The 288,358-nt window shown below is 33.8% G+C and overlaps 11 protein-coding genes, 1 long non-coding RNA gene and 2 other non-coding genes across 19 annotated transcripts; 6 read left to right on the top strand and 8 right to left on the bottom strand.

Moving 5' to 3' along the window:
• The first annotated feature begins 15,727 nt into the window (after positions 1–15,727).
• Positions 15,728–18,460, top strand: fkh (fork head box protein). Its single transcript, XM_089706562.1, has one exon. It carries the CDS (start codon positions 15,806–15,808, stop codon positions 16,856–16,858), a length of 1,053 nt encoding a protein of 350 aa, XP_089562688.1. The 5' UTR covers positions 15,728–15,805; the 3' UTR covers positions 16,859–18,460.
• A 67,515-nt stretch (positions 18,461–85,975) lies between these two features.
• On the bottom strand, positions 85,976–92,173 carry LOC149480333 (uncharacterized). The gene is made up of 3 exons (XM_089706294.1): positions 89,658–92,173; positions 87,804–88,016; positions 85,976–86,475 (listed from the first exon to the last, which is right to left on the bottom strand). Exons 1-3 carry the CDS (start codon positions 91,929–91,931, stop codon positions 86,395–86,397), a joined length of 2,568 nt encoding a protein of 855 aa, XP_089562420.1. The 5' UTR covers positions 91,932–92,173; the 3' UTR covers positions 85,976–86,394.
• Positions 92,174–93,306: 1,133 nt separating this feature from the next.
• On the top strand, positions 93,307–109,378 carry Klp3A (kinesin-like protein 3A). 3 transcript variants are annotated; one of them, XM_089706303.1, is made up of 20 exons: positions 93,307–93,633; positions 94,485–94,878; positions 95,464–95,565; positions 95,787–95,978; positions 96,779–96,938; positions 97,530–97,741; positions 98,323–98,485; positions 98,773–99,298; positions 100,113–100,301; positions 100,635–100,808; positions 101,172–101,375; positions 102,513–102,667; positions 103,830–103,978; positions 104,512–104,756; positions 105,721–105,846; positions 106,661–106,858; positions 107,122–107,361; positions 107,704–107,759; positions 108,729–108,801; positions 109,201–109,378. In XM_089706303.1, the coding sequence occupies exons 2-19, from the start codon at positions 94,635–94,637 to the stop codon at positions 108,793–108,795; spliced, it is 3,402 nt and encodes a 1,133-aa protein (XP_089562429.1). In that variant the 5' UTR covers positions 93,307–93,633; positions 94,485–94,634; the 3' UTR covers positions 108,796–108,801; positions 109,201–109,378. The 3 variants fall into 3 exon arrangements, with proteins under 3 accessions (XP_089562429.1, XP_089562428.1, XP_089562430.1); XM_089706302.1 differs by lacking the exon at positions 93,307–93,633 and adding an exon at positions 93,925–94,056; XM_089706304.1 differs by lacking the exon at positions 93,307–93,633 and adding an exon at positions 94,275–94,305.
• Positions 107,780–108,713, top strand: LOC149480332 (uncharacterized). The gene has a single exon (XM_089706305.1). It carries the CDS (start codon positions 107,920–107,922, stop codon positions 108,241–108,243), a length of 324 nt encoding a protein of 107 aa, XP_089562431.1. The 5' UTR covers positions 107,780–107,919; the 3' UTR covers positions 108,244–108,713.
• A 597-nt stretch (positions 109,379–109,975) lies between the features above and the next one.
• LOC149480330 (5S ribosomal RNA) lies at positions 109,976–110,094 on the bottom strand. Its single transcript, XR_016317094.1, has one exon. It is a non-coding gene; the product is annotated as a 5S ribosomal RNA (ribosomal RNA).
• Positions 110,095–112,035: 1,941 nt separating this feature from the next.
• LOC149480329 (5S ribosomal RNA) lies at positions 112,036–112,154 on the bottom strand. The gene has a single exon (XR_016317093.1). It is a non-coding gene; the product is annotated as a 5S ribosomal RNA (ribosomal RNA).
• Positions 112,155–113,569: 1,415 nt separating this feature from the next.
• Positions 113,570–144,283, top strand: sas (stranded at second transmembrane protein). Of its 3 annotated transcripts, none has more exons than XM_089706463.1 (18): positions 113,576–113,755; positions 123,934–124,053; positions 133,558–134,024; positions 135,598–135,784; positions 136,112–136,241; positions 136,598–136,742; positions 137,000–137,384; positions 137,656–137,872; positions 138,071–138,282; positions 139,928–140,252; positions 140,354–140,552; positions 140,629–140,765; positions 141,059–141,249; positions 141,468–141,684; positions 141,977–142,080; positions 142,439–142,606; positions 142,925–142,996; positions 143,366–144,283. In XM_089706463.1, the coding sequence occupies exons 2-18, from the start codon at positions 123,945–123,947 to the stop codon at positions 143,371–143,373; spliced, it is 3,273 nt and encodes a 1,090-aa protein (XP_089562589.1). In that variant the 5' UTR covers positions 113,576–113,755; positions 123,934–123,944; the 3' UTR covers positions 143,374–144,283. The 3 variants fall into 3 exon arrangements, with proteins under 3 accessions (XP_089562590.1, XP_089562589.1, XP_089562587.1); XM_089706461.1 differs by having other exon boundaries at positions 142,913–142,996; XM_089706464.1 differs by lacking the exons at positions 139,928–140,252; positions 140,354–140,552; positions 140,629–140,765; ... (4 more) ...; positions 142,925–142,996; positions 143,366–144,283 and adding an exon at positions 138,518–139,812 and having other exon boundaries at positions 113,570–113,755.
• Positions 144,284–151,348: 7,065 nt separating this feature from the next.
• amon (prohormone processing protease amontillado) lies at positions 151,349–213,221 on the bottom strand. Its single transcript, XM_089706478.1, has 14 exons — positions 212,960–213,221; positions 191,445–191,549; positions 189,712–189,946; positions 185,936–185,973; positions 185,117–185,193; positions 182,503–182,591; positions 175,795–175,970; positions 171,306–171,418; positions 170,727–170,927; positions 167,022–167,097; positions 165,998–166,155; positions 165,150–165,314; positions 152,455–152,572; positions 151,349–151,519 (listed from the first exon to the last, which is right to left on the bottom strand). The coding sequence occupies exons 1-14, from the start codon at positions 213,113–213,115 to the stop codon at positions 151,349–151,351; spliced, it is 1,878 nt and encodes a 625-aa protein (XP_089562604.1). The 5' UTR covers positions 213,116–213,221.
• On the bottom strand, positions 153,756–154,639 carry LOC149480327 (uncharacterized). Its single transcript, XR_016317007.1, has 2 exons — positions 154,502–154,639; positions 153,756–154,427 (listed from the first exon to the last, which is right to left on the bottom strand). It is a non-coding gene; the product is annotated as an uncharacterized LOC149480327 (long non-coding RNA).
• A 9,623-nt stretch (positions 213,222–222,844) lies between the features above and the next one.
• Positions 222,845–225,683, top strand: LOC149480325 (hypodermin-B-like). Its single transcript, XM_089706872.1, has 4 exons — positions 222,845–223,054; positions 224,192–224,380; positions 224,731–224,873; positions 225,276–225,683. The coding sequence occupies exons 1-4, from the start codon at positions 222,845–222,847 to the stop codon at positions 225,433–225,435; spliced, it is 702 nt and encodes a 233-aa protein (XP_089562998.1). The 3' UTR covers positions 225,436–225,683.
• A 92-nt stretch (positions 225,684–225,775) lies between these two features.
• ClpP (Caseinolytic protease proteolytic subunit) lies at positions 225,776–226,780 on the bottom strand. Its single transcript, XM_089706368.1, has one exon. It carries the CDS (start codon positions 226,572–226,574, stop codon positions 225,840–225,842), a length of 735 nt encoding a protein of 244 aa, XP_089562494.1. The 5' UTR covers positions 226,575–226,780; the 3' UTR covers positions 225,776–225,839.
• A 707-nt stretch (positions 226,781–227,487) lies between these two features.
• On the bottom strand, positions 227,488–229,679 carry LOC149480323 (uncharacterized). 2 transcript variants are annotated; one of them, XM_089706577.1, is made up of 3 exons: positions 229,341–229,679; positions 228,192–229,256; positions 227,488–227,981 (listed from the first exon to the last, which is right to left on the bottom strand). In XM_089706577.1, exons 1-3 carry the CDS (start codon positions 229,390–229,392, stop codon positions 227,626–227,628), a joined length of 1,473 nt encoding a protein of 490 aa, XP_089562703.1. In that variant the 5' UTR covers positions 229,393–229,679; the 3' UTR covers positions 227,488–227,625. The 2 variants fall into 2 exon arrangements, with proteins under 2 accessions (XP_089562703.1, XP_089562702.1); XM_089706576.1 differs by having other exon boundaries at positions 227,490–227,987; positions 229,341–229,678.
• Positions 229,680–230,280: 601 nt separating this feature from the next.
• Positions 230,281–278,803, top strand: LOC149480322 (uncharacterized). Its single transcript, XM_089706459.1, has 11 exons — positions 230,281–230,565; positions 269,011–269,246; positions 269,711–269,946; positions 270,266–270,489; positions 270,852–271,065; positions 271,351–271,550; positions 273,056–273,194; positions 273,696–273,794; positions 274,464–276,512; positions 277,638–277,874; positions 278,185–278,803. The coding sequence occupies exons 1-11, from the start codon at positions 230,420–230,422 to the stop codon at positions 278,383–278,385; spliced, it is 3,981 nt and encodes a 1,326-aa protein (XP_089562585.1). The 5' UTR covers positions 230,281–230,419; the 3' UTR covers positions 278,386–278,803.
• Positions 278,804–280,017: 1,214 nt separating this feature from the next.
• Uxt (Uxt prefoldin-like subunit) lies at positions 280,018–281,256 on the bottom strand. Its single transcript, XM_089706422.1, has one exon. The coding sequence runs from the start codon at positions 281,049–281,051 to the stop codon at positions 280,605–280,607; it is 447 nt and encodes a 148-aa protein (XP_089562548.1). The 5' UTR covers positions 281,052–281,256; the 3' UTR covers positions 280,018–280,604.
• Between the last annotated feature and the right edge of the window lie 7,102 nt (positions 281,257–288,358).

The raw sequence follows: 288,358 nt of genomic DNA, 5'->3' as shown, positions 1-288,358 counted from the left end.
TATAAGTAAAGGAATATTATTACAACTTAGATAATATTTACCTATTGCAAAAAAAAATTGAGTTTATCCTTCAATTAAATTCTAGAAGGCATATTTATGTTTTATTTAGTTTAGAATCGAATGTCGATAATATTTATTTGGATACACAGTGTCAACTGATAAAAATATATAAGTACAAACTTATATTATGATCTCCAGGCAGCAGAACCTACATTTTTATCCTTACCTTTACCACCAAATCGCAAATCTTCAAAACATGAAAATAAAACCTTAAAATTTAAACCCACTACTGATATAATTATTCAAGAGGGTGCTCCACTTCACCAAATATTAACCTATAAAAAGTTAAAATAACAAATCTATACGAAATTCACAAAGCTACGTGATCCCACCTCAGTCCACTGCCAGACCACACACGAAGTGTTTGACTTGCCCCTGTTTAATTGTCTAAATAAATATTTTTAAACATTTCTTAGACGGGGTTGCCATAGCAAGAGCTAATAGGTACTTAATACTACTGTTTTACCCTTTGCGGAACCCTAAAATTGCAATGTAGTGATTTAGAATGATTTTCGCATTTTGCGAGACTGCTACAGTACCTTCATAAAAATCTAATAGAATTATTTTTTTTATATTTGAGTTTGTATTATAATTTATTTGTATTATAATTGAGTTGATTTGAATTAAAATATGTTTGAATTTTATTATGAAATGCAACTGACTTTTGCACAAAAAAAATGTCATTACAATTTTTTGTCTAGGTATAACTTATGAACTGCTTGTGTTTAATAGATAAATTTTGGGGTAGAAATGTTTGAATATAAATAATTGTTAAAGCCTTTTGCCGAATAATCAATCGTTTACCTATTTCTTAACATTTTATGCGTAAAATTCTCGTATTCGTCTCTGTATTCTAGACATTCCTCTGAGACATCTTATTATAGAAATAAATAACGGAGACAGGAAAATTAAAAAATTGAATTAGACTTCACTAAAAAACTAAATTAAAATTATTTCACAAATAGGCATAGGCAGAAAGGTAAATATATTATAAAGTTACTGCAATCGTTTTACACATTTAATCTTACTTGTTGCTGTTGGTACAATTGCTTAATATCAAGTTAACTAATTAAATACCGGTAGTAGGTACCTAGGTATATTAATTAAAGAGTTTTTTGTCATTTTTCATAGAATGATAGAAGTGGCCGAAGCACAAAACTAGTCAATAGTTGAAGAATCCTACTTGAGCTCGGGTGGTCCTGTACAGTCGCGATCAAAAGTTAAAAAAATGTTAAAAAATACCTATTATGGGACGTAAAATATGTTCATTAAAATAGTAGGTTAACTGGCACTTATAATTAGATAATAATATGTGGTTTAGTGTATTACCTATATTTTATGTTTTGTGTAAGTTCATATATCTACGCAAAATTAAAACCCACCATACATTTTTAACGGCGCTTTGAGAATTCTATCATCAATTAATGTATGTATAATCGCTTCTTCAGCTCTTCTATAAGAAAGTTTAAACAAGATGTATGTTTCATTTTCAGACCCCTACACCCCTCAAAAAGCGATCACTTATAATACCAAGCTTTTCCAAACGACTGTACACATCATAGTAAGATGCGAGTTTATGATGGTTTTACTGCAAGAGCCACTTAACGCCCGCCATGGCTACCGTGTACTTGTGCAACCCCCCCCCCCCCCTCCCCCTGCTGCACCCCCGCGGACACCCCGCCGTTAATTAGATGCATCCACCCCCGCATTACAGCGTTTCAGCTACTTAACTTTTATTTTGCGAAGCATTAAAATGCGCTGGTAAATAAAGAGTTAGATTTGATGTGAAGAGATTGGTTACTTTTTAAACGTCGCAAAAAGCTTAATCAGATATGTAATTAAGAGCCTAGCCATGTCATTAAATTAAGCTAATGTGTGGTGTGTGAAAATAACAAGACAAGCAATATGTGAGAAAATAACGAGACATAAAATACGATTGATTTTTGGTTTTATTTTCTAAATCATAATAATTCACTAAATTTGTAACATCCACTGAGAAGCACGTTCCAGATAGATTGTCGTAAGTATTCGAATGCTTTGCTTATAGTTCATGAAATTGACAGACACAATCTAATAAGGACATTATGATTCCTTACGTGTGTAATAAAAATAAAAAACAAAATGGTTTATTAGCGAAGCTTTATACCTTTCGTCTCCTTCGTTATGAAAAAGCATAATTCATATTTAAGTAAAGGAAAACGAATGTAGAGCAAATCAAGCATTCCAATTTTCCACATTATTTATACTTAACTATAGAATCCTCACCTCACTAACCCAGTAACAACATTTCCCATAACATTATGCTAAAACAAGTACCATAAAATCCTAATCCGTTCTGATAAACCACAGACCAGTGGATTACATCCCCGCGCCGCAAATTAATTCCGCATTACGACTGCTAAATATTCCAATCTGTGCTCTTACGATACAAACTTAAGCCACCAATACGAAGGCATTAGGCATAATAAAGTTCCCAGGAATCCCTCGAGGCGGCCACTTGTTAGGGATTATTTGGAACATACACCATTTTTGCGTGTCGTGGAATATGGTTGGTTTATATGACGCTAAATTGGTAATTGGCGTTTAATTTGTAAAGAGGGTAAAAGTTTAAATGTTAAAAATGCTAGAAATGCTGGTATTGTCTCAAGTCAGGAGTTTTTGAGGAATTTTGTTGTTTTGTACAGATTATGTGATGGGATACTAATTTTATCAGCGTTTTTAATTCTATTGAAATTTCGTATTCATATATCATTCGAATAGTGGTATTTCCAAGAAGTTATTATAAACTGTATCTATTATAAAATCATTTGTAAAATTCATTTTCAAAAAGGTACCTACCCTTATGAAAAGACAAACTTCTAAATCTAAGTAATCGATTGTTAAAAAACCAAAAAATGAGTTCTTAAAATTTTCAGAACAGTGAATTTTGAAACAATATAAATAACTAGATTTCCGCCCGCGGCTTCGCCCGCGTTTTCAAAGGAAAACCCGCATAGTTCCCGTTCCCGTGGGATTTCCGGGATAAAACCTATCCTATGTGTTAATCCAAGTTACCCTCTATATGTGTGCCAAATTTCATTGTAATCGGTTCAGTAGTTTTTACGTGAAAGAGTAACAAACATCCATACATCCATACATCCATACATCCATACATCCATACATCCATACATCCATACAAACTTTCGCCTTTATAATAGTATTAAGATAAGATATCAAGATCCCATCCAATACTATGTGTTATAAGCTCATTTCTAGACTTTTATAGTTACAATTAATATGAACGAAACGAAACCAAATTATTAAAATTCAACACAAAAGGTCCACCATGTAACCCCAGTCTCGGTTTTAGTTCTGTGGCATAACTTTAATTGTTTTTTAAGTGCGCACACGCGGTTTGTTCCATTATCAATATAGAGGGTTGCGTGGGATAATGCCTTGGAAGACTAAGTTCAAATTGTACTTTTATGAATCGATGATTAGGTTTTTTAGCAATCAATTGCAATAGTGTATTATTTATTGAACTATCTACAAATCGATTATGGCTTACGAGTCGATTGTGGCTTACTTACTCAGCGCATTTGAAACTAAAGAAATTTATAAAATGAATCTTCGATGATATTTAAAAAAAAAATCAGTCAAATATAAAGCAGGTTGTGTTAATTATTGCAGATATTTATTTACAAAGTACGTCCAATTATTAAACTAATATTTTACGAGATTTTTTTTTAACACAAAATATTATTATTGCACGTCAAGCTCATCAATACAATCCAAAACCAAAACGTTTGCGTTATTTATAAAAATAAATAAAATATTTTTTCACACATACCACGGTCACGTATTACATTAGAAATGGTATTTCATTATCGTCTGAAAAAGTAAAGGAAACAGCTCGAGTGAGGGGAGCTTTCATACGTACCTGTGCGCCGGCGCAGCCTACCTGATTTAGGAAAACATTGACACGTTGGATTAGTATGGATGTGATTATTATAAAATATGGTTTTATCTTAGTAATTTAAACTTATATAAGATATGTATCCACACACATCTATATACTTGATATAGTAACGGTCCCACGAGGCTTGAGGTTTTTGTTTAGAATAATTTTCATAGGTGCCTGGTAAATTCATGAATATATTTTGTAATATAATCCCTTACGCGGATCAGTCAAAATTTATAAGAAACAAAAAATGTTTCCGTGATTTTAGTCAATTTCTTCTTGTTATTGTTTCATGATGTTTTCTTGCTAAAGCATCATTATGATTATATCATCTTCGATTGTGACAGTACATTGTACAGTTTTTAATAAGTAACTTTTAACGAGTGTATGTACAATTTCAATGTTTTAGTCTTTATTTATATAGGCTTTGAAAACAAAATTTCTAAGTAAATTGTAATATTTATTTTTACAAGAAACTTGTATGTAGGTAGTTCATAAGGTACTCTCCTCGGCAGAGGTATGTCCACGAAAGGTATAGTCGTATAGTGTGATATTTTCATATTTTTTGTAATGTTTTTTGTATGACATGCTAAGTGGCATGATGGGGACCACCCACGGCGGTAGGAAAACCCGTCAGCTTTTTAGCGGGGAATTAAACCACGTTACAGGTTAAAATTGTGAGGTTCTCGCGACTTTTACTACAAATTATATTCGAAATGGTTTATTTTTTTGTATGATATTCAGTTTGTAACAAATAGTCAAGATACGTTTAAAATGTTAAAAAGGTTTATTTCCTGATTCACCACCAATTAGAATTTTACTTATACTTTTTAAATATCATTATGATTTCATAATAACTCTATGTAGAAATTACATAAGGTACCTAGGTATATATGTCAGTCAGTTAATCTCCGTGAAATACATTTTTAGGCAATTTGGTTTTAAGAAATAGAACTGAAATACTGCATTTGAGCTTTAGTAAAAAAATCATGATTTTGAGAAAAAATAATAACATGGTTTAAAGTCTATACCTACATGTTTAAGACTTTAAACCATGATATAAATATCCTTATCCCTGATATAAATATCCTATATATAAAAAAAATAAAAATCGTAAATATGATAAAATGCATTTTTCTCTTTTGCAGTTTTACCTGTTTTGCTATGCAGATAGATTTTGGCCATACTAAGGAGACAAGACAGACGGCACGTACCTATAGGATATGGAGAAAAAATATTACCTACTTTCTACTTCGGTTCTATACTAAAAACGAAGTAGCTATATCCTTTTGGATTTTACTTACATGCTCTATGTATCAAACTTGTCAACTTGTTCAATTTCGTATAGCTTGTTTATAAAATGTATTACATTACGTAACTAAGCATAAATAAATGGTAAATTGGACAAAAAGCATTTGTTTTATTTTACATAGTTAGTTTAGTATAGCTGAAGCCTACATAAAATATTTTAATGTTAGTTACCTAAGTTTAGTAAAGCTATAAAATATTTGAAAAAATTATCGTGAAATATGATTCTGCACGTCCTTCCTAAAGCCTTTCTAAGCAAAGCATGCGTATCTTCATTTAGTATATTCACCTCTATCCAATCAGTCATGATTCCATCCAAAGTTTCTCACGTCATTTTTAGCTCAATCTTGGTATGACAAAGAAAGTCAATCGGCCCATGAATGAATGCGTATTATTGTGATTTTACGTGAGGCTATCGGCATATTTCGGCTTACCTGAACCTCCTTATCTTTTCTTAATGCAATTTGTTGTGTTTTGTTGTGTCGGAGACGTTTTGTTATCTTAAACCATCCTCTTTTGTTCAGGTGTTAACGTGTTGATAGTGTTTAAGGCTTAAACCCACAATTAACTTATGTACCTGCCCTTTGATGTGGTTCCAAAGCATTGTTTTTGCATTGCTGTGTGAAAGTTCTTTGTAGAATCCTAATATGTTACATATTATGTGGGTTTTAATCGAAAGTATGCAGGCAAATTTTTCAAAGGTGTGAAGAGAGACGGATTCAAAATTCTTAATGGAAACTATGTTTATCCCAAATTATATCCAGATCGGTAAGTTGTGCCTACTGAGACCTCTAGTTGATAGGGCTAAATTATTTAAAAGATAATTCCTTACGATCCTTTCAATAAGATTATTATTTATTTTTGCAATGATATCGAGATACTACTATAAATGATTATATAATTATAACTCATATTATGATAGAGAATTTCTGGTCTAAGAAGGTAAATCAACACTTTCGTTTTTCAAACGTTGCAAAGAGAAATAACAATCGAGAACCAGTTCTGCTCCAAGGACCTATTTACAAGTATTAAGTCAGTATGATTTATCAGAAATAAACAAAACATTTAATTGGACAAACAGCGAGTCAGCCGGGAACCGGGATGTCTTCGAGCGCCAGTAAACAATGCTAATTACTTGCCCTCATAATCACTAGCAAACAGACATATTAGCGCTGGACTAAAGTTCATTAATTATATAATTAGACATTTATAATATTATGTTTATTGTTCTAAGATGGATTAACTTTGTTGTTGAGTTGAATTTGTTGTTTTCAATTAATTTGTTTACAGCTTCAGCAGCCGGCTTAACTCGAGTGGCGTGTTGTTGTAAATTTCAGGAATGATATTTCAGACTATAATATCTTTTTCTGTACCAAGTTTTATCTAGATTTTTTTCAGCCGTTATGGTGACACCAAATATCGGCTCATACAAACTTTGGTATTTAAAATATTGCTCTACTTACACGTTGTAAGAAAAATGATAAACAATTTCAGTTTATTGATAGAATATTATACATTAGCTTTTGAAACAATAGCAAAATTACTATCTATATTTATAATATTACTCTGTAATGAACCGTAGGTAAATGAAATAACAGTATAAAATTCCAGTTTAAACGTTATAATAGGGAGAAAGTTGATCTTCTGTATAAGTACCTACTTACAGAACATTAAAGGCTAAATTTAGCAATTTTTAATCTAGCCAGCTAGTATAGGATTAGGATTTTCCACATTATATTACTGCCCACTCCCTTTTGAGAGGCAATAAACTAAAATATAATTTAACGTAGGGGCGTAGATATAAAAAAGAGCTACCTAAAATGTTTACGCATAAAATTTCAATCTATAAATTAATTATTTTTGTTCATGTTCATAAAAGCCTGCTAAGGTACCTACGTCATCTAAAGTAAGTAGGTACTTTATGTTTTTTTTTTTAATATTGCCTAACATCTAGACCAAAATCCAATTAACTTAGGTAAAATAGCTTACGATTCAATATGCATCTATTAGAAAGACACTCGTAAAAAAACGCCTACATAAGCAATACCTACTTAGTAGGTAGTAAATATCCTACATACAATAGCCTTACTCAGCCACTCCCTCACATAGCTGCATATAATTGAAAGCGGAATAAATTTCCACATACGGCCAATACAGCTCGTATTACGAGCGAGTACACGGCACAACCATTAGCTTCGATCCGGTGTCGGGTTGCAGGTCGCTTCCACTTGGAACCACAGTCGATATTATGTTTAGGGAACATATTTTGTTGTCTCTTGTACTTGAAGCATTTATACTGAAAATATATGGTTTTGTAGGTACGCAATTGTTCCAATTTGTTTAGAACAAAGACATAATAACCAAGAAATAGTATGGCGGGGTTCGAACCCGTATAATTAAGTTTTGTCTACTATAGATGTAGATTATCCAAAAAACTATATCTGTGATTGAATATATAAATATATAATTCTTTATTTTACTTTTAAAGACTCAAATAAAGGCTAAGATATGTTTGACGCAGGTATTTTATTTGCTAGTTTATTCGTGTTAGATTGCAGAAACAGGTACAAATTTTTACGTTAATGATATAATATTCTATTCTAGGAGTTAAGAAAGAAGACGATGTGGTAAAAATAGGAAACATATCAATTTTGTAAGCACCTAATAATAAAACAATAACTTTAGAAATATATTTGTTCATTTTCAAGCTTTACTTTCTAATACTAAACACATCATTTGTTTTCTACAATATTTGACCAGAATACCAAGATTTCAAGTCAAAAAAGGTATAATATTGAAGTTTTATTTTTATCTCCGTTTTCCAAAGAAAATGAAATAATTACAAAGAAAGACAAAGTGGAATACAACAAATTACCCTCATCCGTCCGTTATTTCAACATACTTGTAATATAATATTTTCTTGTAGGTATATGAGTAACTACATAATTAATACTAGGTATATAATATTATGGTCATTTAATAAACCTAGTACCTACCTACCCAATACATACCTACTAATTTACATACTGTACCTATTCAAAATTTGTGTATTTTTACCGGTATGATTTAATCAAAGTAAAGTAAATCGTACCTATACAGTTCTCATTGATACAAAAATTAATCTAATATCTATAATTAAGTATAATTTCACCCAAGATGACTTACCTACTAGACTCGTGGGCTGATATCTTGGGCATGATTATCAATTAAATAAAAGATATAGCTATCTCTTATGTAGAGCCAATAACCTAATAATATAAACATCTCATACGTAGAGCTAATTAATTAGGTTTAATTAATTATATTAGTAACTAGCTGTTGCCCGCGACTTCGTCCGCGATTACGTCGTTTTTCGTCATTCGACGTTTAAAAAAATACGTGACACTTTATTTTTGAATGTTCTTAATTGTCTCTTATAAAATTTAACTAAATTAAAATTGAACACTGATAAGAAAATCTTAAAATCGGAGGAAATCGAAAATCTGAGGAAAACACGAATGAATGTGATTTAAATTCTACATTACTTAGTATTTCAAATAATAATCTAAATTAAATGTAGATTAACAGTTTGAGCGCACCGTTATAGAATAGATTGTACCTAAGTATTAAATTACGTTAGTTTACATAGTAACAAAACAAAAACACGATGACTTTCTTTCGCGCTCGGTACCACAAACTAAGCATGTTAATGGTACGTGGCCCGCGTCACTTGACCCCCCGCGAGTTCCCCTCCGTTGCTATGCGAAAATACATTCGTCGCCCTGCTGTAGAAAAAATTGTAATACTGTGGCCTGGGCGTTATAACACGCCCAGGAAGTTCCTGAGTGCCGATAGACGTCCGTCTATCGGCATTTATAACAATTTTATATTAATATCACCATTCACCATCTTGAGGAAAAGCTTCTAATGTCGATTTAAAACTGCATACATACGAATTAACCTGATGAAACATGTTCTAAAATTGTCCTTACTCCACTTTAAAGCATTACAAAAATAATTTGGAAAATCCAAAAGTGCACGCCTCATAATTTTTTTTTAATAAATATTTATTAATTATTATTTTTGTTTATTTAATAACAATTAAACCACATCGAATCAGACCCTGAAAAATGAAAGGGTTCTATTCCTGAGCATACTCAAGCGTAAGAGAAAAAAAAAGACTCGATTAGTAAAGTATTTCGGTCGCTATCGTGTTAACAAGAAAAAGGATCCGCACATACAGACACACGGACGTCCAAGACAGAACTTTTTTAAACTGTTTTTTAACTAGTTTAAATAAAAAAAATGACATCAAAAATATCATGAACGTTAAAAATAGTGTTTTTTCTTAATATGTGTGTGTATGTATTATCTTACAAGTGCAATGTATGATACATAAAGACATTTTAAGTTTGAAAAATCAGATGTTTTGCGCGAAGTGACAGTAGTACCCACCTCAACGCTTCGCTTATGAGGCGTGCAATAACATACTACGTTAATATCGCCTATACAGAAGATGATCTGTAATCAATTGTGAGGTTATAAGCAAACCCACTTTTATATTTGTCGGACCCCACCACCGAATTCGTAGATTGATCTTCTATGTTTACCTCTAATCTAAGTCATTAAGACTATGTCGAAATCTGTCTGCAGTAAGAGGGGCCTCTCGCTATTCGTCCGTTTCCAGAGACCGAATAGTTTCAATTCTTAATCTTTCATTAAACAAACTTATTAATCGTTTTTGTCTCAATTAATTGTAATATTCGCGTCCTTACTCTAGTCATTGCTTATGCTCATGTTCATCTTCAAGAGATCGAATAATATTATGGTGCACCCTATCATTTGTCAAACGGTCTTCATATTGAGTAAAAGTTTCAGATTCTCGAGATAAAATATGACGGCCGTGATCAGCTGTGAGACATTATACCCTCTCAGTGAAGGTTTCGGTCTCACGGGATAGTACATGCCGTTCGCGGTCAGCTGTGAGCCGCAATTCTCGTTGTGAAGCGGTTTCAGGTTCTCGGCATAACACATGTTGTTTTCGGCCTATAGTAAGCCTCTTACCTCTAACGATTCTTGAGAACTCTTATTTCTCATTTTCTTAGCTTTGCTCGATTTTCGAGATAAAGATTTTTTAGGTGGCACTGATGCATGAAAATAAAAATTGAGTTGAAACGGACTGAGAGTGTTATAGACAAATATAATCAGAAAGCTTCGAACTCCTAAGCTATCGGAAGTTACACGTGTTATTGTGAGTCAACCATAAAAGATATACATTTATGATGTCGGGAGATATTTTTTATATAATAAGGAGAACATTTCTTTCATACAATATGATTTCTGTGTAGCTTTAACTCTACTTTTACTGCTCTGCTCAGGAATATGTAAAATAATTGTACCAAGTTTCGTTTAAATCCGTCGAGTAGTTTTTGTTTCTATAACGGTTATACGGACAGACAGACGGACAAAAATTTTACTGTTTGCTTCGTTGGCATCAGTGTCGATCCCTAATCACCCCGTGATAGTTATTTAGGAAATATATTTCATGTACAGATTTAATATAAGTATACATAATATATTTAGATTCCAATTTCCATGTAACGTTAAATTCGACTATACAATAACTAACAGACAACGCAGGTTACTCTCGTTTCCGTAAGTTGAGGCGGCTACATATTCGGTCCTCATAACATCACTTTTAGTGAACGAAACGACAGCGCGGTTTAATTCGATGCCAATACCATCAGAAAAAAGGAAATATTTTTAATTGTGAAAAAATATTATGATTTACACTATTAACACTATTTTAATATAAAATATATGGCTGTGAGTGTGTAAAAATAAATCCAGCTAGTTTCACATCACACTTATGTTTATAATTAGCTATACGACATGAAAATATACATATTAATTACCAAGCAATAATCATACAGGTAAATACTGAACAAAAGTATTAACAGTCAAAGTTTATTTTTACTGACATTTAACAACATGTAAATGATGAAGAAATAATAATTATCAACGAACTAACCTTTTCTATAATACTTAACACAGCACATTTTTTAAATTATCTTGCTCAACTCTGCTCAAAAATTTGAGGGTTTTGTTGGAACTTTAATGTGTCAAAACTATGATATATCTAAACTACGATACAACTTGCATGCTCATTACAATCTGTGAATTTAAAGAATAACTAACAACATACTATTCAATTTTATTGAGCTGATGAATATCTTTTGCCTGGAAAATCACCGCCGCCTAATAAATATACTGTGTTTTCTTATAAAATCGTAACATAATTTCTTTTATCTACTAAATTTTAATAAATAAGTTCTCTTTGTTATTTTCATCTAAAAATGAGCTTGAGCTTATATTAGGCAAAAGTATACATTAAAATTTCAGGACCGCACCTTAAATGGGGCGCTTGGAAAATAATATGCCTACGGGTTATTATTAATAGAGAAATGATACACAACAAAGTTATGTTGGTTCCATTTTATTTATAAAATATAATGAAAATGGGCAAATATAAAACATATTATGTAAAATGATTAAAAATAAATAAATGAAGCAACTACGATTCAAAGAAAACATCTTTTTCAGTGTGAAAATGCTCTATGCAATCCTGGATGATGAGTATATCATGTACTCTCATCCCAGTACGGTCGATAGCCATAACGATAAATATTATAATTAGATAACAGCAAAGTCAGAATAAAAATCATAACTTGTACAGTTGTGAGTGCAAAATTTATGTTTCATTTGGCAATAACATTTTTTTCGGTACTAAAACGTAGTACTTTGATATGTGGTTGGCTGCCCCTTCTCTCCTTCCTGAAAAATATCCTCCAAAATTACCCGAGATACTTCCAATGATTGAACCATACGTTGGACATTAACTTCAGTCAAAAATTGACGAAGCGGATGATTACTAATTTCCACTTAATCCTCGCTGCCACTATCTTCATCATCAAATCATCAATTTTCAAGTGGTGTTGTAAAATTGTCAGCAGAAATCGTCTTCCAAAGGCGATATAATTTTATGAACATTGAATCTGTAAATAAAAAATCAAAAGTTAACTGTAAATCTATAAAAAAAGCTACTTACAAATAAAATTTTATCAACAAACTACTGTTCCCAACGCACCTCAAAATCTTGTAAAAGTCAAAAAGAATTCATCATTTTATTATTTCATTCTAAAAGTGTAATATAAAACCTTTATAAAACCAATAAAAATGTTGTGTGGTTTTATGAAACCACGGTAAAAGTGAAACTTAGGCACAAAATTATCGTATTTGTACGATAATTATCGTACGGTTCGACCGTCACGCGACATGCGCTACACAGACCAAAAAGTTTGAGACGATGTAATAAAAGTTTCACTTTAAAAAACATGAATTGCTATCATTATAAATAATAAATACCTATAAAAGTAACAACTTACCTTTTGAACGCTACAGAACGCATGGTGAAAATTCACAAAACACAAAGATTGAATTTGATATTTTTGGTTTTATGACATTCAAATGCTTTATAAATATAAATTTATAAAGAATAGAAACATTCGATCACGAAATTATGTGGGTTCGAGTCCCGCCTCGTGATCGATTTTTTTCTATTCTTTATAAATTTATAAAACACGAAGATTATAAAAATGTAACCAATGAACACAATCAATATTAGATTAATTGTAATATTGCTCTGAGATTGTAATGGTGTCTAGTTTGACTTAAAATAATAAACATCTACCCTCACTTTTAAAAATGTAGTATATTCACACGAAATATAAGCGCACCTTATAGGGAAGGGAAGATATGGGTTAAAGAGTTAAATAAATAACATGATTATATTTAAATTATTAATTTTCAACAGTATTTTCAGTAGTGTTAAAATGTAAATTGATTTGATTTTTACGAAATCTCATAGATGGCGCTGTTTCAGATTTGTCTTTATACTACTAAATTCATTAAACTGTTTCTCTGTCCAAATTACGTAAATGACATAGTTTTTATTTTGTAAAGCTAGATAATAGCATGGCTTACTCGAAACCAACATTTAAACATGAGTCTTTAGATTGTACGCTGTCGTAGTACACGGAATATGTAAGAAAAATAAAGGTTCACAGCTCCTCCCCCGAAGGTGATATCATGATAATATGTTTAAACTATCCTCACCCGACCTCTTAGGAATATTCATGCAAAATTTGAAGTAAATCTATGCAGTACTTTTCGAGATTAGCTCGGTCAAACATACAGACAAACAGACAAACAGACAAACAGACAAACAGACAAACAGACAAAAATTCTAAAAACTATATTTTTGGCTTCTATATCGATTATAGATCATGGATTATGTATTCTTTTAAAAAAATATTCAATGTACAGTTTTGACTTTCCTACGATTTTATTATATGTATAGATATTATTAGTAGAAAATATTTTAGCTTTACTTAGATATCTATTTACCTACCTCGTTATTTATTATTTAAATTCGATAGTGTATAATAAACAGTAGATATTATAATAAACAGTTCAGACTTAAAAATAAACACATTAAAGAAGCTCTATCTATTTAGTATCTACCTATAACCCATTTATTTCGTGGGTTTTATGGTCTAATTTCTTTTGAAAAAAGACTATCTGAGAATATAAAGTAGGTATACCTATCTCTTACCTAGAGCAAATCTAATAATATAAATATCGCTTATGTAGAGCAAAATAATAATAGAGAATATTTCCGCTTTACCTCAATTTTACCTTTATCTATATAGTTACCTAGTTATAAAAATTATTTCAACGAAAAATCACTTACATTCCCGTCGCTTCAAATTTATGTGTAGGCACATACTTAATGTAATGATAACCGTCCATATTCTTCTTACTTCTAATAATAAGTATTTATTCATAAAATCAATATAGGTAACACTACATAGTATAAAACAAAGTCACTTTCTCTGTCCCTATGTACTTATGCTTAAATCTTTAAAACTACGCAACGGATTTTGATGCGATTTTTTTTAATAGATTGAGTGATTCAAGAGGAAGGTTTTAGTACCTACCTATATAATTTATTATGCTTTAGACAAAGCGGGCGAAGCCGCGGGCGGAAAGCTAGTGATATATAAATAATAGTAGGACTTTTTTCACATTTTTTAGGATTATGTTCCAGATTTTACAATATAGGTAGGCTGTCACTTCGCTACAAAAAATTATACAATCTCACAGGCTTTTTAAATTTTAGCTGGTAGGTAATTTAATAAAAAAAACAGCGTATTTTATTTTTTGATGGTAGTAAATAATATATCATTTGGTTATAATTATGAATAAATAAATAATTATTACCTACACGCCAAAACTTTGTTACTTACTAAGAAATTTAATCTTTTCATACCTGTTTAATAAACTATTCAGTTTTATTTTATCAAGTTTTTTTATTGGTCTATTATCTTGATTTGAAACAGAATCCCACTGTCTGTATCAAATTCAATAATAATTACATCCAAGAGTTTCCTAATGTTTCATTGCAATAATATATTTTCAATTTCGACACATTTTCTTTATAGCTCTATCTAGAGAAAGAGAAACGATCAAACGATGGGCAACGGAAAAATGGGCCTAAAACTCAAGAGAATAGTTTATATTATAGTTATTAAATATAACATTTGTTTGTTCATAATAAAAAACAAAATCATTAACAAAAGGACTTAATTTGGCCCATCTCTCTACTAATTTGTTTACAGTTGATAATGAGGGGCCAAAGTCTAACACCCTTAATTGCAATTGCATTGAAAAACAAAAGAAACAATACACACAATAAAGTGTCGAGATATTTGAAGATTGTTAATTATTAAGTATTATTAATTAAAACTAAAATTCGAGAGCTAGACTTATATTTTAATTTTTTATGTTTAAATTTTTATTCAGACTCTATATTTCTCACTTTTTATTATTTATTACATATCTACTTACTGCGGTACAAATTATTTAAATAATTATTAGTTAATTTATAAATTGTTTTATAACCATGAATATTTCCTAACGAAACCTAAAAGCTTTCTGAATAACGATACGCATTACCATATCACACAATCGCGTCGCGTCGGTATCGATACCGTCTCTATCTTAAACCCATAATTTTAGATATAGAGCTCCGCTCCACGCATTTTCATATTTTAAATACATTTCCCGCGAACAATATTCAAGCTTTACACAAGCACACATTCCAGCTAACACACTTATGATTATTCCATGTTTTTATCTTTCCGAGTTGTGGTATTTAGAGGCGGTCGGACGCGCGTTCGCGGCTCACGCGTGCGGGGGGGCGGGTGGAGCAGGGCGAAGGGCGAGGGGGAGGGGGGGCTCGTGCGCGCGCTTTTGGGGCGTGGTACGGCGGGCGACGCCCCACGGCGCCCATTGTGGCAGTGGAGGGGAGCGCGGGCCCCCGGCTTCTATTTACTCTTTCAATCAGTGCGAGTGTTTGCCCCTGGCCGGCGTGCACGCGCGGGTGATGCGCTAGCCATGATCTCGCAGAAGCTATCGTACGGCGACGTGCCGACGTCCGCGTCGCTGTCCACACTGTCACCGGGCCTCGCGCCACCTTACGTGAACGGTATGGGCTGCATGCCAGCGCAGCCGTACCCGAATCTCTACTCCAACAATATGGTCGCCAGCGGCTCCTGCATGGGATCCCCCGGCGTGGGATACTCGCCGCCGAGCACCATGGCGTCCTGCATGGGCGGCGGCGGCGCCGTGCCCTATGGCGCCCTGCCGAGGGAACAAGAAGCTGCCTCGCCGACATCGGCTCTACAGCGAGCGCGCAATGATAAAACTTACCGCCGCTCCTACACGCACGCGAAACCACCATACTCCTACATATCACTCATCACGATGGCCATCCAGAACAACCCATCGCGTATGCTAACTCTCTCGGAAATCTATCAATTCATCATGGATTTGTTCCCATTTTACCGCCAAAACCAGCAACGCTGGCAGAATTCAATCCGACATTCGCTGTCCTTCAACGATTGTTTCGTGAAAGTGCCACGGACGCCAGACAAGCCTGGAAAAGGCTCGTTTTGGACGCTACATCCGGACAGCGGTAATATGTTCGAAAACGGCTGTTTTTTGAGGCGGCAGAAGCGCTTCAAAGATGAAAAGAAAGAGTCGATAAGGCAAGCGCAGAAAGCGGCTCACACGCACGGACACCACGGCAGTGGGCACGACAAACGGGATCACTCCCACGAGAAGACTTCAGTCGGAGGCGGCACAGGGGAAGAAAAAGAGATGCGTGATGAGCTGTTGGCGCAGTTACATGCGGCACCCGAGCTGTGCCTGCCCGAGCACACGCCGTTAGCGCTGGAGCACTACGCCCAGCTGAAGCAGGAGCCGACCGGCTACGCGCCCGCGCCACACCCGTTCAGCATCACGCGGCTGCTGCCGGGCGCCGACACCAAGGCGGACCTGAAGATGTACGACGTGAACTATGGGTACGGGCACGCGCCGGCCGACAACTACTACCAGTCGCCGCTTTACCACCACCACGCGCACGCCCACCCGCAGCCGCCCTTGTGACAGTATCCGCTGGCCTAGGCCCGCGGGCCCTGGCCTCGCCGGGTGGCCCAAACGCCTTCAGGAACCAGCGAACTTCTCTTCAAATAACGGACTCCATGTGAGCGTGTTGTGTTCTTGTGATAAGGTACTTAGCGTTGTAAATTGTGTACATAATATTCAGGCCGTGAGCGTACCGACGCACGGGCGGCGGCCCTGATAGGCCTAACTGTTAGTGGACTCTCGGAAGTGTCCTTTGTAATTTTGCACGGACGCCCATTCATATACCACTTACGATTATCGAATTTAGAATTAATACGTTAGTCCAAATTATCTTGCACATGATACTAATTTCAAACTCGCCTTACTCTACGAACGAACTAATTTTTATGTCTAAGTGTATCCGCCCAAAACAATTATATGATACCTATAACAAGTAATGACAACAACAATTCGATCGATATTATTGCTATCGATATTATCTTTACCTATTGATATTTCGATAAACTATCGGGCGCGTTGAAATCTTTTATTTGTGTCAACAAACTTGAACTTAAATACGCATATCAAATTTTAATAAATAAATATTATTTCGCAATCGATGTACATTACTTGAATGTGATTGCGAGTTATCTAATCTCAGAATAACTAATAGTGGAATAAACTGAACCATAAGAGGAATGGGTACGTACGAATTTATATAAAGTATTTTTATTTATTACGATACAATGTAGACGAGCAGGTTTCGCGTATAAAGATTGGTATATCAATGTGCGTTACGGGTGATGTCATATCGCGGACAGAACTGTGCAATGTTGTTTGTTTTAAATGTGTATATTATAATTAAATTAATAGATAGACGAAATGGAGTTATAGTCCTTCGACCATCGTATAGGCGTAGTTAAGTTTTGTATATATAGTTATAAGATAAAATTATATATTGACTTTAAATATTATGGTGTTTGGTGTAAGATAGGTACCTATCTACGCTTCCGCACATTCCACTTAAATATATATTTATATGCAAGTTTCAATTTAGCATTTTAATATAATACTTGATAGACGTACAAATTGTTTCATTATTTACAAATATTATTCCTTTTATATAGAAAATGTTTGTCTTTTAAATTGTCGAAACAGCTAGTTAAAATTGAGTTATTCTTTAGTGCTCTTTTGACAAGTGTATCACGTTGCGTCATGAACATTAAACATAGCAATGACGGTCACCTTGGAGGTTTTATTTTTATCAAGCCTTGTGTAATGGCCTTAAGAGTTGTTAAGATCATCTTCAATTCGTTAAATTATGTGCCATATTCAATACTGTTTCAAAATGTTATATAATATCTATCGAGCAAATATTATTTACAATAGAAAATAAAGCCTATGCGTAGGTGAAAACACTGATATTTTATATATAGTGTAATAATCTATTTTAAAATTGTAATAGATTTCATTAAATTTGTACGTTTGTCAAACAATAGCTTGATGTGATTTAAATACCTAATTAGTTATGCTAAATTTAACCTTGTAGTTATAAATACATATTAATGTCATTTACTCGAATCTAGATAGGATACTTATATCATCTGTTAGTTCCAGAGTTAATAAAATTAAGTTTACAAAAAATGTTTTACGTGTTTTCATTTTGTTGCCAACTTTGTATATGCTTTACTCACCACTTTACTTCAAATGGGCTAATTTATCGAGAATAGAACGCTTTACAAATAAGTGCATGTGAATTACATTTTAATATCTACATATTGAAACAAAAAGTACACCTACTAAACTAATACCAACTCAAAGTCAGAACTTAGAACAAAGCCAGAAACAATATAAGTCTATTCATTTTAACCCTCTAGCGCCTGCCATTAATTTCCCAAACTCAATGACTAACCCTTTACCTGCGGCGGCGCTTCGTGCCATTAAGAGAACAATAAATAGTTATCGTATACTTTTACTGGCGGATATTTTCACTTTTGTTGCGCAAGGTTCCGGCCGTACCCACATTTATACTATGGTACCCACGACAGTGAAGTCATAAAGCACAAAAGGGTTAACGTATGGATGCTGGTGTTAATTTGTCTTGTGTCGGCGAAACGGCCAACAAAATGTATGAAGTAATTACACATGACTCAATAGTGCTAAATATTGACGGCTTGATATTATTTTGTCGGACTTTGCTCAAAGAATAATTTTGAGCTCGTGTCATGTTTAAACAACTTTTCTGGATGTAATGGATATTCAATGCCATCAGTAACTATTTTTTAAGAAAAATATTTAACGCACATGTTTACTATTCGTGTGCTAAAACATATTACTTAGATACATATATGTTGAGCAAGTTAACAATGAATAAACTTATTTAACTTAGCATTCTTTATGCCATATATCATGTCCTATTGCCTTAAATTAAATTAATGTAATGACACCAAATGAAAAATATTATGCTAAATCTAATCTTACATTAAAATTTACAAATACAACGATGAGTAAATAACGTTAAGAGCATTCTCAATATTTAGCGCCTCAAAAACCGCACAAATTCTTCCCAATATTCCAGACTATAAAATCAACACATTCAGAAAGTCATAACTATTTGTGAAACATAGGATGAATGAATCTTTTTCTCGTCTCCGCGGGTGGTTTATTGCATCTATAAAAGTAACCACTCGACACCTGACTGACTTACTGTCGCTTTCATGTGAATAGACACCATTCATATCGGCTTATTGACAAATACTTATTATTTATTTGGCTAATGAACATTGTTGTGACACGGTTATGTAAATAGGTTGACAAAATATTGTATTTTATCGTTCTGGATATGGTTATACAAACACAGTAGGATATTTGTTAAATAACTATATCTAATTCATAATACATCATACTTGACAATGAAATATCACTGAGACGATTCCATACAATTTTTAAAATAGGTTATCATGTGAAACCTATAACCTGTAGGTACCTTTAACGTTTATATTAAAAAAATACATTGTAACATCTCAACTTGAACAAGGTACCATAATAATTATAGTATAACTATTTCCCACACACTATGGAAACAAACATCTCAATGTGTGGGCGCATCAAATTATTTATCTTTTATTGATTTTAGTTACTTGTTAACCGAGCTACTGGGCTTCATCCTCAACATATAACGATCATTGAAAGTTTACAAGTCATCAAAGATATGGACAACATTAGGCCAAATTCCAGCAATAGATCGTCGATATAAAATAGCCTTTATTCAATCAAGATAAGGAAGTAAGTAAATTTTGTGATCAGCATCAATAGTTGCATCATTTATAGTGAATCACTTAACTTTTTATACTTTTTTTCGGTGGTCGACGTATGTTTTGTTATAAGTTTTTGTGAGTGCGTGTGATGTTATGTCAGCGAGGCCTCATGTCGACCTTTTGTGTGTTTTGTCCGGTGATAATAAAAATAAAACACTTTCTTTGTTCGATGTAACGGTAGACGCTGGGTGCGGGTCTTCATATTGTGTTAAATAAATTTCTTAGTTACAATTAAGGACATTTATGCCACACACAACGCTTTCGACTTTATCCGAGTTTTTGGGAATTAGAATATGATTTACTTGGATATGTTTCTGTTTAGCGACGGTTCCGAATATGACGTGGAACGTATAACAAATATTTTCTTAACTTAACAATATTACCTATTTTATTAAAGCAGACAAAGGATATAACGCAATAACATTACTATACTTTTAATAAAAATATAACAGCTTATATAAATAGTAAATGTATAGTTTTCAATCCTCTCTTTTTTCACAAATGGCTATTACATACAAAACCTTCATTGTGTAGGTATAATTGTCTGAATCTTGTAGGATTATTTTCAGGTTAATTTATTACTAGCGTAGAGAAACATTCAAAGTTCAAGAACATTAGCTATTAATAAGAATCCCTAATTACTATAGGTATTATACTTAGGAGCTCAATTTATATCAGAATAAAAACACCATGTAAGTAGGTTTGTATGTTAAATCATTGACTGCAAGCTTACCAAAACAATTCTCTGACTGGCAAAAAAGTTTTTATTTTTAAAGAGTTTTGAACAAATTATTTAGAAGAAGTTCAGACGCTTCGTTCTCCTTGAATCAGATTGATATACCGGTATTTTGAGGTAGGTAGATATATTTATTAAGATTTTACAAAAGAATTCTCTAGAATTTCGGACTGTCCCCCATATCAATATCGTGAGTGATTTTGTAGCGTACAACGACGCAGAATTGAAAACTATTTGTAGAACAAACACCATCCATCACCGACCCGCACTTAGCCGTATTGCTGGCTCCGATCTATGGGGGAAGCAATCTTTCGAAACACCAAATATTTTTGGTTACATTTTAAGGAGTAAAATAATATTGAAATCCTAGCAGCTTGATAAAAATAAAGGTTTCTTAGTTTCTTAGGTAAAAAAGTTAGGTCAGGAAATACCACAATTTTAGTAACAATACCTACCTGAAATCAAAGCTTTTGTCACTCCTAGATCAAGTATTAGGACTATTTAAAAAAGTAGAGCTGATATCAAACATTCTTAAATCATTTCAGAAGAGATCAACTAATTTATACGAACCTGTGTTTAAAATCATATTCTGAACAGGGATACCGAAGTTTAACTGCATTTTGAAACTTTTTAATAAGACCTAATAATAATCTGTGTATTAAACACCGATTATTGCTCAAGTTTAAAGTTATTGGAATTTAAAGTTTGCTTAAATTACACTTCTGAATACTCTTTCTAATTTAGAACTTCATGATCAAATTGAAAATTTTATTCTATAGCGAGGTACAAGGTGAGCACAGGACATCGGAAAGGCAGCAAATCCCCTCCAAACCTAGCACGAGGAGTAAAAATAAAAAGGGTAGCTATAGTTGGTATTAGTTTGTTCTATTTATTTGTCTTTTTGAGACGGATCACCAACCTTCTGAGTTCTGACCACCGTGATGTATGGATGATTTATGAGCGGAGATGAAACTGCGAAATTCAATTCAGCTGGCCATAAGAATTAGATTTTTATTTTGACTAAAAGGAGAGATTTTTATAGAGTGTTGCACAGCATGTAATGAATTTGTTATCAACCTACACTTCACTTCTATAGTTTCTGAAATAAGAATGAAAATTCTCATAAAGAACTTGTAAATGCAACAGATATGTATGCAGACTCATATTCATAACGTCTAATTGTCCACTCTATCACAATGTGCGCTGAACGCAGGGCGTTGACCCCGCGGCGGCCATTTTGTATTTTCAAATTGCATCACGCAACCGTTATATACTTATTAGTGTTTCTTGATTATCTATTCTGAATATAACGAATTGTATTTCTTTAAAAATAAAAATATTTTTAAAAAGGTAGAGAAAAGTTTAAATTGTCCCCAAGCTTAAGATTTTCGTGGTCGTAGCCAAATTATATGACACAAATAATAGACTTTCTAAGCGGTATTATAACAACAAATTGAACCTATTTTCATCACAATGTCTTATCAACTTGCTTCTGATAGCAATGCACATAACACAGTTGATTTACTCATTCCAAAGCAAAGACTCAACGATGTGTACACTATATATTAGTTCACAAACAGAACTATTGATTCACAAAACATTTTTAAATCTTAAATTTACTTGTTTAGCGGTTATAATTGATCAAGTACGTAAACGTATTGATGTTACAAGAGAGATAATATTTGGCATTTCAACAAACATTTGACAATATTTGTACTTTTCGTTAGTGTTTATTAAACTACTTGAAATGTAGCGAATCATCAAAACAAAGAACGTATTGGACATTGTAATTTGTACAGCTATAGTAAATTTACAAAAACATTTGAATGAATAAAATAAAAATGAGAAAATGCGCGAGATCAATGAACTGTATTTATTTTCATAGGTTCCTAAAAAGTAAGGCAGGTTTGATTCTGCTTTGATTTGTGAAAGTTCTTTCTAATTAGAAATTAACTTTATTGTATTTACCAATTACTCTTTATGTATTACAGTATTCTCTAACTAAATTGAGTTAGAAAAATGATGTTGATGAAGTTGTAAAATATTCAGATGTTGTGGTAAATTTTCAGGTCTATAAAATTGAATTAATTAAAAGAAATAAGTATTGGTTCTATTCTTGGCTAAAAATACATTTATGTTTCATTTATTTTCTGTTTTGCCGTAGCCCGTAGAATACCTAAGCATACATTTGAACATAATATTGCATACCTAATTAAAAATAAATAATAACAAAGGACAAGCTTAAGTACCTACCTAAGTTTCTATATTTAATTCGAAGATAATTTTATCTGAAAATGCATACAGTTATTATATTATGTACAGTTAATTATTTGGAGCCAAAAATGTACAAAACATAAAAAAGAGCTTACAGTTTTCTAAAGTTTTAATTGTTACTGTATGGAAACTAAAATCGCAAGCTTTTTTATACCAACAAATATAGCAGTAGGTAATAAACACCCACAATGATTTTTTTACCATTTTTGAAGTGAAACTTCTTTATCGGGGTTGGAAAAAATTTAGTGTAACATTTTTTCGTTACGCGTGACATTTTTCCGTTACGCGCCATCTTTTTCTTATCCCTACCACGCCTGATTCGACGTTTTTCTGTAAAGTTGCATGTAGTAAATTATTTTTTGAATAATAAGGTCAAAAAGAAGTTTCACTTCTTACGTGTGTAGGTAGTAGGTACACTAGTACACGCACACATTTATTTTTTATTTTTTAATAAGTTACATTTTCCGCCATAAAAAAAACATTTCAAAATGTAAGGGAAAGTCTTTAACCACGATAGATTTTATTTTCTATTCATTTGCATCTCAAAATCATAGAAATAATAATGATGTTCAATATTTATAACCTTCAAAAATGATGTGTCGGTTATAAAACATATATTTCCTAGAATTTGAACGAAGTGTGAATTACGTATTTCCCAAAACGTTTTAAATATTAGTAGTTTAATTTTCATCGATATTACAATGAGGCACAAGGTTCAAAATTGTATTTATCTTTGAGATAGAACCAATGCCTGATAACGCGTCATTTTCAATTCTAGTTAGGGAAGCCTCTACTAACTTTTATTCCTTTATTTAATAATGTTTAGATCTCGATTTTATATCTATACTAATATTATAAAGCTGAAGAGTTTGTTTGTTTGTTTATTTATTTGAACGCGCTAATCTCAGGTACTACTTGTCCGATTTGAAAAATTCTTTCGGTGTTAGATAGCCCATTTATCGAGGAAGGCTATAGGCTATTATCATCACGATAAGACCAACAGGAGCGGAGCAATGCGTGTGAAACCGCGCGGCATAGCTAGTGTATAATATTTATTAAGGTGATTTGATATTGGCTCTCTTATTAAGTCTTAATTCCAATAGAAAAAACTTTATATCAACGGTAAAATCAATTTAGGTACTTTTTTTTTTCAAATCATAAAAAATATAGAAGAAAATATGAATAAAATGTAGTAGGTATACTATATGTATCCTACACATCCTAAAATTACTCACTCCAACAATATTTTCAGCATATTCGCAGCAATATATTCCCATATGAATACAGACGTCTGAAAATTAGCACTGCTATATATAACAACGAACGACTTACATTAGGTACACTATGTTAATCATAGTCGTGTGTAAGCAATCTAAAGACATGTAGTCTGAAGCATTAACTGCAAAACCATGGCTTGTTAATAAAACTGCTAATGAATTGTAGTTTGTAGTCATTTAACTCATCAATTGTAACCTCCTTGATAAATTATGTTGTGATTGTTTTGTTTCGAAGGACAAACGAATATCACCCAGAAGCTCTTTGACTATAAATAGGTACTGTGTGTGTGTATTTTTTGACATCCCTGCTGAACCTTAAATTTAATTCAACAATTACTTGCATAATTTATTAGATTAGAAAGGGGAATATTTTAACACTTCAATATTTTATATATGTAGTTTTAAGTGTCTCACTTGTACTGCTGAAAAAATCTTTTTCTAGTGTAAGCTTTAAAGAAGTAGGTATTTAGAGATACAAACTAATTATTGATGTTGATGTAAGTACATAGATTTATGAAAACTATATTCTAATGAGGATAAAGGAATTAAGGGCAATCATATCTCATGGTCAGACTTCTCTGAACATTAGCGACAAATGTGTACCGAGATAGGTAGGAAGTATTGGAATTATTATTCAAACAGAGTCAACAATTACTATACCATAACAAAAGTTATGTACGCAACACTGCATAAAATATACTCATCTTTCAATAGTTTCCTATTTAACATAACTAAACACTCACGACCAAGTATCATTTCGGTAAAGAGGTCATTCAGAAGCTATAATTGACTTGCAACTTTGCGCTGGTGGCAGCCCTGCGATCGCGTTCACTTTTTATCGTCTTTACGTTGGTACCTAGTATTTGCCCATTGTCGCGGTATCGATGCGGGGTCAGTATCGATTTACGCTCGCCTGTTATCGAATAGTCGATATTTTTGTTTGCTCAGCCCAATCAATGAGGCTCGAGTGTATCTTGCGTATTTAAGCAATAACTTGTTTGATAATGCTTTACAGTGCTTGCACTGTGATTAGTCGCGCCTCTCTTGATTGCGCTAGTGATTTATTTTGTTTTATCAATTACATTTTGATTGCGGTTCATTTGCAATCGACAGTTACGCGCATATCTAGTGATGTTTCGCAACGATATAAAAGTTGTATTGATGAAGAAAATTACAAGATTAAACTGTAAAATATTTCGTTGTAAATTGCACAGCTAATTAGGGTTACCAATCAAATATTGCTAACTATAACACAATAATACAAAACGACAAGATATAGGAAACAGCCAATATCCTTCCCACGGCTCCGAAAAAGCACTTAAGATTGAATTTCGGCTCCTATGTAATAAAATACTAGCCTACTAATATAAAAGCCGATCGCATTAGCTAAAGGCCATTATTAAAAAGTATCGGATTTCGAAGCGCAGCGCGTCGCTCCGACCAATAGCGTGGCCGGGACAAATGAACAACCAATCAAATACGAGTATTTTTTGTGGATCCATTTAATGGATTGTTCTTCATTTGATTTATGTTTTCGGTTGTTATTTTGTTTTTGTTTTAATGAATGCTCCAATTGTATACTATAGGTATATGAATGTTTTTATGACAATAGCTTATATAGCATGCATCTGTAATATTAATTACTCTTTTCAATGTATGCCTATTCATAAATATGGTGAAATAATCGATATTCGGTACCAGCATGTTTTTAAAAATACATACAATGAGGTATAGGTAGGTACTCATAGATAAAATAAATTGAGATCAATAAAGTATTGACGAAAAAGCCTAATTATTTATTATTATTCAAACCATATAGAAAATGAATAAGAACTTTATTCCACTTGTAGCATAGTTTATTAAATAGTTATGGTTGTAGCCCATAGGTAGGTATATCTACTTTGCTGCGTGACAAAAATTCTGTACGCTCTCCTAGAGCAAAGTTTTCTGGAAAAACATATAAAATATTCAAACTGGAACTTATATCTAGTTTCAAGGCTCTTTCAACATAGACAAGTATTGTTTTTTACTATAGGTACCATATTCTATTAATATATAAGAAAAATCGATCTACTCTGTATTTACAATAAAAATGTACATTAAAATAAAGATAGATAAATTAGAATCAACATAAAACAATGAAAAACAAGGGAACATGTGTTGTTCGTTATCATATACCTAAGTAATAACTTAGCAAACTATTGTAGTTAAGCTACAATTATGTTCTAAACGGTCCACTTTATCTCATCGCTTAACAATTTCTATCGCCATAGAGTAACTGGATGGAACATACCTAATATTAATTTTAAATAAAATATAAAAAAGACAGATCAGAATTCCAAAAATGTTAAGTAACAGTGGTCTCTATGAAAATATATGTTCCGGCATTGTTTTTTTCAACAGAACAGGTGATTAATAATCATCAGGAATGAATGAAAAAAAAGTGTCTCTTCATAGGATTAACTTGAATACTAATGGGACAGTGGTTCGACTACGACAAAAATTTCAGGATTGTCCAAAATATAGAATAGACATCTTAGTTTGGCAGAGCTCAGAAGAATGATCACTTCATGCTACATGATACAATCATACATGAGCCATACGTCGTCACAATTCAAGTATGACTTGTGACAACGTATGTTTCATACTGCTTGTTCGTAATCTTTTAATCTAACTTAAAAATAATAAAATCGTATGAAAACATTGTCAAATAAATCGTAAAATAGCATCAACTGTTTTGTAACTATTATTGTCTAGTAGTTAGTTATAAATTAGTTAATTGTATAGATATATTGTGTATAGATATCGCCTAATTTATTATTAGATTCTGTGCATGTTGTGTTCATCTGTAATTGTTGTGCATAATAAGTTATAAATCCTATTGACTGTAACTGTTTAACGCGAAAGATACGTAGGTATGTAACAACTTTTGATGAACCTTTTTTAATAAAATAAAAAATAAACTGTTAAAGGGTGGAACCCATAGCACAACAATATCAACAAATAAATACCGTCACATCTAGTATACAATAATCTGTGTATAATTCTGTGGAAAGGGACATGCGCAGTACTAACAGTCAATACTACGCGTGGCCGAAGCAACATAGCTTTGTATATCACAACAGCTCCATACACCAGAGAATCAGCTTGCTATACGTTCCAGAGTTAAATACAAATATTGTAAACAATATGTATAAGAAATATATGTCGTATCTAGTATGTTAATTATAAAATGTAAAAGTAGTCTTGGTGGTTGCTACAATTTGTAGATAAATGTAAGCGCCTCTACCGGATATAAATGGAAACTAGACAATCTGTATAATAAATTGTTATATTGTACTGTAATAACATTGAATTTAGATGAATAATGCTTAATAAATATTAATAATGCTCTATTTCTTAAAAATCTACTTTTTCGAATTACCTACTCAAGCTAAAATAGATATAAGATAACCGGAGGACACTGGATAATTTAATACCTAATGAGATGAATAAAGTAGGTAGGTAAATATCTATAAAAAATGTCTTTCACAAAAAGTGAAATACTATCAATATGCATTTATAAAAAAATCTTCTCTCTTACCTTATCAATTCTGAAAACAACAAAATTGATCGAATAGTAAAATAGCTTATAGAATTGTAACGAAATGATTTTCACTAGTATTATAATAAATTCCCAGTCAATTGTCGCGTATAAACGAAGACGTCCTCTAACAGAATGTTGGCTCATTATTGTTAAAGCGACGGACTCTCAGATATAATATTAGATGGCTCTTTTTAAGTAAACTTGCAGAAACGACTGTTTACTTTAAGCTGAAATTAAAGACGTTCATAGAGTATCGTTCTGTTTTACAGATAAAGCATTGCATTTTATCTTTAACTTGCTGTGCCCCGCGGTTTTACCCCCATTGCTCCGCTCTTGTTCTCCGAACGAGATGATAACCTTCCTCGATAAATGCGCTATCTAATACCGAAAGAATTTTTCAAATCGGACCAATAGTTCCTAAGATTAGCGCGCTAAAACATACAAACTCTTCAGCTTTATAATATTAGTATAGATAGGATTTTTTTGATCTCGCCTGCTGGTAAGCGAATATGTGGCCTAAAATAGAGCGCGACATTAATAGCACGCCCAGATTTGGTACTCGTAGTTATTATTATTTATTTCCACGAAGATTTTAACGCAAAGCTTAAATTAAAACTGAACTTAAAATATACATTATACATACAAATATTAATCTCTTTTATCTAAATGTGTTGGAATGTAATAGAGTATCTCTAAATCTATACTAATATTATAAAGCTGAAGAGTTTGTTTGTTTGTTTGTTTGTTTGTTTGTTTGTTTGTTTGTTTGAACGCGCTAATCTCGGGAACTACTGGTCCGATTTTAAAAATTCTTTCGGTGTTAGATAGCCCATTTATCGAGGAAGGTTATAGGCTATATATCATCACGCTACGACCAACAGGGGTGGAGCCACGGGGGTGAAACCGCGCGGAGCAGCTAGTCATAAATATAGAGGTTAGAGTAGATATTATGTAAATACTGGTATAAATTAGTTTACTCAAAATCGTTTCGTTAAATGAACGAGACGTCCTTTATTACAACTGCAAGTCTCTTATTAAATAGATTAAACAATGATTATCGTGACGGAGACTTGAGAATTTTCATAAGTTCAATTGAACGGAAAAAATCGGCACGGACTAATCACGACACGATTTGGTCCATGTTATGTAAGAGTGAGCTATCGATAATTGCATTTATTGCACGCCTCATAAGCGAAGCGTTGAGGTGGGTACTACTGTCACTTCGCGCAAAACATCTGATTTTTCAAACTTAAAATGTCTTTATGTATCATACATTGCACTTGTAAGATAATACATACACACACATATTAAGAAAAAACACTATTTTTAACATTCATGATATTTTTGATGTCATTTTTGTTATTTAAACTAGTTAAAAAACAGTTTAAAAAAGTTCTGTCTTGGACGTCCGTGTGTCTGTATGTGCGGAGGATTTTCTTGTTAACACGATAGCGACCGAAATACTTTACTAATCGAGTCTTTTTTTTTCTCTTACGCTTGAGTATGCTCAGGAATAGAACCCTTTCATTTTTCAGGGTCTGATTCGATGTGGTTTAATTGTTATTAAATAAACAAAAATAATAATTAATAAATAATTATTAAAAAAAAATTATGAGGCGTGCACTTTTGGATTTTCCAAACTTTTTTATTTTATTAAAAATTAAAACAATTCCCAATGTTAATATTATTAAAACGAAAGTGTGTTTGTTTATTTGTCTTCCTTTCATGTCACAAAGGAGCGATTTTATTTTTGAGATAATTCTTGTGTCTAGAGGTAGAAAGGAGGCTGGAGACTTACTACCGCAGTGAAACATCTGGTTCTTATGGAAATTTCCTTTAAATATGCGGGCGAGAATGACGGAAGTAATATAGTTTATTATAAAAATTGAGACGATTAAAAATTGATTTTGTAATAATTTCCAGCTTTGATTGAAAAATAAGGAAGTCGTCTTTTTTATATTTTATTTAAAGCGGTATTTACATATGGGTGATAAATCGCAAGCAAAAGTAAGTTAAATTCATAGTACAAGTTCAATTCAACTAGTGCTCTATTGCTGAATGCCGTCCAAGCTAACAATTAAGGCAGATTAAAAAAACTTCTTTATTTAAGAGAGGATGTTTCCTTCGGAGATCGGCAATTTGTTGAAATTTTCTTTAAAAATTTTCACTTCGATGTCCGTTTAATAGAGTACCTGACTTATGTTTGTTCTGACTTTGTAATTCGATTGAATTGTTAATCTCGAAAGAGGATTAGGTGTAATTCCGTTTTCCTTTTCAATATTTGGATAGAAATTCGACTTGATTTTAATAAAATGTTAATGGTGACAATGTTTGTAGTTTAAATAGAGAATTATCAAATTAAGCATTTAAAATGATATTTTCACATTATGATTCAAAAATATATAAGCTCAAAAAATAACACACAGAAAGTTACATAGGGTAGGTTACACACATGAAAAAAACGAGAGGTCTTGTAAGTAGTTATCTACCTAGCACCAGAAATTTTTAAAAACATGAAAGGTAAAAGAATAAAAGAAATAATTTTTTATATGTTTTCCCCAGGTCAATGCCATGTAACTTAATTCCACTTGCACATCCAAAAATTAACTTCAATAGTTTCATTATTTATTGGTGTGTCAAGTCAAATTGAATGACAATTCTTGGAAAATTACTCCCTTAGCTACAAGATTTATAAAAACAGATCCCTAATATACCATTTTTCTCATAGTCACGTATAGTTCACAGTACATCCTGCGTCCTGTTATCAATTCTCATTAGATAAGGCCAGCGACGTCTCGGAACCGAACCGCAAACAACCTTATCGGGAACCGGGTGAGACTGAGATGTTTTTCAAATTGATTTCTAACTATTTTTGTATCTAATGATAAGTTAAGTGTTGCGTAATATAGAGAAATGTAGGTAGGTAATATTTGGTAGAGTAGGTACCTAGTTGTTATTTAACTAAGTTATTTAAAGACGTTTTCAATAGCAATAAAATTAAAGGACATTCCAGTATTTCTAGTTATTATTGCTACACAAAGGCTACACAGTTCCATGATAAATTAGGCATCAAGATGCCTTTAGCCTATGCCCTATCTATACTAATATTATAAAGAGGAAAGGTTTGTATGTATGTATGTATGGTTTTCACGCATAAACTACTGGACCGATTTTGATGAAATTTGGCACAGACAATCTTTAGACCCTGAGAAAGAACATAGGCTACCTTTTATTGCGAAATATGTATCACGGGCGAAGCCGGGGCGGACCGCTAGTACTAAATATATAGATTAACGATGTATTTCAATAGCTAACCTATTAATTAGGAACATATATTTATCTATCAGTAAACGATGAGGTAAATGCAAATAGAAGAATATACAATAATAAGTGTAGGTACATCACACGTACCTATACAAATACGAAAAAGCGAAAACAATTACGAAAAAGCGAAAAAGAAATCACATTCTACGAATCAATTATGTTAAGGTATTTTCAGGCCATTCCATCTCAAACGATTGCTTGCTTGGTTAAACAATTTATTGGTCGTTTAACCTTCATATGTTATGAAAATACATCGATATATAAGAATTAAGTAGGTACAAGAGGTAATGCTGAGGTCTCATCGTGAGGCGTTACGCGCTGTTGGACGCCGCCATCTTTATAGGCCTTGTGAGGTACAGATAGCAACAAAATATGAGTAGACACGTTTTAAATTTATACATATATTATATGTATATCGATATTTAGTTTTTGAGTTTTAGTGCCTTATATTTTGTTAATACAACAAAAACAAGAATGAATGTTTATTTACTTTAAAAATATTTAATTGTGAACATTCATTTCAAATAGATCGCATTTTTTGACTACAAAGATGTATGAAGTTTTAAACAAGAATCTGACTTTGATAACTGAGAAAGAACATTACGATCACATACCATAATTATTAATTAGTACCGGCAACAATTTTTATCTACTAAGTAATAACTACCGTGGTGGAGTTACACAAAGAAAATTGATGCTAATGTAAAACAGTACATAGTCTGAAAGCAACCATTTTAGTTACCAAATTTCAGTACATACGACATACATAACCAACAACCAGACAACACGACAACACGTTTTCTGCAAACGGTACATCGGTAATCAGACCAAATATTTTCGAAATCGTCCACGAGCCGGTTTTGGAGTTTTTTCGTTTCGTCGCCGCTTGCCATCTCAGTTGAACAAATAAAGACAAGTGTGCGCTTCAAGGAAACGCCGATTCGTAAAAAGCCTTTTCGGTAATCGTGTGTTGAAACACCCAGTTGTTGTTGCTACAGGTAAGGGAAATGTTGCTTCATTTTCATTGGAATTACTCAAAATACTCATGCTATGCTTAAAAATTTAAAGGAAAATTCAAATTATTTTATTGAGTTTTTTTTTATTGTTTATCTGCCAAATAATCTTAACATCTAGGTATCATCTTAATCTTAATCTTAATCTTAATATCTTAATACTATTATAAAGGCGAAAGTTTGTATGGATGTATGGATGTTTGTTACTCTTTCACGTAAAAACTACTGAACCGATTACAATGAAATTTAGCACACATATAGAGGGTAACTTGGATTAACACATAGGATAGGTTTTATCCCGGAAATCCCACGGGAACGGGAACTATGCGGGTTTTCCTTTGAAAACGCGGGCGAAGCCGCGGGCGGAAATCTATAGTGTTACAATATTTTTAATTGTTGGTAATGTTCAATGTGTCTTCAAACCAACCATAACACCCTCAAGAACAAATTTTAACAATAGTTGTGATTATTAATATCTGTTTACAACTTGCACATCATGACGATTACAGTTGCAGTGCTGTCTACGAAGAGATGATGCTGTCCTAATGAAGGAAACACAACATTAATGGCAGATTTTTTAATAGGTATATTAATTTATTGCAGAAACACCACAAGAGATATAGTCTGTATTCTATATTCCAATCTATACTAATATTATAAAGCTGAAGAGTTTGTTTGCTTGTTTGAACGACTAATCTCAGGAACAGTGAAACCGCGGAGCGCAGCTAGTAGGTAATATGAAATGAAAAGATGGCGACGAGTTTGAACCGCACTCATTTATGTAGGAAACTACCTCACATTACTGTAGACCAGTACATTTAATGCTCATATCAAAGATTATAGTTTTTCTACTTTTATCATATATGTAATCTAAAGTGTATTGGATTGATAAGCGTCAAGTGATGGTTGCTAAGTGCAGTCTGCCTTGATACTAAACTTGATAGTGGGTTCGATGCCCGATAATAATGCAAGTGACACTGAAACTCTAATCAATTGTAGTTGTAATCAAAATACCTCAAATTCATACCATTTTGATGGCGTGGTGGCGTGGTAAGCATTACTTAAACCTATTGTTATTTTTAAGAATGTATAATCCAATTCATTGCATATGATATAAGTAATTGCTAAAATTAAATATGTGCTTCGATAAAATTGCAGTTCGATAAATAAGATACAACATTATGTACAAACGCTTGGTATGTGTTATACAGGGTGTATATTATGTACAAAACAATATTTTTATATCAAAGCCTGCTCTACATCTATTTTCTTTTTTAGAACTTTCTATGATTTCACATTTATGAATTTTTAACTAAACAACTATCACAAAAGCGGCATATAAAAAGACACACTCGTAAAAGCTCATTCACGTTAAGTATTCCAGAAATTTCTATAGATAAGTATTTATAGCGTTTAAATGAAAGCAGTTGTAAGGAAGGTACGGACAGAGAGAATATTAAATGTTTCAATTTGCTATAATCTGACTCGGTGTGTTTGTACCAAAGAATTTGTAAGTACTGCTTGATGCTGGTACATTTTTAATATCACTTTTGTAGCGTGTAATGGGACTAAACTTTAGTTTGTAGTACTGTCATTTGAATTTAAACGTACATTGAATTTGTAATAACTTGTTCACTTGTTAGTCATAGCTAGATATAAGTATTGCTGTAGCATATTATAGATTTGCTATAAAAATAAAAATGACCGCCTCCTTGGTACAGTGGTTGACGCATGAGCGTAAAACCGAGGTGTCCTGGGTTCGATTCCCGGTGGAGACGAAGAAAAAAAAATGTTTCTGTCTGGCAGGACACAGAAGGCTGATCACCTACTTGTCCCTAAAAGAAAATCGATCTGTGAAAGAGATGTATGGATAATGCATCTGCCCCTTACCCCACTAGGGGACACGGGACTTCACTTTATAAAAATAATCAGATATAATCGACATAATGGAAAATCAATCTTTACACAACAATTTGTTTTATTGCTACTGAAACGATTTCTAAAAAAGAAGAGAACGGATAATATGATTATTGATTAAAGTGATACAGACAATACAATTGTTATGAATACAAATTTTTTTAACCTATTTAAAATGCAGTACCGATACAGTGATAACTTGCAAGTTGCATGTGTTATGAGTCAATAAGAACATGAGTTTACAATAAACCTCTGAGTTTTCCACAAACCCAACACGGCTTCTTCTGAATGCGCATGAAAGAATAGACTGTAGTTTTTAGCCTATCGTATATTTTCGGAAAACTAGGACGAGGTAGGCAAATAAGTGGATTTCAATAACACAGGGTTGGGGCAAGTCGAACCAAACAACGAGATTACAGTACATCCGAACGGAAAACACACAAACACGGTTCGGACCTTCATTCAGAATTCTCAAAAACCGTGCCGTCGTTGTCTCGCTTCCATAAATATTTACCCTGGCCAGTTATTGGCGAGTACTGTCGTGTGGGGAAGTGGCTTAAAAATAGTTTTAAAATAGTTCGAAATAGGTTTAGGTACAGGTGATTTAGTGTTGATACTTACTTACCTACTTTGTTAATACCTTTTTCGTCGTCTAATTGCAATTGTTGTGGTTTGTATGGTAGGTACTCTACACGTCGCTGATAAAGGAAATAAATCATACCATCGATATCAGAATGTAGTTCATAGTTAAAACCTACTAAAAGCATTAAAAGTTCAGCAATATTTTTCTTCTTCAACTTAGAAATCAATACAACAAAATAAAAAATCAATATAATCCTATACATCCCTTTTAGTTGTTGGAAATCTGGTAGGGTATTATAAACTTTTACAATAATGCTGTTATAAATACCGCCACAATTACTCTTATTCACTACTATTATATCTACTAGTCAATCAAAATATATTTCCAGAGTTTTCCACGCGATTGTACTCGTTCAGATCTTTTTCACAGTGTAATAGACTTCGCGGGCGGACACATGATACGTTGAATTCAGACAAAACCAACGTTTTCAAAGAACATATCAACTATGTGTACTGTGAGTTACTTACACGTCTGCTTTCTTTTATCTGTCTATGGGAATGCTGTTTATGGATATATGAATATTCAGAATTTATATAAATAAACTACTTTAAAAATTCCTGAGAAAATTGTTATAATTTAGACCAGGTTACACCAAGTTTATTATTTAGGTTATCATTTATAAATGCACCATAAGTTTTTGGATGATTTTGTTATATATGTCTGAACATTTACTACCTTCCAATTTATAATGTTAATAGGGTATACTTAGGATATATAACATATAACTCATACCCTATTCTATAATTCTATCATCATATTCAGCAATTTCCAATTACTTCACTGTGCTATTATTATCTTTTAATTGATTATTACTTATACTATTCTGCGCACGCCGGACACATTTACTAGGTATTTTCAATTTAAAATCTTCAATACGTACAGTTAATGAGACTATAAATATGTATTCTGGGCTGAGTGTATCACAGGATCTTCCCTGTTAACCCTGTGTATAAACCAGTAAAAATCTACGCTGTCTTGCGGAGAATCCTGGACCATTCTTCAAGCAAATTGCGCTGAGAATTCTTTTTAAATTCCAACGGATTTTAGTCATAAATAATCTGTAGTTATACATGTCACATGTGACATTCTCGTGCTATCCAAACACCAAAGACCAAACACCATAACGTGGGTTTCTACGAAGCTCGCCTCGTTAACGTCTATGTGTGAAATGGCCGACTTGTGACAATACTACACAATTTGTCCCTCGTGTTTGCCTTGGATCGAAAATGTCGGGTCATCATTGAGTTAAAAAGGCTCTCCTTGAATTGTTTTTCCATTTTCTTATGTGCGAGAACATGATATTTTAAGTAGAATGTTAGATTTTGCAGGATGCTGTCAACTGCAGCTAACGATGATCTTTCCACACCTATTACTTTAGGTAACTTACAATATATTACGCAATTCATAAATAAGTGTGACTTCCAATTCCTGTATAATGTAGTATAGATGATGACTTCCAGTTCCTGTATAATAGTATCTATAGATAATAATAACAATTGCACGCCTCATAAGCGAAGCGTTGAGGTGGGTACTACTGTCGCTTCGCGCAAAACATCTGATTTTTCAAACTTAAAATGTCTTTATGTATAATACATTGCACTTGTAAGATAATACATACACACACATATTAAGAAAAAACACTATTTTTAACATTCATGATATTTTTGATGTCATTTTTGTTATTTAAACTAGTTAAAAAACAGTTTAAAAAAGTTCTGTCTTGGACGTCCGTGTGTCTGTATGTGCGGATCCTTTTTCTTGTTAACACGATAGCGACCGAAATACTTTACTAATCGAGTCTTTTTTTTTCTCTTACGCTTGAGTATGTTCAGGAATAGAACCCTTTCATTTTTCAGGGTCTGATTCGATGTGGTTTAATTGTTATTAAATAAACAAAAATAATAATTAATAAATATTTATTAAAAAAAAATTATGAGGCGTGCACTTTTGGATTTTCCAAATTATTTTATTCAATTTAAGTCATCATTGAATAGTATAATTAATATTTTTTCTTAAAGACCTGAATTGATTTGTCCTAAAAATCTTAATCACGCAACATCCAAAACTGTCACAGTAGAATACATTAATTAATTTGAAACTTTGAATCATGTTACAAGTTACAACCATTTAAATACATACCTAATATATTATATGATTTAAGATCGAATACGTAAACTTCCTTCTGTTTCCGCTCGTGTAACCACACTTGTTAAGGAAATATAACGTTATTCCAGCCGCAATATGGAAGAGATATTGCAAAATTCCAAGGGCCTTTAGTGAAAAATGTTTGCAGATACTGTACATAACCGTACGTTGTCAGTACTCTTGCTACGTTCACGTACTCTAAGTGAATAACGAGGTGCTAACCCACTTGCCAACTCTAATGAGATGATGCTAATCACTGACAAAGGAAGTGGCCGATCTCCAGCCTCTGGCTCAGGCTAGTGTTCTTAAAATATAAGTCAGATTCAGGGCTCTCGTGTTGAGAGCACAAACACCGATCGTTAGGCTTTTAATTAGCTCTTAACTTTGTTTACCGGGCGCTGAAAATATAGAAAATTTATAGACGCTTCGCATGCAAGATTAAAAGCTTAGTTTAGTTAGGCTTTGGTTTAAGTGAATGGGTTAAATTATAAAAAAATAAAATGATTGATTGATTAAGTGAATGAGTTATTTGTAAGATGCAGGAGGCTTAAATATTCGTTAAATTATGATATAGAGGCTAGAGTGGCTATTTTATAAAGTCTTAATTAATAATCTGTAGATTATATTCTATAAAATCATAATTTAGATTAACATTATGTGTTTATGAATACATAATTAGATAGCATATTACAATAATAATAAGAATTTATATATCTTTTAATTTCTGTTAAATATTTAAATTTATCTTTTAGCTTAATTACAGTCACGTCGTAACCAAATATACTCTAACTTCGATTTATTTAAATGAGGTTAATATTATATGCACACGCAAGATATTTTCTAAACTTATAAAGACATAGTCTGATAGCTGGTGCGCGTATTAATCAATATTCTCTCAGAACGGGGTCCTGTAGAGGCTTAGAGAGGCACAAACATGTCGGTCGGCGGCGCCCTTTGATGTTCCAGCACCGTCAAAGCTCGCAGCCGTTGTGGCTTTGACGAAATTGTCTACAGCATGTGCAGATTTTCCACTGTGTAAGTGTAGGCTCGAATGTTTTATTCATAACGTGGCGATGTACTGAATGCTGTATCTCCTGAGAGCAGTTCATTTGTGTAACTTTCGAATAACTTGGAATATTGATGGCTTTGTCTTTTTGTCGGTGCTCGGGGACGTGAATATGGATTCGCGCTTTTAGTGCGCTATTTTGGAGGCAGAGTTGTGTTGTTACAGCGGAACGATGGTGTGATGCCCGGGTGAGCGATTTCCTGCATCAGAGATTTGGTAAATTTATCAGTAGGAGGAGGCAAATAATATTATAAATTATCTAATGTATAAGTTAATTATTAAATCTCGTAGAGCACAAATCGTAGATGCTCTCTACGGTGTGTGCTCTACAAATATATCTCTAATCTGGATGCAAAACTATATACAAAATTTACAAAATTGATACTTATATTGATACATTTTTAAGTATAACAATTTAATGTCGTAGAGATTTGTGCTCTACAAATACATCTTTTATTTGGATGCAGAACTTTACACAAAATTTATACTTACTTATAATTATCATCATCATCATCACCACAGTAGGTAATATCTTATTTCCACTGCATACCTCGTGATTTATTTAAGTTGTAATCCACCACACTGGCCAAGTGCAGGTTAGTATATGATGCGCTTTTTTGTTCTAAGTTATAAAAATATGTATTTCCGAAATACATGCAAACATACATACAACAACATACATCCAAACACACTATCATTTATTATTAGTTATCAAGTAGAAGCATGTACCAGTCGACTACAAAGCTGCCATATTGCAATATCCCCTGAACACGTATTTAGGAGAGTGCTTGCGATGATTTGGGCATTTATTAAAAAGCACACAATGCAATCCACTACAGCGATCGGTCTCTTCTGTTTTATTTTTAATATTAAACCCCCAGGCGACCCAGCTTAGCACAGAGTAATGAAGGAATAGAAGGACAGTATAGCGTGCTTTTTGGTTTGTGAATAGCACAGACATACATGTCTGTGGTGAATAGTATAAAAAAGTTTATTAAAATTTAGTAGCACTATAGCTATATTTAAAAGTATATTTTGCTTCTATTACATATTTGACAAATAAGCAATATTTAACATGTAAAGCAACATATATGTCAAAATACCAAGTTATTTTTTAAAATTATACATTTTTAATTCAAAATCACATAGACTAAACTATCTATATTTTAATGTCAGTACTGTTGTTATTGTTACTAGATCAATAATTACAAGTTTAAATAATTTATTACTGCATTACATATTATCCCAGACAATACACTCAATAGAATAAATGTAAGAGTTAAAATTTTCATAATTTAACTCTTACATTTATTTTATTTTTCATAATTCCACAAAAACCAACATCCATTTAACCGAAATTATTCAACTTCAACATTCATTATCATAAGTAACATTAACGCAAAACATAATTATCAAACTTAATTAAACATTTAAAAATTACAGCCTCTGTATAAAGCTACTCTGCCTGTGACACCGCGATCCTGTAGAGCTCTAGGCGGCATTATTAAGATTCAGATGGATCCTCTTCATCATGCCGGGATGCTGAAACAATAATTATGAATTATGTAACGTGGACGCTAATTCATTTTACGTTATGGCAGTTTAAAACGTAATTGTTAGGTAATTGAAGTGGCTGATAAATTTTTAATGTGTATATTTTGAAGGGTTGTTTTCTGTACCAAACAGCAGAGTATTAAATTTCCTAGAATTACCAATTTCCTAGAATTTCTTGGTAGTTCTGTTTTTTGTTCTGGCGAGCAAATTTTGGGTTTCATTATTCTACTGTATATCGATGTGTAATGTGTATATGTCGAAGACAAATTGTATTATTTCGCCGCTTACAAAAGCTCGGCATTTTGTAATATGTCGAGAATTCGTAATCAGAAATTTTTCATTTGGATTAAGGGGTTGGGTTAGGTTAGGTTCGTGTTTTTAAAATTACACAGAAATAGGAGCCCAGGAGGAGAAAATATAGTAAGGGAAACACTTAATAGGTACATATAATAAATATGCTGAAAAGTCAGATTAATTTGGAGTTTTATTTGTTAGCACAGACAACTCGAGAAAATAGTAGAGAATTAAGTGGCAAAAAAGCTCTGTTTTACACTAGAATTTAACCAAATACATCTGTTATTCAATTCCAGTAGTAAGCACCCATCGATTGATAAAACAATAAAAAAATAATTAACCAACAGCGACCTAAATTCATTCTATAAAAACTGGTAATCGTCCGTTAATAGCGACTATTCGGCGTACTAGTTCTGTAAACAATTCTTATGGACAAACACATGACATATAAATGAGCTTATACAAGCTTTCCATGTGTCTCGATCCTTATCAGGCCTTGGACCGGAATGGTGGCATCGCGTGCAGCGCAGGGTGGTAGTGGAGTATGAGCGATGGCGATTTCAGTGCTTTTCTTTTCCATACTACTATTTATAAAAAAGAAATTGTATTGTAAGTATGTTTATAACGAATTTAATCAAAATGTAATGGACGGATTTAATTGAAACTTTACAGTTAAATAGGTCTTTCACTGTGCATGCTACTAACTAGGGAATTCCCTGCCAGATTCTATTTAAAATGCTCAATCCTTAAAAAGTTTCAAAACTATGGTTAAAGCTCATTTCCTTAGTCATAGCCAAGCATAATATTTACTTATATTATATACTTATTGTTAAATTATTAATTACTATGTATTATATGTCATATTATGTTATTTTGTATTTCTCTTTCCCTTTCACTATTTATTATCAATAACAATATAAATATGTATGTATATGTTTTCCCTACTATTATTATTTATTATTGCACTACCCATTTATTTTATTTTATACTTTTTCCTCTACTGTACCAAAGGTTGTCTGGAAGAAATCGCTCTAAAGCGATAAGACCGCCATTTGTACTTAGTTTAAGCTATATTTAAGTATCTGTATTTCTTTTTTATTCTCTTTAAGTGGAATAAAGAATTTATAAATAAATAAATAAATATAAATTGCGCGATCCAGATAGTTAAAGATAAGGTAAGAGGGTAATTGTTAGAAGATTATAATGATCTAAGTATACACATTCAGAATGATTTCTTGGTGGTCATGCAGAGCGGGTAAAGAAAAAGACAAACAAAAAATAGAGGAAAAGCGTCTCTATTTGAGCTTTTCTCGCTTGCTTCATTTTATATATTATATGTGGAATAAAAGTAGATAGTAACTACTATTCTAAAAAAGTTCTTGATTAGTTGTAGATCTGTACTATTAAATTAAACATTGAAATAAAGTAGACTTAAACTTTTTATAATCATGTTGTACTGACAACTGTTTCGTCGAAATCTCCAGTTACAGTAAAAAAGCTTTTCGATGATTAATTTTTATTTCCTACTTTAATTAAAAAACTAAATAATATTTTAATACAATTATTATTTGTACCACATCATAAACGGTATGTAATGGGCAGTGGAAGCTCTGGCAATTATAAACGTTGTGTAAAGTTTCATAAAAGTTTATATTTAAGCCGTATTTATGCATAGATAATAAGTTAGCTTGCGGTCGTTAAGCTCAAAGGGGTAACAGTCCAGTATATTTCAGTAAAACAGTGATTATTTGAGGTTTTGTCCCTAAATTAGTTACTTATTTTGACAGTTAATTTGTAACAAACTCACATTAAACATGGATTACACTCTTGGGTGATATTATATTATGATAGTTGATAGAATTATTATGCCTGCAATTTTTGACGTGACAACGTCTTATAATTCGATAAAGCCGGCTGCACGCACGAAAAAACATGACTCATGCGGCGTTACCTCGTTCTGAGGCGTTCCATGTAAGGCTTGAAGTGCAAGCGAGAGCGCGGAACGATCGACAAAGAAGCACAATCTGACGTTGTCACGTTCAACTATCGTCAGTAAACCGACTTTACAGACAACCAATTTTTTTTAAATTAACCTATACCATATCTGTAAATTTTTGAAAGAATCTTTGTTCAAAAACAAAAACTCTTTATATAATCTGCGCATTGTCTGACCGATTGGCTTGGTTGGTAGTGGCCCTGCCTTCCAAGCCAGAGGTCGTGGGTTCGATTCCCACCCGGGGCAAATATTTGTGTGATGAACATAGATGTTTGCTCTGTGTCTGGGTGTTGAATATCTATATATATGTATTTATTTAAAATTATATATATGTATGTTTATCAGCCATCTGGTTTCCATAACACAAGCGAAAGCTTAGTATGGGATCAGATCGTGTCGTGTGTGAAAAATTGTCATGAAAATATTTATTTATTTATTGTAGAATTTGAAATTTCACGGCTATAATATATTACTTGAGAGATTTGTACGAATATTCTAATTTCAGAATTAGTAACTGCAGTATTTACGGAATAGAAAATATCACGAAAATGCTGAAGTCCCCAGCAATAGCTAGTTTATATAAAAATCGCTTGAAAAGTCGACAGGTGCGCGGACAGGGCTAATAGTTGAAAATTCAAAGTTCTCCAACACGCTGCGTAAACACTACGCCATCTGGCGGGTTTGCGTGGAACTGAGCCGCTGTGTTGCGCGCCTTGGCGTTTTTGATCGTTGGGGAGTGCGCAAGATACGATATTTTTAAGGAAAATTTTTTTTGAAAGTTTCAGATATTGATGCGATATTTTTAAAATAAAATCCCAGTGAGACACGATGGTCTATTCGGTTTAAATACTGCTATCAATTATGATTTGAGTAAAAATAATATACATTACCCATATATTTTTTTAAATTTACAATAGAATTTATTTCGCATTATAACATGGAACATTTAAAAATCATTGGATCAAGGGGTGAATTAGGTTAAAAAGCATCAAAACGGCTAGTCGCGCTACACCATGCGTGTCATGTCGTTGTCTTACGAGGGAGAGCTTAATTGACAGCTTCAAGGAGCGCCTGGTGCAAAAATATGGCGAATTTTTATTGACGTCAAACCTCTTGTGCAGTATTGGTATCATTATTGTAGGGAAAACATTGAATACGTTTTAAATTGCGTCAAAGGGTAAGTTATGTTTAACCGTTTTCATTAAAAGTACCTATAAAAAGAAGTAAGAAAGCTGTAGCACTTTCTACAGCCTTGTTCCAAATTTATTTAGGAATCTGTCCCATGATTTTGACCAAGTAATTAACCTGCTAATTACCATGCTTTTTACCTTATTTTATTTTGTACCTAAAATTTAAATAGAAAAGATATAGAAAAAATACGTTACCTGATAGTTGATACCCCTTCACGTAAATTAGGATTTTAAAACCCATATGTGAAATGAAATGAAATGAAATGAAATAAATCTTGACATCCATCCAAATTTTTTAATATTATCTACTAGAATACATATTATAATAAAAATATCAAAAAATATAGAAATAAAATTATAGAAATTAAAATTATAAATTTATTATTCTACTACCAGTGCAGTGTCTAAAAATAATTAGCGGCAATGTAAATACCCCACAATCAGTTATCAAGTGGTCCCCGCGGTGCCCCGTGGCGTGATACGGCTCCTAAGGGATCCCAGTTTTATTACTTCGGGGACCAAGTACGCCCCAATTGAATGTTGTGTCAATTTTTAATGATACGTTTTAATTTGTTCGCTCATAGTTTGAAGGTAAACATGGAGCTTTTTAAAAGCACTCTTTGTACATATGTCACGATTTTGAAGGTATAAGATTGGAACTTTTGCAGTACTCTTAAGTAATGCACATCAGTAGAAGTGCAAAAGTATATATTATGTAATGCTTATTATGTTTTTAACGTTTTAACTGAGTTTTTAGTTTATTTACAAAGATTTTTAGAAAATCATAAATCGCCTTTGAATGGAAATGGTACCAATCGGACTTAGTCTAGCCTTCAAATAAAAAATAATCATGAACGTTCTGAGGTAGCAACCTCCCTACAAAAATACAGTCGAATAATTGAGAACTTCCTTTTTTAAAATCGTTGATGAAAATTCTATGACTGGAAAAGTTTCGCATAAACATATTCATCATTTCATCATCCAACACTAGATATAACGACGAATTCAAAAAGCACATTATGCTTTATTTTTTCCAATAAAATAAGTTGAATTTGACCTTTCACCCATATTTAACTAATGGCAGCGATTGTAGTAAAGATTGTTACGATATTTTTCTATATTTTTATGGTTATGACATGACATAATTGGACATGTGTTATGTCCCGTCGCCAGCGCCAGTCGTGCTGTTTTAGTAATGTAAATCATATTTTGTATTTTTTTTATCAACTTAATTAATAACTAAAGTTTAATTGATCCTATGTCCTATGGTATGATGTTAATACAGGAACTAATTATTTCGCATAATTTTCGCTAAATCCACGTAAACTGCCAAATAACCATCTGCAATAAAATAAAGGATTTATCGATACAAATGATTGCAAAATAGTATGTTATTGTGAATGCAAAGGGTGCCGACATATGGCCGATATTACTAGCAGCATTTATTAACTCTTGCTGTCACTCAATTTAGAGTATTAGCCGAGACAGGCCTGGCTGCAGGGCTAGCTTATATACAGGGTGTGCTTTAGCGAGATTATACACTATTCTTTTGGACAAATTATTTTCTTTGAACCAAATTAAGCAAACACAAACTTATAACATAGTTTTTATTTGTGTAAGTTGTGTCTATAATATTTATGAAAATACAAGTGAATGATTTTAAATGATTGGTTCTATTCTTATCATATTAAATTTAATTGATTTACCAGAAATTAATATTTTACTTAAAATAATACGCACATTAATGTATTTCTTTTTACAAAATTATAGAAATGCAATAAATAAATTATAGTTCGAATTATTTTCTTACTTTCCACCCAACAAAATATTTTAAACCAAATACTTAACAATAAATAGAGCACCCCGTATATCTAGGGGTCCAATAAAGCCATACCGCAGGCGTTTAGCTGACACGCATTGTTCGCAACTCCCGCGCACAAACGTTTAGCTACCCGTGAAATTCCGCGGTATACACTAGTCTCGCTTCACTTCATTATAATAGATATTTGATGTAATTATTTGGTTGTATGTTTGATTGATGAATACATTTTTCCCCCTACGTATTGAAATTTTCTTACAGGTAACTTATTACCTACATAATATGAAGAACGATTACAATTTTGTTTTATGAGAAGTAAAACTTATTTTTACTTATGACCTAGCGATTATAAAATAACTCTTAGGAAAATTAAAAAAATTAAAAATTCTTAAAAAAATCTTAGCTCTACTTGACGAGTAGGTAATTTATTATACATGAACTACAATTTAATAACCGACATAACATGGACACATACAAGCAAACATTATACTTATATACGTTATATACGAATAATATACTAACAAAAAATAAATTTTGATAAGACAATGTAAAAAACTACAAAAAATAGAGCAGCATTTTATATCAAACAAAAACCTAATGAAATCACAATAAGGCCACAACAAATGTTCACTACATAATTAAATAAGATCCGTATAGACTGCCCCAATAGAATAAAACAACTATAATTTATTCACCGTCAAACTAATCCGTTGCAAGTCGCGCGTGATCTGAACGCGATCAAATACGAACAATAAAAATCAGAGCCCGCCCTCGTAAGAGGGAACTAGAAAGGAGTGTGTTCATTGGAAAATCACGCGTCTCGTAGTGCGTTAATAAAGACGTAAAATATTTATTATAATGTGTACAAATGACCTAAAATCTGTAATAATTAAAAAAGTTTACAAAAAACATTTTAAAGTATTTGAAATAATCTATAACGATTATTATATAGTTTTCATGTTATATTTATAGTAAATTTGTTATGCACTGGACCAGATATAGATTTAGAACATCCTGTTTATCATTTAGAACTGCAATGTTATTGAAGTATTTGTCACAATCTATCTTTAAAGAACAAAATAAGTTTAAGTATTAGAAATCTGTAATAATCGACCATAACACGAAATTAAAACGAAAATTAATGAATTTAAAACCCTCACAAAAGTGCCAACCAAATGTATAGGGTCCCTTACGGAGGAAACCGACGGGGTGTCGACCGAAAACAACACGATTTGTATTTATATCTAAACCGTGCTTTGTCGTGCGATTAGCAGCGTATTGTGCGAATGTCGGCACAAGTGTATAGGGGGCTCTACAGCGTTTAGTGGATAAACGATATGACCGAATCAGTAATTGTCGCAATATTTTTAATAGTTAGACTGGGCTATACCTAAATATTGAAAAGATTTTTGTGTTTCTGCGATATAGCGTCATTAGAATATAAAAGTGTGTTTTTTTTTATCGGCAACTAATTGCAATATTCTATCTAACTAACTTAGAATTCTCCAAAGGTCCCACGCGAATAAAAATATTCAAGTTCGATGGATGATTTAATGCAATAAAGTCGATTGCACAGGAAACTATGTATCAAACTCATAAATATTTATAATTACATATCACAATTATTATTACATGCACAGCAAATAACATTGCCATTTGGTTGTTGTTATACAATAAAACAATAAAAGACCAATTTCTTATATTTTAAGCTTCAACGACTTTGTCTACGCAAGCTTTAAGCTCATACGCGGTGGCGTTTCGTATTAGGCTACTCATATCTAATTTATAAAATTCTCCTCCGTAACGGCATGACCGATTTTCATAAAATTTTGTGTGAATATCGGGTAGGCCTGAGAATCAAACATCAATTTTTCATACCCCTAAGTAATAAGAGAAAAGCAGAACAACGTTTACCGGGACAGCTAGTATTATGTAAAAAGTGTTGGTTTACCTGTCAGTATATTTCGCCTTTTATACGATAGAAGTTTTATTCAGATCTTGATAATGGTAGGTCACGCACAAGCGCGTCTGCTAATTAGAGATAATCCACCCTCGCTGGCCCGCGTGATTTCTATTGCGAAATTCTGTTGTGTCAACAAGGGTATTGCGTATTGCACATTTGTTTATGTGAGGGAACTGCTTGCAATATTTCCAAGGCACGAGGCAATTTTAAATCAACGTTTTTCCCGCCCTCTAACTAAAGGATTTTATTTTTATTTAGATCTATTCAATCTTTAGAAATAAAGTTACTTTTCCATTACAATGACACCAGATGTTCCACTATAGCATCGCATTGCAATATATAAACGACAAATCTTATATGAATTTACCTAACACATTACGAGCACTCCAGCAAGCGTCACCACAACACAAAAAAATAATATACGTCTAGACAGCCTGTCGACAACAACTTCGCATATACTCATTACCATACTATGTATTATATATTCTAATCTTACGATTACTTCTAATCTTACTAAAATTACAATCGTGAAAATTTTGTGGGGATGGCTAGATGGCTACTGAACGTATTTTGATAATACTTGGCAGTGATGTACCTTATGTATTACAACAAAGGCTACAGAAATACTTTGCGGGAGAAGCTGTGCGACACAACTAGTACACGTATATGACTATATGTATCACATATGACGGAATTTAGCGGCTAGAAAGCACAATATCAACATCGCGATCTGCATGTTTGCTGCGACTGAACCAATTATGCGTGCACGCGACATCACGGGCAAACAGCGACGCGGGTATCGGCTAAGTGATGAAATCTCAAATCGTTTTCATATGGTATATAGAGCTAGTAGTTATCTGGAAGAGAAGCACCTATTTAGGTAGCAAATCTAGGCACGAATGAAAAAGATAGAGCTAGTGAGTAGTAGTTAACTTGAAGAAGAGAAACAGCGAAGTATTCAGGTAGCATATCTAAGTACGAATTTATAAGATTGAACGGTAGCAGGATATAATATACGAAACATATTCACTCCTTAGAGGAAACGGAAAATAAACAGATTGCTCGCGACAACATGGCATGAAATCTATTCATGAAATACTCAAGTTTAAAAACAGCAATAACTTTTATTTATCGAGTTAGTCTCACAATTTAAATCATAAACAAAATAGAGGTTGATTATGTGCGGTATACCATTTTTCCATCTACAAATCCATCTATCTAAAGGTAACCAGCATTTTTCTTTACATTTATGCATGGAACGCGTGTCTATTTTGACCTAAGCCTTACCCAGGCTAATTAGCAATGCAATCTTTCGAAGTCATATTTGTCCTAAGTCCCAGTTAGCGAACTAAAACATGGTGTGTGCATGTAACTGTTCACACTGTCTCGCAAACAAAGTCGGCTCGCGCTGCATGTCGCGAATAAACTATAATCTTGTACCGTTGTACCCTGATTCGTATACATGTATAATTGGATATAATGAGAGCAGTAATTTGACTGTAGAAATCTAAAATAAACAGAGGGAGCTATGATTGACTGCAAGAAGTAAAAACATATAAGACACTTAAGACCTGTAGCCATTGCTAATAGTAGATAATCTATATAATAAAAATGAATCGCCAAATGTGTTGCTAAGCATAAAACTCGAGAACGGCTCGACAAATTCAGCTATTTTTCAGCGTTTTTGCACGTTTTAGCACAAGGATCTTATGAAGGAAAACATGAAAAAAGGGCAATAGGGCAGAAAACATCTTCTGGGGCAGCTAGTATAATATATATGACATACGTGTAAAGCTTTTGGTAATGTTGGTACTCACTACTCAGTATGGAGAGCAGTTTCATAAAGGTGCCCAAAATACCTTTTTCTTAAAACGTTTGGCCTGGAGGCATAATGTTAGTCAGTTGTGAAAAGGCTATGTTTCAACTATGAAATACGAGGTCCAGCCATTCCACACTCATCATGGTATGTATTTTTTCATTCGGTCGTCAAACTTATAAAATTGTTTATCAAATAAATTATTCATTTTTTGTCTATCGATCTATTGCCCTCGAAACCAGCTTGCCAAGTGTCGTGAACTCTATTTTAAAAGGCACCTTCTGGTAATGGAAAATTGTATAGTTTCTTCACCTTCTGTTTTATGCTTCAATCTTTACAATTGGTACATTCCTATCAATTTTAACAAAGCCGCACGTTTAATTCCAGAAGCATTTTATAAAACTATTCCAATTAACCTCCAAGATGAGTCCATTGTGACTCCGCCCGGTATTTAGAGCAAGCCACACCTGCACAAACACACTATGAATAATTAAAAATTTCACTCTAGTGATATCAGTTTTCTATTCATACATCTATAATATACAATTGTATGTGTGCTTACCAACATGATGAATGTTTGCTAGTCTTCGAGGCTTCGAAATATTTTTCTGTCATTTTAAACCATTTCTATCTTATTAAAATAAGTTAACATCAAGAATTACGGTATATTTAATGTAAAATACCAATAATTATTTAAAAATAAAAATAAAAAAATAAATGTATAGAAAAGCAAGACGAAATCCATGCAAGTTGATTTCAATTATCATTCACTATCCCCAAAGCTTGAATAAGAACTATTTACACACCAAATACCCACATCAAATCAAAAAACGCATCCAAGGGAGGCTCATCTCTAAGGAATACCGTGTTTACACCGCATCTCATTATACCACCCTCGCGATACAAACTTTTTGGACCATAAAGAATAAATAAAACTCCCCCAAACTATTTCTTTGAGATGCCTCTATATACAGTACCTATCGTCAAATTGTATATTGTCTACTGTCTATTAATAAAGTAAATCAATGCCCAAAACATACGTAGTTTTATTAATATCTTCTGTAAGGCAATTTAGCTTGAGACTTATTAGATGTCTTAACGGTAATACAAAAATTGTAATTTAATTTTCGTTTTTAACGAAAAAAAATATGACGTCTACATTGATACATATATAGATGACCTTAAAAGTATACAAATACACACACCGAAATAAAAGCGAAGGCTTCAACGGATAGTACACAGATTGATATTTGTTCGAAATAGGTAGCACATAAATATTTTATACGTGAACTACGCAAGATTCAAGAAGGCTGTACCTTGAGTGATGAAATGTATATTATTACTTACAAAAACGTAATGAACTAGCTCTATAACGATTTGTTATTTTTCCTCTGTAGCCCAATTTAATATTACTTCTTCCGTACAAATATTTACACTGATAACAAAATTAGGAAGATAACGTTTATAATTATTATTGTACACGTTCTTAGTATGTACAAACCATCTACAAGCGACCTTTGTCTAAAACTGTACAGTAAAGTATTTGTTTAGAAAATAATTTATACCCAATACGTGTTAATTTGTCACTAATAAATTTATAAGGCCATAATCACGACCTTCGACCGTTATCACCATAAATCTCTCACAATCCCATGCGACGAATCTGTTCAAATCAACGGACGCACATAAACGTCCCTTAATAAAGATTTGCTTTGGGGGAATTGCAACTATAACATTTAATTCCAATAGGACGTATGTGACCCGTAGAATGTTCCAGATTTGACCTTTTAAAGTACACACGGTCGCAGTTTTAACACTATAATGGGTAAGTTTTATTTGTGAAAGCATGTGTTGTGTTCAGGGCTTAATGGAACTAATGCTAGACTTAAAATTTAATGGTTGGGTTGATTTTGTGTACAATTTACACGTGAACACTTTGTTACGTTTGTTCGAGAATTTTGAGGGAATGGTGTTAAATTGGTGTATTTATTACTTTTATTTATTGTCTATTGATATATTAGAGAGGGTCTACATAGATTGGGCATACCTAAAGTACTGCTAGAATATGTAATGTTTAAATTTTTATTGTTATAGAGAGACGAACTAGTAACAAATTAGAGGCTGAACCCATTAACTTAATGTTCACTGTACACACAAAATAATCATCAAAAAACATTGTTTACCGTGGAAGATGCGTGTAAGTTTAGCTTATGCCTATGTACGGTGTACCTATTGAGATTTTTTAAATATTTTTAAATATTTTTTAAGTATGAAACAGTACTGAGAATATGTACAATGTAGTTAAATTTCATGCATGTTATATCCATGATTTAACAGATAAAGATACAATTTTACAACATGCATAAATTTGTAATAACTCCTTGATGATCCACTTAATGACTTGGCTGAAATTACAAAGGTCCATCACCTAAATAACATTCATATCAGGGTAGCACAGTTAAAACGGGTTAATTTATGTGATAAAACAGTCCTGATAAACGCTATCTCGACCCAGCGAAACCAAAGTACCGGCTCTTTCATAATTGCGAGATGCTGAACAAATACTTGGAGTTTAATGAATTTTTCCTCTCATTATCCTTTTGTTTTTCATACAACGGAGATATTAATAAATAGTAAGAGGACATTTAATTAAATAATGATGTTTACATTTTTTCGAGAGTCTTCTCCGCTTTACTTAGAATTCATTTATGTTCTACGAATTCATAATACAGCTACAGACATTTTTAATTTCAGAAATATGAGATAATTAAAATATTTTACACTAGCGGTCCGCCCCGGCTTCGCCCGTGGTACATATTTCGCAATAAAAAGTAGCCTCCTTTCTCGGGTATCAAAATATCTCCATACCAAATTTCATGCAAATTGGTTCAGTAGTTTAGGCGTGATTGAGTAACAGACAGACAGACAGAGTTACTTTCGCATTTATAATATTAGTATGGATTTAGAATATCTTTTTATTTTCCAATTTTCCTCATTTGCTTTTATTATAAATTATGAAAAAATTAGGACATAATTACCTACTGAACTAATATTTAAGTAACTTAGTACACTCATTGATAACTGGAATACTCCATATTTCTGACTCCTTTTTCTTCCACTATCAATTATCATAGTACGTAACTATCAGTACATAATAAAATATAGTTCCTAAATATTCGAATAATATATATCTCTGCTATATAACCCGACGCGTGTTTTGTAGCGATAGCGGGCCCGTGCCTACTGTTGCCGCAGTGGGATTAAGGCCCCACCCAGAGAACCCTAAACTTGCCAAGACACCGCCTTCAAAATACTTAAGATTTCACCATACTTACATACAGCCAAAATGACTTAATTGGTTTACAGAACTTAGACATTGATTAGTAGGTATTATAGGTAGCAATTTATAAGCAAAGTTCAGTCATTAGAAGTTTGCTAAATCTTTATGAATTATTGTTATCTGCTAGAGAAATGGGATAGGATAATGGAGAAATACTGGTTTTCCTATAATGTTAATAATAAGTCGAAATAATTAAATTATTTCATTGTATTTATACAATTATGTAAATATTAATTATTCTAATTAAAGTTACACAACGGAATTTTCATCAATGCTTAGGTATACATATTTTTTTGGACGCCCATCATGGAATTACTTTTTCTGTAGTTACCTACACTGTTTATGTACATGCTTAAACTTGGCTACCACACTCACACAATTTTTATACAATTCTCACCTACTTGAAACCGTCCATAGCACGACGTATCAACTGACATTAAGTGTTATCCAGCACCATGGACAATGCAACATTCTAGCATATTCCATTATTCCTATAATATGCTGTCGTGTTGCGAACGCACGAGGCGGTGTTTGCGCCACGAGGCCGCCACGTGCTATCTCCAAAACCACACCTACCATCACTAATTTGAACGGGAATTGTGAATCATAATGAGGGTAGTTGGTGATCAATGCTCTTTTATTGAACCTTTTTTATAGGCGGTATTGTTTTGTGGAGAACTTATTATAAACAATTAAGCTATGTTTATACCTACTAATAATGACTAGAGTCTAGAGATCAGAGTTGAAATATTTTTTTGTAATAATTAATGGTTAATTTTTTGTATTACAATTCTGTCTATGAAGAAGTTTATCAAAATAAAATTTCTCTTAGGACTCGAAAGTAGGAGATTTTGTAGGATTTTGTTCCTTTTTTCCACATTTATGAACGAATATTCTCAAAAATTTAAAAACAATAAATTTGTGTCTTTTAATCTATGTTCAAGACCACAGAAGATTTTAAAACAGAAAGATTGCAGACCCACCCTCTATACTCTATGGAAGTACAATAGTATAGGGTCACTGATTGATCCGGGCCACAACAATGCGTGTTTACTTTCAATTACACACCGCCCGACTTCAATACGTTCAGTTGTAGACGGTCAAGCGTGAGTCACGTTACCAAGCTTTAAATACCTATACCCTTTGTATATGGGAAAGAGGGGAGGATGAGAGAAATTGGAAAAGGTTTTGTGGATTTCTATATTATGTCACAGTTAAGTTTTTAGCGATTTAATTTGATTTTGAAGTAGGTATGCATGTTGGTTCGGGATTTCCGCTTTATATAAAAAATCGGTACCTATTCATTGTTTTTCTTTAATAATAGATACAAGAAATATGTTAAAAAAAGAAACAGTGACACAGTAGTCAGCTAAGCTTTTCATATTTTCGTTTTAACGTAGTTATGTTCTGTACCTACCTAAATTGTAAGCTGTCTACAAATGATTTTTCTTTCATAACTTGGGAAACATACTTTTCACCTTAAATTATTGATTTAAACAACTAAAGTGTAATAAATACATGAAACTCAATCTGCCATTAAACAAGAAATGAAATAATTGCTATAACAGGTTCAAGTCCGAGTTATAACCCCATCATATCACGAACGAAGCTTATTTAAAACATAAATATTTGCAGCCGATGAAACTTTTCCAACGTCTCCGGGCCTTTATTAATATTTTATTATTTTGTCTTGTACCTCCGTTCCAGAAATTTCCAACTTCCCTTGTTACGAACTCCCTCCTAAAGCGATTATATTTTAAATTATTTTAATTAAAACACTGTACAAACTAAGCCGAGCTTTGAGTTGTTTCGTAGACTTGATTTTATGTTATTATTAATATACCTAATGTTATATAATATGAGTGCCAATTAATATTGAAAAAACTAATTTTAAAGAATAGTGCCTAAAACTACGATGGTGTCTAATAATATTTATATTTTAACCCCCGACGCAAAAAGAGGGGTGTTATAGCTATATCATTTTGATATAGTTACCTACACTTATAAATGGTTAGGTATTTAAATACAGGAAACACTATTTTATTAAAAATGCTCTTTATCCTTTTATATAAAATACATTAGTAACGGTAGCTATTTAAATAATAATTATAAATTTAACCTATTACAAGTTTTGTTAGCGAACTACTAGCAGATTCTGAACGCAAAGTCAAACTTTTTGTGAATTTATCCAAGTTTTTGACTGAACAAACATTTTGCAAAGTTGTTAATTTTCTGTTATTAATTTAAACTATTGCCTTTAACCTAAAATGATTTTAGGATTACTCTGATCCGAATTATAATTATAATTATTTTTAATTAAAAGCTATTAGGTCCTGGTTGATCCGAAATCCGAAATAAAAAATATAGCCTAAGTTACTCTTATCACTTTAGTTTTTAATTCAATGAATATTACAAAAACATTGTACCGCATCTTATCGCTGAACCGATTTGTTTAAAACAAAATTACATTCAACGGGATCAAAATCATGGTCGATTCTTATTATGAAGCAAAATTATTATCATTTTTGAAGTAATACCCACCAAAAATAATTAAGCAGTCTCTTTTCACCACAGTTACATTCGTTATTTTATAAAAATATGATTGCACAAAGATTAACGTCACTATATAATCCCTTTGGAGAGCCAAAAATCCGTGGTGCTTAATATTGTATCGCGCTGATTGCTACTGACGCAAACTTTCCTATACTTCACATAATAGTACTTAACACGTAACAATAAAGACCAAATTATTATGTTAATAACCCCAAAATATGAGCTGTCAGTTTACGCGCCATTTTTAAGGGCCCTCGATGTTGCCAACATGTGACATTGCCAGACATTGAGTGGATTTCGGATATTCTATTGTACGCTTTTTTTATATAAATCTATGCTTTACTATATCAAAATTATATTTTATATGAGCATAAATTTAATAATAATATATAAATTAATTTAACAACAAAGCTATAGAAAACAATTTGCAGTAACGCGAAAAGAATCTGATAACGCGCTTTAATCCTCATATATCATAGTGAATTTATGGGCCCGCTAAGCACATCGCGTAAATTACGTGTAACAACACATTGTACGCTTTAAAAACAGCCTTATATTTATAGCCAGCTATACAGCTAACATTTATCTACTTTATTTTCATCCAATTTTATGACACTCGTCACTTATCCAATGTGAGTAAAGTATTAATTAAAAAAAAATATAATTTATACAAAAGAGGTTAGTATGAGGAGGTTCTTTTGTGCTAGAAACACGTGTCGGGGTTGTTATATCACTAAAACTTTTTTTTTTCTTTTTCTTACCGGCCAGACATATTACTATTCATTCTTCATTCACATTTCTTTGTGATAAAGGACGATACCGGGCACTATGAATCTCACACAATAAAAGACATTATGTCGAAAGCAAAAGGAGACGACAAGAAAAATGTTATTCGTGTATTCAATGCGTATTTCGGATGTAAAACAAACTGACATCGAATGTAAATACTATTGTTGCGTCTTGTCAAACGTAAAATAACAGTTTAGAATAGATTTTAAAATGGTTTGTCAAATAAAGTATTGGTTTAATCTATATCGAAAGTTCTTAGATGAATAATTATAATTATCAGATTTTGTCTTAAGATTTTGTAGCCGAATAAATTGGCACTGCGAAAATAAATTATAGATATCAAATTCAATTTTTATTTTTTAATAAAACTCTTAAATTCTTTACTATTTTTTGTCTATTTGCTTCGTCGTTGAAGAAATGGATCAAAATATAGGTAGGCATAAGCATAATAAACCCCTAGTGTTATAGATAGGTACATAGGTACATATTCAAAAAATATTAATGTTTACTATATCAAGCGCCACTAATGTGTCATATCCTTCTGTAGTGACTGCACCAAAATTATATATTCAGTTTATTTTTCATGCCATTGTATGTACAATGTACATGCAACGAACGCTGTGTCCATTTCTTCACGGTAGCATAAACATGTCACGGTCTTTTTCAAAAACAATTTTTATCATCGTTCACATTTGTCTTCTGTACAATTCTGTATCCTACTCGATTGTGATAAGGTTAGTTTTTGAGATAGGTGGAGGTTTCAAGTGAATTTTACAAGTGTGGTTTTTGAAACGGATCTAAAGTTTTGGTTACGCAATACTTGCCCTGCGCGTGAGGAAACTGCGACTTGTTTTATGAATGTTTATGCTAATATTGGGCTTAACGCTTGAAATCATAATGAGACTCTTCTTTCTGAGCAAATAGATTACTTAAAACGAATACGTTGGTGGTCCTTTACATGACGATATTAAAAGTAGAGTCTTAATATAACTAGCCGTACTGTATAAAATGTAGCCATTTACGTTCAAGGAATAAAAACTTAACTCTTCGGTTAATATTCCCTATAGGTAATATTTAGTATTTTGTTAGTTATGATTATGAATAAAAAGGAAAAGTGCTTGTGGAGATATGGTAAGGTCGAACCCAAATTTCTAACCCAAAATAAAACTCTGGTAGAGTCAACATTCAATAAAATTAAACTTCTTCATTTTTTAAATCTGTTAATTAAGTACATGAAAGGTGCAGCAATATTAATATCTTCCAAAAATAATGGACAATGCTGAGCTTCAATTTAAAGCTGATATGAGATTTTCTTTCATGGATTTAATCTGTAATTGCAATATATTTACTGAATATTAAACCACGTAGAAGTAAAATACATTTATTGTTTAATGATTCCATCAATTTCTTATTTATTCACCGTAATAAAGATGTTACATTTAAAGTTTATTTATATTTACAAAAACTGTTTACGCAACAGAAAGTAATGTTGTCAGCGTATTCACAGCACAAGGAGAGTTATTTAAACTATATATTGTATAGCATTAATATGCGTAACGCAAACACAAGTGCAATACAAGTTGCATTCCCAAAACTGTAACAAAGTACCTGTTAAAGAAAAATACTTCCTGTACCGACAAAGTGAATTACACATTCGCCACGCCCAAATCAAAATATATTATCGCAATAATGAATCCGGTATCGGCAACATCGGATGTGATTAAAAAAAATTGCATCGGCTTTCGCACAATCAATCAAGCGCTAAGCCAATAAACCTCAACGATGCGCTTTTGAATTTGATTTTTGTAACTATTGTCGGTTATGGCCAGCGGCGGCGCGCGAATCTGCCTTGTCAAATTGCACAATGAAAGGGCAGCCGGAAGCGAACGTCGGTGTCTCCTATTCAATAGACTTGATGCGTTCAGGAACTATAGAGGTCGCCGTGGAATCGCTGTGTACCGTCAGCATCCAACTGAGCAAAAGTTTGTATTGTCTTGTGTGTTTTTGGTGTACCTACGTTTTGTGTGAATGTAGATAAGTGTGGTAAGTAACAAAAAATTGATGTAAATTAAATGTTTGTGAAACGTTGTCTAATATTATATTCAGAATACTCACGCTGAGACTTATAATATAGTCTCAATATTTATTTTAAGTACATACTTTGTAGCAATCTACTAGATTCTATAATTTGTCTTACGACAATGGTATCGAAAATGATCAATACTTATTTTAAAAAATTAAAAATAATATTATAAATATTGCTTTATTATTTCACATCATCTTGTTCTGCCAACCTTACTTCCACAGAATAAACCGCCCGAAAATATTATACAACAATACAACGCCCCCCATTCAACAGCCGAGCTAGCATTGTGAAAAAACGTCTAAGGGTTGCCAGCTATAAAATTAAACATACCATAAAGGTAGTAATAATGAAATATGTATTACACAAGTATAATGTTGTTAGCCCCCGTTTAAAGATGAATAGGCTTTTTGATAGACCATTTGACTTGTATCTTTTGTAGAGAATTGTCCGTGAAATCGTTCGAGATTTGATTGATTTATGGGATTCTATAGGAAACTGTGCTAAACGATTGATAGTTTTACTAATTACAGGGGAGGGGTGGGAAATGTTACCACTAAAGGTGAAGAATTGGATGTATATTTAGGTACATTTATTAAAAGGTGTATTGATCACATTCAAGTATTAAATAATAAATTTCAATTCATTTTTTCATTTGTACTTGTCATTAAGTACTCTAGTAAAATATCACTTCTAAACCTACTTTGGGACCTACCTACTACCTACTGCAATGTAGGTTGTAGTAATTATCTCTGAGCATTATTCATACATATAATATTTTTTCTGTATTTCCATATTATTTTAGTGGAATTCGAAATAACTTTTTTACATTTAAGAAAACCCCGCTTTCTTTACCAAATACCAATTGATTGTATAATCTTAAAAGTGAAATTTTGTACCGTTTCTTCGATGAAATTATGAGAGCCTGGGAGAGGCAATGCTGTGTTCGTCAAGGCAGAGCCGGTTTTCTAATTAGTGTTAATCAAATAGTCTCGTCTTTGACTTAAAACCAGTCGTTATGTAGTCACGTTACTGTGAGTTAAGCGAAATCATTGGTTTTTTGCATGATTTAAAGTAAAATGTGATCATAAAATATAGCATTTTCACAAGTTCACAATACCTATACAGTATTATCTCATCAACCTAGAAACATCGTTTATTTTAAATGAATTATTATTAACAAAATCTGAAAACATTTTTCCTTATAAAATATCACAAAATTTTAACGGATGTTAATAAGTCGTTATATATGCTTTTCAGATACATATCTAGTACTCTAAGATTTTACTGAAAGAAAACAATATATCATCACACGAGCATTTCACGTATTTCCTTAATGATTCATTATAGTACAGTTAAAAATAATTACCTAGGTACTTATCGCAAACGTATCACGTCGCGTGACATTAATTTATGAGTGACAGAAGTGACGTTTGGGAGAAACGATCTGCGGAGTAATGTCGAGATACCGTCTGTTATCTTCAGATAAGTCCTTGATGACTTTGTGGAATATTCCGTGTAATTACTTTTATTCATATAGAATTGGGGTTAAGTCTTGCGATTGTTGAAACAACACACGTGTGAGTGTTGCTAGGCTTATATTACTTACAATAAATTCTGTAAGTTTCATATACATTTTTTATCTGTTTCATATACATTTTTTATCTGTTTCCTTTGAAGTGTTAAAATCTTTTGCATAGTGACCAGCTCTGATCATTCAAATTATTTAAAACTTAACAAACCTTTTAGAAGTTATAACTTTATTCTTACAGTTGTTTTAATATCTATACCTAATTCAATAAAAGAGCTTTAAAGCCAAGCTTATAAGTTTAGCCTACAATCTATACTAATATTATAAAGCTGAAGAGTTTGTTTGTTTGAACGCGCTAATCTCAGGAACTACTGGTCCGATTTGAAAAATTCTTTCGGTGTTAGATTTCCCATTTATCGAGGAAAGTTATAGGCTATCATCTATAATATCATCACGCTAAGACCAACAAGAGCGGAGCAATGCGGGTGAAACCGCGGGGCATAGCTTGTTATTTATAAAATTAGTATAGAAGCATACTAAAATGTATATTTACTACTTACATTACAACAGGGAACATGATGACAGTGTTGAAAGATAACATAACATTTTGCAAGCAAACTTCAGGTAACGTGAAGTAAACCAATATTGTTCTAAAATTATCTCTAACATACACATGTACAAATAAATTGTCACCAGTATAAGGAAATACTGGTTGGTTTGTCAAGTGTCTATTTATATGAAGACAGTAATTTCGTACTTAAATTGAGATGTGTATAATTCTGATGAGATTTCATCACTGAAACTGTGTGAAATCGAAAATGTTGCATTAGTCAGTCTAATGAAGTACAATCAAATCTTATCGAATAGGTAAATTTCTTTAAATTTCCCAACTAAGGAAAAAGTCTCAGTTCGCTTTTGAATCCTATCGCTAACTTTAACGAATAGGTATCTACCGGAATCGGCCTATGAATGACCAATACGTCTAAAGAACAACGCATCATACCTTAGTAAAGTTTTTTTTTATGTTAGGTCTCTTTGTGTGATTTATTCAAAATATTTTACCGTTTCTTTTAATTGAAATTTAAGAATGTTACAGATTTTTTTTAATTGAAACTTCTTTAGGCGCGTTGGGAGTAAAATTTCAACGTTGCATCATAGCTTTACCGTCACGTCATGGAGTAAGGCGATGATTTTGTTATCTTTGAACCTTGCCAAAAAGTTTCACTTCTGACACGTGTGCTCGGCACTATAATTACGTCAGTTTAGACAATAATATACCTAACATTAATCATGATAGTGTAATATACGTTTTTCACTGCAATCAAGAGATCGCACGGATCAAATATTAAATATTTGCCTAGTCAAACACGAGTTGTATTTGCGAGTACAACAATAGCTAAGACTCGACAAATTCATTTGTAACGATTCAATTCGATGTCAACACCAACAAAAACATTCATGTAGCTAATAATTTTAATTGCTGACTATGGAATTACTTTGTAGATAAATTGCGTTATGATTTAACATTGCTGAATGTAAATACTAAATTGTGAGGCTGGTAAATATACTTATGTTTGGAATTTTCGGGTGCAATTAAATTTGATTTAACTGTTTATGGTATATATTCGAGAGAATTTTAAAATATTGATTTGATCGTATCGTGACAATAAACGGAAGCTACAGCCTACAATACCTACATATTATATTTTCATAAACTTTATCTTACGACTAGCTGGCCCCCCGTGCTTCACCCCCGTGGCTCCACCCCTGTTGGTCGTAGCGTGATGATATATAGCCTATAACCTTCCTCGATAAATGGGCTATCTAACACCGAAAGAATTTTTCAAATCGGACCAGTAGTTCCCGAGATTAGCGCGTTCAAAAAAACAAACAAACAAACTCTTCAGCTTTATAATATTAGTAACTTCTTACAAAAGACCAACAGTGCTACCACAGTATTACATAGGAAATAATATTGTAATACTGTGGTGCTACATTATTATTTATTTATTACTAGTTAGGCTTACATTATGAATTTGGATTATGATTTACAATTAAAATAAACTGACATCCTTTTTTTAATAGTAGAAAATAGGGCACAACTAAAGTATAATTCCTAAAGCACGATAAGGCATAGCTTCGTCAGCCTTTACCACGACATGCTTCCTACATTAGCACCTCGCTTGTACTCGACTACACTTTCTAAGAAATATTATATCGATTTGTAGAATATTTATTAAAAGTTCAAAAATAACATAATTGTTTAAATTTTGAATGAATGAATGAAAGCCTTATTTTACACACCAAAATAAAGAAATAACATCAAATAAAATATTCATAAATTGCACAATATAGGTACTTCAGTAATAATTTTTCCAAATACATAAGAGAGTAGGTATGTATGATCGTCTTGTTTAAACATAAGAAAATTTTATATCGTAGCTTCACACCAATGTTACGTAATAATAAGTGAGTCGAAATAAAATAATGCAGAATACAGTGTGTCCAATAAAAATAATCCGAATAAATCAGGACTTTTCAGCTCTCAATACCGAAAGAGTATAAACTACAAAAGTTCTTTCAAATAATACAAGCCCATCAACCAATTCTAACCTCAACCTTAAAAACATCTCATTACTAAGAGCGTATACGCACTATGCGGGTAGCCGCATTGCGGGTAGCCGTCCGGCTGACCGCAAGCACAATTATGTACGTAATATTGATTTCTATGCGCACTGTGCGGTCTGCGGTAGCCGCATCGCAGTGCGCATAGAAATGAATATTACGTACATAATTGTGCTTGCGGTCAGCCGGACGGCTACCCGCAATGCGGCTACCCGCATAGTGCGTATACGCTCTAAAAGGTTTATTTCCACATTTAATTTAAAATTTTCCACGTGACCATGAGTCGTGCTCGTGCAAGGGGTTTCTAACATTTTCAGCAAACATGATTATTGAAGTCGCACGTACTGTTTGATGTCGCTTATTCGACAAGTTGAGATTGACATATTATGTGGTTATTTCTGAATAATTATTATCCTATGAAAATTTAGGTGAAAGTTTGAGTTATTGTTATGTCGAGCGTAGGTACATAATAATTTTTATAATTTACACACAGAAAGCTCATAAACAAACAAATTATGCTGTTTGTTCGAGTATTAATAAAAATTAAACAAATGAAATTGTCTGTGCTTTATTTTTCTGCAACTTATTTAATTTGAAGGAACAGAATACTGTCTACTCAGCATACAGGCTAGGCGAAGAACCCATCTAGAAATATTTGTTTACCAGAAACCTACAATTCAAATTATATAAAAAAAGGTTTTATCGCATTGAAACGACAAAAAGAACGACATTCAGGCGGTCAATTACAGGTACGTGTAAACCAAACATCAGTTAGCTTCGGTGTGCTACATGAATCTTGCGGACATGAATTGAAAACTCAAACAGTGCTCTTGCGCTTTTGGCGATCGTGCCCCATTTGAATGGGATAGTTACTGGATTGGAACCACGGTTTAGGTGGCATGATAAAGTTGTGTTATGAAATCCCCTATGTATGATACGATTTCCCCTCTGTCGTACATTGAAAAAAATAGAGCTTTCTGGGACGAGAATATATTTATTAAAACATGCTTGTACTAGCTTAAATAATAATTTAGAAAACCTTTATAATCAATCACTGAACATAAATGATTTCAGTTCGTTTCATTAAAATAATACCTCGTTAGGCTTCTCTTATTATATGTGTTATATGTTCATAATATAAATTTGTAACCTTTATCAATTAGATATAAATTCCGTATTTACACAGCTGAATGTACGTCACGAAATTAAACCATAAATCAGCTGTATATTCATTTAAATTCTTTTTTTTATTTCAAATAGTAACGTATCTAATTTATTAATTTTATTTTAGCAAAAACCTTGCTTCATACCAATTAATTTCTCTACTCTTAGTTTTATGACGTACAAAGCTATATTACAATATTACACGGGCTTATTTTAACTAGATTTCCAACAAGCTATTTACCGTTAATTTATTGTGATTATATCCAGTTATACCGTACATAATTATTTTCCGGCAATATTATTCTCCACTGATCATTATTATTTCTGCCCACCCCCTGCAGACTATACGAAATTGTCCATCCAGCTAATACCAACAGAAGCAACAGCATCACTTATAAATCATGATTAGAAGCCAGTGCTGCCTTACACACAAACGCAGCACAGAACATAAAAGGATACCCGAGGGCAACATTATATCGGAACTGATAATTTGTGCAGTCCGGAGTCCCACTCGATTTATTAACACCGCTGAGGTGCGCACGAAAATTACTGTGAAACCAAATTCAGCCCACATTTTATTTCCTTGTGACGTGTCTGGTGTTAACGATCGTTCACACTAGTGACTTGTTTAGTTGACTATGTAATAAACAACTAAGGATTAGTAACATAAATTACATTGAATATTTCAATTTAAAATAGTAGAATTTCTTATTTAATCTTGGTGTAAGAATGTACTTAAAAAAAATATTTACTCTACGGAGAGCAAAATAGAACAATTCATAGGATATTTTGTAACGAATTAATAACATCATAATTCATAACAATCAATGTGTATTACGCAATTCACATCACAATAACACTAATATTTGTTTTGCAATGACACTTAATTTCTATTTGGACTTCAATTAGCATGACAAGCTTTTGTTAATTTTAAAATTGATTATTAATATTGCTTAAATATATTCATTTTTATCTTTCCTCTTTTATTCAAACGGAAAAATTGTCAACCAAAACATAAATTCCATTTAGTTGTTTCTGAATTTTGTTATATGCAATATTTGCTATGAAAAATAGTAGCTTAAAAAGCTCTACAAAGCTATATAGAGCTTTTTAAGCTACTATTTTATGAATTTCAAACGAGATGATGTTAAGAATTGTAATAAATATTGCTCTTTTAATAAATGCACTTAGATTCGGTTCTGAATACAACATTCGGTTACTGCTTAGCGATGTTTACGGGATGACAAGGTTCTAGTTATATTTTATTAATCTATAAAAAAAAAGACGGGTTGCACTCCGGGAGTGCCGGCAGAAGTGAAAACGCGCGTGGTAGAGAGGGGATAGCTGTCTACTCTCCATACGTCTTACGCTTTTTCGATCAGGTCACGTGTCCTGACGCGAATTTAAGATTTTATACCCATTACAGAAAAAGTGCTCAACGCCGCTAAAGAAGTTTTCACATCAAAAATATAGTTGGTATCGTCAATTGTTTCATTGAAAGATCAATTTTTGATAAATATATTTGTCTCGATGTTCCTATTTTGTATCGAATTCACAGTCATAATATGATAGCCAATACACAAATATGTATGTCCAACTATTACTTCTTACTATACTACTATAAGAAAACGCTAGATAGGCTAAATGTTGTACACAATGAAAGCTGACAATGTCTAGCGTACACTAACAGGCTTTGCATGGGCTTGAGTGACCTAAATACTGAAAGATATCTCGTCACGCGAACCTTCAAATGCAAGCTGAAAATTCAGATTTGGTTATTAATTGTAATATTTAAGAAGTTTAGTTGTTAATTTCATAACAGGTATTAGTAGGAACAGCTGTTTCACTAACTTTTTTGAAGAAGATACAATAAGAAAAGTTTATTTTTTTATAGTCATCCGAGACAATGAATGCTCCCTAAGAATGAAAAGAAGTGCTTTACAATTAGGTCATCCAGGAATATAGGTTTTCATCGTTTGTACATAATCAAAAGCTTGCAAGTGAGAATTGCTAAAAACGCTTGGCAGTTAGCACAACTAATGCCAATTTTATCATCTATAAAACTAAAGGACAATCACAATCCTTACAGGGAACAAACACACCAATTGAAACGCTCGTAAAACTTGAAATTATCAGTTTCAGTGACAAATTACACAAGTGGTGTTGGTAGCAGCCAAAAGCGGCTCAAATATAAATATTATGTTTATATATTGATAGAGTGGAGCGTTCGTCAAACAGAGTGGTGTACGGTGCCAATATTAACTCTAGTTATCAAATGCTGAACCTGGGCAAGGTCACGGTCAGGTTTGCATTGTCAATATTGAAAATGTGTTTTTTGAATGTTCCCATTGATACGAATGTCAGCGTTGTTTACAGGCGATTGGTGGTTGTCGTTGTCTTCAGGATGATGATATAGTCGGATAGCTGACGATTAAACAGGACACTGTAGGGAATGTAGTTATTCATACTTGTTGACTATTGGTTAACATTATAATTTTTCAATCTGTAATGCATTGTAGGCAGTATATATCAAGCTGTATCGAGGAGCGTCATGCCTGGTAGAGCATAAAGTCATGGCAATGCTGCATTGGATATTTCCCTAGTTTGCTGTTTTTGTATATGATTGGTGATTACTCTGTGGGTCACTGTTAAGTACAATAGAATGAGTTTAGGATAATGCCGGAATGTAGACCTATAAGTAGTGGTAGAGTAAGGATAACTGCTATTGATGATGAATAAATGCTTCATACATTCCTAGCACATATTTATAAAAACTGGTTACAAAAAAAACTGGTTATTTCGAGCAAACAAATGCGTTTTATTTATTACAAGATAAAGTATCAAAATTTATCAAACTGTTAATGAAAAATCTGACTTGAAATTATCTTAAAATATTTACCTGCATATTCTACAGGGTTTCTAGTGCCTTCTAAGCTACCGATAGTAACAAACAATAAGGAACTAAAGGCAAACACTGTGAAGTAGCGATAAATAACACTTAGAGGTTGGGTACCACTATGTTTCATTTGTTCCTGCACACATATTATTGTATATATAGGTAAGTGAAGCTTCCACGAAGTACGACTTCTTCCTTTAAGTATTATATAGAGACTTTAGATTATGTGTATAATACATAACATATGTTATGTTATGAATAATAAATAAGCACGTTACTTTGGTTTAAAAATTAAATAGAATTAAACTTAATTGTCACAAACTTTTCAAATGTTATAGTTTGAATTAACAAAAGGGTTTTATACAATCCCTAAATCTGTATATGTTCGATTCCACATTGTAGTATAATGTAGCTAGCTTGGCCAAGAATTTGGTAATGTAATAAATGTCACATGCCTCATCACACTTTACATCATAACATTCCATAGAAATTCGTAAGCCAAAAGAATTTCACAGTAGGTACACTTTATACAAACTGATAAAACAAATGTTTTATCAAAAGTTACATTAAGCACCTAATTTGCCTCAAACACACTAGTACTGTAAACAAATTTATCATTACAACGTCAACATAACCATATTATTCCTTGCGTACATACAGCTATCATTATTATGTACATAACTACTTCACGAGTACATAAGAATAAACAAGAAAATAGAATTCTCTGACGCAATTCCGTCTTTGCAGTTAATTTAATAACATCCAAGCTAGGTACATGACGACTTAATACCATTTAATGGACATGTAGGAAATAATGTAATGTTAAACTACCTTTGATACTTAAAACTCATTGTTTTCATAGAAAATTACTAACTTCTACTAATAACTGTTTAAAATGAATGATTTAGCGTATGGTCTATTTTCATATACTTGTTAAGTAAAATCGTTGTAGGAAAGTAAATACAATTTAATGAAAATTGTATAAAAAATGTATAAAACAAACTATTTTTGTTAACATGTAGAGTCTAATTATATTTTATACTTGGCTGTATAGACTGTCATGATGACAGTCCACGCATACAATTCCGTATGTTCATTATTTACTGTACATATTGCTATCATTTATTAAACATTGTGTAAAAGTGGAAAAAATACAAACGAATGAATCATTGTGGTGTAAATGTAATAAACAAGTCCTTATTGCCTTATTTTTCTACTTTTACAGCAATATTTCTCAAAACCAAGTTTAAACGACAATAGCATAATTTGCGAATTAATCGTTCTGTTACAAGAACAATGCGTATTTAATAGCTATTAATTCAACGATCAACGAATGTGTGTTTAGTGTATCAAGGCAAACTCCTTGGATTACATTGGCTGTTACCAAATATTTTCTTGTGTGCGCTGCGTACATACGTGTGTTGTGAGCATATATTTAGCTCGACCAATACGACCCCTAGCTTGTTAATGTGTTTATAAAGTTTCGAATTTTTCGTAATTCGAGATGACCAGCTGAATTATTGACTTCACCAGACTAATGGTTCGAGTATTGTGTTACACTATCGATCCCTGGGACTGACCTATAATTATTATTATGAATAGGAAATACCCGTTTTTATGGGTTTATCATGTTTTCGCCGATTTTAATTTAAATATTGGTTATTTTTTATTATTGATATGATTTTTAAGGATACAAGAAGGTCAATATTACAACAGACTGCAGAACCTCAATAATATAGTCACTATAGTAAATTAAAACAATGAATAATTAACTAGGTTTGTGTTATAAATACTCAGCGAAATGAATCACAGACAAAGTATTGAATAAAAACACACATTATAATCCCAAAGTCCTCATTTACATACTAAGACCTTTTTAAAACAGGTCCACATTAAATAAACTCTTGCGCAGTGGCGCGCAACCGCTCCGCAAACATGGCGGCGATAAGACGTCGGCCATCTTGGTTTTACACATCGAGGCCAAGTCGTAAAATGTTCAGATTTTACGGGTTTGTTCTTAAGTGAATTTTAATTATCCACACCTACTCAGCGTGATATATTTTTATATACCTACCTAGTTTAATGGCGTTCTTGCAATCTTCAAACGTGTTTTGCAACTTTTTCTATTTAATAAATTAAAACATAATGACAAGTCAGTTTACAAGTGAATAAAAATTAATTTCTTTTTTTTTTTCAAGAATCTGTCTAAGATCTAATATGTATCTACGATAGGGAAAATCAGTTTGGCTCTAACTCCTACAAGGCTAGGTATACTTTCAAGTTTCAACCCAAAGTTACCTAAATGGTAAAAATGATGTCCTATATAGCCTACGTTACCCTTGCATAAGGTGCTTGCAATATCAATTCAATCCATAGATTTTCTAATGTATGACACATTTTATTTACTTTAAATTCCTCTCATGTTATGTACATATAACAAAAAAATATCCACGCTGTGAAGATAACCTGCCTACCTGGTATCTGGATTTTGCTTATTCTTCATCTTAATTATAAAGTATTTCAGGATAATAACACATCTCTAAGTATTATGTAGCATATTAATAACCGTATAACCCTCTTGAAATTCCCAGAATCTTACAAGCAAATTCCTGTTTACTGAAATCAGCGAAAACCCGTGACTCATCGCCCAAGACTTTCACAATGGGCTATGATTTTGCAATCCAAACAAATGCAATTAATATTCACTAAGATAAAACTGTTATCTTTAGTAGAAAAACAGGCTAATCCCGTCGTTGAGTGAGACAAGAGAACAAATTTGCTGTATCAACAATCAACCGGCACCTAACATCGCTACGTATGAATTAAGGCTGGACCACATCTAGCAGGACGGTTTGTGGGCGTTTTTATAGTGCTTTAGATTATATCTGCCAACCCACACTTGACGCCTACGGAAGGAAACCTTTGTCCCGCAATGGGATATAAATAAAAACTGATTTTAGCGTAGGTACTTCGTATGGATTTGTTTATAAAGTTCTATTTAATTCAGCATAGCCTATAATTTCTCAATTCATGTGGCAAGACCCAGTTTCTTTTGATAATTCGTTTGAGGCTGGATTAATGTTTTAAATTGTCACCTGAGTCGACTGTCGAATCAATCAAAACCACCTATAATAATCACCCACAAAACCAAGAGAGATGTCGCCATGTAACCGACTTTTACAGAAAGAATGCGCTAGAAGGTAAGGATTAAATTTAGTTTGAAAAGATTAAAAACCATTTTGGGTCCAAAACAGCGCATTAGGAAGCACAGACTAGTGACTACAAGGGAAAAGTGCGCGGTAGGTTTTATCAGAACCGACACTTTACCAGATTCGTTTCTCACATTTACCCGCCAAAACTGGTTAAAAACGCCGCGATATACAAACGCCGCCTATAACCACGACCTATTGAATAGTCACCCACCGCTTACACAGCAAATATTTCAACAAAGATACAGGGGCGCTCAACTCTAACTTCAACTACCCTAGTGTACACAGGGCTTTGCGAGAGAAAGCGCATAATGCTTGCTAATACGTATTTTAATTGCTATGTATTGTACCTAAATCTGTTTTATTGATTTCGTATTTACTATTAATTTGTACAAATGCAAAAAGAGTAGGTATCTTATTTTTAATATATTTGACACATCAACAAGAAACAACACCTAATACTATTGAGTACGAGGCCATGAAGAACGCCGGTAAAAAACTACCTACATGAAACTAGAGGAAAACTACAGGAAATATGGCTTTCCGGTCCGTGCGTTAAAGTTATGATATAAAGGCCGTTCTGCGAGGGTGTGGTAACAACCCAAGCTTTACAGAATTCGTTTCAATGCATACTAGAACTTCACTATGACACGTAGTTCAGACCCCTACTTAAAGGGAAGGAACAAGATGACCTACTGAATAAATCACACACAAATACGATGGGAAGAACCATGACATGTTCACGTGTGTATTTTTATTAACCGCTAAAAACTGTAACTAAACTAACACTTAAGTATTTGTAATTATCTTGTACGTTGTGTTTTTAATTGTTAAGTAACTAAGTAGTAGAAGAATATACTTCAGGCTTCAGCAAGAATAACTATAGCACAACACGTAATCCGTAGGAGTAGCTGATTATTCCTCAAATGCCTTCAGTATTCATATTAAGATTCAAAGTGGAATCGTGAGTTTAGTATCTTTTAATTCAATTGTATTCTTGACATAACAATCAACTCAATAGACACACAAATACATTGTTCAAACGGCTGTGAAAAGTAAAAAAAATCGCGACTAATCGCAGCGCTCGTGGTCCACAAATATTAGTGTTTGGCAAAGAAATGGAGCTACGAGCGGAGTTGTTTGTCCCTCCGTGTGACCCCAATCAACTGGCTTTTACATGTAACCAATATGCTTGCGAAGAGTTTAATTCATTCTCTACTAAATTATTTTAAAGTGAGTTAGTAGTAGTTAGTAGTTAGTTTATTGAAGTATGACTTTTCAACAGATGTTTGAAGTTTCTATGCCTTTTCAGCTTCTGGTCGATTCATCGATATTGTATTAGAAGCTCAAGAATTATTCCATAACATTTTTAAAAATTTTGTTTACATAATTAGAAATAGAGCTTTCACTTTATCTAATGGAATAAAAAATATGTGCAATTTAAAGCCTACACTAGTCTTAACTTTATATGTAGTCCACATTGTCCGCTTTAATCAACTTTTTTCCTTAGAAAACAGCTTTTCCTTTGCATAAATACTTTGTTACATTCAGTATGAAATAGAAACTTATAAATATGGACTAGGTCAACTATGAACAGCACAAACTTCTACGCAAAGAATTGGCAAATTAACTTTAAATCCCTATCAAATAATTTTCCAAATAACATTCCGAAAGGGGCCACAAGAGGGATTCACGATCTTACAAATAAAACAAAGCCAGTATATGTAAGCTGAAGCAATGGTTTCAATTCGGCAGCTCTCCCCAATTAATCCATTTGACGAGTTAAAAATCGTTTAAACGCTACCTGAGCGGGCGAGCGACCAATTGAATTATTAATGCAGCCTCCACAAACGCGAGTACATATTTACTTGTCCCGTAAATAGATGCGCACACAGCCAGCACGCGTATTTTGCGCAGTATATGCGGAATCGGGAGATGGAACATGTATTTATTAGTAGAGTTTTGCACATAAGTGTTTGGTGTGCCTTTTTTATTTGGGTAAAGAAGATGGGTAAAATGGTGATAATAATTGAGCAGTTTAAAAAAATAATATGATTGTAAAATAAAAGAATGTAAAGACTTGGTATACGTATTATAATAAACGGTGTTTATGTGCTCTATGTTTGCATGAAAGTACGTCTTTCACCGATCTTATTTCTTAGAATACCTGAAGAATCATGTTAAATATTTTCATATACAAATTTGCGTTCTCGTACACAATACGTAGGGAAAAGGCTGTAGTTTTCCTGGTTGCGCGCGCCTGCCTTGCGTGTGTGTGTGACTGCATCTGTGTGCTGCAGGGTTGGCCTTTTGAAGGGTGGGGGAGGGGGTTACTTGGAAGTCGAAACCGTAGAGTCGCTCTCTATTTGCCTTCTTGTGCAATTAACAGTTCTTTATGAATATTCAAAAGCATACCAGTTTTTATTAATTGACGTGTGACTTATATGTAAGCTGGGATATGCTAAGTGGTGTTTGGGTATAGATACTGGCGTATATATTTATTTTGGGTTAATGTGTCAGTAACGTGAGTAGGCATACGAAATAAATATTAAGTTAAAACAAGCTACAACACAATTTATAAACGATATTTTTTTTGCGTAGTAGATACCTACATTTTTTGCGTTCTATAATTAATAAACTAATAATCATCGACACGTATAATAAATGTAGAATAATAAATGTATAATAAATGTACATATAAGGGAATCAAATAATCACGTTTTTACTCAATGTAATATTAGGTACAGTATAATATTACACCCACTATAACATAATCATATATCGAATAAACGGATGCTCTACGTATCCCGCGGAAAATTTAGTTAGAAAGAGACAACATTGCGTTTAAAGAGATGGCTACAGCGGGGATGAGTCTTGAGCGGTACGGGGCGAAAACGGCATAAGTGCCACAACATTGTGCACACAAAATTAGTTCTGACGATCATGTAGCAGAGTTGAAGTTTGTGTTGTAAGGTCAGTGTGTAGGTTTAGTGCGTGTTGTATCAAGGCAGAAGAGTGCGGACAACAAATATTGATTCGGAGCCTGATGTGCCGAGGGGAGGGGGTGCGGGGGGTACATAATTTGGACTAATTCCTTCAATGTTGACACAGGCTTGTCTGCCAGCCGGCTCGGCCACGTTTTACCTTTTCTTAAACAACTTTTTAATAGCAACTAAGAAGTTTTGCAACCTTCCTATCTGTTGAATAAATGATGTATGATTGAAGCCACCTCTATAGGTTGGAATGTTCTGTAATGACACTGAAACTTCGATTATTATATTTACTGATTCGAAATTAAATCAAGATATTGTTTAAGCCCATCTATACAACACTATGAAGATAAATTTATAGGTATTATACAATGAAGAATATTTCAGAAAAAGGTTTGATTCATATTTGCCAGATTTTGAATTATGCAATTATTGATGAGAGATTGAGAACAATTAAATACTTTTTATTGAATATCAATAAAGAATTAAAAATTATTACACCAAAAAGGTTAACGATATAATACCTACCTATTTGGTAATTTGGGGTAGGTATTATTAGATAGGTAGTTTAACGAAACAAAATAGAGAAAAAAATACAAAAGTCTTTTAATTCTGCTTAGTATAGGTCCCTATGTTCGTCACGGTAATTACATATCTCCATCTAGGATTGTACGACACCTTAAATACATGCTATTTATCATCCACAACAAATTATTCATTGCCAACACAAATACAATATAACGAAGGCTTAAGAAATTTCGCATAAAAATTACCATGAGCACACGCCACGCCCGTCGGGAAAGCAAACCCACGGTAGCTGTGTGCATACATGATACATACATCATTTACCTATGCGTGTCGACTATAAACTGTCGAAATATGTCAGCTTTATATGTGTATAATTTGACTAGTTTATACCGTGTGCACTGTATGTATGGTAAATTAGTATAAATTCTGTTAACTTTTACCATATTTTACAGTTTATAATTACTGTTCCTAAATCTATATATTGTGTACTAATATTATAAAGCTGAAGAGTTTGTTTGTTTATTTGAAGGCGGTCCGATTTGAAAAATTCTTTCAGTGTTAGATAGCCCATTCATCGAGGAAGGCTATAGGCTATACAATATCATCACGCTAAGACCGACAGGAGCGGAGCAATGCGGGTGAAACCGCGCGGCACAGCTAGTATCATATAAAAGAGTAACTAGCTTGTCTTTGATTTGTCCTGATTAAGCCCTTGTAAAAGTTAAAACAAATAATGTAGAGCTTCAATTAAAAGCTCCTCTGAAAAAATTAAGATGGGATTGTACAATTTGGTAAAATATCAGGCGATATTCTAATCATATTGCCTCCTAAAACAAGTATACGTATAAGAACACTGATGATGCCTAAAGTTTCATTTGGTGAAACGTGCCATCTATTTGTATTTATTACAGTTATGCTGAATGCCAATTCTTATAATATGTACCTAGTAGAAATTTGGTTGGTATTATAAAACAACAAAATATTATGATTCTACAACGAATCATACTAAAATGTTAAAACCTCTTATAAAATAGGTATAGAGACATTTATTTTCAAAGAATTTTACGATTCAAATTCAATTTTACAATACAAAATACAATTTTGGTTCCCCTCTCGAACAAAAATTCCCCACAAAACTCGTTCCAATAAAAACAGAAACAACATTTCTTTGTTACGCCTATCTATTGTACATACGACGGCAATATATTATAACCTGTACGGCATATACATATACGATATGTCAACATAGAGCATCCGCTACATTGCTTATCTCACTGAACAAACTTCGGCTCGCTCGTATCTTAAAATATTTCCATACTACAGCTTGGGCAAGAATTTCTTGGAAAACGATTACTTGAATATGAACCTTGTGCACGAAATTAACATTATTTAGGCTTACAAGATTCTTGAATATGAAATAAGTATACCTATCTAACAGAATCTAGGTTGATGTAATCTTTGATCGATAGAAAAATTAATATGCATTATATTTTTGTTACAATTAAAGTACTGATTGAATATATATTTTTGTACACGACTTCCAAAATCGCACAGCAAAACAAATATTCGATTTGTATTACTCTACAATTTTTATAGGTCGGACCTATAGATAATTACTATGCCTGTAGAACTTCACAATCGCCCTTCTTTAAGTATGTACCTACTTATACCTTCTAAAATCAAGAAACATGAGTTAGTTGCATAAGTGCAATTAACTACTTATAATAAATGTGTTCGTCTTCTAAACCATAAACTACATTAGTAAATACCCGTAATAACCTCCACATTATATAAACAGAAAGCCATAAATAATTTTTAATCAAAAGTTCAAGATATTATATTATTAGATTGCCGATAACATTGGAACGCAAGAGTCACAGCAGAGGTCGAGTACTTGAAAAAGATGGTAGGATATTTGCTCAGAGATTAGCGGGCATTTCCAAAGGATGTTTGCAAAACTTATTTATTTATATACACTTCCCGAGAATTATGTAAGAAATTAATTAAATATATGCAAAAATCTCTTTACAAACATACCTATGTACCTTCTCTTTGAGATAAAAGATATAAAAATTGCTAGAACGGTAATTAAAACAATGAGATGATAAGATTTTCTGTAATATAATACTTAATCATATTAAAAGCCAACCTAGATTATATAATTCTAACTAATACTTTAAGTACCTAATACCTACCCACGCAACAAACATTTTACAACGGCTAATATACTACCTGTTAGAAAACATGATAATATTATAAGACATTTATTTTATTACAGCATTATTAAATATAATAAAGTAGTAAAATATTATTATATTGCATAATTTCACATTAGGTATGTTTATGAAATAACAGTTTCAGAATGTGTGGAGCTTCTATTGTGGACTAATATTAAATTCAAGAAACAATGAAACCTTCTAAAGTAGAGTATATTTACGTTGTGTTCGTTGTGAGCCTCACCTTGTCATATAAACAACTTTTATTGATTTTTTAAGCTTTTTTCTTTTACCAAACCTTAAATCAAACATCGACAATAAAACAATTAAACTCCAAATCAGGACACGCCCGCCGAATCGCCAACATTCTCATAATAAACGTCGAATAAGTACCGGTGCATAAAATCACTACATTTAACCCCCAGGCTCTTAGACCCCAACCCTAAACGGCTCATCCACGTCTTACCCGATATTAGCACCGCGGGCAATTCAGACCCATAAATAAAAAATACTTATTACTGTAGGGGTGGCTCGATATAAATATGTAATGATTTTTTTGCGAAGATCCTCTGTGAATAGATAATCTGTATGTCGGTATTATGAGGAATTTTTGGATTGGGATGAATATTGTGAAATATATTGTGAAATTTATGAGTTGGAATCTAACGTGAAACCGAAATTAAATAAGGTATGTACCTGAATTTTCCTCGGTGCACGCTTATTGATCATAATATATCTTATTATTAATGAACTTGCAGGAAAAAGTGATCTATTCAGAGATTTTTTATGGTAATAATCAGCGATGGAGATCTAAAAAGTTGGTTATCGCATATTATAATAATATACTTCGTACCATCCATAATATTCCACCATAACAATCCGGAATACCATACCTATAAACAGTACAAAACAAAACAAATTCCCGTTCTAGAATTTTCGATAACGCAGTCAATCGAATGCACTTGGAGTTATTTACTTTAATCATTCGCAAACAAAGCGCGGATATTCACGGCATCCGGACGCTCTAGCGTTGTTGGGAATATCCTCTTCTATTCTATCAATATTTGCTTGCATTATTGTCGATTATAGCCTTTACAAATCGTAATGTTGCGCAGAATGGAAGCTAGATAAGAAATGGAAATAATTTTGATTTAAAGCAAAATGTGGTGAAGGTATACTTTTAGATCCTGGATTTGTAACTGAGTGTAAAGTAAATCATTCTATGTGTCATGAAATGAATAGTAGATATTTTTATAGTACATATGTATTACGCATACCCAGAAGAAAACTTTATAAAAGCAAAAATTGGACCTTCCGTCATTTGTAAAAGCACTTATAAGAGCAAATTCAGGAGTGCAGGAGTTTCAGTAAATTGTGAAAATACTCATATTTCAATTTCCATCTTTATTTGGTCAATTATTTCGTAATTAACATCAATAAATGTCACGATTAATCACCGCACAAGATGGCGGCCGGCCACGTGACCGCGATGCGTTTTTAATTGCAATCATTTCGTGTTTTATGTTGTTTGCGCACTTTCCCTGTTGGCGTAAGCTCGCTCTTTATTTATGGGTTTTATGGCCGGTGGGAACGTTAGGGTATTGGGGAGGAAACAATTATTTTTCGCCTTACCTGATTAACGGCTAATCCTAGCTTACTACGATAAGTGATGTTTTATAGCTCTATAAAATTGATTAAGCTTTTTTAGTACCGTAATTATCTAATAGCTTAACATATATTGCGGATATATTTTTAATTAATGTAAATCTTTAATTTGAAGTGCAAGTCATTAGCAACCCGAAAAGTTTATGTATAAGAAAGCGTCTCTTCAACTTCATTGCGAAAGTTTATGCCTACACAATACACACGGAACTTGTTTTATTTATTAGTTCTTTTTGTTTGTATTTGGAGTTTGAATCTTTAATTGAAATATTTAAATACTAAAGAATAATTGACATCATTAGTTCGCAGATATGTAGAGCTACCTATATATTGCCTTAAATATCACTTGTGTAAATCTTTGACAAACTGGTTAAAATAAAATATTGAAATCTAATACTAGATAATGATTTATAAAGATAAGATTCTAATTAGGAGTTTCCATCTATCCCAAAATTTCATCGTATAAATTAAAGAAGTACCTACGAACATTTATCATTTTCATTACACCGTATTATATACTAAAAAAATACATGACATATTTAATTATAGGTATGCCAATAATCCTCAAGCATACAACTTACAAATACCGATGTTTTTCCATAACACATCGCGTAGGCTCTTTGTAGACAGGTATTCCAACGAAAACGGAAGATGTTAGAGTCCATTAGTCTATACAAATAAATACCCCGCTATATACAAAACTAACATGCATTTACTACTAAATAGCCATAATGCAGGCGTGCGGCGTCTTCAAAAACATAACTAAGTGCCTCTAATTCACTCAATGAATATCTTAAGTAAAACCCCAATACTTAATCTACTTAGCGCTTGAATACTTGCTGAGTATTAACAACTAGTGTGTGCACATCGGCAAACTTGTTTTACATAAATTGTGGATTCGCCCCGCTTAAGCCTCAACTTTGAAGGTAAACTAGCGAATAGTGTGTTAAGTGAGAATTCTTGATATGTTTGGTGTATACCTACCTAGTTCTGATTGTGTAGGTAGGGTGTGAAGGCTTGGAAATAACTACCTACCTAATGATATTAAACCATCAACAATGGATGATATTATGACGGAAAATATGGTAAATTAGTTACACAAAAATATCATAAACAAGAAAAATAGGAAATAGAGTATGTGGGCAAATAAATGACGAGCAAAGTAATTAAGCTTTATGTAACACACTTTCAGCGTCAAACTTTGTACGACGAAGCTGTTATAGAGAGGTTTTGAAATAGTTTTAAACTTACCAAAGATTTATCTCCACTCTTATGAGGAAAAATAATAATTATCATGATGTCTTATTGTTTTATTTGCAATATCTAAAAATTGTGCGTATTGTTTAAATTACTCCTAATAAGAGGACCCGAGCATGTCACTGCTTTAATTAACAACTGCGAACAGTGGATAGTAAAGAGTCTTATTATTGTATAAACATAATTTAACAACATAATTTATATTTCACTGAGGCTGCCAGCCCCTTGCAGGATCCGATAAACGCATCCTAAGTAAATAGCGAGGCATCTGCCGTCATGAGCCAGAATACCTATCAAAGATAACGCTGTATTTACGAGACTGGGATGTTTTTTATAATCTCCTTATATATTTAAAAAATATATGCTATAGGTATAATAAAATTTGATGTACGAAAACGTACTTAAACGACTTATAGTCTTATACCTACATAAAATCTCTGTGTTTTAGGTAAGTATAACTAGTACTCCGGCCTCCGCCCGCGGCTTCACTCGCCCGTATTACACTATCGATAGCAAATTGTTACTAAATCCTTCCTCGAGAACCACTCTATCTATTAGAAAAATCTAAATTAAAATCCGTTGCGTAATTTTAACGATTTAAGCACACATACGGATTTTATTTATTTTATGATTGCGCCTTCGCGTTTAACCAGCATCGTACATGTCCTTTATTAATATGGTTGCCTGGAAGAGATTTCTTTAAGCAATAAGGCCGCCTTTTGTGCACTTACCGTATTCATGTTTTCTTGTTAAATTATGTTTTTATTACTGGTACTTGTACAATAAAGTGTCATAAATAAAAAAATAAATACGGACGAACAGACAGTAGAAAGCGACTTCGTTTTATACTACCTACCTAGGTATGTAATAACAAAATTACTTGCGCGAAGATTCATAATGAAAATGTATAAACCACTACTAAGTACCTAGGTCTTAGGTAGTCTCCTTCTTACAGATAAATCAGTATGTTATAAGAATAATTATTTAGCGTTAACCCACATATAAATTCAACAAACGCTAATGAACGATCACACAATAACATTATATAAATACGTTCCCACCAGATGTAATAAGATATTTCTGAGCCCCTGTATGGTTGGGCCAATCAACACACCAACGATATCTCGGGGTTGAATAAACCTTTAGACGCGGTCATTTCAATGATATAGTGATAAGATGATATTCATTTTAAAATAACGTGAAATACCTACTTGATATATGAATTTAGGAATAATACACATTAGATTATTATGATAGTTTGAACTGGAAAAGCAGATAGGTTATAAAACGTGCGCTCAAATGTAGAGCATAGGTACGGTCTACATCATAAAGTAAGGTAATCGGGGATATTTATTGGGTAGATAATATGAAATTAAAAAATTTGAGGTTTTTAATAAAACAAAACTATTCTTGCTTACAAACTAACATTGTTACCTAGGTACCTATAACTTGTCGCGGAAGAATTCCAACAAATACCCGCGGCCCCATCATTAAAGCGGCTCGACGGAACACAGTGGGGTTTTAGTCGGTAGGTAAGAATCCGACATAACCCACGGCTCCTTCCCCGGGGGCCGTGGGTATCTTTAGAAGATTTCCCCACTATAAAAAAAAAAGGTACCTATAACTTATTTTCTTTTCACAGCTTTATTGCAATTAAATATTAAATCCTGTTAGAAGAGGATTTTAATTGAGAAAACCCGCTAATGCATTATTATAGATGTAGATATTTATGTATTCAAACAATTTAATACAATGCAATATACTGCATATTAAAATCGGAACAATACTCTGAAATTGCATGTGAGAGTTGGCACAATTTATCGAGTCTAGATTGTGCAGAATTTACTTCGCGACATGGAGGTAAATGAAAAAAGGTGCGCACACATTTAAGCGGACTACGTCCACAAATCTATTTGCGAAACAATTTCGCGAAATGCCACAATTTATTTAAAAATTACGCCCTTGTTTGTGTGGACAAATATTGACGTGTTTGGTTTATGATAATGGCAACACTGAGCATCAGGTAGACTGCGCACCGGCTTGCGACAGTATTATTTACCTGTACACATATTATTTAATATTTACCATGGTAATGTAAAGTTTACAATATAATATTTGTCAAGTATGCTCTTCGAAAGTTTATATTTACACCACATACGTAGTTTTTAATCAAAGGCAAATTTGGAGATTAAACACTCAGATTAGTCACCGATTCGCTTTACGTACCTATACGTTTGCTTCGAAAGTAAAATTGTTTTGCTATTAGAATCCTACAACAAATATGTGGATAACATATCTAAACATCCGATTTGTTTGACATAAGCAAGTAATAAAGTAGTGATTGTCTTAATGAACTTATTTGTGTTGACTCGCATTGTTAGACATTGTCGAGTAAACTCCTCGATCGAACGTAAAGTCGAACCGCAAACAATATCATCATAGTATTTGTACTGAAACAACAAATTTGTAGCCAGCTTTAAATGCAAGCCCAGGCCGGCACACACTCACCGTGTGTACTGAGACAATATGTAGGCGACTCTACCGCGATCTTAAGCAAGGCGACAAAATGAATCTCCTCTCGCGACTGATACGGTCCAATTCAAACACAGTCAGCGCCATTTTGTTTTGACAAGCGGCTATCCCGCCGCGCACATAACACTCTAATTTCAACTCAAACACGAGCGCTTAAAAGCTAAATTGGTTCATTGTAACGACCGTGTAGAAACATTGGAAATTAAGGGTGGACCAGACACGATTCTGTTTGCAGTCTAACGTGGTCTCTGGACGAAGTTACAAATATTTGACGTGTCAATTTTGTGAATGTTGACCGAGAATTGCGGTTAATATTCCCGACTCGGACAACCTGGTGCGCGGTCGCTCTTTAATTAAATGACTAGAACAGTCAAACTGTTGACTCTCTTTTGTTAATTTTACGAAATGATACGTTCATGAGGTATTAATTTCACGTAGATCACTACATATTGTTTACTTCGCCAACAATAATTATGGAGCTATCTTTAATTCTGCTGAGTGGACCAATTTGTTTTCTATTATTGTATTATTTTTATACAATAGATTTAAACGCAGACGGCTACGTGGGTTGGCAATTATAGTACCTACCTATGTTTTAATGAATGCGAGCACTTCAATCGACAAGAACATTAAATACTATAATACATTTAGCATTCCGGTCAGTTTACAAAAGTAAGATAATAGTCAGCAATTTTAAAACAATAGCAAACCAGCGGTATTGTTAAAAATGTAACAGCTTGTTAGGGCATATTGCTCGTTACCGCGCCGCTATTTATTTTCGAGAGGCAACATCGAAGAGTCCATAAACAAAAAAACACTTCGGCGACTGTTTTCATTGACAACAATGCTAAGTGCACGTAGTGTTAAGAGTGAGGTTGGAGTAGGCACTTACTTTTCGCGACATAGGTATCTAGGAGGGGCTCCAGTTCAGTATTTTCATTGTGTGCTTTTAATTTTGAGTGCGCGAACTAGCTAGCTCTCCCGGGACGTATGTTTGCGAGGGTAATATTTGCTTCCGCTGTATAATTCAGCCGCCCGCCATATTTGCTAAAGAGCAATCATTTTAATATCGTCAGGCATCACATTAGGGCCGAGTGGGATACTCTTTGTTTTATGGATTAATTTTTCAATTTTAATTAGGAATATTAGGTTTTTGAAATGTTCTCCTATTTGCTTTAATTTCAACGAAATTTATAGAGATTTTATTAAGGCTTGCGTAATGAATAATAATGAAAATCAAAATATAGGTAGAAATGTCTGCGTTTGTCTACTGAGACTTGAGAGTGTTCTTTGTCTCATTCTTTTAAGAGAAATTAAGATGAAAGCTAAGTTCCCAAAAGGAATTGGAAAATGAGAAAATGAATTACTATATCTACAAATCTATTTAAGGCACTAATTATTTCACTTGACCATGAAATTTTCAGGTTTCTAAAGGACTAATTGTTCTCACATTTGATTTCAGAATGTTGTTAAGAAAATAGGATTATATGTATTATTTATTTATTTCGTATTTGTATTTTTAAACGACGTTCCCAGAATTCACGGATAAACAATCAGGTATCAAGTAGGTATAGGTATTAATGGTATATTATTGATAACTCATATTTGGACCCTCGGTCAACTTGTTTTAGACAAGTTGACCGAGGGTCCAAATCTTTTTTAGAAGTGAATAAATATAGTCTATCGACTCAATTTTACCTACTACCGTCATTTTAGGTAACTTTGTAAGCTCATGTAGGTACACAATAATTGTCTCTGTGATACCTACGGCAAATATTTTAATTATCCAAATTCGCATGAAGTTGACAGGAGTCCAAGAGTACTTACCTATTAAACTAGTTAATACAATTTATTTGTATTTTTCGTAAGCGGTTTTTTTTTATATTAAGAAATGTCGCCAACGTACATAAAGTGGCCGAGTGTTGGTCGGTTCAGCTTGTATTTTTTGAAATACCTATAATGTTTTTGTTTGTGAAATATATAATGTCTAAAACTATGGCAGACCTCTTTCGATACTTTTATGGGTTAGGTATATTTTGAATCTGAAACAACAGCTGCATCGAAAAAAGTTAAAGAGAAGATAGTTTTTATGTGAGATGAAAATATTGAGCCTCATTTCGAGGAATGACAATAAAATCTTACGGAAAGCATTAAGAGCTACAAAAAAGAATGGTAGGTAACTATGTACATCCATACTTATTATATCTACTTATAATATTATAAATGCGAAAGTAACTCTGTCTGTCTGTCTGTTACTCAATCACGCCTAAACTACTGAACCAATTTGCATGAAATTTGGTATGGAGATATTTTGATACCCGAGAAAGGACATAGGCTACATTTTATTGCGAAATAAAAGCCACGGGCGAAGCCGGGGCGGACCACTAGTATATCTATATTTTTATTGAAAACGCGTTATTGTAGGTACTTACAAAAAGAAACAAGTAAATAAAAACTAGCAAACTAATTTAGAACTAAGAAATTTTGTACAAAACCAGGTAAAATAGTTTATATGAATCGCCTACTTTTACATAATAAATATTTGAAAAATGGGCGCTGAAAATAGAACATCCTATATAATTGCTCAATGTTATTTAAATTAAATACCGTCAATTCTCAGATTTCTTATGCTAATTTACATTTTTTTTAATAATTGTATTAAAAAAAGAACCTAGTAATGGGGCCATTCGCGTTAAAAAAGTACCTACAGTAAATTTCCACGGCGAAGTGTTTTAATTTTTTTATAGTGAAAATCAAATAAACGATACACGTTGCGCCATCTACTGTACAACGTGACAAATAGTAGATTTATTGCAGCGCCATCTATATTGTCAAACAAAGCATCTAAATAAAACCTTTAGGCGGAAAATCTTGTTCATGACACATTACACTAATAGATGTCGCTTATTTTTATTATTTCTAGAATTTCTTAAATTTAAAATTTGGAAATGATATGTATTTATTAGTTTTTATTCTAGTGATATATTCGACATAATTAGTTACCTAGAAATTCTATTATTTATCAGAACGAATGCGAAAGCTTTCCGACTTCCGTCCGAATGAAATTCAATAATTCATACGAATTTTCAACCCTATCGCCATAGAAAGTTTATCCTTTCTCAAGATCCACTCTATCTGTGTAGGGTTTCCCAAAATTTCATTTAAATTAGTTCAACTTTGTTGTTGGCTTTCGCTTTTATAATATTAGTACGTATTATTCGGATTTCGAAAACAGTTGAAATGATTTCGCTGATGCTGAAATTTCATTGTTTTTTTTTTGTACAGAGGGCACAGGACTCTTTTAATATAGTAATTCAGGCATTAGTTTAGTACCTATTGTATTAGCTGTGGTTTCGAATTTAGATATTAAGTTTTTTATGTTTTACGGCAACAAAAAATTGAAACAAATAATTATTTTCTATAAAATTTATTAAAAGAAGACAAATACCCTTAACTTTAAAATGCATTCCGTTAACACAATAAAATATAACTTAAAGCAAAATAATGTCCTTAGTAATGAGAATTAAATCATTCGAATCAATAAAATATTATATATTATTTACATAAAATTATAACACTTTGAGGTGTTATAGGTTACTAGAACAGTATAATCATACATAGAGCTTTAGATAGAATAGTTTAGAAATTATTATAAAGAATAAAATAATGTAATTATTTTCCTTTCGCTTTTTTGGATACAAAAGGTATTAATATCGATACTGGGAATTGTACAAGTTGCTAGTTAGGAATGTCTTGAAAATAGTCATTTTTTTGTGTTTATCACGGGTTTATCTTAAAATCAGAAGACTTTGTCAAAAAGTCCTCATATTAAATGCTTCATCACTTTAAACCAAGAAGCTTATATCTAATACACTGGAGATTTCAGTATGAACATTAACTTGTAACAAGAAAATATGCCAAGTAGGCCTACTTGGCAATTACCTAATTTGCCAAGTAGGTGTGAAAGGGATAAAAAACATACAGGCGTCATTCGACGTCATATTTTCTTGTTACAAGTTAATGTTCATACTGAAATCTCCAGTGTATTAGATATAAGCTTCTTGACTTTAAACCTACATATAAATAATTCTACAACTAAATGGCAAACTGTAAATGGCGATTAAAACCCACAATTTTGAAATAAAAAGTCACAGTAAATAAATATTAAGTCACAATAATTAAAATTAACCATAATTTGTATTTATATTAGCGCTTTCAGTTGTATTTGTATGTATAATGCAAAAATTGGAGTTTAATACACTCACCGGCACGGAATCTTGGCCACTTACAAATTTGCCGATAAAAAAAGTTTGAAGTGTTTTTCACGTTTTTTTTGTATGCAGATAAGTTAACATATTAATTGTTTAATTTTATGGTAAGAAATCATTAAGTTTGAGAATCATCTTTTACCACTTTTTAAGAGTTACTCGAAATTTGTGACTTGTGCGGTTAAGCCGAAGTTACGAATTGTTAGTTTTAAACTTTTTTCGATATCGTTTATGCCGTTTTATGATATTGTTATTGTTGTGCTGTAGTCAATGATCATAACAAACAATAAAAAATGCCGTTAACATCTGAACAACCTGCTCAGGCCATCACAATGTTAGACCAATGACTGCCGCAACATAAAGTACCTAATGTACAGTACGTACCACGTTCAGCGATGCACTATGCATAGAGAAGATACCAAGAGACTGGCAGCTACACGTGCAGACCAGAAAATGAAGGCATGAGGTGCTCATCAGCTCGATAAGACCCGTTTATTGTTCAAGAGATACTCAGAAATGGCTTTCTGACAGTTTTTGAGATACGCCACCGGCTCTAAAACACCAGGATAATAAATGTGAGTAAGCAATCGGTGAGAAGACTAATGAAGGAAGTTAATTTGAAGGTTTGCAGACCAGCACGCAATCCAGAACTCCTCAGACATCACATAGAAGCACGTCTTCGTTTTGCACGAGAACATGAAAACTGGACCCACAGCCAGTGCGCTCGTGAAGTGTTCACAGATGACTGCTAAGGCACTTTACGAGCTTCTGATAGCCAAGAGTCAGTATAGAGGAGACGAGAAGAGAGGTTTTCACCCATCACCACGCTCAAATGCGATTTTTCATGGAGGGTCAATAATGGTATGGGGAGGTATAAGTTCCGATTATCGCACGGAGTTAGTTATCGTAGATAATGGCTTAAATTTGATCAGGTACATCGAGGAAATTCTCCAGGAACATGTTCAGCCCTATTACAGGTTTATCAGTGAAGAAAATTTGCTACTAATACACTATAACGCATGTCCGCGTGTCGTACGATGCGTATAAGAGTACCTTCAAGAGGTTATTATTGAAAAATAGGAGTGGCCATCTCGTAGCCCGGATCTAAATCTAATAGAACACATCTGGGACATGCTTAAAAGAAACATAAAGTTCGATTCCAACACAGCACCAATGTTAGATGAGCTTAGAAATACAGCTGGGGCCGTTTGGTACACTATACCTCAAGTGGACATCAAAAATGTCTTCTAGAGTATGCCAGACTGGATGCAAACAGTGTTTAAGGCAAGAGAAGGAAACACCCTAAATTAAAAGGTTCAATTTTTTTTATGGAAACGTTCTTTCTAATTTTTGTGCATTTTTTAAGAAATCATTTAAATTTCACAGAAAAAGCGTAAATTCTTGTTTAATTCATATCTACGCGGTAGTACTTCTTATAAACTTCCAATTATTACTAAAAGTTAGTAAAAACAATAAAGTAACTAGTTTTGATTAAATTTTAATTGAATTTTGTAGTAGAAAAGAAATAGTGTTATTTTACGCAAAAATTTGCAGTGGCCAAGATTCCGTGCCGGTGAGTGTATTCTAAAATATATTTTTTGACATCGAAACATACATTTTTTTTTATTATTAATATTAAAATAATTAGTAATAAAAATAATTAGTATAAAATAGTCAACCTGATAATGTCATCATGAATAATATATTTTCTTTGTTTATAATTTTCACATAATTTTTATGCCCTACTTTAACTGAAATTTGAATAAAAAAATAATATTAATAATGGTCCCATTAAAAATCTAATCATGATAAGTTACAATTGTGATTATTGTAAGAATATTTTATAACTTTAAAATCTTAATTTAACTTACCTAACCAAATCTAAAACTTAAATTAAAATATTTCTTCTGAGTAGATATGTATTAATTATAATTTAGTGTCATGCTTAATTGACATATCTATTTGTTCTTACTTCTCTAAAAGTATGTTACAACATTACTATTAACTATTCCACAACCAGATCAAACTCCTCGATGTCCTCGCACATTGAATTGAAACCCGCTGCCCAGGTCTCTGCTTCTTTCTCCTGAAAATAAACAATATGAATTTAGTATCCGAGATATGAAAACAGCAATTTTATTTTACACATACATACTATATATATACATATATGTATAGTAGAACCAATTAACAAATGGGGTAGTCAAGAGTTCTCTGCGGAAAAGGTTTAGTAAAGTTTTTAAAAAAAATAAATTATGACAAAATTTATTCTGATGTTGTACTTTACTAACACTGTCCCATGTTTATCCCCGATTTCTTGGAATCTACGAATGCTACCTGAGGTTATCATACCTTTTTACATAGCTAAGAACATGCACATGTTTTTAAAAACATCTGCAGACACATTTTCATAGAGATTTTTTTCAATATCTTTGTTTAAAACGAGTTAACTCAATTACTTTAATGTTATTATTTTTAGTTTAAAAGCCATTTCTTTGAATTGTTTGCAGCGATATGGATTTTTATTGCTGAGAATTATTGTTTAACCTTTACATAAAAACTCAAAAAAACCCAGACCAAATAAGTAAAATAAAAAATTAAACGCTAAATGCGAAGATAAAGTGGCATTTTCAAGAAAAAAATTAAAATTGCAATAACTCTTCAACGGCTAACTTTTGGATATGGTATTATAAGATCAAATCAGTTTGTTTTGACCCCTACTATACGCTCTTAACAGGAATAGGTCGACTTAACCTGTAACCCTGTATACATAGTTATTACGACAACTGATTTGATCTGTGTAAAATTTGGTAAAATCTGAAAGCATTATTGTTATAAAAGTTAAATGAAATACTGTTTGTTTCACTTAATAAAGCTTTTAAGGTTATATCATTTAGTATATTTAGTTACTAATTAAAAATTAAATTTTAATATGAATAACAAACATAGCAGTAAAAAAAAATGTTGTGTGGTTTTATGAAACCACGGTAAAAGTGAAACTGTTCGAACGGTTCCGAACACTGCTTTGTGTAGCGCATGTCGCGTGTCGGTAGGTATACCTACTCGGCAGCCGCGCGATACACGCGACATGCGCTACACAGACCAAAAAGTTTGAGATGATGTAATAAAAGTTTCACTTTAAAAAGACAGGTTGCACTCCGGGAGTGCCGGCAGAAGTGAAAACTTGATTATTAACGTTGAGCAAGTTTGATATTACGTCTTACGCTTTTTCGATCAGGCCACGTGTCCTGACGCGAGTTTAAGATTTTATACCCATTACAGAAAAAGTGCTCAACGCCGCTAAAGAAGTTTTCACTTCAAAAACTACAAATGCATTAGATGTAGAAAATGACCTCTAACAGATAACTAAGACTAAGATTTTGTTTTTCAATTGTTAATTTGCTTTTTACTCACCTCCTTTTTAGTCAACTGTTGTTTTTTCGTCAACTTTTTCTTAACAGTCCTCTTACGTTTCACAGCTGGTAATTTGAACGACAGGTCTTCTAAATGGTCTTCATCGCTGGACGACTCTCTATCACCAATTTCACTTGGAGCTGCGTCACTATCGGAGGCAGAATTCTGTCGGAACGTAACTTTCTTTGCTTTGCCGTAACTTTTGCGTGGAGGCTAAGGGTTAATAAATATGTTAATAAAGAATTAATAAAATTACCCATATTGATGCATTTAACATAGATTAGCTTATATTAGAGTCGCCTGCATTTTTTTAAGTTTGTAATGAACCAACTCTGATTCAATTTTGACCCACAGATTTTAATCAAACTTTGTACACAAGGATTGGTGACAATACAATAATTTCATTCAAAATAATTTCAAGCATTTTATAGTATACTAGAGGTCCGCCCCGGCTTCGCCCGTGGTACACATTTCGCAATAAAATGTAGCCTATGTCCTTTCTCGGGTATCAAAATATCTCCATACCAAATTTCATGCAAATTGGTTCAGTAGTTTAGGCGTGATTGAGTAACAGACAGACAGAGTTACTTTCGCATTTATAATATTAGTATGGATTCTATCTTTTTTTTCACAATATAATTTTTATCTCAAAACTACTTCAACCAAGATGGTAGTAAATATTATCATATCAACTACCAATTTAATTGAATAATATACCTACTGTAATAAATTATAGACTTCACACACATTACATCAGCATCTTATTTAGATGTGTAATTTGTAATTATCACCTCTAATTTGAATTTTATGAAAAGTTGCAAATTGAAGATAGATGGACTGAGTCAATAGTGTCATGATGTAATTAACCACATAACATTACAGCATATTAACAAAATGGTTAGCACCTAGGTATTAGAATCAGGTAATTTCTGATTTTATGAGTAATTCTAAGTTTAGATTAAAAAAAAAGCTCAGTTGGAAGGCAACTTATCACATCTATAACATCAATCAATTATTGATAATTTTTATTTGGTTGCTTGTAATGAATTAAATCAAAACTTAAAATTAATTTTAAAAATTATTTATCATTAATACAGTCAAAATCTGTTATAACGACATCGAAGGGACTACTCATATTGAGTCGTAAAAACCGATAGTTGTAACAACCGGATTTGAGTTTTCTCCCTTTCTTTCCAAACGGTTAAAATTGTCGAGTGTGATACACTATATTCTTTTGCCAGGTAGCTTTGAAATAATACGCGATTTTTCTTCGATATTGATTTGTTTTCTTTTTTGCGACATGTTACAATTTTCACAGTTAACTCAACAGTATGTTTTGGTGTGCCTTGTGTAAAGATAAGTAACAAACTGACTTAAGAGATATGACGGAGCGGACCTTCAGGCTACTGCATGCACGTGCTTTGTTTCTAAGAATTACAAAAGACCCTAAACTTTGATTACTTTTACGATAATAGCCATTGACTATTATACCGTGCCAGATGTGGATACAGTTACCTATTCAAATTGTTAACAATACAGCTGAGCCGGTCGTTCTACAGATATAATACTCCTAAAATATTAACCAAATGTGGTCGCTTAATGCGGTATGTCGTAGTAAACAATGTCGTAAAAACCACTGTTTTTGATAAGGCGGTCATATAACATTCAGCCAGGACCTTTGATTTTGGTCAATTTAACCGGTATGTTGTTCTAAACGATGTCGCCATAAACGGTTTTGACTGTATCTACATTTTTGCCAAGTTTCGTAAATATTTCTTTTACAACCTGGGCAAAGTCAGGATAATTCACAATTAGCTATTTTCCTAAAATAAACATAAGTAAGAATAATATTACCTTGTGATAGTGATGTATCAGATCCATATCTTCAAACAGATGCACAGATTGAGAATCTTCATTTTCCAAAGTGCTAACAGGATTCATAACTGTTTCTATATTGGTCTGCGCAACATCTTTGTCGGGGAACACTGGTGGCTCTGTCCCAGATTTAGGGTCTTCATAGTTCTTGTTTAAATTATCAGAATTAAGCACAGATCTTAGAGCAAGTGGTATAGCAGCTCTAGATGGTCCCTTCATATCATTAATCTCCTGCAGGACTGCTCGAGCCCTTGGTCGTAAAGCTTTTACCCTTTTATCTTTTTTAAGCGGAGAAATATTTTCCTGCTCCTCGCTTTCATCAAAACCAAAGAATGTGTTACGTTTTTTGGGCGTTTTGTCTTTTTTATTTGGAGTTGTCAAGATTGTATTTTCAACATTCTCTTGATCAACATCCATTTCAACTGGATGCTCTGCCCCAGGGGATACAGCGCTTAGATCACTTTTAGAATTCTCTTTTGAAGAACAACTCTTTGTAGGAGTTATATTTAGTGATGCATGAGTTATATCTTCAAACAATGAATTTGCCTTGACTGGTGTAGACTTTTTCTTCTTTTTATTTGCACTCCTTTCAGCTACTTCTCTTATAAAGGAAATTATGCTTGTCTGTTTCATACTTGGCTGTTCAATGATTTGGGGCAAAGATTCATTACAATCTGGTATGAGATTGGTATAGACATGTTTTTTCGTTGTGTCACTTGCATTTATGAATGAGCTTTCAACAGCTGGTGTCATGTTAGGCTTAACATATGTATTTGCTTGCCATTTTATAGGTAAGCTACCAAATTCAACTCTCCATGGACTAGCTAATGGATGCCTTATGGACATATTCATACTACTGCTTGCTACGGGCTGATCGTCAAAGAAACTTAGGTCTTCTTGTAAATTCAACGGGTCTTTAGTATTAGCCGGTATGTCATGATAACTGGCATCATTTACAACTATTTGAGGGATATCTTGACATGGTGAATTTACTGGTGAATAGTCAATATTATGACCTTCATCAAGATCTTGCAGATCCTGTGCAATATCTTCGACTCTTACTGAATTGTAATTATCTTCACAGGGAACGCTTTTATTTATATTCACTTTAGATATTTCAGGGTTTCTCTGTGGCAATGTTTCGGTGTTAACAACTGCAACATTGACATTTTCCAAAGCTTTTGGAGTTTCTTTTTGTTTGATATTTTGTAACTCTTTAATAACATGGCCTTCTACATTAGCTTGAGTTACTTTAACAGCGTTCTTTAAAGAAGCCAATGCTTTTGCCAAATTTTTCTCATAAACACCCTTCACTGCAGCCTTAGGCTTAGTTTGTGGCTTTTTAGCAACCCTCTTTTTCTTTTTCTTCTGGGGTGGAGGTTCCTCATCTGGATCAAATGTAAACTCATAGGGATCAAGTTTACTTGAATCCCTTTTGAGAGATTTCTTTATATCATCAAATACTCTAAATGATGAATTAGCATTCACAATTTTTCTTGATTTATTCTTACTTTTGTCAGATTGCTGTTGCTTTTCAAAACATTTATCAATCTGCATTTGTTTCTTGCCATTATTATTTGTATCTGGCCCAGGTTTTGCTTTGCTCTTATTTTTCTGAGCCACTTTTTTTGCAGCAGTTGAAACAGGTGATATCTTGATACTTGTATCATTATGTGATGCTTTACTTGGAACAGACTTAACAACTTTGTTTGCTATAGGTGTGCTAGCATGTACAGGTTGCAGGGGAATATATTTATTAGGACTTATTGAATGACCTTCTAATTTTGATGGTAATCGACAAATTCGCTTAGGGCGAGATTTTATTATACTGTTGTTCAGAGGGGATTTGTTTTTAAGGGGCGACAGCTTTACAATTGGAACTTTTTTCGTCGGTGCTGACTTAACTGGTTTAGTTGGAGTTGTAATATGAGTACTTGATAATTCATTACTACTATTACTTAAATTTGTTAATATAGGATTTCCAACAAACCGATTGGGAACTCGTCTTACACGACGTTGCTTAGGATTCTCATCTTTACTTGCCTGGGGGTCGACGTCATTTTTTGTGTTTGGTGACGATTTCTTGGTAGAAAATGTCGCATTATCATCTGATGCAGAATTCGTTTTATCCGCTAGTGCCTTTCTTGGAGCTTTTTTAACGTCGTTTTTAACTTTTACTTTCGATTTGCTTGTTATTCCAACATTTTCTTTTAAAACTTTTGTTGTTTTGCTTCCTCTTGTTTTTGGCGGCATGATGTCAAACAATCTATAAACATCACCACAAGGAGTCAACACGATCTATCTACGAGAATTCACTGACACTTTCAGCAATTGTTTATACTTTAAATTACACAAAAACAGACGGTTATTAATTCATTCCCATATAACTTTATTTTTAAATAACTTTTAATATAAATTTGTAGATTTCACTTCACAATAATTCACCACAATTCACACAGTTGGCTCGTTTTTTTCTGTCAAACCACAGTGTCATCTGTCAAACCAAACAACAAATCCACAATGACAAATTCGGAAATTTCTGTAGCCATAGACAAATCTATCATAGAGCAGGCTCCAAGGAGATGTTCGTTTGCAAAAATAGCGGATCTAAATCTGACTTCTGATATATATTTTATAGATCCCAGACATCCTATAGACAGATGTTGCCAACCAGTTTTGTGGTCCCCCTCCCCGCACCCCGGTAATTAAATATGGCATACAAAGAAAAAAATAAAAATTTCCAAAACATGCCGTGTGCGGTATCAAATGAAAAAGCTTATTGAGTAGATCACGAATATATAGCATACTATAACATTTATTACACTTTCTCTAAGATTTTTTAGAAAATTTACGAAAATGCTCCATTTTTGAGTTAACTTTAAACCACTATAGATTGAAAACTCATGAATATATTTTTTAAATTATTATTTTAAATAATTAACAATAGTCCATTGTTTACGATTGTTATAGTATGCTATATATTCGTGATCTACTCAATAAGCTCTTTCATTTGATACCCCACACGGCATGTTTTGGAAATTTTTATTTTATTCTTTGTATGCCAAATTTAATTACCGGGGTGCGGGGAGGGGGACCACAAAACTGGTTGGCAACATCTGTCTATAGGATGTCTGGGATCTATACAATATATATCAGAAGTCAGATTTAGGTCCGCTATTTTTGCAAACGAACATCTCCTTGGAGCCTGCTCTATCATGTATATAATGTTTATGTATTTATGGCCCCTATAAATTGATTAAATTAAAAGGTAAGTAAAACTAAAAAAAAATATTTTTTTAAATAGTCCTTGAATACGCATAATGGAAAAAAAATTCTGTTTAATTAAAAAAAAGGCGTTAATTTATATATTATTTTCATTTTGCACGAATGTTTATATTAAATGTATATTGCGATTCATTAAAGAAACGAATCTTCAATGGCGGCCAAAGCTGACACTGACGTATGGTAGGGTCAGCAAAAAAGAAAATAAAAATAACGTAAATGGATAATTATTTTAATAATTATTTCAAATTGTTTGTTGACAAACTTTTTTGTTATGGTATTTGTGTATTTATATGAATTATCATATTTACGTATACAGAATGTAAATGAAACTGAACAACTTTTCCCAAAGAACATATTTTGTCAAATTCCAATAAAACATTATTTACTTTCGCAAATGCATAATTGTCATTGTAAATTTATGATAAAAACTATTATAGGGAAAATCAAATACATTTTAGTGATTTTATTTCTCCATTTTTTTTTTGCATCCCGTACGGCCGTGTGTAAGCGAGAGGGAATGATAAGCGCCGCCATTGAAGATTCGTTTCTTTCTGTGGTTTCTATAATGAACTACCTACGTTATACATAATATTAATACGCAAAATTTTGTATACAGTACCAAAATTTTGAATATTACTAAATAGTTTTCATTAGATTTAAAAAAGATAGCGTGAGTACACTTTTTATTTTAATTACATTAAAAAATGTAGATGTTTTCATCTTATGTTATTTGTTATAATAAACTTTTAAAGTATTGGATGGATAATTTAATTTAATCGAATTATGAAACTTAATAATTTTAATCGTGATTGTATTCTCGAGGAAACTGCAAAACTCCTTGCAGGTGGAAATTGGAAAATTCTACTGAACTCTACTGAAGTCTACTATCTATAGCCAAGTGCCAGATGACCGTTTGCCGTTGTATTTTTTGAAATTAGAATTACCTACTTGGTTACTGCGTGGTTACTGCCTCGCTGTTTGAAATTTTTCAACTGATTGTTACGTTTTTATTTTGGTTTTTTTAACATAGTGGTGCTGTAGTTTTATTCAATATTTCAACGTTTATGAAATAGAAAAGTATAGTTCATATGTGGTAAGCGTTTATTTTTGGATGTTTTTTGTTTTCTACCAAAGTGAAACTAAAATCTAAATTCATTGCGCTAATTAATAATATCGATAACTTCGTTTTTTCACGTATACATGTATTTAAACATTATTACCTACGTATTGAATAAATAGAATCCTTGTAAAGAAAAATATTTCTTCTTGATTTCATTCAATAGGTAGTTGACTAAATTTAACCAAATGAAATCCATCTGTTCTCAATTCAAACGTCTTACAGGTAGTTAGGTACCAATTCGCTAATTAATCTGATAAATAGTATTAGATAAATCTAAAATTGTACTGTTTTATATAGGTACAGTAAATTTATGAAGAATTTAGAATAAAACAAATATAACAAGTAAGAACCTATTAACACTTTGTCAATAAATTTTTTAATTTATATACCAACCTTTTTAGGCTAAATGCAGATATACTGGCATGGTGACAACAGAAAAAAATTACTGACAGCTCCTGGACATGATATTAACAACATAGAAAATATATTTTGGGCTTAAACACGGGCCGAGGGTACTTTTCATGGTAAAAAATCATAAATAATACCTCAAAATGGTTGACACAGAGTCTAATAAGGGCACTATAGATACAGTGCAAGTTGCGTTAAGAATAAGGCCGTTGATGCAGCAAGAAATTGAAAGAGGATGTGACGAATGTATCGAAATTGTTAACGGGGAGCAACAAGTTCAAATAAAGGATTTAGCTTTCACATACAATTATGTATTTCCACAACACATAACCCAGCAAGAGTTCTATGATACAGCCGTTAAAGGTCTCATTAGCAAGCTTTTCCAAGGTATGTTAACCCATTGACCACCGAGCGCCCCGATCGGGGCGCGACACAATAGATTATCTATTGTGTCTGTGATTCCGGTGACTGATGGATTAAAGAACTTTAAATGAATCAAATTGTAAATTATATTATTGCAACTTTTTATGTGAAAGGTGTACCTAGTTGTGCTTGGTCATTATGGTGAATTAGGGCGTATTCAGAAAGAAAGCTGGAAACTATTAAGCACTTATCAGCGCTGGTAACCTACGCAGGAAAATATATGATAAGCGCTGTACGGCGCCGACAAGCTTCAACACGCGGTGGTAAGCGCTGGGCGCTGCCATATAAAAATTTTCTTGGTCTGCTTCAACCTGCTTCCTTTGTGTAGGACGAACCAGCGCTAACAAATGCCGGTAAGCGCTTATAAGTTTCTAGCTTTCTTTCTGAATACGGCCTTACTTACTAATATTTGGTAAATAAGGCTGACCTGTTTCCTGCAGTGGAAATTTAATAGGACCATGGTTATCTTATAAGATAGAAATGTGAACTTAGAATTTTGATAACGTACGTTTAGTAAGTATTTAGTTTAAATAATTTTCTTTATTTCAGGTTACAATGTTACAATACTTGCCTACGGCCAGACTGGTTCTGGAAAGACTTATACAATGGGCACAAATTACTCAGGTTCCTATGGTGATTCGTCCAAATTAGGTGAGATGATTATTATTACTTAAGTTATTTTTAAGGTACTTCTTGTTATAAAGAACTGTTTTATATGGTGACTTAATAAAACTATGTAATTACTATGTATTTCTATTATATGTAAGTTCTAGATATCTTTGCAAAACAGTTATTTCAAAAATTGTTAAAAATATATATTTTGATAACTTAATTATTTTTATTCCCACATTTAATTGAATATTATGTTGTAGGTGTTATTCCTCAAGCTGTCGCTGATATATTTGACTTTATTGAAACACATGAGGATAAATTTATATTCAAAGTGTCGGTTTCCTTTATGGAACTATATCAAGAGCAGTGCTATGATCTACTTTCTGGCAAAGAGCGTGGTCATAGCGTTATAGAAATAAGGGAGGATGTTAATAAAGGGGTGATTTTGCCAGGTATATTATACATCAATTTTTATTAAGCTATTGCATAGCTTCTATCGCGGGCCTTGAGCGCGGGGATCGAATCGAGAAATTCCGTAACGAAAAAACCTCACGCTCCTCATTCCGACGGGCTCGGAGGTGTGACTTGAAGGCATGCTATGCTTTACCGCGGCAGTCCCCAAGTGCCACACGCCTTTTTCTTTTTCCACTTTTACAAAAACATTATTTTTCATAGTTCATGTTTGTGAAATGTTATCTTTCTATTTATTTGATACACTTAATACATTTTTATAGTTTAACTGTGATATAGATTATTTTCTGTTAACACAAACTTTAAACTGTCTTAAATATATAAAATTAAACTATTCACAGCTACTTCTAAACATTTATTCCAATTGTACAAAAGTATATAAAGTTATGTGTTTAAAATTCTTAAGCTTGTTAATTTTTGAAGTGAAAACTTCTTTAGCGGCGTTGAGCACTTTTTCTGTAATGGGTATAAAATCTTAAACTCGCGTCAGGGCACGTGACCTGATCGAAAAAGCGTAAGACGGATACCATTCCAAAATATCAAACATGCTCAACGTTAATAATCAAGTTTTCACTTCTGCCGGCACTCCCGGAGTGCAACCCGTCTTTTTTGAAGTGAAACTTCTTTATCGGGGTTTGACAAAAATTTAGTGTAACATTTTTGCGTTACGCCGTACGCATGACATTTTTGCGTTACGCCATACTCGTGACATTTTTAAGGTCATAAAGAAGTTTCACTTCTTACGTGTGTACTCTAGTACACGCATACATTTTTTTTATAGGTATAACGGAACTGCCAGTCACTTCCACGGCAGACACAATGATGGCTCTCGAGAAAGGTTCATCTGGACGTGTAACTGGTTCTACAGCAATGAACCAAGCTTCCAGTAGGAGTCATGCTGTGTTCACGATTGTCATTATTAAGGAGAGCCGTACTGATAAGTATGTTGTATACAAGTAGTATTGACTGCCTCCTTGGTACATTGGTTGGCACTTGAGCGTATAACCGAGGGGTCCTGGGTTCGATTCCTGGTGGAGACGAAGAAAAAAAAAATGTCTCGGTCTGGCAGGACACAGAAGGCTGATCACCTACTTGTCCCTAAAGAAAATCGATCAGTGAAACAGATGTATGAATAATGCATCTGCCCTTTACCCCACTACGGGGACACGGGACTTCACTATACAAGTAGTAAAGTATAATTTAAAATTGTAGAAGTAACTGTTAAAGGAAAGACTGTAGAGAAACATATACACATTTGAGCTAGAAAATATTAGTCTATTTAGTTGCAGTTTACAATTAATCTATCTTGTTTGTTAGTTTTTATTAATGATTAAAAAGGAAAATAAAAATGCAAAGTATTTTAACTAAGTCTTTAATAAAATATATTTATTACAACTAGTTTGGTATACATAACAACAAAAAACAAGCTTCTATCTACTTAATATTATTGTACGTTTTTAATTTCGCACATATTATCTACAGAAACCTATCTACTTCATATTATTGTACATTTTTAATATTATTATCTACAGAAACATAGCGACATCATCAAAGTTCCACCTCGTTGACTTGGCTGGTTCCGAACGTATAAAAAAGACGAAAGCCAGCGGGGAAAGATTAAAGGAAGGAGTTAAAATAAACCAGGGGCTGTTAGCACTCGGCAATGTGATATCTGCACTGGGGGACGGAACCAATAGGAGCTTTATTAGTTATAGGGACAGTAAACTTACTAGGTTGTTACAAGGTGAGCGATTTGTAGATTTTTATTGAAATTTATGCATGTTGTTATGTATGTTGTATTACCGCCTCCTTGGTACAATGGTTGACGCGTGAGCGTAGCACCGAGGGGTCCTGGGTTCGATTCCCGGTGGAGACGAAGAAAAAAAAATGTCTCGGTCTGGTAGGACACAGAAGGCTGATCATCTACTTGTCCCTAAAGAAAATCGATCAATGAAACAGATGTATAATGCATCTGCCCCTTGCCCCACTAGGGGACATGGGACTTCACTTTATGTATGTTGAGTATGTTTGTATAGAGAGCTTTAACCCACTAATTTTATCAAGTTTCTTTCATCGGTAAAAACTGGAAAGTTATGTTCCTACCAAGTGGCTTATGCTATTTCTATTTTTTTTTTATTAAATGTTCATGATGTTTGTTACACGTAAAAAGGGATGGTTGGATCTGTATGAAATTTGGTAGAATGAAGTATAAATCAGCATATTATACTAGACTTGGGTACTACGCGAGTGACGCGCGGGTTTTATCGAGTATTTTCGTATTATTCTTGTATATTATCTAACAAAACACCATTAATTTAATCACAGACAGTCTTGGAGGTAACTCGTTAACGCTGATGGTGGCTTGTGTGAGCCCAGCGGACTATAACTTGGACGAAACAGTATCAACTTTGAGATACGCAGATAGAGCGCGTCGTATTCGCAATAAGCCGATTATCAACCAGGACGCTAAGGCTGCTGAGATTGTTAGGTTTGTAGTTAACACATATATTTAAACAGAAAAATCTAAAAAAATAAAAATAATAGTTGCCTACAAACCAATAGTTTTCATACCTAGTTATATTTTCAATTTATTACAATCTTTCAAATTGTTTGAAGTTACAAAACACTATTTAATATAACAATTTTTAGAATATTAGTTTTGACTAGTTGAAACGGGGTTTGAAATTTATCGAACTATTAAAATCATGTTGGCATGAAAAAAAATTTATAAACAACATAAGTCTACTATTGTATATCTAAAATACTTCTTTACAGGCTTAACAACTTAGTCAATGAATTAAGACTCCAGCTACTGGGTAAATTACCAACTGTATGTGAACAAAACAATGTACAATTGGAAGAAGAGCTTGAAAGAGAGAAGGCGAGATATCAAGAACTATTGAAGAAACACAAGCAAGTTACAGAACACCTCGGAAATATGTTGATAGAAAACACTAATTTGTGTGAAAAGGCATTATTAGCGGAGAGCGCGAAAGAAAAAATCGAACGTAAATTGAACGAACTGACGCAACAATGCAATCAAACTATTGAAAACTTGAATACAACGGACAATCAAGATGAAGAATCGCAAAAGACGACTATGGTGGACTATTTGAAGGAAATAAAGACTCGTTTGGAAGATTTGCAGTCGTTCAACATGAAGACTAATGAAGAAATGATTGATCATGAGATCAAACTGTCGTTTGTTAAGAAGGACGGTGATGGCGAGAAATTAGATGATGATGAAGTGCTCAATGAGGATCAAGTTGTTTTGGAGGAAGAGAAACGGGCTATGGGACAGGTAATCCTACTACTATTATAAATGCGAAAGTAACTATGTCTGTCTGTTACTCAATCACGCCTAAACTACTGAACCAATTTGCATGAAATTTGGTATGGAGATATTTTGATACCCGAGAAAGGACATAGGCTACCTTTTATTGCGAAATATGTACCACGGGCGAAGCCGGGGCGGACCGCTAGTGTTATATAATTATGTTTATTTAATAAAATCTATACTCTTTGCTAACTTATTAAATGTTTATTGAATAGTCATGAAAAAAATTACGCGCAAATTATAACGTCGTATAAAAAAGTACTACTACATACTCCCATTATAATTTGTGCGTAATTTTATGTTTTCCCAATTTTTCTTTTCACAAACCGAATCTATACCATTGAGATATACATATATGGAGACGACACCGCCTACATCACTTATGTTCCACTTAGGTTTTTTTTAATGGTTTTAAAGTGAAACGCATCAAATATGCCTTCGTGTGTGTTACGATATTGCACAAATAATACAAATAATACGGAAATGTGCAAAGGAATAACTTTCATCGCTAAGAACCTAACTAGATAATAATTTTTAAAACTTAGTTAGAGCAAAAAAATGGCGCACAGTTTTTGTTCGTGGTGTCTCCTCCATACGTATAGTAATATTATCTCAATGATCTATACAGATTGTATTCATTATAAACTTAAGTACCTTCCTAGACTTGTTTCGAACTTGTGTATTTTTAGGATTAAGTGTTTTCGACCCAGAACATTTTCGAGCGTTAAAACAAATTATAAAAAAAATATAATATAAATGTATATATTTTTGTTACTAGGTGGCATTAAACCAAGAATTACAAGAATTAAACCGCGCCATGGCGATCAAGGCGTCTGTGGTGCAAGCCATACTCGCCAACAACAAGGAGATGATAGATAGCCACCAGAATTTGCGGGAAAATGAGGAAAAAATCACACAATTGGAAAAGGAGAGAGATGAACTCATGCAGCAGTTGAAACATAATAGAGTGAGTAATTTATTTCAGATGAGTTAAATTTAAGAAATTGAAAACTTTTTAATTGATTTTAAACGCAATTTTATTTGAACACTGATTGTGTGTGTCGTAATGGGCATATTTTTTAATTACTTATTTGAAAAGGTACATAAATGATTGTGGTATAAATTGTAATTGCTGAAATTATTTTTGTGACTCATCGGTTTTAATAGACTTGGTCAACTCATTATTCAAAAACGAAAGGCACAAATTTAAATTTCAATGTTAATAATAAACATTAAAATATCCTATCATTGCATTTATATTGCCATAAATATATCCAAATTTTATTGGTTCTATTTCCAGAGCAAAGATCCATCACACGAAGAGCGGCGTACTAAAGTGTCCACGCTCGAGGCGGAAATATCGGACCTCAAGAAGAAGTGCCAGGCACAAGCCAATATCATTAAGGTCAAAGAGAAGAATGAAGCCAAGATCGCTTCGTTGAATGCTGAACTACAGGCCATGAAGGCTACCAAGGTAATTCTTTGCTAAATTAGTAAATTCATTTGATTTATGAAACTGCAAAAGTAAGGCATAAAAAATATAACTGTTTTTTTTTTTGTTATATTCGGCTAGATAAAGCTTATATTTTATTCTAATGAATAGGCTATGAATCTCGAATATGATTTTATTAAGAAAAAATATCTTAGCTTTTTTTATTCCAAATCCGCCGGTTAATTCGACTTTTATTTCATGTCATTCCTCATGAAAATAATGAAAATATACACTTACGGAATTACAGACACATTGGTGATAAATTTTTATTTCTATGTATGATGATAATGATATTAAATTATTAGTAGTTATAAATATTTATTTATATAAAATTGTGTCCCCCAGGTGAAAATAATCCGTCAAATGCGCGAGGAGAGCGAGAAGTTCCGCAAGTGGAAGGCGGACAACGAGCGGGCGATGCTGCGCCTGCGCAACGAGGACCGCAAGCGAGCCACCGCCATGGCCAAGATGGAGTCGCTGCACGCCAAGCAGCAGAACGTGCTCAAGCGCAAGATGGAGGAGGCCGTGGCGGTCAACAGGCGGCTCAAGGTGAGAGTGAGTCCACACGGCGCGTCGCGTCAGCGTTGCGGCGTCGTAGCGCTGTCGCTGCGTCGTTTTACATACAAATAACCGAGGTGTTCACACGGCGCGCTGCGTGGCGCAACGCACACGTGACGGACAGCAGCCCCCGAGACGAAGCGGGAGGGGGCGTCAGCGCTCAGTTGTAGTATGTAGTAGTAACGCTGCGATGGCGCAGCGCCCGTGTGGCCGGCTATGCGTCAAATATTTGCGTTGCGACGACGCAACGCTGACGCGACGCGCCGTGTGGACTTACTCTGAGGCACCCGCACCGCGAGCACACCCCGGACACTCCATACTAAATTATCGTTTTGACAGTCACACTGTAGAGACTGCAAATGTGTGTGTTAACGCTTTAGGGTTCGCACATTAATTGTGACTAACGTAAAGAAATTCGCGTTTTTCTGATGAAATACATTCGTAAACAGTATCTAACCATTTTCCACGAAAAACGATATTCACAAATCCAAAATAATAAAATTAGTTAATTTGATTAATGTTGTCAATCTTCGTTGCGTATCGTCCTTACGAAAAAATGCGGGCCATCTAATAGACTGATCGTGCGGGGTGAGGTAAGTGTTTAATTTTGGCGGAAGGCGGAGGGTGTCCGTTCTGTAGCGTTTAGCTACTATTATGTATTCTGTGCCGCGAGAGTCGATACAGAGACAAAGCTTCATACAACCAGACCTGTGGCACTCTGTGCACGTGAGATACGCAGCGCCGGTGACCTTAGCCGCAGCGTGTTAGCGTTACTTACTACTACTACTTACTTCACCAATAAATAGAAAATATAGTTAAACTAAAAACACGCTTTTAAAAAAGCGTGGGGCGCTTTTCAAGAGCTGATTATACATGGCACCCCACGCTTTTTTCACAATTATAGGTATTGGTTATTGTTTAATTCCTAAGGTAATCATTATTTTTTAATTTTTAATAGTATCTATCTTGAAAGCGTGTCTTTTAGTTTTTTTTTAACTATATGTATTTTTTTTTAAATTACTGATGTTTTAATTGCCAAGGAATGTCAGCTATAGACAACTGACCTGTAACATAGTAATTTTCAAATTTACTTTATACAGCTTTATTAATTATTTTTTTATCATACAGGAAGCTCTAGATAGGCAGAAGAAGACGGCAATGAAACGCAACGCCAAAGGCAACGTGAAAGCTGGCGCTATACAACAGTACATTGAGCAAGAGCTTGAAGTGCATCTCAGTATTGTGGAGGCGGAGAAATCGCTTGAGGAGCTTATGGAATATCGGTAAATTTAAGATTTCTAACCGAGAAGCTTATCTATAGTCTATATCTATACTAATATTATAAAGAGGAAAGGTTTGTATGTATGTATGTATGGTTTTCACGCATTAAGTACTGGACCGATTTTGATAAAATTTGGCACAGATAATCTTTAGACCCTGAGAAAGAACATAGGCTACCTTTTATTGCGAAATATGTACCACGGGCGAAGCCGGGGCGGACTGCTAGTATCTAATAAATTAGTATCCAAGTATCCATTAATACACTGGAGATTTCAGTATGAACATTAACTTGTAACAAGAAAATATGACCTTAAATGACGCCTGTATGTTTTTTTATCCCTTTCACACCTAACTTGGCAAGTGGGTTCATACTGAAATCTCCAGTGTATTAGATATAAGCTTCTTGGTTCTAACACACGAACGGCAAGTTGTGAACGGCAGAGGCTTCTTCAGCCGTCGCCACCTGTCGACGTCAGTCGTCGACGCGTCGGCGGCAGCAGTCAATACTTCGCAACTTGCCGTTCGTCTGTAGAACGCTTACATACTACTTTTACTTGTTTAAGAATGAGGTTGTTTTGTGTTAAAATTTTGTCATGAATTGATGTATTTTATAGGTGTTAGAGCGTATACGCACTATGCGGGTAGCCGCATTGCGGGTAGCCGTCCGGCTGACCGCAAGCACAATTATGTACGTAATATTCATTTCTATGCGCACTATGCGGTCTGCGGTAGCCGCATCGCAGTGCGCATAGAAATGAATATTACGTACATAATTGTGCTTGCGGTCAGCCGGACGGCTACCCGCAATGCGGCTACCCGCATAGTGCGTATACGCTCTTAGATTCGTTTATGGTGGGAGTGATATCAAAATTATATTTAAATAAATATAGCGGATTGACGTTGTCGTTACTGCATACAGGAGGTTTTCTTTTACTGCAATTTTTAATAATGTAAAAAAAAATATTTCGTATATTTAACACAAACATTTTTCATTTTATTAAATTTTTAAAGAAGAAATTCAATCACTAAGAGGGATTAGAAACCGCGTCCTTCGACTTAATTTTTTCTATTTTTTTTTTAATTTACATATATAAAAAACGAAATATCTAATTTGACGATTTCGAAAGCTTTTTTAGATTTATAATAATATTTTCCTTTATTTAGGGCGTGGATAACAGAAGAAATAGAGAACCTCCGTAACGGACCAGACAGTGAAGCGAGCAGTAAGAAGATAGCCGAGCTCGAGGACGATCTCGCGCTACGGAAGGCGCAGATTTCTGATCTGCAGCAGAAGATTCTTACTGCTGATCAAGGTATGTTATTTATTATTTATTACACACTTTATTATTACACACTTTATATTAGCTTCACCTGTATGTTTGTTTGTTTGTAACCGACTTCTTTGGGCGCGATTTTGACCCACTTTAAACGGCCAGATTTCGTTCAAACTTTGTAGATTTATTGAGGACCGATGACAATACACTAATTTGATAAAATTTTCTATTTTTTAGTTCGGTTTTCTATAAAAAGCGTGTTTTTTAGTTTTATTATACTATTATTATTGTAGTATTGTGTGATGTGATTTTTTCTGTATTTTCTTTAGTGCACCCAATAAATTTACTTCACTACAACTATTATTATCGACTGAAAAAGTGTTTATCTGTATATAAAATGTTCTTCGAGGGTTAAAATTAAATTTAATTTTGAAAATTATTTTGAAAATATACATATAAAACAAATGTATAGGTTTGATATTTTTCTCCATTAAGTCATAAGTTATCTATTTTTAATTGAAAAAATATCATACCACAATATTACATTTATGAAATATTTTCCTTTTTGGCAGAAAACAAGGCACGCACACAATGGGACAACATTCAATCCATGCTCGAAGCTAAAGTAGCGCTCAAATGCTTATTCGAGCTATTAGTAGATGCTAAGCGCGAGTTACAGAACCAGAGCGAAAAGGGATTCCAGTCCAAATACGAGGAGATAAAGGAAGCTTTCGATAGACTGAATATTGAGTATGAGAATAGCAAGGCGGAGTTTGAGCGGCAGATTGCCACTATGAAATTGCAAAATGAACAGACTGTAAGTAATTTTTGTATGCTTAAATCTTTAAAACTACGCATCGGATTTTGATGCGGTTTTTTTCAATACATAGAATGATTCAAGAGGAAGGTTTTTATATATATTTTATTAGGTTTTAGACAAAGCGGGCGAAGCCGCGGGCTAGTATTATATAATCTGACCATGAATATGCGATATTTAACAATATTATTGTATCCAATTCTGTGTTATATTTGTTTTTACAATATTGCATAACCATTTATTACAAGCTAATGTCGCGCTAGGACGTCTAAATATATTGTACTACGCGCTAATGGCTTTATCAGTACAGATACCCAATACTTACCGCGCGTCAGCGTCGTCTGTTTGAATATTATATATATGATGATTTCCGTGTAGTACAACACAATTCCGTGTCATAGCGTCACATAGCGTGAACGCCATAGAAATCTAAATAACAAGACACATAGAAGTGCTATAATGTCATAATTCGTATGAAAACCGCTGTCGCCAAAATCAACACATTCAAACCGATAGCTATAAACAGTACACACAAGTAAACTTTGCCTTTTATTGGACAGCTTGATTTTAGTGAAAACTAACTTAAATATGAAATTAAGCTTTTTAATATGTATCCTAACGCACGAATTTACGGTTTATTTTAGAATAACATCCCTAAGTATATGAGACGTTTTGTTTATTTTTGCTCCAATACGCAAAAATTCTGCTTTTCTACAACAGAGGTTGTCAATTTTCAATAGATATAACTTTGAACATAAACTCATAGAAATAAGGTTGAAATTTGTGTTAAACGTGATAATAAGAATGGTCTACTGTGTCATTAATTGTTATTTCGATTACTATGGTGAACGCTCTTTGATGTCTATGTGCGCGTTCTATTTGACAAAGTCATAATGGTTAGAAAACCATTTTACAACTGATGCCACTACTAAAATTAATTAAAATTCTAATAATATATTTACAGCTTAGCGACTTAGTAGCGCTACAAGCGGGCGGGCGAGCGGGCGGTGTGCGGGGCGAAGCGTGCCGCAATTTACAGACCGTCATACAGTACCAGCAGGACAAGCTGGAACAGCTCGAGCTGGAGAACGTAAGGATCTATTATTGACGTGACAACGTCTTATAATTCGATAAAGCCGGCTGCACGCACGAAAAAACATGACTCATGCGGCGTTACCTCGCTCTAACTCATCTGAGGCGTTCCATGTAAGGCTTGAAGTGCGAGCGAGAGCGCGGAACGAGCGACAAAGAAGCACAATCGGACGTTGTCACGTTCAACTATCGTCAGTAAACCGACTTTACAGACAACCAATTTTTTTTTGTTCTTGGGTCTGGGTGTTTTCTATAAATGTATTTATAAATATTATATTTATCGTCGCCTAGTACCCACACCACAAGCCGTAATTGAGCTTACTGTGGGACTAGATCGATTTGTGTAATAATGTCCTTTATTATTTATTTATTTATTTATTTATATCTATTGATGCAGTTGTGAAATGTGCCATTTATGCTTTTCGGCCATTTAACGTAACCTACCTATCACTGTGGACTCCATAACTGTTTCTGGACACGAAAATTATTTAAGGATAAAATGGTACCGTTACGAGTTCATAGAAAGACCATAAAAATATACTTGTTTATGAATAAACTTAAACGTGAATTTTTTGAATTGTCACCGGTTAATAATAAGTATACAAAGTTCGTTTAAAATGGGTTAAAATCACCATCAGTCTAAATAAGTCTGTAACATACAAACATACAGGAGAAGCTAATAAACACGTAATTTGTGTATTTATACTTGTATCCGGCTCAAAGGACCAATAAATATACGAGCCCTTGAAACAAATTTGAATGAAATAAAATTAACAATAATTTCTCATTATTTTCGTATTCTAATTATTCAGAAAAAGCTAGCGGACGAGTTGGAAGAGCTCCGCAGCGCGAACAAGAAAGTTGAAAAAACAAAGAAACGCAAGAAGGAGCCCGTCGACACGCTCAAGATGGTCGATTACACGGACATGACGGATGATGACGATAACGATGACGAGGATAATAATAAGGATCCCGATTGGAGGGCCACGCCGCTGTTTAAGCGCATTCAGGTATGAAAGTTCAGTATAATAATCTACAAGTTTTAGTGAGTGAATTTGCGACCGGTGCGATTAAGAAGTGAAAATATTAACCGTGTTGAGCACTTTAATTTTTTATTGTTATAAAAAAAATGTGTGTAAGTTGTAAGTTTTCACTTTCAGCACTTTTTTCTTCGTATGGATTTGAAATTTTGTCCTCTTTGTTCTTTTCCATCAAAATAAAGAAAATACATTCCGTTTGACGATGAACTCATTTATAATGTTATTATACACAGGCGCAGCGCTCCCGCCTCACGATGAACTTCAGCCAGTCGGGCGAAGCGGACACCACCCGCCCCACAAAGCGCAGCAGCGACGGCAGCGCGCACTGCTCGTGCCGCGGCAGCTGCAGCACCAAGCTGTGCGGCTGCAAGAAGGCGGACAAGGGCTGCGGGCTCGCGTGCCGCTGCCAGAGCGAGCTGTGCAAGAACCGGCGCCAGTCCGACAGCGCGCCAAGCGACGACGGCAACGAGAACGTGAGTGTGGCCGCCCGCTAGAGGGCGCACACGGCACAAGTCAGTCCATTATGGAGGCTGATCACACTCGGGCTAATATAAAGAACTTGTACCGCCGTTTTCCTCGGCCGAGACACCGCCACATAGCAGCTGCTTCGTGACTCCGAGATGCTGCTCGCTATGTGTGGACCCGATTATTGCCCACTGGATCTTCGCTATCCATCCATCCATATATTTACTAAAAACGATTCACGATTAAAGAAATACTCAAAATTTTAATCCTTTCTTCTTTTTATGATTTTAAATGTATTATATTCCATAATAGCTCCAGCAATAATAATTTATATCATGCATTTTTTACAGGAAACTAACAACGTAGTTGTACTGGACACCACGCCGCCATCTTACTTCGACAAACGGTACGTTGTAAACTTTTATAACACTCGCAATGCATGAACACTAAAAGTCAAATGCATACAAAATATAAAAAGTTTTCATGCAACGCGAGTATAAATTAACACGAAAAGCTCAAAAACTAAATGCAAGTTTAGATTTGAAACGTCACAGGAACTAAGCGATATGACGCGGAACGATTCCGATAGTACAAGTACACAAAGCACGCCAACAAAGCAAGGGAAGCGTCCATTGCGGCCTCTGTCCGAACCGAGGTTGAATTCGAGCAGTCGTACGCAGAAATGGATGTTAGCACTGCTCTTGTACAACACTTGCGTGGCGCCAATGTCCTCGTACTGCGCGAACACGATACTACAATATGGAATGGACGCGGCCAAATACAATGTCGTGTCGAATCTCTTCGACTTTCTGATGAAAGAGGTTACTCCAGCGCGCACGGCTTTGCGGACTATGCCCTTACAAAAATTAAATACTATGCGACTCAACTAAATGGGAAAAATACTTGGAAATCCTTTTTTCAAGTCAAAAACTTATCTTCTTAATGCAAACGTTATTTCTTATAATGACGTCACAAAATGGCGGATAATTGATCCTATTCTCAGTTGAATCGCATAGTATAAGTGATTAATGTGTCCTTTCTCTCGATAGGCACAACGAGAAATACACGTTCTATAAGAACTTGTCGGGGATTTGGCACATTTTTAAAAGGAAGGAAAGGGATTGATGTTTGTAAGTGCATAGTTCTGCAAGGCGCACTGTTTTGTAGATTTTTGTACATATTTTGTTGGATCGTTATTGGCTTTTAATAGTTTTTAGTTGTAAATATGCATATTTCATTGTATTGCAGAACTATGTTATTACCACCTCATCTAGTTTTGTTATTGAAACCATAGTTTTGTGATTAGAAATCGTGTTATTACGTAGTTAGATGGCAAATTGATTTAAAAATAATTTCACTGTGAATTAATTTTCAGAGATCACCTTGATGCAACCTACATAAAGAAGAAGAAGTGTTTTTTTTTTCCGAATACCGAACAATGAGTAAAGGTGAGTTTAAGATGATGTAAAATAAAAAAATAAACCTATGACAAAATATATTCCTAGTTCATAATATTATGTGTATGAAAGTAAACCTTATACAAACATAAAAAAGAGCACACGTGTCAGAAGTGAAACTTTTTTGGCAAGATTCAAAGATACCAAAATCGTCGTATTGCCCCGACCCGACCTTGAAATTTTACTCTCAACGCGCTTAAAGAAGTTTCACTTCAAAAAGTAATTCGTGTCTCTTGTCTAGCTACTCCTTGCAAAATTTCAAGGAAATTATTGTAATATTTTAGTGGTATGCAAACGATAGATGAACAGAGCTTTGAATATTTATATTTACAATATATTTTTGTCTATCTTTCGGTTTAAAATATTAATAACAATTTCCTTTTGTTACAGACTGAGCAAACAGGCGCTGGCGCAGAAGTTATTTTGTGAAATTTCTTGCATTTATTGACATATATCAAGTAGGATGTTTATCCAAATTATAACTATTGACCTTAAATAATTGTGATTTTTAGCGTAAGGCGTTTTTTAATAAATTAGATGAGTACTATAATAATAATTCGCTAAATAAAGTTATATTTATTAAAATATGGTGTTTTATTAGAACATTATCTTTTTTACAATCCATGGTTAAAACTTATCCGCCCAATAAAGTATAACACGATAATATTAAAATGTCACCCGTAAACTGGCAAAGACGGGTAACGAATACATACATTTTTGAAATGGTAGTTTAATATGTTATTCGACGAATAAGTATTAACCAAGCATTGAAAAATCAGCCCTTAAGTGTATTTGATATAGTATTTGTTACAAAGCTGAGCTGAGCTAAAAGACTTGAATGAAAATAATATGGAGTTATATGGATTCTTTTCCACCAATAATGTGCGAGGATGTGTAAAGAGAAATATGTTAGTAAATAACCAATCATATAGCTTCGTTTAGTTTGAAGTGATTTGAAGCGATACTATTGGTTATTTACAAACACATTCCTCTCTACACATCCTCGAACATTATTATGATTGCACCCTATTTTATTGTAAGAATTGCTTTCTCTCAAGGTTGAAGAAATTTAGCAATTTAAATATAAAAATAATAGCCCAAATAGGGATTTTTGAGACTTACGATTTTCTTTGTTTCTATAATAGAAGCGAAAGGAAAAGTAAAAAGCCAACATCACGCGGTGTTCCCAGGCGGTCACCCATCCAAGTACTGACCGCGCCCGACGTTGCTTAACTTCGGTGATCGGACGAGAACCGGTGTATTCAACGTGGTATGGACGTTGGCGATAGTATTGCCGAAATTGTGGTTAATTTATTTCAATGAGGTCACTTCAAATGGCAAAGCCCCAAAACCCAAAAGTCCAATTAATGTAGAGCAAAAAGTCAAAGGCGTTGAATTTTTCATTACCTAACCCTTTGCAGATTGCAGCAATTATATTTTGAAGTAGTCGAAGCTATTTCATTTCAAACAAAGGAGAATGGGCATTTTACTATGGAAGTTGGGCCTGAACCCTTGAGTTGGACCAATACACATGAGATATTGTTTTTATAATAGATCATAACACATACATAAAGGGAAAAATATATATAAAAAAATAATCAACCGGGTTTTTGTACAGTCACATCAAGTTTTATTTCTTTGTGTATAATATTTTTTGCAATAAATAACTGTTATAAGACAATGACAATATCTTTATGTTACTCCAATTCACTTTCACTTACAAATACGTACTAATCTTAAGCCTTCTAATAACCGAAATACACTAATATTATGTTTTGTAACATGTACCTATACCGTGTTTATTATAATTCAACGTAGTTAGACGTTTTTTTGTGGTTAAACTCAGTCACTCCAGTGACATGTAGATTTATAATTTATATTTACTTTACTCGAATTAAAAACACCGTTATTGTGCGCAAAATAAGAGCCAAATAAATAAAACTTTTTGCCTTGACTGTACAAGAACCCGGTTGATTTATTTTTTTATTTTATTTTTTTCGTAAGGTATGTGTAATGATCTATCACAAAAACAATATTTTGTGTGTATTGGTCTTAGCCCAAGTTTCAGGCCCAATTTGCCCATTCTCCTTTACTATACTTAAGTATGTTGTATTATAGATATTATGTTAGCGTTAGCTACTATTAATTATTCTGTGCTACCTCAATATATGGACTATACATTATACAACATAGAAAAAAATCAATTTCAAAACAATGGGAACTGAGATTAGCAGTTTCAAACATATGAAATTAGTTTTCGTTATTGTAAGTAGCCTGTTAAATTTTTCAGTAACAAATTAAGTCTTTTTTCTTATCCAAAAATTATATTTACAGTGTGGTCACTTAATTTGTAGTTTATGCATGTAGGTATATTGTACATAATTTAATTAGTGTCTTCAGCTTTCTCATATTATTATGTATTTGATTACCATTCGTTCCAGTAACTAAAATTATCTACTTAACTAATTGCTTTTACGTAATGTTAGTTCTTTCTAAATTATAATTTATAAGGCTCTGCCTAATTGTTTATCATAATGATTAATATGTATGAGTACGGATTATTATTAAACCAGATATGAACATTTTATTAGATTCGCATTAAGTTTACATTCAATTCTATTCACTAAGGCTAGTAGTTATTAGGTATGTGTCTTTATATTTTACTAGCTGAGCTCCGCGGTTTTACCCGCAGTGCTCCGCTCGTGTTGGTCTTAGCGAGATGATAATATATGACTATAAGCCTTCCTCGATAAATGGGCTATCTAACAGTAATATCGAAATATTTTTTTCAAATCGGACCAGTAGTTCCCGAGTAATCTCGCGTTCAAACAAACTCTTCAGCTTTATAATATTAGTATAGATTTCTTATGGTCTAAGATCCGAATATAAGTCGAAATGCAATGGGTATTATTAAAATTGGGTTGACTGGGAAAATCCTGGACCATTATAAACTATTTCGTATAAAATTAAATAAAATATATGGCAATAATGATGTTGAAAAACCTTTTTTAAAGCAATATAAAAAGTAAAAACTATCCAAAAAAGCCAACATCACGCGGTGTTCCCAGGCGGTCACCCATCCAAGTGTGTATTAAAAAATGTATTAAAAATGGGTTGACTGGGAAAATCCTGGACCATTATAAACTATTTCGTATAAAATTAAATAAAATATATGGCATTGGCAGTAAAAACCTTTTTTAAAGCAATTTAAAAACTATCCAAAAAAGCCAACATCACGCGGTGTTCCCAGGCGGTCACCCATCCAAGTACTGACCGCGCCCGACGTTGCTTAACTTCGGTGATCGGACGAGAACCGGTGTATTCAACGTGGTATGGACGTTGGCGATAATTAATATGAAATTAAGATACATATTATGCCATATCCGTATTATTATAAAGAATATTCAATGCATACTTATTTTTAAAATAATCGCAGTGTATATCTGAACAAGTTGTACACTTTTAATAAATATGTATTGTTAACTAGCGGTCCGCCCCGGCTTCGCCCGTGGTACATATGAAAAATAGATGTTGGCCGATTCTCAGACTTACCCGATATGCACAGAAAATTTCATGAGAATCGGTCCACCCGTTTCGGAGGAGTATGCAGACTAACATTGTGACACGAGAATTTTATATATAAGACAAGAATTTTATATATAAGATTAATATGAGTTGTAATATTTCAGTTATGAACAGCTAATAAATAATATGTTACGTAGTACCAAATAGTAAAGCTTTTTAAGCTTACGCTTATTTTACGCAAGAATAACATTTTTTTTTATCTAAAGTCTTAAACTATTCTAAATACACTATCATTAAGTATGCAGTATGCACCCTTCTAGAAAAAATAACGTTCCGGTGGGGTTGCCTTCCGGACATTCCCACAATTATTTATAACCAACTTCGAAAAAACAGGAGATTCTCAAAAGTTTTTTTTTTGTTAACTACCTACAAATTTAGAGATGGGTCCGTTTTTATCACCTTGACCATTATATCAATATGGTATACGAAAAATCCATCATGAATCAGTTAAATATTGTATCCTATTTTAAATGCATATTATATAGTACCTTGACCGATTTGAATTATACAATATACATCCTGACCACTTCAAACGTCATCAAGCGTTGTATTGTATGAGTCAAAACTCAAAAGTAAACTGTCTTCTTTGGGCCCTACTCTTGGTTCTTGATTTTCGTAAATAACTATTTTTATCTAGTTAGGTAATTTAAATAAAATCTTATTGTATACTTGATTTATTTTATTTTATTATTTATAGTTATCGTATTTTTTAATATGAACAGGGATGATAAAATGGATAATTTCATGATTTCATTTATGCATGTTTTTTTATATCATTTACGATCCTGAATAATATGTATACCTAAGTCCTAACAACAATTTAAAAAATTAAACACTTACAACTAATTTTAATTCACAAGCCAGATTCATGTCGATCGTGTTTCAAGTCCGTGTTTCCTATAAATATGTAAATCCAAATCGGAATACAAGTAAACTGTTCTAAAGTATGTGGCTTTGTTTGTTTTGAATCAAATTATAAAGTTGAACTAGGAATGTAGAGACACAATTTCAAGAGCAAATTTTATTCTTTCGCTCTCATTACTCTCTCTTTATTTTCATGCAAGTCATTGCGTTCGAGTGGTAAGTGAGAATTTTGTGAGAACCATTGGTTGGGGATAACGATGAGTTTCGCCAGTCGAAGAAAGGCCTCGCTTTCGATGTTTACGGGGAGAAATCTCCGACCGGTCGAGGCCCCGTCAGTGCCGCGCGTCGCGTCCATGCCACCACGCGCTCCTACACTATTTTTTACAAAGAACTTTTACCGAAATCCGATATAATTTTACATAAACGTGTGTGTGAAGTGTTGTGGATTATAACTTTAGAAATTAGAAAGTGTCTAGGATTGTTTCGACGGCCACCGGTATGTTATTGTGATGCGTGTAATAGCGGTATTATTGGTCTTGCTTATGGTTCTCATAGAATTGTCGGCATTCCGTCTGCCGCGGTTTGTGCTGGGTTACTTGAGGTCTAAAATATACCATAAATTATCTGACCTTTCTTCGTACTACATTTTTTAATATAAACTTGATAGAGCAAATATTTCCGCTCTTTCGTTATACTCAATATTACTTAGATAACTTTTTGCAGTACCAATTTATTTACATATACCCCATATTATAGAAGAAATAATTATTAAGAAGTAATATTATGAAGAAAAGCTAAAAGATTTTTTTTAGAATAATTAAAACTATATTTTACTTAATTTAATATTTAATCAAATGTTTTAACGGATCTTTTTTCATCTTTAAAATATCATAAAATCTGATGTTAACTTTATAAAGAGAAAAACTGGATCTGGATGGAAATATTTTCAAAAATTGTTGCTACCGCTAATATACCAGAATGCAAATTTTTATTTCGCTCTTGACATTTACAAAATAATCTTAATAACTTACGACCACCCTCGCTTCGCTTCAGTTACCAATTTAGTTTGACCTCCGATATAAATGAACGAGAAAAAATAGAGATAAAGAGGTCAATTTTTAACTTTTAATATACCAGAATAGATAAAATATATCTAACACTACATTATTAATATCTCTTTTAGTTAATTACTAGCGGTCCGCCCCGGCTTCGCCCGTGGTACATATGAAAAATAGATGTTGGCCGATTCTCAGACTTACCCGATATGCACAGAAAATTTCATGAGAATCGGTCCACCCGTTTCGGAGGAGTATGCAGACTAACATTGTGACACGAGAATTTTATATATATAGACTAGCGGTCCGCCCCGGCTTCGCCCGTGGTACATATGAAAAATAGATGTTGGCCGATTCTCAGACTTACCCGATATGCACAGAAAATTTCATGAGAATCGGTCCACCCGTTTCGGAGGAGTATGCAGACTAACATTGTGACACGAGAATTTTATATATATAAGATGAATCGCAAAATGTGTTGGTAAGCGCATAACTCGAGAACGGCTGAACCGATTTCGATAATTCTTTTTTTATTATATTCCTTGAAGTTCGAGGATTGTTCTTATGTAGAGAAAACGTAAACATGTACCACGGGCGAAGCCGGGGCGGGCCGCTAGTCTTAAATAAAAATACAAATCAACGAAATAAATAACTTTTATTTAAATAATATACATTTAAATTAATAATACACTATGTATTTTCAAACTTCACAGTCCTCTATAAAAGTTTTTGCGGGGCTTGGCGACACGGAGCGGAGTCTCTGTAAAATAAAAACATGATTATTTTTATTAGAGCTACTTTATCCGGCATGTAATAACTGCAGTTAAACCACTGTGGTTGAACAGTGCACTGTGCAATATCCTATCCTACTTAATATCCTACTAATATTATAATTGCGAAAGTTTGTGAGGATGTGTGTGTGTGTTTGTTACTTTTTCACGCAAATACTACTGAACCGATTACAATGAAATTTAGCATACATATAGAGGTTAACTTGGATTAACACATAGGATAGGTTTTATCCCGGAAATACCACGGGAACGGGAACTATGCGGGTTTTCCATTGAAAACGCGGGCGGAAATCTAGTATATTATAAAGTACTAGCGACCCGCCCCGGCTTCGCACGGGTGCAATGCTGATACTAAATACACTACAGAAAAATTGTGAACGTTGTATAGGTATAAAAATATAGCGGCCCGCTCCGGCCTCCGGCATCGCACGGGTATAAAATACATAGCCGGGCGGCCGCAAACGCTACGTCCTGCAATTTTTAAATCTGTAATATCTTCGAAAATATTCACTTAAATCATACGGTGTAAAGGGCCATATAGATCTATATTAAATGAACAATGTATCCATGGTATTTAATTGGTTAAGGATTAATGCTGTATTGGTTAAAATCGCTTCGAAAATTAGCCATTATTTGTTGTAAAAAGTAAATGACAAAAAAAAGTTATTGTGGGTTATCCATAAGAGATAGACATATACCATCGCGGACTTTTCTGTAGACCTTTTCAATGTGTATAATACTTAGTACATTATTTTGATAAAACTCGTAGGGTTCAGCCTGCGTTTGCAATGTAAGCGGAATAAATGTAATTTTTTACGACATCACATTAGAAACCTCAAAAATAACAGTACTTCTCCACTACTTAATGGATCTTATTATACATATAAACCTTCCTCTTGAATCACTCTATCTATTAAAAAAAACCGCATCAAAATCCGTTGCGTAGTTTCAAAGATTTAAGCGTACAAAGGGACATAGGGACATAGGGACAGGGAAAGCGACTTTGTTTTATACTAGGTATGTAGTGATTATTCAATAAACACAAAATTCATCACACACACGGAATATTGTGATTGCTCGAATGCAATATATTTAATTGTATTAAAGTAAAAACCGCATGTTATTTGTTTCTTTTTTTGCAATGGATAAATTAAATTAGATTTCATTTTTTTATCAAATAAGTACATAAATTTGAATGAGGCCATCAGGAATTATATTTTTGTTTTTATCTCGGTTCTTCCCGAAAAGGGCCTAGTTTTTATAATTTTTGAGATAACAGTATTAATGAAAGTCTATTCGTGTGTTATTTTCTGATACAGTTCCAAGAATAGGCGACAAATCTATACTAATATTATAAAGCTGAAGAGTTTATTTGTTTGTTTGTTTGAGCGCGCTAATGTCGGGAACTACTGTTCCGATTTGAAAAATTATTTCGGTGTTAGATAGCTCATTTATCGAGGAAGGCTATAGGTTATATATCATCACGCTACGACCAACAGGAGTGGAGCCACGGGGGTGAAACTGCGCGGAGCAGCTAGTGTTTTATAAGATTTCTAGACTCTACAACTCTACCTAGATTGCGGCAAGCGCTACATTGCTACTTTCCTGCTTTTCCAGCTTTCCACACTAATTATTAAATATTGCTTGTTCATGGTAATGAAAGATTATATTTATGACGTTATTAATTTACGTATTTGCAATAACATTGATATTATTAAGTTTATTAAGTTATCAATTAATGAGGATATAATATTAGACACGGAAAGATCAATTTTACCTACGTCAGAATTTAATATTGTTTTCGTTTTCTGAGTCACTAACGTAAAGTAATATTACGTATTGTGGTTATATTAACTAATTGATCGACTGTTAAACACAAATAAAAAGTTCTGAAGACTCTCTAAAAAAGTTTTATTAGAGTTTGCAGAACAACCCAAAAGAAGAATCTAGTTTCGATCGTGGTCCATGGAAATTATGTTTCAATATCTATTCTTACTCTTTCTTTTACTAAATAAATAAGACATGATTACAATAATTATAATAATGCTTATTAGCTTTGTATTTCCTAGTATGAAACCCCAAAAGACAGACGACATATGTTGAGCCCCTATTATCAGTAGGTATTACACGAATGTTTGGGCTTCCATAAAACGCTGTCTTATTACCAAATATTTGGCTGACATATACGGCTTCACCAAAATTGGCTTAACCATATATGTAATATCTAATTCTCCAACATACTAGAAATATTTAGTAAATAGCGTGGGAGAAATTGCCTACAAGAACGATCGGAAAACAAGTTGTTGCTTAGAAGGAAATAGTTATGAGGAAAATTACATTTTCTCTTTTCTTTTGTAGCCATGTTTTATTTAAATTCACATTCTTCGCGTTATGTACATTGTCTATTCAAAATGGGTTGTTTGTTATCTCTTTTACGATAAGGGTGCCTTCACAATATTTTTAAATTGCTGTTACTATTTAAATATGTGCCCACGTGTAGATTGTTTACTTATTTTTATTATTTTTAATTATTTAATATTGTCTTTAAATCTTTTATAAAAATATCGTTCTACTCGGTGCCACCTTCTGTAGTCCTTAAAAATATGCTTTAATCATCAATAGTAATTTGACGAATATGTTTCATCATATTTATGTCCATTGTGAAAATTATCTAGGAAATATCTCTTTAGTGTACAGTTAGTAAATGTCCGACATCACAATGTAACATCGTATATAATATACTCCCATACGGATCAACCGTTGTATTCAAAAACAATATCGAAGTCAAGAAACCAGTTAAAATTCCCAACCGTCGAAACTTGGTTGGAAAACAATACCTTATCATGTATTCTGCTCACAAAAGCGTTTGGTTTACATAACACTTGTGTGTTTGTTGCTGCACACCGCGGTAACGATATTATTTAACACGCACGTATAATATAGACTGATATAAATTATATACAGGGTGTACCAAAAAGTAGTGATGAACGGAAGCTGAGAGGTAGAGGACCTAGAGGGCTATCCGAATCACCCCCATGTATGTTATGCGATTTTTCGTATTTTCGGAGTTATGACGTTTTTTTCAATTTTTCACCTATCGCCGAGTACGATGATATTTTCACTCATGCTGACGTCAATGATTGCGCAAGATGCTTGATTTTTTTTTGTGTGCTAAGCTGAAAGATAGGCCAATTCAGTATGGTAACATTTACTATCGTTAGATCTTTGAATGGAATAAAAAAAAGAATTAAATGGCAAGAAAGATAAAATTACCCAGTATGTTCACCACTTCAAGGGCCCGTAAAAAAATAAAATCACATAAAAAAAGTTTTCCATTTGACTTTTAAAAACTTGCTCTATCTATCAGATAGCTACCCTGAAAATTTCATTTTATTATTCAGAAGGCTTCAATCGAAAAATTTAAATCTAAATGTGGTAAGTGCAAAAATTGAATTAACATTATGATCATTAAAACCAATAAATAGGTGTTTATTTACCAGAAATTTTTAAAATAACCCCGCTGTTGCTCAATGCAAGTGCGACATCACCGTAAAAAGTTGTCTTTTAAATGTCTGAATGCCCTTTTATCATTTTTAATGGTTTCTTCTGCTACTATGAATTTCCGGGTTATTTCGTCCAAATTGTGGCAGTCTCTCGTCTTTGTAGTATACCCACGGAAAAAAATCAATAGGGTTTGTGTCCGGAGACCGTGCAGGCCAGGCTAAAGGGCAAAGATACCCTGAAAGATGGATTGGTCGTTGCAGCCTGCGCATGCGCCGGTAACGCCTGCCTTAAAGCCTGGCCTCTACGGTCCCTCGACCTAAACCCCATTGATTTGTTTCAATGGGAATACTAAAAAGACCTCGGCTACTTGAGAGAATGCCACAATTTGGACGAAATAACCCGGAAATTCATAGTAGCAGAAGAAACCATTAAAAATGATAAAAGGGCATTCAGACATTAAAAAAGACAACTTTTTACGGTGATGTCGCACTTGCATTGAGCAACAGCGGGGTTATTTTAAAAATTTCTGGAAATTAAACACCTATTTATTGGTTTTGATGATCATCATGTTAATTCAATTTTTGCACTTACCACATTTAGATTTAAATTTTTCGATTGAAGCCTTCTGAATAATAAAATGAAATTTTCAGGGTAGCTATCTGATAGATAGAGCAAGTTTTTAAAAGTCAAACGGAAAACTTTTTTTATGTGATTTTATTTTTTTACGGGCCCTTGAAGTGGTGAACATACTGGGTAATTTTATCTTTCTTGCCATTTAATTCTTTTTTTTATTCCATTCAAAGATCTAACGATAGTAAATGTTACCATACTGAATTGGCCTATCTTTCAGCTTAGCACACAAAAAAAATCAAGCATCTTGCGCAATCATTGACGTCAGCATGAGTGAAAATATCATCGTACTCGGCGATAGGTGAAAAATTGAAAAAAACGTCATAACTCCGAAAATACGAAAAATCGCATAACATACATGGGGGTGATTCGGATAGCCCTCTAGGTCCTCTACCTCTCAGCTTCCGTTCATCACTACTTTTTGGTACACCCTGTATAACGTTACGTTTCTATTTTTAGTGAGATTATTCATACATTTATATTTTAGTTAGCAACGATAAATATGTGGATATAACAATAAAGGTAATCGATACCTATGTTTCGGGTGATATTCAAAACGTTTGCAACCTTTCTTACTTTGATTATTATCTTAGCAGTGGGTTATGGTACATAAAGGAAAGATACTCTGTAAATAAATATTTAGACTAAATTTAAATGCTCTTGAATCGGAAGGATTGCAGAGACGGGATAGTTCAAAACACTAACCTTATATAATTAATAAATACAACGAAAGTTTGAACGAAATTATCTAGTTATTTATAAATTTCCAAACAGAACATTTGACTCTACACTGTTATTTTATTAGTTAATTAATTGTTCATTTACCATACAGTTTATATTTTGTAACGGAAAACAAACCACATACTTAGAATATCAAAGAAACAATCTCTGTCTATGCCAGTTCACGCGGCCATTGAAAGTGTGGTCAGATGTGGAGAAAGTGACCTTATTGCACATCTATTGCAACTGCCAACGAGATATTAATTATGAACACGTTTTATTGGTCATCTTGCTGTGTGAATTTGCGTTTATAAACGCTGTGTTTAACAAACTAGCCGTTTGTACCAGCTTCGCCCGTGCTGAAGTAAAAATAATGGCGCTCGAGGGAGAGCTAACTTACAAATGATAAAATAAATTTAAAATCGGTTTTAAGTAGTTTTTGAGTTTCATCACGGCAAACATATGATCAAATTTTATCGCTATAAACTATTTTTAATATAAAATATCATTAAGTAGAAGTCTTATATATATAATCCTGTATTAAAGTTTAAAATCGAGAATATGCCTAGTCCTAAAGTTTCTACAAGTAGGTATATTATCAAAATAAATGTAAAAGTCATACATTTGTCGTAAGCATCGTGCAAAAATCATGCAGTTTTATAAAACAAACTCATTGAACTCTGTCTTCTCGATAATATAAAGCTGGAGAAAAGTTTATCCTTGTAGCTCTTGATTGCTGTCGTAAAATTCAGGTAACTTTTCGAGACCCCACGATAACGCGGATACAGTTTTTTATAACTAAAAAACTCCAACAAACTTTTATCTATCATCACCTTTTAATCTCAATCTACCTGAGTAATTGTCTTAAAATGTGAGCCCATGTTTTGATTTTTAACGAACGATTAAACTCAATGATAATTTTAGTTATAAGTTTATACTTTACTAGCTGTTCCCCGCGGTTTTAACCGCGGTGCTCCGCTCCTGTTGATCTTAGCGTGATGATATATTATAGCCTTCCTCGATAAATGGGCTATCTAACACCGAAAGAATTTTTCAAAACGGACCTCGTTCCTGAGATTAGCGCGTTCAAACAAACAAACAAACTCTTCAGCTTTATAATATTAGTATAGATAACAAACAGTTACATTTGTGACCTTCGTAATTTTAAGGTTATAAAAACAAAACAATCATCGATCATGATTTTATCATTAAACAGTACTTTGTAAGTAGGTATCCAGTTAATTTTATTGAGTAATCAAATATGCATGTAGACAAACTAACAATGCTTATTTCTTACCAAACAATAAGTTACGAAACCGACCGATTAGATGAAAAAAAACCTCGAGAGCCTTTGTAACCGTGTGAATACACTTCTGTTGAAACCGAACAAAATAGCTTGCAATTACATTATCAGTTTGTTTAGCAAGTGCTTGAACTAATCTCGTGTGTAAGAAGATCATTAATTCTGTTTTAAGCTAAAGAAACTAATAAATTAAAAATAAGTCGCAAAAGCGAATAAATCATGTTAATGAAATAAGTTTAAGTTTAAGTTTAGTTTAAGGTTTGATTTTTATAAATCATGTTGCATTACAAACCTCTCTAAGTTAATTAAAAAAAATATCTTGATTATATCAGGTTTAACAGCTGCATACAAATTTATTTAGAGTAATAAATTAAATAATTAAAAGCTCTTTTATACATTTTAAACGTGGTCCCAAAGTTCACATGCGCACATCATAATTACAACAAATACATATGATTTCCATTAGTTGATCAATTAGGACAATTTTTTTGATGCGTCAATTTTAAACAATAGCGTGTAAGCTTGAGAGGTAATATGTACATCGGTAGCTCGATTTCATGTCACGTGTGCCGAGTTCAACGAGCCACTTCACAACTGTGAGAACTGAGAAAATATTCGCTTACTTCGCTTTTTGTGTAACAATTTCTATATTGAGAGCTTAATTCAAAGAACTGCTAGTATATTCGTTCCGCCATAAACTTATAATGAACTTGTAAAACGAAAAGATAATGTCATTATGTGTGCTTGTTAGAGACATGGGAAGCAATTAAAAAGGTAAATTGGACAGTAAATTGTAAAGAATATAATATTTATTGCTGTAAAAGTAAGAATTGCTTAATTGTTTGCACAGCTTTTTAAATATTTAAGTCCATATTACAGTGTCAATATGCCCCTATTTATCTATTTAATTAAATATACTTATTAATGTATTATGAGAATATGTTTTCATTGTTACCTATTGACTAAAGAAAAACACGTTATTCCTAACTACTTATGTTTTGCGATACGTTGCTTATGTTTTATTTAATGTTGAATGCGTTTACTTGCGAATTTTAAATAAAGGGTACCTAAGTACTATAGTCTGTATGATCTACGTTTGGAAAGTAGGTAAAAGAATGAAATAAAGACATAAACCTGTGACATAAACAGTCTTGTGTTTTCTGTTTTATTACCAAACTAAACAATGCGTCTACCAATTACCATTCAAAGTAAATTGGGTTTCGGCAAGTAAACCGTGTATTCACACGTTTTTAGGGGACTTTCTAAGCACTAGAAATTGTCTCTTTTAAATAAAATTAAGATATTTTCTTGTTCCTTGTGTTTATCGAGATGACCTGCTTCAATGCTCATTTAAAAAAGATTACGTTGCAGTTATATTATATATACCAATACTTTATACTTCAGAAGAAGTACCCTGAATTTACACACGCATGTCGCATGTAAGCATGTATGTATATCAATTTAAATTCAATTTCGTTACAATTTTTTGTCACAACAAACGACCTCCTACGAAAGTGACATCTTACAATATTGATACGCTAACAATAGTAGGTGTTACCCTACGTAACATTGTTACATTATACTATGATTGTTATGTCATATCAGATTTATTGTCTGTGCTATTATTCTATACTCTATAGTACCGTTTGCATTATATAAAGACAAATGGGAAACAATTATTCCTTACATGATTGCAAGAGTATTATCATTTTTTGTTCTTTTTACATGTCATTTGGGATTACGATTGTTCAAACACTTGCCTAAGAAATAAAACTTGCCCAATAATTTTAACTCTTTCCTTAATATCAAGTTACTAGCTATTTTAAGGAAAAACTTAAAATTAATAGGTATAACATAACACATAGATAGGTTGTATAAAAACTGCGTAGTTAGTTCCGAAAAAATAATATAAATTTTGTAGTGGTTTTTTGTACCAAATAGTTATTTTTTTATATTTTATTCTTCAAAGTACAAGGCGCACACTGGGCAGATTTATCACTTCGTGATCTCCAAGATATTGTCAGAGAACAGTGAAAAACAAAGTTTACAATGTTGTTTGTCGGTTAATTTTAAATGGGAATCTTAACCGGACGCAATAACTGTAGTTGCGTTTAAAGTGACGAGTGATGTACATTTGAGTCTGAGTTACTGTTATTTAAATTCCTGTACATGGACTGAGTTTTAATAGCAAAGCACTGTCTGCAAAAATACATAATTTTTTACTCCTAAGACATAAACAATTCTATAGAACATTTTAGTCTCTAACGCACCTCTTAGCAGAATGTTTTTCCTGGTCTTCTCTAGCCACGAAATATTAAATGGGAACTATATTTTCTATCACAAAAATTTATATAAGATATTATAATGATACCCATATTAAATTTTTCTAACTATATCTACCGTTCGTAATTCTGCGACGGACGGACTGATATTGTTTTATATTACCATAATATGTTACATCCGTAATAACACGCAACTATCGATGATACAATACCGTTTCCGACTTCTTATCTGTAAAAAAACTCTATCTAAGAAATTAATGTGATACTAAACACTGCACTATTTCGGAACTCTCCAAAATACGTCAAATTGATCAATGCTTTTATAATGTAGTTTAGTAAATAGAATATGAAAAAAAAATGTAATATAGGTATATATAAATATTATCCAGATGGCGAGGTGATGGCTCTTCGCGTGCGCACGCTGGCGCTATGGTGCGCTGTGGTCGCCTGCGCCGCGGCCTACACCGTCGACTGCAACCACGAGTATACAGACTGCGATACTGAACTTAGTAAGTATTATACTAGACTATCTTTCCGCCCGCGGCTTCGCCCGCGTTTTCAAAGAAAAACCCGCATAGCTCCCGTTCCCGTGGGATTTCCGGGATAAAACCTATCCTATGTGTTAATCCAAGTTACCCTCTATATATGTGTGCTAAATTTCATTGTTATCGGTTTATTAGTATTTGCGTGAAACAACAACATACTTACACATACATCCATCCTCACAAACTTTCGCATTTAAAATATTAGTCGGAAGTAGGATATTAAGTGAAATAACATACATTTTGTACCTACGAAATGTTTCGAATGAAAGTTCGGAGGTCTTTCAGGCGTTAAGATTTTTATACAGTCACTATTACGGAGGTAGATTCGAAATGTACTCATGTGAAATGGTATTTCATGCATCTGCTGAATTGATTTAGTATTTCTAATCAACAAGATAATAAGACCGAGCTTAAAAAAGTAATGTGTTCTATATTCCTTTATCGCGAGATGTAGGCTACGCTAAAGATATTATTCAATTGTAAATTATCTTTCCGCCCGCGGGTTCGCCCGCTTTGTCCTTAGACCTAAAACCTTCCTCTTGAACCACTCTATCTTTAAAAAAAACACATCAAAATCCGTTGTGTACTTTTAAAGCATACATAGGGACATAGGGGCAGATAAAACGGCTTTGTTCTTAACTATGTAGTGATGATTGCACCGTAAAATATTCAGTGTATAATAACTAAAAGATTCTATATTACAAAATAATCTATTAATAATTACTAATCGCATATATATTAAAAGACCTTCCTGTTCATCTCATCCTTATATGAATGCTAATCAAATGCATTATGAATCACAAATAACACTTGCGTGGGATAAATCTTTGTAATATATTGACTTTATCAGCTTAGAAATATTATGTTGGAAAAAACGTAAGATATCTATAGGATGTCAAGGTGATTCTGGCCTTTGGGATAATTATATGACAGTAAATAAATGCTTGCACGCCATATAATATTAATAATAATAAATAGAAATGTGGCTTTTAAGTTCGGTCGTTACTACACGTTAATATTAAATGACCATGTACCTAATGTAGGTATTTAAGGTAGAAAATAATGAATGACTTTGCGACACTGGATATAATTTAATTATACCAGTTTATACTAAGTAGGAATAAAAAATAATAATTTTAAATTTTTAACCTGAATTTCCTATTATATTTTTTTTAAGATTTGAGTAATTTAGGTACGTCCCGTATCATAATAAGAACTTTTGAGTCGTGTTATGACAAAAAACGACAAAAAAGTAGGTACGAATAATAAAAATACAAAACAATTCAAAGATCTATAATGCAAGGAGATTTGTGCATTATCAGGATAAGTCAGAGCGAGTTTTTATCATGACTTTCACATGTCGATTTCCGAACCGTTATAACAATCTCGATATGATCATTGCAAAAACTCCATTAGCTCATCTCAACAGGTATTATGTTAACGTAACAGGTTTCCAACCCGATGTTTATGTATTGGAAGTTTAAAGTATTTATAATCGAATGATTCATGGACCTTACCGTGGGCACGTCCATGGCAAATCGACTGAAGATTCTCCGTAAGCCGATAATTGCCATATTACAAGGTTTTTGCAATCAAAAAAGTTGAAACCTTTGTGATACCGATAGAAGTTCGTACGTTTTTGTTCATTTTTTGTTGTATTGTGTTTCTATTAAGTGGAGATAGAGCTTTCCGTAAACAAAAATTTAATAGGAAAAATACAACACCGAATAAAAAGTGATGTGAACCACGCCGCGTCGTTTATAAGAACTTCGATTTAAAATCGTGCAAAAACTACAAGGAAATTTAACAAATATACTTAGTATCTTAAAGTAATATCTATAGATCTATGTCTTCAATCTAAATACATGGGTACCTTAACGAGCTGTTCTAGATTGGAAATTGAAGTTTATTTACAGTAAATATTGAAACAAAAAGTTCGACAACCTCGGCTATCAGTTATCAGTGAAAAATTCCAAGTAAAATTACATTTTGTAGAGCATAAGAGATATTTCTGTTAAATATAAATGAGGTAATTTCCTCTCAAATCTTGTTCCTACCCATATAATTGTTGAAGCTTGAACATTAAATAAAACCGGCCAAGTGCGAGTCGGACTCGCGCACGAAGGATTCCATACTATGGGGACCCCCTTTAATATTTTACTTTTTTAATTTTTAGTATTTGTTGTTATAGCGGCAACGGAAACACATCATTTGTGAAAATTTCAGCTTTCTAGCTATCATGGTTTATGAGATACAGCCTGGAGACAGACAGACAAACGACAAAGTCTCAGTAATAGGTAATAGGGTCCCGTTTTACCCGCTGGGTACGGAACCCAAAAAATGTTAAATGTGGCAGAACCGCAGGCTAGTAGAATCGTGACTTCACCGCTACCATTTTGGGAATCAACACATTCCATAACCGATTCGTTTTGGTTGTATTTGTTTGAGTCGTTTTTTGCTGTAGGCGAAGGATTATTGAACCTATTACTTATAGTTGCTACGTGGTTATGTTAGTGTTTAGAGAAAACAAATGTTTGAATAGAATACATTAAATTATGTATGATAATTTAGGCGCACTTATAATAACCACTTTTAAAATACTTTTTCGTTCGTATTCGTATTTATATATCACTGTTGTGTCTTTTATGAAAGAAAGCTGATTTATAAATATAATTGTAATTCCATGAAAATAATAAAATCACCAAATTAATTTAAATTGTGTCATGTTTTATCCCTATAAAATACATTGTGAAATTTAAATTGACTCATGTGTCCATCATCATTGCAATGAATAGAAATTGTATTTCTTTTGAAGTAAAGAAACGTGGCAACAGGTCAGTGAGGTAATCGGTTATCCGTAACGGTGTTGCGGCCGGATCCGTGAAATCTCTCCGGACCATTGAGCTATGTCAATTTGTTACTTCATTAGGAAATTCCGGAGACATCTTTGTGAGAGGTGTATTTGGGATGTACGGAAGAAGAATAGATTTATAGGAAGAAAAGGGAAGTTATATTCTAGACGATTTTTATATTGACGGATTATGTGGAACTGTACCTGTAACCTAACTCTAAAATCTGCCAATACGTACTCTTTGGGAGTGTAGTTACAGATTTTTTATGCCCCATAATAATACTTAACTACTTAATAAAAATTACAATCTGTATAAAAGAAACGTTGATAAGTTGTATAAAATCCACAAAATGGCAAGGATTGAAAGTCACCAAGCAGTAGTTCAGTAAAAAGCGGATCTATCGGTGAACTAAAGCTAAATCTTGCATTTAGGTTTTGGATCTATTATAGTTTATTCTTTAGTTTGTAGTAGATAGATGCATTACTGTTCCATTGATGGATTTTCCGTTGTGTGCAAGCGTAGCTGCTCAGACTAATTATTATGTATGATATCAGTTATAGGTATAGGTACCTGTTCAATATTTACTGATTGACGTTTATTTTTAACTAATAATGATTATTAATGAACACTATCGTTTTATTATCTGTCAATGTTAATAATTTTAGGACTGCCATTATTTAAAGCACGGGACTGCAAAATTAAAATGTTAATTTAATAAATGGACAGAGTCTAGAAAGAGCCAAACTATTGCACACCTCGGAGAGGTAGTGCTCCATTTTACATTTAAAGTACCACCACATATTATCTAGTATCATAAGATTATCAACAACCATACCTACACTAACATATAGCTTTTAGATTAATACTGATATCTATGCATTCACTAACTCACAGCCATTAATTAATGTCACTCATGCATCGACCTTGCCCCCCTTACCGTCGATAAAGCGAAAGTTACCGACCGTGGTGATGTCCCATACAGCCCACGAGAAGCGTGAGGCTCCAATCCTTCTGATTCTTAATGATATAGCTGCTATTCAAGGCTATGTAGGTTAAAGTTCTTCGTAATTATACGAGGAAAGTGAGATAAACGTCCTAATATTTAAGGGCAATTATGACAGAAAAGAAAATTCAGTAATGTGTTTTAGTTTCGCCTTTATGTCTGTATACAGCTTAATATAAGGTTTACACTGACACTGTTTACATTTTGACCCACTTTAAACTCACGGATTTAATTCAATCTTTGTATCAAGGATCACTTATTGCACGCCTCATAAGCGAAGCGTTGAGGTGGGTACTACTGTCACTTCGCGCAAAACATCTGATTTTTCAAACTTAAAATGTCTTTATGTATCATACATTGCACTTGTAAGATAATACATACACACACATATTAAGAAAAAACACTATTTTTAACGTTCATGATATTTTTGATGTCATTTTTAGGGTTCCGTAGCCAAAATGGCAAAAACGGAACCCTTATAGTTTCGTCATGTCCGTCTGTCCGTCTGTCCGTCTGTCCGTCTGTCACAGCCGATTTACTCGGAAACTATAAGTACTACAGTGATGAAATTTGATGGGAATATGTGTTGTATGAACCGCTACAAAAATATGACACTAAATAGTAAAAAAAAGAATTGGGGGTGGGGCCCCCCATACATGTAACTGAGGGATGAAATTTTTTTTTTCGATGTACATACCCGTGTGGGGTATCAATGGAAAGGTCTTTTAAAATGATATAAAGTTTTCTAAAAAACATTTTTCTTAAAGTGAACGGTTTTTGAGATATCAGCTCTCAAAGTCGTAAAAAGTATGTCCCCCCCCCTCTATTTTTATAACTACGGGGTATAAAATTCTAAAAAAAATAGAGGTGATGCATGCTAATTAACTCTTTCAACGATTTTTGGTTTGATCAAAGTATCTCTTATAGTTTTTGAGATAGGTTGATTTAACTGTAATTTATTATATTTGCTGCTACGGAACCCTTTGTGCGCGAGCCCGACTCGCACTTGGCCGGTTTTATTATTATTTAAACTAGTTAAAAAACAGTTTAAAAAAGTTCTGTCTTGGACGTCCGTGTGTCTGTATGTGCGGATCCTTTTCCTTGTTAACACGATAGCGACCGAAATGCTTTACTAATCGAGTCTTTTTTTCTCTCTTACGCTTGAGTATGCTCAGGAATAGAACCCTTTCATTTTTCAGGGTCTGATTCGATGTGGTTTAATTGTTATTAAATAAACAAAAATTAATAAATATTTATTAAAAAAAAATTATGAGGCGTGCACTTTTGGATTTTCCAAATTATTTTTAAAATATATTAATTATTATAAATATAATATTATAATGATGGTAAACTGGCAAGAACTGTTAAAGTTGTAATATAGAGATATAACACTTTCCTATAATAATTAATTGCAAATTATAGTATGAATAAATATTTAACACTTAACAGTATATTTGGCGTGTAAATATAATTTATAGCCAGGAATATTAATTATCCACTTAAGGAAATAAACATCGCGGATGTAAAATGTCAGCTGTATTGCTTTTATTTTAAATCATAGTTGTTAACGGAAATGTTGTTGTGTCAATGATTTTCATTTAAAATTAGCACTGGTTGAAAGGTCATAATTTCGACGTTTAATTTTTGTAAGAAAAGGTTTAGCGTATAAGTTTTGTATCATATAGTTAAATAACTTGCATCAAAATACGAAATATTATTAACCAATCATCGTTTCTGCCATGGGCTATTCACTGCTACACCTACATATATACATGCCTAACTAAAACGCATTAAAAACGTCATTCAACAAAAATTGTATCACAAAGGAAGTTCCCATAATAATCTGTACAAACTTTAAAGCTTCGGATGTCCACCTGTGCACTTCCTTCAGTCAGGTGGGTTAAGGGTTGCCAGATGTCGTGATTTGACTTCATAAGTACAGAATTTAAGGCAGGATTCTCACCGGATATAGGTACCTAATAATTGAGTGAAGAGAAAAAATGAGATGCTTTCAGTTTTTATATTATATTTTAATAGATATCAGAATAATATAAATGCTAACAAGTTTTATGCGTTTGGTTTAAACAATAAAGTCAATTTGTTCATATTATCAGCATACATAGTATATTATTTGAAATTTAACAATGTCTTTAATATTATTGCTCCAAACTTGTTTTGATAACATCAAAGCAATAATTCAGTTTTTTATGTAATTGATACGTCCTCGGCACATTAATTTTAGTGCGACGATAAGGCGATTAACACACGGTACCGCGTACCGCGGCGGTTGGCAGTGAATCCCTACGAGGTACGGACTGTTCGACCGCGCGGTCGGGCGGTGTATGTGTGTTTGGTATCAACGGATTTAATAGAAGCCAATGCAACTTGAGAACCGCTTCACCAATCACCGCCAACCGCGGCGGTACGCGGTACCGTGTGTTAATCGCCTAAATGCAATAATTCAAAATATTTAAATTTAATTAAATAAATTATTGACAGCCCTAAACACCAAACTGCACATTTGGTCACGCGTGAGCACCCCAGCCGGATACTTACCTCTTTTACGCAACATTAGCTTGTGTAGACTTAAGTGTCCACTTATTCATTGATTCGTCAGGGTTTTCACTGTTGCGAAATTAATATTGTCACATCACAATGCACATAACTTCAAATATTGGAACTGACTGTTATTGCAAAATGTAACCTAAAAATGTGTTACAATATCAATACTCAATTATGGTGTATTGTAAGATTTGTGATTGTATATTTCAAAGCCTTTTTTCGGTCAGAATAGCGCAGTTGAATGAAATTATTTTTGCGAGGAGATAATTTTGGCAGTAAGTTAGTGTCGGTACTGATCTGAAAAATATCACAACACGTCTAAAAGCTAGTGTACAACAGAAACTTGTTATGTAGATCAATTAATGTAGGTATTTTGCACCACAACGACCTTAACAAGGTTTAAATTAATAATTCAACACGTTTATTATAACTTATTCATTAATTTAAGATATCTTATAACATTTATAACAATATTATATCTACAGAAGGTAGCTTTTGTTGTTTACTGACACTTTTCATATATTTAAATACGGGATGTTTAACATAAATTGTAACTTAAGTTATTCAGGCAAACGACTTACTTAATTCTTACTTATGCAGTCCTAGATTGTAATGTGTAATTATTGTAACTGCTTAGTTCCACAAAAACCTCATTAATGATGTTAAGTCGTAATTATGAAATAGAGGAAGTAGTATTAATAGTCAATTGTACTTAATCATGATTTTTAATAGTGAAAATTTGCTTGGAGTTTCTCTTTTATGTGTTATGAGATTCCAGTATTTTATAACGTTACGAGAATTAAGTCTTGTTAATTTTCTGATGAAGAGAAATCAAAAAGCTCTCAGACTTATACATTAAAGTCTGATAGTCTATACTCTATTTAATTGTCAAGGAAATCATATTGTATTAGGGTTTATATAAAATTTTAAGGCAATTCTTCAAAGGCAAAATCTTCTCTACAATGTAATAAGCAGTACAATTTTTTGTACTAGAGCAATGAGCTATTGTTATTTACAAAACAGATTATAAAAAATAAAAATATTGTGTACGGATAGAAAGTTAAAGAAAAGTATATTAACAATAATTATTTATATGAAATATGTTATTAAAATTTTAAATTACGTAAATTAAGGCAGCAATAATAAGCTACCATATTTATTAAGGTAATTATTATATTTACATTTATATGAGTTGTTTTGTGTTTATTAAATTATGTTTAAAATATTGTAATTGTGAAGACAAAAGATTTTGGACGGATTTAAATCATATTTATAACAATATTTTGAACTCTACATAGAGCGTGATCATGCCTGATTACCATCTGACTACCAATCTAACCGTATTTACCCGGAATAAATCGAGATTTAATTTGCATTTGCGATTTCTAAATGAATAGTAATTAATAATTATTGTATTCGCGTAAAATCAAATACAAGAAACCGTGTTAATAGTATTACGAGTACATTATATAAACAGGATGCACCAATTAAATTGAAGTGTAGTTAAATAACCTTGATTATTCGTGATTTATTGTCATGGCAACATTCGACATCGTAAAAGAATGTAAAGGTTATTAATGTCATGATTGTAAAGATGTACTGATTCATATTTTTTTTTTAATATTTTTACTAGCTGCGCCACGTGGTTTCACGCGCTTGGCTCCGCTCATGTTGGTCTGAGCGTGATCTAATGGCTGGTTCACACTTTGATTAGTGCGAGTGCAGGTGATGAGTAGTACTACGTGTGGACAGCGACTGTTTAGTGCGAGTGTTTAGTAGGCTGTGTAGTAAAGTGAATAGAAGCGTGTTCTATTTTTTTGCGAGTGGACTGCGAGTAGCCACGTCCCGCGCGCCCTCCCTTCCCCCTCACTCGCAGTGTGCCTGCCTAAACACGTCTGGACAGGAGTGTTTAGTGTTTAGTGTTTAGCGTAGTGTGTAGCGTCGCGAATTTCACCATTGTCCTGCACTCGCACTAATCACCTGCACTCGCAGTTGAATTGGACACTACTCGCACTACACACCTGCACTCACACTAATCACCTGCACTCGCACTAATCAAAGTGTGAACCAGCCTTAACACAGAAATTTTTTTCAAATCGGCCAGTAGTTGCTGAGATTAGCGCGTTCAAAAAAACAAACTCTTCAGCATTATAATATTAGTATAGATTGATTTAAATTTTAAATCGTTAAACCAACAATTAACTTTATTTCGTTTATCTATAAACAAATCTCATCTAAATGGTTTAGTGAACCAAAAAAACGTTACAAACAACATCAATTTTATTATTATAACGGTTATATTGATTTAAGATAACGGATCCGAAGCAAAGGCCGATTTTTCATCACGCGGCTTTAAGCCAGCTGAGCGTGTAAGACTTCGAACTCATAACCGTAACATTACATGAACGAAAATAATTTATAACTAGTCACATTCCTTGGTATAACATTGTTTTATTACAAGCGGATAAAGATATTTTATTTGCTAAGCAATATGCGCATAAATTCATGCTTGGTAGTTGATATGGGATTTCATTTTGTGTATTAGATCAACTTATAAGCTTCTCATAAGTGTCAAATTTATTTCTTTTCTAACGTAATTGTGTGATTGAATAACGAGCATCTAAATAAGCATACTTTCACATTTATAATATTAGTAGGATAAGCAAACGAAGTTCGCTTTCATTTCTGTCATACTGACTAGGTACTCTAGCTGGGTTCATCTGCATTGAACTGTTATTTATATTTTATGTTAAGATAATAAATGTAGAGCCATTTGAAATTTTTCCTAATCTGTGAAGGGGAATTTTTAAAGTGAAACTTCTTTAGGCGCGTTCAGTAAAATTGCAAGGTTGCGTCATGGCCATACCGTCACGTCATGGAGTAAGGCGAAGATTTTGGTATCTTAGAATCTTGCCATAGAAGTTTTACTTCTGACACGTGTGCTCGGCACACAGGCTCTTTTTTATTTAAGACGTGCAATCACCCCTTAAACTAAGTTGCACACAGATTAATTGGCTCGTAAATTAAAAATAATATGATATTTATTTTCAGGTAAATTAGTTAGCGACGATGAAGACGGCCAGTCTGTCGTAACCACACCTTCGATAAAAGAAGTGCGACCAACTACGACTGCTGCAACTCCGACAAGATCGACTCCAAGAATAAACGAAAATAAGACAGTCGAAATTACCACAGAGCAAAATGAAGTAACCGAAACAATAGTTAAACCTAAGCCTAGACTACTTAATTTAAACGTAGACGAGTTACAAAATTTTGCCAATGCATTGCACAACCAAACAAACCAGAGAGAACCAAAGAAGAATATAGATGATTTAAGTGATGTAAATATGGACGGCGATGATGATGATGAGCCTCCGAAAATATTGGTACAAGAAAGAAAACAAAATCACATTCCGGATAAATTTTATTCCAATCTTCAAGCGCCGTTTCATCCTATGCTTAATATGGATAAATCTGATGAGATAGAAACTTGCAAAGTGAACGAAGTAACGTATAAGGTATGTACCTACCTAATATGTAATTGTAATAACTTGTGTTGTAATTCCACGATTGCGTTGATGTCCTACTCGCTCATAATAACGATGCTATTTATGAAATGTTGCTATTTGAAGTATTTGCGGACAAACAAATATTTTCAAACAAGCCAAAATGGGGTATTGGTAACTCGCGAATTGTTATGTATTGGTAAACATTTAGAATGAGACCAAATTGTTTGATAAGCAAACCTAATTGATCAACTTTGCTAAGAATTTACAAACATGTTTGTTGAATTCATGGATTATTACGCTAACAATATGAGGAAGGGGTTGTATGTTAAGCATCTATAGCATTATTTTACTTTTACTTTATACATTTATAGCATTATTATACTATTTACTTTTACATCATAACTACTCTTTTTTACTTTGACTATTAATTACTGTTGCTCATAGTCGTAGTGGCTTAATTTCTTTTGCGTTTTATAGTTAACTAGCAATGCCCTGCGGTTTCACCCGCATAGATAGCGATATCGTTACAGTGAAAAGTCTACTATAGGTTCCGACCTATAATTATTAAAAATTAATTATTTATTATTTTAAAAATTAAATAAAAAATTAAACCTATAGTCCGCTATAGGTTTAATTTTTAATCACATGAAAATCACCTTTACCCCGTCCCGCACTACGGCCTTTTTTTTTTTTAGTGGGGAAATCTTTCATAGATACCCAGCGCCTCCGGGGGAGGGGCCGTGGGTTATGTCGGATTCCTACGGACCAAAACCCCACTGTGTTCCGTCAAGACGCATATTGGTAGAATTCCTCCGTGACCCCCGCATTACGGCCTGCTCGAACAGTATACCTACTATTTTCTGTAGATTGACACTTTTAAAAATTCGTTATATCTTTTGAATGGAATATCCAATTCTTTTCATTTAAAAAGTATTTTGCTGGTATTGAAACAGTCTATAATAAAACATCATTTAATGGGATAAGGATTAATATATGTGTATGGATAACATGGTTTGTTTACTGTCGGCACTTCTATTTACTTTGAAAACGTAAAAAAGTTGTTGTAGTAACATAACTACTGAAGATGGACATATGGTATCGCGGACTTTCTTGTAGATATTGATCCATTCTATAATACCGTAGAACATTTTTTTGTTCTATCTTCAATAGATTCCGCAGCGCACGCGATGACAGAAGTTTTATTGAGGATTTTTTTACACCTTGGGTTACATTATTGCATTTTTGGTAAGGATCTCTAATTTTTTTGAAAATGCAATATAGCCTATGTTGCTCAGTAAAGATGCAGCTTTCTAATGGTGAAAGAATTTTTGAAATCGGTCCAGTAGTTTTTGCGTGAAAACCATACATACATACATACATACATACTTACAAACTTTTCCTCTTTATAATATTAGTATAGATGACAAATCTATTATAGTAAAAATAGTAAAACTATTATACTTCCTCACCACATAACAACGCAAAACACATTTCACACAAGACTCTCGTTTACACAAGACTCGTCTCGTCATTCTGAAATGTGACTTACTCTTTTTTCGGCTAAAACTGTACATTTCGGTAGCTTGGCGAGAGAATGGACAGAGGCTGCGAGGAAACCTGCGAGTGCGCGCCCGGAGGCGTGTTTGAATGTTCGCCGCGGTGCAAGCACCCGTACATTCGCAGAGGCAGACGTATAAACGATCCTTTGTGCTTCGAGTCGCCGGTTGATGAATGCTGCTCTATTATGGCATGTGCTACTAATAATGGAGGTGGGTTTTTGGATTCTAAATTTCTGAGATATTTGTTTCAGGAAATAAATGTGTGGTTAACGAAAAAATTTGATGCTAATTTTGAGGATAGTTTTGTGTTTATTTTAGTCTTAGATGGTTTAAATTCACACATTTAAACCTGTTAGAACTCGAGGTGTATTGCTAATTAAAATATTGCACTATCTAAACAGTAATAAAATTTGCACCTTAAAAATAGGTACAACAAATGCGTCACTACAAAAAACGATTCTCTCACTATCTTATATTCTAATTTATTTATATCATACATCATACATTCAGTTTATAGCGGATTTTAAATATTTTCAGATTTAAAACCGACATCATTAGAAATCTGTCGCTATGGTAACGACACCTACCACGTAGGTGCTAAGTGGAACATCGGCTGCGAACAGACTTGCACCTGTGAACGAAACTCCATAGTCACTTGCAAGCCGAGGTAAATTTATTTTATAGTGTTGAACCGGTATTTGTGTAAATAAATGAGTATAATGTTATAACCGCGTTGCGATGTTTATGTTTATGTGATCTAAGCTGTTAACATAGTTATTTTTTTATTTATTTATACATACAAGTTTTTAAAGATGTTCTTTTATTTTTTGTTGTTTTGTACTAATTTAATGTAAGAACATGATGTTTGCAAACTCTTGAATGAGCTTAGTAGTTTTTCATTTAACTTTCTGATATGATTAATTAATATTACACATATTTCATATATGTAAAAACAAAAGCCAATTTTAAACTCAATACAAATTGTCAATTAAATCAGCAAATTAAAATAACTAATTATTTCAGATGTCAACGCATAACGCAATCAGACAGATGCATAAACGTGCAGGACCCGAACGACGCGTGTTGCGAAATACAGATCTGCGACGTGTCACAAGACGTGCACGAGGAGCCCATGGATAATGTCACTGTTTCCACATCTACTACTCAGGTATTATTAGATTATTTATTATTAACCAATTATAGGATGGTCGTGGAAACGATTACCCTTTAACTGATTTAAAACTCAGTGTCGTGTTTTTAAGTAAAATGGCAAAGGCAGTTTTGAGGCGGTTTTGAGTTTTAACTTTTAAATAACATAATCCTATAGGAAACTGTGAAAGTAAGAGGGTAAAGAGACGGTATTGACAAAATAATCATTGATTTTCATTGTATATTTGTGTTATATTAAAGATTTTCTTCCACTAGGCACCGGCAAATGAGCAAAATTCAATGGAAACTCCGAAATCTACAATGCGTCCACTGGTCTTATTAGAACCAATAGGCTCCATCAAAGTACTACAAAACAACAGCGTTCAAGTTAATCTCATACATCCCAATGATACGGAAGACCCTATCCACTTATTGCTCAGTAGTGATGGAGGAAAATCCTACAAAGATGTCGAACTAAGATATTCAAATCTAATACTAAATTTGGAAGGTGGTAAAGATTATATTTTGAAAACAAAAGAAACCGGAACGAAATTCAACTTCACTATAACAGCATCTGATGTTGGTAATGAACTACCTGATGAGGAACTATACAATGTTACAAAAGATGGATGTTATCACGACGGACAATTTTACGCAGTTGGTTAGTATTCATTAATGTTTAAATTAAAATTAAATGAGAGAGATATAAATCTGACAGTTACTAATACATACGCAACTACATTCGTTAAGCTTATACTTATTAATTATCTATTCATAACATCAGTTAAGCATAACAGTTACATTTATATTGCTCAATACAACCGATTAGGATACAACAATCGACTTTCGAGCGCGCGAAAGCGTTAGTAAAGTATTAATTACTAATTCATTAATGCGAATACAGTGTGGTCTAAATGCATACTAATTTACAGGCGAAGAATTTAACATAGGATGCACGGAACTATGTGAATGTACTGGGCAAGATACGCGTGAATGTGCGCCTTTACATTGTCCGAATCACGTTGGATTGGAGTTAGTGTCCAAAGGTTGTGTGAAATGGGCTCCTAATCCTCCGCCGCAGCCGCCGAACTGCTGTCCTCGTACTGCTAGATGTTTGAGTGATGGGACTTGTCATTATAAGGGAGTTGCGTAAGTAGAAATTTTAAATCAAATTAAGTTTCTGGTAAGTATAATAATTCCTAATTTAAAATTGTCAAATTGTTTCATGTGGCTGAAGTAATAGTAGTAATAGTTAATAGATTAAATTTATAGTGATTCAGAAATAAAACTCTTTTTGTACTTAAACATTTTATTGGACAATCAAAGCTTTACAAGATAATTTTCCAGGATACCCAATTGGAGTGAGGTACCAATCGCACTATCGGGGTGCGAACAACACTGCTTTTGCGAGAATGGAGAACTGGACTGTCAAGAAGCATGTAGCCCACTACCACCGCTACCTCCACAAACATTAAGATGTCCGCCCATGCATCGACCGGCACCAGTAAATATATCTAATGACGAAGACTGCTGCAAGGAATGGGGTTGCGTGCCACATGGTAAAACAATTTTATATTAACCTTCAATTTCATATGTATATTTACCATTATCATTATCATTGTAATCCAAAACATTGCATAGATTCATAATTAGCTAAGTACAGTCATCGTGGTTGTCAGTACTTCCATTCATCAACATTATTAATAACTCCATATCACGTCACGCATGTTGAATTTCACAGTAACAATTGCTTATTTATTGCATGTTTAATCATTCATCACTCATTACTTACAGCTGGGAACACGAACGCATCGGCTTTACAAAACCATTTTACACCGTCTCATTTAGAGAACATTCATTATGTTACGCCAATAACGCCGGTGCTACCTACGACCGCTACATTTGTCTTACCAACGCCCCCCCACACCACAGAAGCAATGAATTTCAATAAGCGACTGAACGTAGGCAATTTCGATTTTTATAAACGATTACGTCCTCTGAAGTCAGGCATTCCGAAATATTTGAAGTCCACAACTGCACTTACTGTTAACAATACTTATTCTGACTCAACTGAATATACTGGTCATAAGGATCCTATGAATATTACAGTATTTACACCAGATGATGAACAACATGATGCAAATTCTCACTTTCGTCAAAATATTCATTTACTAACACCTCCCAAAGGTGACAAAGGTGATGTTAAAGAAAGAACAATGAAACCAGCTCCTAAAAAATCTCATTCTGGCCATGCAATTGTCTCACACGACCGAGCTCCTCTTAAGCAATCAATACATAAAACCGAATCTCCCGGTAAAATGCAACAACACAGTCAATATTCTGCTATTAATAATGCACATTTTCCTAATAAATATAACATGGTAATAAAAACCCATGAACACTCTCCTATTAGAAAAGTACCCATTTCTCAAGTCAAGAATCTGAATTTCTTTTCACCAGAATTTAATAAAAAGATGGTTTTCAATCCCCTTGATACACCTAATAATGGTGTAGATATGGTTGATGCTGTCGATAGTAAATATCTCTTTGAACCCTCGCGTAATAAATCAACCGAAATGAATTCGTATTCATCCACACATTCAAAATCACATCCCAGTTCAAACAATCATATCATCCAAAATAGTCAAGGAAAGTATGTGACTATATTACGCAATAAAGACGTGCAATCCATCAAATCAAACGCTGTAGAAACTGCTTCATGGAAACCAGATATTCTTAAACATTTACTTAAAAAGGATCCAAATCCCTACGAAACAGTTTTACTGAGAGCCCTTCCTAAAACACAAATGCATTCAGCAATTAAAAGTTCTATTAGTAATCCGAGCAATCATGCGGTAAAATATTCTACTATCGATCTTGAAAATATTCTTAGCCAAATGGAAATAGAGTCAGAAGTAAACAGAAACCTTGGAAGATCAGCTGAAAAGAGCCGAACAACCGCGGCAGGTCAGTGACCTCGCCTTGGTGTCACTTCTAATCTTATGTGTAGATGGCTGTTTTCTATCTCTGTTCTGTCTACAAAATAAGATTATTTATACATTTATAGCATTTAAAATTAGGAACTATTTTATTAACTTGTTTACTACTATTCTTTTTGCACACCATCTCATTTTACGTCACATTATTTAATTAGTGTTTTTTATATTCTTTTTATTTTTAACTTAAATGAAATAATAATTACAGGTCAATTACCGCCAGGATTCCCAGGAAAGCAGCCACCAGGCTTCCTTCCTACTATTCCCCCAGATAATCGATATCCATCTGAAGACAATCCATTAGAAGATTATGAGCAGAATAATATTCGCCGGCCCATTGACAATCCTTTGGAGCCTGCATTAGCTGGCCTTCCACCTGGCTTGCCTCTACCTAGTTTCGGGGAAGAAAATAAAAAGCTTACAGTAATATCTTTGCAATCGGATTCACCGACGAGTATTAAAATGCTGTTTGGACTGCCTCCTGTTTTAGTCGGTTTGCGTGGAAGTGTAGATTTGAGATACACAGATACAGAGTAAGTTATATATTTTCATACATGACTTAAATCAATCAAGGAAATATAATGTTTTAAGAATGTCTAGTATATTTTATAATTAATGATAATTTCTTTTTTAGCGATGACGATGTTGGTCAATGGTATTCACAAGTTTTTGCACCAGCTGATGAAATATTAACTACACCTCGGCTGGAATTCCGATTGAGTGGTCTAAAACCTTCCACTATGTATAGAATACGCGGGAAATTATATCTACACAACTTACCAGTTGAGCCTGAAAGTAAAATTTATACTATTCGGACTCAAGACTTGCCATCTGTAAGTACTACCTTCATAGCTTTTTTAAACTTTAGAAGTGAATATATTAATAATGAGTTCTTATGATCTTTTTCAGGCGGAACCAGCGGAAGAGAAACGCAGAGAAATAGACTGTAAGTTAAGGGTAATTGATGTCAATGATACTACAGCCCACCTAACGTGGAGACACTTTACAGAAGAGGAGCTTCAGTTTATAGACGGCGTGCAAGTTCGGTAAGAAATGAATTGATTTATTTGTATTTAAATTAGGACATAATTTAGGGATGATCTACAAGTATGTTGTCGCTTTTTACAAACGGGAATCTATTTTTTTGTTCATAAATATTTTGACACTTATTCAAATCAAGACAATTTATGTCGCTGAAAATGGCTGTTTAAAAGAATGAATAAATGTTGCACTAGTTAGTGTTAAATCTGAGTGATATTAGATAATTAGATAGCATACATATGACCTTATTTTACGTAATATTATATTTTCATTTCACTACATATTTAATATTTTCCAGATACCGTCCAGTCGGTACACCGATATATAGCATGACAGAGTTACTCCATCACAGTCGTTCAGCAGCAGACCTTATAGATCTACGTCCTGGCAGCAAATACGAGGCTTCTATGGTTCTGATTCCACCCACTCGGTCTGCTACAGAACTGTTTGATTCTGGTCGTGTAGAATTTGTTACATCTCCTTATATTGGTATGTATTTGTGTGTATGTGTAAATTATTTATGTGTTATGTTTAAAATAATCTGTAGTTATTTATATCACATAATTTAATACATTCCTGATTGGGGTATTTTATGTAAATTTTATTGAAGAGCAATCATCATCTATCATCATAATGCATGCGCACAGTGTAATAATTAAAAAATAAATTCCTATAACAAAAATATAAAAATAACTCCTAACTTTCAGATCCATACAACTGGACGGTAACAGTGGAAGCGCGTACCGTCGGCTCTGAAGCGGCGGAACTTACGTGGCGCGGTGTACCCTCGCCCGCGGAGCGCTGGGTGCGGGTGTATCGAGCGGCGCACGCGTGTGGAGCGAGGAAGGAACATGACGACTTTAGACTCGCTACAAGGGATCTACCACCGGCTATCACTTTGATTGGCTTGGAGCCGAACTCTAGGTAAGTCAAAGGCCGGCAACATACTCACAATGTCTCTGGCACTGTGGGTACATATGGGTGACGTGGAGCACTTAACACCAGGTGACGCGTCTGCTCTGTTGCCTCCTATTGCATAAAAAAAAGTAAAAGATAGAACACGTGCGTGGGGCGCTGGGTGCGGGTGTACTGAACACGAAAAGGAACTTAACGAATTTAGACTGGCCAAAAGATATCCTAGTTTTAATCTTCTATTAAATCATTACTTATATTGATAGTTATAACTTATTATTTCTTAAATGATATATTTTTGCAGGTGTCGTGTGTGGCTTGAACTGTTTTTGACGAATGGAAAAGTCAAAACGAGCAATGTGTTGGAAATACACACGAAATCTTTGGATTCCCCAGAGCCAGTTGACAGTAAGTTTTTCTTCTTATGACCACTTCCCCAATTTTTATTGACTTTATTACATAACTCGTTAATATTTCTGAACTTTCTATTTAGTTAACTGTTTAAGTTTAATCAACAATGACTACGACTACTTTTTCTCCAATTAGCCTAACATTATTTCTACTTACGATACGTACTTCAAACTAAAACCTATGATATAATAAAAGGATAGACAGTTATACCAATAGATCGCATTTTATAAATCCTCCACTTTAATTTCTTTTACTCTTGACTTTCACTTTCGTGTTGACATTTTGGATCGTGTAGAACATATCTACAATTTTTAAAACATTTCAGTTCCTAAGAAAAATACTCAATTTATTTCAGACGAAATAGAAGCATCGTCAATAGCGGGTAGTCGTGGCGCGCCCCGGGGTGACTACTACGGTGCGCTCGTGATCGTCGGCGTTGTAGCCGCGCTGGGAGCACTCACATCTGTATTGTTGCTGCTCGTTGTGATAAGACGACACCGCCCGCACTCCGTGCCGATCACGCGTGAGTATAATTTTATTAAATATAATCAAACAAGTGTAGAAAATAAATTATAATAGCTCGTTATGACTGCGCTGGGCGCATTCACATCAGTGTTGTTGTTACTCGCTGTGGTGAGGCGACGTCTGAATTATATCTTTTTTAACAAAATTGTTTGTCGGTATAAATGTTTATAAATTGCGTAGCGTCTATACCGGTCTTGAAAATTCACTAGTAGAAAGATTTTCAGTGTCATAGGCTAGTAGAAATACAAAATAATTTAAAATTTGTCTAACAAACCGAGTTTCACTTACTACACGTTGTTTTCAGCTGTGCCAACAGCTCCCCGCGAGTCGTCTTTGCCCCCTTACGACAATCCAGCGTACAAATTGGAGTTACAGCAAGAAACAATGGGTAACATTTGCATTTAAAAATATAGATTAATGCTGCTAAGAAAATCTCTTCCATATATATTTAATAAGCTTTAGCATTAATTCATATTAATGATGGTTTTTACCTAACTGAACAAATACGATAAAAATGTCCCTGAATTCATTCCATTAGCTATCTACATACTCCTAAATAAGCTGGACTACGGTCTAACATATTAATTCAGTTTCTAAGTACTTAATACTTACTCGGTTATTTGATTTATTTCATTCTAAATATCTAATACATAAATACTTACAATAAATTACATAAGCGTGTACATACACTAGACCAACATTACATAAACCAGACCAACCAGAACAAGACAATTTATTTTTGCTTATTTTCTTCCAGATCTTTGACAATTAAGCTCCCGTGGCCATACGAATGGGCTAAACGGGATTTCGGAAAGAGCAATCGACGTAGAGCGTCCAAACGGCCGGCCATATAATGAAATGGGGGTTTAATGTGTCCAAACATATTGTTATATGTGTTTATATGTAAATAATTATGGACAAAGTGTAAATGAAACATGAAAAATACTTGGTGCAGAATTAAATGTGGTGAACTACAGGAAAGTATCAAAAGTGGATGCAAATTAGTTTATGTGGTAGCATTTGAAGTTGAAATAGTACCTATATTTCTTGTTTTCTATTTCATTTGCTATGACTATGTTTACTGTTGGATTTGTGAGGAAGATAGATATTCGTCAAATGCTAGTATTAGTGTTTAAGGCGATTATTTAATAAGAATGACATGATTTATCAAACTATACATTTTCAATAATTATTTGTATTGACTATTAATTATATTTCACAAATATACATACGAGTGTATTTCCTTACACAATAGGTCTATGGTAAAATGTTTGATTTGAATAGCTCCTTTATTTATTAAATATTATTATTGAAAAAAAGTGCCTGAAAATTCGTATCATACAAGAAATGTAAATAATGTTGATATTATACTTAGTCTAATTAGAAGATAAGTATATTGTAAAAATAATAAGACTGTCTTTTCTTTCTTATTTTGTCCACACTACATTTCTTATTATTATTATTACCCACACTTGCAAATATTTAATTTGACAATTATTAATAAAAGATGAAAACAATAGGTATTATGTGAAACACCAATGAACATTATTTATGTAAATAGGGCAGATTTTAGCATAATATTAATTTTATTATTGACGTAAGAATTAAAAATGTCTATGTTACTTGGTATTTTTGGAAAAGTGGCCGCTCCAATCAAGATGACGGACTTATCTTATATATAAAATTCTCGTGTCACAATGTTAGTCTGCATACTCCTCCGAAACGGGTGGACCGATTCTCATGAAATTTTCTGTGCATATCGGGTAAGTCTGAGAATCGGCCAACATCTATTTTTCATATGTACCACGGGCGAAGCCGGGGCGGACCGCTAGTTTTAATATAAATTTCCTTTTTTTTGTATAATTCATCACTTTTTTTTCACAAATAAAGATTCACCGATGCAGATGTTACTTTGAACGAACTTCACAAAAACAGCTCAATGAATCTGATTGTAAGAAATTTAGTTACCTAGTTGGGATAGTGAAAAAATAATATTTATTTATTTATTTATTTAACAATTTTATGTACCATTACAAATTTTACAATCATATAATATTTACAAAAAAAAAGGAAACATTCACAGCACATAAGGCAACCTTATCGCTTATCAGCGATCTCTTCCAGGCTGCCCAAGGTAAAGGATAAAGATTGATATTAAAGGGGTACACGGGTGGCAATGAAAATAAAGATAAAAGAGAGTAAATAAAATACATATTATATGAATAATAAAAGAAGATATAATACATACTATTATTTTGAAGGAAAAGCTAAATCAGATAAATGTTTATTTAAAAGAGTTTTAAAGGAACTTTTCGAGGAAGCTCGTCTTACAGCTATAGGCAAAGAATTCCAAAGTCTGATAGCGGTTATTACAAAGGATTTACCAAGGAAACTAGTGTGGTGAGAAGGAAAGCTAAGGAGAAGGTTATCAGCGGAACGAAGAGTATAAACACCTGAATCTAGGAAATTAAATTGTTCTTTTAAATAGGAGGGAGAATTGGGATCAAAGAGGATGGAAAATAACAACTTCAACGCATTTGCATTCCGGCGAAGTCTTATAGGAAGCCACTTGAGTTTATTACGAAACTGGGAAACGTGGTCATATTTACGAAGACCGTAAACAAAACGAATGCAGAAATTTTGGAGACGCTCAAGTGTATTTAAATGCTCTTCACTAAGATCAGTGGTACAGGCGTCAGCATAATCAAGGAGCGGAAGAAGTAGGGATTTAGCTAACATAATTTTGGTAGAAATCGGTAAGAAATGCCGTAAACGTCTTAGAGAACTAGCCGCTGCGTAGAGTTTGCGACTTGTCTCTTTTACGTGGTACGACCAAGACAGAGTCGTGTCAAAGTGAACCCCCAGGTTTTTTACAGATTTTTGAAATTCAATGACGGAGCCATCTATATAAACTTTGGGGATGTATGTCCAGTCAATCCGCGAGATTAAATAGGGGCTACCAATGATTATGACTTGGCTTTTGCTTGGGTTAATATTCAGACCGTACCTCTGACTCCAATTCAAAATTCTCTCCAAATCGGTGTTCGTGTTTAAGATTGCGGAGGATAGGTTCTCGAGGGTAGACTGGGTGTATATCTGGAGATCGTCAGCATACATGTGATAGAGAGAAGATAAATTATTAGTTATGGAATTAATAAAAATAGCAAATAGGAGAGGGGACAAAACGCCACCTTGCGGAACGCCTGCAACAACATCACACCAGGACGATGACTTATCCTCCAATAATACATGCTGTCGGCGACCGTGCAAGTAACTGTGAAACCAATCAACCACTGTAGGAGATATGTTAATAGAATGAAGCAGTTGTAGCAGTATGTCGAAATCGACGGTGTTAAAGGCATTACTAAAGTCTAGGAGGGTTAGAACTGTCAACTGCTTCTTTTCCATTCCATTACGTATGTCATCCGTGACTTTAACAAGTGCAGTAGTCGTACTATGTCCTGGACGAAAACCAGATTGGAAGGGACTGAGAATACTGTTTTTGTATAAGAAGGAACTTAACTGTTGGTGGATAAGGCGTTCAAGGACTTTGGAAAGGAAAGGAAGAATGGATAATAATGAATTAAATAGTTACATCGTTGAAAGTTGAAACCTGCCACTTGTTATTAATTACTTAAGCAATAAATTTTTATTTAAAACAACTGAGTTTTATTTTATTAAGTATAAACCAAATTAATATTATAAGTCCTTTTTTAGCAGCACAACTTCCTTCCATCCTTTTTTATCGTTTTTACTTATACATAGGTAGGCACTCGCCTACCTATGTATAAGTGATAGACTGAGTTTTTATACTTAGGTACTCTTAATTCTATAGGATACTAGCTGTGCCCCGCGGTTTTACCCGCTTTACTCCGCTCCTGTTGGATGTAGCGTGATGATATAATATAGCCTATAGCCTTCCTCGATAAATGGGCTATCTAACACCGATAGAATTTTTCAAATCGGACCAGTTGCTCAAGAACAATTAGGGCGTTCAAACAAACTCTTCAGCTTTATAATATTAAGTATATATATATCACAAATGGGGGATAATCTAGTTATTTGTGGTTAAGAAAGGGAAAGGATATTAATTAGAAAAACATGTTTTAATTCAAATACAACACCAAATCACATTATATTTTCTATAATAATACATAATAGATTTCTTTTTATATGATTTTATGCACTTAACTACATTTGTAATTTGTATTAAAACTACTTTTATGCCCAATATAAAACTTTGTGATACTATTGATTATTAATATATTTGAATAAATTGCTTTTAATGAAGACGTTTACAAATTTTGAAATATTATTATATTATGTTCCTATAAAATGTTTCGTTTTAACGTTTGATGTTGGGCCCAAAAGGAAGATTACATTTTTTATAATTTATTTATAATTTTATAAATAGATTTTTATGGTTCACAACGGATATAAACCATAAAAATTATTCAAATTTACTTCTTTGCTGGGTTTAAAGAAGTAAATTTGAATGTTGAATAAACAAATAAATTTAAAACAATATAATGAAAACTAAATCGTTTTGGTTACAGAATACATTGACTTGAAGTAAACTTTAAAATAATTAAAAAATATTCATTCCTTAAAATAATTACAGTAAATCTTGCTCAACTTCTATTCAACATGATAATTACTTTTTTTGTATTTTTCATAAAATATTGTTCACATACAGACCTGATATGTTACCTTTTTATGTTATTTATAGATTAAATGCATGAAGAAGATGAACAACATTTCTGATGATTTGATAAAATGAATTTAAAATTAAACAAAATATATGATATCATTTTTTCCTTTACTCGCATTATTTCTTATATTTTTAGGAGACCGAAGCATTAAGAATATATTATATTTAAATAAAAAAATTAACGTCAATGTTTGCCAGTTCATCCATTCGTTATATATATTTTGTTATAAAGAAAAATAAAGATATTATTTTTACAACTAATGTGTGCCACAAGTTATAACATAGGAATATTAGTTTAATAATTATAATAATACTTTCCCTTTTTTTACATAGATATACTGGCCGGATTAAAAACATTTGGCCTCTTTTAATTGGTCATACGTAGTATTGCCATACGAAGCTCTGTTTTTTAAAACGTGCCAAAATTTGGAAAGGGAAAAATATATTAATTCATTTCTTGAAAGGATTGATTTTTTCTAAAACTTCATTGAAATCCGACAACAGAATAAAATATTAATAAGGCAGTGATAAAAAAGTTAAATAAAAATCACGTAATAATTTTGCTGCTTATAGTTAATCTTAAAATAAACATTCATATTTTCATTTCAAGTGTTTAACATAATACTTTAGTATAATTTATTTAAGTTACATTTTCTTTATAATTTGGAGGTTCTAATAACATGGAATGGATGTTAATGCGAATATATGTTATAACAAATCGACTAGTTCTTAGTATACTTTTAAATAAAAGCGGTACATTAAATTAACTCAACTAAAAAAGCTCAAGTCCAGAGAAATAAGTCTGTTATAAATAATAACTATGTATGCATTTTAAGGGGCCCTGCTCCGAAATGTATGTTTCTAAATCATGGTTTTTGGATAGAAATCATCATATTTAAAATCCTAAAAAAATATATAGCACAGATAAACGTTTGATCTAGTGACTTTTTTGGATAAAAACACAATATTAAACATTTGACTCGATCAAAAAAAAATCAGAAGTAACATCGATTTTAAAAGCATAATCAGTTTTATGAGAATTAGGGGAACGCTATGTTTATGAAAATTTGACATTTCATTTACTAATCAGGTTTTACAGGGAAATTTTTGGATAGATTTTTAATTTAGCCCTTATTTTTTTCTATATAAAATATAATACGTAAAATGCGACTCGCGCGCACCACGTCAGTGCCGCCAGAGTCCAGCCGGACGTCATCGAAGGAGGACCTGTGCTAGTTTTGCTCCCGACCACGTTGCAGTCGCCGCTCGCGTATTAGAACCGAGCGGCGAGTAAAACGGCGAGCATGTCACGGTATAAATAAATCAGTAGTTTGATTTTGTTAGTTATCCTAGGATTATATTTATTTCATTCCGACCGTTTCTCGGAATAACATACATTTACTAAGAAGGGTTTAATATATTGCCGGTAACATAATATTATGATGTATGATAATAATTAATAATTCATAAAAAAGTATTTTATACATTTCTTAAAAAGCTTCGATATAGTATACAATAATACAAATCATTAATTGATTATTATTCAAATTGTTGTAAAATAGTCACACTTTTTTAAGTTGGTTGAATACACTAACTTACTTATTACATACTTATAGGTATTCAATTATTATTTTGCCTTTTTTATTTGTTTTACTTTTAATTATTATTAATTAGTTACCAATATTTTCAGAAGAAAATAAATTAATGTATCCAGAACGAGAGTTTCATTTTAAACTTTAAATGTATGTATAAAATAGACCAAAAAATTTTTACGAGAAATTAACAATAAATTATCTTTTATATTGTTTCTATCGATTTGAATAATAAAATAAAATTTGAAAAAGGAATGTTTCCTTTCAGAAAAATTTGCTATCCCTAGTATTTCAAGTACTTTCCATTCAGGGCACATCGCAAATTTCCACACTGTATATATACAAACAAATATATAAATATGCAAATATTGCTCGTTTAATGGTATAGGATAAGTAGTAAATTTATTTATCAACAACATTCCTACGATAGCAAATAAAATCGAACTACTGATTTATTTATACTGTGGCATAATCGCCCGCCTTCATAGGTCACCGGAGTTCATGCCGCGCCGGCTCCTGCGCAACGCGGGCGCGAGCCATCTCAGTGCCTAAAATGCCTAAACTTTCAGTACAAGGGGCTCTTAAATAAATAGACGATAAGTACTTTAATAAGTAGCTATAAAAAATAAATAATTATTTAAGGAAGCTTTAAGTGGAAAAACAAAACTTTGTACACAGTAAAATAAAAAGTACAAGAACATCTTAGTAATTTATTACATTTGCCATTTTGAGTACAATACATGGTAGCGTAGATAAATACTATAAAAACGGGTATTTTTCAAGTTAGTAACCCGTTATGGAAGAGAAAAAAACATTATTTCTATAATTCATGAAACAAACAAAACAAAAAGATAGAGAGAAATAAAATAAAACCGACATTAATTAACGAAATCGAAGAGCCAAACATCTAAAGCCAGGTATTCATGACAAACATTTATTTAATAACAAAGTTGAATCAAAGTGTTGCGGAGTTACTTACAACACTGCGTTTTCAGTGTTACCAAGACTTCATCCGAAGAGGAACAACTGACATTTAAACAAAAATTTCAGCAACAATGTTTGGTATGTATACGAGGCTTTAGAAGAAAAAACAAATCATAACCTAACACAAAAAAATATACCGGCCGAATTGAGAACCTCCTCCTTTTTTTAAGTCGGATAAAAGGGGAAGTAGAATTAGACAGCATACCATATTATACATTTAGGTATATCTATAGACTGCTGCTAAACAAAAAAATCACAACGTAAAAATAAAAAGCGAATAAAAGAGCAGAAACCAAAGAGACGAAACAAAACCTAAACAAAAAGTAAACAAATGAAAGGTTGGAAACATAGCATAACTTATATAACTTTATGTTCGTGCGTCGTTCTTCGCCTCGCGAAAAGAAAAATAAAAAAAAACAGCAAAAATGAACAAAGCCCAAGGAATCAAACACATAAATATATAAAACAAAACCTAAAATAGAGAACGGGAAGTAGTAATATACATATTTTAAGTCCGTGCGTTGTCCTCATGCGCCTTTTTCACGACCGCGAGCTTAAAGTGCGGCTCTTGTGTCTGCAGCTAAACAAAAGAAGTCACAACAGAAAAAAACAAATAAACAAACATAAATAGCCAAACAAAACCACGTAGTGGGTAAACACAGGAAAAGTAGTAATGGAGATAGAACTTAACCGTGTAGGATAGGATATATATTTAAGTCCGTGCGTTGTCCTCATGCGCCTTCTTCACCACGGCGAGCTTAAAGTGCGGCTCTTGTGGCTGCAGCTAAACAAAAGAAGTCATAACAGAAAAATTAACTTACAAAATCAAACAAAACAAAAGAAACCAAAGACTTAAATAGCATACCAAACCAAAAAATAACTCAAAACAATTACATAAAGGGAGGTATTATATACATTTATGTCCGTGCGTTGTCCACATGCGCCTTTTTGACGACCACGAGTTTCGGGTCTTGTGGCTGCAGCTAAACAAAAGAACCTAAACAACCAATCAAAACCTAAACACAGAAAAGTAGAAAACAAAACAGGAGAATTAAATCGTGTAGGATAGGATATACGTTTAAGTCCGTGCGTTGTCCTCATGCGCCTTTTTCACGACCGCGAGCTTAAAGTGCGGCTCTTGTGGTTGCACTTAAACAAAAGAAGTAACAAAAAGACGGGTTGCACTCCGGGAGTGCCGGCAGAAGTGAAAACTTGATTATTAACGTTGATCATGTTTGATATCCATCCGTCTTACGCTTTTTCGATCAGGTCACGTGTCTTGACGCGAGTTTAAGATTTTATACCCAACGCCGCTAAAGAAGTTTTCACTTCAAAAACAACAGGAAAAAAAACAAATAAATTAAACAAACATAAATAGCCAAACAAAACTTCACAGAAAAAGTAAAGGAGATAGAACTTAACCGTGTAGGATATAATATAGGATATACATATTTTATGTCCGTGCGTTGTCCTCGTGCGCCTTCTTGACGACAGCGAGCTTGGAGTGCGGGTCCTGCGGCTGCAGCTGCGCGTAGGGCGGCGCGCGCGAGCCGTGCAGCACCAGCGACCAGCCGCGCACCCAGCCCGACGCGCCGCTCGGGCCCCCCCCGCCGTTGAACCGCGCCTATACACAATTAATGAATGAATGAATGAATGAATGAAAAATTCTTTATTGTACACCATATCATCATCATCAGCCCATATATGTTCCCACTGCTGGGACACGGGCCTCCTATGAGGGTACAGGCCATAATCCACCACGCTGGCCAAGTGCGGGTTGGCGGATGACACATATCGTCGAACTTTTGATTCTTCGACATGTCGGTTTCCTCACGATGTTTTCCTTCACCGTTCGAGCACCATATAGGACATTGTACACCATGTATGACAATTATTTAAATACATAATACTTATTTAACAATGTACAGAGGGCGGCCTTATCGCTGACAGCGATCTCTGCCAGGCAACCCAAACGAATAGGACAAATGCTGAGTATGGTGGACGGTTGTGCATAATAAATTAAAAAGTAAAAAAAAATATTATAATAATATGTACTACAAATATAAACATGCCTCATGGCTTATAATTAATAATAATATTAATAAACACTTATATATACTAATAAATACACACACACAACACAATATGTGCTTAGTTGAGAATAGCCGCTGTAGTAGTAACTTGGCAAAATAACCATAGGGACAGTTTATGGCCAATAGTACGGGCAACTAATTTTCACAGAACGGTTAATCTGAGTTTCAACTTACCACCCCATGCAATATTTATGAGTTTATCACAATCAATTTTGCCGTACAGCTGTGCCAAGAAACTGATTTTCATAAATACACTGCAAACTGCCTATGCAACATAGTACACTCATGTTCATAATAGATAAATATTATAGTATCTTATACATTGTCTAGTTTCATATGATTTGTTATTTATACATAATATCGATACTATCAAAGATAATTAAGCTTCTAAGATTCAGAAACAAGTGCTAATTGTATCGATGATAGAAGTATAAATATTACGCCTTTCAGATATTTAACAACTTACTTCCAAAGTCCATGTTCCTTGTGGATATTCACCCCACGTGTGCGTTGTCATGAAGGGCCACTTCGTGAAGCCATCTCTCATGTCGTCATCGTTCGCCCGCCTACTCAGTATCATTGATCTGCAACATTTAATTAGAATTTTTATTCAACTAGAAATTTTCCATTTTACAGGTCTTCTTAAAATATGTACATAAGATTGACAAAATTCTTAAAATTTATGCTCTAGGTTTCTATTTCTGGGTATTTCTGAAAGATAAAGTCGTCAACTCTATTGCACGCCTCATAAGCGAAGCGTTGAGGTGGGTACTACTGTCACTTCGCGCAAAACATCTGATTTTTCAAACTTAAAATGTCTTTATGTATCATACATTGCACTTGTAAGATAATACATACACACACATATTAAGAAAAAACACTATTTTTAACGTTCATGATATTTTTGATGTCATTTTTGTTATTTAAACTAGTTAAAAAACAGTTTAAAAAAGTTCTGTCTTGGACGTCCGTGTGTCTGTATGTGCGGATCCTTTTTCTTGTTAAGACGATACACAAAAAAAAATCTACTGCTTGGCGGGCGGAGTCTAATAGCTCGCTATCGCGAACGCGGGTGTGCGCGAAGTCATTCTTGCAAACTCGCCGCGCTGCCGCTGGCCGACTCGGGACAAACATGTATGGAGTCGTCATACAGTTATAATATTCTTATACATATATTTAATTGTTGATTTATTGGTTTTATTTTCTTGCTTATAAACAAATAATCTTCTTTTTAACAACTACTTAGACATTAGGTATTAATAATTATTATTATTTCGTAATGTTTACTTTATTACAAAATAATACAGGTTATAAATAATCTTTAAAATAACAAAACATATTGTTACTCTGAAAAAATGAAATGGTACTGAAATGGATTTAGATAGAATTTAATGCTGACGTAGATATTACATCATGCCCAGAAATGAAAGGTAATATGTCTGAAAGAAGTTATAAACCCTAATTCTTCTCAGTCAAAGTCAAGAGTGGAAGATATCACTAATACAGTAAAACTGATGCGAAACTTTGGATGTTAATTTGTATATTTTTTTGTTAGTTGTTACTTAATCACGTCAAGACTACATTACCAATTTTGATAAAATATACATAGCTAATTGCCTGGATTTACACATAGGATACTTTTTATCCGAACTGAACACTTCTGTGGGATAAGACAGGATTCACGATATAATCTAATTCCACGCGGGCAAAGCCGCGGTCGGAATGATATTTTTTTAAATAAAAAAATTGTTAAAAAAAAACACAAAATATATTGACGCATGTATTTATTTTTTGCACTCTATTATAATTGTAATTATTCATTACAAATAATCAAAATAAAATAGCCAGAACAAAGTTAGGCCCTGGTAGGGTAGATAGGCAGGTACAGCAATGTGAGACGAACACTGGCTTATTTATACCAATAATAATGTATTATAAACATTAAATTAAGTTTACTTTCTAACAACAAAAATACATAATATTAGCTAATGTGAAAGCGAATCAACCAATCATCCCACAAAAATGAAATGTGCACACAAATATTCATCCAAATCGGTTCATGTCATTAGGAGGAGTGACTGCAGCGCCATCTTCCGGGCCCAATTGTGTTTCCAGATCACCCAGGAACTCAATTTAATATACTTACACAAAATTTTTCGAAATGAAAACTCACATTACTATGTAAATATGAATATAAACCTGTTTTATTACTAAGCAATTTCCCGCACAGGTGTAGTAAGTATAAATGAAATAAATATCAACATCAAATTCTTTATACAACATACTTATCTACCACCTAAGAAATGTAATTCTTGAAATTATTTCGTATTTTTTTTAAATATAATACTACTCCAATGAGCTCCTGTTCCATATTATGTCCGTCATACTTCCACTAAGTTCACCATGATTTTTTATTTCTTTGCACTTTGTTGCTTTTTGCTAAATATGGAATCATGCGATAAAACCAGTAGAGCTTTGATAACATACATTTTTGACTGAATAAAGGTACTTACGAAGGAGTGGATTCACATTGTAAACAATCAGTGGGTTTATTTTCCTTCTGGATTCCGGATTTCTGAACAGATTATTTATGCTATAAATGAAAAAATCTTACACATTCGTTATGTACTTAAAACAGGGGTACATATCAAACATCGTCTATAATACAATTATCATCAAATTTAAAATAAAACCAACTTTCTTCATTAATTTGTTCCAATTGTAAGCATTCTTTTTCCTCCAACCTTTATGTTTCTTCTTCTTATTTTCTTTATTGTCCCCATTTGTCTCATTTTGTCTTATCGTGTTGTCACCCTTTTTTACGATTGCGCGAGCGACACAAGTCCCCCGTGTGACGGCCGTAGCGGGAATGACTCGTGCAGCGATCGGGGTAGGAAGGTACAGGGCGGCTCTCGATATATTGGCTGGTCGCGCGCTAATTTCAAGTATTTCTTGTTTATTTCAAAACCATCGCATATTTCAAAATTCTAACACGGTAGACGTATAGGTTGTATATTTTATAGTTAATATCCAAAAAGTCGTAACTTTACGTTTGTTATTTTGAAGATGCCAGAGATTAAAAAAAAATAACAATGATAACTTTGTATTTTTTTTCTATCGAGAAAATATCATGGAATCATGTTTCTAAAACGGTAGACGTATTGTGTTACTATTGAACTTTCTTGTCAAGAATTTTCATCACGACAACTTTAATAATATAAAAATTACGAAGGTTTGAAAAGGGCCGTAAATGTTAGAAAAATTAATTCATCACCTTAACACGATAGCGACCGAAATACTTTACTAATCGAGTCTTTTTTTTTCTCTTACGCTTGAGTATGCTCAGGAATAGAACCCTTTCATTTTTCAGGGTCTGATTCGATGTGGTTTAATTGTTATTAAATAAACAAAAATAATAATTAATAAATATTTATAAAAAAAAAATTATGAGGCGTGCACTTTTGGATTTTCCAAATTATTTCTAACTCTACGTGATCAGCTCCCTATAGAATACCATAGATATTTGTAATGATAAATATTCAATATGCAATATCACATTACCATATGATGGGATTTGCTAACAAGTATTGTTATCGTTGAATTTATATATCGTAGTAATAACCTGGGGCCCATAGGGCTGGTGATGTGTTGTTTGGTTCTGTTATCCTTGCTCGTTCTGTCCGCGAGTAAAAATAACTCGGTCAAGATTACTTTTTAAAAAAAATAATTTATTTAAATAAATTACAATTTTTACTTAATCTATGACCTTAACTATAGAGAGCTGGTGTGAGAATGACGAGTTAACTTGTGAACTGCTTATATATCCGAGATATCCTCCTGCCTGGTGGCAGTGCCGGATTAGCCACGTAGCAAGAGTAGCAAATGCTACGGGCCCCGCGGCTCGGGGGGCCCGTAGCCCGCGGTCTAATACCTGTCTGACCGTAAAAAAATATCACTTTATAATACACGTACCGTAAAAAAATACACGTACCTACCACGAGAAACGTTGGTATCAAAATCTACAACAATAATTTAAAATTTTACCACGTTTCTACAATTGAGCGCTGGCTACACCAAAAGTTGTGTTGTACTGCTTGCACTGCGCTACACGCAAGTTGGTAGCACGGCAAAACTAACAGGGGAATCCCCTGATATTGTCATCGAACGAGCTAGTCGTAACAACCCGATCAAATAAAATAGGATTCTATCGACTATCAAACCTTAGATTACAAAATAAAAGGCAGATGGAGCATGACAATCATCCATCGCCCTTGTCCGCCCCCAAAGAAAATACGAAATCAAAAACGAATACGAACCTCCGCCAGTGTAGCGATTATAGTGTCATGCAATACGTCAAAAGGGGTTTGCTATTTTAGTAAAAAAAATGCTGTCTTGTGATATTAAAACGCTGTAAAATTTGTTCCTAAAAACAAACAAAAAGATAAAACATCGTTTTACAGGTTCTCTGTAGATTATTTGGCTTATTTAATTTTGTATACAAATAATAATTTTACACGAAGGAATACAAAACTTCAACGTATGACGTATGCTGCCAGTTAGACCGGGAGATATTGACACAAAATTTCGAGTCATTTGTAACAGGATGGCGGTTCTACAGGGGTCTTAGTACGCAATGACAAAAAGAAAAATGATGGTATGAACGCTGGTACCGGCGGCTTAGTCGCGTGGCCTGGGCGTTAGTCGAACTCGTCGGAAAAATTGCGAAAGTCAAACGATTTGTAACAAAAAATTTAGAATTTACCGATAGCCCATAAAAAAGAAGTAGGTGGTAGTGTCATGCCATACTTTTCCGGTGTGACTTACAGCCCGCCATACCAACGCGAATGTGTTGATTTAAATAAAACAATTATTCAACCATTTGTACCAGGCTAACTTTTGCACAGGTAACCATCGTCGTGCAGCCTTTTACGAAAATCGCCATGCCATACTTTTCGGACGATTCCAAATGGTCGCCATACCGCCGAAAATCGGCAAAAAATTTTTATTTCGCCAAACTTTTTGTACCAGTATTGCATTTGGATTTTTGGAGAGTATTTGATAAAATGTGACCATTATTATATTTGCCATACTTCTAGTAGGGGGAAAAAGTGCTGTCATACTTGAAAAAATAATTTATTATTAATTTATATAAGTGAAGATTTCCAACACATAGATCTTTGAAATTTTGTATTTATATTCGTTGATCCTCAAACTTACAGGAAAAATAAGTGCCATACTGTTACAAATCGTTTGACTTTCGCTATTTTCCGACGAGTTCGACTAACGCCCACGCGACTAAGCCGCCGGTACCAGCGTTCACACCATCATTTTTCTTTTTGTCATTGCGTACTAAGAACCCTGTAGAACCGCCGTCCTGTTACAAATGACTCGAAATTTTGTGTCAATAAGTATTTTGAAAATGAATTTGCAACAGAAGAGATTTTGGAAAACGCCTCACGTATGGTCAGTGCTTACGAAGATGATTTGGAAAGTAGCCTAGGCGACGAATTAGTCCAGTTCGCTGAACTGCTGAAAACAGATGTGGCTACTGTTATTGATAGCAAGAAACAAGAGTCTCTGGAACTGCAATTTTATAAACTTTTATTAAATAATTTCTTAGAATCGTGTTTCCCAAACGTAGAAATTGCCTTGCGCATTTACTTGTCTCTCATGATCACTAACTGCAGTGGCGAACGTTCTTTTTCAACGTTAAAACGTATTACGAGTTAAGAAACACGATGGGCCAAGAACGTCTTAATCACCTTATTTTGATTAATATAGAGTATAATTTGCTTAAAGAAGTCGATAGTGAAAGTGTTATCTCTCATTAATTTACCCATAAAAGTTTATTTGTAAGTTTTGTTTTATTTAATACCCTTTAACTTGAGAAACTATAGCAAACGAAGGGCCTCTTGACAGAATTTGCTACAGGCCCCGCGCTGGCTTAATCCGGCACTGCCTGGTGGTCTGGTGGTGGTCCGATACCGTATAGCCATTAAATTAATATCCCTTTGTTTTATCAATTACGCATTGTCCACTAAATGGGCGTATTGTTCAAGTTGATACGTTCCTTCTTGGATGTCCACGGTGTTATCATAATACTGGAATTCGCATAATGATCCGGTAACTTAGGTATTTGCCTTTTATTATTTATTTTAAAATTAAGTGTGGCCTTTTGCTTTGCTTTACTGTCCCCCTCCAAATTCGAAGTACAGGTTTTCGAACGAATCCTGGATCTGAGAATTTTAACATAGATTAGGCACATTATTATCACAATAGTTATAAATGTTATCCAGCTATATTGAACAATATCGTGAGTTTCAAAATTAAATGCGGGAATCCTCTTCAATTCATTTAACTTAGATGAAATCTTCTTTCTATCATACTTGCTAAGTTCTATTTCAGTTACGGTCTCCATTGGTTGTAAATCCACTTTTCCAATAATTATTTTGTCCGTTGATTCCCTCGTGTGAAATAAAGTTTTTCCTGAAACATTCAACTCACAATTTTCTCCATATAATATATTAGTATACTTAGTCCACAAAGTTTCTTTATGATTATTACACTTGATTCCAACTTCAGTTGTCTTATTAAAATACATATAAATGGCTTTTGGGGATATCTCAAAAATTTCCTCTTTAGGACACTTTATTGCTACCATTTGACATTTTTCGCTATTCATTGTATTTAATATTTCAGATTCACAAGTATCTTTCGTCAAAATATTTCCTTTACAAATTAATTCATTTATCTCAATACAATCTTCAGCTTCATACATTTCTTCTTCATTGTAAGCTAAAGTAACCGTTCGCATAATAGGATAGGAACAGGATAGGTAATGTTGGATTATAGGTACAATTTTTCTTGTCCTAAATACACTATTCTTAACTAATGGTATTTCAATTACAAAATATACTATTCCATTAATAATTTGACAATCTACAGTAATAAACTTTTCTAAATCATTAACATTTCTAGATATAACAATTTCTTTTGGAATACTATTAATTGTATCTTCTAACAATTGAGATTGCAATATACTATAATGATACATTTTATGTTCAGCAAACGTAATAGCTGTTGTTAATCTTTCACTTACATCTTGTAAAGTTTGAGCTTGTAATAACAAAGATATAGCAACTTTTTGTTGCGCTTTACTAGTTAACATAGATAACAATTGATTATTAATCTCTTCCTGAATTAAAGTAATATTTGCAATCTGCTTATTATATTCCTCTAAAGTTTCATCAGTTATCGATATTTGTTTATTATAAGCAATTCTTACAGTTTCTAAATCTCTTTGAATTAAATCTAAATCATTTTGATCTAAATTACCAGTTATCGACTTAATAACACTTCCTAAACCATTAATTAATCCTCTTTTAATCCTATTCTTACTTTGAATATTTAAATGTTTACATATCTCTCTAACATGTTCTAATATAATATTAATTCTCTGATATATATGATTAACATCATCTATCTTAGAATTTCTGTAAGCATGGTTTACAGATTGTTGAATACTCTCTAAATTTAATACAATTGGTTTTATTTCTAACTTATGAATAATATACCACTTTCCTTCTAAAATTCGAGCAGGCTTCAATTCGACTATTATTACATTTTCTGAAGGTTCTAACTGCTTGAACTTGTATCCGAAACTGACGTAGACTCTGAAACAATTAGTTCCTCTACATGATATATTTTGCCATTGCTTATTTTATATTTGTTATGAGGTTCCACGCTTAATATTTTGTATGGACCTAAAAATCTTGACTTCGTCTTATGTCTGTCCGCCATAGAGTTTTTCAAATAAACTGTATCACCTATCTTAAATATTTTCGGGGGTTTAATTCTCTCATTCAATCTTTTATTCCTATCATGCTTTTGCTTCTTTAACAATTTATGAACATTTTGATTTAACTCTTTCGCAAAATCTCTATGCTGGGCAGTATATCTCTGTATAGCTACTTTTAAATTATCAAAACTACGCAACTTAGGCTTTCTACCAAAATGCACTTCAAATGGCGTCATATTTATCGCACTATGCATTGTATTATTATAAGAATGTACAATAAAATTAATCTTTTGATTTTGGTCTAAATCTGATTCACGTTGTAAACGAAACAACTCTTGTATAGTACTATGTAAACGCTCAACATCCGAATTTGATTTATGATGTTGCGGTGACGTAGTATGATTAATAATATTATAAGTTTTAAAAAGTTCCGTGACAATCTCACTACAAAACGATTGTTCACCATCATGCACTATCTTATTAGGTGCCCCTATAAATGCAAATATTTCATATAATACATCATAAACTCTACTTTTATCTACTGCCTTAATAATCGCATATTTTGAAAACTTATCAATAATCGTAAGGTACCACTGTCTTTCTAAAGACATAAAATCTATATGCCATACCGACATCGGTTCATGTGGAGTCTCTGTCTCCGAATACAATGTATTATTAGGATGTCTATTATATTTTTCCTTTCTACACAATTCGCAATTTAAAATATACTTCTTAATATTTTTCCGCATATTCTCCCAATAATATTTTTCACGCAATTGTTTATACACAATTTCTATACCTGCATGTCTATTATTTAGTAAGTGACATTCTTTAATTAAATTTAATTGTTCCTCTTTATTATCTATTTCTATTAACGATTTAATATATCTAGTTGGCTTAAACTTACTATGATCAAAATATTTTCTATAAACTTCAGATATTTTATAATATAATTCGTCGTTTGGTATTATAAAAGCATATTTTTCTTTACTTAAATACTCTAACATATATTTTTTAATAACTTCTTCCTCATTATTAGGTGGAATATAAAAATACCACATACCTTTTTCAAACTTCGCGTTCTCGTATGGAGCACTTTCAAACACAACACGTCTGAGACGTTTAGGTGGGTAACTATCAATGATTGGAATACCTGTATCGCTGTCTTGTTGACAAGAGTGTATTGTATTACTCAACGATCTATTGTCTGAGCAACAGGAATTCGATTCAGTGCTTATCGCTGTATCATTATTACGCGGTGTACTGTCTAACGATAATTCCTCGCCACAATGCGCTGCTAAGGAATCTACACTTGTGTGGTTTATTTGAATTCTACTTAATGCATCAGCTACGTAATTTTCTTTACCCTTGACGTGCTCAATTTTATAATCGTAATCTTGCAATTTAAGTTTCCATCTCGTTAATCTTTGATTTGGCTCTTTTAGTTTAGATAACCATATTAATGCTTTATGATCTGTTCTTAAGATGAATCTCCTACCGTAAATATAGGGTCTGAATTGATTAACAGCCCATATAATACCTAACAATTCTTTTTCCGTAGTGTTATACTTTCTTTCTGTTTCACTTAAAATTCTCGACGCATACGCTATCGGATGATTTTCTTGACTTAATACTGCACCTAGAGCTATGTCCGATGCATCCGTTGTTAAAACAAACGTTTTATTAAAATCAGGGAATGCTAAAATTGGAGCATTCATTAATAAATGTTTACACGACTCGAATGCTTCTTTATACTTATTATTATTAATGTCAATAATCGCGTTCTTCTTAGTTGCATCCGTTAAAGGCTTAACTATCTTACTTAAATTAGGAATAAACTTTCTATAATAACCTATCAATCCTAAAAAACTTCTAACTTGTTTTAATGTTTTTGGAATGGGAAATTTCTTAATTGCCTCTATCTTTGACTGATTTGGCTTTAGTCCGTCTTTATTAAGAACATGACCTAAAAATTCGATTTTCTCTTCCATGAATACGCATTTATTTTTATTTAACTTTAAATTAACTCTACGTAACGCTTCAAAAACTTGCTGCAACCTATTGATGTGATCTTGCTTAGTTTTTGAATATATAATTATGTCATCTAAATAAACTAAACAAATATTTCTACTTATTTCCGTTTTTAAAATATTGTTCATCATTCTTTGAAATGTCGCGGGAGCGTTCTTTAAACCAAAAGGCATACGTAAAAATTCATAATGCCCATTAGGCGTACTAAATGCTGTTTTCTCGATGGAATCTGTATCCATTAAAATTTGGTGATATCCCGAAGTTAAATCTAAGGTAGAGAAATATTTATTTCCTTGTAACTTGGAAAATAACTCCTCAATATTTGGCAATGGAAATTTATCGGATTTTGTTATTTCATTTAACCTCCTATAGTCAATAACCATTCTCCATTTTTTAACGCCTGACTGATCTATTTTCTTAGGCACTATGTGCACTGGGGATGACCATGGCGATTCGGAAGGTTGAATTATTTTCTCGTTTAATAATTTAATAATTTGTTTATTAACTTCCTCTTGTTGTATTTGTGGCAAACGAAAAGGACGTTGGTAAATCGGTTCATTAGTAATTAAATTAATTTTATGCTTAATTGATGTAGTTGCGCTATTCGTTACATCCTCCGTAAATAAATCTCTATACGTTTCGCACAAATTATTAATGTCTGAATAATTTTCATTTGTCATGTGATGAATTAAAATTTCACTACTTGGTAAAATTAATTTTCTTTCTTTTAAATCTATTTTAGCATTAACTTGCTCTATCATGTCTGTTCCCATTAAAATGTCATACTGATCGCTAAAATTAAACACATAGAACTTCATTGTTCCTTCACCCGTATCGAAGTACTTATACCAAAACGGAGTTTCTATTAAACCTACATGGGTTGACGTACCGTGAGATGTACGCACCGAAAATTTCTCAGGCTTATAATAGCTTTTAAAATATTTTGAAGCCTTTTCAGTCATAAACGACCTTTGACTACCCGTATCTATTAAGATTTTTAGTTTTGGATCATCCGTTTCGAAATATGGCAAATAAGACTTAACAAAATTAAATTCTATGGCCCTTTCTTTTGAGAGGCCTTTTTGTAAAAATTTGCTTCATCTATATTATTAGTATGGAAAACTTCCTCTGCGACTAACCCTTTTCCTAAATTTGTTTGACCTGGGCGTAACTGAGGCGCAGTCCGCATGGACACGTCTTCCGATTCATTTATATTTCTATTAACCGGGCGATATTGATTACGCTTGAAATAACTATTCTGTGGTTTATTAAACACATTATTTGGATTTGGCTTCCATGGGTATTTTTGATGGAAATTATTATTACTTTGGTTATGATTATGATTATAATTGTTATTATTATAATTTATCCTTGGATTTTGTGGATAATTAGGATAACTATGCTTTTGATTTACAAAATTTGGTTTATGTTGCGAGTACCCCTGCTGAACAATTCGCGGCGACGGTAAAATACTCGAAAACTTTTGTTTAATATTGTCGAACCTACCCTCTGCTTCTAATTGTAAAATTCGGGCGGCCGTTTCCTCAAAACCACAGTTTGACACGTAAATTTGGTCATGATACGGTAAGCTGTTTCTTAATGCATTTTGCGCGGTATTAATATACGGCTCCATCACTTCATCGACTAACGTTTTCTCACTATATTTATCTAACAACTTACTTCTAATAAAAAATAATTTCTGTTTTAACTCAAAAATTAAATCCTTATAACTACCTTTTCTTTTTACATTAGACAATTCAATTAATAAGGTATTAAACTCCCTATTATCTCCACATTCTTTTTTTAATGTTAATTCTATATTTTTCCACTTAAAGTCGTGATCTACCATGGATATAGTCATGGCTGCTTTCGATTCTAATTTGCTTAATAACAACATTACATTAGGTGGTGTGTCTCCACCTGCGATCTGCAACCAATGTTTGGCACAGTTTATAAAATTATATAAATTAAATGCGTCACCATCATATGTGGGAACGAACGATAACAAGGTTTTTGGATCCATATTGTCTATGACAGTTGGACTATTATTGCAATTTGAATAACACAAATCACTAAGACTGCTCTCACTTTCAGAAGGAGAGTGATTCTCTCCAGTATCCCTATAGCTATATACAAAAGTCGGGGGTTTCAGATGGAAAGGAATGGTGAAAGGATTATGCAACGGTACTTACAGCAAAAATCCGATGATGGTCTCCTTTTTCATTTCTTCCCTCGAACTTTTCACTGATTTTACTAATTTATTTGTGAGTTGCCTAACTTCAATCTTGAAAGATTTTCGTGAACTTTTTCGTAATTTACGATGTATTTACTTTAAATTCACTCGTTAGGCCCCTAAGTTGGGCGCCAGTAAAAATAACTCGGTCAAGATTACTTTTTAAAAAAAATAATTTATTTAAATAAATTAAAATTTTTACTTAATCTATGACCTTAACTATAGAGAGCTGGTGTGAGAATGACGAGTTAACTTGTGAACTGCTTATATATCCGAGATATCCTCCTGCCTGGTGGTCTGGTGGTGGTCCGATACCGTATAGCCATTAAATTAATATCCCTTTGTTTTATCAATTACGCATTGTCCACTAAATGGGCGTATTGTTCAAGTTGATACGTTCCTTCTTGGATGTCCACGGTGTTATCATAATACTGGAATTCGCATAATGATCCGGTAACTTAGGTATTTGCCTTTTATTATTTATTTTAAAATTAAGTGTGGCCTTTTGCTTTGCTTTACTCGCGCACGCGGTCATTTCAATGTGCAATATCACACCACCATGTACTGGGATGTCCCTGCGCGTGTTACTGTGTCACACGTTCTAAGTGTTCTACAAGCGGCAGTATCAATGCGTACTGCTACACTACCACTTATATTTATGTATTTTAAACTTTATAAATGCACCTCTTGCCCATAAACTAATACACTGTTTTTCCTTGACCACCAGGTTGTCTGGAAGAGATCGCTGTCTTAGCGATAAGATAAGACCGCCTGTTGTGCTCAACTGTGTCTATTTATTTTATACTAGCTGCTCCGCGCGGCTTCACCCCCGTGGCTCCACTCCTGTTGCCCGTAGCGTGATGAAATATAGCCTATAACCTTCCTCGATAAATGGGCTATCTAACACCGAAAGAATTTTTCAAATCGGACCTGTAGTTCCCGAGATTAGCGCGTTCAAACAAACAAACAAACAAACTCTTCAGCTTTATAATATTAGTATAGATACATATTTACTTTTGTAATTTTTATTTATTGGTGCACAATAAAGTATTTTTGTTTGTTTGTTTGTTTTGTACCGCGTGGTGTTAATGTGACCAACCTGGTGCCCATGGGGCTGGTGAGGAAGAACTCGAGGTCTCCCCGTCGCGTGGCGTTCGCGCTGACGACCGCCTGCACGTGCTCCAGGTAGCGCACCTCGCTGGCGCCGCCCGCACACGCGGTGGTATCTATGTGTAATGTTACACTACCGTCTGCGGGGATTTCCCTGCAAATTTGTGTTAATTATTGTAGTGTTTGAGTAAAGTAAAGGTACTATATGGTTATAAGGGTTCGCGGGTAGTGGGGAGCACAGTCACGCAGCAGCCCCGGGCGTGAGTGGACGTGTGTTTACCCCAGTTACTGGCGGCGTAACGAGCCAATCCCATCCCCTGCATTATGATATGACAAACATACGTAAAAGTAACAAATATACACATACACATCCATCTTCAAACTTTCGCATTTATAATATTAGTAGAAGTAGGATTGACTTCTAATCTTGGTGATTCGATCCTTAAATTTAAATGATTTGAAATTTAAGTAATTTGAAGGTGAGGATAATTTTTGCTGATAAAAGGAAAAGTCGAAATAAACGCGAAAATACTTAGTGTTAACCATCTTCCTAAACCAAGGAACTTATTTTAGGTATTCGTATTACAAGACAATTAGTTATAAAAAAACTTAACTGATAAACGCAAACTAAAATTGTATGAATAATAAATAACCACTCAATGAAACAGATATTTTGTCATCCTCCTGGACCAAAGAACTTTATAGTTATTTAGGTTATTCTGCCATCTTGCAATTATAAGGAAATAACTGTTAAACCGCAAACTAAAATAGTCTAGGTAAATAATAAACCACCAAATAAAACAAATATACATTTTGTTATTAATGAATTCAACTTACGTATGAGTATTAACCGACCCAGCTTCACAATGATACCGGGGTGGGACCGATCGCCAATTCGCCGCTAATGCCGTCATAGCGCCTGCATCCAACACACCGAAACCGAAGAGATGGTTGAACTCCAATCCTACGCCGTTCATAGTCCAGTGGAAACGGCCCTGATAAAAAATTAATTTGACCATGACTTCTCAAATAATTTCATAATTTATTCTTAGCATCTATTCCATGAGTTAGGTACGTATTAGAATATGAAAATTGAAATTTTGAAGTCTCGATGATTTATTAACATTTATCAAGAAAGGTCCATTATTTTGCTTGTAGTTTTTGTTCCGACACAAGCGAATTTAGGTACTAAAATTAGAATTCCAATCCCAGACCACTGACCATTCCTAGGAAGATACCTTTATTTTATGAACATTGCCAAATTCTCAATATTGTATAATACAAGGTTATTACTTATTGTAGCATTGTTACCTATGTATATAATACCTATAGCTTCAGTGATTCATAATAGCACGGGAACATAAACAGAAACTAAAGCGAAATTAATAAATGAAAATCTCAAAAACCTGAAATCTTTTTGTTAATCAGCGGACTTGGATATTATTGTAAGAATAAACGGTCCAAAATCGTAATATCTGAATTGAGTCGAAAGTTAGAGACCAAAAAGTTAATTGCTAAAAATGAATTTATAAAAACCTCTATCTCCTGAATTAATTTCGAGAGACCAAAAATCTTGTATTCATAATTAACGATAACTAAAAATTACGGCTGTTAACTTTTTTGGCAAATGATTGGCTTCAAATATTCTAATGTTTATGTTTTTAATTTATTGAAGATTTTACAATTCTTTGACTACCTAAATCTAAACAGAAAGTAGTTCTGTTGTCAAATACACGTTGTAAAGATAAGCCAAAGTTCACGGGAAGTCAGATCGCATCATAGACATCAAGATTCAGGATAGAACTAACATCATTTGCATACAGGTGCTTCAGTTAATTGACATGGAGTTAACAAGCCTTACCTTTGCGTCGTAAAGGGAATTTCTCTTAGATGTTAATACTGTTAAATGCTGGATATCGCGCCAGGTCAGGTTGGGGCTGAAAACAAGGAAATGTTATTTAATTTATATGAAACGAAGTAAGTAGCACACAGTTTGCGTTTTCGTAAAATTATTTTATTTCCTCGAGTCTTCGGGTTCCATGGTAAAGAACAAAGATATTACTAGCTGTGCTCCGCGGTTTTACCCGCGTTGCTCCGCTCCTGTTGGTCTTAACGTGAGGCCTTATAGCCTTCCTCGATAAATGAGGTACACCGAAAGAATTTTTCAAATCGGACTAGTATTTCCTGAGATTAGCGCGTTCAAACACACAAACTCTTCAGCTTTATAATATTACTATAGATTATAATGAAAACCGTAAGCTATTTACTTCAGGCCATCTATAAGACTATACGAATATATTTCTCTGTACATTTTACTAAGTTCTGAGCGAACTTGTTATAGAAGTTTTCGCGTAAAAGAGCAACAACACAACTCATATAAACTTTTCCACCTTTACGTAGATAATTATAAATTGAATACGTGCTTTATATCAAGTTATAACTTTTAAAAGCGAAATATCAATTCCACTTTGTATTTTATAAAATTTCTCGAATATTCAACCCTATACTCTTTTTTTTTTTTTTTTTTTTTTTTTTTTTTTTTTTTAAGTGGGGAAATCTTACCTAAGATACCCACGGCTCCCGGGGAAGGAGCCGTGGGTTATGTCGGATTCCTACCGACTAAAACCCCACTGTGTACCAACGCGCTGCTTTAGACGGGATGCGGGGACACTATCGCAATCTTCCGCATGTCCCGCCCAGCAGTTGCCCGTTTCCAGGCCCTCCGCGAATTGCCTGTTTCCAGGCCCTCCACCAAATTACCCACCACGAGGCGGCGCAAGCTGGAACACGAGCTCACGCCACCCACTCGCCGACGATGGATTGTTCCCCGTTCCATCATCGGCGTTCCCCAAACCCCCGACCCCAGCACCGACCGGCCGGAGGGCGCGCGCCGAAAGGCCCTACGAAACGTGTTTCACGCGTCGAAGGACCCTCCGGCGCACTTTTATAGAGGTTTCCCTCGCAGCCCCCACCTCACACCAGAGGTGGCGGCCCTCGGTCCGGCCCCACGGACCGGATTACGAGTTGGCAGACGGCTGTCGCAGGACAGCCGCCGCCCCACACCCACCTACAGGAGTCACCGCATGTCACCAAAGTGACGTGTCGGGATCCCGCCCCCTGCTTTGTTGGTAGTCAGACTACCAACAAACACAACACGCGCGGCCTCTGGCCGCCATCCGCCGCCGCAAAAGCGCGGCCCCCTGCCAGTCAGTCGGAACGAGTCCCAAACGAGCCCCGATCGACCTTCCAACCTCATTTTTTCCCAGCCAAATCGCCAGGCCGCGACCGCTGGCCGCCATCCATCGCCGCACCGCAACGGCACCTGAGCCAAACCTGGCCCCCCGGAGGACCCTAGCTAGCTAGCCGGCCATCCAGCCAGCCAGCCAGCCAGCCGGACAACCAGCCGGTGACAACAAGCCAGCCAGCCGCCGCCCAAGGCAGCCGGCCAGCCAACCGGTGGAGCAGCCGGTTTCAGCCAGCCTGCGAGGCAGCCGGTGTGACCAGCCGGTTCCAGCCAGCTCGGCCAGCCGGCCTTCAAGCCAGCCAGCCAGCTATATGGATCCCTGGCCGTCGAGCCAATCGAGTCGTCAGACGACAGACCGGCCGTTCAGCCCCTCCGCGTCCAATTAGCTTCACCCAGAGTACACAGTGCACTCCGAGCTACTGAGCCCCCCCGGCCACGACAAGGCTTGGAACTGATGGGGGGGAACCCTATACTCTGTACGAACGAAAATGTTTTTAATTAAGCGAACCTTTTGCAAACGTTTATTACAAAAATAATTAATAGAGATTGTGAAATTTAAATGGAAATCTCGTGCCCATCAATATAGTATTGTATTCGGTCCAGTAATTTTACAAACAATCAGTCCTGAAGCTTAACAAGTAAATTAAATTCTGATGAGAAAAAAACTGGCCTCTAGTTGTGAAATAACAGAATATTTAGTTCATTTCTTATTTCTTTGTGTCTACGAATTTTTAGTGCTTAATTGCTTTGGGAAAATTGGGTTATTTAATATATTTTCTCAATTTCAGATATTATAATTACGAAGTTATTTATTGTATACCCTTGAAGAGAGAGATTGTTTCAAAATAAAATTATGTAATTAATTTACAAGTAGGTATCTGTTTCTTACTTGTGATAATAATTTATTATCTATCATGTTAATACAGGTAAGTATTTCCTATTCAATACTAAATACTATGTAGGTAGATATGTAATATGTTTCAAAAGATAGCTATTTTAAATTCCCAAGAATAGCTGCTGTAACAATATTTTAAAAGCAATGTAACCCAAGAATTTTCCTTAAAAATGCTAAATAAAAAGCCTAATGATATCAAGTAAATACCGTTTTGTAAAAAAATTAATGTGAAATTGAAAATTGTAAACAATGTTCACTGATATATTTGTCTTCCTAGCCGTATGTCTATTAATCAACTTGTTTTTCACATTTTTAAAACGGTTCGATGGATTTAAAATTTTTAAATAACGTTGAGCGGCTCAATCGGCTTATAACGACTGAATTGGAATAAATTCCATAGTGAAGCCAAATTAACGAGGATTCAAATAAATATGCAAGCATTTTTTAATAAAAGCAGCACGATCACGATTTTGATAATAAAGATTTTTTTCATCAAAGATAAACAATGCAATATTTATCTGATAGTTACAGACAAAGTATGGATTTGATAAATTTTTCTACACCTGGATTTACTGGTATATTCGAAAAACTATTTTCTCATTTCGCAAATCGAATCTTCCGTTAATTAAACGAATTTCGCTCGACACGTTAATTGATTCCGAAGTGCGTAGGCGGGACATAACTAGTGTAAAAGGAAATGTTATCTAGAAATGCTGTTCATTTTATCAGTAGGTATGTTTTTATATTATAGTGGGTGTACCGCGTAGATTGGGTTACACGGTACACCCACTATTCTTTCGTGAAAAACTCTACGATAAACTAGTATAAATATGAAAATACAATGGAAGCAAATAATTAATCAATCTTATCATTAATTATTATGAACAGAAATATTTTTTTAAGATGGACGGGAAGCAGGAAATCGTCGTAGTGCGCGTTCTGACTACGCTGTTGTGAGTAAGGATAATAAGGTTGATACTCACTTAGCATGCAGAGCCAACGCGAACACGCCAGCTGCTTCGGGTGCTGCAGCAGAAGTCCCCGAATGTGTCGCGGTACATTTCCCGTACAGGTCCGTGGTCGCGACGCCCGTACTCGGATCACAGGCGCCGTTGCAGTAGATGCGAGCGTATAGGAACAGGACACGTCATTCTGACCATCGTTGATTACACTGTTGTAAGTAAAGAAAGCAATAACAACTCACTTAGCATGCAGCGCGAGCGCGAACACGCCAGCCGCTTCAGGGGCCGCAGCAGAAGTCCCCGAATGTGTCGCGGTACATTTCCCGTACAGGTCCGTGGTCGCGACGCCCGTACTCGGATCACAGGCGCCGTTGCAGTAGATGCGAGCGTATAGGAACAGGACACGTCATTCTGACCACCGTTGATTACACTGTTGTAAGTAAAGATAATAAGGTTGATACTCACTTAGCATGCAGTGCGAGCGCGAACACGCCAGCCGCTTCAGGCGCCGCAGCAGAAGTCCCCGAATGTGTCGCGGTACATTTCCCGTACAGGTCCGTGGTCGCGACGCCCGTACTCGGGTCGCGGGCGCCGTTGCTGAACGTACTCGCGAGTGTCGAGGAGCAGGACTCGTCGTAGTGCGCGTTCTGACCGTCGTTTATTGCGCTGTTGATTTGTATTTAGATATAAGCCATAAGGAATTGTGGTTATAGTGTAACCCACTATGCCATGTTGGCTATCCTATAAACATAGTACTACAAACATAGTAAGTATTACACTGTTGATATAATAAAATACTATTGTCGCTAGCCACACATAAAGTAAGCTTTCAATAAACGCATATTTCATAAAACACGACAAAACCTGTTTCTAAATATTGATCGTTAAATTCCAGAAAGTTGAATGCATAAAACAGAATCCCAATACATATTATTTTACAACTTATGTTTTACTTGACATTGATTGTCCAGCAAGACGATATTCACCCTCCTACCGTCCCTGTCCAAACAAATAATATAGCAATAAGCAATAAAAAGGTGTCACCTATTAATAGAGACGGTCCACATAGACGCAGCATAGCCGTCGCAATTACAGTCGTCATCTTCGCCGCCATCGCCGCTCGCCCACACATAGATATTACCGAGTCCATTGCGACCCTGTCAAATCAATTAAACGTTATATTAATTGGCAATTTATATTTTATGGTTGTACAATCTTTCTTTAATATATAATATCAATATCGCAATTTATATTGAAGGAAGTAAGAGTTCGCGGAAAAGTGTAACTGCGAATTCGTAACAATATTTTATTAAAATTATTAATAATAAGAAGATTTTTCAATGATTAGAAGACTTCAGAATATTATGATCTGTAGTAAATGAGAATGTATCTAAGATTCCTTTGTGATTTAAAGAGTCATAATAAAAAATACTTGAAGACAAAAAAATAAATCCTTATTTTTAATTCAATAGAAATATTTACAGCTTTGCTTCTGTTAAATTCCGAAATAATGTATTCAATGAAACAATAAACAAATATTCTCGTATAACACGCGTGTGAATAATATTATCTCATTCATCAGACATTGTATTCGTCAAAGAGAAAACAAAAACAGTGTTCGATGGGTCTCGGGGGAAATTTGTATATTTTCTGAACCATGATCATTATTGCCCAACGGGTTTATTCGTATTCGAGAATTATATAATCTATTTAAGGATGATGTAACTATTTTGGTTTGAATAAAGGACCATCACATACCTACTGTTATTTCGAGAACTTTCTTTTCTAAATGGAAAAATACTTTATTTGTTTTTCTATTATTTACAATACGATTGTAGTCTGATAAGTTTATTTTATTCAACAATGGTTTATATTTATTTTTATTAGATTACAACCGTAGTTAGTTTATTCGTTTTCAATTATGCAAGAAACACGGCAGACTAGCTGAAATTGTTCCATGTTTTGAAAATGTTAAAATGTACACTGTCCATCCACTTTAAATTATGTAAGAAACACGTCAGAGCAACTGAAATATTACAAACTATTTAGAAAAGCATGTTTCAAAATGTAGCTTCACTGGTAATGTCTAAAATTGCAATATGCAAGATTGTTCATTTCACGCAGGAAGCATTGTCGTCGTTATTTTTCAACTTTCAGCTATCATTTAGAAAGGAAATGATGGCTGAGAGGTTTGAAATAAAGGAAGCTAAAATGCTTTACTGAGGGGCTTTGTGGAGGCGTCAGAAGGCAAATGCAATAAGCTCTCCTTTGTCTTCAACGTTATTTTTTCTACTTTGCTCCTTTTTAACTTAGCTTTTAAAGCTAAATTAACATCACTCTAGCTTTTATTATTGGAGTTTATATTCTATACATTCTCAAATGGAATTATTGTCAATTTCTATGCAAATTTTTAAAGAGATATGTTTGTGTTCAACCCAAAGTCGACAAATATTACCTGAACAGTCTACATATTTACATTTTGCTGCGTTAAAATTAACTGAGTAAGACTGTTGTAGAATCGAGTTAAACCTTAAATAAATCAACTTACACGGCAATAATTGAGCTTATTTAATTAGAAGGATTGTACCGAATACATGTGTAAAATATACACGTCAACAATTAATATGTGTTTTCATAAGCAATGTTCATTGTTGCACATCAAAAACGAATTCATACAGTATGTTTTTTTATGTGTGAGTTAGCAAAGTTTTATTTAGTTGTTTTAATAGTCTTGTTTTTGCTCATCCACGTTTTGCTTTCTTTCCAATATAATTATTAAGACTGCCTGGTAGAGACCCTTTTGATTAAATACCTCTAATGAAAATTCACAATAATCAAAGAATTCACGAAAATGAGATGAGAAAATTAAGATGATCGTTGTATTTTATCTTTACTTTGTATAAAAGTAACTGGACGACGGCGATTCCAATTTTCTAGAGCAAACATATTCCCCTCCCACATCGTTTTCTTTTAAGTATCTATCTATATGGAAATACATTTATATGCATAATGCATATAAGAACTTTAATAGTTTGCGAGGTGAGGTTATGTTTATATGAATATAGAATCAAACAAACAAACAAAAATACTTTATTGTGCACCAGGACATAAATATTACAAAAGCAAATATATTAAGAGACACAGTTGAGCACAAAAGGCGGTCTTTTCGCTAAGACAGCGATCTCTTTCAGACAACCTGGTGGTCAAGGAAAAACAGGAGCACTGCTAGTTAAATAATATGCTCTATTATGTACTTAGGAAACATACCTAATTTTAGCCTCTTTTATTTCGGGTAAATTATGTTTATTTGTTTCAGAAGTAGAATAACGCTATCTATTTTTATTATGTTCTTAGAACTAAGGATAATTTTAGGACTGGTAATTGAATCTTTATTTTTACCTGAGTCGGAGATCGAATCCACGTGTGAGCTTATCGCAATAAGTATATCTAATAAGCTCGAATATTATTTTCGAATAAGAATATTGTATTAAATAATGGGCTAAAATATCTCAATAAATAGCATCCTCCAATAAAGTTTTCCGCGAAAAGCAATAAAGCAATCCAATAATTAATTTAATAGTTATTTGATTGATAGAAGCAACTCTATCTATCATAATTTTAGATGTAATTATTTTATTATTGTTCATTCGACTTTATCAATCCAATTCGCAAAGATGAAGTAAAATTATTGATAAGTTTATGTGAGAACAAATAACTGCTTCAAATTTGAAGTTTATACTTATTTACTAAATTTTGTGACCGTTTGCACTACAAAGAGCTCAGAAATTTGATTTAAAATCATTTTCATGTAACGAAATTTTATCCAGATGCAGGAGATTATATGAAACATTTTAACACTATAAAAATAGTATGAGTTCGGATATTTATGCAAAAAGGAACGATTTCAACTCGATTAGCCTACTTGCATTCGTAGTTTGAGGGCCTCATACAAAATATTATATTATAAATGCGAAAGCACAGACTAATAATAATATATTATATACTACGTATACAAGCGAAAGTAACTCTGTCTGTCTGTCTGTTACTCAATCACGCCTTAACTACTGAACCAATTTGCATGAAATTTGGTATAGAGATATTTTGATACCCGAGAAAGGACATAGGCTACTTTTTACCCAGGGAAATAGGATAGGTTTTATCCCAGAAATCCCATGGGAACGGGAACTATGCGGGTTTTTCTTTGACTGCGCGGGCGAAGCTGCGAGTGGAAAGCTAGTACAAAATATATGAAACTAAGTATATCTTGGTAATTAATGGATCTTATAAGAATTTATGAAATATGCTGAAATTTTCTGACCCATATATTTTCATTAACTTTCTAGTATCACTTTCACAGTTAGTGCACTTACGTAGATTGCATTATTTGTAGGCGCCATTGTTATATAATAATTTAATTGATATTAAGTAGAACTAGTAGATGTTATCATGATACTTTAGATAAAAGCATTGCGGCTCAATTGTTTAGCAGAAAATTTAATGGAATGCATGATGGAGTTATTCACTAGGATAATAACTTTTTTGTATTTATGCTATGTTCACTTTATTTGAATAAAATACGACTATCCTCCTTGCTCACTATATATAGGTAGTAAAGCCTGTACACTGTACATTTGTACTCATAGTAAACAATTTCAAGTGTAAGTTTTTGGATAAATTTACCTAATTTAGAAACAATTTCTCAAGACGAAAGTGAAAGAACATTCGTCTTTTAAAAGATCAGCTGTGAGTAACAATATACAGCAAATTGGTAGCAGCCAATCCATTGCTGCTTATCTCTTGAATCTCACTTATTATTTGTTTCTTTACTTGAAAAAAAAAAGAACGTTTTATCAAGGAATATATTTACAAACTAGGTACTAACAATTAACGATACCGTTCAATAAATGTATCTATATTATTAGAAAGCTGTTGTTTTTGTTCCTTTGTTAACTATGTACAATATATGTATATTGGATATTGTGGGATTGTTATGTCTTATCAATAGATGCGTAATATTATGTGAGGCCTGCCAATAGTGACGTCATGAATGACGGCATGAACCGCGTGAAAAACTTGTTAAATGTCACATCCGATATAAATACACAACTTACGTAAGAACCTACTCGTCATCTCAAATATTTTTACGAAATTTTTGTTGTTTCCAATATGTTATAAACATTGATGTTACAAATTTTTTTAATATTTACTGTATCGAATATCGATTTTTTTTTAGTTATTATCTACTCAAAATAATGTTTCGAATCCAATCGAATTTATTACAATCTTTGCAAGATATTTGTAAACTATAGGCTTAAATCAATACAAATTATCAGATACATCATTCTTAACCTATAATATAAAAATAGTAAGTTGGAAGCTGAATCGATTTTGTTAATTCTTTGTTTATAATATTCCTTGTAGATGGTTCTTATGGAGAGTAAACGTAAACATGTACCACGGGCGAAGCTAAGGCGGACCGCTAGTAGGTAACATATACCTACAATAACAAAAGCTTTACAATAATTTTACATACCTCATTAACACCCCTAACTATAGCTCTCATGGTAGCATTTCTCGGTCCGTCCACAGTCCTGCCGTCATCCGTAGGCCCCCAGGAGGCACTATAAATGTGGATCTTATGGGGCTCGTGCCCCATGGAGTTCGCCTCTATCAGATCCGTCATGTACGGCTGGTCCAACATCCGAATGCCTGTACCAAAATTGATTAGATTTAGCTTAGTCTGCACGTAATGTGCAGGGGAAATCTTTTTCAATTCTTCTAATATCGTTATGGATTCCTGGATAGTAATGATAGAATATAATATGGAAACTATATATGTATAAGAAAATAACAGACTCATAGACAGAAATATTATTAATTAAATGTAATTAAGATTTAATCATAATTATTCACAAGTAATAAGAATCAAAGGGTAGCAAACGTCTTGTTTAATAATTTAATTAATAAATTACCATTTAAAACCTTTGTTATTTAAACAATAATTTACAATCCACTTCAATGAACACATTTAGGTATAATTATAAAAGGAATTTGATCAACATTTTGGTACGGAGGAAATTAAATTCCAAACCGCATCACTCAACATTGACAAATTCTGAACAATGCCGATAATCAAGCTTAATTAACCTATAACCGCCGAATATCGTTTTAATTAACTAATTTAAAGCTATTTTAGTAATCTACGTCCACACTTAGTAGAAACTAAATATAGTTATTGGAAATCTATGGTATATTTTTAAGGCTTTATATGAAATGGTTGACTTTATGGTATATTTTTAAGGCTTTATATGAAATGGTTCGTGGATGAGATAAAATAGTACGTTTTACGTTTTTATTCAAAGTATCTAAGTCTTTTTAGCCAAAAAGACTAACGTTTACCTGTAGTTACTGTATTTGATTGGTGCTAATTAAAGGGTAGATATTATCATAACATAAAAAGTGTTGAAAACAAAATAAAGTTTTCGATAATAACAATCTATAAAAAACTTCTTAAAATTTCAGGACCTGAATTTATGCATAATTTGTACCTACGCAAATCTACGTTACTCTTAGTTAAACATGTCATGTATGTTATTTGTACAGTATAGAAACGGTAGAGAAAACAATGGTACACGTACGTCGTACACATACCTACATAAAATATTTCCGCGCTACGTGCACTTTGTATTTTCAAGGTATTTTCATAGAAAACATCATTCATGCTGTCTCTTTAATTTTGCATTTAGTAATACATACTTTATATCTGTTCTAGGTATTTATATATTTATGACACGGAATAATCATTGTTGTCTAGCAGCCTCGCAAAGCAATTGCTGCTTGAAGCAACTCGGTCAGTGTGAACGTGGTCCAAAAATGACAGCACACGTCATTTTCCTCGGCCATTTCGAAAAGCCGAGGCACATAAACCGAGTTGATTTGTAGTGACCCTTTAGTGACCGGCCTATCACGGTGCATTTACATCAAACGAACTAATGCTCATTCTAACGTAACGATGTAAAATTCTTTCAGTGTAAACAGGCGTAGAACCTTCTTTCGTTGTTCTTAGTGCGTTCGAAAATTCAGAAATTCTGACTGAATTACTGATCAACACTGAATTCGAATTTTCGTTTCCACTAAAGATCACGTTATAGAATGCTCTTGCTCTAATTCTAGCTCTATGTTCGTTTGACGACAACCATAAATAAGATAATTATTTACAAATGTGGCGAAATCAGTATACGTTTTTCTTGCGTGTCTACTTTCATTTTATATTATTAAAATATCGTATTCTATATTACACCATAGATTTCCAATAACTAAATAAATAATTATACTAATACATACATACAGTATTAGTTGTATACGTAGTATATTATTATTAGTCTGTGGTATTAGGTATATAATTATCCGTGGACTGTGATTATATCTACCTATACGTTGTATCTCTTTGTAACTTGATGTTATAATAGTTATTTATAGGGACGATTAACCAAATTAATAATTATTATAGACCGTCGGACTACTAATAAAGGCGAGCACTAATATTATATGTGAACTATAAACCTTGAAACAATTTACATATAATTTCAGGGTAAAATGGAAATGTTTATTCATTACAATTATTTATTACATTATAAGTATTTATTCCATTACTAATATTCCCTTACACGCCCATCGTCACGTAAGTTCAAATACATAATACATATTATGCTTTAACTGTGACGTAACTTAGATTTCCACCATGATACTTCGCCTAAATGTTGATTACGTAACATTTGTTATGTTATAATGTTCGCTTATTTGGGTAATGTTACGTGTACAAACATATCTACAAACCAAACAACACGTGTAAGTTTGATCTTAACTTTTAATTGAATAACACATATCTTATCACAATAGGCATGACGAAAGATTTTCAAAACCTCTTCCATAATGTGTGTATACGTTTTTTAAACAAGAAAAACCCTATATTTCGTTAATATACTTAAATTTAACGAAGATAAAAGCCATTTTTCAAAAAATATTTATTAACTGTGCTAAAATAAAACAGCTCACAGGTGTCATGGCGTAGGCGTGACGTCACTCTTACGTAAATACGTAATTATCTGTGTGCATAGCGAAGTAAAATTAAACAAATATTTAATTATAAAGTGTTATAGAATCTAATTTCAAAGTTTATAAGTGGTATGCAGTATTGCAATGTGAATCTACATAAAAATAATACCCAAAAAAAGTGTTAGTAATTGTTTAAAGTGAGAAAATAATATGAAATGATTGTATAAATTTGACGCAGAGAAACCCGAACCACATATTCGTGAATTCGTAATTATATTTCTGTTCTGAGTCGATAAAGCATACGTGAAAAAATATAAAATAAATAAAAATGCGTATTCTCAGCATATTCATAACAACAAAATACACCTGCCGCGAAGTTGTTGTGAGTTGTTTACGTAGACGTGACGTCGCGCGTGTTTCAGTCAAAATGGCCGACTGCGGAATTTCAATGTTTTATTTTATTGATAATCTCATTAATCTTAATGTTTTTAATATTTATAAGTGACTATTTTTAATTTATATATTATACATTTTCCCTTAAAAACACTAATTCGAACATTTATGGATACTGTCGTCATGCCTATTACCTATTACTTAGAAACTAATATGCATAAAAACAGTAAACCTATTTGAACATATTTGTTGTTTTATTATTGTTATAAAATATGAAAATTGGAACATGTACCATTGCTTTTAGGAATCCGGATAGCATTAGAAATTGAAGAAGACAAATCAAACTTAGTCAATGGGATTCCAATTATTATTAAATGAGAACACATAGTGCACAAACGAACATAGAGCAAGAGCTAGAGCAAGAGCATTATTTCGTGATCTTTTAGTGTAAACGAAAACTCGTATTCAGTGTATAGTGTTCAGTATTAGAACATTGCATAGAATCATTTCAAATGCACTAAGAAAGACGAAAGAATGCTCTACGCCCGTTTTTCTTGGCTGTGGGGTTAGAATGAGCATTCGCTCGTTTGATCTAAATGCACCGTAACGTATCTTTCTATGCTGTGTGATTTCTATAGGTATATCTCTTGAAATTTCCCGCCCATAACAAAAGTATATCTACTTTTTATTTGGAGATTGGATATTGGAGTTCTATCGAATTTTGGGTATAGAAAATGTTTGATCTTTTAATAATGGCCTAGTTTGTAAAGGCTATCCTTCTATAGTAGATGAAGAATGTAGGTCACCATATTTTATACAAAAGCGAACTATACCAAAAGCTATAGCGATGAAAAATTTAACAAAACCCTCGAAAACCTTTTATATTCTATCGTATCGCAGACAAAATATTTCTGAATTTTTCTTATAGCTTGAAAATCCCAGGTGCCCTAACTATCCCTATAAAAATAAATATGATAATTTTATGATAAAACTTAATACAAAAGGTGCCCATACAGAGATTAATCTCAAAAGGTCAACGAGGCCGAGGAATTAAACAAAATTTGAATTCGCTTTAAACTTTTGAGAAACGACTATACTATGAATAATTATTACGATTGACGAGTATGCATATTATTTGCTTGAACACATTTACATATTATATTCTAGGTAGAATATCTAATAGGTACCTTTACATATACACATACATGTTAATATTTTTATCACAAGGGTATTCTGCTATATATTATAGTAATCCCAATTAACGATTCCATATAGATATAGTAGGCGTTTAGCTACTATTATGTATTCTGTGATAGTAGTTTACAATTTCCAAAATTCATAATTTGCCGTATAAAAAACGAAATCAAACATTTTATACATCAAAGTCACTCGACAGAATATTTTAAAAGGTCGCTGCGATAATATAGGCCTTTTGGTACTAAATCTTCATTTATTATGTACTACTTAATCCTTTCTCTCCAAACTTTTTAAAGATTATCCTTAAGATATATTGGATATTCAGATGAGCCTATGGTATGTGCATTTAAATATTGGTGAATATTCTACATTTTTTTTATCACTACATAGTATAAAACAATTATTATGATTTAAAAATTGCGGGACGTAGCGTTTGCGGCGGTACCGGCCGGCCGCCATTGCACCCGTGCGAAGCCGGGGCGGGTCGCTAGTTGAATATAATAGATAATATTATAGAGACAAGTGACGGGATTTATTGGTCAATATTTGTATTCATCATCATCATCATAAGCCCATATAAGTTCCCACTGCTGGGACACGGGCCTCCTATGAGGGTACAGTTTATAAACCACCACGCTGGCCAAGTGCGGGTTGGCGGATATTTGTATTAAGATTATTGAAATAAAACTGAACATATATTTGATTAGTCTTAAAAAAGTTTATTCAAAGATTTAATTATTTGGAAATGATAAAGAAGCAATAAGCAAAATAACGTCGCTAAAGAAATAAATCAACACGACTATAAATTCGCGTAAATCCTTAATGGTTTATAAAAGTTCAATATTGGCAACAATAAAAATAAATTGGCGCTTATTGGAGTTTTTATACTTTTGTTAACATTTTAACGAAACATTTTATCCTCTTTTCTTGGAGATTTTAAGGAATTCACGGCCTTTACGCGATTCTCATGACTGAACTTGTAACTAGTTTTAATGTTGAATTGGAAATATTATTTTAATATCAATTCAAAGATTGATAATAGACGTTCCTTTATAAATTATAATCCATACTAATATTATAAATGCGAAAGTAACTCTGTCTGTCTGTCTGTTACTCAATCACGCCTTAACTACTGAACCAATTTGCATGAAATTTGGTATAGAGATATTTTGATACCCGAGAAAGGACAAAGGATAGGTTTTATCCCGGAAATCCTACGGGAACGGGTTTTTCTTTGAAAACGCGGGCGAAGCCGCGGGCGGAAAGCTAGTACAGTTATATTACTGAAAATACGATGAACTTTTAGAAAGACTCGAAATTAACGAATTTCTCAGTAAGATTCGTGAAATAAACCTATTTTTAACAACTACCAGTAAATCGAAATAGCTTAATAATTACATAACGTGTTAGGTATATTCTTCTTAAAAGATTGAAGAATTGGGATATAATATTCGAAGTTGGTCTGGAAAAAGCAATCATGCGCGTCAATGGTCCCGATATTGTTTGAAAGTGACCTTTTGACTGTTACGATAAAAATTCTGCCTTGAAGAACACTCATATGATCGATCTATTTTCAACTGGGCTAGTTGAATTGCTAAAGTGTTATTTCGTTTAATACTTGGAACAGTAATGTAATATAGTGGTCATCATTTACAATAATTTTCTGTAACTCCTGAAGAGATGTTACCTTAAAAGTAATAACAAGTTTTTTCACATTATACATGAATTTTAATATAATACTATTATCATATTATATCATCGGCCACAATTCAATTATTTATTGTAAGCAAAAATTTGTAAGGGTCTCCCCGTGACCACGCTCGCTGTAAAGTGTTCGAAACGTTGGGAAAATAATATAATGAAAAATCGCGTTTAAAATCCGTTAAAAAGTCTTTAATTTCTATATGTAAGGGTTTCAAATTAACTACAATAATAAAAAACCTAGCATGTATTTTTGTCATCGTAGCAATGACAGACTTCACTGGCAAATAAAATTACTAAACCAAAGACAATATTTCATAATAACTAGTCATCGGTTGTTAAAAAATAATCGAAACATCTGAACATCACTCGGGATAAACTTCCAAATTACACCTGCGCACCAAAAAGATTACCCGTCCGACCTTCACGGAGGATTTCATGTCATAACTCACACAAATAGGGTTTTTCTGACGTAGTCTTGTCTTGCGAAATATTTGATTCATCCCCGTGCCGAGGTTTAGGCGTTTTCAATATTTGATGAGGATTTATTTTTGTTTCTATCGCGAATTCTTCGATTACTATGTTTGATGGATTAGCTTGCAGTATGATTATTATCTATGTTATAAGAATTGGGGATTAATAGGAATAAAACATTAAAAGAAAGAACAAAGAAAGTAAGAAAGTGTTGTGTTCAATTAGAACTCCTCAAATTCTAATTTAGAAATTACAATCCAATAGATTTATGTAGGTAACCTGTGTATGTAACTTACGATCCGATTAAGTACAAAAAAAAATCGAATGAAATTCGCGCGAAAGGATAGACATGGACGATGGGAAGTTACTGATAAATGATCTTCACGTTAAAAACGAACATAAATAAATGAAAAGATCTTACCAGCTACTTTAGAATGGTAGGCGACTCCAACCCCACACACACCGTTGTCGCGAGCGGCTGCTACCTCGCCTGCGCATCTTGTTCCATGGCTAAAACAAAATTATGACTTCAAACTCAAACTCAATCTCATACTCAAACTGAAATCTAAACAAAATAAAATTAACTATATTTTTAAATGTACAGTGTGCTTTGCTCTTTGCTACATTACCTACGTAGGTAACTTTTGCTACGTTATCTACGTTCCTTACTATAGTTCGTACTCTACTTCGTTACCTAACTTCCAATACATGCAAAAACACTTAAAAATATAGGATAGAGTAGGTACTTATAAAAATAGGTGTTGAATTCTTTATTTCTATAAGTACTCGTATCACGTATGTAATATGATAAATTATTGTATTTGCCACACGCCAATCTAAGTGCGAGCCTGTCAATATAAATCATGTATCGTTAGAAGTTTAGTATCTACTATTACATTATAGAAAATGGTATATTAAAAATATTTTATCTCATTTATCGCGTCCTTTAGCTCGTTTGTGTAAGTAAGAAAGTTGAAATGAATCTTATACGAAAGGAATCAGGCCACCATGACAGGGGAATTTCATAATATAATCGAATTCCAATACTTTTTAATTAAAAAGAAGCAAAAGTGCGTGATTGAAAGATGGGATTTATACCTAGAAGTAATTGAAGGTAAAACGTTGCCAATATTAGATAATATTTTATTTTGAATGAATTGTACTTAACTCAAGATTATTTACAAGTTTCCTGGAAATTTTGTTCATTATAATATTTCGTGCTGAAATTTTACTTTTATCGGTCTTAATTAAATAAGTACATATATTCGTAAAGGTCACATTTATAACTACTTTATGAATTTCATAAAGGTTAAATTAGACATCTTAAGAAATATCCAAAAGTTCTTCAAAGTTATGTAAGAGCGAGCGCGCACGAGCAACTTTGTCTCCGCAACTATTTTGTCTCTCCCATCAATTTGTATGGGGAGTTGCGTCGCTACGTGCGCGCACTTTCATACTAGCCCATGGGTGAAGAGACAAAATAGTTGCGGAGACAAAGTTGCTCGTGCGCGCTCGCTCTAAGACAGCGCAACTTCTACCTTTATAATTTTAAAATAAAATTAACCCTGTCTTTTATATTTAATAAAGATTGAGACTTTTGGCATAATCTTTAAAGGCTACAGATTGCCGGCCTTTAGAGGCTCCAATTTATTTGATTAAATTTCAATATTCCTGCCCACCGAGTGCTTAAAATAACATTACTGGGATGAAGGAAATAGATAATTTAATCGGAATAGTCAGTGCTATTCTCTTTATTCAATTACCTATGTCACAGACCACAGTCCACAGTCCGACATTGTTTTAGTGTCAAGTGGTCTGCGGTTGCTTCGTGAAAATTGCAATTATTCCGTAATACTGTAAGAAGTGGGTAGTAGTATAATCCATTACTAATTAAATACATTTAATATTGTTTATTACCAATGAGTAACATTTACTCTCTAATAAATATAATGGAACTAAACCCAAGATAATTATTTGGTTATTACTTCAGAAACTCATTTAACTTTTGAGTATTTAGCGGCCTTAGGGGTTTTCCTGTTTTCACAAGGAAGGAAATTACTTGCCTTATTTTTACGAAATCTCCGCTTATATTATATCACGAAAAATACATAAAACTTATTTATTTATGTTATTATTTTTCGATCATAGAAGTTTTAACTCACAAAACTTTTCTAATTATTACAAAATAATTAAAGAAAACTTAGACGGTGGAAGATTGATACAGCATCATATATCTTTGGTGTATCTTGAAACACTGTATCATGCTAGTGGAGTTGCAAACTCAAGACAATGTAGCCAACTTTTGATCGATGATATGGCATGTCCCTTCATCTGAAGGGACAATAATAATATGTATCTACATATTACTAAAAATAGACATAGTACTACAAATTCGATTACAACGGTCGATTTTGTCAGTTTATCTATGGAACAGTTTATCCAAAGAGATACGTTATGATAAGAATTCTTCTATTCTAAAATCTCATCTGATTTTCATTAAGTTTGTCATAGGAATACTTGTTGTAGCTTATACACGAACCATAGTAGAGCTAATTTTTTCCACTCCTTTGAAATTTAAAAACAATTATACTAATAAAACTAGCTGTGCTCTGCGGTTTTACATGCAATGCTGTGCTCTTATTTGTCTTAGAGTAATGATAATTATATCCTCGATAAGCGGGCTATCTAGCACTGAAATAATTTTTCAAATCGGACACACGTACTTCTTCACATCGCTCGTTCAATCAAACAAACATTTATTTACTCTATATATGAGCTTATATAACACTAGGTTTCCGCCCGCGGCTTCGCCCGCGCAGTCAAAGAAAAACCGGCATAGTTCCCGTTCCCGTGGGATTTCCGGGATTGCGTCATTTTCCCGGGATAAGAAGTAACCTATGTCCTTTCTCGGGTATCAAAATATCTCCATACCAAATTTCATGAAAATTGGTTCAGTAGTTTAGGTGTGATTGAGTAACAGACAGACAGACAGAGTTACTTTCGAATTTATAATATTAGTATGGATTTTAACATACCTGTTGAACCAGTCGTCAGTATATCGTGGATATGGAAAGGGGTCGTTGCTGCTGAAGTCATATGATGCCTCAGCATTCTAGTAACATAAAAAATTGTTTTTTTTTCGTCATTTTCTATAATATTATACTCGAAAAGAAAAATTTCTTGAAAACTAGTTCATATTGAATTTAATATAATTCCCATTCTAACAATTGAAACTTCTTCAAGCTACAAAATATTCGTATAAAAATATCCTGAAATTAATTATCGTAATAACTTTTACGTTCTATAAACATTTCATTTGACGAATGTGTGTTCAAGAAAGTTAAGCCATTGTTATCTTTTACTAAGAATACATGAACAAGCTTACGAAGAATTGTTCCAAAAATACAATTTCAGATAACATTACTTAAATAATTAAAATCGCAGATCTAATTAACATTGATGAGATTAAACAATGTTATTAATACTTAAGCACCCTTTAAAACCAGGACTTCTTAATAGCCTTGGTACCTTATAATGAGTAAAGCTTTTCCATTTAAAATTCGCAACTGAAAATAACCAGAGGTAATCTTGGTAAATGAAGAAAATTATACTAATGAGGCTCGTTTGTTTCTACATTAAAAATTCTTTAGTCTCATTTAAACAGTCTGCAAATTATCATTAAATCTACGTCGTGTATTCTATATCCAAATTAATCATTTATTCATGATATTTAATCTTTCTTGCGTCCTTCAAGTTCCTTTAAAATATACCTCATTATTTTTCAACGAACCAATCATTTTTGCTTTTGCTAAGAAAATCGTTTCTATCGAGTTAAAAATATATTTCATACTTACATAGTTATATTTTAAGTCAGGATGCATGTAGTCAACTCCTGTAAAAATATTTAATATTAGGTATAGGTATTTTTGTCAAGACAACTTGTATCATAAATTCACCTTGATGCATAGAGATAGAATGTACTACGTACTAGAGAGGCGATCGCTACTACACTCTCTTTAACACGAGCTAGAGGTAAGAATCACAAGTCTCTTTAGTCTGTGTCGGACTGTGCCCCCCGCTTGCCGCGTCAACACGTGTTATTGCTCTGTTCAAAATGCCTTCGTGTTTGCTTAGATATTGTTTTAACAGTTCCCATAATACAAACAAAGCCCGAGGAGTGACTTTTCACCAGTAAGTTTCCTTATTATGAGTAAGTCATGCATTTTACTAATATTGTTATCATTTTGCGAAAAATCACCACGCGTTCTGCGTTTCGCGCCATTTTTCATAGACTAACAGCACAGACGTGACACTATCGATGAGTCTGTTAAAAAAATGTAACTGGATTTTTTTAACTATGTATATACAATATCTACTAGGAAAGATTACCGTGGTGTAGTACCTAAATATTTATACTTTTACCCGACTACGCAAAGTAAAACGGTAGGTTATATTAAGTAATATTTATTTATTTACCTATTTTTATTTATTAAAAAAAGCCTAATCAATAGTTGTTCCAATAGGATTTATAAATTATTATGCACAACAATTACAAATAAACACAACATTCACAGAAACTAATACAGTAAAAGTTCCTTAATCGCGCTTCCTTTATTCGTGTTTTCACTATTCGCGGATTAAAAAAATGCGACCCAATTTCTATATTCACGACTAAAAATTTTTTTTATTCGCGGATTTAATAAGTACATACATAATAATAAAATTATTCCAATAGGTATCTTACCCAATATCCTTGTCAAATGGACTAATAAGAAAGTAAAATAGATCTTATAACAAGTTTGCCTAAAGTACATAATATTATGTTCTTAAATGATATCGCCGAGGCCTTTGACACAAGCCGCCTTTGTCGCAAGCCACCTCTGCAGCGATTGATGTTTTTGAGAATGTAAATAAACAGAATGGAAGCAACCTTATAACTCAATAAATAAAGTATATTTTTAAATGTAGTTCCGTTTATAGTAAAGTTACAAAAATTGTGATCGAGTAAGGGGGCGTCCATAAATTACGTGAGGTGTTTTTTAAAATTTTCTGCACCTCCCTCCCCCCCTGGTGAGATGTCGTGAGAATTTATTCAACCCCTCCCCCATCCTCGAATCTCGCGTGAGATTTTTCAAAATGTGAGTTTCTTATACGTAAACGCCATCAACATTGAATCATCGTATCCATTTAAATTACATCATGAAGCAAAAACTGATAAAACTATTGATTACTACACAAAACGACAAAAGCTTAATAAATTGATATTATTTAAAGGAAATTAAAATACATAGTTTAATATAAAATCCTCGTTTTATTAATTCCCTAGTATCAGTACCACCAGATAGTACCGAGTAAACAGATTGCACAATGTGTCGCATCTGCACGCATTGCTTAATCTTTGAACTTGAAGCCACGCCTCGCTCGTTCCACACGTACCCCACCACATCGGCCGCGCGCAATGTTTTTGTTTGGAATAACCCCTCTAGTAATATATCTCGATGCCTTGATGTAATAATACACACAACATTCAACATACGTTCATTCTCAACAAAACGTATAATTATAATATTTGTTTCACGTAACTATGTAACTATTAACTTACTTTTATCATTTTTCATAATTAAATTAATTAAAAATAACTGTAATCAACATTAAACAAAGGAATTGTAATGAAAACTAATAATAATTATGTTGTTAGACATTGAGATAATATTAATAATGGAGCAGACACCACGAACAAAATCTGTGCGCCAAGATGGCGGCGCGGGGCGCGCGAATGACGGCTAGACAGTCATAGATTATGCGATGTCACTGACTCACCGCTATAGAGGCGACACTTTGTTTCTTTCTGTCTATTTTATTGGGTGCCACTCCTTACATGCACGTTGACTTGAAATTTTCTTTGTACTTACTTAATATTTATTTCAGATATAAACTGACTTTACTACGCGGGGCTAACAATATCTGGCATATAATATAGGATGAGGAGGTTCAATATGGGCTATGGGAAGTTTCATTCCTTACAAATTGAGCCTTTTTTAGAAAAAAAATAAAAGCCGTGTAAAAATTGTGTTTATTTATATTTAGTTCATCATCCTCAGAACATGTTCCCGGCTCAGAAATTGCTTGTATTGTTCCAGTACTATTGTAGCACACCTTCGGCTAAAATAAATATAATAATAATAATGTTAGTGATGGCTAAAATAATATTTTATTTGTTATACAAATCCGTAAAATTTTATTATTATTACTAACATCAATACAAGGAACAGTAGACTTCTTTAGAATACGCCTTCCCGCTTTTGTGGTATATTTATCCTCATCGCGAAAATGCAATGAACAGATGCTAGTTCTATCGGATGGTAACCAGGTTTCTTCACTGCGGTTGTTTTGGACAAATTTTACCCATTTTTCCCTTTCTTCACGACCCAGACATGGAAACCTTGAATAGAAAAAATATTAATCTCTGAACTAGCGGTCCGCCCCGGCTTCGCCCGTGGTACATATTTCGCAATAAAAAGTAGCCTATGTTTTTTCTCAGGGTCTAAAGATTGTCTGTGCCAAATTTCATCAAAATCGGTCCAATAGTTTATGAGCCTATTTATTTCAATCAAACAAACAAACAAAATTTTTCCTCTTTATAATATTAGTGCAGATAAATAAATAATAATTCAATTATACGTTCAAGTCAGTAGCTTATACAATATCAATTAAAATTGATTAAAATCAATTAACAAAAAAAAAAAATTGGTGATTAAGTAATTGATTTTCATATTTCATGATTTCACCTTTTTTCAATTAACAACCAGTCTATGCTTTTCTAAATATGTAAAATTATTATTTTATACTATAAAAATATACGCCAGCAAATATTACTAACAACACTTATTTCATGCCCAATGTCATATCTTAAATTTTTAATCTATGACAAATGACGCAAAATGTCGCCCGCCAAAAATTTTGTTCTAACTAAGTTTTAAAAATTATTATCTAATTACTTACTGATTGAAAAGTTATTCCTTTGCACTTTTCCGTATTATTTGTATTATTTGTGCAATATCGTAACACACACGTAGGCATATTTGATGCGTTTCACTTTAAAACAAATAAAAAATGAGCGTGACGTTCGCGCCAATGAGCGAGCAAGCGACTGAGTGCAGTTACGCCACATGACGTATGTTGAGTGGAACATAAGTGGTGTAGGCGGTATCGACTCCATATTAATATTATCTCAATGTTGTTAGATAACATTTTTATTTTTAAATTCCATTCGTGTTCCATATTTGAAATGTATTTTTTTTTTATTTAAAAAGCTAATCATGCTGAACTAAAGAGGTTATATAGAATACAGATAATGTTAACTTTCATTTATTATTATTTAATTTTGGCAACGAAGATTTCACTTTCCTAACGAATGTAAGTATTTATAATATTAATCTAAATCATTATAGGTAGGTAATATCTTGTTTCACAACGAGAAGTTGAGTTTACTGTCTGTTTAGCGAGTACACCATACTTCCCTCAAAATAATATCCATTTGCAAAAATATTATCCTTGTATACGTTGTTTTAATAATCATTCATTTATTAGGTATAAATAAATAGAGAAATCAACGCCAAATATTGCTTACCATCGTCCATAATAGCGGTAGTAACGTTCACGCCCGTATACCCTTGCTCCCAGGCAGCTTCAACGTTCAAATCTAGCTTAGGTTTGCCGCCATTTTGTCCCGTGTTCTTCAAGTACCATTGCAGAGGGAAGTACGGATCACGAGGTTCAGACGCTGGTACGGTTTCGGGGAGACGAAGCGCGCGGAAACCACGTTTTACACGCTTGAAACCCGGTTGTTGGACCGCGGTGTGGACCTGTGGAATTCCCTTTTTAGTACCTATTTTTTGGTAGTGTAAATGTAAATTAGATTAATCTTTTTCTTCAAAATATTCATCTTTTATTAAACGAAGATTACATTAAGCCCGGTTTACATTATCCGAGTCCAGCGATCCAGTCCACTACTGGATTGCTTACTGGAAAAATGTAAACCGGCACTGGAATGAACTGAATCTAGTAAGCATTCCAGTTCAGTAACTGGATTCGCGGTCTATTAATAACTGGAATAATGTAGACGAACAGAACGACGAACAATAATGTAAAAACAGTTTTAAAAAACAATCGACTTTTTCTATTAATTCGCAAGGAAAAATTTGTAAAAATCTCGCAACTTTTATTAAGGTTTTCCCTCCAACAATATCGTTACACGTTAAAGTCACAAAACTTCAAATTCAAATTCAAATATTTTATTCCTTGAACATGGGTACAATTCTGGTGTTAGTTATACAATAATGAAGTTCAGCCTTAGCCTACCCGTCAAGGCATACGGAATTAAAATCGAGAGGTTTTCATATTTTTATTAATATTTCAAAAGAATAAAATATATCTCTCGTACCTACTCGTATAGGTATTCTGTTAAATTGTGGAATGCCTACGTAAACCTTTTGTGCGGTTACGTGAACATATGTATTACCTACATACATATGTTCACGTAACCGCACAAAAGGTAAATCCTTTGTATGTGCAGGATATTTACAGAGGAATCCTTTTGTGTATGTTACGAACATTTTTGATATTACTCAGGAATTGTTGAAATTACCAAACTTTTTTGTGTTTATTTTTTAAACAGAAATTTGTAATTTGAATGGCAGTACAGAATTAATATATTATGTATATCAAATGTTACGAAAGTATGCGGGCACAGATGAATAAAATACGTGTAAAAAGAAGACGTAGATTCATCCTCATTATTCCCTCCATTTTAAATCATTATACACAATGTCTTATTCGTTTTATTTTATTTCGAAGTACGTAGGTACAAAATGATCTGAAATGTATAAAGTTTTAAAACGTATTCCTCAGAAAGTAGAAATCCTTACATATTATCATTTTCTTTATATTGGCAATGTCAAAACTTTCCGGCTCAATAAAATTGTGTCAAAACAATGTAGCGTCTTACAACTTTTCTTTTTTGTTAAAATACTATTAAATATATACGTAGAATATTTTAGTTTGTTTGTTGAATTGCAAATTAGATGTGATGGATTATTACATCACAATTAATCTGATCTTCTCTCTGTGCTTTAATTACTCGTTTAAAATATACTGGTAATGGTTATAGGTCAAATTTATATTTCGTTTCGTTCAAGATATCCTATAGGATACAAAAAAAAAAACAGTTTCGAGAAGTCTTACATCAGTCAAGAGTACGTATTCTTAGAAATACTACAAAGTAAATATCATATGCCTAGCACTTTTTCATAATGAATATAATACAATATAGTAATACTTCCAGTAAAATATAATGTTGCTTACCAAAGGGTGTCGTTTCAAAAGTCGTGTATGCAGTATGGAGCGGCGCGGGCGCGCGTGCGGCAGCCCACGGTGCGCGAAATGCCATTCTGTGTTGGAACTGAGAACCTGCAACAAATTCAATTGTCAAACACTTTTTTTTATAAAAAAACGGGCAATCGAACTTGTGGGTTACCCGCTAGCGAGCACTCGCCACCGCATGAGCTTTCACAATAAAAATAAATATTACACAATAATATGAAGGAACGGAGTAGACACAGGTATCCTAGTCGGTTTCTACTGTGGAAATATGTTTCTCTCAATTAATCTCTTATAAGTTTATTATATAGGTACGGCAGATAATTAATAAATCTACTAATATACTTTTTAGGGTTAGCCTAAGTGCAGTTTTAGATTGGCAGGACCGAACATGCCAACTAATGATTTGTAAATGCTTCTTGTTCTTCATGTTAATGTTTGTATAGCATGTGCACTTGAATTCATGAATACTTAAAATACGAAAACGATATTTAAATGCACGGAACTCATTTTTATAGAAATAATTTAATTTGTTATTTTCCGTAATACCAGTATGTTAGGAATGAAAGTCTTGGTATTTCCATCGTAAAAAAAGTTATCCAAAGTTTTGGAGAGTTAAAATGCTAGAGCAAATCCAATGCATACATATTCTGTGGGAATATATCTATAGAATATATTAGCTCGGGTTTTCACTAGAGTTCCTGAACAATATTGAAATCCTAGTACAGTTGAAGCAGCTCGGTTTGTTGTTGGACTATCAAATTGCATTACAAACCGTATGTGGGAGCAGTTTGTGTATAATTTGCGAGTCAAAACCTCAGATTTCTGAGCTTGGAGTTAATTTACCGTAACGAAACACCACAATTCTATATTAAACAGGTGTAGTTTGAAATGAATACTTTTGCTTGGCTTCTGATATCTTTTCTTGAACGTTTATCATAAATAAGAAATTTTCATTTAATAAATTGTTCGACTGCATTTAATTAAAAACAGCCAAGAATTTTTGCAACGTCTCTTTTATGTGTTTAGAATATAAGAATATTTTATAAAATGAACATTTTGAATGTTCATATATTGCGATAAGAAATTAAAGAGTTTTTAATTTATTCGTTCTTATATTTTCTATGCATATTAATAACTCTAACCAAGAAATTATATTAAACGCACTCGACTCGATTTATGCTTGACATTTTTCAAAATAGAATTTAATCTTACTTATCTTATATATAAAATTCTCGTGTCACAATGTTAGTCTGCATACTCCTCCGGTGGACCGATTCTCATGAAATTTTCTGTGCATATCGGGTAAGTCTGAGAATCGGCCAACATCTATTTTTCATATGTACCACGGGCGAAGCCGGGGCGGACCGCTAGTAATATATAATATTATAAAGATGAAGAGTTTGTTTGTTTGAACGCGCTAATCTCAGGAACTACTGGTCTGATAAAAAAATATTTCGGTGTTAAAAAGCCCATATATCGAGGAAGGCCAACAGGAGCGGAGCACTGCTGGTAAAACCGCGGGGCACAGCTAGTGCATAATATGTTGAAAATAACATTTTTATTATTATATAACCTCATATGGAAAATGCGTATTCGTATAAGCTTAAACATTTATTACAATGTGCGTACTAACATTTCAATACATACAAGATTCTTATCATTCCGATATCTTACTAGGCCTCCAACAATACAATAATCCCTCGATATTTGCTAAATTCTCGGCAAAGAGCATCTCCCATATTTTCCTCTAGAAATATACTCTAATATACTCAAAGGCTCTGAATACAACTGGAATTCCGTTCATAGCTTTGTATAAAGACATGAAGCGTAAGAACTATGAATTTGTTCCACTTAACGTTGTTATCAGTTTGTAATAAATTTATAGACGTTAGATAAGTAGGTTTTTGAAGTGAAACTTCTTTAGGCGCGTTGAGAGTAAATTTTCAAACTCGCATCATGGAAATAGCGTCACGTCGTCACGGCGACGATTTTGATATCTTGACATACAATTTAATAAAATTTATTTTTTTAAATGTCTTGAGTCTGAAAATTTATCTTTACAGTGTTATCTCCTGGCACTTAAACGTAATACAAAGTCAATAACTTTATATGTATCACATGAAAGTATACTTAAGAACATACAAAAAATTAGGTAATTAAAGTTGACTTTTGTTCAATAAATACAATAAATAGCTTTACTGTATGCATAAATAACAATTTATATCAATAAATCTGTGCCAACTACATACACGTGGAACAATAGATATTTGATAGCATTGATACAATGTATACTTGTTTCCACTTGTTACAAAGCGCTTTTATCATACGATATATGCAAGTTCTCTTTGAGTAAAATGATCTTGTGTGCAGATTACAGGTAAAATGTGTAGTAAATAATGTGCAGCAATGTAAATAAAGAAAAAATATATAATATTTATTCTTCATTGTACAATAGGTCTTATCGAATCAATATCTTACTAAAGTATTTTGTACAAATGGCGACCTTATAGTTCTAAGTCATCTCTTTCATATTTTTAATACATTATTAACTCAAAAGTGTTAAGATCTACGGGTATCAGTTATATTTTGATAACAATTAACAACGCAACGTTTTAAATATTTGCTCATTCAATTATGCTAGCTTTGCTACGTCTCGTAGAGGTCTACGCGCAAATCTACGAATATTCGGCGTAGCAATTTAAAGCATGGACACATTACTAGCTGTGACATTTAGGACTAATATTTCGCCCATTATAGATTACGATGTTATAAGAAATATGGCAAAGGTCAACCCTAAGGCTTACAAAACCTTTTATATTAAAACATCTTTATGTACATAAGAAATACCGTGATTATGTATTTAATATTTCATAAGATTTTTATGAAGGGATGATTTCTTACTTTTTAGACTTTACTTTATACATAATATGTCTATTTTACTGTTGTCAATATTGTCTTTATGTGCAGGAGATAAATTAAAATTTATCGTACTTTGAAAGCATGTAAAATGCAATGCGTTGGCGGGAAACGTTTCCCTTTAAACAGCGTATAAAAACTCCCATATTCTTCAGCAATTTGCTTGGATTTATTGCCGCAGTATACTGAGCCTCACTTAAGACTAGGCACGAATGAAAACGAACTTTATTACTGGGCAGTAAAGTGGCTATTACGTTTACGAGCAATGAACATCAAAATTATTCTGTTTCTTAAATGCGCTTGTGATATCAAAGCTGTCCTCTAAATATACAGTAATGTGTTATTAGTTAATTAATTACGATGGCGCTTATTTGGTTCTACTCATCTATTTTTCTGTATATGAAATTATGAAACAAAAGTTATGTTAACCGACCCCGTATTAGAAAGTACATTTTAACTTTCAAATTAGTTTCCAAACATCATTAAAATATCCAACCAAAAAACACACAATTGTTTGGTTAATAAAGTAAAATGTTGGATCTTGGAGAGAAGGATTGCATAGTTATTCTTTATCGTATTAACTTCAGTTTGATCTTTATTTTTAACGTAAACTGATTCTTATTTAAAATGTTCTTCGAATTTATAGTTTCAACTTCGATTGCTCATAAAAAGCACATAATGTTTGATTCAAGTATCAAGCACGATGGGTATACACTATGCAAGTATAGAGTATATCAGCAGTCCGGCAGAATTCCAATTATCAGCCGAGATTTAAATGTAATCCATCAGTTTAATGTAGGTACATAATACATATTTTAGTACAAAAAATTACAAGATTGAAAAGCAGTAGTAAGCAGAAACTATTTACATTAAATACATGAAAGAGTTAAGAAGACCGTAGACGGTATCTGCACAAAAATAAAAAGTATCAACTTGCGTTTACTTATTCATAGTTATGAATTCCGCCTTTCAGTTGCAAGAACTTGTTTTTAAACAAGTGCACAAAGAACGTTCTTTGTTAATTTCCACTTTTCCACCAACTTTTCCATTCCCGAGTAAAGAAGTAAATAAAAATGCATTTTGTTTGAAAATATAATATACCTTCTTACATATTAACATTAATAATTTCACCTTAAAAACAATAAAATAATAATAGAGCTATTTAATAAATTGCTAAAGTCAATACTTTGAAGTACTCTGTACTGCACACAATGCAATTTTATTTTATTCTTGCGCACTTATATATATGGGTGGATGGCCATAATCATCAGAATCACCCATATCTTCAGTAAATTATAATGTTGGTAGAAACAAATGGATCATCAATGTTACAAACAAATGTTATGTAATCGCACAAATCTATGCGCTAGTAATTAGGGAATCACTTGATCAATCGCTTTTAATTAGTTTCGATACAATAATGCACAAGATTACTCGGAACAATAGCGATTCGTCGCAAACGTGGTGCTCTAGCCGTTCTTCGTTTGTAACCAAGCAACGTCTGCCGCCGACCATCGACGCGACGCTCCGCTAGATCGACAGTTGTCAAATCTCGTTCCGATGTAATTCTCATCAGCCAGTAATACTTCTACCAGCCAGTAATACTCCTACACGGCCATTCTGACTATCGACCGTCCTCGGGCGCATCAAATTGCAGTCCTGTAACAATAACACAATCCATCGGACGGGTATCTGTCAATATCTACCCGCTCGCCCATCCTGACAAGCTAATACGTCGTCGTCGTCTACGTCTACTACGTAATATTACGGTCATACAACAATAATAGTCTCAGAATGAAAAAGCGTGTGTCCTTTCGACCACTCATGGACCGGACGGCACCTTTTTCTACTCACACAACAAACAACTCTTTATCGGCATGTCCTATCCTTAGGACCAATTTTTTACACAGTATCATTTGGACCGGACGGGTGTGTCCTTTCGACCATGTGCATGGACCGGACGACACTGTCCCTTCGACCAAAGAACACTTATGGTTGAATCGGATAAATGTATCACTTAGACCAGCCGCTATCAGCTGCATGGCCCGGACGACATTCCCTTCAACGTGCCAACATAGTTAAGTAGACTTCATGCAAACAATGCTTACAGATTACTCATAAGTTACGAATTATCTTGCTCTGCATGAATTTCGACCAATTTTCGTCAATTCATGGTCAATGATATCACGATCTCAGATGTTATGTCACGCCACGCTTTATTGGGACCGTTTTAGATAATCGTTAGCAAACTTTTCAAAGTGCGCATCACACGCTCTACTTGCCCGTAAGATGCCCAAGATCACTGCGCACAGTATCTGGCAACTTACTAAGATAGCTCTATTTTATCAAAAAGCAAGACGACCCGCTTTCAAACAAAAAGGGGACTGACTCACCGGATTACGGCCTCAAGATGCCACTCGACAGTCGTTGTTCGCAGACATTAACCTCTTATTTTGTAGTAGCTATACCTCCTTTTTAACCAACATCATCCTCTTTCATTACAATTTGTTGCTATGTGTCCAGCTTGACCGCATATGTAGCAGGTTACGGTCGCAATTTTCTCAGGAGCACGTAATGCAGTTGACGGATTTTGCTGTTTAGTTATTCTAGAAAAATCTTCTCGAAGACGCTTTTTACAGTCGGCTGGCCGGTATCCGGGGATTCCACAAAAATTACATTTATCAGGAACTCTTGCGTGTACAAATCTTTTTTGTAATTGTTTTAAATCAGGCTCTTGGATTTCAATAAGCTCCGATCTTCGCTTTAGAGAAATGCCTCTTAAGATTCTAAATAGCTGAGATTTGGTAGTGACAGTATATGCATTTAGCTCATGGCGTATCAAACCATCCATCTGACATAAGACTGATATGACAAATCCAGTTATAACATCTTCTGGCATTCGAGTTTTAGGTATAGTTTCGATCATATTTCATAAGCGCAGGCCAGCTTCTGCTGCAGTTTCTTGTGTTCCAATTTGACAATGCAATATTTCATCAAAGTAGTCTTGAAATAATTTTGGTTTACAAAATCTGGCCATTAAATTTTGTTTTACAGTCTCCCATGTGAGCTCATTCAAATTTAACTTTGACAAGCAAGAGGCAGCGCAGCCTTTCAGTGCATAGGTAATAGCCACAAGTAAATCTACGCTCTTTAAATTTTTAGTCAGTACTATAAATAATAAACTCTGTAATCTTACACCAACCTTCTTCATCTACGTCTATATCTTACGGATTAAACTCAACGAGTTTCACTGGACTAGGCTGAGCGCTAGCAGTTACCATCGGCGATTGCGTCGTCGCTAACATCCGAGTAAGTAAGACTTCCATATTGCTTAGCAATTTCATGGCGCTATTTTCGTCAGATGGTTGATATTCCTCGGTCAGTAGCGCTTGGTAATCCCACTTCTGATATGGGTGGATGGCCATAATCATCAGAATCACCCATATCTTCAGTAAATTATAATGTTGGTAGAAACAAATGGATCATCAATGTTACAAACAAATGTTATGTAATCGCACAAATCTATGCGCTAGTAATTAGGGAATCACTTGATCAATCGCTTTTAATTAGTTTCGATACAATAATGCACAAGATTACTCGGAACAATAGCGATTCGTCGCAAACGTGGTGCTCTAGCCGTTCTTCGTTTGTAACCAAGCAACGTCTGCCGCCGACCATCGACGCGACGCTCCGCTAGATCGACAGTTGTCAAATCTCGTTCCGATGTAATTCTCATCAGCCAGTAATACTTCTACCAGCCAGTAATACTCCTACATATATGATTCAGAATATTTTTTTCATAATTTTGCGTGGATAAAAGAATTTGACAAGCGACATCATGCTTGAAATATTTAACAGGATTAAATTAAACTTCTAAGAACTGCCATAAAAAGTTAAATAGTGATTAGACTTTTCTGTTTATAAGAACCAGAATTAATGAATAGAATCAATGCGTATTATAATCACGGTGACTGTTATTACTTTTGGCTGACTAATTTTATTATTTTATCTCAAGTTTAGATATAAATTATTCGTTTAACGTCACAAGTTCTTTATTTCTGTGGGCTTTGTTTGCAGATGAAATAAGGTTTATTCCTTTAATTCGTACTGTTCGTTACGTGAAAACATTAAACTATTTCTATGTTATAATTTTACCCCACTGCCTCATAGAGTACCTACATTCTATGTGACTTATCCTCGAATCAGCGCTATTATTTTCCTCGCTTATAATAAAAATTCATAACGGTCAAGATCGTGTCTCTAATTTGCTATTCCAAGAACCATCGGCCGTGATTCTGTACACAATTAAGTAACTGGAGACGCTTCATTAGGCTGAGATAATAAATGAAGGAATGATCAAGATGCCACGGCGAGCTTAACAGAATTAATGTCCCGTAAATACGATTAATTATACCCAGGGCGATTACGTCACGATAAACTATGCTCTCTTGTATTTTAGGGAGCACATTAATTATAAACTAATTATGGCTTCACATGCGGAAACTTTGCTGTGTATGATGAAATGGCAGTTTCCAGTTTGTTAACAGCCATTGCGTAGCATATACATTGGGTGTATATGAAATGTATTTGTGGATAGTTAGTATATCTATTCAGTTTTAACATGTTTTAGCACCCTTATTTTTGGAAGCGTTATAAATAGAACGGCCGGTATCAAATAATTTAAAACACACAATACTTTTAGATACTGGTACTTAGTAAATATTTTTGATTAAAATTGTACTCCATCTAATAACAATTTTAATAATTCATATTTTTTATCGCAGTCTATTCTTATTTGGGAGAAAGCTCGTATTTCGCATGAGTTAGGTATTCACTGTCATCGCTATAACATTACGAACATGTTACGAACTTTCTCAGTACTTTTTGATAACGACTTTTGCGTCTACGAGAAGTTTAGTACTAACACGAGTTAAATAATACTTATTGTTAGATAATACTAAGTCTAATATTTATCTCAGAATTACCTATTTACATAATATAATGAATTTATATATTACTAGCGACCCGCCCCGGCTTCGCACGGGTGCAATGCTGATATTAAATACACTACAGAAAAACTGTGAACGTTGTATATAAAAACATAGCGGCCCGCTCCGGCTTCGCACGGGTATAAAATAGATAGCCGGGCGGCCGGCCGGTACCGCCGCAAACGCTACGTCCCGCAATTTTTAAATCTGTAATATCTTCGAAAATATTCACTTAAATCATACGGTGTAATGGGCCATATAGATCTATATTAAATGAACAATGTATTCAAGGTATTTAATTGGTTAAGGATTAATGCTGTATTGGTTAAAATCGCTTCGAAAATTAGCCATTATTTGTCGTAAAAAGTAAATGACAAAAAAAAGTTATTGTGGGTTATCCATAAGAGATAGACATATACTATCACGGACTTTTCTGTAGACCTTTTCAATGTGTACAATACTTAGTACATTATTTTGATAAAACTCGTAGGTTTCAGCCAGCGTTTGCAATGTAAGCGGAAAAAATGTAATTTTTTTACGACATCACATTAGAAACCTCAAAAATAACAGTACTTCTCCACTATTTAATGGATGTTATTATACATATAAACCTTCCTCTTGAATCTCTATTAAAAAAAACCGCATCAAAATCCGTTGCGTAGTTTCAAAGATTTAAGCGTACAAAGGGACATAGGGACATAATGACATAGGGACAGAGAAAGCGACTTTGTTTTATAGTTTATACTATGTAGTGATGTAAGAATAGAATATAGGAAAGTGTCACATAATTTTTGTGTATTTTTTGTGTCTACGTTGACTACATTCAGATCTGACAGTAAAGATTCAATTCAAACAGAAAATTCATAAGAAATAACTAAATATTGAATAAATACAAACATTTTTAACTTGAACTTTACTTCGGCCTAAAAGCCGAACCGTTATTTAGAGTAGGCCCATTAAAAGCAACAAATTGAATATTAATGAAGTTCAATATAAATTCAATATAGATATAATTTTAATAGAAATACACATTGAGTGCGACCTTCAGCTTTACGAGGTCCTTCATGCTCATTGAACATTTGCTCCTTAATATTACATATACCCTCGTCAAAAGTTAATGTTTCAAAATATTAGTGAAGGCTCTGAAAGATTTAATTTATTATTAGCATAAGGCTTTAAATCATTTAGAGTTTGCCCAGTAATAAATTCTATTTTATAGTCGCCATTTAATGATAAATTATATTATCCTAATTATTGTCTCATATAAGAATATCTAGTAGGTATACTTAAGCACCGCTTTTGGCGGCAATTTGATTAGTAATTAAACTATTTATTCGCTATTTAAATATTTATTATTCAATATAAACAATTACTATTAAATAATACTTCAGAACATACAACATATACATTCGTAATTCGTATATTGTATTAACTGTGTATTATAGTTATTTACTTCAATATTTGTATATTTAATTAAAACCTTTGTCATTGCTATCTAAAAGCACATAACAAAGGGAAATAAGCAATATGATACTGATCTTATGAAGAAGCGGAAAATGCTTTTAAAATTAGATTCCTTTGAGGCAGTTAGAGCATCTGACGTTATCAACATGAGCCAGTATTTGCTCTGAGAATATCTGCTAAATAATCTAAACAAGCTGGGTAAACAACGATTCTGCTTAGTTATTCCGCAAAGCTACACTGTTGTATATTTAACACATAAAACAAAATGAAATGCTTTTTATTCCAAAAAATACTAAAATCAACGCTGCAAGAAGTGTTTGTTTAAAAAATACGATACTCTTATTGTATTATGTATATATTATGTACAAATAACTTGAAAATTAATTTGGTTATTTCTAATATGGCACAAAACAATATATTATAGTCTTGTGCTAATATTTTCCTTTACCATTTTTCAGAACAATATTTTAACATTGGTTATAGAAGATGATCGTATAATTTTGTGACTTTAAACTTGTTCAAATAATTTTACGATATAATATAAACACTGCGTTGTATGTTCTTTATTATCGAGTAAAATACTGAATGCGCATGTATAAATTTGCATAAGATCGAACACTTGAGAAGAATGTAGATTATAGGTAGGTACCTACTTATGCTAATTTTTATCACGACAACAGAATTTGATGTGACTGTAAAGTATCTATTAAGTAGTTAAAAAACCAACTAGGTAGTATGATATCTAATAATTATAAAAAAAAAACAACTATTAGGTATATTCTGCACAAGAGAAAAAGAAACACCACATATAACAATGAAAGAAAACTTATACCCTTAAAGGATTTCATTCCAATAATAATAATTAGATAAAGTACTTTATACACCAGTTTGCTTGTTTTCTTCATTCAACTTTTTCCATTCAGATTTCACACAATACATTCCAATAACCGTCTATGAAAACCTACCATTATATCGAGAAAGTCAACGCAAGCACATACTGACACTATTAAGCCTATAAGAGGTTTATCGAGTGTCTGTGGCCGTGTTGTTTGGATTTGAGAGCTGTGTATAAACTTGAAGCTGCAAGAGTATGACATTGTATGAGATTATACATACTTTATAGTATTTTTCTATGTAATGCTTAAGCAGACTCAGAAGGACGAGTGCAAGCGGGAAAAACGCTATCCATTTTTCGTACCTCGATAAGATAGGGATTAGATGTCTGTCTTGCTATAGTTTTTGAGAATGATTAAATATCTAATTATTTATAGAATCAAACAAATTAGCGGTTTCCTTCTCTTCTATGTGCAGTTCGATCCAACTTGAGAGATAGGATAGTTTAAACATGTAGGTACCACGGGCGAAGCCGGGGCGGACCACTAGTAACTTTTATAAAATTATTGTAATTACGGTTATTTTCCCATTATCCTACCGTGCTCATAATTTTTAAATAAACAATACAGATTGCTACGTATAACGTACGTATTAATTTCTACTGTTATACGATCGTAATGACCCATAAAATTTTATAAGCTCAACCACAGATGATATATAACTAGTAGATATAGTATTATATTATCTGTGATAATATACTATGGCTCGATTAAGCGACGCGGACGTGGCTTCTAACTACACTGATATTGTTGACGTAGAACAATGAAATGAAAATAGGATGATTTTATCAAACGATTTCTATTGAAGCGAGAAAGCGTTGCAGTGAATATTATGTTTCAATCGAGATACTGAACACGTTGTAAATGGCTTCAATAAAATATTATTCAATATAAAAGAATCAGAAAGTAAGGTAAGGTACCGTATTATGATTTAAAAAATAAAACTAAATCCAATTTTATCCTTTGCTTAAAAACGTTTATTTTTTCTAATTTTATTTTTAGTATTTGATTGGTATTGGTATGATCTATCTATTATCTAAATGGTTAAATATTTGATTCGATGTCCCCGAATTTCATTATTTTGTGCTGTTTAATCGATAGCTGGTAGTGGATTTTCTTAACAAACTGCTTTTCTTTTCCAACAAAAATGCGTAGTTTTTGTGAAAATCGAAAATGAAAATTATTTTTTTAAGGTTATTTTTGTACTAAAAACGACACTTCTATACCATTGTCGTATTAAGACTTCTAGTAATCTCGCACACAGGCAATATTTTTAAATATAATGCCGTATTATTAATTTATTTATAACAATTTCTTAAATTATATTACCTGAAAAAATGTAAGTTTGTATTTACCACGTATTTACGACATGCCATTATAGATAATAAATGTTATATGACGCGTTCACAATTGTAGATAATAAATATAATTCGAAAGTGATTTTTAAAATGAATTTGTCAAAAATAATTTCAAGGACAGCGCTAGTCGTCCGCTAAACGGATGAATAAAATAAATTAGTTGTCCGATTACCGGATGAATAAAATAATTTAATCGTCCGATAATTCTTTAGAGAACTGCCGCACGTATTATAGGTTTTTTGTGGGGGGAGGAGGGCACACGTAGGTATTTGATTTTTTTTGCGCGTCGACGGAGCCCCGCGTAGCGGGGCTCCTATTTCTGTGTAGTTTTTTTTTTTAAGAAACCTAACCTAACCTAACCTAAACTTGATCTTTTTTTGCGCGTCGACGGAGCCCCGCTTCGCGGGGCTCCTGTTTCTGTGTATTTTTTTTTTAAGAAACCTAACCTAACCTAAACTTGATTTTTTTTTGCGCGTCGACGGAGCCCCGCTTCGCGGGGCTCCTATTTCTGTGTAGTTTTTTTTTAAGAAACCTAACCTAACCTAACCTAACCTAAACCTAACCTAACGAATTGAGGGCGAATATCTCGGCCATTTTTGATTTTAGAGAAAAGTTGTTCCTATAAAACATGCTTATATTATCGTAATCTTTACGATAAAACAATAATAAATAGGTGTTATAATTGACACCAACTCCATCAAAAATTTTCTAAGTCCTGACTCCTGAGCCCCCTTTGCTTTAGTCCAACCCAACTAGCTTTAGTGTTAAAAGGTTATCTAGTAATCCGAATAATCGGACGATTAAATTATTTTATTCATCCGGTAATCGGACGATTAAATTATTTTATTCATCCGGTAATCGGACGACTAATTTATTTTATTCATCCGTTTAGCGGACGACTAGACACTTCGTAATTTTAATTTAGATAGCATTTGATAATAACAAAAATTTTACGATACATAAATAAAATACAAACAGGTTGTTTAAACCTACGTAGTTTTTTTTGTTTGAGTGGGAATCGCCCTAAAGTCGCTTCTGGCACTCGCCGGCCGCTGCCGCGGCACGCTCGCTTCGCTCGCTCGGCTCGTGCGGCAGTTCAACAGTTAACCTAACACGCTCGTCGCTTCGCTCCTCGCTACCTACTTGAATACTAAAAGTAAAAGTTAATCGATTTTAAAAACTGAAGCAAGTGAGCTATAAAAAAAACATTAAAAATTAAAATGTATCATTTATACTCTATGATAAGCTAGTATATTTGTATTGCTAATCTGTGATCTGCGTCATATTAACTAATCTGTGTATCTGTGGCTTGTTGTGAATACAAAATATGGAACGATTTTTGGCTATACTAAATTGTTAAAATACTATTTTAACAAAATAAATTGTAATATGTAAATAAAGTAATAGGTACGTAAATATATTTAAAAATAATGCGTGTGAGTGTGATAATTAGACATTTTGATACTATAATGGCTTAAGATTTTACTTTAAGTTGCGTTTTTAGTACAAAAATAACCTTAAAAAATATCATTTTCAATTTCGATTTTCACAAAAACTACGCATTTTTGTTGGAAAAGAAAAGCAGTTTGTTAAGAAAATCCACTACCAGCTATCGATTAAACAGCACAAAATAATTAAATTCGGGGACATCGAATCAAATATGCAGCCATCTAAATTACCACTACAATAATTTCGGTAAGATATTGTATAAAATATTATTTCAGTAACGAGCAGAACAGCTGAAAACGTTAGGTTGACCACAGTACGTGACACAGGATGCAATCAAAATGTAATCTCGCTATTGGTTGCAGAATCACGTTCAACAACTGCGGTTTTCTGGACTGGACCAGATTATCATTCGCACATAATGTATTATGCTGTTTAAACAAAACCATAATGCAGGGGTACCACAGGGGTCTTTTTTTGGTCACCTATTATTCCTTATTTGTATGAATGCTCAGTTCAATATTAATAACTATAAATATACTAGCGGTCCGCCCCGGCTTCGCCCGTGGTACCTACATGTTTAAACTATCCTATCTCTCAAGTTGGATCGAACTGCACATGGTGTGCGAATTTTATTATAATCGGTTAAGTGGTTTAGGAGTCCATTGAGGACAAACATTGTGACACGAGATTTATATATATTAAGATATAATAAACACCCCTTGTATATATGTATGTCTGTCCATGAGTTAGAACAATATTGAAAAACGATAAACCTATAATTTACTCGACTCGTAAAATAGTAACAATATGTCAATGTCAAGGTTGTCGTACAATGAGCTAGAAAGCTGGAGCCCCGTATCATTATCCGCAAAAATTAAAATTCATTATTTTTCATTTATTCCAAAGCTTCCATACATCGCATTGTTAATCTTTTGTTCTAAAGGGTCAATCCATCATGTAAATAAAATTTAGGAATTCAACAGATCTGTATTAATATAAAAAGTTTGAGTCTGTGACCTCAATCCTCCTACATTATGTATAACTAGCTTACCGCCCGCGGCTTCGCCCGCTTTGTCTAAAGCCTAATAAATTATATACTAAAACCTTCCTCTTGAATCACTCTATCTATTAAAAAAAACCGCATCAAAATCCGTAGCGTAGTTTTAAAGATTTAAGCATACAAAGGGACATAGGGAAATAGGGACATAGGGACAGAGAAAGCGACTTTGTTTTATATATACTATATGTAGTGAAGTGCGTAACGTTATCATCCACACGCCCAGGATTAATTTGTTTGCAGAGGGAATATAAACATTTGCATAGCGAATATAAACATCGATTATTGTGAACCGCAAATTTTGTAATTTCCATCAATGCCGGTTTAAATCCCTTTTGGTTATGTTTTTGATTACGTGTGTAATAATATGTAGTCAATATTCGCTTCTCTAGCTAAGATAGTGTAGTTAATTTAGATAGTTTAGATTTATTTTTGTGTGTTTATAAACAGTTGTTCCTTTAATATACTTAACTTTTAACCACATTTATTTATTTATTTATTTATAATTCTTTATTGTGCACATTTTGTAATACTGAATAATTCTGTTCAATTCTGATAAAACATTTCATTACCTGATTAAAGTTATTTTAACAGCATATAAACCAAACCAAAAAAAAAAATAACCTTTTCTAAGAAATTCCTTACGAAACACACATCTTTCTTGGAAGACCTAATATAAGATTATAGGAACACATTGCAATAACAATAACTTTAAATAAATTGATACCCTTTAGGCTAAGAAGGATATAAAACGTATATAGATATCCAATTTCAGTACAAATTCAGTTAGGAGTGAGTAACTTTATTCCATTTCTTTTATCTTGGCCGGAAAATGTCACGCATAAATTATTTACCGCGCTAAAACATTTTCAAATTGCCTCTGTAAACTGACAGAATCTCTCTTGTCAGTAAAATTCAAGTAAAATTAGACGTCCACGTCGCCACTGGATGTAATTACAAGGTAATTTCTCAAAACAAGGGAAAGGTCAGCTTTGGTTAAAAATGTACACCAATTTTTATGAAGAATAAATATAAATAGACGAAACAAAAATTTTTTTGACTTAAATTGAAGCGCAAATTATTCTAATTGAAGACGAAGTACAGTTTATAAAACGTTCTTTATCAACAAACAACGCTATCAAAAATACAAGCTTCAATCTATAATTTCATTAAAAGCATACCCAAAACACTAAAAGCAACTACTAATTTCTGTTTAAAACATATTTCGTAAGCTCATGCCACGCGTCACGAAGCTTTATTTTCGTGCGGCGCGCAATTTGGAACGTGATTAAATATAGAGTATATTTTAATAATTCATATAAATACGGCAAAGGTCACTGTTTCACGTCTCACGGGTTGGTAAATATTCATGAGGTACGTCACATGAGGAGGGCGTTAAGAAATCCCTTCCCACGAGCTCACTCTATAACGTTCCGATGGGCTTCTAATAAATTCAAGGTGTCTAGACGGATGACTCTCAAACACACGTAGGTTTGATGATGTTACGAAAATAACAATCTTATTTATAAACGCTTTACTTAAAATAGATGGGGAAGATAAATATGCTTTGTTGTGTGATCTATTATACGTAAGAGGATAAATTACATACATACATTTTACAATACGTTTTTTGAATGTTTATTAAATAAATATACTTATATTATGATTAGAGACGTATGTTACTTTAGTTACGTGTTTTGTTTATAAGAGCTTTTAAGCTGTCGATTTCATGTCGATTTCGTTTACAATTTTATATTAAAGCCAAATTAATAAATTGTCGTTAAAATTTCTTGATTTAAACGACAGTTTAAACGACGACAGACAGAGGGATTATAGTTTTATTTCCCAAGGTACTATAATACTGTTATATCTGGCCGTGACTTCTGGTAGTCAATGCAAGGAGAAACTATTATTTTATAGTAAAAAAAAATAGAGCTTTATAATAGGTTTAATAACTTAAGACAAAGCATTAAAAGCATCCTTTATTTATTATTCTAGATATCTACGAGGGAGCTTTAGTTGCCGTCTACGGCGTAGCTCTCTGGCCTCTAGGCTTATTACAACAAGTGAATGGTGATATTTTATTATTTAAATTTTAACAGTTAAAGTCCTGAATAATGAGTACAATATTATTATGCACATTAATAAATATATTGTATGACCTTTATTACATAAATATGTCTGTAACATTTAAAACCCAAATTTAAATATAACTATAATAAGTTCAAGTTCTCCAATGTATAATCAAATACATCCCAGAACGTTGACAAAAAGTAAGAAGAAAATATTCTGAAAAATACCTAAATACTGAGATAAAGATTAAAGCGTAACACAAACAGATACATCGCACGCTCGATTTAGCGACAACATATTTAATAGAAATCGGCAACATTTCATTCAGTGAATATTTAAGTACGAATACTATTTCTAATATGTCCATTTACGTATTGAACAAACAACTCTCCAAATGTATTTACAGTTAACCATTCACTTTTGAAAAGGGACCCATTTGCATAATTTTGTAGTCGACAGCGGACTCGAGCGGAATAAATATTTTCACAGGCGCAAAATATACTGTTTAGCTGAAAAATATATTTGAGGAAGGGTATTTATTATTTCTCCAGAGAAAAGAACGTTTTTGCTGAAATAGATTAAATTATTGTTATTGTGTTTTTTATGTCTAGCTACTCTAATAAATTACATTTGAATTAGTATTCGACGAGAACAGTTTCCAGTATAATACAATTAACCTACCAAATTAAGCTTTATTAAACCACTAATAAACATTTAGTAGTTCCCTTAATAGTCTTCAAGCTATTATATTTCAATTAACTACAACTATAGTCGTAATTAATTAATTAAAAGTTTTACATCTTAAGAGTTTGCAGACGTCTTCAGAAAAGCTGTTGAGAGTTTGGCATCTAAGAGTTGAAATGCATTTAAATTGAAGGAGAGTTTTATAAACTTGTATTACCGTTGAAGATGTAAGTCATGATCATGTTTAACTTTAGTATTAACTTAACTAGCTAACTTTTCCTTTTAACTACGCAATTTTATATTGTAAACACGTACATCGCAGAGCTAGAAGCTTGGCAAATATTTTTATACTGTCTGTGCATCAAGGATCTTTCACGAACAGATAATATGTTTAAATAATAATTTAAATAAGCATATGAATTGGTAAACGATGCAACTAGTGATATAAATACTTCTAATTATAATAAGTGTGCAGATGAATATAATGTGTTAAGTTCTAAACACAGATTCGTATAAAAATAATCTCATTGAACCGATAACAAAAGTATCAAAAGGAATCATTAATAAAAACATTGTTTTTACTCTCTTTTATTATTTAGGTATGGTAGTTATGTATTTAAAACATAATTTTATCATAGTTATGGTTTAATAAACATAATGTAGTAATTATTTATTACGATGTTTCAATATTTTACTCGACATTGAAAGGAAATATTGGTTTCTGATATCGAGATGACGTTAATTGAACTCTAAATTCGAACCATTGTTAAGAAATACCTCTTCTGCATAATATCCTGAATACCTACCGCAAATTAAGCTATTCACGAACATTCATTTTCAATGAGAGTCTAATTCAACCTATTTGTTCCATTTCTTTGGAGATATTCGGGGATTATAATGCTTATATAAAAGGTATTCATCTTACCATATTCATGTAATCAACACAACCTTTGATTAAATTATTCACTGAATAGCAAATAATTTATTGAATCTTGATTACTTACCTAATAGGATACAAAAGACGAGTGGGATATGAGATTTCGCTATAATAACGTAGGATATATGTACCTAATATTGATGAAGAACAATAGCTACTGTTCATGTGTAGTTGAACAAAAAAATATAATTAAATTGTTATAGTTAATTGTAAATTAATTACTTGGCTTTTTTCTTTTGGAGAAAAGCGAACAAAAAAGAGAAAAAAAGACACTTATCCATGACCTTTGTTAATCAGATATAAACTACATACATACTACGCTTAATTTTTATATAAACTTTTTTTTTTACAAACTAAAATACCTTTTGGTATTTTACAATAGAAAATAACTCTAAAATAAGAATGTACGCCGAAGCGCTTACTAATCACAATCGAATAAACATATCTCTTGATAAGTACAAGAACGGGTAGTACTACAGTAAGTATACAGAAAGCTTCAGAGATAAAGTTTGTGAAATTGGATTAAAATTCTTTATCCCAGGCCACGTGTTTTATAAGAATTTTCAGTCATTCAATGGCGAGCGGCTACTATAAATGGAAAAAAGAAGGCTTTAGGCTACCTCCTCGAATCTTTGGCTTTCAAAAAATAAAATTGTCCTTTGTCGGCAGTGCCAAAATTCTTCAAAGTGCTTGCGATATTATTTTCAAGAACTCAGACTAAGCTCTTTGCCAAAGACCCTACTCAGTAATTTGAAGAAGGGACCAAAGCTATAGAATTTTTATTAATATTTCTAACGCGTAGCTGATAACCGTAGTTCAATTAATATCGCAATTTATTCGCATAGTTATTAACTTATTAGATAAGGCCAAGGCAGCTGCTTCGGGGATTATAGTTTTATTTCCCAAGGTACTATAATACTGTTATATCTGGCCGTGACTTCTGGTAGTAGGTAGTGCAAGGAAAGTCAGAAAAAGAATAATTTTATAGTAACAAAAAATAGAGCTTTATGTTTTCAGAGAATATTTGATGAAAGCAACAAATTAGCTTCGTACCTTGGGCCTTTTTTTTTATTTTAATAGTATTTTTTTCGTTGTAATTAATAAGTTATTTAATAACACATGATATTATTTTAAAGCGACATCCCACCGATATATGAATTAATATGCTTATATCTTAAATTGAGTCTAAATTACAGAAATTACATAGAAATTGAAAGAACGGTCACAGATTAGATGCGCGGTGGTGTAGGTAAGTTTCTGAAAAAAAAATTGTGTATAAACATTTTCGTTCATAAAATGCATCCTAAAGCAATGATGTACTAAAAAAAAGACGTGTGGCACTCGGGGACTGCCGCGGTAAAGCTATTGCATAGCATGCCTTCAAGCCACACCTCCGAGCCCGTCGGAGTGGGGAGCGTGAGGTTTTTTCGTTACGGAATTTCTCGATTCGGTCCCCGCGCTCAAGGCCCGCGATAGAAGCTATGCAATAGCTTAAAACCATAAACATATACGGTTATCAAATCGACAACCAGCAATACTTTCCACATCAAAACAACCAAAATCCGGCACGCGATGCGCGTTAGGTTAAATTTGATTTGCACTCTCATATTACACCCTCCAGAGAGAAACGGATTTAGGTCAGGATTATTTTCATCATATACATCTTATAGTGAATGCATGGTACACGATAACAGCGTAGGGTAATAGTTATTGGCACTTATAGTATCGATTCTTTAATAATATATGAGGAAAACGCTCTTGGCGTCGCTAGGGTCAGCTTAGGGTCGCTTTGTCGTTAAGTTTATACCTTTTATATCTTACCTATGTTCTGTATATTAGAGAAGGCATTTCTTGTAGGAATAAAATGGAAAGCTTACCCACTATAGAATAGGAAAAAATATCTAAAGTGTAGAACTAACACTTAAATTTGTTAAAATGGAAGTTTTTTTTTTTAATTGCGCTTTCGTAATCGATTAAACATAGTAATATTTGTTGCATGTGAGTTATTAAAAATTGTTGGTTTTGAATAAGCACGTGTAATTTATTCTAATAAAGAAAAACAATTATAAAGTTTAATTGCGAAAAAATAATATTTTATCATAGGTACTCGAACATTGAAACAATACCAAGCGAAAAGTTTGCGAAACAATAATAAAATCTTCGAGCAACTGCTAAAAGAGTTTATGTCAATCATTTCAAAGTGATGTCTAGAAATAGTAATAATTGGCTAATAATATCGTTAAGTGTACCGTGACATTGGTAAACAGACATGCGGGTTGGTTCAACGTCCACACGTCTATAATGTGCCAACTAGGGGATTGGAAAACCTGATGCTATCTGTTTAATTTAGACCATTTCTATGTTTAGAGGCGTAAAGCAGATGCTTAATAATGGAAACAAATTTTCGTCATGTGTTACCAGGAAGATTTAAATAGATGTGTTCCTTTTTCAAATACGTTTTTTTATGTCAGTACGATTTTAAATAATGCAAACTTTAATGTTAGGCAGCACAGATAATGTTAGAGCTATTGAAGTGAGTGTCTTTAGGCGCGTTGAGAGTAAAATTTCAAGGTCGCGTCATGGCAATACCGACTCGTAATGGAATAAGGCGACGATTTTGGTATCTTTGAATCTTGTCAAAGAAGTTTCACTTCTGACACGTGTGCTCGGCACACTCGCTCTTTTGTTAATATCATTGAAGAACTACCGTAGCTTCTGGTCGTTACAGTAAAATTAACGTTTATCCAGCTGCAAAGTTTTACTAAAAGCTCTTTATCAAAATGTTAATTTTTCATTTTAATTGGTTAAAACGTGAAAGGGGTAGGAACAAGGCCTGATAAGACGTGTCGTTAATTACAGTCCATAAATCTGTTTGAGGAATATGAATTAGTGAAGCGTAGATGTTTAAGACCCTACGAGACTTTAAGAATATTACTACATATTTACTGCCATATAATTATTGATTTATATTGATATTGTTAATTATTATAATATTAAAAAGAGAAAATATCTTTAACTGATTCCCTTTTTGGTATTTTGAATAATGGTATTAACGTCAGGCCTTTTAATACGTTTAATCAATAACTTTGATTTTCATACTAATCGTCATTTATGAAATCTTAACACGTACTACTTTTATAAATAATTTCCTATAAGTACTCTTATCTTTATTAAACAGATCAACCAACTATGGCCGTTTAGAATTTTTTTTCAATGTAACTAAAATTTACTGCACAAGAGCTGGTGATCTTTATTAATTTAAGAAATTACACAAATATAAAGAAGCCTTTTTTTATAAATTAATATACAAATCTAAGAAATTCAGTTGGAGTCTCCCGCCAAATGGACGTAAAATCCTGAAATAAGATTTTTTACAGACCAACATTTATTAACAATTCTTATTATGTACACGTACATTTTATAGGTTATACTTCGGTTATCTAGATTTATGAAAAGATTGTTTCTTGTAGACGAAATCATGTTTTTATACAGTATGTACTTAAAAATAATCAACAGTAACACCGTAAAAAATTCTCTCCAAAATATAAATAGGTACATATTAAACAAGCAATCAACATAACGCTGGCTGTGACGTCCATCATTCATCGCCGTAATCGCGATGAGATCCGCCACAACAGCCAGGCTATCGCTATGTTTACGTAGATCACGTGCTCTTACCGGGCCGAGGTTGTCGAAGCCGTGCTGCAGCGCGATGCCGTGCGCCTCCTCGTGGCGCAGCGACCGCTTGAACCGCACCAGGAAAGAGTTGGTGAATACTTCGCGGGAGTACACCGTCGCTATGAGTACCGTTGCGGTGATCCATTGCAGCCACATGATCACCGTGGCCACCGGCGGCTGACTGAAGCCGGACTCCTGTTGACGTCACTAAATATCGACCCGCGAACCGCGCACGCGCCTCGGCAAACCTTCTCACAGATTATAAAGGGGCTGATAGATAAGCATTGTTTTGAATGTAACAAGTAACAACCCACATGTCTCGTGTATTGTGACCTTGTTTGCTCAGACGCCAAGATATTCTTGGTATCACGATGTGAAGAGACATTAATCGACTACCAATTATTCATTCAAGTTAATTCAATGTTTTCTGAATGGCTGAATCATCATAGTTTATTTATGGCTCATGTGGGAACAATACGCACTGTTACGTTGTTTAAACCATAAAGCCTACGCATTATAACTTGTTTCAAGCAGGAAAATATTAAAACGTTCACACAAAAGGTAGGTAAGGCTTCAAAAAAAGCTCTGAAATCCGCAACCTGTATTAAACACTTGACCGTAATTTGAAGCTTACTTCATTGAGAAGGTACCTAGCTTTTTCCGCCTATTCTTCCCTCTCTTTCCGTTGTATGTATGCTATCTCTCTCGCACACCTCTCCACCAGGTGGCGGGGCGCACGATAATGTCGGGCGCTGGATGTTTTTCATTGGCGTCTAGCTTCCGCCGCGAGAAGGTTGTCTACAAGACTACAACCTTGGTGCTATTAAGTATTAAGTATTGCTTAAAGCAAGTGCTAAAAGTGTTAAAAAGTGTATCCCGTCGGATCGGTACAGTGAGTTATTTTTACATCTATTCTAATAATATTTTACTTAAAAATGAGTAAAAATCTTTAAAGTCAACGGTATAATCGTTGGACTTTATTTTAAATGCTGAGGTTTTTAATGAATCCTTCAGCAATAGTTTATTTTTCAATATGCTTAAATACTTAATAGCATGAATAAAGATATTTAAAATTAACGATACAACCGTTACATTTTACTTGAAATAGTAACTTTTCTTTTGAAATATTTCATTATGCAATATGTACTAATTAATATTTGAATTTTTAATACTGTGAGTAAAGCTATTTTAACGGTGTTACCGTTCGGCTTTACTCGAATCGTTAATATTACTTTTGTGATTATTTGATATTACTAGATATATCAAATACCCTCTCTTGTATATAGATATTTTTAATATTTTATTTCATTTTTAATAATGTGTTTTTATTACAAGGGTACAAGTGAATTTTTCGTGGAAAAATTACAATTAATACTTAGTATGGATATGAGCCAACTCAAAGCTTTACAGGCATACAATCCATTGCTACGACTTTATTACATTGTCGTTATCGCTAGGAACGGTTCGGAATTCCTATCATAGTTTATTACTAAAAATTATCGAACGAGATGAGTCAGCTCCAAGAAGTCACGACATGTCAGAACACGTTGTGATATTATTTTATAAATCGTACGGGAGTTACCGCTCAACTGAATAATGATGGAATTCGCTCATGTATAGTAGATACGTACCATGAATGTTCCACACATTCAAAACTATCCGTAGTCTATACGTGTCCTTTTATGAGTATTATTCTGATCCGTTTTTATGTGAAAATAGACATATTACACACGGCTAATTTGATTGAAAATAACGTTTCCTATGTTCAAATGATGCAACTTTTCTTGTTAAAACGAGTAAGTACCAAAAATTTTACAATTAAATTCTTTGGTTTACTGAACTTGTGCTGAAAGGGTTATCGTATAATAATTATCGAGATATCTTAATATAAATTAGATTTAGATCAGATAATTTCACTTCTAACATTTTAGAATAATATTATAAACTTGTACACCTTGACAAAAAGTAAAAAATTGCGGGTGAGTGGAGATTATTTTGTGCAATTAAATATAACGTCCTACGACGGTATGGTTGCGTTCGTAAGGAATGTTAACGGATATAAAGCAACTAAATGTTACATCGATTGCATGAACAAAAATAAATATGAATCGTTCGTGAAGTTCATTTTAAAATTTAGTGAATTGATTTGAATTATGAATTTATTAAATGTCGCTAACATTGGAAAATAAGTTAAAGGACCTTGTTAATTGCTATATTATTTAAATGATTATTTACTGCTATTTTTATATTAGCACTAAGGTGTATTCTTGCTCGAAGCAGAATACATAAATGTAGCCACTACTCCTCGCAGGGGTTAGCCAGGTCAAATTCACCCTCGCAGGGTGTCTCTTAAGCATTTTTTGGCAGGCCCTACTTATTTCTAGTTACAAACATCCCTCGCGCAGCTGTCGCTCGCAGGGAAATGGTGCAAATATATATCGGCCCTCGCGGGGCTTTGATTACAATCGTCCCTCACGGAAAAGATGGTGCGAATATATATCAGCCCTCGCGGGGCTTTGATTACAACCGTCCCTCATGGAGAAATGGTGCAAATATATATCAGCCCTCGCGGGGCTTTGATTACAACAGTACCTCACGGAGACATGGTGCAAATATATATCAGCCTTCGCGGGGCTTTGATAACAACCGTCCCCACGGGGAAATGGTGCAAATATATATCAGCCCTCGCGGGGCTTTAATGGCGATTGGTGCAAATATACAAAGGATTGATCATTAAAATGATCATAGATATTTGCTTTTGTCAACGAGGACCCACGAAAGAAGTTTTGGATATGACCGTATCGGATCTTCACTCTTCTAAGGTAGGTAGAAAAAGGTTTTGAAATCTACTTCACAGTGGGCAGTATAGTAAATGACCTAATAAATACAATAAAGGTTAGATACGTCAAATAATGGGCGCATGAAATTGATACTTCGTATCCTAAAAGTTTACGCTTCAGGAATCAGGAAACCACCATTGGTTTACCAATTATGGAAATTGGAATTGAACAAATTGTATTTACCAATGCAAAGCCTAATCACAACAAAGGAAGGCGAGTCGGATCAAATATCTTCTCGCAGATGATTTGTGGCGGTGGTTTCGAGGATTGTCACCAAGCCTTGTGTCAACGGTATGTTTGGTATCGTAATTAAATGGCACTAGCCGACCAATTTTCATATACAAACATCGGAAGAGATTTTTTAATCGCAAAGCGATTGAATGTAACAAATGACGATTGATTACGTATAGTTGACCTCTCATTGGCCTATTTTAGTTGCCCGGTCTTGTAGGCAATTTATTTGACTCGTTTTTCAACCCATTTGACCTCATTATTGCACCCATGAGATTTTTCTTCGGGGCTCAAACAATAAATCGCTGAGGGATTAGGATAATCGTTTGTTAGACAAGTTTTTTTGTCATCCCACCAGGATTATTATATTGTATAATAAAGTTATATACAACTATTAACGTAAAACGTTTAAGTACTCAACGAATGCTGAGAATACTGACTGTTGAGTTACATAGGATAGAGGATAAATAACGGAAAGTCAATCTTTCCAAACAAAAGCCTCTTATTATTAGATATTACTTGGAACCCCTACCCTTAACGAGAAAGCTCTGCCAAATGACTTCTCATTTCTTTGCTTTGAGGGGGGGGGGGGGGCAATAAATGAAATGTACAGGCTATACGGCTTTTAAAATATAAGTCTGGTAAGCGAACTAAACTTTGCTGGTTTAGTTCTTGCTATATCGCTATCCGTGCCTGCTTCTCGTGTTTACGGGTGAATTAAGTTTATCAATAGTCATAAATGCAATGCTATTCAGAGGATATACTGCATTTAAAACATGACAAAGTCTGGTAAGCGAACTAAACTTTGCTAGTTTAGTTCTTGCTATATCGCTGTCCGTGGCGGCCTCGCGTGTTTACGGATGAATAAAGTAATGTCCTGTCTTCGCATCCACGGCTAACTGTCCTATACTGTCATAATCTTAACACAGATTCATTCGACATAGCTCCCCACGAGCTCAGTTCTTCATTTTTGCACTCGCACAACTGTGGACAACACAAGAGCAATGCCTCCATTGGTAGCAGTTACAATCAAGGGATAACTAACCTTAGGCTAGCCATATTACGGATGTTGGAACAACCGACTATATTCAGGGCAATTTTCTTTGTTCAGTGTAACGTTTAGACTGTCGTAGCATTCCTACGGAACAAAGATGGGATCAGATCTGCATCCTTAATGCAGTTAATCGAAAGGAGATACTTTCAGACGACGATAGTATTCAAAACCCACCATATTCCTTAACATAATAATGCATAGTTAAGCTTATAATCTCTCTTGCCATTATCCTGCAGCAGAATTCCTTGGCGATAATTTATCCTCGTTAGAACGAGCAAGGGTTGTTACGATAATATGAGAAATCCTAGTCAGTTAGAGACCTGAACGACGCGATAGAGTACCGCTATTTCAGTAGTAGTAACACCTAGAAGGGTGAAGGTATTCTGGTAAGCGGAACTGAAGGCCCGGTCAGCAGCATCAGCCACCTAATAGACAGTGTTCAGTGCTGCACCACTATAATCTGCAAAATGACTCTGACGGTATGAAAATGTGGAGTACATTTTCAAAATATCAAATGATATAGTTGGAATAAAAATCCTATTTGCCTCCGTCTATCCAAAAGACATACGGAGTAGCTAGTAGTAGTTGGTTGAATTAGAATAAAGTAACTATAGTTAAAATCCTTTGTTACTGACTGGATAAATTTGGCTCTTTTCCTATCTGACGTTCATATAGCTGTTGACTGCCTAGTGTTTTGCACAAACACTATTATTATAAACTAGCGGTCCGCCCCGGCTTCGCTCGTGGTACTTACGTTTTCTCTACATAAAAACCATCCTCGTACTTCAAGGAATATAAAAAGAATTATCGAAATCGGTTCAGCCGTTCTCGAGTTTTGCGCTTACCAACACATTTTGCGACTCATTTTTATATAAGTATATAAGAAGATAAGTCACGTTATGTAGTCCCGAGGCTTTCGGTATATAAGTTCTGATGTAAATCATAATTATATCTTAAAACCGAATTGATTAAAAGTAACGTACTTGGCTGTAGTAATTGCAGTTTTGGGACACAGATAAGCTCCTTATCATTTTAGTCTCTTAAGTTCAGTATATTTGTTTCCAGTACAGAGTTTATGACCTATCAGTTTAAAATAAATAATTCATGCATTGTACTGAAAGTACTAGCCATGTTTAGATTATGATTGGTGGCGTTGGCTCTAAACATTAATAGATACCGCACGGTTTGGTTGGATGTTAAAAATCTGTATTATAATTAAAACCGTTTACCTGTTTTGATATTTTTTTTGCCTTATTCAAGGGGTGACCTTTTAAATTTATTTCTGACCCCAAAAGTAAGGACCAAGTTCTCTTCTTGTCCGCTTGTAGCAGGTTGGGTTAAAACTGTGTGAGTTGAGACAGGTGGTAATTCTATGTTAAGATGATTCAATTGTGCTTCTACAGAGTTCTAATTGAATAAATAAAGGTTTGAGTTTGAGGTATTTTTGCCTCGTCGGGATCAGCTGTTGCTTCATTTTGTAAGTAACATCTAAATGCATAATTGAAAGTCGTTACTGGCGCTTTCGCAGATTTACGCTAAAGATAGTGAAAATTGTAGTAACTTTAACTTTTCAAGCCCAAAAGGTTAACTAAGGTACGCTTGAACCAATCTCATAAGTTCTAATACTTTTAATCATTATGATTAACTTTTTGGTTCTTATTTGATTAACTTTTCATCTAGGATTGTTAATATATTATATAATATAAAAATTTGTGTGATTTATTGGTAGGTATACTATCTGCACACCTTACTCTTTCAAATAAAGAAATAAGTAATTACTTATGTATTCAAATTCACATTGGCGTCCATATATTGTACACCAGGTGGGTAACAAGCAGGTCTCAATGAAGTAAGCTTCAAATTACGGTCAAGTGTTTAATAGCTGTGTTTTACCTGAAAATAAAACACATATTAAATACTTACCTATATTTGAAGCTTACACTTAACGTCCACCTGTTGTGGATTTCGACTCAATGAAAAACATCCAGCGCCCGACATTATCGTGCGCCCCGCCACCTGGTGGAGAGGTGTGCGAGAGAGATAGCATACATACAACGGAAAGAGAGGGAAGAATAGGCGGAAAAAGCTAGGTACCTTCTCAATGAAGTAAGCTTCAAATATAGGTAAGTATTTAATATGTGTTTTATTTTCAGGTAAAACACAGCTAATAATTGGTTTTGAGAATTGAAATAGAATTATCGTAAAGAGAGAAATAAATTGGAACACAAAAACATTAAACAATAACAATATGTATTTCATTAAACATAATATTAAATTATATTTATTTATTTACTTAGTTTAATTAATTAATTAAAGACAAAACAAAAAAGATGGCTTTTTGGCTTCGTAAACAAATATGGGATCCTACCATAATTTTACAATTATTTATTAAGAATTTACCTACCCTTTAAAAGCCTACCGCCTCTACACTTACTATTGTATAGACTCCCCCGCCTGTGGGCCGCACATTTGGATGATTACAATTAGCCTTAATTTAATCTTCTGTAATATGAGATTAGTACATATTATTACACTAAATGTTTGTTTAGTTAATGTAATACGCGAATGTACGACTTGTACGCAGGCATAAAGTACCTAAAACCTATTTGTTTTTAATTAGAATTTGGAAGGAAATTTCAGTAGAACCACGTTTTTCCTTATAGAGTTGAGCTTGCATTTCGTAATTAATTTTATTACAAAATAAAATCTAATTTAGTACAGATTACATTATGTAAGTTTTAACATACCTAGGTAAACGAATATCACTATAAACACAAATATGTACTTGCATTTTAATTGTTTTAGTCCTTTTGTAAAAGCACATTTAGGTAGAGGTACCACATTGTATAAATAATTAATTACCTAGAGATTAAAAAAAATTGTTTTGATTAAATTTATTTTTAGTAAAAAAAATAGTTCTCGCCTTTCTTCATTTCTTTGAATTGGAACATTTTATTAAAGATTTTTAATTTAGAATTATCCCTGATTTTTAGGTAAGTAAACCTTTCGTCATAAATAACGCCTTCATTCCTGCGCCACAAGTGTATTAGGCGCGGGTCAAACACAAGCGGCGCGGGCGCGGGCGTGCCATAAGCGCACCTCTTGAATCTGTTTTGCACCACGTCCTTCTTATACATTTTGTATGAAAGAATTTTGGACAGGCGACGAGGCGGCACGCCACGGTTGCGCCGCGGGCGTACCGCAGGCGTACCGCAGGCGCGCTTCCCCCATCGCATCCAAATAGAGGTCAATTCACGGTCATACACAATCAAAAACAAATCGGGTGGTAGGAGACGGTAGCCTGTCAGTCAAAAATGTGTTCTCTCTGTGTGGAATTATATAGAGCTGCTATTACATACCCTTCTTCGTTTTGTTTTTAAAGGTGAATTGAATTAATCGATGAAATGATTTACACAGGTGATGGCAGTAGGGAAAGTGAAAATGAAGAAGAGCATAATGAAAGTTCCCATGTATTTACAATGTCAGAAATAAAGATAATCCTGATTTTGATTGTGTTTTTTATTTATTTGTAATTGTAATAATATTGTGGAATGATCAGTACTGTAAATACTTTTGAACTGAGATTTTAATGATAAGATTTATATGGTTTAAATGTAAACCTGTGTTTGAAAACCATATTTTATCTATACTAATATTATAAAGAGGAAAGGTTTGTATGTATGTATGTATGTATGTATGTATGGTTTTCACGCATAAACTAGGTACTGGACCGATTTTGATGAAATTTGGCACAGATAATCTTTAGACCCTGAGAAAGAACATAGGCTACCTTTTATTGCGAAATATGTACCACGGGCGAAGCCGGGGCGGACCGCTAGTACAATATAAATTTTGTGTTATTTTAACCTTCTTTTCTTCCATCATTACACCAGTACTACTTTAAAATTACTTTAAAAGTACTATAAAATTTTCCAAGTAAATTCCAACATTTCCAACAAAGATATATTTGCAATCGTGGGGTTATCCTCGCTATTTACTTACAAGGAATTATCAAAACAAAATCGTTACTTTCAAATTAATGTTAAACTCTTTTAGCACAAAAAACATAATTTTACTAAATTATGCATGAAGAAAATGCATTTAACCACTCTATATAAATATCATTTTCGGACGCCAACAGCGCGCCCGATGCGCGCCGGCAGCGCGCCCGAGGCGCGCCGGGAGCGCGCCTGAGGCGCGCCGGCGGCTATGTTTTTTGTGCTAAAAGAGATTTGAAAGTAACGTTAATTTGAAAGTAACGATTTTGTTTTGATAATTCCTTGTAAGTAAATAGCGAGGATAACCCCACGATTGCAAATATATCTTTGTTGGAAATGTTGGAATTTACTTGGAAAATTTTATAGTACTTTTAAAGTAATTTTAAAGTAGTACTGGTGTAATGATGGAAGAAAAGAAGGTTAAAATAACACAAAATTTATATTGTACTAGCGGTCCGCCCCGGCTTCGCCCGTGGTACATATTTCGCAATAAAAGGTAGCCTATGTTCTTTCTCAGGGTCTAAAGATTATCTGTGCCAAATTTCATCAAAATCGGTCCAGTACCTAGTTTATGCGTGAAAACCATACATACATACATACATACATACATACATACATACATACAAACCTTTCCTCTTTATAATATTAGTATAGATAAAATATGGTTTTCAAACACAGGTTTACATTTAAACCATATAAATCTTATCATTAAAATCTCAGTTCAAAAGTATTTACAGTACTGATCATTCCACAATATTATTACAATTACAAATAAATAAAAAACACAATCAAAATCAGGATTATCTTTATTTCTGACATTGTAAATACATGGGAACTTTCATTATGCTCTTCTTCATTTTCACTTTCCCTACTGCCATCACCTGTGTAAATCATTTCATCGATTAATTCAATTCACCTTTAAAAACAAAACGAAGAAGGGTATGTAATAGCAGCTCTATATAATTCCACACAGAGAGAACACATTTTTGACTGACAGGCTACCGTCTCCTACCACCCGATTTGTTTTTGATTGTGTATGACCGTGAATTGACCTCTATTTGGATGCGATGGGGGAAGCGCGCCTGCGGTACGCCTGCGGTACGCCCGCGGCGCAACGGTGGCGTGCCGCCTCGACGCCTGTCCAAAATTCTTTCATACAAAATGTATAAGAAGGATGTGGTGCAAAACAGATTGAAGAGGCGCGCTTATGGCACGCCCGCGCCCGCACCGCTTGTGTTTGACCCGCGCCTTAGAGACACTTGTAAAATTGGCGAATTTTCAGTGACCCGTCAGCTCAAGGTGGCGAATAACCGCGCGAGCCCGCTTGTCCGCGGCGCTACGCCACTTTCAAGATTAATGTTACAACATTATCATCAATCTGACTTCCGACTTCCGAGCCCTCATAACATTTATTAAACATCACTTATTATTATAAACATTACTTATAAAATATAAAAACATAATACACCAAAACTATCAGCTTTATCGTTTAACCTTACAGTTAAATAATTCGATTTCTACATGATGAATATGAAATAGCAGAAATCAAAATGTTGTCGCAGCGACCCGAAGGACATCCATTCAATTACTGTTCAACATAACAATCTTAACGGTGCCATAACAACGGAATTAAACCTATAAAACAGTTTTAATCTTCTTTTATTGCACCATTTTGTACAGATCAAATTCGGATATGTATTCAGACGTATTTATAAGGTTTTTAATATTAACATGTTGTGTTTTCAAAGAGACATCTAGTGAAATGGAAGGAAGAGTTATTGGTGGTGAATATTCCACGATACAAAACTTTCCACATGCTGTATTTTTATTAATACAATCTCAAGATGCTATTTTTATATGTGGCTCTTCCGTGCTGAATCAAATGGTACTGATATCGGCCGCGCATTGTTTCGAAATACTAAATAAGAAAAGTATTGTAAGAGCGTACGGTGGACATCAAGATGTAGAAAAGGTTTGTTACGAAATGGTTACGAATTAATTTCATGCTGTGTTTATATATCGTTTTTTTAACATATGAATAGATATAGTTCAAGCTTCAAATTTACAACGGCTGTTTAATGAAAAATGAAAAAATGAAAATGAAAATGAAAAATTATTTATTTCAGCAAAAACACAGTATGTAACAAAACAAAATTTAACAACATCATATTTTGCTGTCACTTATTATACAATATACTTATTGACTGTAGCTCCCACACTAAGAGAACTTGTGTCGTGGGAGCTGGTACGATTATAAAGAATGGATTTGCTCGTGGTACCGTAATTGTTGATTAAAAAGATTTAAAATAACTAATTTAAATATAAGATATGAATTGAGTACAATTACTAATGAACTAAATTTAAAAAAATAAATATAAATAAATAGATACCTGACTATATCAATAAATAAAATAAGTTAAATAAGTAAATAAATTAAAGTTAAAATAAATAAAATTATATGATACATACAATATAATGTAAATAAACAATAATTTATATTAATTCAATGTATTGAGACAAGAAGCTTTTCTGTTTGTGTGTAATTTAATGATTTTAAATAGCATGTAATAACTTTTTTAGCTTTAAAAATAGAAAAACTCTTAATGTTACATTTTAAATTTATTTTATTATATATAAAGATGCCAATATATGGGTTCATGCGCTTAGCGAATGTTGAGTGTGTAGTTATGTTTGGAATTTTGAAGACACGCTTTTTTACAAGATCTTTGTAATCAACTAAATTTAAGATAGATTTATGGGTGGAAAGAGAGCTATAGAGGATGAAAAGCTGCCGCACCGTCAGAACGTCACTGTCTTTATAAAGTTCAGAGGTTGGGTATCTGAAGGGCTTGCATAACATTGTTTTTAGGACCGCTCGTTGAGCTCTTTCAAGGCCGATAAGTGATGTTTTCGCAGCCCCGCCCCAAGAGTTAATACAATAAGTGATATATTAGATAATATTTGGTTATAAAATGAACTAAAACCTGAACCTTAAACTGAATAAAAAGCAATAGTTATGTGAAATCTACGTGCGCCTAGAACTTTATCAAAGCAATGTTGAAGAACTAAGCATGTTACAAATTATCCAATAGAAAATATTAATTTCAAGGTATCGCTAGTAAGAAAGGCAAAAAGGGTTTACAGACACAGTAAATATAGTACGAGATCTATAGCCAATGATATCGCTCTAGTGAAACTCAAACATGAGTTACCCTTGGGAAATTCTATCAAACGCGTCATTGTAAGGCCAACTACCCCGAGCCAAAATGGTGTGCTGGCCGGTTGGGGAGCCGTTGACGTAAGTTAGAGTAAACTTAACTTAAACGTTATTACTTAAATGGATAAACAACCCCGGATTTTGCTTAACAGTGGAAGATTTTCATAATTAATGGAAATTTAATTGATCAACCACTACGTCTTGGTTCAAATTCAATTCTTTTGTTCGTGTTGTTGTTGGTGTACGGGTGAATTACAATGGAAATTGGGCGACCTATATCAGAAGCCTGAAACGAGGAAAATATAGATTCTTAAAATATATGTGAATTTAATAGCAATAACATGAATAATTTTTCACACTTAATTTGTCTATTATAAAATAATGATATTTTATCCTCGATTACCTATATGTTATAACATAATTATTTTTAGCCAGACATGAACGAATTCACATATAAATTAAAAGCTGTTCAGCAAAAAATACAAACTCGAGACGCGTGTTCCCGTATCGGAATGCTTCACCCCGGTATGATTTGCGCGGGAAGCTTCAAACGGAACGATTCAAGACCAGCTAAGTATGTACCTACTTGGGCTAAATATAAAATAGTAAATAATGTAGAATATTAGCAATGTCATGTTTAATTAAACCATTTGTAGTTATTTAAATTCTATAACTGAGAAGAATCCCTATTGATATGAGTATTAAATTCAATAGCTCTGTCTGTCTCTGAAATAATGAAAATGGGAACTATGCCATATAGTTTCTAAGACTACGAGGGCAAAACCGCGTTTTTCATTCGAAGCATGTCTTTTTCGAATGTTATTTTTCCAGAAACCTTGTAAGAAATATTCTATTAAATTTTTGAAATTGAATTTCAAAAATTTCCAACGTACATATAGGTATTTTAGTATCATTTGGTTTCTATTGGAACTAAAAACTATAAATTTTTAACTAAAAACTATTTTTATTTTTTCAGAGGTGATTCAGGCAGTGGTTTAGTAACAAATGATTATCAATTAGTTGGATTGGTTTCACATGTGGTTAATGCCTACCCTGCACTTATTGTCTACACTAATGTTTCTTATTATTACAAGTGGATACAAGAGAAATCTGAAAAAATATGTTGCCCGTCATAATTTATTAAAAGTAGCTTTGAATTTTATTTATTTTCTTTTGATATGTTTGTAGGTATTATGATAATAGAATTCAAGGTATTATAAACAATGTATGGCTAGAGATATCTTTATTTTGGACAAGAGTCCCATCCTGGCAGAAGCTACTATTTCTATCTGTATAACAAATTATGTATATAAAAAAAACTTGGTGTTTAACTTCATTTTTTAACATTATCTAATTAATATTTATAAACATTCACAACAATCTCTAGATAACTACCTAACCTATGTAAATATAAACATCATTATATAACCAAGTTCATTCACCCCACTCATATAAATAACAAGGAAAATAAGAGAATTTTAAAATATATAAATTTATATTTAAATCCTCAACTAAGCCATTATATTATCACTAAGAAAGATTATTCACTAGAAGTTGCAGTAGGGCCACCAGCAGCTTCATCCTCCAATGCCTGAGACGGAGGATGCTCCAATATATTGTCTATCAATCCAAATGTCTTAGCTTCTGAAGGTGACATGAAATAATCTCGCTCCATTGAATTTTGTACCTTCTCAATCGGTAAGCCAGTGTGACGCACATACAATCCATTAATTTGAGCTTTTAACTTCAATATCTCCTCTGCTTGAATCTGAATATCTGTCGCTTGACCTCTTACCCCTCCTGATGGTTGATGGATCATTATTCTAGAGTTAGGCAAGGCGTGACGCATGCCTGGTGCCCCTGCCGCAAGGAGAAGTGAAGCCATACTGCATGCTTGACCAACACACCATGTTGCTACTGGAGGAGTTATGTATTGCATTGTATCATATATACCTAAGCCAGCTGTGACATTACCTCCTGGAGAATTTATATACAAGTGTACTGGCTTCTTACTAGATTCCGACTGTAAAAATAAGAGTTGAGCTACCACTACAGAACTTATTTCATCACTAATAGGGCCCATTAAGCAGATAATTCGTTCTCGTAGAAGTCTTGAATAAATATCGTATGCACGTTCGCCCCTTCCAGTCTGTTCAACGACGATGGGTATCATTCCCAATCTAGCTGGTTCGCTGGTACTTAGCATTCTTTGATGGCTACATTTCTCTCGAATACATATCGTTTTAAAAGCTTGACGAACGTATTTTAATGCCATCGTAGTTGCGTTATTCGTATTTTAATAAACCGTTGATTTTATAACCTTCTTCGATTATGTATTAAGCGTAATAATTCATAACATTCACACTTCAAATTCGAATAATAACAGAGGTGGTGTAACAAATAACAATGTTACGCTATTTTTTTTATTCTAAAATTATTTCCAAAGTGACTACAAAATTGAATTTCGGAGTATTTGGATTTTGGACAGTTGACAAATAACTTTCAGTTTTTGCAAACGTCATAAATTCATTTTGTCAGTCTAATTATTGACATACAAGGTATCGTTTAAAAATGTTAAAGAAATGAATTATAATTATAAATGATGTAATTAAAAATGTTATAACTATACATTTGTTTTGATTTCGGGCTATGTTTATAAAAAAGTCGTATTCGTTTTGTTATTCGCAACCATCTTTAAACTTCGCAGTCATATATTTTGCTTTATAATGCTGATCAAGCTTATAATTATTACTAGCGGTCCGCCCCGGCTTCGCCCGTACATATTTCGCAATAAAAGGTAGCCTATGTTCTTTCTCAGGGTCTAAAGATTATCTGTGCCAAATTTCATCAAAATCGGTCCAGTAGTTTATGCGTGAAAACCAGGTATGGTTTTCACGCATAAACTACATACATACAAACCTTTCCTCTTTATAATATTAGTATAGATTATTGTTCTAAACTCTAAGCATTATGTAACTCATTCTATCAATGAGACTTGAAATTAATTAATTTCATAGGTATCATCCAAGTTAATTATCCTATCGTAGACTTTGGCTAATAGCACTACTCGATAGTGTAATAGTATAATATTATACAGCCAATAATACAATACTAGCACGGTAATAATGCGTACTAGAGTAGAAAAAAAATGAAAACAATAAATCAAAATCACAAATCTTTATATTATAATCATACATACATAATTTATAAAACAACGTCATTCGTAATTGGATCAATACACTTATTTATGTAAATAAAATACTCCATTATCACATAGATTAGTTCAGTTAAAAAATTAAAAACATTTAAATTGTAGGAGTATAATATTATGGCAGCTTTGTTTGTGGTTGTCTTCGTCTTAACTTCATTAATGCTTCTTGTCGTTTCTTTTCTATCAATAGTTTAACATTAGATGAATCAATTTTATTTTGTTCTGCGTTATTATTAGTATTAATAGGTTTTGCTACACTATTATTATTTTTAACATCTGATAATCCTTTTGTTATGCTAGGAACTTTAGGTTGAAAAACAGTCTTTTTCTGAATTGGTTGATTTTGTGATGACCCTTGTGTTGGATGTTGTGATGTAGTAAATGGAAGAAGCCTTTTAGCCATTAGTCTTTCTCGGGCTTGCTGATGTTTCTTTTTAATTTCGTCTTGGGTACATCTAATTGGGGAATCGCCTGGAACTTTCAATATTAAATTAATAACTACAACTACAAATTTATACTTAAAAAAAACAAAGCTATTTTATAAAAGAAAGTTCATGACAGTGAATATAATTGAGTAGGTACATATTTGTAAAAAAAAAATTAAATACAAGCAAGTAGGAAGATTGTAAACGGTTATGTATTCCACATTGAAGTGGTTCTATAAAAGCAATAAACAAGTACCTATCTTCTTGTCACTTTTATTAAACGGCATTGAGTTGTATCTTCCAAATGCCATTCCACTAGTAGAGGGTTTATTCAATTCTATCATTGATGGAGACTCCGGCATGGAGTTATGCCTGCCAAACAATGATCGTGATGTTGGACTCTCTCCGTGTATAGTTAAATCTTCTAGTACCCAACTTGAATCTTTTGTACTTGTTACATTTTTATTTGTTTCTTTAACAGGCATTTGAGAAAGCCTCTCCAATGCACTATCATTTAAATTGCCCAGCAAGTTATCAAATGAGTCATTATTTAACCGTGGCGAGTCATATTTTTTAGTTTTGTTGTTAATAACTGGAGATTCCAATTTAATATTACTAAGTATTGTGTCCATAGAATCTTGATCCATGTTAATTTTTGCACTGGGTTTAAAGTTACTTCTATTTTTTGTAGTAAGAGCTTCAAGGCATGGCCTTTTTGGTGCTGAATGATCATAGTTTATTATATTTTCCTCAACAATTTGACTTGCTCTCAAAAGACATTCATTCATGGAGTCATCAGAGTCTAAACCAGGTTCCGGTTCTTGCTTTTTAAATTTTGAACTCAACACATTCTTTCTAAGGCAACGACTACTTGTACGCAATACACTTTTTGGTGAGCTTTCACTGTTATCACTAAATATGTCATCTTCACTACCTGATTGTGGCTTATTTACATTATTATTTGACTTTGCTTTTTGCTTGATTAACTCATGCAAGTTTTGATTCAATTCTATCAAATCTTGAAATAGTTCAGTTCTTTTTTGTGTTGGTCTCACAGGTTTTCTTTTAGGTAATGGTTTTTCAATTAGTTTAGGCCTTAAAGCTTTTCTACTTTTACGACTCACAGGTGTTGTGTTTTTAGATCTATGTGTAGCATGTTCAGCTTTAGGTGTGTAAAAATTCCATACAACATCAGTTTCTCCCTCTGCTCCATCTTGAGTGCATAAAAATGGCACAGGACTTCCAGCATCTGAATCACATATTGAATCACTGTCCCTCGACGGTGATTCCAATCGATGTTCGGGAGTAGAACATGCTAATACTGAAAGAAAGATAAATTCTTAACAAAATATTGCACCGAAAACCAATTAATTTATACTTACATTAGACAGTGATATTTTGTTACCTTTATTTTTATTTTTAGCAACCATTTCCTGCGATAATCTTCTTTTACTCATAGAACATGTATTTTATGCCCGAATAGAAGTAAATGATTACTTTTAATAACACTTAACTACATAACAAACTGTTGTAACAAAAACAAGGGATAACGTGTTAAAAATGGTTACTTTCAATATAGTAATATACTAATAGCGTGTAATTTATAGAAGCAGTCTTTTGTTGAAAGATGTTCAGCAAGATTTTGGTCCTAAATAACTGTGATAAATAATTATTTACGTTTACGAATTACGATTGCCGAGTGCCGTCGCCGACGTCTATTTTCAGATGTCAAATGTCAATGTCATCACTGATCACTCTTCTTTGTTTATGGTCCCACATGTCATCACTCGTCGTCATTACTTGATTGCTTAGGGCTACCATACACGGGCCACCGGCATATTTCCTGCACTTTTCATACATTTTATATGGACTCGCCGCACACGGTTGACGCCTGTGGCGGCCACACGCTACACGCTTCTAGCTTCTCGTGGCGGCGTTTGTGGCTGTCGCCTGTGGCCCATGGCTCGTGTGCGGCGACGGTTACACACGAAAGAAATATAATTAATATCATAAAGGAGTTATAAAATATACTGTAAGAGGGTTTTATTTATTTACGAGCGGGATCTTTAAATATTATACAAAGTATACACTTATGTAAAAATACTATTTAAATTTTTTATCACTCTTCTATTAGACTTCAAAGTTTTTGGAATTAGAAAGATTATTAGTTTAAAATATTATTTTTGAAGTCCTTATTAATTTACAATGAATCTATTATTTAATCAATGAAAAAATTTTCTACGATATCGATGTGATATCGATGTTACATGTCAACAAAATTATCAGCTGTCGAGAGATGTCTTTTATGACATGCTTGTCTATTGTCTATGTACGCTATTCTCCGCAGTTTCCGTCAAATCGTCAGTCAAACGTCAACAATAGACGTTGGTGGAAGTGTTTTATAATTATTGTCAAGTTATTCGCGATGTGCCACAGGAAGTGACACTTTTATTTTATGTTTGAGTGATCAAAACCTGGTGCAAAATGCTAGCGGACGGAGAAATTGTTGGTGATGGGTCATGGAACCTCACGATCTACGTGACGGATATGAACGAGAAGCGTACAATGGTTGTAAAGGGCGACATGCATATCGGCGGGGTTATGCTAAAATTAACAGAGAGTTTTGGTAAGTAATGCATTACTCATCAACTTTCTTGATTATTGGGGCAGAATTCAAACCATTATATAGTTATAAAGTATGTTCGATATTTATTTACAGCGACACTTGTTTACCGCATCTGTTTAGATGAATCATTACGGTAGCTACAAGCGATAAAAAAGTTTACCCTTTTATCTCCTGTCGGGGCAAAGGTCTCGAATTTTTTTATCTGTTCTTTCATCTAATATATTTACTATAGACAGAAAAGAAAAACGCTTGTGTTAGGTATTTAGAAATTTTCAGTTTGTACTAATACAAAATAATATTCTTTGATTGTTTATGTTTATCAAAATAATATTTTTATCAGCTTACCTCACTTTTAAGACGAACATTTTAATCAATTAAATGAGAAAAATATGCAATTAACTGCATTTAATGATGTCAGGTATTATCAGTTGTTATTAACCCATTGAGCCCCGAATGGCCAGATCCGACCGCGACACAATAGATTTTCTATTGTGTCTGTGATTCCGGGGCCTGATGGATTAATAGCTGCCCTAAGCAATGAAGATAAAATAGTTCTCTGGAGGTTGAAAGACTGAGATTGTTTGAAATACAGTGAACTCACATTTTTGTTAAATTAAAGGATTCAGGATAGGTAGTCGATGTGGTGTATAATGAAAATGTAAGATAAACGGAAGTCTTTTATTTTTCACACTATAAAATTGGATGCAAAAGTTGAAATATGTTGAAATGTTAGAATTACGATAGAATAATGAAAACTCTATGCACTAGCTGTGCTCCGCCGTTTTGCCTGCAGCACTCTGCTTCTGTTGGTCTTAGCGAGATGATATATAGCCTATAGCCTTCCTCAATAAATGGGCTATCTAACACCGATAGAATTTTTCAAATCGGACCAGTAGATAGCGCATAGATTAGCATGTTCAAACAAACAAACTCTTCAGCTTTATAATAATAGTCTAGATTCATTCATAAACTTCTTGAAATTATAATCTTTTGCACATGCAGATTATAATTTAGTTCTATAGCATTCAAATTCATTATTACATTTTAAGAATAAGAAAAGGAAAACCAAAACAGTAGACAAAGTTCTATGGCTGAAATGAGATCACGGGTGGCCAAGAGTTCAGGTGTTACCACCACGGTACGGTTAAAAACGCGGGTATGAATCCCTCGTAATTGAAGTTTTCTGGGGCTTTAAAATTTAAAATTATGTTGTTTCCACGATAAAATACACTTCGATAACACTCAAGTGTTGAATTCAAATAATCTTTTATACATTGCCTCTTTTTCGGCCTAAGTAATAATTTGCAAATCACATATTTTGTCAATATTCATTAGCCGCTGATGGGAAAAGACCTAACAGGTTTCCATAGTAATAAAAGTAGTACCAGATTCGCAGGGGCTACTGAGAAAGGGAGATGGGTGATGTGCGAGCGAGACGCATGATGCGTGTACGCAGGCATGCGTCCTTCGCGGACGGTATGTTTTACTGAGCAAGTTTTTTGACCAATACAGGTGAACTACCGACTGTGACATGGAAATTACATCAAGATAGCATAGCACAAGCAGTAGCTAGTAGCATATCATGTTGTTTAATCGATTTCGTAAATGTATTCGTTACATATTTGTTTTAAGATAAGTAAAAGCAATCGATAAATTCAATTGCATCATCTCTTGCACTAAGATGTTATTACAGTACAGAAATTATTTATGTTAACTATTTCCATCTTTATATTCATAAGAAATGAGTTAAGGCGCCTACGCCAATCTAAAAGATAACTTTCAAAATGGCGCTTGATATTCACCCACCATAATAATTTAATGTGTATGAATTATTCAACGTTTACGGGAACTTAAATATCTTGAATATTTTAAAACGAGATAGTAAATTGTTAAGCACGATCGCGAAAATGGCTTTACCTTAAATGGCAATACTTAGAGAGAGAAAAAACTAGACATTGAAGTAAATCTGAGCCGAGAAAAGTTGGTGTCCTTATTGGGCCGAATTAGTTCTAGACGAATGGAAATAAGATATAAATCGTATTACCTAATTTAAACGTCTTATTTTCCATGGGTTATTGCTATTCGTATATTATACAGTACCTATAGTAGAACGTACGGTAGGTATTATGCTCAGCTATAATTTTCATCAATAGTTAAACTTTCATAATATTTAAAATGTAATAAAAGCAAAACCATTTTATCGGGTAACAACTCAAAATATGTATTTGATTAAGTGTTAAATTTGCAATACAAAATCTGTACATATGGCATACATTTCCTTTTAAAGAAACTCATTTTCATGGCCATCTCTCGTATGGGCATAACCAGAGTTTTGACGATAAGTAATTGGTTATTTACCTCGAAGTTTGCTCGTAATATATTCTTACATGAATATATTTCGAAATTAACAGAACAAGATCATATTCAAGTTTTTTTTTAAGCTCTCGATTTTACGAAAAACTTGACATGGTCCGGGAGCCAGCAGCAGATTTTATGACCAAGTTCCTCTCAAGCGGTAATTAGTAAAATGCATCAAAGTATAGTATTATGAAGCCTCGTGAACGTCAGCTGGAGCTCGGTTGGGGGGAAGAGCGGTTGTAGCCTCCCGTATCAGCTGACGGTTTTTCCACCAAGATACAGCCAGCTGACATATATATTTATCCACAGTTACATATAGGCTATCATCAGGTAAATTTTTGTTTGAGAGGAAATAACGGAAAATAAATTTTTCTTTAAATTTAACTTTCATGTTCGAGACACCAGCTGACGTATAATACACCATGTTGTAACCAGCTGACTTTTTTTTTTCGTTGAGATATTGGGTTAGCTACAATTTGACAAATTTTTAGCTGAGAGGAAATGAATGAATGAATGTATTTTTTTTCCTATGTGCTTGGGAGGCTACAACCGCTCACCCCCCCAACCGAGCGCCAGCTGACGTTCACGAGGCTTTATAATACTATACTCTCATGCGTCTGACGAATTATCTCTTGAGAGGAAATAGTTAACCAAATTTGCACCTGGCTCCCTAACCAACATGATGAACGGGACACAACACGATGGTGTATGCTGCTATAAAGTAGATGCCATTCTTAAAATGAAAATCGTCTTACCCTATCTACCTTGCTAAATACAATATGTACATGAATACGTCTAGTTTTAGCAAATAATATAAGCATTGCTTAAGATAAGATATGAACGTTTGCATAACATCTACTTTAGTCTCAAGAGTGAGTTATCTTTATATTACAATCGTTATATCTGTTACTTACTAATTTAGATTATTTTGTGTCTACTGTTAAAACACTTCAATGATAATGATATGCTTCATTTGGATATTTTTACACCTTAAAGTTCGTTGGAATTATTGGTCTTTCCTTGTGAACTGCTATTATACTTAAAATTAATTTCATTCTCTTTGTTGCCTGTTTTATTAGCTTTCCGCCCGCGGCTACGCCCGCGTAATCACAGTAAATTCCCATGGGAATGAGATGTTTCACTGCGGTAAAAAATAGCCTATAATATCACACAAAAATCATATCGTAACATGGCTCCTTTGCTACATGAAAGAAAGGCAAACAAACACACTTTAGAATTTATAATATTAGCTGAGAATAGTAAGGACCTACTTCTTATAAAATACAATATGTATATTCATAGGATATGAAGACCTAACTTAACCAACTATAGACTCGAGTTAAAATTGAATGCACATAAGTCCGTAGTAGTTTTCTTCAAGTATCCTATAGGCTGCGAGATAACTATGTAGAGTGTATATCCGGCGTCTCCATCCCGCTACTAGATAACGTTATCATCCGCTCATTGTCACCCTATGCAGATGAGGTGCATGACCAACGTGCTGTAGGTTGTTGACTTGGCTAAATTTAGCGGACACTTGCAGTAAATATCTTACTGAGCGATTTTATGACAACTCACAACTTGATTGATAACTGTGAACGCACAATGGAATGTTAGATAAGGGGTTCAAAGTATCGATACGAGTCAATATTTTGTTGGTGAGTTAGACAAATGAGCGTTGTTTTGACTGGAATTTCTGTTGGAAAAATAAGGATTAAAGGAATTATTTAGAACTAGCGACCCGCCCCGGCTTCGCACGGGTGCAATGCTGATACTAAATACACTACAGAAAAATTGTGAACGTTGTATAGGTATAAAAATATAGCGGCCCGCTCCGGCATCGCACGGGTATAAAATACATAGCCGGGCGGCCGCAAACGCTACGTCCCGCAATTTTTAAATCTGTAATATCTTCGAAAATATTCACTTAAATCATACGGTGTAAAGGGCAATATAGATCTATACTAAATGAACAATGTATCCATGGTATTTAATTGGTTAAGGATTAATGCTGTATTGGTTAAAATCGCTTCGAAAATTAGCCATTATTTGTCGTAAAAAGTAAATGACAAAAAAAAGTTATTGTGGGTTATCCATAAGAGATAGACATATACCATCGCGGACTTTCCTGTAGACCTTTTCAATGTGTATAATACTTAGTACATTATTTTGATAAAACTCGTAGGGTTCAGCCTGCGTTTGCAATGTAAGCGGAATAAATGTAATTTTTTACGACATCACATTAGAAACCTGAAAAATAACAGTACTTCTCCACTACTTAATGGATGTTATTATACATATAAACCTTCCTCTTGAATCACTCTATCTATTAAAAAAAACCGCATCAAAATCCGTTGCGTAGTTTCAAAGATTTAAGCGTACAAAGGGACATAGGGACATAGGGACATAGGGACAGGGAAAGCGACTTTGTTTTATACTATGTAGTGATGTTTTTCTTACCGTTTCGTGACTGACATTTACTATGATGTCAATAGATGTTTGCTTTCTTTTACTTCCATATCAAATAAAGAGAGGTTAACAGTTTCGTTAATTTTAAAAGGAGCGTATTAAATGATTTCATAGTCAATATTTTATGGAAATAATGTGTATAGTTGTCGCCAATGATTGTAATCATATACATAGGTTTTATACATTGGTTGTTGCTTACATAATACACATTCATCTAAATTAAGAATCGATTTTATTAGCTGATGTATCATGTAGGTAAAGCAGAAAGGGTGATATGTGCCTTATCTAAAAACGTTTACGATAATATTCATCGCCCCATGAGCCCACGTACACAGCCTGTCATGGTTAAATGTTATAAAGAGCCCGCATTATCGGGTGTTGGATAAATTCGATCATTGTTATGGATTTAATCCATACACTATACATGTAGTGTTTCACATGCAATCAGAGGTCCCACACTGCTTCGTAACCTTAATAAGTACATAGTTATAATGATAATGTAATTGGTATAACAGCAGTCTCTTGCGCAAGTTTAAAGACTAAATTGACCATAATTATGTGAGTTGTTTTAAAATATATCCGGTAAGTAAATAGTAGAACAATTGTACAAGATCGAGATGCAGCGTGGAAGGAGTGTCACCAACTAGGGCTGGCTGCCGGACGCTAACGGTCGCGCGCATTCCGCCCCCTTTCCCTCCACCCGACCAACTAATTGCTTCTTATGCGCGAATGTCTGACCATTTTAAGTCTTTTGTGCGGCAAGAACTCCCAGCACTATTCCCAGATTTGTCTCTGGTTCAGTTAAATACATATTCGTTTGTGGAATTCGCTAATTGCTTCCTGTGTTTTTAGTGTGTGGCTTTGAATTTAGGAAGTGTCTAAACTTTCTTACATTTATATATTAACGTTGATTCTGAGAAATTACGATGTGGTCTTCAGATTTTCTTTATTTACCGTTCCCGGGATTCCCATTTCCTGCCTTGTACCTACCCTTTTTGTGAAAGTTTTATAGCCATGATAAATATGAGTATGAAGAGTGAAACCAGATTATTTATGGATGAAGTAAATATTATCTTCTGCATCAACTGCAATTACATGCAATTATTCAAGATGATAATTGTCACTTACTATTTCCTGCGTTACCTTATTGGTTATTTATAATTTCAAACGGCCTGTTATTTAGCACACTTGCTCCATGTTTCCTAACACATAACAAATTATGTTTATGTACTTGATTATAACAGCAGCGTCTGGTATTAAATTAATGTTGCATTCCGCACTTGATTTATGATATCATCTTAATAAGGTTCATCAATATCACGTCACCTCTTGTATATTACGATGTTGCTGATGTATTTGATTATCCTTGATGAACTTCCTAAAATCAGGTTTTATCATCGTATGTATTATAATGAGGTAACTGTTCTTGAGTTTTAAGTCGTGCACTAATGAAATAGTATGATATGTTTCTTTCAATAGATGTTGTATACGTCGAATACTACATGAGTCGTTAACCACAATACACATGGATGATTCAGGATCGCGGATGACTACAGCGGTCACGCATGATACGGACCGGTTTTTCTGCTCTACCATCAATGACGTCACTTTGCGGATTGGAAAACGTATTCAGAAGAAGGTGATCGGGTTGGGCACCTTCGAACGAATATGTTCAATGTAATATTGACATCTGATTTGGAACTAATGAAATAAAAGCTGTATTTATTTTTAATTCGTGATTCATAGAGGTTGGCTCAGTTGATAATACATTATTTATTAGATAAGAAAATATGTACGTGCCTATAGGAAAAACTAATCACTGTTTTAATGGTCTTAAAGTTGCTTTGTACTGGTTTTACGGTAGGCTTACGGCTCGTAATATTTATTTTGGTGTTACAGTCATAAATCGCGGCGTGAAAATTCAAACTCGTCTCGTTCCAATTCAAAATTCTATTTATATTCTCCTGACTTCACCCGAGCGGGTTACGTAGAATTTCTGTTAGAAACAATACGGTGTTTGTGGCTTGACCACGTACCAGTTAATACTGATGTAATACCAATTAAACTTAGCTATTTGAACATTGCATTCATTGAGCGCAATATATTCTACATTGTCTCAATCTTACTGTATTTTGATAAATTAATCAAGCTACGTGTATTGATTTTATTTAACACGTATCACATTACTTGAAAACCACAACATATTTTTAGCCACCAGATATTGTCGTATCGTTAAGACGATACACAAAAAAAAATCCACTGCTTGGCGGGCGGAGTCTAATAGCTCGCTATCGCGAACGCGGGTGTGCGCGAAGTCATTCTTGCATACTCGCCGCGCTGCCGCTGGCCGACTCGGGACAAACATGTATGGAGTCGTCATACAGTTATAATATTGTTATACATATATTTAATTGTTGATTTATTGGTTTTATTTTCTTGCTTATAAACACAAAATTATCTTCTTTTTAACAACTACTTAGACATTATTAATAATTATTAATTATTATTATTTCGTAATGTTTACTTTATTACAAAATAATACAGGTTATAAATAATCTTTAAAATAACAAAAAATATTGTTACTCTGAAAAGATGAAATGGTACCTAATTACGCGGACTACTGAATTGATTTAGATAGAATTTGATGCTGACGTAGATATTACATCATGCCCAGAAATGAAAGGTACTATTTCTGAAAGAAGTTATAAACCCTAATTCTTCTCAGTCAAAGTCAAGAGTGGAAGATATCGCTAATACAGTAAAACTGATGCGAAACTTTGGATGTTAATTTGTATATTTTTTTGTTAGTTGTTACTTAATCACGTCAAGACTACATTACCAATTTTGATAAAATATAGCTTATTGCCTGGATTTACACATAGGATACTTTTTATCCGAACTGAACACTTCTGTGGGATAAAACAGGATTCACGATATAACCTAATTCCACGCGGGCAAAGCCGCGTTTGGAATGATATTTTTTTAAATAAAAAAATTGTTTAAAAAAAACACAAAATATATTGACGCATGTATTTATTTTTTGCACTCTATTATAATTGTAATTATCATTACAAATAATCAAAATAAAATAGCCAGAACAAAGTTAGGCCCTGGTAGGATAGGTAGGCAGGTACAGCAATGTGAGACGAACACTGGCTTATTTATACCAATAATAATGTATTATAAACATTAAATTAAGTTTACTTTCTAACAACAAAAATACATAATATTAGCTAATGTGAAAACGAATCAACCAATCATCCCACAACAATGAAATGTGCACACAAATATTCATCCAAATCGGTTCATGTGATTAGGAGGAGTGACTGCAGCGCCATCCTCCGGGCCCAATTGTGTTTCCAGATCACCCAGGAACTCAATTTAATATACTTACACAAAATTTTTCGAAATGAAAACTCACATTACTATGTAAATATGAATATAAACCGGTTTTAGTACTAAGCAATTTCCCGCACAGGTGTAGTAAGTATAAATGAAATAAATATCAACATCAAATTCTTTATACAACATACTTATCTACCACCTACTAAGAAATTCTTGAAATTTTTTCGTATTTTTTTAAAATATAATACTACTCCAACGAGCTCCTGTTCCATAATTCCATATTACGTCCACCATACTTCCACTAAGTTCACCATGATTTTTTATTTCTTTGCACTTTGTTGCTTTTTGCTAAAAATGGAATCATGCGATAAAACCAGTAGAGCGTTGATAACATACATTTTTGACTGAATAAAGGTACTTACGAAGGAGTGGGTTCACATTGTGAACAATCAGTGGGTTTATTTTCCTTCTGGATTCCGGATTTCTGAAAAGATTATTTATGCTATAAATGAAAAAATCTTACACATTCGTTATGTACTTAAAACAGGGGTACATATCAAACATCGTCTATAATACAATTATCATCAAATTTAAAATAAAACCAACTTACTTCATTAATTTGTTCCAATTGTAAGCATTCTTTTTCCTTCAACCTTTTTAGGGTTCCGTAGCCAAAATGGCAAAAACGGAACCCTTATAGTTTCGTCATGTCCGTCTGTCCGTCTGTCCGTCTGTCCGTCTGTCACAGCCGATTTACTCGGAAACTATAAGTACTACAGTGATGAAATTTGATGGGAATATGTGTTGTATGAACCGCTACAAAAATATGACACTAAATAGTAAAAAAAAGAATTGGGGGTGGGGCCCCCCATACATGTAACTGAGGGATGAAATTTTTTTTTTCGATGTACATACCCGTGTGGGGTATCAATGGAAAGGTCTTTTAAAATGATATAAAGTTTTCTAAAAAACATTTTTCTTAAAGTGAACGGTTTTTGAGATATCAGCTCTCAAAGTCGTAAAAAGTATGTCCCCCCCCCTCTATTTTTATAACTACGGGGTATAAAATTCTAAAAAAAATAGAGGTGATGCATGCTAATTAACTCTTTCAACGATTTTTGGTTTGATCAAAGTATCTCTTATAGTTTTTGAGATAGGTTGATTTAACTGTAATTTATTGTTTCTTCTTCTTATTTTCTTTATTGTCCCCATTTGTCTCATTTTGTCTTATCGTGTTGTCACCCTTTTTTACGATTGCGCAAGCGACACAAGTTCCCCGTGTGACGGCCGTAGCGGGAATGACTATGGAATGACTCGTGCAGATCGGGGTAGGAAGGTACAGGGCGGCTCTCGCTATATTGGCTGGTCAGGCGCTAATTTCAAGTATTTCTTGTTTATTTCAAAACCATCGCATATTTCAAAATTCTAACACGGTAGACGTATAGGTTGTATATTTTATAGTTAATATCCAAAAAGTCGTAACTTTACGTTTGTTATTTTGAAGATGCCAGAGATTAAAAAAAAATAACAATGAGAACTTTGTATTTTTTTTCTATCGAGAAAATATCATGGAATCATGTTTCTAAAACGGTAGACGTATTGTGTTACTATTGAACTTTCTTGTCAAGAATTTTCATCACGACAACTTTAATAATATAAAAATTACGAAGGTTTAAAAAGGGCCGTAAATGTTAGAAAAATTAATTCATCACCTTAAAGTTAATGAAACTATCAAATGTACATATCAGTGGCTTTTAATAAATTATAGTTTGTTTGAAGCATAAGTTCTCAATTTCTCAATAGATCGAGGACACTAATGCTATAAGCATTTAGCTGTTTATTCGTTTGCAACATTAGTTATAGCAATTTGTTTATAATATACCTAGTTATTGAAACATGAAGCGCATTTTAAACACATTTTAAAGGTTGCGTTGTTTTCACTGTGCACCCATAACTTGACACTACGTTATTTACTTTATCAGGTCAAGGTCTTCCATAACATCACAGCCACTCCTTTTATTTACCGATCCATTAAACGCAATTGTTCTCTGCAGCAGTTCTTTGTTCGTAGTTCTGCCTTTAATGTTTTCTTGTTGAATACATCCTTTTTATACCCTTCATTCATTATCTTGACCATTATGTTATCAAGAATTGAATTACGCTTGTCTACTGTTTCGGTTGTCGTTTTAGTTCCAATGTCATTGTTGTGAATAGATTAAGCTAATTGCATTTATCATTATTGTGCTTTATTGCGTCAATGTATGATTCTGCCTTCTGGGATACATCATACAGTAACTCTTTACGAGTAATTTAAACTTGTACAAGGAAAACATGTTTCACGCCGTATGAGGTAAACTATATTAATAGGTATTTTAATTCAAGCTATTAAAGCATATTTGTCATAATGTAGACAAATAACCTTGGCATCTGAACAAATTTCGGTGTAATATTGTTCGTTATAATCCTTAAAAATTTATAACTTATTCGATTTTACATGATCCTGTAAACTTCATAAACTTCAACTTTCTCCTTCTTAAATCTACTACTGGTTATTTCACAGTCACAGTCAATATAGCGTCTAAGTTTAATTCCGTATTACTTTTTTCATCATAATCTGATAAAGGTTTTACTTCATGTACAAGATGCATGTTTACTCGCATAAATCTTGCACATTTCGACTCAATTAAGCTTGTATAATGTAAGATGAATTTCCAGCCTATACGCCCCTACTTCAGCTGTGAATCATTCATTAATATATTCGTGAATAGAAAATTGATGGGCTTACACGGTACCTTAATTACAACCAGCGCCAGGTTACATGCATCATTAAAAATTTCAACCTGAAACATCCTGGTTATTACTAGCTGGTTATTACTTGCTTTTCTCACCAGATGTCGATGCTCCAGTTTTACGTGTACGTACGCCAACACATTTACGATGCGGTGCCTGTCGTATTTCGTAACTTGGATTACGACAACAAATAACCGTTTCTATTCTTATAGTATTTATCGTAGGAGCAAGATTGTAAAGCTCTAGGCATTAATTACTGGGAACACATTTTCTGTGCTCAGTTTGATTTATTGGTACGTCTTATTAGTTTTATGGTGTAGACGTATGGGATAATTGAAAACGATTATTGGCTTATGTGGTCTGATGGATAAAGTAGAAGTGTTAGATGACTGAAGATAATGTGCTTTATGTTAATCCTAAGTGGGAAAGGAGCTCAGTATGAAGATTGTTTCATAGTGATATAATTCCTGGAATTATGAGATGGGATAGACAATAGTGGAAATGTCAAAAAGGGCACGCAGAAGGTGCCCGTTCTGACCCCTTTACTATGTAAAGAAAGGCGTTTTATATACATTTTGAACCGTAGAATAAATTTGTTTTTCATACTTGCGTAATGAAGTTAAGTCACGTACGTATGTAAAAAATTCAACATCTTTTACTCGTTTTTGTATTTACAGTTATTTCGTTCATTGATATTTGTTTTATCTTTTTAAACTGGTAAAGTATGTGCTACAATTTATTTATATGTACATATTACATTATTAGTAGCAATTTAATAGAAATTAATAATTTAATTTCATTCACAATAAATTTTTCATTTCTTTACTTTGTATGCCTGTATAATTGCCCCAAATGTATAAATAGTCTTAAAATCCGGTCCTCTTGTAATCTGCAAAGCCCTGCTTGAGACAGAGGGGTCGATGTGAAGAGGTCATTGATCTGAGAGATTTAAATACCCTCAATGTTCGTATGACATATGTTTCGTGTGATTCAACTTATTTAAAGTATTTGTGGTATGGCCTTATTCTTGGAACCTTTCTAGTCTTTTTTATTAAAAAATAATTGTGAAATACGCGAGTGTGTCTAATCTTGACAAGTTACACTCGACTGCACTTACCAAAGTGCCATTATGATCAGAAGAGCAAGTCATTCTTGTAATAAGCTTGGGCTTTACATTTTAAATTAAAACGAGCACAATCCTGTTAGATAGGTACCTACGTGACCACCCGCATACGCGATGTTTATTATCCTTAAGGGTGCTATAACAGTTTTTTAACAAAAACCGCTATTTTACGGTACAATTTTAACTCAAAGCACTTACACGTGAGAACAAAGTAATATCTTAATTTAAAGATAATATATTCAGTTCTACGATGATCTTATAAAAATTGTACGACGTCATACAAAATTGTCACTGAAATACGATTTTCCCAGCACAATGATCGCATAAAATGCAAAAAAATGGGGTCTAAACCGGTACACTTTTAAGAAAATTAAAAGCCTAATCTATCTTCTTACCTATAAATTATTGAGGGATATATAGTCCTTTATAGATTGTGATAATTTTTTTGTATCTAAATCAAAATTTTATTTCAATTATAAGCTAAATTAAAAATACTTGTCGATTTCTTCATACATTTTGCTCTCGCGGGTCGTCAGACCGCGCTCAGAAGCGCTCTTGGAAGGACGGGTGTATCGCTCCTCGTCCCAAAAATAAAAACGAATTAGAAAAAGATTATTGTGCGTATACTGTCGTTTTCGTGATTTGAAATATTTGATACTTTATAAGAGTAAACTGTATAAGTTTCATATTCCAGTTATTTGTAATTTAAAATTATGTTTTAAAAATTATGTTGACTGAGATCCTCTTTTTTTATGGGTTGTTGAACGGATTGGTGGGGTAAAGCAATTTGACAAAACTTAAATCCAAAATGGCGCCGACAAAAATTTGCCATCTTTTCGTCATGGGTGTCATTTTCATGGTTTTTGGGGTAGCTATTAACCAATATGAGGTCAAAAATAAAATCCAAGATGGCGCCGACGAAAATTTTACATCTTTTCATCATGGGTGTCATTTTCATGGTTTTTGGGGTAGCTATTAACTAATATGAGGTCAAAACTAAAATCCAAGATGGCGCCGACGAAAATTTTACATCTTTTCGTCATGGGTGTCATTTTCCTGGTTTTTGGGGTAGCTATTAACCAATATGAGGTCAAAAATAAAATCCAAGATGGCGCCGACGAAAATTTTACATCTTTCCGTGATGGGTGTCATTTTCATGGTTTTTGGGGTGGATATTACGCAATATGAGGTCAGAACTAAAATCCAAGATGGCGCCGGTGAAAATTTGACATCTTTTCGTCATGGGTGTCATTTTCATGGTTTTTGGGGTAGCTATTAACTAATATGAGGTCAAAACTAAAATCCAAGATGGCGCCGACGAAAATTTTACATCTTTTCGTCATGGGTGTCATTTTCATGGTTTTCGGGGTAGCTATTAATCAATATGAGGTCAAAAATAAAATCCAAGATGGCGCCGACGAAAATTTTACATCTTTCCGTGATGGGTGTCATTTTCATGATTTTTGGGGTGGATATTACGCAATATGAGGTCAGAACTAAAATCCAAGATGGCGCCGGTGAAAATTTGACATCTTTTCGTCATGGGTGTCATTTTCATGGTTTTTGGGGTAGCTATTAACCAATATGAGGTCAAAAATAAAATCCAAGATGGCGTCGACGAAAATTTTACATCTTTTCGTCATGGGTGTCATTTTCATGGTTTTTGGGGTAGCTATTAACCAATATGAGGTCAAAAATAAAATCCAAGATGGCGTCGACGAAAATTTTACATCTTTTCGTCATGGGTGTCATTTTCATGGTTTTTGGGGTAGCTATTAACCAATATGAGGTCAAAAATAAAATCCAAGATGGCGCCGACGAAAATCTGTTATTTTATTTTAGTTTACTTCTTTATTATTAAGAAAATTACACCTATGACGAAAAGATGTCAAATTTTCGTCGGCGCCATCTTGGATTTTGGTTTTAACCTCATATTCGTTAATAGCTACCCCAAAAACCATGAAAATGACACCCATCACGAAAAAAGTCAAATTTTCGTCGGCGCCATCTTGGATTTTGGTTTTAACCTCATATTCGTTAATAGCTACCCCAAAAACCATGAAAATGACACCCATCACGAAAAAAGTCAAATTTTCGTCGGCGCCATCTTGGATTTTAGTTTTGACCTCATATTTGTTAAGAGCTACTCCAAAACCTTGAAAATGACACCCATGACGAAAAGATGTAAAATTTTCGTCGGCGCCATCTGGGATTTTAGTTTTGACCTCATATTGGTTAATAGCTACCCCAAAAACTACCCACACTTGCAAATGTGTTTGCTACGTAGGAAAAGTTCAGATTTAAGAGTATCCTAGGTAATGTGTTATGTGACGAATACCTATAATTTATTTCATTCCGACTATTTTTCGGAATAACATACATTTACTAAGAATTGTATACAATGCCGGATTTAATACAGTGCCGGTAACATCATATGTATGATAATAATTCTACATTTCTTAAAAAGCTTTGATATTGTATACAATTCATAGATTGTTATTCAATGAAATAATGATGTAAAATAGTCACACTTTTTTAAGTTGTTTGAATATACTAACATACTTATTAGGATCGTACCTACTAATAAAAGTAACAAAATGAATTATTAAAGTTCCTAGTAATCTTCTGGAATCAATTTCAATAAAAATACATTATATCAAAAATCAAAAATAATATCAAGTATGAAGATGGTCTATAAAATGGAATGCGCTATGTTTACGTGAGCGTGATATTGCCGCGAACAAAGTTACGTCGTTAGATACCTAAATTTGAGTAACGCAGATTTGTGACAGCGTCCTTAAAATAATAATAAGAACAACTAGATTGTCCTTATTGTGGGTTTATTTGAATTTGCCTAAATATTTGACGTGATTGACGCCCGGAAAAATGCTTTGCTCCATTATTGTGTGTTAAAGAAATATCTAAGCAGCTTCATTGTTTAGTATTTATTGTTGGCTTTTTCAGACACGTTAAATGTTTTTCTGGAGAAAATCTATCGTGTCGCTTGCAGTACTAATAGACGGGTTGTAGTGAAGCAATAATGCATTAATTTTCACCTTTACGCCGTGGGAAATAAGGATTTCCATTGAGCGATAAGTACAAGTGTTGGTTCCCACGCGAAATGCGTTTCTGTCTAAGTGGAGAGATAAATATTTGTAAACTAAACAACTGTGAGCCCCTGACCTTGCTTCGGTGTACTGTGACACGGATCATGTTTTGTTTGAAATATTTGTCGGATAAATAGTAAGTAGCGAATTTACTTAACCTCAACTAATTTGAAGGTATAACACGACATGTGTACAAATGTGTTAGCGTGTACGCAGACATGTACATTTTTCTTATTGGATTTCTTCATAAGTATTTACCTATGAGGATAGCCGAGTATATTGTGAAGGTAATCCACCTTTACTATTGATGACCATTTGTTCAAATACACAGTTTTTTGTTCTACAATGTTTGAAATCTACTTTATTTTGGAAATTTTATTTTATTTTGTACTGGAAGTTACTAGTTAACTTATTTTTGAAAGAAGATTTTATTTTGCAATTCAAATATCTATTTTGAATATGAGCCCAGATCAAAGCATGTTCTATTCAATCCTGCAAACCAAACACTGCATTAAGGGCGTATAAACGAGTCATTGCTCTAGAATTTAATCAACCAAATGGGATCCCAGACATCATCTTTAGTGGCACATGGCCGCCCTGTGGCGCTCCGTCCCGACTAAAATAGACAAGCATCTATTTATACGGAGTGTATCCGTTCTGCGCACGCGCCGCTCGCGTAAATATGGCGCCGATTTGTAGTGCCTATTCACTTGGGGGGAATTATAATGGATTTATTGGTCTATGCATATGCAAACGATAACCTATCTGGCTGTTTATGGGTGTGCTCGACTTCCTATAGGATTTCCTTTAGCAAAGCGATACTGATTACATATTGCCTTGGAATTAATGCAAGTTTGTGGTCTAATGATTTTCTCGTTGAACGTTGGTTTTTTTTTCTGGTGTTATTACGTAGAGTCCGATGGAGAAGAAGAACCAATAAAAGGTTCTGATGAGCGATTTAGTCAATTGAAATAATGATGTAAATTCTCCATTATTTTAAGATGTAATGATGAATGTTCAAATTGAAAATATCAAATAATGTTATTCAATCAGTGATTTAAATGTGAGTCGTACCTCTTTGTTATAGTTGAACTTTACGTTAACTGCAAAAAAATGTATTTCAAAGTAAAAAAAACGTATTTTAATTTTTTTTAATCTCTGCACAAAGAGAAAAGTGTCGCGATCTGGGAGAGGCCTACGTCCAGCAGTGGACGGGAATAGGCTGATGTGATGTGGAAATCTCTGTATATATTGTTTTATAGTGATATAAATTAACAGCATTTAATAGCAAGAGGAAGTCACCGTTGAATTGCCCTTTCATTAAATATAATTATTTATCATGATATACTTGTACACACCTTTCTCTCCTTATAAAACAGGATGTGATGAAATTAATAAATTACACACCAAGTTGTTCATTATACTGTTAATCGATCATATTTTATAGCTTATAGTATTAATGCTATATAATGTTTTACGTAAGGTACGCCAATTTAACAAAAAGCTACTAAGAGCGGATGCAAAACATCAATCTTAGTTAATGCAAAATGCGATAGAAACTGATAACCCGGCAGCACTCCCACGCCCTCACATTGTTGGTAATCTTTATATCATCGGTCAATGTGACTAACTTTGAAATAGATTGCATTTTTCTATATAAGTACTTTGGCGATCGCAATAAAAGCAAAGAAGCTCTAAAAACGACTGTGAAAACTCGGATAGTGGACCGTTATGTTCTTAAGCAAAATGTATTGGTTAATATTGCAAAAAATGTGAAAGGTTGCTGTCCGACTTGGGCGTAGCTTATCTCCAGCCAATCTTAAATAGGATAATGGCCATAACGTGTATTGTAATAAAAGACTAACAAGTATCGAAGCCTTAACATTGCCACTTTGGTTTGCGTGTCCATAAATTAATACAGCCATTAAGGCACAGCAAACAAAAAACACGACTCACCCAAGCATAATGATGTAACAGAGGTGACGCTATAACACGCCTATAAATAAAGTCACTTCAAACCTTACACCGTTTCAATTCATTGTGACATTGACCACACCGTCCGTCACGATGTTCCTGCTAGGTTTTAATTTAAAATGTCATTACAGAAACACATTAACAAGATGTTAAAATGCCGTGACACGATGTGCTTATGTGAATTAAATGTTAAACTGGTTGGTCTATTAGTGTACGATGATTGTTTTGAAACTTAAACGAAGAATATTTCTTCTGCCCTTTTTTCAAACATAGAGCTAACTTAGAGCTCCCTTTCAAATGCCAATTTTGGTCATCCTGAAAATGAAATGGTTAATATTTGTTACTTTTTATTCGGTTCAAAAAATTGTCACAATAATACTTATTCCGACATAACTTTTGAACAACATGTAGATGTAGGTTCTCCCAAAAATTTTATCAAACACTATTTATTCCCATGATATCATACTCCAAGAAAAATGTATTTGTCATCCATTTTACAGTTCATTGAATTATTTTTTTCCGCTGTGGTCACAGTCTTGATTCTCCTGCACAAATACGTTATCTGGGTCACGGTCCATCGTGAACCTCGTTTTGGTCCATGTTAACCTCTATAACTACAGAACTGCGTCATGATCGCTTATAGCAGAAACATTGATACGATAATTACAAAAAAAGCAATGACGCATCGATCTTCGACTCGCGCGCTTTCGCAGTTACTATATTTCAATTTTTAATGATTCTTTGAAATGCAATTAGTCCCATCATTACCAAATACCTTGTCTATAGGCATTTTGTAATTATTGTTCTACCTACTTAGCACTTATACTAATAATTTTGTCGCCTTCAAATTGCTCCAAGCCAGTTTAAAACATGTTATCTTTATTCGAAACCAGATCATAAGTCTGTCCTTATTTTCGACATCAGTAATTTATTATGCATTCGTTATGCACTGCATTATTTAATAACTGTTTTTGAGTGTCGTGCCCGGATTCTTAAATTGGTTCACCGACTCTTTCAATTGTAATGATATTTATTTCTCTACATTGTAACACAGATAATATAAAATTAAAATATAGTTCACAGAAAAGGTACTTACATGTATTTTATGGCCATGTCAAGTCTAAGTAGAGGTGGGAAAGGTCTTAACGGCGAGCAAAGTCAATCAATAGGAGAAAACGACACGAATACCTCTTACAGCTTAATTGATACATGTGAAACTATCAAGTACTCAACCTACAACACTCTTAACTCTATATTAGTTTTAAAGCCCGCTCGGGTAGGGCGCAGGTTTGAAAGTTGATTTTTTATCGCAAAAACTCTTGTTTTCCCAACGAGATTCCGACATTTGTTTATGGATGTTGAAGAATATAAAAACGTCTATATGTCCAAGAATGCAGCCTGATTTCTAATTGTAATTTGCGGTGTCCATTCCGCTGCTTAGATTACATACGTTATCAATTTGCGTATGTTCAAAGAATCACAATGGCAGCTGTCGTAACAGCTGGTTACCATATTGAATGTGACGTCAATGTATGGTAAGTTGATTGAGTGCACTTAGATTCACATGCTTTTCATGCGTTGCATTTGATATATTATGGTAATGTGAACGCTAAAGTAATAATTTATGATAAAGTGACACTATAATTAAAATAACGTCTATTATTAAAAACATAATTAATTTACCATTTCACGAATAAACGCACCTTTATTATCTTCAGACCCACCAATTATAAGTGAAAGGTTTTTAATAAAAGGTGAGAGACATAATAAATACTCTTAGAGAAATAAATGTGCTTTTGACGCCTTACTTTCTCTTTTATTGACGGTTTTGAGATGGTTATAAAAAGTTTGTAAGTAGCAAGACATAGGTTAACAATTTGATTGACTGCGACGACGGTTTGCAATGTGCTAAGTGGATGATGACGGACATCACTCCCGCTAGTTTTAAAACGATGTTCCAACCGATCTAAATTACTGACAGACGAGTTGGCTCAGATAGCAATAAATCTGCGAAGTAAATGTTGCAACATTTTATCGTGAGAATACATGAGATAATGTTGTCCAAAAATGCGAGAAATTCGCTGCGCTCCTCTCATCGCCTTATCGGACAAACATTTACTTGGCCGAGATTTCTTTACGCATCCTTTATCAGACTGTTAAGTATCTAATAAACAAAATGTTCCAAATCTGAATTGGTTCAATGACTTCAGTATTTAACTGTTTGTTGCGATATTTCACGTGAAGCATTTTTGGGGCTTCGATGGGGATGATTATTTAGCTTCGCCTCGCTAATAGCAGGCTTCAGAGCATTGCGCCTCAATTGATAATTGCTCTAGAATTGCTAATTGAAGCGGCCGCAGACTATATAATTTGTCTAAACAGATACACGGTCACTGATCTCGAAATGATAAATGGGATTAGAACATTCGTGTTTAATTTAAATCTTCAATGTGTTTAAATTTATAATGTTACAGATGTTTCTAAGGCTTATTAAACTGATGATTTGAGTGACTAGTATTTTATTAACTTGATGAAATGCCGCATTGTAGACTACGATTATTTCTTTCGAAACACACGCGACCTCGTAATTATCTAAATAGCATTACGGGTGCAATAGATACTACTTGGAATACTTAATGATTACTCTGTGTCATACTTTCACTATTCACCCACTGTTGGGAGTGGGCGATGACGGAAAATATGCGTACCTAGTGTTTGAATATTTTATTCATGTATTTATTTTTGTTTCAGGTAAAGGTAAGCTGCACTTCCAGAATTGACATTGGTAACGTAATAGAATAATTCAACAAAAGCGGCAGTGGACATGATATTTTCCTGACCTTATTTCTTTATTTTTGTTTTGTCGCAGTTGTTCAACCCAAAATCTAGAGCGTACACCAGTTTATTATCTAATCTTGGATCTTACTAGCTGTTCTTTACTACGGACAGATGTTTTACTATCAATGGAACCGTTGTTCCTGATGGAATCAGATTTATATCTAAATCTATCTCTTCATTCGTGTGAAGTAATCTTTTAAATATATTGTAATGGTTAGGGAGCCAGGTGCAAATTTGGTTAACTATTTCCTCTCAAGAGATAATTCGTCAGACGCATGAGAGTATAGTATTATAAAGCCTCGTGAACGTCAGCTGGCGCTCGGTTGGGGGGGTGAGCGGTTGTAGCCTCCCACGCACATAGGAAAAAAAATACATTCATTCATTCATTTCCTCTCAGCTAAAAATTTGTCAAATTGTAGCTAACCCAATATCTCAACGAAAAAAAATAGTCAGCTGGTTACAACATGGTGTATTATAACGTCAGCTGGTGTCTCGAACATGAAAGTTAAATTTAAAGAAAAATTTATTTTCCGTTATTTCCTCTCAAACAAAAATTTACCTGATGATAGCTTATATGTAACTGTGGATAAATATATATGTCAGCTGGCTGTATCTTGGTGGAAAAACCGTCAGCTGATACGGGAGGCTACAACCGCTCTTCCCCCCAACCGAGCTCCAGCTGACGTTCACGAGGCTTCATAATACTATACTTTGATGCATTTTACTAATTACCGCTTGAGAGGAACTTGGTCATAAAATCTGCTGCTGGCTCCCGGACCATAATTTTTATTCATATAGATGTTATGTTTTTGTTGAGTTTCCTGTTATTAGATCGATATGGTCATTGGTCATTAGTGACAAATGCGTAAAATAGTTGGTTTTCCGTTTCGATACACGTACGTGGATGTCCGATTGTGCCGTAGAGGCGAATTGCGACATTAAATTACAATATTGTTATTATAAACCTTTTATGGTTTATAAACTGTGCAAAGTGTCGCAAACACTTCGATAAAAGGAATAAGAGCTCATATTTCCCGTATTGTTCGTTTTAAATTTGTATTTCTACTATCTTTTTCTGGTCCCTAAAGAAATAGACTTGAATATGCCATGGTTTAAATTCGTAACATTCTGTATTTCGCTTGGCTGAGTTGTATTTGAATGTAGTAGGCGCAGCAATCATTCGATTTATGCGGTATGCATGGACCCGAAGCATAAAAGGATTGGTCGTGGGCTAAACATAATCACATTTGATGTTAAAATAGAGCTGCGAGTTACAATTCAATGTGGCTTAATGCGTATGATCTCACACTATCCCTTACGGATACATTTATTACGACCTGAAGACCGGCCATGTTGACAGTTTCCTCTAAGATTGCTACAGCCGCATCCAACGTTTTATCTGTAATCGACGTAATAAAATTCCAAATTTATTATCTCTATCTTGGTTAAGTAGTTCGATTATCTCAGACAGTTTTCTTTAATTATACATCTTCTGGCTCTGGCATAGGGCTCACTTTTGATTGGTTTATTGTTGCCTCGGCATAGTAGAGTTTACCTTGCCTGATCGTTGGACGATTTGAATCGATTTTATGGCCTTTGGTTTCCGATTTGTCGTTAGTGTTGGGATTATCAATTTACAGCTTAATGTGTGGCCCTTATCTACAGGTAATAAAGTGAATCTCCGTTATTTAAATTGCCGTAAAATTTTGTTTTATGTTTTAATTTCCATCTAAATTTACGTTACTCCTACGGAACAATCGGAAAACTACATTTTCGTAATTCATTTATGACTAATGTTAACAAACTGTGTTATTTTATTTTTGACATATGTACAGTCAGAAGCATAAATATATTACCATTTGCAGATTAGCAATAATATCTGTCATAAGAACGGGTTCAATAATATCTGTCTGCCCGTATACAGCAAAAATATCTGACATTAGTAGGCAGCAAAATAAAGTGGCATCAAAATTATGTGACGAAAATGTTACAGCAAATAATTGTGACAACCTCTCGAAGCATAAATATGTGACGTCACCTAGGAGGCAATAATATCTGACACAATTTTATATTTCTCTATTGTAAAATATAATTGATTCCTCACAAAAAGCATAAATATGTGACACTAGCTTTCCGCCCGCGGCTTCGCTTGCGTTTTCACAGAAATACCGCATAGTTCCCGATCCCGTGGGAATTTTGGGATAAAACCTATCCTAAGTGTTAACCCAAGTTACCCTTTATTTGTCTGCTAAATTTTATTGTAATCGGTTCAGTAGTATTTGCGTGAAAGAGTAACAAACACACACACACACACATACACATCCTCACAAACTTTCGCATTAATAATACTAGATTAGTAGGATAGGAAGTAGGATTATAGTAGGACTAGTAGGATAAGATAGGATAGGATTTTAAAAAGGCAAAACGTTATTTATTGAATTAGTGTTATGTATTTTGCTGGGGTAAGAATATGAACAAAAGACACATTATATTTTGTAAATATTTTTTTTAATAAAATTACGATAATATGATAACTTGCCATAATTTTCGATACTCAATAAAATAATAGCAATATTATAGGCTAATTATTATAGGTAAATGAAAATGAATAACGGAGCAATCGTGTCAAACGCCGCTAACGTCAAATATAACAAAACATGTGACAAAACAATTTCTAAATAATACACGAAGGTTACACTGAACCTTCAAATAAAATAAATCTACCCAAGTGGGCATTCATATAAGTATATGAATACTTTAATTTTGTCATGATATGATATCCTTCTAATATTATAAATGCGAAAGTTCGTGAGTATCATGTAAGGATGTTTGTTACTCTTTCACACAAATAAAAGAGAAAATGGAATTTAGCACACACATAGAAGGTAACTTGGATTAACGCTTATGAGAGCTTTTATCCTGGAAATCCCACAGGAACGGAAACTATGCGGGTTTTTCTTTGAAAACGCGGGCGAAGCCGCGGGTGTTAAACTAGTAGGATATATGTAATATCTAGACATACAATATGTAGTATACAACGACGGCACATATTAATTAATATGGTAATAATGTTTTAAAACAACGTAGTTAAAATAAAATTTATTTATTTTGTATTAATTCAATATTAAATTAAAAATAAAATTGTGTCAGATATTATTGCTTCCTAGTTGATGTCACATATTTATGCTTTTAGTGTGGAATCAACGCAAGATACAGAAATATAAAATTGTGTCAGATATTATTGCCACCTAGTCGGTGTCACATATTTATGCTTTGTGTGAGGAATCGATGCAAAATACAGAAATATGAAATTGTGTCAGATATTATTGCTTCCTAGTTGATGTCACATATTTATGCTTTTTGTGAGGAATCGATGCAAAATATAGAAATATGAAATTGTGTCAGATATTATTGCTTCCTAGTTGATGTCACATATTTATGCTTTTTGTGAGGAATCTATGCAAAATATAGAAATATGAAATTGTGTCAGATATTATTGCCACCTAGTTGATGTCACATATTTATGACTAGCGGTCTGCCCCGGCTTCACCCGTGGTACATATTTCGAAATAAAAGGTAGCCTATGTTCTTTATCAGGGCCTAAAGATTATCAGTGCCAAATTTCATCAAAATCGGTCCAGTAGTTTATGCGTGAAAACCATACATACATACATACATACAAACCTTTCCTCTTTATAATATTAGTATAGATTTGTATGAGGAATCGATGCAAAATACAGAAATATGAAATTGTGTCAGATATTATTGCTTCCTAGTTGATGTCACATATTTATGCCGTGAGAGGTTGTCACAATTATTTGCTGTAACATTTTCGTCATATAATTTTGATGCCACTTTATTATGCTGCCTACTAATGTCAGATATTTTTGCTGTATACGGGCAGACAGATATTATTGAATTAGTTCTAGTGACAGATATTTTTGCACATCGCCCCCTAGGCATATATTATTGCTCGTGACTGTACAGTCAGAAGCATAAATATATTACCATTTGCAGATTAGCAAAAATATCTGTCATAAGAACGGGTTCAATAATATCTGTCTGCCCGTATACAGCAAAAATATCTGACATTAGTAGGCAGCATAATAAAGTGGCATCAAAATTATATGACGAAAATGTAGAGCAAATAATTGTGACAACCTCTCGAAGCATAATTAATATGTGACGTCACCTAGGAGGCAATAATATCTGACACAATTTTATATTTCTGTATTGTAAAATATAATTGATTCCTCACAAAAAGCATAAATATGTGACACTAGCTTTCCGCCCGCGGCTTCGCCTGCGTTTTCACAGAAATACCGCATAGTTCCCGTTCCCGTGGGAATTTTGGGATAAAACCTATCCTATGTGTAACCCAAGTTACCCTTTATATGTCTGCTAAATTTCATTGTAATCGGTTCAGTAGTATTTGCGTGAAAGAGTAACAAACACACACATACACATCTTCACAAACTTTCGCATTTATAATACTAGATTAGTAGGATAGGAAGTAGGATTATAGTAGGACTAGTAGGATAAGATAGGATAGGATTTTAAAAAGGCCAAACGTTTTTTTATTGAATTAGTGTTTTGTATTTTGCTGGGGTAAGAATATGAACAAAAGACACATTATATTTTGTAAATATTTTTTATTTAAATGAAATTACGATAATATGATAACTTGCCATAATTTTCGATACTCAATAAAATAATAGCAATATTATAGGTAAATGAAAATGAATAAGAGCCAGCGCGCACGAGCAACTTTGTCTCCGCAACTATTTTGTCTCTCCCATCAATTTGTATGGGGAGTTGCGTCGCTACGTGCGCGCACTTTCATACTAGCCCATAGGTGGGAGAGACAAAATAGTTGCGGAGATAAAATAGTTGCGGAGACAAAGTTGCTCGTGCGCGCTGGCTCTAACGGAGCAATCGTGTCAAACGCCGCTAACGTCAAATATAACAAAACAATTTCTAAATAATACACGAAGGTTACACTGAACCTTCAAATAAAATAGAACTACCCAAGTGGGTATTCATGTAAGTATATGAATACTTTAATTTTGTCATGATATGATATCCTTCTAATATTATTATAAATGCGAAAGTTCATATCATGTAAGGATGTTTGTTACTCTTTCACACAAATAAAAGACAAAACAATGGAATTTGGCACACACATAGAAGGTAACTTGGATTAACGCTTATGAGAGCTTTTATCCTGGAAATCCCACAGGAACGGAAACTATGCGTGTTTTTCTTTGAAAACGCGGGCGAAGCCGCGGGTGTTAAGCTAGTAGGATATAATATCTAGACATACAATATGTAGTATACAACGACGGCACATATTAATTAATATGGTAATCATGTTTTAAAACAACGTAGTTAAAATAAAATTTATTTATTTTATACCTATTAATTCAATATTAAATTGAAAATAAAATTGTGTCAGATATTATTGCTTCCTAGTTGATGTCACATATTTATGCTTTTTGTGTGGAATCAACGCAAAATACAGAAATATAAAATTGTGTCAGATATTATTGCCACCTAGTTGGTGTCACATATTTATGCTTTGTGTGAGGAATCGAAGCAAAATACAGAAATATGAAATTGTGTCAGATATTATTGCTTCCTAGTTGATGTCACATATTTATGCTTTGTGTGAGGAATCGAAGCAAAATACAGAAATATGAAATTGTGTCAGATATTATTACTTCCTAGTTGATGTCACATATTTATGCTTTTTGTGAGGAATCGATGCAAAATACAGAAATATGAAATTGTGTCAGATATTATTGCCACGTAGTTGGTGACACATATTTATGCTTTGTGTGAGGAATCGATGCAAAATACTACGTCACATATTTATGCCGTGAACGGGAACTATGCGGTATTTCTGTGAAAACGCAGGCGAAGCCGCGGGCGGAAAGCTAGTGTCACATATGCTTTTTGTGAGGAATCAATTATATTTTACAATACAGAAATATAAAATTGTGTCAGATATTATTGCCTCCTAGGTGACGTCACATATTTATGCTTTGAGAGGTTGTCACAATTATTTGCTCTACATTTTCGTCATATAATTTTGATGCCACTTTATTATGCTGCCTATTAATGTCAGATATTTTTGCTGTATACGGGCAGACAGATATTATTGAATTTGTTCTAGTGACAGATATTTTTGCACATCGCCCCCTAGGCATATATTATTGCTCGTGACTGTACATAGTCTTCATGATCGTCAAATAATTATTATCTTGCAAAAAATATTATTTAATAGTTAGTTGTAAATAATATATTTATATTATTGATATGACGCTATGTAATATGTATTATGCAGAACAGTGTTGCATTTACAAACTAGATAAAATGGTCAGGGATGACTAAAGGTCGCGTTATCTAAATGAAACAATGAATAACGCTAACGGTTACACCACTTTATAAGCACAAATTGGCTTGATGTTATTGAATTCATTGGGTTATGTCATAAACATGTATTATAAGATTTGTCCTTGTTGATTACTTCTCGACGGAGCCTTTTATGCCAGATGCATAGCTATATGTTTATGCATATTGATAAATAATGATTAATTCCATTGCTAATAGTTAATATATGAAGTGTTAAACCAAATAAAATATATAATTATATTTAAGTATTATGTTATCATTGTACTAAGGAAGGTAAACATTTCAACAGAGACATTTTTTCTTAGAGCAGAACTAGGTTCCTGAGACTTCAATCCATAAACAAAACGTTTATGATGTCCATGGAAGTATTTCTCCGTTCTTTCCCATAAAGCGATCCAGATAACCATAACTAAAAGGATACCCCGCGGCTCTATAGCTATAAATAATTTGTAACCTTTGGCCAGAGATTGCTTCACAGCCATCAGGTGGCAGACCGCCTCCGCGACGGAAGCGGTGGGCGGAGATCAGATCTATCGCGCCCACGCGACGCTTATGTCACCGATAAATTTTTCATCTTAAAAGGACAGCTGTGCAGAATACTATTGTTACTACTAACGGATCTCTGTTTGAGAGACCCTAATTGGTCGTGGTTTGTGGTTCGAATATCGTGTGTGGGTTTTATAGACTTTCTACGCTATCAACGCTTTGGATGATAACTTAGATAAATAAATAAATAAATAAAAGATCATTTGCAAAAGATGGTAATCACTGATCAGCTTATAATCTACAATCTTTATGGTACGGGAGCTAGTAACGTTTTAAAAAAAGTCATTTTAGTGTAGTTGGGTTTTTGATATACTGTTTCTCTTGCTATTTCGGTTAGAGCGAGCGCCCACGAGCAACTTAGTTGCCCAGCAACTATTTTGTCTCTGTCGCTGTCTCCTCGCAAAGTTTTGAACGATGCGCTCACGAAAGCGACAGCAACGCAACTTTTTCTTTAAAATTTTCTTCATTTATCAACATGGTTTTCGAAGAGACGGTTGTGGTCTGTGCTCTTGTCCCGCATAGTTCCCATTCCCGTGAGATTTCCGGGATAAAACCTATCCTATGTGTTAATCCAAGTTACTCTCTATATGTGTGCTAAATTTCATTGTAATCGGTTCAGTAGTTTATGCGTGAAAACTGAAAACCATACATACCTACAAACCTTTCCTCTTTATAATATTAGTATAGATATGTAATCGTAATTGTAAAAAGTAAATTAGTTTTTATTTAATACTTTTTAGTGTATTTTTCAACACGAATCAAACGAGCCCAAACTCGATAAAGTTGAGTCAATATATTACTAAGTTCCTATGACCACCTTCCGACTCCATCATAAAATCAGCTCTATGTCATAATAATGTTTCATCGCTATCCAATTTACATGCGTATACAAAATTTCAGCTCAATCGGTTACCTGGAAATGAATCAAAGTTACTTGCTACATTTCAATTAAGTCATCGAGACCAGACAAAAATGCTCATAAAATAAAAACTACTGGGCTTATCCGAATAAAATTTATGGGACCAATTCCACACCATTCCGCATCAAAAAAAAAAAAGAATCACGTAAACCGGTTCAGAAACCTCGGAGTAATCGGTGTCCATACATAAAAAAATATACCGGCCGAATTGATAACCTCCTCCTTTTTTTTAAGTCGGTTAAAACTACTGTGTACGAGAATAAATACGTTGACATAAATAGGTATTATCGCTACGCCGGTTACGCGGCAACTGGCCGGCGGCCGTCGCCTGGCAACATTTTTGTCGCCGTGCGCGCACTTGCATTGAAACCAATAGATAGGGCGACAGTTGCGTCGCGGGCTTGTCTCCGAACCCGCGGACAAAAAAGTCTCCCGGGAGTTGCGTCGCTACGTACGCGCACTTTCATACTAGCCCATGGCTGGAGAGACAAAATAGTTGCGGAGACAAAATTGTTGCGGAGACAAAGTTGCTCGTGGGCGCTCGCTCTTAGAGTCCGGGCTGTCTGGCTGGCGGTAGTGGTTGCGTTTATTAGTGCGCACAGGAAAATATACTTAACTTTAAAGTCATTTATTAACGCGTAATTTTTAATCTTTTGCCTTTAGATAGATCCATCAGACATAAATTTTTGAAGTAAAACTTCTTTAGGCGCGACTAGGGAGTAACTCAGATTTTTTTTCTGACGGAAGTAACGCTTACTATAGTCTGTGTAGTTTCCGCCATTTAAAAATAATAATTCTGATTGGTTGTAAGTATATGTCATATACTACACGCTTCTTGACTTATACGCCAGCTAGTGGCAAATATCATAATCAATTAGGATTATTTATTTTCAAATTTTCAAACGGATCAATTGTGAATAGCAAAGTGAATGAAAAATTCAACAGTTTTAAAAACATTATTTTAAATTGTTTATTTATTACTTTTAAAATAAGTAAATTAAAAATAAAAATAAACATGTTGCGGATTATAATCAATCTATTTTAAATATTGCTGAAGACAAAGTAGTATCCATAGCAACAGATATGTATATAGGTTGTCATTCAGTTGAACAAGAAGCATATGTACGCCAACAATTTCATAAAATGTCAGTTATTGATACAGGAGGATCGCCTTATGAAATCATATTAGTTCTTAACAAATTTTACATTATTACTTATTTTATTAGTATCTGATGGCTTAGCCAACGGTTGTGTTGGAAAGTTAGTGTATATTGAACGTGATGACAGTGATAACATCATACGCTTATGGCTTGAGTTTCCTGGTAAGATAGGAGAGAAAATTAGGAAAAAAGCTGCCCATCATATTCAAACTCTAAACATTAGTAGAACAGCAGTCCCAATTTTACGAAGATCGTCATCTGTACCAATGAATAGAAATAAGACAATATTTGCAAAGAGAAATCACTTTCCATTAGTATCTGCTTGTGCGCTTACAATACATAAGTCTCAAGGTGGTACTTTTGATCAAATCGTTTATGAATACAATAAAAGTGACAGTCAGCAGCTGTTATATGTAGCATTATCACGAGTATCTGATATAAATGGATTGTTCATTGTCTCAAACACCGATGACAACAAATTTTATCATGGAAGAAAGCGTCCAGGGGGAATAGTTGATTTACAGTGTGAATTTGAAAGACTTTCAAATTCTCGCCTAATAACACAACAGGAAGAATTATATAACCTTGTAAATGAGAGTAACATTACACTATTTTCCTTCAACTGCCAAAGTTTACGTGCTCATGTTTCTGATCTGAATGATAAAGTATTAAAAAGGTCCACATTGCTGTTATTTTCCGAAACTTGGATGAAAAATGACGAACAAATTCTTATTGAAAATTTTTATTGCGTTACCCAATACAAACGACCCAACTCAACTGCTGGTGGAGTAGCTGTATATCATTCATCTACAGATACACTGAACAATGTAACACCAATTCAAAATATTTCATCAACTATATTATCACAAATTTCCGATGAGGTTTCACAAATTGGTGACATCGCCTTGGTTCGATGTGTTAATACGAATGACCAACCTGTGATTATCGTTGTTATTTATATTTCTACAAATACTAGCCTGACAAATATCATAAAATTTATTCATCAGCAATTACTTCACTTCACAATTGAAGGTTCTCGACTTTTAAATAGTAATTATCATGAATTACCGATGATTCTAACTGGAGATTTTAATGTTAATTTTCGCTCTCAGGAATCTCAGCCGTTAATTGATTTTTTAGAAGAAAAATTTGATTTATCTATGAATACTTCTCGACTTCATTCAACAACGCGTTTCGGTACAACGATAGATGCTGTATTTTCAAGAAAAGTAGCAAATTTAGAGAATAAAATTTATGTTTCACATTATAGTTACCACAAACCTATAATTTCGTACGTAAGAATAATTATGATGACATTCAATTACCTGTTTCGAATGAATAATATTAATATAACATTTAAATAATCTTTGTTAAGCACATGAATAATAAATATAATTAAATTATAATATAATATTTATTTATTTAAGTTAATATTTAATCATTTCAGTGATATATGTCGTCAACGCCAAAGAAGTTTTACTTCAATCGCGCGTAAAGGTTACACGCACACACTTTTTGAAGTAAAACTTCTTTAGGCGCGACTAGGGAGTAACTCAGATTTTTTTTATTGCAAGACGTTAACATAGTGATTACTTATCCTTCACGGGGACTCATGTTGATGGAATTTCACTTATTTCGATGACATTTTAATGATTTTGAAATAAAAAATTGCGTTTGGCACCTATTTAAGGGCTTGGTCTAGTAGTGCAAACAAATGCATCCTGTCATCCTATATGTAAATAATACAAATGTACTAAGGGAAAGTTGCTCCACTTAATTTTTAAAAATTAAATCATTCGTATGCATAATTTAATATTCGTAATAAGTACCAAAAATGACAATTTGAAACAATTTTCGTGAAAATTACACCGGGTGATTTTTTTTTATCAGTACACAAAATTTGCGAATACATACTTTCTATTGATATCTTCAACTTCATGTTTATATAACTGATCAACTTTTACAAAGAAATTTGGACGAAATATAAAAAAAATAAGCTTTCCATACAAAATGCATAACTCTATACATTTTTTTCGACCTAAGTTTCTCAGTGAAAGTTGTTCAGTTTAACTAATAAAACGGATAAACAAATTTTGTATATAATAAAAAAAAATGTAATGTTTGTGTTAAAAAATTATAAAATAGAAAAATACGCAAATGAAAACAAAAGACATTTATTTCTGACTAGCTTCCGCCCGCGACTCCGTCCGCGCGGATGTCGGTCTTCGCGTCTTCTACAGATTTATTATATTACTAGCGGTCCACCCCGCCTTCGCCCGTGGTACATATTTACGTTTTCTCTACGTAAAAACCATCCTCGTACTTCAAGGAATATAATAAAAAAAGAATTATCGAAATCGGTTCAGCCGTTCTCGAGTTATGCGCTTACCAACACATTCTGCGATTCATTTTTATATATAAGAAGATGTATAATATATAGATTTATATTGATAAACCTAATAAATCTTTTGCTAGCATTCTGATGCTTTATCGGTTGCACTGGATTTATCTCTTTTTTTTCAATCGCTTGAATGATATAGGATGGGTCCTTGATGGGCATCGAATGCTGAAGTCTCGAATCAATCAATTCTGACAGTAGGCAATTTATGTAAAATCTTGATAATGGTCCATCATTTTATTTTGCCTAAACGTTACATAATTTTTTAAATATTCTATTTTTAACGAATGATTCACTCCAGTCCAAACAGCAAGATGATGGAACTACGTCTTATTCTAACGTGAGGTCAGTTGGGAGGGGGGTTCCGCAAGGGTCGATTCTAGGACCGTTACTATTTATTCTATATGCCGGAGATATAGGGGACTGTTTAAAAAACTGCAGATACCATATGTATGCGGATGACATACAGCTCTACATATCATTTCCACCCAACGAAATACAGACAGCTTTGAAAAATCTAGGGGCCGATTTGGATAGGATAGTGAAATGGTCTGAAAATAATACACTGATTCTCAATCCAGACAAGACCAAATATCTTATTATGGGAACAGCAAAACAAATTGAGAAGCTTGAAAAACAGCAAAATATAGAAGTGTCAATTAAGGGCACGGTCCTGCAACGTGTTAATGAAGCTCGCAATCTAGGAATTATATTTGACGAAGGTTTGAGGTTTGAAAAACATGTGAACAAAATAATTTCAAATTGTTTTTATCGTCTTAAGGTCCTATATCGTCTGAAGCGTTATATAAATTCTGAAGTAAAGGTTAGATTATGTGAAACATTAATTCTCTCAAAATTTGATTATGGAGATACTGTATACGGCCCTCGTTTACTTAAAAGAACTAAAAATGCTATTCAGCGGGTTCAAAATGCATGTGCTCGATTTTGCTGGAACATACCTTCTAGGCATCATATATCACCTTATCTTAATAAAGCCAAAATATTAAATATGGAAAATCGAAGGCACATGCATTTTGCCACCTTACTATTTGGAATAGTAAAGTCTACTAAACCTGAGTATCTCCATAATAAAATAACTTGGGGGCGTAATATAAACAGCAGGTATAATACTAGGGCAACTCCGTATATAATGTATTTTCAAAAATTTCATACAAACGCATTCAGAGGCAGTTTTAAGTACAATGCAACTAAATGTTGGAATAACCTGCCTCCTCCTTATCGTAACATTCAATCTGTGACTAATTTTAAAAATAAATATAAAAATTATCTAATCATAAGGCAGGTAGGCCAGCTTTAGTTGCATCGTAACTAAATGTTTCACATTGCTTGCTCCCCTTACAACCTAGTCAATATATATGTAGTAAAGTTTCTATAATTCTATAACATACAAATTATAATGTAATTATGTATGTTGTATATTTATGTAATATGCTTTTCTTTTTTAATATATTAATTATTTATGTATATAGGTTTCATTAACTTTATGTTCGAAGATAATTTTTTTTCTAGTAGTTACACGCGTATTTTTTTTGTTTATTTTCCATATCGAAATCAAATGTTTAAAAATACGAATATTTGCACAAAACTAAGATAAAAATAATCAATTAACAAAAATATTAAATTTAATGAAGTAGAGCAACTTTCACTTCGGTATGAAGGAAAATCGAGCGTAGAGCACACGTCAGAACGCTCCGGCCCAAGGAGCGCGACTAAAGAAATTCGCTAGGATTTTTCCTAATTATTTTAAATATTTTTTTAATATTTAAAGAATTATCAAAATTAAAAAAAAAATTTTTTTAAAGGATTAATACTCATTGGTCTTCAACCAACTCGAATAAATTAATGGAAAAAATAACTTTTAGCAGTATTTATCAATAGATTTTGTAAGGCAAAAAATGGGAAATTTAATGAATTTATAACGTTCTAATTAAGAAAATCATAAGTTTTTCGGCAATTGTATTCAGCAGTTTTTAATAACGACTATATAAGGATAATAATGCGCTGATCAGATTGTATAAATTGTAATCGGTTGCAACGTAGTGAGTGCACAAACTTAGCTCGAAATGTCTTTGGGGGAAAGAGACTTATCTTGAAGGCCTGATTAAGGTTACATAAAGTAACTTTATAAATGTGAAAAAATTCACGCGCATTGCGTATATAACACTAATTGATAAACAAGAAAAAAAAATTCAGTTTATCATTTCATTAGCCGGGAAAAAATTGTCAAATAACTTGTTGAAAACGCAATTTTGCTAGACTGCAGCCTTAACAACGAAAAAAACGTCTTGCAATAAAAAATGTATGTCTGATGGATCTATCTAAACTCTAAAGGCAAAAGATTAAAAATTACGCGTTAATAAATGACTTTAAATTACGGATATTTTCCTGTGCAGATAAGATGCGCACTGATAAACGCAACCACTACGGCCAGCCAGACAGACCGGACTCTAACCGAAATAGGAAGAGAAACAGTATATCAAAGAACCAACTATACTAAAATTCTCTCCTGTCAACGTTGCTTCTTGCTAGCTCCTATACGATTATTGGCAATTTTACAAGTAAAATTATATTCCACGTCTTCGGGTGTGAATATTTACCTGAATCGATTTACACTTCCAGATGTCGATAATGAATATATCTGACAAAGGAGGAGAATTGCCAATTTCTAAAGTATAACAGGTACATTCATGAATACTTGCTCAACCTTAGCATTGCAATAATAATCTAGTTCTATTCTTTTATAGTCATATATTATTATCTGTTAACTGGTATTCTAGGAGAAAATATTCTTAGCCTAATTACTAATATGTATATAAAACGCTTCCGACTGCCACCCTAAAATAGTACTCAATCGGTTAATTCAATAGGCATCAGCAGCCACAAAGTAAATACCAAATGTAAATAACCATGAAAGTGGAAGCATGTGTTGTCTATGTTTAACGAATGGTATAAGATTTATTTACTTGATAACGGTTTTGTTTAATTACCCACTGTTTACCGTCCGTGCATACTGGAGGTTAACATAATGTCTTAAGCAGTATTGTTTCTAGTGTGGGAAAGTGATGGCACTAGACGACCCACATAGCGCTGTCATTCTTCCACACTGGAAATAATACTGCTTTAAGATATCATTGTTATGACTCCTCGTCATAAAGTAAATGTTAAGCTGTAAATTGTTATAGCGTTATATTAATTGTGTCATGGTTCTAGCTGCACTTTCGTAAAGTGCATCGTGTCTGGAAAGTTCTTTGATATTCATACAAATGTTGATAGTGTCGTGTTCGTAATTTCTCTGCTTACGCGTTGTTTGAAACTTGAACAATCGACTATTTTGCAGTGTTAAAGTGTGAAGAAAACTCTTACGGCGTAGAGCCACTTTTTGATTGACTTCGTCTAGAAATTATTTGTTTATTTTACCATTTGATACCTTTGCAGTATATGACATAGTAGTGTGTATAAGAAGTGTCCATATTGATTCCAAAACATATAAAGGAAAAGTGACAAAATGCAAGTATATGTACGTATTCTGTAATTTTGTGTACTTACCAATGATGTGTTGACCTTGGTGATCAAAATGACACGATATTCTGAATATTAGAATGATTAGAATGATAAGAATATAATTATTAAAATCGTGTCACGTACGTTTATTATGATGATAAAAAAATGTTAGTATTTGTTTTTAAACTATTTCATATAAGTGGATGTACCTATACCATCTATACTAGGACCATAAAATATTATTCAAACAATAATTTGTCCTTTGAAGGATTAACTGTTTCTCCCAACTTGCTATCGGGAAAACCAAAAATTCATAACTTCCTTGATTGCATAGTGTTATTTAATATAATTATATTAGTTTAGGTGCTAGCGCAGCATAAACAAGTTTTGTTTATTGCAAAATTCTTGCATACATACCAACGACAAGGTATAAGTTTTATGTCTAGAGTCGGCGATAAAAAATGTTAAGGTGGACGTCTAGTTCCGATAAATTCCAAGAACGTTAGTATATATCGATTCTTTGTTGCTATGTATCTGTTTAAGTGGGTATATATGCATGGAACTGAATCTAGTAAGACCCCATAATAGTCACTTGGTACCTCGGCATTGAACGTGAGTCCATATAAGAAATAATCATCATAGCTAACTGGAATAATTAATTAACCTCAACTCGTATATTGTTGATTAATATATGCGCCAATTAAAATATCTTGAGAGTGACGTATTCATTGAATCCTTCATCTTTGGTTTATCAATTGCGTTTATTATCATTTATCAGTTATCCATGACTAGCTATGCCTGGTGTCCTGCGGTTTTACCCGCATTGCTCCGCTCCTGTTGGTCTTAGCGTGATGATATATACCCATATACATATAAGGCCTATAGCCTTCCTCGATAAATGGGCTATCTAACACCGAAAGAATTTTTCAAATCGGACCAGTAGTTTCTGAGATTAGCGCGTTCAAACAAACTCTTTAGCTTTATAATATTATTAAAACTAGATGTACATTGTACGTATTATAGAATAACTAATCATATGTATGTAAATATCATGTTCTGCTTGATTGTGGTTTTTTCCTTGGAATGCAAGGCATTTATGCGCCTCGTGTCCATAAACATGGTATAAACGATTGTAATACATCATTATTGTTTGTATTTACAATGCATCGCGAATATGCGCTTGTTTTGTGCCTGTGTAGAATATTAAACAAACAGGAAGATCTAATTAAATAAAGAAGATAAATATTATATAAGTTTAATAGCCAGGAATATTGTATTTTCCAACTAACTTGTGAAGGATTGCTAAATACCGGAGACGCCACATGCAAATGTATGTTAAAATATTCATGTGAATGTTTTCTTGTATTCTACGGTATTATATCATTTGCATTGTTATGTTATGCATTTGTACGAGATGAGTTAATAGGGAAAAGTATTTGATAACAATAAATTTGAAAAGAATGAAAATAAATATATGGAAATCTAAGTTTATTTTTATTTAATAAGTAATAGGTGTCCCAGTAGACGTTTTTCTGCGATATTGCCCCTTTTTCGTGTTGAACCTTTTTTCTTGTGCAAAAAACGTTAAAAAAATGAGCCCAATTTGTCGAGCCGTTCTTGAGTGTTACAATTAGCAACACAATATGTGGCGATTTGTTACATTGATGTAGTATGTTTAATGTAAGATATATGCTTTCTGGTTGGTCCAAAAAGAAAAACAACCAATCCAAGCAATGTATTCTGTGTGGATAAATAAGTGCTCTACACGCGCCAATGCCCAAAAATACAATAAAGTGGAGCGCATAACACAGACGAATAATGTTTATATCATATTGACCTTCACGGAATCTGGTGACCTTACGGGTATTTAACAAAATCGCAATATTTCGAGCCGTGAGTCACGGTGTGCGCTGGCCGCTCACGGTCGGTGGAGTTGTCTGTTTGTAACGCGAGATGGTTAGTTTTCTGGCTAAAGTTTGTAAACTAAAGCTTTACATTAGTTCCCAGAAGCTAGATATTATTTCAAGGGAACGTTGACAGTGATTCAGCAAAGGCTTCTGAATACTTTAATGTTTAAGTACAAACACATAAAGCAATAGTATAGGTTAGCGTACAACATAATTGAATGGCGACTTTTGGCATTTCATTCATAATATTCAAAGACAAGTTTTTATTTAAAAACATCTCAAATATCGCGCTCATTTGAATAATACATATGCCTTTATTCAATATCTTTAAAATATTTTGTAAATAAATATTTCTTACGTTATTGATTTATGTTCGCCTACCGGCTGTAAATCTTGTCTGTTTGTAGTTCGTAGATGTCGAAAACAGTAAGTTATGCATCCGACTCTAACGGAGGTAAAGAGATCGTAAAACCAATAAACATGTATTATACATAGATGCCCCAAGTTGCCACATTACATAATGTCATGGCGCTGGAAATCTTAATATCAACGGCCGTTGGGTCATAAAAATTTTACAGGTCAATAAAAGTTCGATATTACTTGCGTACACTCATATCTATCAAAGCTGTGATGAGTGTGAAGTTGACTTCTTTGTGGCCAGCACTAGATATCATGTTATACATAATGTGGTAAAAGCTTGTCAAAACATTTTAAGTGTTTGTTTTACCGCTCATACTGTGTCAACATTGTTCACTACGTTGCGTCAACGTACTAAACTAAAGCAGTTATAAGAGCGACAGCAGTTAAAATATAGATACTTGGTGTAAAGCTTCGTGATTCATTTATGTAATTAGAACTAGAATTCCGCTTGACGCCGCTTAACCGACTGACTCATGCAAGGGAAGCAAAATGAATGTGGAGATAGCCAATGTACTTTGACCCCTTCATACCTACATGCAATCACAGAACGACTCGTAGGAGGGCTCTTTGTGAGAGTACGTTCATCTTGCTAAATCATGTGGACTGCCTCGTGACGTCACGGCCCCTGAGATCTGATCGCTTATTGCTTTTTTGTTCGTTTTGTGCCCGCAGCCTGAGACCGGATGACTGTTATTTTACTCGTTTTAAGATGTGTACAGCCATCTTATGACCACATTGGATATGCGAGTGCCGAGTGGAATTGAGCGAGCGGGCACGTGGAATTTCATTAGTGTCATGTGTCTAATGAGATTATCATGCCTGTAGTTACTCACTGCAAATGAATCTGTTAAGATGAGACTTGACTTTCTCTAATATGCGAGTGTTATGCCAATATAGGAGATTCGTTTTCTTTAATAAAACTCCTATTCACTTTTAACAATGGTGGATGCCAGAATATTTCACCTAATTGAAAATGTAAATGATTACATTAAATTCTTAATTCTTTACCAACTATCGTTTCCATGTTGATACTCTTTTATTAATGTTAAAGGCATATTATAGTTAAGCATTAATTTATTGTAGATTCTAGAAATAAAACAGCCAAAAACCAAACATTATAAATTCCAAAACATTTATAAACAAACACATCATCTATTCCAGATTTCAAAAAGGACTGGTCAGATCACGCCCTCTGGTGGCCGACGCGCAACAAATGGCTAGCGCGGCCCAAACACACGCTTGACCAGTATGGTGTGCACGCGGACGCGGCCCTCCACTTCACCCCCATGCACAAACCGCTGAGGATCCAGTTACCAGACCTGAGATATATTGACTGCAAGATCGACTTCTCCATTGACACGTTCAGTGCTGTTGTTCAGCTATGCAAGAGTTTAGGTGAGTTCAAGTTCCTGTAGGGATGTGGAACCTACCAAAAAATAAATATAAAAGGGAAGAAAGAGTATGATATGACAGAAGCAGCTGCAGCGTCGCTTCGAGATTAGGAGCTTAAATTATTTTTCGCAGAAACGATAGACTACTGAGAATGCAGGGATTGTAATGAATAAACGATCTAAATTGGTGGGTGATCTAAATTCGCGATGTTCCTTGTACCCAGTTTAATTTGAGGAGTTAATTTATAACAATAAGTTCCAGTAATTGATTGTATCATAGTTTTAACTTTATTTGAAGAATTTGCAACAAAATTAAAGTAAACAATTAAAAAAAATACCAGGTTCAGTTACAAAGATACAATCCTATTCCTGTAAATAAATAATGTTCCTTGTAAGAATTAGTTTAGACAATTACGTAATATACAGAATTACATAGTCTAAATTTTCAAAGTATTATAACAATTTCAGGTATAAGGCATCCAGAAGAACTATCACTTTGCTATCCCCTCGAACCATCCCATCTAAAGCAAAACTACCAGAACTTGAAAGAAGCTAAGAAGATCAAAGCCTCTCAACCGCCAGACACAAATACATTCATAGCAGCAACCAGGGGCTCTTCGAACAGTCTTGATAGGTCTTTGGCGTGTCCAGCTACTCCACCACCCCCGAGGTCTTTGTCAGCTACTCCAGTGGCTTCACAACAGGTTAGTTTCGTATTTTTCTGATGTTTTTGGTTAATAATTCGATTCAAATTAGCTTCCCATTTTATGATTTTTTCCTATTATTGAATTCAAATGCATCGTACCGTATAAGTATTTGATCAAGTATTTCATATTGTTAAACCTACGTCCTACGCCATGTAAGTTTGGACAGTGATATTTTTTATATATGTCTTGAAATCTTCAGGTAACGCATGATTTCATCATTAAAATAAACTTATAAATGGTCTTGAAATGTTATATTTCGTAATAGATTACTGACGTTTTCAAGATTTCCCAATAACTATTCAATTTTCCTCTCTAGAATGGCACGCTCCGTCGGTACGGTGGTCACATATACAGCACGCAAAGCGACGGGTCAAGCGATGGTGGTTACTGCGGTACCCCGCCACGGGCCGCCTCCATGGACGCACTGGACTCGCTAGCTGACCTCTCGTTGGCTGATTCACCACTCGAACCAGACAGTCAGTCGCGCGAATCGCTGCTCACGCCCAAGTCACTGATGGAACGTGCTAGAATGAATGTCGGGTGAGTAATGATGATGAATAATTAAGTAAGGCTTAAAAAGCAATTTGAGATTTGTTTCTTGAATGTTTGAAACTATATTAAAATATCTGCAATGAAATACAAAGTAATAATGATATCGAAATTTGAACAACTCCAACTCGACAAAAATTGGAATCCTGATTAGAAATATAAATTGTTTGTTTATAGCGAACAGTTAACTGACACAATCAAAAGTTATATTTCGTCTTCCTTTAATTAAAAAAAGAATAACGTGTTTTTAACTCTGAATAAAAAATAACTATTTACCAAACTTATCTACATTGTGTATCAAATGATTATAAAAAATAATATAATTGAAACTAGACCAACCATTTTGTCCGCAGTTGGCTAGACTCCTCCCTCTCCATAATGGAGCAATACGTCCGCGAATGGGACACGCTACAGCTGCGCTTCAAGTTCTACTCGTTCTTCGACCTAACACCTCGGGCTCAAGATGCATCTCGGCTCAACCAGCTGTACCAGCAGGCTCGCTGGCAGATCCTCAACCAGGAGGTGCATTGCACGGAGGAGGAGATGCTGTTATTTGCAGCATTACAGGTAATTATGGGTTTGGGAGGCAGTAGACAATGTTGAGGTCTAGTTTAGGCCTCAGATCACACAATAGAACTGAAACTAAAAGACAAAACAATTAAAAATTGAATTTTCCTTAATCCTATTAAGGAACGTTTATTAGCAACGTTGAGATGAAAACAATGAGCTTCGTAATTCTGACCCAATAGTCTTCCAGCGTCTTATCGTGTACAATATTTTTGTCAGTAACACTTCTTTGTTTTCCTAAAAGTTCTTCTGTAAAATTTCCACCAATCTTTTCCAATTTTCCAGCTACAAATCGAGCTGCAGACCCTAGCGGGTGGTGGTGTAGAAGCAGCAGACGGATCCCACAACAGCAGCGCTGGAATGGCTCCAGAAGACGAGATAGATGCTGCTCTCAGTGAGTTGCAGGTGCAGCTCGAAGGTGGACCACCAGCTCGACCCGATATCACGCATGTACCGGAATTGGCGGGATATTTGAAGTATAGAGGGTAAGTTGAGCTTTTTGAAGTGAAAACTTCTTTAGCGGCGTTGTGTATAAAATCTTAAACTCGCGTCAGGACACGTGGCCTGATCGAAAAAGCGTAAGACAGATTTCTTTTTTTTTTTAGCCCTTATATTCCATGCGTAAGACGGATACCATTCCAAAATATCAAACATGCTGAACGTTAATAATCAAGTTTTCACTTCTGCCGGCACTCCCAGAGTGCAACGAGTCTTTTTTTTATTCATCCTACTACTATTATAAAGGCGAAAGTTTGTAAGTATGGATGTATGGATGTTTGTTACTCTCTCACGCAAATACTACTCAACCGATTACAATGAAATTTAGCACACATATAGAGGGTAACTTGGATTAACACATAGAATAGGTTTTGTCCCGGAAATCCCACGGGAACGGGAACTATGCGGGTTTTCCTTTGAAAACGCGAGCGAAGCCGCGGGCGGAAACCTAGTAATACATAATTCTTAATTTCTTGGGTTTAGCTGCGATATCGTTATCGATATCGTTATCGTTAAGGTTATATACCTATGTGTTTGTGTCTTTGCAATGGAAACAAAATTTGGCAATGATGAAATGGGTTAACTTATCGCAAATAAAGTGGAATAGACTAGTGTACTTTTGCGACAACATGGAAAAATTAAAACACAAAATAATATAACTTCTAATATATGGCCATATGAATAGGTTAAGTACATTCATTATAAATGGATACGTACAAATAGCACGATACTGAAATCAAGTTGATACTTGTTTGAACTATTATGCTATTTGAGTATTTATCAGTATATTTTCTTTATTATATCAGTAGTGACTGTATTAGTCTATTATTATTCATATTTATACATATTGCAGTATTATTTTATTAATATTTATGATATTTTATATATTTTCCATTGAACGTTGTTTGGGGCGTGCTACAAAGAAAGTTTCATGGCGAGTTTTGTGTGTAAGAGTCATTTTGTTACCCCGTGGTGTTATATTTATCCCTTATCTAACATTTTAATTACTTTTCAAGCGATTGTATATATTTTTGATGCGAGTATAATTAAAAATAAATTAAGTTTCGTTTAAGATTTCCTAATTAGTGTGATATCTACTAACAATGTTTTATTTTAATTACTATGTAAATATTTTTGATATTATACTATTTGAGTGTATATTATGACTATATGAAGGTTAAAGAAAATAATAAAAAGGAACACTTACCTTACTTACCTAAAACCGCGTCGCAATGTACAAATTTACTTAGATATAAGTACTTTTCTAAAACTATATTGTTGTTTATACTATAGTTATGCCTAAAGTTTATTTTATGGAACTGACTGGCTGGCCCTTTGACCCAAATCCTGACTCTTTTCCTTTACATTGAATTGACACTCACGTAAAATAGCATGTGGCCTATTTTTCCTTGTGAAAAGTTGCATATTATTCATGAAATGATCGAAAATGAACCTTATTTGTCTGTATTTAAAATACAATTTCCGCCAACAGCCGCCAACGCTTCACGCTACGTGCATACAAACGTGGATGGGTTTCGTGTCGCGATGGAGTATTGCGCATACACAGTTCCAGAGATGCCGCGGTCAAGGGTGATCCGCCCTCGTATGCTGTGGAACTAAGGGGGGCTGAGGTTTGTTGATTATTTTTTAATTAAGTTTTTGAAGTGAAAATTTCTTTAGCGGCGTTGAGCACTTTTTCTGTAATGGGTATAAAATCTTAAACTCGCGTCAGGACACGTGACCTGATCGAAAAAGCGTAAGACTGATACCATTCCAAAATATCAAACATGCTCAACGTTAATAATCAAGTTTTCACTTCTGCCGGCACTCCCGGAGTGCAACCCGTCTTTTTTTTTTTCGTACATTATGTTTACATGAGCCAACGTTGTCAAAGGCACAGACTTTGTTCTTTATTTTTTTACGAATTTTTAGAAGTGTTGTGTTTTTAGATTAATTAGTGACTCTAAAGATGAAAAATTCAACTAAATAGTAGTAATAATTCCTCTCCAAGATGATGTGGTATAATTATTTGAGGTTAATTTTAATTCCGTTTAAAATTTTAATAATAAAAGATTATTCCTTCTTTTAAATTGAAACGGAATAAACATCTATAAATGTTTATACTTTTGCAGGTAACTCCAGACGCTCACCCAGCATCAGGTCGGTACGGCATCAAGCTGGAGGTTCCTTCTGAAGATACCATGCACGAAATGTGGCTGAAGTGTGAAAATGTGAGTTGAAATTATAGATTTTCTTGTTATTTTGTGAATAAAATGTTATTCTGTTAAAATTATGCTCTTTGTCAGAAATCCAGCAAGGGTTTTTGCTTGAAGTACCTTGTTTATTGTATTTGTCAATGGATTATAATTGTCAATTCATAGAAAGGTAGATAAGATAAAATAAACGTAAGCAAATAAGATAATTTTATTAAAGGTCGAATCAACCATGTCATTAACATAAATTAAAAATAATAGTGGGCCCAGTATTCTGCCTTGAAGTACACCGCTTGGTTTACTTTAATAATAGTCAAATTGATGCATTTTGCTTGCATGAAATCTATTTCTTTTGGGATTGCAAATGCATTGTCCCTTGTTTTGTCGATACGAGCAAACCAATCTTATACAATAATTTAATAGGGATTTGTGTGATACAAAGTCGAACGCTTAAGACATATCCTAAAAACATCAATGTCATATTTTTCTCCCATAAATATTTTTGCATATCATTTGGCACAGAGTAAATTGCATAACTGGTGGATGGACAATTAAATTCGTTGCGTAATTTCCAATAGCTTAGTTTAAATTTTTCTTTGGCTTCTCTCTCTCTCTGCAGTGTGTTCACTTCCTTTTTTGGCTGAACTGTTAATAATTATTGTGAGTAATGTTCGATTTGTATGTCAGGAGGACCAGTACGCGGAGTGGGTAGCGGCTTGCCGGCTGGGGTCTCGCGGGCGATCACTAGCCGATGCTGCGTTTGCAAGCGAAGCCAGCACTGTCCGCTCGCTGCTGGCGCTGCAGCGGCCGCAGCCCGGCGCCGCGCTGCACCAGCACAGCCTGCCGCACCTCGACCACCTGCAGCCCGACAACTACCTCGCGCCGCGCTTCCTCAAGAAGCTGCGCAGCAAGGTGAGTGAGCTGCACCAGCACAGCCTGCCGCACCTCGACCACCTGCAGCCCGACAACTACCTCGCGCCGCGCTTCCTCAAGAAGCTGCGCAGCAAGGTGAGTGAGCTGCACCAGCACAGCCTGCCGCACCTCGACCACCTGCAGCCCGACAACTACCTCGCGCCGCGCTTCCTCAAGAAGCTGCGCAGCAAGGTGAGTGAGCTGCACCAGCACAGCCTGCCGCACCTCGACCACCTGCAGCCCGACAACTACCTCGCGCCGCGCTTCCTCAAGAAGCTGCGCAGCAAGGTGAGTGAGCTGCACCAGCACAGCCTGCCGCACCTCGACCACCTGCAGCCCGACAACTACCTCGCGCCGCGCTTCCTCAAGAAGCTGCGCAGCAAGGTGAGTGAGCTGCACCAGCACAGCCTGCCGCACCTCGACCACCTGCAGCCCGACAACTACCTCGCGCCGCGCTTCCTCAAGAAGCTGCGCAGCAAGGTGAGTGAGCTGCACCAGCACAGCCTGCCGCACCTCGACCACCTGCAGCCCGACAACTACCTCGCGCCGCGCTTCCTCAAGAAGCTGCGCAGCAAGGTGAGTGAGCTGCACCAGCACAGCCTGCCGCACCTCGACCACCTGCAGCCCGACAACTACCTCGCGCCGCGCTTCCTCAAGAAGCTGCGCAGCAAGGTGAGTGAGCTGCACCAGCACAGCCTGCCGCACCTCGACCACCTGCAGCCCGACAACTACCTCGCGCCGCGCTTCCTCAAGAAGCTGCGCAGCAAGGTGAGTGAGCTGCACCAGCACAGCCTGCCGCACCTCGACCACCTGCAGCCCGACAACTACCTCGCGCCGCGCTTCCTCAAGAAGCTGCGCAGCAAGGTGAGTGAGCTGCACCAGCACAGCCTGCCGCACCTCGACCACCTGCAGCCCGACAACTACCTCGCGCCGCGCTTCCTCAAGAAGCTGCGCAGCAAGGTGAGTGAGCTGCACCAGCACAGCCTGCCGCACCTCGACCACCTGCAGCCCGACAACTACCTCGCGCCGCGCTTCCTCAAGAAGCTGCGCAGCAAGGTGAGTGAGCTGCACCAGCACAGCCTGCCGCACCTCGACCACCTGCAGCCCGACAACTACCTCGCGCCGCGCTTCCTCAAGAAGCTGCGCAGCAAGGTGAGTGAGCTGCACCAGCACAGCCTGCCGCACCTCGACCACCTGCAGCCCGACAACTACCTCGCGCCGCGCTTCCTCAAGAAGCTGCGCAGCAAGGTGAGTGAGCTGCACCAGCACAGCCTGCCGCACCTCGACCACCTGCAGCCCGACAACTACCTCGCGCCGCGCTTCCTCAAGAAGCTGCGCAGCAAGGTGAGTGAGCTGCACCAGCACAGCCTGCCGCACCTCGACCACCTGCAGCCCGACAACTACCTCGCGCCGCGCTTCCTCAAGAAGCTGCGCAGCAAGGTGAGTGAGCTGCACCAGCACAGCCTGCCGCACCTCGACCACCTGCAGCCCGACAACTACCTCGCGCCGCGCTTCCTCAAGAAGCTGCGCAGCAAGGTGAGTGAGCTGCACCAGCACAGCCTGCCGCACCTCGACCACCTGCAGCCCGACAACTACCTCGCGCCGCGCTTCCTCAAGAAGCTGCGCAGCAAGGTGAGTGAGCTGCACCAGCACAGCCTGCCGCACCTCGACCACCTGCAGCCCGACAACTACCTCGCGCCGCGCTTCCTCAAGAAGCTGCGCAGCAAGGTGAGTGAGCTGCACCAGCACAGCCTGCCGCACCTCGACCACCTGCAGCCCGACAACTACCTCGCGCCGCGCTTCCTCAAGAAGCTGCGCAGCAAGGTGAGTGAGTTGCAAGCAATTACAGCCCGACATACAGCCGACATGCAGCCGACATGCAGCTCGACATGCAACCCGCGACACCTTCCCACTCAATGCAAATATAGTCTAAGATCCCACAGCAGGATTAGTGCGTGCATAGTGTTTTTGCTAAAACCAAAATTTTATGTATATTCATAATGGCGAATATATATCGACTAGGTTGCCAGTAAAATATTTGTGCCGCAAGCATTTTAATAAAAAAAATTTTAATCTATTTTTCGGGAAACAGTTCGTTAACTGCTTATTTATAAATATAATTAACTGAAAAAAAATTGCTTTAATTTGATATATTATGATTCGTAAATGTGCGTTATGAACGTATATAAATGGATCGAAGAGGTTGCGGTCAGGTGAAAAACGGCAACCGTGATTTTTTAGAATCTTTATATAATTTACCGTGATGTAGACTACATTTTATAAATAATATTAATGTTTATAAATTATGTTAATGTTTATAATAAAATAATGTTTTCCGAAAAATCAATTAGAAAAGAAATTAATTAAAAATGCTTGCGGCCAAATTTTGACTGGCAACCTAGTCGATATACAGGATGTAATCTTGGGAGTGTTTTAAGTTAATTTTTTTAGATATTTTTCGTTATATTTTTAAAAACTTATTATTGCCATTTTACTCATTAGGTTAAGTACTTTCGATATCAATTTATGGTTTTTTCATATCTGCAATAGTTACGGAAAAATCACCTGTGCACACTTAACGATTACACCCGGTATATTCTCCTAATTATCAATATAAAATTTTGGTTTTAGCAAAAAAACTATGAACGCACTAATCCTGCTGTGGGATCTCGTACTAAAATTGAAACATCATGCGACTTTACATATTTTTAGCATAAAAGGGCTTGGTTGACTGATGACCAATCTGCATAATCAGCTAAATTTGAGTTTCCGTGTAATTCACTCAAATTTAATCAAAAAAGTAGAATAATCATCATAATTTGGCTGATGATTATTCTACTTCATCAGTCAAATCTCAAATGTATTTCTGTGGAATGCACCGATGTCTGCCATTCAATCTCTGTTTATTTTCCACTTAATATAAAACTAATCAACCCTTAAATGTTTCAGTTCACACAGCGCGTGCTCGAAAGCCACGCAAACGTCAAGGACCTGCCGCTGCTAGAAGCCAAGCTGCAGTACATCAAGACCTGGCAAAATTTACCCGACTACGGGCAGACATTATTCGTGGTGCGATTCATGGGACACCGCAAGGATGAGATCATTAGTATCGCTAATAACCGCATCATGCGGCTCGATCCTAATACTGGGGACCATATTAAGACCTGGCGGTTTAGTACTATGAAGGTAGGTTGAAATTAAAACTTTGTCTATATTTCGAAATGTTTGAATAGGCAGAGGTGTTGGTATAGGATATATTTTCATTTGAATGAGGAAAAAATAGCGAATTCTAGTTTTGATATAATTTCAGCAACATTTATTTTTGCAAATTTTGATTATTGTATTGTAACTATGTATTAGGAGATAGAACTTTTCTTATGTAGTTCTATCTCAATTAAAAACAAAAATTGCTTTCTACAAATTCCCCATGATTATTTATAGTAAAAATATAAATTACTTATTAAACCCGAAGTTATAAATTCAATCTTATCCACAGGCCTGGAACGTGAACTGGGAGATAAAGCACATGATGGTACAATTCGAGGAAGGCAACATCATCTTCTCGGTCCAATCAGCAGACTGTAAAGTGGTTCACGAATTCATCGGTGGATACATTTTCCTATCCATGCGATCTAAAGACGCCAACCAGACGTTAGACGAAGAATTATTCCACAAATTGACCGGAGGATGGACATAAAAACCCACTTTATTTAGAGAATATAATATATTATGTAATACTTAGTATGTACAGACTTATTGACGTGCCTTGTGAAATTATGTATTAAAGTGCCCAAACTTCTAACAGTGTTCAACTAAATAACAGAAAATAATGAATTTTATGAAGAATTTTATTTTGATACTTTTAACATACTATTTTAATATGCATTACTTTTGGAAACAGCACAAGTGTAATAGTCTAAGATGAAATGATAATTCTATAATATATTTTTAGTTATAATGTCTTAATGTAGTGCTTCCAGTAATTTTCGTTAAGCAATGTAAATGCCAAAAATAACTACGCTGAATATCCTTCCACTTTTGACATCACCGTTATATTCATAAGGAATATTTTTAAACATTTTATATGGGCTTTTAGAAATCTAGTGGTAGATAATAAACCATAGAAATCTAAATAACAAGACACATAGAAGTGCTTTAATGTCATAATTCGTATGAAAACCGCTGTCGCCAAAATCAACACATTCAAACCGAAAGCTAAACAGTACACACAAGTAAACTATGCCTTTTATTGGACAGCTTGATTTTAGTGAAAACTAACTTAACTATTAAATTAAGCTTTTGAATATGTATCCTAACGCACGAATTTACGGTTTATTTTAGAATAACATCCCTAAGTATATGAGACTTTTTGCTCCAATACGAACAAACGTGATAATAAGAATGGTCGACTGTGTCATTCATTGTTATTTCGATTACTATGGTGACACTCGTAATACTTGTAAATATTCTATAATTTTAAGGAAAAACGGCATTAATTCTAAAAAAAAATATTTTCCGATGAAATATTATTCCTTTATAAGTATAATTACAACTTGTGGAAGAATTTCCGCAATGGGAACTGCTGAAACACACCATGTATACACTCATACGTCTCCAGAGCAACTGAACAGTGACGAATGCACTGGTGATGTGAAAATCACCTGAGTGGCGACAAGGTCACGCACGCTTACGACTTCTAGTGTCTTGTTATTTAGATTTCTATGTAATAAACACAATACTAAGGTCATAAAGGACAATACAATTTTGACATTTAATATGGTGCTTTGATAAATATTTATGAATTATGTAATATTGTGTGGCCTTAATAAGATTGTCGCTGATTTTTAAGTTTAGTATTTGTCTAACAGCATTGTTAAATAACAGCTTTTATAGATGAATTCATTTATCGATGAATATTAATGTACACTTAAGAATATTATGAATTATCTTTGAGAACTAGTCTCATGGAAGTCGCATATAATGCTAAATTAATGAATGCATAGTTATGTATTAACAATATTTCGCCTATTTTAATATAGAGTTATTGTACAAATGTATGTACACTTTATAAAACACTATCTTTGTAAATGAATGTTAAAATAAATGTAAATGAATAACAACACAAGTTTTGTCTTTTATTTCCTTGAAATATTTTTGGTATAGCAAACCCAAATCCTACTAATATTATGAATGCAGAAGTTTGTAAGAATCATGATGTATGTTTGCGACTATTTCACGCAAAAACTACTGAACAGATTTAAATGGTTGGTATAAACTTGTTTTTTCCAATATTTAAAATTTTATAGGAAATATAATAAAAAACAATTAGTTTAAAATACAAATTTATTGAATTTTATAAACATATAACTACATAGTTCTTCAAATGGAAAGTGGCACAAAAATTTCTGCTGATCTTTTATTGTTGGGACATACTTCCGCCCTAGGGTCATCACTGCACTGCAAACATTCCAATAACCCAGTGGCCCGCAATATGATGACCACAGTTGTATTTTCTTTTTGTAATTGTCAATTTATACAATTTTCCCTGGACTGCCTATCTTAGGTCGTTCCAGGGAACAAAGAGTTCATATATAACTAGTTTTAGGGCAATAAATGTTCCAGTCAGCCCCTGTGGCTTGACTTACTACAGTGGCTTCATCATCCGAACATAGTTGGTAGTAGTTTTTATTATCGGCAGAAGATTGCGTTGTTCATTAAACACTCATACATTGCTCCACAGTGCCAAGTCTACTAAACAAAATTTTTTCCTATTATTGTATTATTATTTAGGTGATAGTGTATAATAATTGAATTTTAAACAGAAGAATTGTTAAAGGAATCTTTGCTTTAACTTGTAAAATTAGGAAAAATTAAACATGGTATAAAAGTATATAATGTACTTAACACTTGAAAACTTTAACCATTTCCTTCCTTCTTATCTTGCAGTTCATTTAATCCAAATAACATTAATTTAATATGGGCTTTAGTTTTGGCAGCTTTATTGATTATTTCTTCAGACTTTTGTTCAAATACTTTTATTCTTGCATCCAGATATTTATTTGCTTCTTCTAAGCTAAATTCTAGGAAGACGTATAATCCTATATTCATTAGAAGACGAGAAGTATCCGGTACAGAAGCCTCCATAAAGAAATTGCATCCCAAGTTCACCTGTGTTTTGAAACCATCAGGGTGTACGCTTTTATCCGTTATAACTTTCAATGAATGCTTCTGCTGTATTAGATCAGATATTTCAGCATTGATTTGTTGTAATTTTAAATGGAGTATACGCAGGTCCTCTTTGAGAACATCGTTGATTAAATTCTCGTATTTAAGGACTGTTTCGTCGATATTAAGCGTAGACATGGCTTATTAGTTATAACATAGTTAGCAAGGATATATTTAGAAGAAAATGTTTGTTTTAAAAACAGTCTCTTTTCAAACAATCCGTATAAATTTAACCAAAATTGTGTTGTATGAAGGAATTAGGAATCTGGAAATGTGCTTTTGATTTTGACAATTGCTAATGTGATAACTGACACTTGACAGTGCGATATTGCAGACCTCTCAGGCAGACCTTTTTTCGTGAGAATCACGGGTGAGAAAACGTAACTTTGTGAAAATAGTCATACATTGCCAGTGTAAAAATCAAATAGTCAATATGATTATTGGTCCAAGATTTCAGAGCTGTAAGACATAATAATTTATTTTCTAAAGCATATAAAGTTTCGGTTCACAGTAGTCTCTATAATCGGATTTTTAATTAAACAAAGTAAACTGACAGCAGCTAATGTCACTTTGGAAAATAATGTTGCCACATTTAAATTTTAAAGTAATAGTGAGGAATTCAGTTCTCATTCAATCAGATGAATGAACAATGAGTGTAAATAGTTCATCATTTAAAACTATAAAATAACATTATTTCTAATTATAATATATAGGTAAACCAGAATCTGATGGCAATTAGGGAAATCAAAATTTTGAGTGTGCAACCCTAGGGAAAATGGACTGAACGATCTTGATACTGCTTATTTTTTAGTTTGTTCTCAATATCATTAGTCACATTACATAAGTGGACAATACTATACTTAATAATGAGATATCCACTTAATATTATGTGGGTACATACTTACATGTATAATATACATATTACTTTTATACAGGTAATACATATTATTATTTACACATACCTATATCTGTATGTTCATTATCATTATGCCATGTGAAAATATCGATGTTATATCGATAGAAAACTAGACTGCTTATAATTTTTTATAAAATAAAATAAAAATAAAAACAAAACTATATTTATTTTCGTAAGTATTAACAGATACACACATTATAAAATTGACTTGGACAGCTTGGACTTGACGAATAGCCGTATTGGAAACTCCTGTAATAAGTTTTCATAAAATTATATTCCAATCAACAAACAATATTATAGTTACCTACATATAATATTTTTTAATTGAAAGTATCAAAGCGGGTAAGTCCAATTTACCAATAAAATCTTCTAAATTGAAAATTGTGATGTGTTTGACCCTTCTTCATCAAATATTTTTCTATACACATTATAAACAACACCTCTTGCTTGTGATCACAGCGGCTTTTTCGACATTTTCGAAGATTTTTTAGACAAAATCCTAAAAATTATTTATCAACTGCAAAAAAGACAAATAATTTGACAACCAATTTGATAGTTGTCAAATAAGTTGCCACATGAAAATCTTTTATTTCTTTAATATAAATATGCCATCAGATTCTGGTAGACCTATACCTATAAAGCTATATAAGATATAAGTTACTAGTAGAATGTATTTAATATTTATAATCATTTTTTTGTTTTTATTTTTACGCTGTTTACGTTATTGTTTTTGTAATTTTTTCGTTAATTGTATCTAACTAATTACGTTGTGTTTGTTGTCATTGTTGTTTATTTGATGTTATATCGTTACACACTAAATATTCACTAGACGATCGATTCAATTTCATTCATTCCCGTTTTTCAATCATTCACTTCGTGACAACGCTATTTTTATTTCATCAAAAACTGATAAACACAGAAAACGTCAGTTTACTTTGTCAAATTAAAAATCCGACTATAGTGTACTTTTTATTATCTGAATGTTTGTGGAGCTCTACCACACAGTATTTTTTTGACCCTTCTTTTGCGACAGCCTAATTTTATTGAATGAATGTATGGATATATACATGACAAACGCAAGAGTAAAACTCCCATGAAGCTCACTATCATACTTTTCGAAAAAATTCAATCTGAATAAAAAGTACCGGTATTTTATATAATTCAATTTTAATTTTTTATTAATTTTTCTACCATTATAACACATTTTTTTGCATTGCGAGCGTCAAGGCTAGCCATAGGGCCAATTTTCGATCCATTCGGGGAAGAGCTGTGACTTCGCAATTTCGAGATAATCGCATAAATAACAAAATTTCATTTCTTTTTTTGTGACTGAACTTTTAAGAATAGGCAAATTATTTTTACTTCAAAACATAGTTATATGTATGGACTACTTCCACAAAAAAAACCGATCGCGAAAAGAGCGGGATTCGCGAGATATTAATTTCTGAAAAAGTACCGGTTCTTTAACGATTTTTTTGTATAAAATCCTAAATCACACTTTATCAATATTTTTATTTCATACTTTCATATAAAGGTAAGTAGGTACCCCAATTACTATTTCTTTTCTTTATTTATATACTTATACCACATTATACTATGAAGAGGATTACATAAATTTGTAAGTTTCCTTGTTTGTAAAATTATTAAAATAAACTTGACCTTGGATTTGGCAGGAAAAAATATGTAGCTAAGGGAGTGAAATGAAATGTGAAAATGTCTAAACTAAAAATACGTCATTTTCATTTGTTAGAATGAGTGAACTGTCTTCAATTTCAGTACAATATGATTCTTCTTCGTTGTGTTCATCTTCTTCTTCATTAAATTGAAATGGTTTCAACATTTCGATAACAGCAGAGGGCAAAGGCAATTTTTTCATACTGTTTTGGCGCATACTCAAACGTGTATTCGATATAACTGGATCGGACGATTCCAATGCCCTATGAAATAAGTCTTCCATTGTGTGTTTTCTGTCGTCTTTTCGGCTGTGATGTTCGCGGTCATATCGCCAATATTTATTTCTGGACTCTCCAGCTTGTTCGGATAAAACACCTACGGGCAGTACCGAGTTTTCTATAATTTCTTGGCCGTGAATAAGGATTTTGTGCATTGTCGTCGTCATGGGGTGCCAGTTGTAATTAGCTACATATTTTTTGGCTAAATTTCTGCAAAAAATTCCGAACTTCGTTGAGTCTACCGGTAGACCGCAGTTAATTGCCACTAAAATTACGTGTATGTCATCTACAAGCCATCTACTTATTCCTAATATGTCTGCAAATATGCCGCGACTTTCCTCATTAGCGAAAACTCTTCGAGCAGTATTTCCGTCATTAGTTGTTCCAGAGTTCGGACGTACAACATCTACTAGTATACCCAGACGATCCCGTATTTGCGCCTGAATTGTTTTTTTTCGGTCTTCAGTAATTATGCCCGCAGGTGACAACTTTGAGACTCGCCACTGTCTTACTCGGGGGTCATTTTTGTATCCCAAGTGGAGTAAGAACTCTAGAAATCTTATAAATGCATGAAGAGGGCTCAGACCATTTTTTATAGCTTCTTTATTAATTTGTGTAGAGAACGCCAAATCCAGGTCATTGAATTTAGTTGCTGTCAACCCGCAAATTGGACACCTTAGTTGAGAAAAGGTATTGTTGATGATATTGTACACCTTGCCATCTATTATACTTAATGTAAGATTACAAATAGTTTTTACTATGAAGCCTTTTGATGTGGCTGCTGCGATAGGGGACAAATTTTTTAATTGTTGTTCAACGTACTGTTTTTCTCTGAGAATAAGAGACTTTGACTCTTTTCTATATTGAATATGTAGAGGCCTGCAAGAGCGATATGATTGAGGTGTTGGATTTACCCAGAGAATTTGACTGCTGCACGTTTCCATGACCTTTAATGGTACGAAGGTTGTGGCAAATATAGTATTTTCATCATACAAAGGATCTTGGGGTGCCTTCTGCTTATATAATGATTGGCCTGTGCTGCCGTCAAAGCCCCAAGAGCCTTCAAATTTACAAGACAATTCGTCCAAATCCATTCGTTCGCAATACGCATTAATGACATCATCACAGAGACTTACAATTCTTTTAAATGTGTGTGCAAGCAGACCTTGTAGCGAAACAGAAGCTTCAACTTCATTTGCCAAGACTCCATCCTCTGGGTAACACTCCAGTTTTGCTTTTGCTACAAGTCTGTACGGTGGAAAAGCTTTAAAACCTCTTTTATTTAAATCTTGTTGTAAAAATTTATATGTTTCGACACTATATTTTCGGTCAATAAGTATACCAAGCGCTTCTTCTGGAGAGTATGGATTACTGTACTGATTTATTTTTGCCAACACTTCAGTTGATTTATTTGCAGACTCCAAACATATCTTTATCACAGCTTCTAAGTCATGGGCACTTTTTTTGCTTAGTTTTTTGTTGTCATGAGATTTAATGACTTTAGTAAATGATGAAATCAGTTTTGCTGATGGTTCATTCTGAATCAATAATTCTAGTGATTTTTGTTTTCTAAGTTGCGTTCGTTTATGAAGTTTTGCATATTCTTCATCTTTATTACAACAGGCAATTTCACGCAAGACCAAGCGATGAGGATCGGGAACTATTGGGTGTTCATCGGCTACCTCAGATGGCACGTCCAAAACCATAGGCGATACATCCAAGACGGCAGGTGGTACATTCACAACCTCAGAAGGTTTCGAAATGACATCTTGAGGAAGATCATTTATAAAAGGCTTATTCAACCAAGCGTTATTTTTTTTTCGAAATTGTGACAAAATTCTGTTGCTATCGTTATATCTTTTCTCAACTTTGTTGATAAAACGGTTTATAGCAATGTTAAAATTTTTCTCCTGTGGTTCTGAAAGGGGTGTATTTAATATAGTTGCAAAAATCGATTTTACAAAAATATTCCTTTCCGATTTGGATAAGTCAAACGGTTTTCCATAGCGACCATGGAGTTTTTTACTCTCTTGATCCAGATATATGTATATATCATATCGAGTTAGTGTATGGCAGCCTGTTTCTACATCTAGCCTGTATGAGGCCACCTCCGAAGGATAAGAGGTTCCAGCTACAGCGTTATCCATAGCCTTTACGTATACAAAACTGTATGAATGGCAGTGAAAGTATTTAATCAAATAAAATAATTGGATTAAAGAAATTAAAAAACAAAGTAAAAAAGAAAAGTCAAAAATCAACAACCAATAAATGGCTTTACAAAACGAAATAGAAGATTTAATTAGGGTTTTGACCCACAACCAACCAACTGAAACGGTTGGACCGATAAAACCAACCGATTTTTCGTTTAAAGCGGATAAAACGCTAATTCAACCAACCTTACTTTTCAAACTACCAACTTTACTTTTTTTTACTTATTTCTCCAAACCAATTAACCCAACTCATGGAAATCAGCTTACATCTTATATGTAACTAACAAAACATTTCAATAGCGCGATTCAGCGCGCAAAAGCGCCCTCTAGTCTGGATTGCGAAAACTCCACACACCCCGATAATGTCAACTAATAAGTTGAAATAAATAGTCGTAATCTTGATATCTAGTGCCTAGAGAAAGCAATTTCAATTGATGGATGAGTTGAATAAAAAAAATTTGAACTATTTATTTTTATTTATCTAATTAAATGTCATCCGACCAAACAAATAGAGAATTTATTGAAAGTCTTTTAAAGCAAAAACATTTTTATTATAACACCTTATGTCGCGATAAACGCTAAATAACATCAATAAAAAAATAATTAAGATTAATTTGTAAATGATGTAATTTTACTGCATAAAGAAATTTTGTTTAATTTTAACTCAATTTTTTTTATAACTTTTTTATTTTTTATATTTTGTTATAGACACTTCAATTTACTAACAATATGTCTCATCAAATTTTCTGTAGTATTCCGTCATCTGAGAAACGCAACTCTATATAAGTTCAATTTATATTGTGGATTTTATACAAAAAATTCGTTAAAGAACCGGTACTTTTTCAGAAATTAATATCTCGCGAATCCCGCTCTTTTCGCGATCGGTTTTTTTTGTGGAAGTAGTCCATACATATAACTATGTTTTGAAGTAAAAATAATTTGCCTATTCTTAAAAGTTCAGTCACAAAAAAAGAAATGAAATTTTGTTATTTATGCGATTATCTCGAAATTGCGAAGTCACAGCTCTTCCCCGAATGGATCGAAAATTGGCCCTATGGCTAGCCTTGACGCTCGCAATGCAAAAAAATGTGTTATAATGGTAGAAAAATTAATAAAAAATTAAAATTGAATTATATAAAATACCGGTACTTTTTATTCAGATTGAATTTTTTCGAAAAGTATGATAGTGAGCTTCATGGGAGTTTTACTCTTGCGTTTGTCATGTATATATCCATACATTCATTCAATAAAATTAGGCTGTCGCAAAAGAAGGGTCAAAAAAATACTGTGTACCAGTGCGCCACCTGAGCCAAAACTGTTATCAGATGCTTACTGTGAAGCCGTTCCTTTATAGCCAGTTATACTGGTTACGATTTAAAACGGAACGCAATCCAGTATACTGTCAGCCGCATTTTTTGACGCAGCATTCAAATGAGTGTATTAAAGTTTTCTAGAACATAAAAATAAACTGTTTTGGAGTACTGTCCAATTAAAAATATTTTAATTAATATTAATTGTAAATTGAATTTATGATATAATAAAAGTAAGTACTTTTTCATAAAAAATAATAAAAAAGAACTTTCAGCTCGTATTGAACATTTTCAACACAGTCTAATAAAGTTAATTTTTGCAATTCTTCCATTGTTTTATTTATTAATCCAAACTAATTACAGAACTTTAAAATTTTCTGATTATACTGTAGCTTTGTTTATAAGACGTTAGGCACTCGAGTGGTTTTGACTGATCATATTAATTATTACTTGCTCTGTGGACTGATCACGTGATCAAAGTACTGCGAGTACCTTACCTCGAAAACGCCAGTGCTCACAGTAGAATATGGCGGCGATTAATGACGTCATAAATTTCCCTAGGGTACTGCGGCAGTATACTGGCAGTCCATAACGGAACGAATTTTTCTACAGTGATAGCACTGTTCAGTGGTTGCAGTGCATATCGGAAGACACCCTTAATTTATTTTTAAATGTCTGATTTTTTTGATATGTTATTAAGATAGGTAACTATTACAATGTTATGTAAAGTAAATGCATACAAGAGGTAATATTATATGATTATATTGTATTTCTACATGATTATATTTCTGCCCGCGGCTTCGCCCACATTTTCAAAGAAAAACCCGCATAGTTCCAGTTCCTGTGGGATTTACGGGATAAAAAGCCTACTGCCTATGTAGCCTATGTCTTGCTCTAGGTCTTCAGCTACCTACATACCAAATTTCATTAGGTTTCAATCGGTTCAGTTCAGTAGTATCTATAACCTATTTGCATGATAGAACAAACATCCATTATCCTAAACTTACGCATTTAATAATATGTATTAGGATGCTTATGGACGACGGTGACCATTTTT

The sequence above is a fragment of the Colias philodice genome, chromosome 18, assembly GCF_061535455.1.
Source record: "Colias philodice isolate Cphi_HAF_F1 chromosome 18, ilColPhil1 Martin Lab GWU primary, whole genome shotgun sequence".
In the NCBI taxonomy this organism is placed as follows: Eukaryota; Metazoa; Arthropoda; class Insecta; order Lepidoptera; family Pieridae; genus Colias; species Colias philodice.
The sequence above is the reverse complement of the archived record's forward strand: the minus strand, read 5'-3'. Positions and strand labels throughout refer to the sequence as shown.

Coding starts and splice junctions, on each gene's coding strand:
- LOC149480322 (XM_089706459.1), top strand. CDS start 230,420: ATGCTAGCGGACGGAGAAATTGTTGGTGATGGGTCATGGAACCTCACG. Junction 271,066..271,350: donor TGTTATTTGCAGCATTACAG/GTAATTATGGGT, acceptor CCAATTTTCCAG/CTACAAATCGAGCTGCAGAC. Junction 271,551..273,055: donor GGATATTTGAAGTATAGAGG/GTAAGTTGAGCT, acceptor TTCCGCCAACAG/CCGCCAACGCTTCACGCTAC.
- LOC149480332 (XM_089706305.1), top strand. CDS start 107,920: ATGACGCGGAACGATTCCGATAGTACAAGTACACAAAGCACGCCAACA.
- LOC149480323 (XM_089706576.1), bottom strand. CDS start 229,392: ATGAGTAAAAGAAGATTATCGCAGGAAATGGTTGCTAAAAATAAAAAT. Junction 229,257..229,340: donor TGCTAAAAATAAAAATAAAG/GTAACAAAATAT, acceptor TCTTTCTTTCAG/TATTAGCATGTTCTACTCCC. Junction 227,988..228,191: donor TAAAAGTGACAAGAAGATAG/GTACTTGTTTAT, acceptor TAATATTGAAAG/TTCCAGGCGATTCCCCAATT.
- Klp3A (XM_089706303.1), top strand. CDS start 94,635: ATGGTTGACACAGAGTCTAATAAGGGCACTATAGATACAGTGCAAGTT. Junction 104,757..105,720: donor AATTGCAAAATGAACAGACT/GTAAGTAATTTT, acceptor ATATATTTACAG/CTTAGCGACTTAGTAGCGCT. Junction 107,362..107,703: donor GCGACGACGGCAACGAGAAC/GTGAGTGTGGCC, acceptor CATTTTTTACAG/GAAACTAACAACGTAGTTGT.
- LOC149480325 (XM_089706872.1), top strand. CDS start 222,845: ATGGAAGGAAGAGTTATTGGTGGTGAATATTCCACGATACAAAACTTT. Junction 223,055..224,191: donor GACATCAAGATGTAGAAAAG/GTTTGTTACGAA, acceptor ATTAATTTCAAG/GTATCGCTAGTAAGAAAGGC. Junction 224,381..224,730: donor CCGGTTGGGGAGCCGTTGAC/GTAAGTTAGAGT, acceptor AATTATTTTTAG/CCAGACATGAACGAATTCAC.
- Uxt (XM_089706422.1), bottom strand. CDS start 281,051: ATGTCTACGCTTAATATCGACGAAACAGTCCTTAAATACGAGAATTTA.
- LOC149480333 (XM_089706294.1), bottom strand. CDS start 91,931: ATGCCGCCAAAAACAAGAGGAAGCAAAACAACAAAAGTTTTAAAAGAA. Junction 88,017..89,657: donor TGATACATCACTATCACAAG/GTAATATTATTC, acceptor ATTAACCCTTAG/CCTCCACGCAAAAGTTACGG. Junction 86,476..87,803: donor AACAGTTGACTAAAAAGGAG/GTGAGTAAAAAG, acceptor GTTTATTTTCAG/GAGAAAGAAGCAGAGACCTG.
- ClpP (XM_089706368.1), bottom strand. CDS start 226,574: ATGGCATTAAAATACGTTCGTCAAGCTTTTAAAACGATATGTATTCGA.
- sas (XM_089706461.1), top strand. CDS start 123,945: ATGGCTCTTCGCGTGCGCACGCTGGCGCTATGGTGCGCTGTGGTCGCC. Junction 124,054..133,557: donor AGACTGCGATACTGAACTTA/GTAAGTATTATA, acceptor ATTTATTTTCAG/GTAAATTAGTTAGCGACGAT. Junction 140,766..141,058: donor ATAGACGGCGTGCAAGTTCG/GTAAGAAATGAA, acceptor AATATTTTCCAG/ATACCGTCCAGTCGGTACAC.
- fkh (XM_089706562.1), top strand. CDS start 15,806: ATGATCTCGCAGAAGCTATCGTACGGCGACGTGCCGACGTCCGCGTCG.
- amon (XM_089706478.1), bottom strand. CDS start 213,115: ATGTGGCTGCAATGGATCACCGCAACGGTACTCATAGCGACGGTGTAC. Junction 185,194..185,935: donor CTGACTTAAAATATAACTAT/GTAAGTATGAAA, acceptor TTATGTTACTAG/AATGCTGAGGCATCATATGA. Junction 165,315..165,997: donor GGGTCGGTTAATACTCATAC/GTAAGTTGAATT, acceptor ACAAATTTGCAG/GGAAATCCCCGCAGACGGTA.